General features: G+C 48.7%; 2 protein-coding genes and 1 long non-coding RNA gene across 3 annotated transcripts; all 3 read right to left on the bottom strand.

The window, feature by feature from the left end:
• Nucleotides 1–33,968: 33,968 nt before the first annotated feature.
• Nucleotides 33,969–34,871, bottom strand: LOC138259444 (taste receptor type 2 member 40-like). The gene has a single exon (XM_069207197.1). It carries the CDS (start codon nucleotides 34,869–34,871, stop codon nucleotides 33,969–33,971), a length of 903 nt encoding a protein of 300 aa, XP_069063298.1.
• Nucleotides 34,872–63,703: 28,832 nt separating this feature from the next.
• Nucleotides 63,704–222,436, bottom strand: LOC138258468 (uncharacterized). Its single transcript, XR_011198416.1, has 2 exons — nucleotides 222,303–222,436; nucleotides 63,704–64,116 (listed from the first exon to the last, which is right to left on the bottom strand). It is a non-coding gene; the product is annotated as an uncharacterized lncRNA (long non-coding RNA).
• On the bottom strand, nucleotides 211,522–212,415 carry LOC138260366 (taste receptor type 2 member 40-like). Its single transcript, XM_069208790.1, has one exon. It carries the CDS (start codon nucleotides 212,413–212,415, stop codon nucleotides 211,522–211,524), a length of 894 nt encoding a protein of 297 aa, XP_069064891.1.
• Nucleotides 222,437–288,358: the final 65,922 nt, after the last annotated feature.

The following is a 288,358-nucleotide window of genomic DNA, read 5'->3' as shown; positions in this document are numbered from 1 at the left end:
ATCTGTGTGTGTCATGGTGTGCAATGGGTGGGTGACCGTGTACTCCAGTGATTGCCTTCCTGTGTGAGACCTTATGTGAGGATGGTTTAGGGGGTTGTATGGGTATGTGCAGTGGGCATGCGTTAGTGATGGGTGTCCATGCTTTGTTGTTGCATGCAGGGCTTGGTGTTGGGATGGGTGGTTTGTGATGTTGGGACATATGTGAGGAGTTGGGGTGCTGGGGGTGAGGGTGAGGGTGGGGGTATGTGATAGCATGCAGGTAGGGTGGGGTAATAGTTAAGATTTGACTTACCAGAGTCCATTCCTCCACCTACTCCTGCGAGGCCCTCAGGATGCAGAATCTTCAAGACCTGCTCCTCTAATGTTGTTAGTTGTGGGGGAGGAGATGGGGGTCTGCCGCCAGTCCGCTGAACCGCCAGGTGGTGTCTTGAGACCACGGAACGCACCTTCCCCCGTAGGTCGTTCCACCGCTTCCTGATGTCCTCCCGATTTCTTGGGTGCTGTCCCACTGCGTTGACCCTGTCCACTATTCTTCACCATAGCTCCATCTTCCTTGCAATGGAGGTGTGCTGCACCTGTGCTCCGAATAGCTGTGGCTCTACCCGGACGATTTCCTCCACCATGACCCTGAGCTCCATCTCCGAGAACCTGGGGTGTCTTTGCCGTGCCATGGGGTGGTGTATGGGATGTGTGGGGTGGAGTGTGTGGTGATATGTGTGCTGATATGTAGTGGTGTGTTGTGTGAGGTGCGTGGAAGTTCTGTGGGTGATGGTGATATGTACCTGTGGATGCTGTTGTTCTTGCTGGTGCTCTCTCTCTGTCCTTCTTTCGGAATTTTTTGTCGTGGGGGTTTGTGGGTGTTGTGGGTGTGTGTTTTATATTGTATTGGGTGTGTGGGAGTGGTGTGTGTATCAGGTGTGTGTATTTAGAATTGTCCAATGTGGTAGTGTTTTGTAAATGTGTGTGTATTTTGAGCGCGGCGGTGTGTACCGCCAATGGAATACCGCAGTTGAAAGACTGCCACGTGGATTCGTATGTCGTGATAGTGTGAGCGTATTTCTGTTGGCGTGACGGTGGAGGTTTTGTTTTCGCCAGTTTATCACTGACCTTTGGTGTGGCGGACTTGTGTGGGTGTCTGAATTTTGGCGTGTTCCGAAATGTGGGTCATAATAGCTGTGGTGGAATTCTGCGGCCGCGGCGGTGTGTTGGCGGTCTTCTGCACGGCGGTAAACGGCTTTTACAGCCAATGTTGTAATGACCGCCTTGGTCTTTTGGGGCTGACCTATTTTGGGGCTGGTACCTTCTTTTGTCTGTAGAGGTGTCTGGAATTGGCCGAAATGGCAAGGCGGCGGTAGCTAAAATATTTCTAGGCTGTACAACATACAATGAGCTATGTACATTTTAGGAATCGGCTTTGGAGTCAAACTAACAAAACTGACAGAAAGACTAGCAGCTGAGTTTAAGGTGTATGTAGAGTGCTCGAGCTGAAGCTATATGTCCCTTGCTGCACAACCATCAATGTTCTCATTAAAATTGATGTTCATTGTTGCACCTGCGCCCTACACCATTCCTTCTCTGTTACTCAGGACGCTTGGTGTTATTTTGTGCTTTGATTCATATTTGGCTCCTCTGGGAAGCTCTCAGACTACGCGATGCCCCTTGAACCCTCTTCACCTTGGTTCTCTGTTACTCCAAGGGCTCAGCATGATCTGTGCTTTCTGTCCTGGAACTGTAAGTCTGTCCTTCATCCCGCAGTGCCATGCCCTCTTCCTCTTCCCCATCCCTCATTGTGTTGTGATCCCCCTTCTCAACCACTCAGCCGCGTCCCTCCTGGCTGAATGCCGCAGTGCTTCTGCTTCTTCCTGTTTCAGCAGGTCCCTCCCTCCCAGCATGCATTGCTGCCTCTCACCGCACGGTACAGCATAAGATGATGTCCATTCTTCAGGAGCCCTGTTGGTTAAGGCTGCTGGCGACCGGTGGGCCTTTAGCAATCGCGCAATTTCTCGCTGCTCCACAGCAGAGAGTGGGTGCAGAAGTCGGCATATGCGGTCAGGTGGACTGGCGAGGGAGAAACCAGTTGTTGGCTGGATGTTGTATAAAAACTAGCAAGTTTGGACAATATTGCAGAGAGTTGCCGCAACAGTGACTATGCTTGCTGGCACTGTAATGCATAGCCGCTCTCATACGTCACAAGCTTAGCTTGCTGGTGAATAATCTCCTGGAGTCTGGTTCATGGAAAAATAAACTAGCTGTAGACTTGTTTTTAGAGAACCGTTTTTAGGGAACCATTCAGAGAATTATAATACTTTTGTATTTTATTTATATATTGTTTATATGCTAGTGGAGTTATAATAAGCAGACTATAGGAAGATGATAGGTTATTACACAACAGGCCTCAGAGGAAATAAAAGGTTGATTAGCACGTTTTTCATTACTTACTATGGGCCCATGGGATCCACAACAGCTATATGTTACCGTTCCTTCGCAAGCTTCACATCATACATCATTACTTTTCTAGCGTTACATTGGGAGTCATTTAATTGCAGGTACGTTTTCAGACATTTACTTTGCAGGTGAATTAATTTTTATGTTTCTATCTGTCTATCTACATATATATATATATATATTTATATGTGTATATATTTATATTGAAAGAAAAAAGCAAAGGTTAAACTCTTGCTATAATTAGAAAAACTTTACTTATCCTTTCTATATAAACCAATCTTAAAAGACACAAACATTACAAATTCTAAAGCTATTCCTTCAATTGATACATTAACTATAACCCAACAGTATACCATGCACTGTTTTGCGATGTCATAGCTATTATTGTAAATACTATTTTCTTAAATGATGTAAGTGAGATAATATAAAAGGGTATAAGCAGTGCGTGGAGAAGGCGCAAGGTATAGTTAATGCAGTGTGGTTACTGAGTATAGTTAATCTAGTGTGGCTATTGAATGTCTTACAGTGGAGTTGCGTACAGTGGAATAGTGTAGCATGGATTGGCGTACAGTGTAGTGGCGTACACTGGAGTGTTACTCAGTGAAGTGGCATATAGTGGAATAGCGTACAGTAGAGTTTTTTTTACAGTGTAGGCGCTTACAGTGGAGTGTGATAGAGTGGACTAAGGTACTGTGGAGTAGTGTAGAGTGTAGAGTAGAGTACATTATGTTTGCTGGCATACAGGTTAGTGATGTAGAGCGAGTGTTGTGTCAGAGAGTGTGGTGGCATAGAGTATAGTGGCATGAACGGAGTAGTGTACAGTGGAATAGCGTAGATTAAAATAGCGCAGTGTAGTGTTCTGTAGTGGAGTTGCATACAGTGAAAAAGTGTACAGTAGAGTAACGTAGAGTGGAAGGGTAAACAGTGGAGTGGTGTACATTGAAGTGCCACAGAAAGGAGCGGCATAGAACCTAATAGCTTACAGTGGAGTGCCATAGAGTGGAGTGGTGTACAGTGGATTAACATGGAGTGCAGTGGCATATACTGGAATGATGCAGAGTAGAGTTGCATAGATTGTAATAGCGTAAAGTGAAGTGGCGTAGAATGGAGTGGCATAGAGTAGGGTGGCATAGAGTGGAGTGCTGTAATTGAAACAGATGTAGTGTAAAAGTGTGTGAACGTATGAAGATGTAATGTGGTAGGAATATGCATTATGAGGTATAAATGTTAATTTTTGTTAGTATGTGGAAAATAGTGTAAGTAGCATTAAATTTATGGTTTTAAATATGCTTACCTTTATATTGTGACACAGTATACCACAGTAAGTTTGTGGTATACCGTGGTTCATGCGAATGAGAAGGCAGTATGTGATTGGCTAAGGTCTATGTTTTTCAAACATAAAAAGCAGCCATATAGTTTTTAGCACAATTTAGCTGCATTCTGCGTTTCACTGCAATCTGGGTTAGGGTTTTAGATATAGAAAGTTTGTAGGTTTTAGTGTCGTTCCCTACCTATTACCTCTTTAAAAAGTGGTAATAGGTAAAGAAATATATTTATAATGTTTATATATTTTTACAGGAGTTTAGGGAGAACTTCACATTTTTCTTATTTTTTTTAAGTTGCAAACAATTTGTATGTATTATTGTGGTACTCTGGAAAATACACTGTAGTACACTATGGCGGTCATTACAACATTGGCGGTAAAAGCCGCTTACCACCGTGCAGAAGACCGCCAACTCACCGCCGCAGAATTCCGCCACAGCTATTATGACCCACAGCACGGAATCCGCCAATATTCAGACACCCACAGAAGTCCGCCACACCAAAGGTCAGTGATAAACTGGCGAAAACAAAACCTCCACCGTCACGCCAACAGAAATACGCCCACACTATCACGACCCACGAATCCACGCAGCGGTCTTTGAACCGCAGTATTCCATTGGCGGTACATACCGCCGCGCTCAAAATACACACACATCTACAAAACACAGCCACATTGGACAATTCAAAATACATGCACCTGATACATATACACACACCACTCCCACACACCCAATACAATATAAATCACACACCTACATCACCCACAAACCCCTACGACCACAATTGAGAAAGAAGCACAGAGAGAGACACCACCATCAACAATACTAGCATCCACAGGGACACAACACCATCACCCACATAACTTCCACGCACCTCACACAACACCCCACTACATATCAGCACACTTATCACCACACACCTCACCACACACATCACCCACACCACCACATGGCACGGCAAAGACACCCCAGGTTCTCGGAGGAGGAGCTCGGGGTCATGGTGAAGGAAATCGTCCGGGTAGAGCCACGGCTTTTCGGATCACAGGTGCAGCACACCTCCAATGCAAGGAAGATGGAGCTATGGTGAAGAATAGTGGACAGGGTCAACGCAGTGGGACAGCACCCAAGAAATCGGGATGACATCAGGAAGAGGTGGAACGACCTACGGGGGAAGGTGCGTTTCGTGGTCTCAAGACACCACCTTGCAGTTCAGCGGACTGGCGCCGGACCCCTAACTCCTCCCCCACAACTAACAACATGGGAGGAGCAGGTCTTGGCGATTCTGCATCTGGAGGGGCTTGCAGGAGTAGCTGGAGGAATGGATTCTGGTAAGTCAAATCTTAACTATTACATCCCCCACCCTACCTGCATGCCATCACATACCCCTACCCTCACCCTCACCCCCATCACTCTAACTACTCACAAATGTCCCAACATCACAAACCACACATCCCAACACCAAGCCCTGCATGCAACAACAAAGCATGGACACCCATCATTAAAGCATGTCCACTGCACATACCCATACACCCCCCTAAACCATCATCACACAAGATCCCAAACAGGAATGCAAGCACTGGGGTACACGGTCACCCACCCATTGCACACCATGGCACACACAGATGTAATAAACATCCTTTTATACCCCTGCAGGACCCCTGCCCAACGTCACCGGACAGGAGGGTCCACACATGTCCACACCACCAACATAAGAGGCCCACAGTGATGACAACACCTCTGTCCAACTGGATCTAGATGACCAGCCCGGCCCATTGGGGACCTTGGGACAGTCGGTTCCCCTGACACAGTCACAGGCCACTACAGAGCTTCCCCCCTCTGGAAACCCCAGCACAGCACCCACCCAGCGGGCCCATGCCTCCGTCCCCAGGACACGTCAATCAGCAGTGTGTCCACCACTACAGGGAACCCAGGCTAACCCACCACCCCAACCACAACAGGGACCTGGGGGCAGTGGCAGTGGGCACACGTTCCAGGGGACGGAGGCCCAGGAACACAGGAGAACTGGGAGGGCTGCTGTGCGACAGGGGGAGGACGGGCCAAGGGAACCCACTTTCCAGAAGGCCCTCTCCAACATCATGGGAGCCTACCACCACTCCCAGGAGATGATGGCAACGGTACTGGCCAAGTTTCAGGAGACCCAGCGCCTGCAGGAGGAACAGTATTTGGGCTTCAGGGAGGAACTCAGAGCCATCAATTCCACTCTGGGCACCATCGTAGGGGTGCGGAAGGAAGTACTCAACACCAGGAGGAACACTGTGGCACTACAAGGGGCCCTTGACACTAGCATGGACGATGAACTGCCCACCACCTCTGCCGGCGCAAGTGGACAGGAGGCACTGCCACAGGACCACCACACCAGCACCCCACCCCCTGCAGCGGGAGAACCACCTTGCAAACGGTCCCTGAGATCCAGGACAAAGACAGAGAACGATGCCAAGATCCCAGCCAAGAAATTAGACCACCCTGAATGTCATCCTTCTGTCCCACTTTGCCACCCTGTCCATCCTTAAACTGCCCCAGCTCCACTTCCTATGCCCATTTGGGCAATGCACCTGTGAGACTAATAGACTGGACTCTGCCATGGACATTCCTCCACCATCACCCCTCACCATTTTGCTACCCCCTCCAATATTGAGCACTAAAATAAACACCCTTAAAGCACAAAACAATCTGGAGTCAGTCTGTGGTTTTGGAATAGTGTATTAGCAATTACAGTGTCAAAAAGCTCTTTCATTTGTAATGTCAACATACCTATGTCACACAGCTGTAGTCCATGAGGAATAAAAGCAGATGTCACAATGTGGGACCCACATCTGTGAAATCGTAAGGGAAAGTGACAACTCAGTGACCATACACTGGGTGAAAACGACAGACAGTAGAGCAGTAGTAGTGTTAAAGTACATGTAGTAGGCAGGTTTGTATTCTTACCTGTGTCTCACTGGAAATATTGCTGGATCACTGAGTCCCTGTTGTCCATGTCTTCTTCTTCTGCTTCCTCGTCTTCACTGTCCACAGGCTCCACAGCTGCAACAACACCACCATCTGGGCCATCCTCCTGCAGAAAAGGCACCTGTCGTCGCAAAGCTAAGTTGTGAAGCATACAGCATGCCACGATGATCTGGCACACCTTCTTTGGTGAGTAGAATAGGGATCCACCTGTCATTTTGAGGTACCGGAACCTGGCCTTCAGGAAGCCGAAGGTCCGCTCGATTATCTGCCGTGTTCACCCATGGGCCTCATTGCAGCGTTCCTCTGCCGTTGTCCTGGGATTCCTCACTGGGGTCAGTAGCCATGACAGGTTGGGGTAACCAGAGTCACCTGCAAATGGCGAGAGACAACTGTTAGAGACACACTAACTCATAGGGACATCCACAGACCCAGACAACCATTCCCACTGTCTTGCTTCCAGGTGCTCACCTAATAGCCACACACAGTGCCTCTGGAGTTGACCCATCACATAAGGGATGCTGCTATTCCGCAGGATGTAGGCATCATGCACTGAGCCAGGGAACTTGGCATTAACATGGGAGATGTACTGGTCTGCCAAACATACCATCTTTACATTCATGGAATGGTAACTCTTCCGGTTTCTGTACACCTGTTCATTCCTGCGGTTGGGACCAAGGCCACATGTGTCCCATCAATGGCACCTATGATGTTGGGGATATGTCCCAGGGCATAGAAATTACCTTTCACTGTGGGCAAATCCTCCACCTGAGGTAAAACTATGTAGCTCCGCATGTGTTTCAGCAGGGCAGACAACACTCTGGACAACACGTTGGAAAACATAGGCTGGGACATCCCTGATGCAATGGCCACAGTTGTTTGAAATGACCCACTTGCAAGGAAATGGAGCACTGAGAGCACCTGCACTTGAGGGGGGATTCCTGTGGGATGGCGGATAGCGGACATCAGGTCTGGCTCCAGCTGGGTACACAGTTCCTTGATTGTGGCACAGTCAAGCCTGTAGGTGATGATCACATGTCTTTCCTCCATTGTCGACAGGTCCACCAACGGTCGGTACACCGGAGGATGCGGCCATCTCCTCACATGTCCCTGCGGACGGTGCCTATGAAGGACAACAGTGAGCACAGAGTCAATCAACTCAGAGGTACGTACCCACAGCTTACACAGAACACAAATTATAATCCAAAAAGTGGCCTGTATCTGTGTTGAGTCTAGGCCTAGGTATGTGTTACGCAGTTAAAAATGAAGCTATGTGGGGCCCTGAAATGGTGACTGCCTGACCTCTAAAGTGGGACAATGGGATGTGAGGTAACTGTCGAAGACCGCGGCGCAATGCTGCATTGGTTATTATTGGACCCTATGGGTCCCATAAGCCAATGACGATGTACGCCGGCGGTGACGGTACGCACCGCCACGGACGTGGCCACCATTTTCTATCTGTTCAATCACTCGATACCTGATCTTCGACAGAAGAGGACCTACACTGCAAGTGCTGCTGTGACCTCGGTCTGGAAGAGACGATGGCTCGAGTGTCTGGGGAAAGGGCCCCTGCCTTCACATCGGAGGAGTAGGAGAAACCTGTGGACGGGGTCCTCCCACAGTACACACTACTCTACGGTCCTCCAGACAAACAGGTAAGTACACTGGGAGCATGCTGTATGGAGTGGGGTGGATGTAAGAAGGGGGGGGGAGATTGCGGCGTGCATGAAATGACGGTGAGTACATGTGCCACATGGCAAGGGTAGGGATGGGGGCCAATGACTGTGACGGTGCAGTTGGTAATAAGTTTCTCTTCCCCCTGTACAATTCATGTAGGTCAGCGCCCACCAGAAAAAAGATATTTGGCATGCCATCGCCAAGGACGTCCGGACCCTGGTGGTCTACCATATATGGAGCACCCACTGCCGGAGAAGATGAGAGGACATTCGCAGCTGGACCAAGAAGACGGCGGAGGCTCAGCTTGGGATGGCCTCCCAACGTGGGGGGGGGGGGGGTGCCCGTCGCAACATGATCCCCCTGATGTTCAGGATCCTGGCGGTGGCGTAACCGGAGTTGGATGGGCGCTTGAGGGCATCACAGCAGCCACAAGGGGGTGAGTACACTCTCATCCTGCTGATTTTGCGCGCAGTGGAGGTGTCTGGGTGGGGGAGGTGGGCTGTGGGTTTCCCTAGTCCAGGGCTAGTTTCGTAGGCAAGGTCCCTCCGTAAGGCAGGCCATTTGGCACCCCACCCCACCTCTGTAGAGTGCCAAGTACACCTAGTCATTCCCCTGTGTCATCCATGTGTGCAGATGTCATCCATAGCCTAGTAGGCCATTTCCCAGGAATTGAACAGTGGAGCCCAAGAGCGCGGCATAGTGCAGGGGGCTTCTGTGTCTGTCGTGTCCGCCAACGGTAGTGGTAAAGTATGCACTCAACATGTCTTTCTTCTGTTGTCCCCCCCCTTTTTGTGGTCTCCCTGTTCTTGTCTGCATTAGCATTATCAGGCGGAGGAGCAGTGGCACCGGAGCACGAGGGGGCTGCATCCCACATGGCCATGGAGGGCCACACTACGGACTCGGACTTCACCAGTTGGACGGAGTGCGAGGGGAGCTCCACGGCGGGGACAGGAGCTGAGACCAGCAACACAGACTCGTCCTCTGATGGGAGCTCCCTTGTGGTGGCGGCAACATCTGTGCACCCCCCATCTACAGGTACAGCCGCCACCCGCCCTACCAGCACCGCCCTCCCAGCAGCCCCTCAGCCTTTGCCCGGTGCCCGCTCACCAGGGAGGGTGGGCATCACCTTTGCCCCAGGCACCTCAGGCCCTGCCCCAGTCACCCCTGCTGCCCTCAGTGGGGAGGCCATTGACCTCCTCAGGTCCCCCACTGTTGGGCAGTCTACCATTTTGAATGTGTAGAAAGGTAGTTGCAACAAACAAATGCATTCCTGGAGGGCATTCATTCTGGTCAGGCGGCCCTTCAGCGAGCTTTTCAGACTCTGGCCTCAGCACTGATGGCAGCCATTGTCCCTGTCTCTAGCCTCCCCCCTCCAACTTCCTCCACCCAGACCCAATCCCCTGTACCCCAGCCTATCACAAGCACACCTACAGACCAGCATGCACACACGTCAACACACAAGGGAAGCTCTGGCAAACATTCACACGTCCCCTGTGTCCTCTCCCAGTGTGTCTGTGACGCCACCTCCCAAGATACACAAATGCAGGCACACACCCACCCAACAGCCATCCACCGCACTACAGCCTCCAGCCCATGCACCTTCACCCAAAGTCAGCAAACGAACACCTCCTACAACCACAACCTCTTCCTCCACTCCCAAACCCCCTCCAGCTACCAGTCCCAGTGTCTCCAAAAACTTTTCCTGTCCAACCTTGACCTCTTTCCCACACCTCCCCCACCCCGTCCGTCTCCTAGGTCCCGAACTAGCACCTCAGCCACAACATCTCCCGGACCAGTGGTGCCTGTAGTCACCGGAATCTGGAGTGCACCGGCCACCAGGGCAGCCAGTGTGGCACGGAGCCACAGCACGGACAGTCCCCCACCTGTGAAGCATCAAAAGTTTGCCAGTGCCCATCGGGAGAGGGGGAAGACTCCAGCCACCAAAGCCGGTCCCAGGGGTCCCGGTGGGAGTGTGGAGTCAGCTGCGACACCTTCCAAGGTGAGGAAGGGCCACAAGAAACCAGGAAAGTCTGGGAAGAGCAGCACGGCGGAGGAGACCGCCATCATCCCGCTGCCCAGGAGGCCACAGCCATAATCCCCGCTGCCCAGGAGGCCACCACCATCATCCCCACTGCCCAGGAGGCTACAGCCATCATCCCCGCCGGCCAGGAGGCCACCGCCATCATCCCCGCTGGCCAGGAGGCCACCGCCATCATCCCTGCTGGGACAGAGAGGACCACCAGCACAAGCCCCGCTGGGACAGAGAGGACCGCCAGCACAAGCCCCGCTGGGCTAGAGAGGACTGCCAGCACAAGCTCCGCTGGGACAGAGAGGACCGCCAGCAGAAGCCCCGCTGGGCTAGAGAGAACCGCCAGCACAAGCCTTGCTGGGAAAGAGAGGACCGCCAGCAGCTGAGTCACTGCAAAGGAGCCCGCCGCCTCAAGCACCGCTGAACAGGGCACCGCCACCTCAAGCACCGCTGAACAGGGCACCGCCGCTTCAAGCACCGCTGGCCCATGAGCGCCAAGGGCACTGACGCTACTAAGTCCGTCACGAGCAGGATGAAGCACTCTGAGCACCATGCCCCCTCCAGAACCAGTGGAGAGATACATCCACTACCTCTGTCCTTAGCAGGATGAAGCACTCTGGGCACAGAGCTCCCTCCAGAACCAGTGGAGAGATACATCCACTATCTCTGCCTTTAGCAGGATGAAGCACTCTGGGCACCATGCCCCCTCCAGAACCAGTTGAGCGATACATCCACTACCTCTGTCCTTAGCAGGATGAAGCACTCTGGGCACCATGCCCCCTCCAGAACCAGTGGAGAGATACATCCACTACCTCTGTCCTTAGCAGGATGAAACACTCTGGGCACCGTGCCCCCTCCAGAACCAGTGGAGACTGTCATCCACTACCTCTGTCCTTAGCAGGATGAAGCACTCTGGGCACAGAGCCCCCTCCAGAACCAGTGGAGACTGTCATCCACTTGAGAGACTGTGGCTTTGCACTCCCCAGGATGGAACAGTGGGCAACCCACCCACTGTAGAGACTTGAGAGACTGTGGCTTTGCACTCCCCAGGATAAAACAGTGGGCAACCCACCCACTGTAGAGACTTGAGAGACTGTGGCTTTGCACTCCCCAGGATTGCACAGTGGGAAACCCACCCACTGGAGAGACTTGAGAGACTGTGGCTTTGCACTCCCCAGGATGGAACAGTGGGCAACCCACCCACTGGAGAGACTTGAGAGACTGTGGCTTTGCACTCCCCAGGATGGAACAGTGGGCAACCCACTCACTGCAGAGACTTGAGAGACTGTGGCTTTGCACTCCCCAATATGTAACAGTGGGCATGTGGCCCTCTCGTGGATTTGGCGTCGTGCACTCAACCGGCTGAGGTGCACCCCCTTTCCCTCCCCCTGAGGTGCCTGTTTTCTTGCTCTCTGATGCCCCTGCAGTGTTCTCTCCGTCATGGTCAGGGATCTTGTGTGGGCCTCGTCCATACCGTGTGGGCCCAGTGTTCCACGGACTTCATTGGAGCACTACCTGGACTACTTAGCTTGGTGTATATTTTGTTTATGGTGTATATATATATTTTTGCCTACTTGATTTTAATATATTACAATGGTTACACTCATTTCCTTTTGTCTTTGCAGTCTTCCGGGGGGGGGTTGGGTGTGTATAAATATGTATTAGAGTGTGTGTTGTAGTTGGTGGGGGTGGGGGTGTTGCGTGTGTGTGTCCCTGTTTTTTCCCTCCCCCCTCCCCTGTGTCGTAGGTGCAGTACTCACCGTTGTCTTCACCGCCGGCATTCGTGTTCCTGGTAGAGGAGCAGGAAGATTATCACAGGGAGAATTTGGAGTTCCGGCTCCATGGTGTCCTGGTTCCTCTTGGAGTGTGTAGAGGTGAGCGTTTTCCCTTCGAAATCCTGTTTCCGCCGTGTTTTTATCCACGGTGAATCTGCCCCAGAAAAGGTGGCGGATTGGTAGGTTGCATTACTTTGTCTTCCGCCTGTCTGTTGGCGGTGACTGCCAAGCTGTTTGTCTGTACCGCCGCGGTGGTCGGAGTGTTAAAGTGGCTGTCTTTGTTGGTGGTTTCCGCCACGGTCGTAATTGCAATTTTGTTTTCCGCCGGCATGTTGGTGGTCTTACCGCCGCTTTAACACCGTCCGCCAGGGTTGGAATGACCACCTATATTTCTTTAATAAAGTGTATTTAAAAAATTTTAACATATTTTTTTTCATTTATTTTAAGTACCGCTGTACTCTCAAGGAATTATTGCAGTACTCTGTCCAAATATATATATATATATACATTTATAAGTTTATTTTTTCCTTACTGCCATTTTCCTCACTGTATGCTGCTCTGAGAGTACTGAGTTTTATGGGAAGTTCTGCTTTGATTAATAATTGATACTGGATCCTGAATCTTTATGCGTTAATCTCTCTATTTGAGCTCTTTATGGTTTATTACTGACACCTGTATCTCGTTTTCACATACTCATTCTTAATCTTGGGGATTTTTCTTTCACAGAACACGCTTAATGTATTTATTCTGTATTGATTAACTATCATGATCTATTACTTATTGATTAATATTGATGACATTCTATGCTGAGTTTAATAAAGACTGAGCTATTAAAATGACAGGTAAATAAAACTTTTGAACTCAAACCAACTCTCATCATTGACTAAAAATAATCATAAAAAATGTGATGACTGTTTAATTTATGTACAGCTCCTAGTTAATCTCGATGATACTAGAGTAAGAAATAAATTTCAGAGGTAAACAAAGAGAGCTGTAAAAAATTATGCAGATGCAATATGGGTTGAGCAACAACACAGATGGAGAAAAGGTAACTAATGAGAAATCTGAGAAACCGAAAGGGTAAAAAATGAAGGGAGCGAAAGATGAAAAGAAATCATACTCTGACAGTGATTCAGGAAATGATATACTGGACAAATTATTGGCTGAATGCCCATCATCTTATGCACTTCCTGTGACAAATACTGAGGGAATTAAAACTACTAATGTGACAGTGGATACAGCCCCTGTAGACTCAAATGCAATACAAATTGCGGGACCATAAGAAATGACACATCCTGTTAGGACAGAGCCTGTTGTGTAGCCTGTTATACCTAATCATGTGCCTACCTGAGTTAAGACTGCCCTGGCAGTGATGCCTCCAGGTGTTACTGCTTCTATTGTAACTGTACCTGCACCTGTTGCTAGAGCTAAAACACCACAGCTAGTAGAAATTTGCATAGCAACTGCCCCTATAAATAATGTCCAAAATTCTGTAGCTCAAAGAGCTGTTGGAGGAGCACCTGCAACAGGGATCATCCCGACCGCAGATTTCACAAATTATTGAATGGACACCAACCGCAAACTATTCAGTCATTAAAGGAAGGGAGAAGGATTGTCTTTACAACACAAGCAACACAGGGCAAGACACATTTATTAGCAGATGGGATCTTTTCCCCATGGTTCGAGGAAACTATTAAGAACAGTGCAAAGACTGAAAATACAGGAAGTCTAGATCGTAATCAGAGTACAGGGAAAGAAAGACCATTAAATGTCCTGAGATTAAAAATAGAACTAGAAAAAATAATTAGGGGATGTTTAGATCTTGAACTTGTGAATCAATACCAAGAAAAATATTTAATCTATTTGAGCAAAGAAATTACTAGGTGTGCAGCAGCCACACATGATAAATTCTGCTGAATTGGTTGGATCTTTCAAAAAGTGTCCCACTGCAGAAACGTTTCAGAGCACAGTTGGATGATGAAGAAATCAACACAATGCGTTCTTCAGGTAAGTGCTTACACATTACCAAATTAAAAAAGCGTATTCGTAAATGGAGTGATTTTGAGAAATTAGAAAGCAAAAGAACAAAGAAACATGGAAAGAAAAAGAAACAATCAGAGTCAGCTGAAGTAAGAGGAAAGCCACCTCGAGGTCCCCTGGACAAAGGAGAAGCTTTGGCCTATCTACTGGGAAAAGTAACTGGGGTAGATTATGTTCATGTGCCCAGGAGTAGATGATATCTTATAGCATTTAGAAACAATTTCCTAAAATTGAGAGAGAATTCTATTCAGTGATACAGACGAGTTGAAAGATTTGTAAAAATTATGAAAGTGTTTGATTTAAATACATTTTTTGACATTGTTCTCCCAAATGATTTGTGGGCTGAATGCAAAATTGCTATGCTTTGGCTAAGCTCAGAACCACGAGAAATGCCCGCACTAATGCACCATCATCTATTGTGATGGATAAATGTAATAAGGGGAGTACTTTTCTTAAAGTCAGAGTTCCTTCAAAAGATTTGGATTATGTGAGGCTAAATAGAACTCACTAAAAGGTGAAAGAGTCAGGGCATGAGTATTATGATTGGTTGTTGAAGGCATTTCAGCAACAATGTTTAAGGCACTTCAGCAATACACTTGTCAATCATACTTTGAGCCCAGTTATATGGGATCTTTATTTTGCAGTTTGTTGTTGAATTGAAACCAGAGATTAGTCAGCATAAACAACAGACAGAGTCATTGGATGTGATTCTGAAATACGCAACGTATTGTGGTAATGAACAAGAGATGAAACAAAGGATGCTTAAGGGGAAATATATGTTAGTCTAGACAAAAATAACACAGAAACGATCTCAGAATCAATAATTTGCAGGAAATGTTGGTGCAATCCTGTTTGTCACAGAACTTTTTAGAAAAGTCAGGTACTTGTTTGAGATTGTCCTTTTTAGAACTAGCCTTAAGCCATGGCTTATTTGATCTGGCTCCCAAATTAGCTTTCATTATAGGTGTCTGCAATAGTTTTTGGTAGTTTGCTCTTCTAGTCTGCAACTGCTACCTACATGAGGCGTTAGAATATTGCCAGCGCTGCTGCTTCCCCTTTCATGTTGCTTAATAATATTGAGGAAACTGCGGCAAAGTTGGCAATTCATTTTAGCCCCAAATCCAGGGCAGGGGCAGCCCCATATTCATTTTATTCATTTGGAATCTATTTTAGCACTTCAGGCAAAACAGAAATTGATGGTGTTCCGTGTGTTATGGTATATATTGCAGAAAAGACTGTACTTCAGGTGGCACAATCATCAATAGGGGGAACCATTCCAAGTGGTAAGCACATGTTGAAAATTCTCTGTTTGTCTTCTGGTCCCGTGTAGGGAAACACTGCTTTAAGATGGTTTGTTTTTTGTACAATCTGGAATGGAATTTCTAACTGTGCCTGGAGAGCTTGAACAGCCCTTGCTGAGGCAGTTGTTAGTGTATGCATAAATTGTATTAAATTCCCATATGGTTTAAGTAGGCCTGTGTACAGAGTGCGCAGCTCACCCCCATTTAGCGGTGCTGTTTGGATATGGTGTGTAGCTGGCTAAGACTGGCCATGTTGTCCCATCATTGCTCAGGGAACTAGTCTAACGTTTTGTAATATGTGTGCAAGGGCGTCTTGGAACCAAGTTTGATGTTTCTGATATGTTAATGCAATTTCTAAATCATTATAAGCTCTGAATTGGCCTGATAAAGCTGCTTCAGTGTATGAGTGAAATGTCTATGTTAGCATCGACTGCAGGAAAAGTGACACATGGGTAAAATACTTCAGTTTTATAAGCTTTGCGAGTCTGAACCACAAAAGTTACATCTCCACCCCAACAGGTGGCCATGTAATGTTAAATATGCTATAACAGCATGTCTGCCATTAGCAGGGATATTCATAACTTGTGCCATTTTAATTAATGAAATTCAGAGAAGAAAGTACTATAGTGGGGTATCCTTTGAAATGTTCAAGCTTGAACAACCTACAGACAAAAATAGGTGCTTCCTATAATGCTGAGGAGGAGTAATCACTAACACCGAAGATGTCTCAATTTTAAAGGTGAACATGGGCCTTGGGCACACACAAGAACTACTCAGTAGACCCATTAAATAAGTACCTGACCTAGATCGTTGGTGGTGCCATGTTATACTGTTCCCACAAAAAGGTAGGACACCATATTAGGACAATAGAAACTTCAGGATGTAGAGACTGAGGGGGTCATTCTGACTCCCGCCGGCCGCGGTATCCGCAGGGCCGGCGGGAGCCGCCAGAATACCGCTGCGCGGTCACAAGACCGCCGCGGGTATTCTGGGTTTCCCGCTGGGCTGGCGGGCGACCGCCAGAAGGCCGCCCGCCAGCCCAGCGGGAAACACCCTTCCACAAGGATGCCGGCTCCGAATGGAGCCGGCGGAGTGGAAGGGGTGCGATGGGTGCAGTTGCACCCATCGCGATTTTCAGTGTCTGCATGGCAGACACTGAAAATCATGGTGGGGCCCTGTTATGGGGGCCCCTGCAGTGCCATTGGCATGGGCACTGCAGGGGCCCCCAGGGGCCCCACGACACCCCATACCGCCACCCTGTTCCTGGCGGCCAAAACCGCCAGGAACAGGATGGCGGTATGGAGGTCGGAATCTCCATGGCAGCGCAGCTTGGAGGATTCCCCAGGGCAGCAGAAAACCGGCGGTACACCGCCGGTTTTCCGTTTCTGACCGCGGCTGTACCGCCGTGGTCAGAATGCCCTTGGGAGCACCGCCAGCCTGTTGGTGGTGCTCCCGCGGTCCACCTGAGTCCTCTACGCCATCAGGAAATGTTGGCCCACTTCCTAACTAGCTCACAGTCCTGAACCCCGAACTTTCCAGGGGTTGCAAATGATTTTGGCAACCTCGAACATGACCACTCTGATTCCCAAGGAAATTGTGGAAACAGATATACCCTTTCACTGTTTACTTATGCATGCCCAAGGTAAACACAAAAAAGATATTAATAAGGGTTTTCAAACACTTATTGAAATAATCATATTCTTGCATAAAGAAAAGGAGCCGCAATTATCAAGCAGATGTAATAAAGCATCATTACCAGCATTACTTACATGGTGAGTAGGATAAACAATCCAACCATGGCAACATTACAAGGGTTATATTTCTATAGGCTCCTATTTATTACTACTTACACTCTGGAAGCATAGTAGGAGTACCTTCTGCCAGATATAGAAGGATAGCCTGACCCCCCACACCTGGATAGATGTGCCAGGGAGCCGTTCTGAGGTACAGTAGGCTATCGTCACCTGAAGGGTGAGAGGTTAGTGTCAACAGCCTTGGATGTCAAACACAGCGTTCATTCCAGAACAGGCTTGGCCGAAGTACTCCTCTGACCTGGGTAGGGCAGCATACTTTATGTAATAAAATCACACTGTGTTAGAAGAGCACCTCTAATGCAATGATATGTCCTGGTTTTAGGATCTGTCTCAAAACAACAATACATGCACTAGGATATCTTGTTCTATGTTCCTAGCCTTGAACAGAGTGCATTCAATACTGTATCCCACCACGCCCTCATTAAAAGATCGTGCTGCGTCAGCATCCAGGGAGACACCCTCAAATGGATTGCATTCTTCTTCACAGGACACACTCAGAGAATCTGCCTTCCATCCTTCATTTTGGAGCATAATCTGCAGTGTCCCCCAAGGCTCATCCCTCAGCCCCACCCTGTTCAACACCTACATTACACCCCTGGCAGGCATTGTCAGAACCCATGGACTCAACATCCTAACCTAATCAGACAACACCCAGCTTATTCTCTCACTCACAAATGACCCCTCCACCACCAGAACAATCTTCTACAATGCCATAACAAGTGTCGCTCACTGGATAAGGAGCAACTGCCTGAAGCTCAACCTGGACAATACAGAACTTCTAATTTTTACAAAAAAACCTCCGCATTGGTCGACACCTGGTGGCATGCTGAGCTCGGACCTACACCTACAGAACAGACCACACCCAAAACCTTTGCATCATCCTGGACAGTAATCTCACCATATAGCGCCAGATCAACGCAGTCTTCCCTGCCTACTTCCACACCCTCTGCATGCTCCGAAAAATCTTTAGATGGATCCCCGTCAATGCCTGATAAACTGTCACTCAAGCCCTCATCACCAGTTGGCTGGACTACAGAAACACGCTCTATGCCGGATCCATCAACCAAAGCTCAGCAGCCAGATTCATGCTCAACCTCCCCAAATGGACCCACATCACCCCCACAACAAGAACCTCTACTGGCTCCCAGTCCATAAGAGGTGCCAGTTCAAGATGTTGAACATCCCTACAAGGACTCCATGACCAGGGACCGGCATACATCAACCACCTCTTGAATTTCCATTAACTCTCCAGACACTGGCGCTCTGCCTCCCTCGCCCTTACACACACTCCCCAAATTTGCCAAAGCTACAGTGGAGGTCGTTCCTTCTCCTACCTCACTGCCAAGTCTTAGAACAACCTACCCCTCCTCCTGCGAATATCACCCTCTCTTGTGGAAAAAAGGCTTTTCAACTGAGACCAGTGAGAGCCTTAGAGCCTGGATACCCTCAGAGGTGAATAGACACACTCAATAAATTCTGCTTGATTGATCCAGTTTATGGATTTCGTGTCGAGAAAGGCTGACTGGAAATAAACAGCATGTCCAGCATATTCTCAGTTCATTACTTTACATGCATGAAAACATGTAAAACATAATTATTAGAAAAACAATGTCAAACTAAAATGTGCAACTAAAATGGAGACCCAAGTTACGCCCTAGAAGGCCTTACAATTGTGTTGGTTTTCAGAATGACATGCAACCAGTTGGGTTTCAAGCTGGAAATCAAGGTGTTCAAGAAGGCATGGTTAGTATACAGGGTAGAGGTCGATGAGTTCCTCTTGATCTGAATTCTGATGTAGATGTTGCAACTGAAGAAATTGATTACTTATCACTTTTGTAACAAGAGATTGGGCAATAGAAGAGGGAGTGTAGGCTGAATCCAGATAGAATGAGTGGTAATAACCAAATGCAAGGAGAAAATCAGGTGTCGATACAAAGTGTACCGATTCAGCAAATGTAAGTGGCAATGCAAAGACAGGTTTCAATGATGCAGGTCCCACAAGCCCCAATGGACCCTAAAATGTGGCAAACCCCTGATTTAACATGAATAAGATGTCCTGAGTAAATACGAATCTTTTGCAGACCCAAAACCAGAACCCGTTTCAACCGTTCCCCATGTTGAACAGTGAGAGCTTTGGTCCTGGCAATTTGCAAAGACAATGCCTGAGGGGAGAGGAAGATTGTGTACTTGACACAATCTTAGAGGTAGACCAAAGTGGACAATTTGTAGAAATTGACACCAAAGCTACCTTTTCCACTGGTAGAACAGCCGACGTCTACAGACCTACTCCTCTCGGGAAAGAAGATCCAAGTTGAAGGAGTTACAAATAAACAGATTACTAATCAAGTTTCAAAAGAAGTTCCTGTGAAAAATAGGCTCATTTGAATAAAAGCGCCAGTTTGTTATTTGTGACCCGAGTCCTGTAAACCTGCTAGGATGAGATTTGTTGTGCAAGTTGAATTACACAATCTATTGTACACCAAATGGAGTCGAATTTCAGACACATGATGAGGACGGGAATTTAAGTTGGTCCAACAAGATATGGTAGGATTGTGCCCAATGAGGAAAGAAGAAGAATTACCCCCTGATCTGAGAGAGACTGTGAACCCAGAAGTATGGGACTTTACAGCAAAATATATCAGACTAATTAAAGGGGCAGAACCAGTCTGTTTTACAGTGAAGCACAATGCAACTTTTCTGAGAACACCACCGTACAATTTGACCTCAGAGACGGTGGCATGAATAACACCAATAATAATTGAGGATATGTTGAGGAAAGGGATGCTGAGAGAGATTGTTGAGAGTCCTTGCAAAGTGCCGATCATGGGTTTGTAGAAACCCAATGGCAAATATAGGATTGTCCAAGATCTTCGAAAAATTAATGATATAGTTGTTCCATGTCGCCTTGTGGAACTGAATCCAGCTACTATCCTTTTTTCAAATTCCGTGCACTACAGAATGCTTTATTGTTGTGGATTTTGCCAAACCTTTTTCTCCATACCATTGCATGAGGACACCCATTCCTGTTCTCTTTCATATTCAAAGAGAGAGTTTTGGCATGGTTCTGAGTTCTAGAAGGGTATACTGAAAGTCCTTCTATTTTCAATAACATTTTGAAGAAAAATCTTGAGTATCTGCAGATGCCTTGTTATTCAGTACCTGTGCAGTATCTTGATGACCTACTTGTGGCATTGAGTACATTGAGTACTAGAGAAGCTTGGAAACAGGATACAATTGCTCTGCTTAATCATCTAGTTGAGAATGGACATAAAGGGGGTCATTCCGACCCCGGCGGTCAAGGACCGCCGGGGCCGGGGATGCGGGAGCACCGCCAACAGGCTGGCGGTGCCCCGCTGGGCATTCTGACCGCGGCGGTTTGGCCGCGGTCAGACAAGGAAAACCGGCGGTCTCCCGCCGGTTTTCCGCTGCCCTTGGAATCCCCCATGGCGGCGCAGCTTGCTGCGCCGCCATGGGGGATTCTGACACCCCCTACCGCCATCCTGTTCCTGGCGGTTCGCCCGCCAGGAACAGGATGGCGTTAGGGGGTGCCGCGGGGGCCCTGGGGGCCCCTGCAGTGCCCATGCCAATGGCATGGGCACTGCAGGGGCCCCCGTAAGAGGGCCCCACTGTGTATTTCAGTGTCTGCAATGCAGACACTGAAATACACGACGGGTGCAAACTGCACCCGTCGCACATACCCACTCCGCCGGCTCCATTCGGAGCCGGCTTCCTCGTGGGGTGGGGTTTCCCGCTGGGCTGGCGGGCGGCCTCCTGGCGGTCGCCCGCCAGCCCAGCGGGAAAGCCTGAATGGCCTCCGCGGTCTTTCGACCGCGGAGCGGCCATATGGCGGTTCCCGCAGGCCCAAAGTGTCCCCGAACAAACTGAAATACTGGCAAAGAGAAGTCCAGTACTTGGGACATGGACATAGCAATGAAAAGGGAACGGGAAAGGTGTCACAGGAATGGATAGAGGCTTGAGGATGAACCCACCCAAAACACAGAGAGAAGTCAGAATGTTCCTGGGAATGGTTGGCTACTGTAGACAGTAGATACCAAACTTTTCGTTAGTGTCTAAGCCTTTACTGAGGCTGACACACAAGGATGCGCCTGATCCGCTTCTATGGGACAATGATAGCTTGAAAGCTTTCCTAGAGCTGAGAGAAAGTCTCTTTAATGCTCCCGCATTGGGAATGGCAGATTACAGTAAGATTTTCACATTATTTTGCAGTGAGAGGGAGGGCTGCGCTCTCTCAGTGCTTACTCAGATACATGGCCCATCAAGAAGACCTATGGCCCACGTTTCAATAACCCTTGATCCTGTAGCCGCACGGCTGCCCGGTTGTCTTAAATTGGTGGTGGCAGTTGATGTCACCATAGAGTGGAGTGAAAGCATAGTGATCAGACATCCTGAAACTGTTATGGTCCCACAAGTGGAAAGTTTGCTTACCAGAACAATTGCCCAGGTCTTGACAAACTCCTGACTTACAAAATATGAGCAGCAAATCCTTGCATTGGAAAATGTGACTTTAAAACCATGCCAGATTTTTAATCCAAGTACTCTGTTACCTTTCCCTGAGAGTGATGTAAATGATGATTTTGAACATGATTGTCTAGATGTCACAGACCTATCACCAAGCCAAGGCAAGACATAAAAGATGAACCATTGATCAAGCTTGATTATGTAATTTTTGTGGATGACTCATTTCTGAGAACCAATGAAGGTGCCCTGAGAGCAGCTTACACTGTGTACAATTTAAGAGATGTAGAAGCTTCATGGCTTTGAGGTGTGACCTACGCACAAGTTGCAGAACTGATTGCCTTTACCACAGCATGCAGTCTAATAGCTCAAATGAGAATTACTATATTTACCGATAGTCAGTATGGCTTTGGTGTGGTCCATGATTTTGGACAGCCATGGTCATAAAGGGGTTTCTTGATTTCATCAGGCTCACCCATAGGAAACAGTAAACATGTAAAAAGATTGCTAGAAGCATGGCAGCTTCCAACGGAAATTGCAGTTGTTAAATGCGCAGCTCACAGATGTGGCAATGGATATGTCACAGTCTGAAAGAGATACACTGACAAAGTTGCATGTTATTGTGCATTGTGGCCTGCACATTTAATGGAACATTCTAACAGCAGATTTGGATCAGAGCAGGATGTGGAAAAGACGCAAATTACATTTGGAGTTCAGCAGATGGGAGCCCAATGTTGCCAGACAGTTTATTGTCCCTCAAGACACAACATTTCCATGGCCCCACACATTTAGGGAGGGATGAAATAGAAAGGTTGTTTAGAGAAAACTGGTTTAACCCCAGATTCAGGTTGCTTGCTGAAGAGTAGTGCCACCATTGTGTAACCCGCCAATAGAACATCAGTCACACTGAGTCATGCAGGGAGATCAAGTGGTCCCTTCAACGTGATGCAGATAGATTCTATTGAGATGTCTGTGTGTAATGGGTTGACATACGTCCTGATTATAGTTTTCATTTTATTGATTGGTTGAAGTCAACATGGAGAAATGACAGTCGCACTGTAGCTAAACTGCTGTTGAGTAAGTTAAAAATACCCAGGTACGGCATGCCAGTTTCTCTGGAGTCAGATCGAGGGACTCATTTAACAAAATTAGGTCCTTCAGATGTTGTGTGCAGCATTACAAGTGGAGTAGAACTACATTGCAGCTATCACCAGAGGCATCTGGGATTGTCGAGCAGCTTAATGGAACCATAAAGGCAAGGTTGGTGAAAGTCTATACATCCACTTCTATGAAATGAGAATTGCCTGCCTTATCTGAGAATGCACATGTGAACAGTACAGATTACATGATAGTCGATTACTGCAAAGGATTGGCTGTTGTGGTGTGTTCTGTTTCTCAACAGGTTGAAGCTGTCACTGAAAATCTGCATCCAGATCAGTATCACAACCTTAGCCCTGGTGATAGGTGCTAATTAAAAAACATGTAATGAAGCCCTGTCTGGATCCAAGGTGGAAAGGCCCACCTACCAGATGATTTTAATCACAAATACTGATGTTAAATGTGCTGTAGTGCCACACAGGGTGCATGTGTCGCACACCCAGAGAACCAGAGATCTGTCTGAAGAAATAGTGTTCTTTGCGCCAGAACGACAGCAACTGCAAGTTGTACAAGAGCAAGGATCAACAACACAAGAGGCACAACAGCAAAGAGGAGAAAGGGGTGAAGAGTTGCAGACAAGTGCATCAAACCACTTTCCTGAGATCTCACAAAGTGGCATTGAAATTTCTGGTGAAGAAGAAAGAGAAGCGAGTGCTCAGCCTAAACTGAAAGTTGAGTCAACACCAAAACAACTAGAAAATCCAGGTGAAGGGACAAGTCCTGGGTCAAGAACAGGTACTTAGAACGCTTAATGGCCAAGAACTTAAGGTTGAAAGAAATTGAAACCAAGTGTGTCAGTTGAACGCATACCACCGTTGATGAGACAGAGTCAAGCGGTATAAGTGACACAGAAGGAGAAGATCAACAGACACCTCGAAGATCAAAAGGAGTGAGAGTACCTTTGTCAGAGGTATTCTGCACCTGACTGGGCTTACTACATGAACCAAGTACTACATGTTCCAGTATTAGACTTGCATGATTTGAGTACAGAGCTGCCCGAACCACCTTGATGTCATATTGAGCCTGTAACTGAACTGAGAAAACTTGCTGAAAAAGATTTCTGAAAGAATCAAAAAGTTGTCTAAAGAACTTTATTGAATGAGAAATATAATAGACTGAAATAAAGACTGATAAGTCATTAAATAAAAAGAATTAAGACGATTCCCTAGGCCCAAGGATACAATAGAATTACCCTTTAATCAATTGTAACTGTCTTGATCTTGCAACTGCATGGAGTTTGGAATTTCTTGAAACATAACTCCAGGATCTGCCAAGACAAGAGGCCTGTTAATTCTGTGATGCTCAAATAAATCATCTTAACTATTGCTGGATTACCATCTTACTTTACAACATTGGTGACTTTGACCAGGAGTGTGCCTGTCATCCTCTACTGGCAGCACAGTAATGGTATTGCTTCTGGACGGGTTATAATAAAGAACCTGCATTGTATAATAAATAACCTGCATTGAGTAAGTTTGGGAAATGCTATGCTTTGTTTCTGGGGTACACCTCATGTGTGACTATGTTGCCTACTACCATAAAAAATCTGGATTACACCTCTATTGTGTCCTTTGATTTGTGCCTGAATTTTGGGAAGCAAGGTGGGGAAGATGTTTTGTTGGCTCAAGAGATTAAGCTAGTCCTTGAGAGTCTCTTCATGAAAGACATACCGAGATGCTGTTTATGAGCAAGCTGAGGAATCACATCCTGCAGTTTAGCTGTAGGAACACACTTACCATCTTCAAAAAGCAAACCGCCCTCTAGCTCCAGCTCATCAGATGCTTTCCAAAATGGTAACATCTCAGGGTTCAAACTCTCTTTCCTTTGTTACACTTCCAACGCATGCTCTCACTTTTTGCCAAAACTTATCCTTGATTCCACTTTCCATCTATAGCCCTTCATCAATCCCTTCAAATTCATTCTCCCAGTATCCTTAATTCTGACAATCATGTCCGATTTTTCCTTCCCACCGTTCTCATGCTCAGTACTACACAGCAACCTGGAAAGGCAGTCTGCTGTGACATTATTTTTTCCTGGAACATATTCAACTTTGAAGCTGTACTCTTGGATTTTTTACATTAGCCTTGCAATTCGAGTGGTAGCATTTCAACCACCCCCAGAGATCAAATATGAACAAGTGATTTGTGATCTGTCCTCAAAAGAAAATAACTTCCCCACACATAGAGGCGAAAATGGTAAATCGAGCAAACAGACCCAGTAACTCCTTCTCTATTACAGCAATTATCTTCTCAGCGCCATTAACAGTCAAATGCCACATTCATTCTTCTTTTCCACATCTCAGGGATAATACACCACCCAACCCACAAGTACTGGCATCAACCATAATTATATATCCCTTCCACATACAAAACGGTTTCAATGTAGGTGCTTCCAGGATATCACTTTTGACTTGTTGAAACACTTGATGCTGTTTGTCAGTCCAATCAAACACAGCGTCTTTCCTTGTCAACTCATGTAAAGGTATCATATTAGTTGCAAAATCATTAATGAATTTACTATAATATTCACACATTCCTGTGAAGGTTAGTACTTTCTCCTTAGTGTCTGGTGCAGATGCCCTCACATTGGCAGCTACTAAAAACCTCCTGGGCACCACCCCCTCACCAAACAATGGGGGTCATTCCCGCCGCCCGCCTGGAGGGAGCCGCCATATGGCCGCTCCGCGGTCGAAAGACCGCGGAGGCCATTCTGGCTTTCCCGCTGGGCTGGCGGGCGACCGCCAGACGGCCGCCCGCCAGCCCAGCGGGAAACCCCTACCCACGAGGAAGCCGGCTCCGAATGGAGCCGGCGGAGTGGGTATGTGCGACGGGTGCAGTGGCACCCGTCGCGTATTTCAGTGTCTGCAAAGCAGACACTGAAATACAAAGTGGGGCCCTCTTACGGGGGCCCCTGCAGTGCCCATGCCATTGGCATGGGCACTGCAGGGGCCCCCAGGGGCCCCACAACACCCCATACCGCCATCCTGTTCTTGGAGGATTCTGGAGGTTCTTGGAGGAGCGTGCAGCGTGCAGGACAGCACGGCCGGTTTTCCTGTTCTGACCGCGGCTGAACCGCAGCGGTCAGAATGTCCTGAGGAGCACCGCCAGCCTGTTGGCGGTGCTCCCGCATCCCCGGCCGCCGGGGTCGGAATGACCCCCAATGTGTGTTACAAATACTCCACAGAATTCTGGAAAAGTTTACATTTAGTTTCCTTTAAAGTTAGCCCACAGTCTTCTAATTTTGTACACACTTCTCCACACTTCTCCAAGATGATTCAAATGTTCCTGATGATTCCTAGAAAATATGAGGATATCATCCTGTAAGCATTAACAAATGAATGCATATCCTTAAAAATATGGTGCATTGCTCTTTGAAAAACTGACGCCACTGAGGTCAGACCAAAAGGCATCCTCTTGAACTGAAATTGCCCCAGCGGTGGAAGAAATGCAGTATAGGGCGTGGAATCTTCAGTCAATTCTGTCTGATGATACATGAATCTTAAATCACCCGTGAAAAGATTGCTGCTGCCCCTGACAAGTATAAAGAGTTTGCATCCTCCTATTTTTCTTTTTATATAGGGAAAACATGTGTTACAAGATTACACAACAAATGTTAATTCTACATTAGTTCAAGAATACGCACAAACTGTAGACACAAAGGACTGTTATGTGTGTGCGCACTTACCTTCATCAGCTACAGAGGAGGTGTCATACTATACATACCTTTGTTATATGCTATTTACATGTAGTATTTTGCTTAGCTTAGATTATAGGCAACAACACTTTGAATACTGTTATTCTAACTTTGACATGATTCTTTCCAAAGTACCTTTGCAGAAGAGCATGAATTAACATCTGTAAGAAATTAAATATAAACAGCTTGGAATTATTTTAGACTTTTTCTTCCTATACACACTGTCAAGGCATGTAAAGGCAATTTGACATGTTTAATGAGACCATTAGAAAAGACATTTATTATGATGTTAGAAGAACGAAGACCACACATTGCACACAGCAAAAATAGAGATGAAGATGTTTTGAAAAATGTTTGAATGAAGACGAATATAGAAGAAAAATGACTTAGCCAAATTTGAAAATAGACAAAAGACAAAGGTTTTTGCAGGTGAAGAAACCAACTAACAAAGAGACCTGTAGTAAATAATAATTGTGAACACACATTTGAATTATCATGATGCTCATGGCAGTTTTTACAAGGGGACGAATCAGTTATTCCAGGAGTTTATTTCATTTGTGGACAAGATGCGTATTTCAAATTAGCAGCTGATTGGGAGGGTATTTGTAACTTACCTTTGCTTTTATCAAAGAATTGTCATGTGTAAAATGTAGATGATTTGACAATGACACTAGCACACAGACACACATTGTAATAGTGATGGAACACAATTAGTGGGAGATATCTTTGGTGCTATTATTCCACCTGTAGGAGTGGTTTTAAATGATGAAAAGATTAGAAAGTTTTCAACAGTATTGGACAAATTAGCAACTAGTACATCTGGAGCCTTATTAGTAGCTAACTCAGAACTAGTTGTGATTAGGTCAATGGTTTTACAAAATCAATTAGCATTAGACATTTGACTCACAGAGAAAGGCAGAGTCTGCATGATACTGAAAGTGCAGCATTGGTGCACTTATATTCCAGATGAGAGTAAGACACATTTAGAATACATGAAGAACATTACTGACCTGAAACCTGAATTAGAATCTTTAGAAACCATTAGTGTTTTAGGACGTTTTTGAAAAGGAATTTCTGCAATTTGCAATTGGTTTGTGTTGGAATTGGGGTTTCTGGTTGGCTAGGGTATGCACGTAAGCTAGGCAGACCCCACAGCTCTAGTCAGGGCAAGTAAGTTACACTCCAGAGATAACCTGTGCTCCCCCTGGTAGCTTAGGACAGAGCAGTCAGGCCTATCCCTAGAGGCACTGTGTAAAGCGTTTGTGCAACACACTCATGCCATTAACACATTGACTACACCAAAAAAGAGACTCTACACTGGATTATATAAAAATATGGTGGCTTTTATATGTATGTCATCAGACCAAAAACATAACAGATCATAAGTATTGTGCGTATTATGCAAATCCTGAGATAATATTTTTTATCCTGACAAAGCAAGGCAAAGCGACATATGTTGTACCATCAGGGCATAAAAAATGCAGCAGTTGGGTTAGGGACATCACCAAGGACCATCACAAGTACATAAATCACCTTGTATCATTGTGACTGCCTAAATCTATACATCACCATAAACACATAATTTCCACATGAAACTCATACATCCTGGGGCAACCCCCCAGCAATAGTGTACTTATGCGTTTACCATAGGTGCTGCAGATTACCAGGTAGCCTTATACATTGTGCGCCACTCATGGCTATGATATCCTATAAAAAGCCATGGGGGGCAGGAGCACCTGTGCTTCTATTAAGGTTTGTGCAGTAATGGGTGCACTCTTCACGGAGGCGACCCCACGCCTCTACTGGGGGTGACATGAATGATTCTCAGCCTCTGTACAAGATGTCCTCATTCCCCTCCTAAGATAAGGAGAGAGGGGGCAGACGCGCTAGGATATCGTGGAGTGGGGGGGTTTGACCCTCCGTAGACTGTGCTGCAGGCAGAATCCAGCACAGCCGCTGCCCACGAGCATGCAGCATGGCAGTGGCAAGCTGTATGAGACCGGTCTAGGCAAGGGAATTCTCTCACTGCCTCAAGAAGTGGAGCCATGCTGTGGTGCGACTTCATCAGGCAAGTGGGGACACAAGCGCAGCTCCTAGTGTCCCGCGGTGCTCAACAGAGGGTCGACCCGGGACATTTCTCAGGCTGGCAGGAAGGCATTGCTGGGGCAGTTATGTTGTTTGCGGAGCCAGTGCTGCAGCTGCAGAGGAGGAGTGCTCCCTAGCATTGGACCATGTACTGGAAGTTAGCCAAGTGATCTCCACGGCCTACAAAGGCAGCAAAGCGCTCCTCACAGGCTGAGGTTTAAAGAAGTGCTCTCCACACTGATGTTTTTGAACAGTGAAGTGGAAGTGCAAAGCGCCCGCCATGCGCTAGGAGAAACTAAGGTGCTCACTACACGCTTAGTGAAAAAGAAATGAAAATATAAAGCCCTCCCTCACTATGCACTATTGATTGCAGAGGCCAGGGGCAACAACTAATGCCCACCACGTGCTGAGCACCTAGGACAGCACTTGGTTGGGAGGCAGGCAAACAGCAGTGGGCAGGCAGGCCAGCACAGAAAAAAAATGCAATTCTGATGGCGATCCTCCTGGCACTCCCACCGTGCCCTGGCAGAACAGAGTCAGGGAGCAACTGGCATCAGGGCAACAAACAGAAAAGCAATCCAGTGAGGCCTCTATGCCACCCAGCATGTAGCAGCCAGCTGGGCAACAACAGAAGAGCGGTCCAGATGAGTCCTTTAAACAGTGCAACACTCCTTCTGACAGAGGTTCAGTCCCAGTTCCAAAAGTGCTCTGAAAACATGAGGTCAGAGCCCTTGTACTTATACTCAACAATGTTTTTGATGTATGGGTTGACTTCAAAAGAACCCTTTCAAGGGTAACACAAATCTTTTTCAATCCAACTCTGGCTCCAGACATCAGTAGGCGTAAATCAGCCCTTTGTGTGAGGACAGGTAACAACCTATTGTCATTTAAGGCTTGAACGACCTCTCCCTCTCCCAGCCCAAGAAGACTATTAGTATGCAGATGAATGCTGATGTATTTCTTGTCACTCCCAGTTATTCCTGTGTAGTGGCTGTCTGGAAAGTATGCACAAAGTGTAACTGTCACATAGCCCTAGATGTTGATTGGAGTCAGGTGGCAAAGCACTTAGAGTTATAATCACAGAGAAATGGCCACTTTCTAAAAGTGGTATTTCTAAAATCGTAATGTAAAGTCCAACTACACCAGTAATCAGGATTTCTCACTACCATTCCACACATACTAAACATTGCAACACCACTCTTTTCAGATCTGGAATTACCACTTAAGACTATATAAGAGAATTCCCAGTGCTAACCTGTGGGAGGAGCAGGACTCACAGTAGTGAAAAATGAAATAGGCTGTTTGGCACACCTAGGACATGCAACACATAAGAGTACATGCCCTACCTTTTACATACACAACACCCTGCCCATAGGGATAAGTAGGGCCTACCTTAGGGGTGATATAGGTGTAGTATAAGGGGAGTTTAGGCCTTTGCAAGTAGTTTGAAATGCCAAGCAAGGTGCAGTAAACTACGCATGCAGGCACTGCAATGGCAGGCCTGAGACAGGTTTGAAAGTCTACTTCTATACGTGTCGCAATCTGTGCTGCAGGGTCACTAGTGACATTTCATTTACAGGTGTACCATATATAATCATACCATGTTTTAGGGGAAAGAGCACATGCACTTTAGCACTGATTAGCAGTAGTAAAGTGCCCAGAGTCCTAAAGCCAACAACAAGAGGGTCAGAAACATAGGTGAAGGAAGGCAATATGTTTGGGGATAACCCTGCAGAAAGGACCATTTTCAACAGTTTGCAACAGCTAGAGGAGGAATTCTCAAACCAATACTAGTACCCATGCTCATATTAGTTGTTTTGTTTCCTGACCTCGTTGGGAGTATACAAAGCTATCAAATGTATTCTGAAAGTAAAAAAAAAAACAGAGAGAGAAACAGAAAGATAAAGAGAGTATTGGAATTAGATGATCACATCAATAGGGAGTATAAAAAGTTGAACAAACTGAAAGTTTAAAAAGAAAAAGAAAAGACTCAACTGAAGATGAGCGTGACCTTCAAAAACTCACCTGTGAAGAATTTATGATGGCTAGAAATCATCAGCGGGGCTAGGTTTCAGAAGTCGTTTAAAGTAATGAAAATTAGTGCAATAACTTGCAGAATTAAAATGTAGGACTTAAACAAAAATGCAGTGCTTTTTAATTCAAGCAAATATAGTATGGTGTCACATTTACACATATTAGGCTTGAAATGCTGAAGTAAAATATTCTTGCAAAGCTGATCTAGGTTAACAATGTGAAATGTTAAACTTTTGACAAACTCACATTATGTGAAAATGATAACTTAATGTAAAATACATTTTTGATCTTCCCATTGGCATATTTTTAATTGAACACAATAATATATTAGAATGTTTTGGTTTAACTCTGCAAAATGTTTCCAATCATACAATGATTTAATTTAGAGAATCAATCAATCAAACTGTATTTATAAGCACAGCTAATCACATGCCAGGGTATCTAGGCACTGCATTAATAGGTATCTTGTGCTTTAATAAAATGATGTGAAAGCTTATCCATGAAACTGAAGTTTTCTTAAGCAAAGTAAATCACTCATTTATACAATATTTTTGATAAAAATAATTCACTTAAAATTGCTGCCTGAAGACTATTGAATTCTCAGTGAGATAACAAAAAAAATGTTCCTGTTTCCATGAAGATGCTGATTGCTGATTGGCCGGCAGGAGGAGGAAGAAGAAGAGGCATGCTGCGAAAGTCTAGATATCATGTTTTATATTAGTGCATGTTCCTAGAGTAGGTTGGGACATTGTTTCCCAGACACTCTCTCTGCAAGAGAGTTTGTACGCATTTCCTCCTTTCCTTACTGCATTAGTCTGAATCTATGCTGCTCCAGGACTCTACTGATTTTCTTGAACAGCTCTTTATGGAACGTTCTGTTTTGATTAATAATTGATATTGGATTCTGAAGCCTTATGCTTTTATCTCACTATTTTGAGCTGTTTATTGGATCTGACCGACACCTTTATGTTGTTCTGTCCAAACTCATTCTTAATCTTAGATTAGGGAGTTTTCCTTCATGGAACACTCTTAATGCATTTATTCCGTATTGATTAATTATCATGGTTTATTACTTATTGATTAGAATTGATGACATTTTATGCTGAGTTCAATAAAGATTTAGCAATTAAGATAACTGATAAATAAAGCTTTTGAACTCACACCATCATTGACTGAAAATAATAATTGAAATTGTGATGCCTGTTTAATTGATATGCAGCTCCTGGTTAACCTCATCTACGTCCAAGGTGTGTCAGCCTGTGATGCAGGGGTTTCTACCCTGATGAGGTGGTAAGCCAACATTTGTAAACCAATATTTAACTTAGATTTCTGCTCCTGCAAAACTGTGTAGCAGAAAGTGACTTTGTTAAAGTGTCTTTGTGACCTCAGTAGCCAAATGGATGAGATTCAGTTGCCTCAAACTCACCACAGACAAAACAGAAGTGGCTCTTTGTAAGGAAAGCATCTGCTAGGATCTCAGCCCCACACCTTTCCACACCACCCATGCCAGAAATATTTGTGGATGAAAAGCTCGACATGACAGCCCAAGTAAACGCGGTGACCACCATCTGCTTATGCATGCTAATGATGCTGCAAACAAAATGCAGTAATCAACAAGAAGCTCCTGAACTCACTCTAAATCATCCAAAATGCTACAGAAAGACTTGTCCTAAACCTACCTTGTCACACCCACATCAACTCCACATCTTAGGAACCTTCACTGGTTACCCATACACAAATAAACTTAGTTCAAACTCCTAACACACATACAAAACACAACACTGGCCCAGCCTGCCTCACCAGCCACATACACTTCCACCTACCTACCAGGCACCTCTGCTCAGCCGGACTCACACTAGCACACGTACTCCACGTTAAAACAAATCAAAGCCAGAGGCCATGCCTCCTCTACATTTCCCCTAAGCATTGAATGACCTTCCACATTACATCAGAGCCTCCTCATCACTTCTTGAATTACGTAAAAAGCTGAAGATCTGCGTATTTAAATACACACACCGGGGAAAGAGACGCCTACTCACCTGCATAGCATCTGGATACACTCATGGGTTATTAGCACACTATGGCCCTCATTCTGACCCTGGCGGTCTTTGACCGCCAGGGCGGAGGACCGCGGGAGCACCGCCGACAAGCCGGCGGTGCTCCAATGGGGATTCCGACCGCGGCGGTAAAGCCGCGGTCGGACCGGCACCACTGGCGGGGTCCCGCCAGTGTACCGCGGCCCCATTGAATCTTCCGCGGCGGCGCAGCTTGCTGCACCGCCGCGGGGATTCCGACCCCCTCTACCGCCATCCAGATCCCGGCGGTCGGACCGCCGAGATCCGGATGGCGGTAGGGGGGGTCGCGGGGCCCCTGGGGGCCCCTGCAGTGCCCATGCCACTGGCATGGGCATTGCAGGGGCCCCCGTAAGAGGGCCCCTACATGTATTTCACTGTCTGCTGCGCAGACAGTGAAATACGCGACGGGTGCAACTGCACCCGTCGCACAGCTTCCACTCCGCCGGCTCGATTCCGAGCCGGCTTCATCGTGGAAGCCTCTTTCCCGCTGGGCTGGCTGGCGGTCTGAAGGAGACCGCCCGCCAGCCCAGCGGGAAAGTCAGAATTACCGCCGCGGTCTTTCGACCGCGGAACGGTAACCTGACGGCGGGACTTTGGCGGGCGGCCTCCGCCGCCCGCCAAGGTCAGAATGAGGGCCTATGTAAATAAACATAACGTAACTAACATGTTACTGCCTTCTTAGTGTCCCCTGCTTCTGCTGCCTCTTCTCAGCTGATCTGCAGAAACTGTTGTTACCTTCTTACTCAGAAGGTTACAATACTTGAGGCAATGGAGGAAAATCTGCAATATATTCACCTTTTGGGCCAGATGTACCAAAGGATTTGACCCATTCTGTGTCTATGGGAAAAAGCTTTTGTACATATGGCCCTTGGTTACTTATTAGCTGTATATTCATAAGATCCCATCTGGGTGAACAACATGGTGCATTACTTCATACACAAACCAACAAATATTACCTGTCTACAGCAGAATTTTCATTTTTTAAATAGTCGTCTTCTAAGCACCCCTTCCATTTCCTAAACCAAAACATTTCATTCCACTAGTTCCTTGTAAGGTTTACCTGTAAAAGTCAGCACTCTAGCCACTGCCGGAACACCGGAGCATCCTCATGAAGGTCTGTTTCAGTCTGGAGGTCCCCAGCACTAGAGTGAAAGACTGTGTGGGAGTGTAGGACATTAACACAAATGTGATCAGCAAGTCCCAGTTTTCGTTTTCATCATTCCAAGACATAGACATTATGGAAATATTTGCCACTTGGAAAAAAATGTACAAGATGAGGAGACGACTCATGGTCTTTGCTGCACCAGTAAGAGCTTGTAGTTGGGGTTGGCTGGTATCCATGGTGTTCTGTTTCATTTGCTTGGTGTGTTTCCAGAGCGATGCAACGGTCACTGTCATAGAAAGGACTACAAGCAGGCCAGGCACACCAGCACCAAAGACACAGATGACCACAGTGTATCTAATTGTCCATTCAACATCAACAACTTCTTCGAGATCAAGTGTTTCATTTTGTGGCAGATCAAAATAACATTCCCAGTACACAGGCACACTGAGAAGTACAGATATGAGAAGTGATGTAGTTATCATCCATGGTACCAGCCTGGGGAGCTTCATCTTTATCCTGTTAAAGAGAGGCTGATTGAGGTTCACAATTTTGAAACAGTAGAAGACACAGAGGCAGGCAATGAGCCAGGAGCTGGAGTTGAGAGTCAGGTAACAGCATATGTTAGCAATGCGAAAGATATTACCACTGTAGTAGAATTTGGCTGCATATGAATAAAGAAGAGTGTCCAAATATAGAGTAAGTATGAAGACCACATTGGATATCCCCAGCGAGACCAGGGTGAGATTGCAAGCATTCAACGATCTGCTCTTTACCCAGTCCAGGAGTAGAACTGTCACTATAAAAACATTGATGAACACCCCAAATAAAGATTCAATTCCTTCAAGGATGATAACGGCTAGCCTCAGGTAGTCCATAGTGAATATCTTCTCAATCACATACCAGAGTGCGATCAAAGGTACCCAGGACTGTGCGCAAGGTGTCTTGTATTTCCAGTATTTCTTGTATGTCTGCGTAGAGATGATAAACAGTACCTATGTTTATATTTAGCTTCACTGAGCATTTTCATGATCCTCTAGGTTGTTTTCATAAGAATGCAAATATGAAAAGTTATCAATTACCCGATTGATGCAAAATAGCATTATCCAACAGATGCTGCTGCTTGTGATAGAAAGAGCTCAGAATTGTCCAGGGTACAGTTCAATGAAATTGACATTAGGGAAAACATCAAATATAAAACTAGCAAGGGGTCTGCAAATCTTGGAATATGGAAAGTTACATCCTTTTCAGAAGTAGGATTACCCTGTTATTCAGAAGGGCTAAGTGGAAGATGTATTTTTATTTATGATAAAGTTTCTGCATGAATTACTCAGGTTTGTGCCTTCAGGGTGGAAATAGCACAAAATCAAAAATGCATGCTTTTGGCTTTGATAATTATCCACATTTAGCTAACCATTTCAGGTCACTGTAAATAACCACATTCTCCATTAGTGAGCATTAAAAAAATTGTAAAAAACCCATCATTTTGTTGTAAATTACTTTCTGCCACATTCAGAAAAAAATGTCATCAGTGTCACGGATACAGACTATGCACGGGAGGGGAGAGAGACAAGACCACAAGACCAACAACTAAACGGATTGTCACACAGTGTCACATTTTTAGTCATATGGTCATTGTTCAAATACCTCCTTCCTAAAGACTTGAAAATGACTCACAAGAACAGAGACTCTTTATAAACCTGGTGTACTCCGAGGAGCTGACCAGCGCGGGGAGGCCTGACACACTATTCTTTGCTCTAGACATGTGCTGCATTATATATCCAAGTAGTTACGTCATCAGAGCTATAATATATCAACCTCAAAATAAACAAGACTTTTCTATATGAGGTTTTAAGCATGTCTAAAACCTCAGAAGATCAGCCTAGAACATCCTGACCATAGGGGACTTCAACCTGTAAGTGAACAGATCTGACACAAAGCCAGCTATAGAAATAATGTGGAAACCCTGTATTACAGAGAAGTATGCCCCTGCCCATCCCACTTGGACCTTGCGGTTCTCCCTGGGAACTCAAGACATGTTCATGTGCAAAACAATGACATGGAGTCATTGCTGTGGAAACATTGATGATAGAGTTGTCATATTGATGCAAGTAGACAGGGATCCATGTTTCCAATCCTCACCTTTTAGAAATTATGTTATCAAGTCACTGATGGCCCATGTACTATACCCAAGTTTCAGATGGAGAAACCTGACACCCTGCATCCTTTTCTCTAGTGCCTGGAAATGATCTGCAGTAGGTAACCAAGTAGCTTCGTCATTAGAGCTGTAATATGCCAGCCTCGAAACTACAACAAAACTTTCCTTTATGATGTCTTTAGACTTGTCTAAAACCTGAGAGCATCAGTCCAGAATATCCTGACTATAGGGGGCAGCACACTCAGACACTGAGGCCCATGTTTGCACTGAATTAGCGTCATTTTTTACGCTAATCCAGTGCAAACCTAACTCCATATTTATACTTTGGTGCCAGACATGTCTAGCATCAAAGTTATGGAATTTACATCATTTTCTGGACATGGATACCTACCTTGCATCAATGATATGCAAGGTAGGCGTTCCCATGTAGAAAACGACGATATGGCCTTAGCACCATATTTATCCCCCGTGCTAAAATCTAGCACGGGGGCCTTAAATAATTGCACTAAGCTTGCTTAGCACCATTATTTAACGCCTGGATATGGGAAGGCGTTAGGGGACCTTTGGGCCTTTTTCCATGGTCAACGACCATGGAAAGTGTCCACAGGTGCTGTTCCTTAGCCCCACGGACACCCCCACCCACACCAGAGGGAGACCACAGGATGGGGGACCCATCCCAGGTAAGTCCCGGTAAGTATATATATATATATTTTTTTCCGCTTGGGGGCCCTGCATGGCACTGGCCCCAGTGGGGTGGGGGGCATGACTCCTGTCTTTACTAAGACAAGAGCCATGTCCAAAGGGGTTGTGTGCTAGTAAATGGCGTTACTCTGCTTAAAGGCATTTTGTTTGCCTCTAATCAGTGTAGCGCCACAACTCTGTGCTAAAAAAAACTGCTGTAATACTGGTCAATCAATCAATCATTCAATCATTTTTTTTAAAGCGGGGCTACTCCCCCGTGAGGGTCTCGGATGCTGGGGGGGAGGGGCCTTATATGAAGAGCCACGTCTTGAGGTTCTTCCTGAAGATGGTGAGCGATGGGCTTTGTCTGAGATGCAGGGGGACTCACCAGTAGAACTCATCAGTATTCAACATTGCATACACATGCGCCTGAAGGCCAATAAGATTATTTCAAGCTCTAAGATTCTGGCCTTTGTAAGCCAAGCCCCAATCGGTACTACAGGAAGGATTTCAAATATGTCCATCAGGCCTGCAGCCTTTTACCTATTAGTAGTTTGACTTTTTACTTAACTTACAACAACAGATTCACAATGTTTTGAGTGAATTATCCATGAAATGCACTTGGAATTACAAATACAAATTGCATGCATAGAGTGAGCTATTTGTGTTGTGCATATTGTCCAATGTATATTACATGCATGTCTTTTGTAAACTGACCTTACAAGGGGATGTATCCAGTGGAGGGCTAAAGTAGGAACCAAGGATACATAATGGAAATTTGGATTCCACCCAAGTAGTAAGTCTTATGCTATTTACAAACGTTTAGACAGTCATGCAATGCACCAATCGAACAAGTATGGACAACACTTGGTAGGAAAAAGTGATTTCTACTGGAAAGCAATCACTTTGGAGAGTAAAATATTATAATCAAATGTTTTGGAACTTGATGATTTCATATTTTCTAATGTTTTATAATTCTTTACATGCCCAATGTGCACTTGATATATATTTTTCACTAGAAGGGTTAAGAGAATGTTAATAAGTCAGAGTTGTTTCTGAAATCCATCTATTTGTCTTCTGTAATTCCTTCGTTTTCATGCTTTTAGTAGCTTTTGGTCTGCCTGGAAATTAAGGCAGAGGTAGGAAATGAGTGAGAAATTTTATAATTTTGCAAAAAGCAATTCTAGGGAATTTCCAAATTGCTGTGGAATATTTCGAAAATCTGCTATGCTAAATGTGCATAAAAATGCGTGCTGCGGATTTTGTCTTCACCTGCTGACAGTTGATCCAACACATACAGCGTTCAACTGTGCCTTGTGCTCTGAAAGGTTCTGCTCTCATCATGTAGGTTACTGGATGGAATTGTGAGAACTGATGTTCTGGAAACCCTGAAGCACAAGTGCTTGGGGTGGGGAAGGCCCAAAGGGCAGGCATACATTATAAAGAAACACTTAAAAAAAATTGGTCCTCATAAGCAATTACAAACAACCCGAGACCATATGAGTACTGCATTGAAGAATTAATAATTCTCAGGCCGAGTTTATTGCATCCAATAAAACATAACATGTAACAAACATTCTCTTACTATTTCTATAAAATGATGAAAGATATTGTGACATATTCTGTTTATAACAGAATCTCCTAACCAACAGTACATTGGAGTCATGGCTGATCATCTCACTATCCCTTACAGCCCCAAATGTCCCCCAAATGTATCTTTCACAGGATGAACTTACCTTCTCTCTCATACTAAGGGAGCCCGGCCAACAAATAAGCGGAGCCCTAAAACCAACCATGCCAGAGCCAACCCAAAAGGGGGGATCCCCCAGCAGCACTGTTTGGGAGATGGGCCTAGGCGACTGGGCCAAACCATGGCCCCCTGGTCCAAGCATCAACTCCGAACATCCTCAGGGCAGTGCAATAGAGTACCCCATAGTGCCAGGGACAGTCAAAATAGTGCCCACCCTCGGCCCGACCCCGAACACCGCACTACCACTGCCCCAGCTTAGGATAAGATTTAACCGCAGTTCAATCCAGGCTTTTTAATGACTAATGTCAAAGGCCCTCATTATTAGATTGACGGCAAATGCCGCCTACGCCACGGTGACGGCCGCCAACATACCATCGCCGTGGCTACTGACCGTCCACCGAATTATGACCGTAGCCGGAATTCCTTGCAGAATTCTGGCTACGGTCATGGCGGCGGACGTCAGTAAGGTGGCACTGCTGCCAGCAGCAGTGCCACGCCAGCAGAACGCTGCCGACCGTATCATGAGCCATGATACGGCCTGGCGGTGTTTTGCTGGCAGACGCTGCTGCTGGCAGCAGCGCTGTGTCCCGTCTCCTACCAGAGGACCCCCTGCAATCAGGTCAATCGGGTTCCCCGAAGGAGAGGGGGTGGGGGTGTTGTGTGCATGTGTGGATGTGTGTGTGTGACTGTGTTTGAATACATGCATGCGTGTGTAATGCATGTGTGCATGAATGGGTGTGTGTGTACGTGCATGTTGTGTTGTGTGATTGCGTGTGTGCCTGGATGCATATTAGTGAGTGTTGCTGTGTATGAATGTATGCATGCATGTGTGAATGTGGGAATGCATGTGTGCATGCATGTGTATGTATGTGCATGTATGTGTGTATATGTCAGTGGGGTCGGGAGGTGAAGGGGAGGGGGAGGAAGAAGGGGAGGGAGAGGGGGAGACCCCTATCAGTGCCAGGGAAGGAATTCCCTGGCACTGATAGTGCCTACCGTCATGGGTTTCGTGACGGTGCAGAAACCACGAAAACCATGGCGGTGGGTGGGGTCAAAATGCCATGGGCAGCCTAGTGACGGCCGCCAGGCTGGAGACTGTAGTCTCCAGCCGGACGGTCGGTGTGTTAACTTGGAGGTTTGGCTTTAGCCAAACTGCCAATGTCATAATAGTGGCAGTATGTACCGCCAGCCTGTTGGCGGCACTACCGCCACTATTACACTGACCGCCGGGGTCGTAATGACCCCCAAAGTGTCTACCTGGTTTGTGGCCAACCACAACTGTACCCTGGCCATAGACTCAGAGAGTTAACCAACCTCTCAGGCGCCCATCCCATCACAATGTGGTATTTATATGTCAGTGAGAAATGCCACACTGCAAACCCAGCAAAGATTCAATAAATAACCCATTACCCAGTGTACTTAAATGAACATTCTCTGTAGAAATATGCTTCACCCATGAGGCAACCATGAGGAGGCATCATTAGTAAAGTAGTTTTAAGAAGCCTCTTCTAATGACTATTCAGACCAGACAGATTTGTTAAGGCTCCTGGATGAGGGACCAAACTTCCACACACCTGGGAGATAATATGAGACCGGCAGTCACAGTCCCAGGAAACCTTTAATCTAACCATGAAAAAATATCAATTGACAGTGACTCAAAAAGGCTTCTTCACCCCAGAAGCACAAAGTTGTCACTGCAAATGTGAAGAATGATGAGTAGTGGTGACCACGACTACCCAATGGATCTGCAAGTCAGCCTTGGCTGTCTGCCTGTGGAATGGGACTTGATTAAATGCTTTTCCAGCTTTTAGCACAAATGAACGCCCAAGAATCCATACACTGCCCGGGGCCATGTGACCTAATGCAAACAGTTAGATGATGAAAATCAACTTGTCTATTCCATGACACACCGTAGATCATGATGAGGTGAATGTAGCATTTGCAGCAGTCAGATTTCCATCTCCCTATTCTTTTGACTATCTTAGCGACAAGTCCAACCTCTCCTGCTGCTGCAGCAGCACCTATCCTGAATTAACGGGAGCTTTAATTTATCTATGCTAGTTGCCTATTTGACCTTGGCCAGTACTTTGCAAAACTTATACCTTGTGAGCGGGATATCTGTGCTGTGGATCAATAGGGAGGTGGATGGAGCATTTGTCGGCAGACTGAAGAATTCATGTAGTGGAGCAAATGGACAGCTCAGGACCCCACCAGCCCATCAAAATATCACTTGTTCCTCCTTACCAGATTAACCAATCTTAGAGTGAGGTAAAGTCACTTCCAAGTCTCCCTACAGCGAGTAGATGTGGTCCACTAGCATCCCTTCATGGTCCTGCCCCAAGGTCCGAGATACTAAGGCCCTCATTATGACATTGGCAGTAAATGTTGCTTACCGCTGTGCTGACTGCCGCCAACTTACCGCCAGAACCGGCGAATATCAGTTCACCATATTATGACACACACACACACCAATCCAACAGAATACAGCCACATACACAAATCTACCAGACCAAAGGTCAGTGATAAAGTGGCGCTCCCAAAACCCACACCGTTACGCCAACAGAATAACGCCCATCACATTATGACCCATGAATCCCCACAGCGGACATTCAACGGCGGTACATAATTTGGGATACATACTGCCGCACTCAGAACAAACACTCAAATACAAAACAACACCACATTGGACAATACTAAAAACACACACCTGACACTTATACACACACCACACCCACACACCCACACCACTATACAACTCACACCCACATTACCCACAACCCTTTACCAACAACTATTGCCACCATGAGACTGAGCAGAAGAGCACAGACACAACAAGACACACGCACCCATACACCCCTCACGCACTCCACATCACACACCCCACCACATAACCCAACACACCCTCATCAACACACATCACACAACAACCATGGCACCACAAAGGCACCCCCGTTTTACTGAAGGGGAGTTAAGGGTCATGGTGGAGGAAATCGTCAGGGTACAGCCACAGCTCTTTGGAGCACAGGTGCAGCAGATATCAATAGCAAGGAAGATGGAACTATGGCGGAGAATCGTGAACAGGGTCAATGCAGTCGGACAGCCCCAAGAACAAGGGACAACATCAGGAAGAGGTGGAACGACCTACGAGGAAAGGTACGTTCCATAGTAGCAAGACTCCATCTCGCCATACAGAGGACTGTCAGAGGACCCCTACCTCCTCCCCCACAACTCACAGCAGGGGAGGAGCAGGTACTGGCAATACTGCATCCTGAGGGACTCGCCAGAGTTTGCGAAGGACTGGACACTGGTAAGTCAACTTTTAACAATTATCACCCTCCATACCTGCATGCCAACACACACCCTCACCCTCACTCCCATTACTCCACCACATCCCACATCCCACACACTCCAGCATCACATCTCACTAATCCCAATGCCAGGCCCTGCATGCTGTACCAATGCATGGACACCCCACCCAGCCCTGCATGGACTCTCATCACCAAAGAATGCACAGCATAGGGAAACTAAAATAAACACAATACACCAACATACACAAGCTGGCAGGGGAACAACAACCATAGAGGGGAAGCTACAAAAGTACAAATATCAGACACTTGAAGCATAATACATCATTTACATCCCCAAAGGTACCCCAGCCAATGTCACTGGAGAGAAGGTGCCACCACTATCCAGTCCCCCAACAGAAGAGGCCCACAGTGATGACAGTAACTCTGAACTTCATGATGTGGACGATCTACCTGACCCCTCAGGGACCACTGGACAGCCGGTCACTCAAGCCCACTCACAGACCACCACAGAGCCTCCCCATCAGGAACCAACAGCATAGCACCCACCCAGTGTACCCACACCTCTGTCCCCAGTACACGCCAATCAACAGTGTGCCCACTTGTACAGGGACCCCAGTCCACACCGCATGCCCAAGACAATCAGGGACTTGGGTTCAGTAGCAGTGGGCACACCGTTCAGGGGACAGAGGCACAGGCCAACACAGACAATGGAAGGACTGCTGTGCGCCAGGGGAGGACAGGAGCAGGTAACTGACTCTCCAGGAGGCACTCCCCGAGATCCTGGGAGCCTACCAACATTCCAAGGACACGATGGGCCAGATCTTACAGAGAACAGGCGGGTGCAGAAGGGAAAGTATCAGGGGATCAGGGAGGACTGGCAGGCCATTAACAACACTCTGATCTCCATTGCAGGGGTGCTGGCAGACATGGGCAACATCATGAGGGAGGCAACAGCCCTGCTACTAGCCAGTCATATGAACAGCCCTCCACTTCCGCTGCAGCTAGTGGCCAGGAGGCCCTGTCACAGGACCATCAGGCCACCAGCACCCCTCTGCCTGCAGAAGGTGAACCACCCTGCAAACGTTCCCTGCGAACCAGACAGACGCCAGAGACACTTGCCAAGACCACCACCAGGAAATGAGACTCTCCTGATTGTCCCCCTTGTGTCCCACTCACTCACCTTGTCCACCTTGAACTGCCATTGCTCCCCTTCCTATGTCCCCATGGACAATGCACCTGTGCTACAAACAGACTGGAACAATACCTTGGGCTTTCCTCCATCATCACCCCATTACATTGCACTTTCCCCTCTATATTTTAGCACAACAATAAACACCCTTGGATAAAACGTGACTACTAGTATTTTATGTATTGCAAATTTGTATTGATTGAAACAGCTACAACCATTACAAATGAACTGTAAATAGTATGAGCATAGAATTAATGACCTGTAGCTGGCTGTTGTGATCACACCAGGAGAATGTTGTCATATCACCAACATCTGTAAAATGAATAACCATAGGTAACAGTAAGTAGGGGAAAGAAGTGGGTAATGCCAGCATGCCAATGCCACACAGAATACACCAATAGTCATAGAAATGTGAAGTTGCACTGTCTCACCTGTGTGTCATTGGAAGTACTGACGTATCACTAATGTTCTGGTTGACCACATCCTCATCCTCTGCCTCTTCAGCCTCACTGTCCTCAGGGTCCACTGCTGCCACAGGGGCATCTCCAGTCTCCTCCTCCTGTAGAAAAGGTACATGTCGTCTGAGGGTCAGGTTCTGCAACAGGCAGCATGCCACCACTATCTGGCAGACCTTCTTAGGCAAGAGGCACAGGGAGGCACCTGAACCTGGCCTTCAGGAGGCCAAAGGTCCTTTCAATGATCCTTCTGGTTTGCTCATGTGCCTCATTATAACGTTCTTCTGCCCTTGTCCTGGCATTCTTCACAGGGGCCCGCAGCCATGATAGGTTTGGGTAACCAGAGTCACCTGCAAATATTGAGGGACAACATTTAGCCACACACTATCACATATGGCCAACACAATAGGCATACAGCAACATATACTGGGTGTGGACCAGGGCTCACCTATTAGCCACACCCTGTGCCTCTGTAGTTAGGACATCATATTTGTGATGCTGCTATTCCTTAGGACAAACGCATCATGCACCGACCCAGGATACTTAGCATTGATGTAAGACATGTTCTGGTCCACCAGGCACACCATCTGCACATTCATGGAGTGGAAACTCTTCTGATTCCTATACACCTGTTCATTTTGCCGGGGGGGGGAGGACAAATGCAATATGTGTTCTGTCAATCGCCCCAATTGTATTGGGGATACGTCCCATTCCATAAAACCCTGCCTTCACAGTGGCGAAATCCTCCACCTGGGGGAAAGCAAAGTAGCTGCACATGTAGTTTATCTTGCTAGCACGATTGAGAACATTGGCTGTGACATTCCTGCTGCCAAGCCCACTGTCACTTAGAAAGAACCAGTTGCCAGTAAATGGAGTACTGATAAAACCTGCAAAAGAGGGGGAGTCCCAGGGGGATGACGGATAGCTGATATCAGGTCAGGTTCCAATTGGGGCACAGAACTCTGTGATTGTGGCCTTGTCCAGTCTATAGGTGAGTATAATGTGCCTGTCCTGCAGTGTAGCCAAATCCACCAGAGGTCTGTACACAGGGGTATGTCTCCATGTCCTATTCATCAGCAGCGGTAGGTATCTTAGGGACACAAGAGTGATTAGGCTGTCACAATTTGAACAAGTACACCACAACATCAGTCCACATCGTGCAAACATTTTGTGGGACAGTGCAATTAATAATGAATGTGTTTATTTATTCTCTGATGCAGCAATTATCGATAGGCCTGTTCACCCCACCTGAAATGGCGACCGCCTGTCCTGTGTGGAGGGACAGGTGGATGTGAGGTAATGCCGCCAATGTTGTGCGCCGTGGTGATAGGTGGCCGTGAACCGCCATGAAATTCCTCATTGGTTCATATTGGGCCCTATGGGGTACAGTGGCCAATGGGGATCTACGCCGGAGGTGACGGTATGCACCGCCGCGGACGTGACTGCCATTTTCTATCTCAATCCTCACTTGTTTCCAGACCTTTCATAGGAGAGGACCTACACTGCATGTGCTGCTGTGACCTGTGTCTGGAACCTACCATGGCCGGTGTGACCAGGGAAAGGGCCTCAGCCTTCACTTCTGAGGAGTTGGAGCGACTGGTGGATGGGGTCCTACCCCAGTACGGACTGCTGTATGGGCCTCCAGACCAACAGGTGAGTACACTGTGGGCACGATGCATGAGGCATGAATGCATGGAATTGTGTGTGAAGGCATTGTGTAAGGGGGTTGGGTGGATGTCCTCTTGTCGGTGTACATGTTGTGCGCTGGGTTATGTGTGTTCCAATGGTGATGGGATCAGGTATGGTGGGCTATTTGTGTGACAGCCTGGACTGTTTGTCTAATGGTGTTCTCCTGTCTGTATTGCCTCTGCAGGTCAGCGCCCTTCATAAGAAGGGAATATGGCGTGCCTATGGCAGGCGGAGCACCCACTGTCGGAAATGGCGGGAGGACCTTAGATGCTGGGCACGGAAGACCGCGTTTGCCCAGCTGGGGATGGCCTCTCAACGAGGAAGGGGTGTCCGTCGGACCTGACCCCCCCCGATGGCCTGCATACTGGCAGTGGCCTACCCTGAGCTGGATGGGCACTTGAGGGCATCACAGCAGCCACAAGGGGGTGAGTACAGTGGCTATCATTACAACTTACGGCTGATGGGGTGGTATCCGGTTGGTGGTTGTGTGTCCTTGGGTGCCCCAGGCCAGGCCAGACATAGCAGCGTAGGTCCTCTGGTGGCTAAGGGTTTGAATGTAAAATACTGCTTACCTAGCTTGTTAGTATTCACTTCTGGGCAGGGCTGCGTGGGTCCCAGTTGTGCTGCAGTTGGCGGTGTGTGCCCCTCCTCATTCCTTGGTGACTAGCCATTCCACTGATAGTGTAAGGCATAGTGTGTAGGCCTGTTCCCTGTGTGTGAGGGTGCTGGGTACACCAACAGTGGTGTTGGTGCAGTCATTGACCCAGTTTATCCTTTGTCTTTCTCACCCCCTTTCTTGTTTTGTCATCCTGTCCTTATGTGCATTAGCATTATCTGGCGGAGGAGCCGAGCTACTGGCGACAGAGAGAGCTGCTTCCCACAGGACCCTGGAAGCAGAGTCCACCGACGCTGGGGGAACCAGTGGGACGGAGGGCGAGGGGAGCACCACGGCAGAGACTGGAGGGGACAACACATTGTCTGATACCTCCTTCAATGAGAGCTCCCTGGTGGTGGCGGACACCTCTGTGACCACTCCAGCTGCAGGTAGAGCCGCCAACCCTCGTACCAGCACCGCCCTCCCAGTAGCCCCTCAGCGAGTTGCCCATGCCCGCTCACCCAGGAGGGTGGCCATCTCATTCGCCCCAGGTACCTCAGGCCCTTCCCCAGTCAGCCCTGCTGCCCTTAGTGAGGAGGTTATTGACCTCCTGAGATCCATCTCTGTAGAGCAATCAACCATTGTGAATGCCATCCAGGGGCTGGCAGCCCAGATGCAACAATCAAATGCCTTCCTGGAGGACATTCACAGTGGATTGGCAGCCCAACAGAGATCAATTCAGACTCTAGCCTCCTCTCTGATGGCAGCCATTGTCCCTCTTTCAATTGCCCCCCTCCAACTTCTACTTCCCAGTCCCATTCTCCTCAACCCCAACCCATCCCAAGCACTCAGACAGACGAGCATGCACACAAGACAACACACAGGAGTGGCACAGGCAAACACAAGCACCACACTTCATCCCACAGGCACTCACACAAACACCATTCAGTTGCAGACATGACAACATCCACTGTCTCCACTGTCTCTCCCTCCTCCTCCTCCACCTCCCACCCAGTTATGTCCACACTCACACCTGCACGTAATACTTCAATATCCACTACCGGCATCATCACCACACCAAGCAGAACACACACCTCACAGGCAGGCACCTCCACAACATCCATGCACTCGTCCCCTGTGTCCTCTTCCACTGTGTCTGCCCCCACCATAGGACACAAACGCAAACACCCAACAGCCATCCACCTCTCAACAACATACAGCCCATGCACCTGCACCCCAGTCTGGCAGACCTCCGACGACCACTCCCACATCCTACACTACCATTACTCCTCCCTCTTCCTTCCCCAACGTACCTAGAAAGCTTTTCCTTTCCCCGATTGACCTCTTCCCTACCCCTCCTCCCCGTCCTGCACATATGGGCAGGGTAGCAAAGACACAGCCCAGTACCTCAGCCAAACAGTCCACGGGGACAGTAGTAGCACCACCTACTCGTGGTGGTACGGATACCAGACCAACAACACTGAAGGGGAAGAGGCAGCACAACCTGGGATGAAAGGCAAGAGTTCGGCACCAGCTGTGTGGAAGGAGAAGGAGCCTGCACCAGCTGGGAAGAAGGGGAAAGAGCCTGCACCAGCTGGGAAGAAGGGGAAGGAGCCTGCACCAGCTGTGAAGAAGAGGAAGGAGCCTGCACCAGCAGGCAGAAGGGGGAAGATCCCATCCACCCCTGCCAGGAAGGGTAAGGGATCCACAACCCATGACCAGGATGACAAGAGGCACTGTACACCAGCAGAAGCTGTCAGCCAAACACCGCCACCACCACCAGCTGTCACAGGGCCCCCACTGCCAGCCGTTGATGTGCTGCCATCAGTGAGTGCAGGGGCTGCCCAGGAGCCTCCCCAACCACCACCAGCATGTAGCCATCACCGCTGGAGGACGCCATGTAGTCCACCCTCCAGGGGCTACTGTGCGGGCTGCCCTCTCCAGAACCAGTGGGCAAGACACCCACTCGAGAGACTGTGGCCTTGCATTCCCCAGGACAAAGAGCACAGGGCATGTTGCCTGCACCAGAACAAGTGGGCAAGACACCCACTCGAGAGACTGTGGCCTTGCACTCCCCAGGACAAACAGCACAGGGCATGTTGCCCCCTCCAGAACCAGTGGGCAAGACACCCACTCAAGAGACTGTGGTCTTGCACTCCCCAGGACAAAGAGCACAGGCCATGTTGCCCCCTCCAGAACCAGTGGGCAAGACACCCACTCAAGAGACTGTGGTCTTGCACTCCCCAGGACAAAGAGCACAGGGCATGTTGCTCCCTCCAGCACCAGTGGGCTTCTTCCTGCATCCGGCTAAGGTGCCCTCCCTCCCTTCGAGGTGCCTGTCTATTTGACAACTGATACCCCTGCAGTGTTCTATCCGGATTGGTGCAGGATTCAAGTTGGGTCTTGGACTGTGCCCTGTGGCCATGTGGGCCCTTTGAACTAAGGACTGGGAAGTGTCCCTTTTTTATACAGGTGTACATATCTGTTTCATGGTCAAATTGGATTTTCGGGGTCAAATTGTTTTTGTAATGCAGCTGGTTGTGTGTATGGTGTGTGTGTGTGTCTGGTGTGTGTTGTGCGTGTGTGTGTGTGTGTGTCACTCTCCTTTTCCTTCCACCCTCCCTTGTGTGCTCAGTGGCTGTACTCACCGTCGTCATCTTTGCCGGCGTTGGTGTTCCAGGTGGAGGTTAACGTAGAAGATTATCGGGAAAACTTGCAGTTTGGGTTCCATGGCAGCGTGCTTCTTCCCTGTGTCTCCAATAGTGAGTCTTTTCTCTTCAGTGATATGTGTTTCCACCAGGCTTTTGATGGCGTTGGTACCTCCCCGGAAAAGGTGGCGGTTAGCAGGGTCTTGATATGGTGAGTAAAACTTTGTCTTCCTCTTGGCTGTATGCGGCTGCCGCTGTGGTGAGTGTTGTTTCCGCCCTGGCGGTCAGTGTGGTACATTTACTGTCTTTCAGAGATATCACCACCATGCTCATAATTTGGCGGTACTTACCGCCAGCCTGTTGGCAGTATTACCGTCACTTTATCACCCACCACCAGGGTCGTAATGAGGGCCTAAATGTCTCATAAAAGTCGAGGGAGAAAAGTGCTGAAAACAGCACTGTCTTGTAATTGGAATTGCATATGGTATGGAGAACACCTAGAATCTTTCTGAGCTTGTCCATATAAGTGGGGCATGTTTCATCTGGTGCTGCTCTCTCCAACCTCTCAGAATAGTAGTGGACAGAACTCACAGAGTTGTACTCTGCGATATTCCACGTAGTTGCAAAAAACTCTGTGGAATTTTGCGGAGTTCCGCCCACCAAAAGCAAAAGTCACAGTAAGGAGCGATCCGGATGCCTGACCTTTGTCGAGTATACTGTATAGTATGTGTAATACGGCATAGTCACCTACAGCCCAGCAGCTTTCTCTCCAGGCCCCATTCCAGATGCTGTTTAAAGCTGTGAAAGCTGTGACCACATCTGTTAGAGCACCTCTGCTGTCCAATAGCCAAGCAGGCTTGATGTGATTTTTTTCCTTTCACCCACAGTGCTCTGCCTCTAGCACAGAAGTATGAGTAGTCTGTGGAGGAGGCGGAAGCACCGATCATACTTCCTTCCTGTGAATGATTGAAAACTAGCCAATCCGTATTGTGGCCTCATTCGGGGGTAGGAAGTAGGTGCCAGTAAACTCTGCTAAGCGGCAGTGGGCAGAGTTTGCCAAATTCTGCATTCCAAGCTGAGCACAGGATGGCAAAACTCTGCGAACTCCGCCTGTGGAGCAGAGTTTACTGCCCATCCTTCTTTTAGAGCTTTCTTAATGAGGAAAAAATGTGATTGGTCTAGTGCATCTGCCAGCCTACAGAAAAAGGCTAAGACTAATCTGTGGGGTCATAGCAAATGCTGGTGTCTTCCCTTCCACATGCATGTGCACCAGGGACCCTACCCAGCTACTCAGTGAGAAACGCTGTGCTTCAGAGTAACATATGGATAACAAAAGATAAGCTTAAAAACCTGTTTCATATTCTCTCTTCGATTTTGGTGCCAGCCTGACCAAAATTAGATCTGCTAGAACTGAGCATCAAAATTCTGTAGTATTTAAGGAAAAGGACCTCCACCCTTGGATAGAAATGTCAGAAATCCCGCAACTTGAAACAAGACAAGGCATTGGCTATGTTATTCTGAATACCAGGTACATATTTGGCTCTAAACAGAATATTCTTCTTTAAGCAAACTAGAACTAACTTCTCAAGTAAACTTAGTGCCACATTGTGTTTTGCAAGCTGTAAGTTAATGGATTCCACCACTGGCATGGTGTCTGACCAAAATGTTACAGGCCAATTTGAGAACTGACTAGTCCAAATATGCAGTGCGAGTAAAATGGGAAACAACTCAAGGAAAGTTACATTTTTCCCCAAGCAAAAATCACTGCTGTATCCGTGGATCGCCACACCAGTTGGTTCCCAGCATGGCACTAAAACCCAATCTGCCATCTGCATCAGAAAACAGACCTAAATATTGGCCTGACTGTAATGGGGTGTTGCCACTATGGTAAAGCCAATTTAGTTTTTGTTTGGACTCAGGAATGTTGCATAGCCGTGTGGCTTGCAGGCCTGTGCCCCCATCACCTAGTGACTTTTAACCTACTTAGGCCCTCATTCTGACCCTGGCGGATACAATCCGCCAGGGCCAACGGGGGCGGGAGCACCGCCGACAGGCCGGCGGTGCTCCCTTGGTCATTCTGACCGCGGCGCTTTGGCCGCGGTCAGAACGGGAAAACCGGCGGTCTCCCGCCGGTTTTCCACTGCCCCCAGGAATCCTCCAAGCCGGCGCAGCTTGCTGCGCCGGCTTGGGGATTCCGACTCCCCCTCCCGCCATCCAGTTCCTGGCGGTTCTCCCGCCGGGAACCGGATGGCGGGAGGGGGAGTCGCGGGGCCCCTGGGGGCCCCTGCAGTGCCCATGCCAATGGCATGGGCACTGCAGGGGCCCCCGTAAGAGGGCCCCTACAAGTATTTCACTGTCTGCTTGGCAGACAGTGAAATACGCGACGGGTGCAACAGCACCCGTCGCACCTTCCCACTCCGCCGGCTCGATTACGAGTCGGCATCCTCGTGGGAAGGGAGTTTTTCCCTGGGCTGGCGGGCGGTCTTTTGGAGACCGCCCGCCAGCCCAGGGAAAAACTCATAATACCCTCCGCGGTCTTTTGACCGCGGAGCGGTATTATGGAGGGCTGAATTCTGGCGGGCGGCCTCCGCCGCCCGCCAGAATCAGAATGAGGGGCTTAGTGTGCTCTGTTTTAGTCAATTTGTTTTATTATTTCTTTTAAGATAGCTGCCATTGTTTGTAGTTTATAGAAATGTTTTGATTTGAATTATCAGTGCCACTCAGTGAAGGCGTCATTCTCAGCATCATAATCAGTGATGAACGTAGGTATTACATCATGTCCTTTCTCATTTACGTGTGATAGGAACATAGGCCCTCATTACAACCCTGGCGGTCAGTGATAAAGTGGTGGTAATACTGCAAACAGGCCGGCTGTAAAAACAAAAAGGAATTATGACCACTGCCGAAACCGCCCAGACAGACAGCCACTTTAACACACCGACCGCCACTGCAGTAGCAACAAGTACCACGGCAGTAACCGCCAACAGCCAGGAGGAAGACAATGTTCCGCCCACTGTATTAAGACAGGCCGATCCACCACCTTTTACGGGGTGGTACCAACGACAACAAAAGCATGCAGAAACAGAACACAGAAGGCAAAGGACTCACCTCTGGAGACTCAGGGAACAACCATGATGCCATGGAGCCTGAGTTGCACATCATCCCCATGCTGCTATACCTCTTCCTGCATTACGAACATCAACGCCGGCGAAGACGACCACGGTGAGTACTGACGCCTAGCACACGGGGGGGAGGAAAAAGAGAGTGACACACACATGCAACACCCCCACCCCCAACACCATACACACAACCACATGCAACAACATTACATATCCACTCCGTACCCCTCAGGAATAAAGCAAGGACAAAAGGAACTGATTAAAGTGAGTGTAATAAGATAAAATAGTATAAATACGTGCTTCAAAATCTAAAAGTATATACATATTTACAAATGGAGGGACACTGCCCAGTCCTCAATTTCTGTGGGCCACAGGGCCACTACACAAAGGCCAAGGCCCCTCCTCAGTCCTGCAACAACACGGAGAGAACACTGCAGGGGCATCAGGTCGAAAATACACAGGCACCTCCGTGGCACACGGAATGGGGGGGCACCTCAGCCGGAAGATGGTACAATGCCATTGGTCCTGGAGGGGGCTACATGCCCACTGCTTGGTCCTGGGGATTGCAAGGCCACAGTCTCTCTAGTGGGTGGTTTGCCCACTTCTTGGTCCTGGGGAGTGCAAGGCCACAGTCTCTCTAGTGGATGGATTCTTCTACTGGTTCTGGAGGGGGCCTTGTGCACAGTGTGCTTCATCTTGGCAAGGATAGGGTGAGTGGATGGCTTCTTCCACTGGCTCTGGAGGGGGTATTGTGCTCAGTGTGCTTCATCCTGGCAAGGATAGGGTGAGTGGATGGCTTCTTCCACTGGTTCTGGAGGGGGCTTGTGCCCAGTGTGCTTCATCCTGGCAAGGATAGGGTGAGTGGATGTCTTCTTCCACTGGTTCATGAGGGGGCATTGTGCCCAGTGTGCTTCATCCTGGCTAAGATGGGGTGAGTGAATGGCTTCTTCCACTGGTTCTGGAGGGGGCATTGTGCCTAGTGTGCTTCATCCTGGCAAGGATAGAGTGAGTGGATGGCTTCTTCCACTGGTTCTGGAGCGGCCTTGCGCCCAGTGTGCTTCCTCCTGGCAAGGATAGGGTGAGTGGATGGCTTCTTCCACTGGTTCCGGAGGGGGCATTGTGCCCAGTGTGCTTCATCCTAGCAAGGATAGAGTGAGTGGATGGTGTCTTCCACTGGTTCTGGAGGGGGCCATGTTCCCAGTGTGCTTCATCCTGGCAAGAATGGGGTGAGTGAATGGCTTCTTCCACTGGTTCTGGAGGGGGCCTTGTGCCCAGTGTACTTCATCCTGGCAAAGGATAGGGTGAGTGGATGTCTTCTTCCACTGGTTCTGGAGGGGGCCTTGTGCCCTGTGATGCAGATCCTGGGGAGTGCAAGGTCGCAGTCTCTCACCTGGGTGTCACACCTACAGGATTTGCAGTGGCCAGGACGCACTACAGCCCAAGGTAGGCAGGACTACACACTGCCCGACGGCGGTGACGGCTGCTCAGTGGTGGCCGTGACGGGCTGGTGTCAGGGCTAGCAATCGTGGGGGGAGGCTCCAGCCCTTCTCCTGCAGCCTCAGACGGCTGCCCACTGGGGCTGCTGCTGCTGGCAGTGGTGCTGCTGGCGGTGCTGGTGGTGGTGCAGGCAGTGGTGGGGTGAGGCTCCACCCCCTTCCCCTGCAGCCTCGGACAGCTGAACCACCATGGTTGGTGGTGGGGGCTCAGAATCAGTTCCAGCACAAGGTCTCGTGCCCTTCCTGCCTGCTGGTGCAAGCCCCTTGCCCTTCCTTTTGGCAGCTGGTGGTGCCTCCTTGCTGTTCCCTTTGACAGCTGGTGGTGCCCCCTTGCCCTTTCCTTTGGCAGCTGGTGCAGGCACACTTTCAGTGCTGATGCCTGGTTCCCTGGAGCCCCTCCCACCTGCAGTAGCTATCGACACTACCTTGGCCGTGGACTGGGTGGCTAAGGTGCTCGCCAGGGTTCTGACCATCCTGGCCCAATGTGAAGGACAGGGGGAGGGGTAGGGAAGAGGTCAACGGTGGAGGGGAAAAGCTTCTTAGGGACATTGAGGCAGGAAGAGGGTGAAGGTTTGGGAGTGGTTGTAGCTGTCTGCTGATTTTGGGTGCAGGTGCATGGGCTAGATGCTGTTGTGAGGTGGATGGCTTTTGGGTGTCTGAGGGCTTGTGTTTGTGTACTTTGGGAAGAGGGGGCACAGACACAGTGGGAGAGGACACAGGGGACGTGTGCATGGATGTGGGGGTGGTGACTGCCAGTGAGGGGTTTATACTGATAGGTGTGCTGGTGATGGTGGTAATGGATGAGGATGTAGTGCATGCAGGTGTGAGTGGAGACGCTACTGGGAGGGAGGTGAAGGACGAGGAGGAGGGGAAGACAGTGGAGGCAGTGGATGTTGGTATGTCTGCATCTGGATGATGTTTGTGTGAGTGCCTGTCGGATGATGTGTGGTGCTTGTGTTTGCCTGAGCCACTCCTGTGTGTTGTCTTGTGTGCATGCAGGTCTGCCTGTGTGCTTGGGATAGGTTGGGGTTGAGGGGAATGGGACTGGATAGAGGAAGTTGGAGGGGGGAGGCTAGAAACAGGGACAATAGCTGGCATCAGGGAGGAGGCCAGAGCCTGGATTGATCTGTGTTGGGCCGCCATGCCAGAGTGAATGCCCTCCAGGAATGCATTTGTTTGTTGCAAATGGGCTGCCAGCCCCTGGATGGCATTCACAGTGTTTGACTGCCCAAATGAGATGGATCTCAGGAGGTGAATAACCTCCTCACTCAGAGCAGCAGGGCTAACGCCTGAGGTGCCTGGGGTGAAGGAGTTGCCCACCATCCTGGTTGAGTGGGCACGGGAAGCACCCTGAGGGGCTGCTGGGAGGACGGTGCTGGTACGGGGGTGGAGGCTGTACCTGTAGTTGGGGTGGGCACAGAGGTGTCCGCCACCACCAGGGAGCTTCCATCGGAGGAGGTATCGCTGTCAGAACTGTCCCCTCCTGTCTCCACCGTGGTGCTCCTCTCCCCCTCTGTCCCACTGGTGCCCTTACCATCAGTGGATTCAGCCTCCTGGGCCCTGTAGGATGCAGCTCCCTCCGTCGCCGGTGCCTCTGCTCCTTCGCCAGATGATGCTAATGCACATAAGAGCAGGGTGACAAAACAAAAAGGAGGGGAGAAGAGACAAAGGATACACTTGGTCAGTGGCGCCAGCAACACCACCGTTGGCGTACACGACACACACACACAAAGGGAACATCCCTATGCACTAAGCAATGCACAACCAGTAGCAATGCAAGTCACCAGGCCATAGACAGGAATACCTAATGCCAATAGCAGCATACCTGACACCCAGAGACCCCTGCCTACTAGCTTGGTAGGAGGTGGTGTTCATCAGCCCCTGCCCAACATGGGACCTACCCTGCAATGTCCGGCCTGGCCTAGGGGTACCCACAGGCTCACATCACCCACCCAGAGACCATGCACAAGTAGTATATTGGGAAACTGTACTCACCCCCTTGTAGCTGCTGTGATGCCCTCAAGCGCCCATCCAGCTCCGGATAGGCCACCGCCAGTATGCAGGCCATCCTGGGGGTCAGGGTTCGACGAGCACCTCTTCCTCGTTGGGAGGCCATCCCAAGCTGGGCCTCTGCCATCTTCCTTGCCCAGCGTCTCAGGTCCTCCCACCGTTTCTGACAGTGGGTGCTCCACCTGCCATAGACCCCCAGGGTCCGGATGTCCTTGGCGATGGCACACCATATACCCTTTTTCTGATGGGCGCTGACCTGCAGAAAAATACACATAGAAAAGGGTATCAGTCAGACCGTCTGGCCTGTTACACTCATGGCCCACCATAGCCCTCCCATCCCCTTATGCACAGACATTGCCCACTATACATGCATCATGCTGCCCAGAACCCTTCTACCAACCCCCCAACACGAGGCCCTCACACACAGCACTCCATGCATTCATGCCCCATGCACCATGCTCACAGTGTACTTACCTGTTGGTCTGGAGGCCCATACAGCATTCTGTACTGGCGTAGGACCCCATCCACCAGTCTCTCCAACTCTGCAGCGGTGATGGCAGGGGCCCTTTCCCCAGTGACACGAGCCATGGTAGGTTCCAGACACAGGTCACAGCAGCACTTGTAGTGTAGTTCCTCTCCTGTTGAAGGTCAGGTAGCCAGTGAGTGAACAGATAGAAAATGGCGGACACGTCCACGGCGGTGCGTACTGTCACCGATGGCGTACATCACCTTTGGCCACTGTATCCCATAGGGCCCAATGACAACCAATGAGGAGTTGCACGACTGTACTCAACCGCCTCCCGCAAAGGCTCACAACGTCAGCGGCCTTACCTCATTTGCACATGTGCATCCACACAGGACAGGCGGACACCATGTCAGGGGGGGGCTGGCCATGGCACCTATCTGCGTCACAGCACACATAGGCACCAATTGGGCCTATACAACAATATACTGTGACAGTCACAACATGCAATGCAGTGTAGTGTTTGGAAAGTGGAATACTGACCAGCTGCTCACCGTTTTGCCCCCTAGATTACAACCGCTGCGGATGAATAGGAGATGGAGACATACCCCTGTGAACAAACCCCTGGTGAACTTGGCAACAATGGAGAACAGGCACATAATCCTCACCTATAGACTGGACAGGGACACAATCACAGAGCTGTGTGCCCAATTGGAGCCTGACCTGATATCTGTTATCCGTCACACCACTTGGATCCTCCCTCTTGTGCAAGTCCTATCTGTGCTCCATTTCTTGGCAACTGGCTCCTTCCAAGTGACAGTGGGCTTGGCAGCAGGAATGTCACAGCCAATGTTCTCAATAGTGCTGACCAGAGTGTTGTCTGCCCTGATTAAACACATGCACAGCTACATCGTTTTTCCCCAGGTGGAGGATTTGGCCACAGTAAAAGCTGACTTCTATGCAATGGGACATATCCCCAACATCATTGGGGCAATCGATGGAACACATATTACATTTGTACCCCTCCCCGTAGAAATAAACAGGTGTACAGAAATCGAAAGAGCTTTCACCTGATGAATGTGCAGATGGTGTGCCTGGCGGACCAGTACATCTCCCACGTCAATGCAAAGTATCCTGGGTCTGTGCATGATGCCTTTATCCTAAAGTATAGCAGCATCCCATATGTGATGGCTCAACCCCAGAGTGGATGTTGGTGTATGGGTATGGTGTTGGCCCTAAGGGTTAGTGTGTGTCTAACAGTTGTCCCTTGATATTGGCAGGTGACTCTGGGTACCCCAACCTCTCATGGCTACTGACCCCTGTGAGGAATCCCATGACAAGGGCAGAGGAACGTTACAATGAGGCACATGGGCGAACAAGGAGAGTAATAGAAAGGACATTCGACCTCCTGAAGGCCAGGCTTCGTTGCCTCCATCTAACTAGTGGATCCCTATACTCACCCAAGAAGGTCTGCCAGATAGTTGTGGCATGCTGTATGTTGTATAACCTTGCCTTGAGACGCCTGGTGCCTTTTCTGCAGGAGGATGAGGCTGGAGATGGGTGTATGGCAGCAGAGGACCCTGTGGACAGTGAAAATTAGGAGGTAGAGGATGAGGACAACAGAACAACAATAATACGACAGTACTTCCAGTGACACACAGGTAAGGAACTGTAGTTTCACTTTACATTGACTGTTTTGTGTTTGACATTGTACATGGCAGGCAGATTCTCCCAATTTTATGGCCACTTATTGTACCCTTTGGCATCTCTATTTTCAGAAATCTGTGCCCCAATCTGGCACCTGTTATGTTGACTGCAGCCTACTACAGGTCATTCCTATGTATTTATTCCTGTACAGTTGGATTGCAGTGTTTCAAGTTTGTTAAATGAATACATAGTTCAATCATTTGACAGACTCCATACTTGCATTTTTTCACTGGTGTTTATTTTAGTGCTAAGAAATAGAGGGGGTAGTGAAAAGGGCTGGGTTGATGGTGGAGGAAAGTCCAGGGTAGAGTCCAGTCTATTTGTATCATAGGTGCATTGTCCAAGGGGGCATAGGAAGGGGAGCAATGGCTGTTCAAGGTGGACAGGGTGACAGAGTGGGACACAAGGGTGACAATCAGGAGAGTCCTATTTTCTGGTGGGGTCTTGGCAATGTTCTCTGGCTTCTGCCTGGATCGCAAGGACCGTTTGCGTGGTGGTTCTCCTTCTGCAGGCGGAGGGGTGCTGGTGGCCTGTTGGTCCTGTGGCGGGGCCTCCTGTCCACTAGCGGCAGCGGAGGTGGATGGCTGTTCATCGATGTGGCTAGTGTCAGGGGCCTGGTGGTGTGCCACTGCCTCCCTCATGTTGTTGGCCATGTTTGCCAGCACCCCTGCTATGGTGACCAGGGTTGTGTGGATGTCCTTCAAGTCCTCCCTTAACCCCAGGTACTGTCCTTCCTGCAGCCGCTGCGCCTCCTGCAACTTGTCCAGTATCTGGCCCATCGTCTCCTGTAATTGGTGGTATGCTCCCAGGATGTTGGTGAGTGCCCCCTGGAGAGTCGGTTCCCTGGGCCTGTCCATCCCCTGTCGCACAGCAGTCCTCCCAGCTTCCCTGTTGTCCTGTGCCGCTGTCCCATGAACTGTGTGCCCACTGCCACTGATCCCAGGTTTCTGATCGTCCTGTGTTTGTGGGTTGTCTGGGGTCCCTGTAGTGGTGGACACACTGCTGATTAACGTGTCCTCGGGACAGAGGTATGGTCCTGCTGGGTGGGTACTGTGCTGGTGTTTACTGAGGGGAGAGGCTCTGTGGTAGTATGGGACTGTGCCTGGGTAACCGACTGTCCCATGGGCCTGGTTGGTCATCCAGATCCAGGCGTCTTCTGGGGGTGGACTGGAAGTTGCTGGTACCTCCTCTCTGGTGACGTTGTGTGGGGGACCTGTGGGGATGTAAATGCAGTGTTATTGTTTCACGTGTGACATCTTGTGCATGGGTGTGTTGCCCTCTATGGTTGTGATTGCTCTGTCAGCTTTGCCTTGTGTGAGTAGTGATTTTGTGGGCTAGGTGATTCTCTCTAATGTGCATGCTTTAGTGATGTGTGTCCATGCAGGTCTGTGATGGGGGTCCGTGCATTGGTGCTATGTGCAGGGCTTGGTATTGGGATAGGTGTGTTATGATGGTGGGATGTGAGGTGGTGGAGTGATGGGGGTGAGGGTAGGAGTGGGGGTATGTGATGGCATGCAGGTAGGGGGGTGAAAGTAGTAAAAAGTTGACTCACCAGAGTCCAGTCCTCCTGATACATCTGCCAGGCACTCAGGATGCATTTGTTAGTTGTGGGAGAGGAGGTGGGGGCCCACCGCCAGTCCTCTGTACTGCTATCTGGTGTCTTCCTGCTGTGGAATGCACCTTCCCCTGTAGGTCGTTCCACCTCTTCCTGATGTCATCCCTTGTTCTGGGGTGCTGTCCCACGGCATTGAGCCTGTCCACGATTCTCCGCCATAGCTCCGTCTTCCTATCAATGGATGTCTGCTGCACCTGTGATCAAAATAGCTGTGGCTCTACCCGGATGGTTTCCTCCACCATGACCCTTAACTTCTCCTCTGAGAACCTGGGGTGTCTTTGTGGTGCCAAGGGTGTAGTGTGTGTGGTGTTTGTGAGGGTATGTGGGGTGATGTGTTGGGGTGTGTGCTGTAAGGTGCGTGGATGGTGTATGGGTGATGGTGTTCAGTGGATCTGGGTCTGTGGGTACTGTGTGTGGGTTTTATAGTGATGTGGGTGTGGTGTGTGTAGTTTGAATTGTCCAATGTGGTGTTGTTTTGTATGTGTGTGTGCATTTTGAGCGCTGTGGTATGTACCGCCAATGGTTTACTGCGGTTGAATGCCCGCCATGGTGATTTGTGGGTCATAATGTTGTGGGCGTGGTTCTGTTGGCGTAACGGTGTGGGTTTTGCTACTGCCAGTTTATCACTGACCTTTGGGCTGGCGGACTTGTGTGTCTGGCTGTATAGTGTCGGATTGCGATGTGTGTTATAATATGGGTAGCAGTACACCGCTGCGCCAGCGGTATGTTGGCGGCAGTCAGCATGGCGGTAAGCGGGACTTACCGCTAATTTCATAATGAGGGCCATGATGTACACTTGTGGTGGTTTATTTATGTAATTGCAGCCACAAGTCTGCCTCCTTCTCAGTGGTTTGGGAACATACCTGCATCAGGGGTCGTACATGATCTATATAAATACATCTCACACTGCATGTCACCTTGCTGCAGAACTCAGCTTTAAGTCATCACAGAGTCTGACCTAGAGCCCTCATTCCAAGTAATGAGGGTTGTGGGGCGCTTCTCATGGACATGGTACTGGCAGATTAGGTTTATTAATTAGGCCTCATTAGGTTCGAGATTAGGTTCTCTTTGCTAGGGGTTTTTAGATCTCATGTTTATTGTAAGGTGGTGGGGTTTTGTGTATACACAACTCTCATCTTCACAATTATGCTTCTTCTGCTGTTAATTATCCTAATCATTGCAGCTCATGCATTTTACAGTAGATTGCAGACTTTTCAATCAATACGTAAAAAACGTTCCTGCATCTCCTTCATTGCCTGCGTGTCAATGAGACGTGTTGCTAACAAGAGAAAAGGGTAACTTCTGTATCCACCACAACTCCCCTGAGATGTTGCACTGTAGAGTTCATGCATAAGGCTGCCAGAAATCACCTTTTACTGTTTGGGTTTTTGGTGATGTACTGATTGAGAGCAGTGAGGGTTGGGCCGATAGTTGTGACTTATTACAGGAGTGAATCAGCTGCCCACAAACTAAAGTGCTGTCTACCCTAAATCAGCAGTCTTGCTTAGGAGCGAAAGTCCAAATACGACACCACAACATTGACCCATTAAGGTTCTTAAGGATTGTAAACTAGATCCTAATGTCTTCCTTTAACTGGGTTTATAGGTGTGTTTTGTGATACTTGGACCTAATCCATTACATGGCCTGTGTGATATATCTTGTAAAGGGGCAGCCCATTGAAATGATCTGTTAGGCAAAATTGAGCTGTCCACTAGGACCTGTGGCTTGTGTGATATGACTTTACGTGCCTCCAAACAAGTTTTCGAAGAGCTCTTAAAAGCCCTCACCTTTTCCTGCTGTGACAACAACCTGCATTTCCTTTTTTGGAACTGATCACAATCCCCCAAAACACAACGATTGTACCTTAGCCCACAGTTTTGTCATCAGCGCTTCATTACCCCAAACTTACTCACAAACTTGATGAAAGATGAAAATTAATTTGCACTTCACCTCAAATGTCTCAGGACTATAAATAGGAAATCGTCTAGGTAGTGGATGACCGAGTAGGTCGCAACCACTGCCTCAAGACCAATTCAAGAATGGTGCTGAAATGTATGAAGTGTGTGCAAGATACCATCACCCTATGAGCATACATTTGTAATAAAAACAGTTACCCTTAAATTGAAAACCCAACTAGTGGAAGTCATTAGGGTGAACATGAACCAAGTGAAAAGCTGATTGGCCGTCTGCCTTAGTCAGAAGGCCTCAGCCCAGGAAGCATATGATACAGAGCACAGTGTCAAGTGAATTGCTTAATTGACTCTCCTGCCCCTTGGGGGTTGTTGGTTGTGTATGGGTCTAAACTTACTAGGTTTTTCTTGTGAACAATCTCTAATGTGAACAAAGTCATCAAAAGGTGGGTTGATAAAAGGACAAGCTACCCTCCCCTATTTTATTTATTTTTCAATCTTTCTCTTTGCTATATCTTTGCTTAACCCCAAGGATCACTGGTTCCTGCAAAACCTAGTACCCTTCACCTCCGTAGCCAGTATTCTAACATCATAATAGAAGCCACACTTGAGCTGGTGAGTTATGTCTGATCTCTGATAAGAGGTTAGCCAAGGGATAAAAAAAACAAGAGAGATACAGCTGAAGGTGCTTTATCAAGCACAACCCCATCTGATCTCATTTAGCCTGGTTTAGTAGGAGGCTTACGACCCAAGCTCCATACAGAACACAAACACTGAGATAACCCACAACCAACAAGCAACATGCTGTAGGCATACTGAGATACCTACATTTGCAAAGAATTGTGAACGCTACTCTACAAAAAATGTGCAGCATAACAAGATCACGTTTATGCAAGGGTTGTATGTCCTAATATTGTGATGTTAATAACGTTCTTCAAAGCCCTGTTAGTCATAACACTGACTATCAAATGTTGAGCTAAGACCTAGGTAACATGGATTTATAGGTGTAGGTCAATTGGTGGTCCAACTTGGTGGCACAATTGATAAGGGAACAGGCCATAGCTAGAAGATAACAATTCCAGGGTGTTCCCCTGCCATGCAACTGTTCTACTGAGTAGCATTACTGTGTGACTGGTACTTACAGTATTATTTGAAGTTCACAACAACCTAACGGGGGAGGGAATTATAGGATGTAATTTGGGAGTTTGGGAAAATGTTACAATATTGATCAAGAATTCCAAATGATGTTTTTCATAGACATACAAGATGATATATAAATTCCTATCTCTTAAATATGGTCCAGGTGCGTGCTGAAGTCAGGTACTGATGCTGCATTTGATCATTTCTTTGTAAATCATAAAATGGTTAAAAAAAACAAGTGAGAAGAATGGGATCAATGTAAGTATGTATATGGGTGAGTGTATATTTATTATTGCTAACTCTACATGTACATACTTTGAAGATGCAACAATATATACAAATCTATACAGACATGTGGTGTTAAGTATAGTAAACCTTTACTTCCTCTAGGTACTGAGGGCATAGCAATCACTGGTGGGATCCATGGACTTAGCGCGCCAATAACAGCTCTATTTAACCACTAAACGGGTGGTCGGGAGGGCATTTTCTGTCTTGAATTAGGGACCACAACACCCTTGCTTCAATACTGTACATACTTACCCCATACCAATGAAAATGACTTATCTAATGCATGGGTTATGGACGAATCTTATGCAAAGTATCAGAATTTACAAAATGTAGTAACATATCTGTATGTTTTATGTTATTCTGTTTGGAATTAGTCAGAACAGAACATAAACTACTTACGTTTACAAATAATCAATCAACATTAAGAGGCTCTTGCCTAAATGATCTTCCTATTCAATCATGAAAGGTTCTGCAGTAATGGTAAAGTGTGTTATTTATGCTGAATGTCTTGGCTGCTGTTTTTGTTGAAGCAGGATCTGGGCATGAGCTGGTATGTTTACCTTTTTGAGCTGAGTTGTGTATTGTCACGCATTGACACTGCAGAATACTTGACTTTTCTGTGTGGCCTTTAAATACAAAGCCAATTATTCTTTTCATTTCCGACGGGAGTGATTTAGTGAGCTTTGCAGTGTTATGACTGTTGATGGTTGATGGTGTGCTGCACTGTATAACAAATAAACATTTTAGGGTTTGAGAAAGGGATGTTTTGAATCACTGTGTTCACAGCCCAGAGGCATGCAAACTGATGCAAATTTTTCAAAAGAGAAACTCGATAGAAACATACTGTTTGTGAGAGTTAGACTGTTCGGGCGTTTTTGTTGTTTCCACAATACCACATCCAAAAAACAATAATATCCAGGATGCTGTATTGGTCCAGTTTAACTCCTTAGCTGCTAAGCCCTCCCCCTGCACCCCCCAGTGCTGAGCTCTTTTTTGGCTATTTGGGGTAGTTTGCGCTTAGGCCCCCATACCTTTATGTCCATAACCTATCCACACCAAATTTGTGTCCTTTGTTTCCAACATTCTGGGTATTGTAAAGGTACCCAGAGTCTGTAGGTTCCCCTGGAGGAGTCCAAGAAATTAGCCAAAATAAAGCTACATTTGTTTTGTTTTTGAAAAATGGGAAAAAGTGCTGCAGAAGTAAGCATCTGTTTTTTCCCCTGCAAATTGCATCAACAAAGAGTTTGCGGTGCTAAGATCACATCTTCCCAGCTTTCAGGAACAGGCAGACTTGATATATAGGTCTTGTAGGTTCATCAAGAACCAAGCACCTCAGAGTCAATAAATGAGCTGCACCTTGCAATCGGTTTTCAGTGTATACCGGGTATATAGCAATTTATCTGGTAAAATATAAAGAGTGAAAAATGTAGATTTTCCTAGTAACCTATGACAGAAAGTCTTAATTTTATTAAAGACACGGAGGCGAGTATTATGCTTCTCTAACTTGCTTTATTTCAAACAGCAGCAGTCAAGAAAAACTACAATTTCCATGAGGCTAAGGGGGACAGAAGCCAATGGGAAGAAAAAATGTATCGGGATATGAACCAATGTGAACAGGAAACATGATATAATCACTATGCTCGACTGCGACCAGCCCTCTTTCTTGGTGCGAGAAGGCTAGTCTCTGTGAAAGAACAGGGGAAATATAGCAAAAACGATGGCAACTGGCAACATTAGAGATCAAAGTTCTTGAAAATAGTTGATCCAAGACTGGAAGTGCAGGGAGATCCAAGGCCCAGGAAGAGGATCATGTTGACCACGAAGAGAATCGTTGGACAAGGTTGGTGTCGCTGGAGAGACAGTTTGACGTTCAGGTTGATTTCTGAGGTTGATTAGTCGTTACTGTAGGGAGGGAAAAGGCGACAAAACAATTGTTAAAGAGACTCTGAGGAGGGATAATACTCGCCTCCGTGTCTTTAATAAAATTTAGACTTTCCATCATAGGTTACTAGGAAAATCTACATTTTATGGCAAGACCGGAGGCTTCTATTATGCTTGTTTAAAGCATGTTAATAATGACAGAAGTTGCTGTATGAACTGGCTTACAGTAGAAAGTTCTAAAGACATTGTCACTAGAGCAATCAGCCAATCTCAGAATGTCCTCTAGTCTAGAACCCACCCAAAAAGCTTTGGAAGCCATAGCTCCTCTGGAAGAGTGAGCGCCAAAAACCGAGGTGTCGATACCTGCTAAGGACATGACCTAACGAACCCATCTAGCTAGGGTAGCCGAGGATACTGCTTGTGAGGTTTGCGAAATGAAATAAGGAGCTGGGAAAATGAGGACGTTCTGAGATTGGCTGTGTGATCTTCATATACCTTAAGACATTGACCTACACATAGTTTAGGTTGGTTAGGGAAATAAGGGTAAAACACTGAACGTAGGTTGGTAGTGGTACGTTTGTTGATGGAAAATTTAACACTTGTAGGGGAGAATTGACAAGAGGAAATATCTAAAGCTCTCACATCTGATAAACGTTTAATAGAAACTAAATAGAGTAACATAGTGAGCTTGGCTGAGAGTATTTTCAACAATAGATCAGAATTATCCTGCCAGGAGAGAAAAAGTTTAAAACAACATTAACATCCCATAGTTTTGAATACTTGGGTGAAGGAGGGAAAGAAAACTTTACTCCCTTTAGGAGACGACAGAACAGAGGATGTTCTCCGATAGGTTTTCCGTTGCTGTAGGTATGCTGTAAGAAAATAGCTGATCTATACAGGTTGATGGTTCTGTAAGACTTACCTGCGCTAGCTTGGGCAGCTAGGTAATTAATTATGTAAATTATATCAGCTGAAAAGGGATCGAGGTCCTTTCCCACACACCAGTTTGTCCAAAGAGACCAGGCGGAACTGTAGGCTTTCCTGGTGCCAGGAGCCCAGGCTTTATTAATAAAGTCTGAAGCCTCTGCCGAAATAGGAATGGAAGATTGGGAAGATCCGATACCTTCCAGGCCGAAAGTGTGAGAGTGTTGTTGTGAATGAGGGGATGTGGATAACCTAAGGAACTCTGTAGGAGGGAAAGAAAGATCGGGAGGAGGACCGAGAAGTCGATTGTCACCTCGAGGAGGGGAGGGAACCAAACTTGAGATTGCTAAAAGGGGACTACGATTATTAACGTTGCTTTTTGGCACCTGACTTGGGCGAGTACTCTGGTAATCATTATGAACGGGGGAAAAGCGTAATTGAGAGAAGAGGACCAGTCCTGAAGAAAAGCATCAGAAGCTAGAGCTGGAGGATCCGGACGCCAGCTGAAGAACAGTGGAAGTTGTGTGTTTAGACGAGAGGCAAAAAGGTCTTGAAGGGTCCCCATTTGTGGTGAAGAGAGTGGAAAACCGAGGAATGGAGCTTCCAGTCGCTGGAATCTTTGAGGAAGCGAGAATGCCAATCTGCAATCTCATTGAGAGAACCTGGTAGATATTCTGCAGAGAGTGAGATTTTGTTGCAAAGACAATATTCCCAAAGGTTTTTTGCCAGATCTGCTAGAGGTTTTGACCTGGTGCCCCCTAAATGGTTTATGTAGCGGACAGCCGATACATTGTCCATACGGAGGAGGATGGTACATTGAACCCTGTTTTTTTGCAAGGCTTTTGATTGCAAAGGAGCCTGCAAACATCTCTAAATAATTGATATGCATTTTGGACTCTTCTAAAGTCCAGGAACCTCCAGTCGAGATTGAGCCACAGCGGGCTCCCCAGCCCGTTAGGCTTGCATCTGATTCTAACACAAGATCTGGGGCTGATGTAAAGATAGTCCTGCCGTTCCAGGCATCTAATTGGTCTATCCACCATTGAAGCTCTGATCAGGACTCTTGGTCCAGATGAATTGTCTCCGAGTATGACAGCCCTTTTTTGAGATGGCAAATTTTTAGTCTTTGAAGAGCCCGGTATTGGAGGGGACCGGAAAATATGGCCTGGATTGAAGAGGCGAGAAGACCCACGATTCTGGCTAGGGATCTGAGAGAAATTTGGGAACCGTGGAGAAGTTTCAAAATCTCTGATTTTATGGATTTTACTTTTTGCTGAGTAAGATGCAGAGTAGCGGAAGAGGAGTCGATTAGGAACCCTAGGAATTCTATTTTTTGGGAAGGAGTTATGATGGATTTCTCCTTGTTAATGAGGAAAGCTAATTGAGAGAGTAGGGAGCATGTGGTCTGGAGATGTGATTGAAGGGAAAGGCAGTTCTGGTGCATTAGGAGGATGTCGTTGAGGTAGATTAATAATCTGATGCCTAGGGATCTGAGATGAGCTGTTACCGGTTTCATTATTTTCATGAAGCACCAAGGTGCTGACGAAAGGCCGAACGGAAGGGACGAAAACTGGTAAGTTTGGTCCTGCCACTGGAATTGAAGGTATTTTCTGTGATCCACGTGGATTGGGACGGATAGGTACGCATCCTGTAGATCTAGGCGAACCATGTAATCGTAAGGAAGAAGAATATCTCTTAAATGGACTATAGTTTCCATTTTTAAATGTCTGTATACAACGAAGCGATTGAAAGCTCTGAGATTGATAATCGGCCTTAATTTATTGTTCTTTTTCTGGACTAAAAAGAGAGTGCTTAGAAAACCTGAAGGATCCGGACGGGAAACTTGCATGGCTTGTTTGGAAAGAAGGGATTGAATCTCTTCAGAGATGAGAGAGGACATTTCTACAGAGAACCGTAGAAGAGGGGGACGGAATGTTTGGTGAGGAGTTGAGTAAAGTTCTATTGAATAACCTTGAATTGTGTTGTGAACCCATGGATCGGTTGTGATAGTGTGCCATTTTGCTGCAAACAAATGAAGACGACCTCCTACAGGAGGAAGGCCAGAAGTGGGGCTTACCTTGTTCACAGTTGTGTCTGGAACCACGTTGTCCACGGCCCGGTAGCCTCTGCCACGTTGGGCGTAGAACTGGGGCTTGAAGGGTTGTGTCTCATAAACGGAGTTGAAGGAGCCTCTGGATCATTGTGATCGAAATAAACGTCTGGTAAAGCGGCTCCTGCCTGTACCAGCCCTTGCAAAAACCTGTTGGGTAAAGACTTTTTTGATAGATTGTTGTGCCTTGTCTATGGAAGCAAAGGTAGAGACAAATTTTCCCAAGTCTTTGATAAACGAATCACCAAAAAGGAGTCCGTCTGCTTTAATACCCGGATCAATAGAAGTGAGGTTAGCCAGTTTTGGGTCCAATTTTAGCAATAGGCCTTTTCTCCTCTCATGAGTAATAGCCGCGTTTGCGTTGCCTAATAGGCAAAAAGCTCTCTGAATCCACAAAGAGAGTCCTGAAAGATCAATATCCAAGTTGTCCATTTTTGCCATTTCCGCCATATCAAAAATACGGGCCAACGGGCCCACCAAGTCCAAGAGTTTGTCCTGGCAGTTCGACCAGGCCTTGTCAACTCCCTTGCAGGGATCCTTGCCAAAGTTTTAAAAGAAAGTAAGTAGGGGTTGGTCTACAGAGGGAGTAGAGGTAATGTTTGAACAAAGGGATGGTCTGGGACATTCTTATCACAATTTAGCCCTAGTGGGCTTGTCTAGAGGCAGTCTCAGTCTGGAAGCAATGTAATCCCCTACATGGGAGGAGGGAAACCATTCGGTGGAATTGGGATGGTGAAGGAGGGAAGGGTCAAACATGGGATTACCATCAGAATCTAGAATCAATTTAGCTACAAAAGGATTTGAATGGTCTATTTTTGTTTTTTTAGGAGGAGGAGAGGAATGAGACTGGGAGCCCCATATATCTGGATCGTCGTCCAAATCGTCCATGTCACCCATATCATCGTCAATGTCAGAAATGTGAGATATCACAATCTTCTTTGGCGCGCTGGAAATATGTTTAGTTTTGGCAGTACACTTTTCATGGGAGGTCTTTTGTAAAGAAATGGCTCCCTGTTGCAGTTACCCCCCACTTTTTGCCTGATACTGATGCTGACTTGACTGAGAAGTGTGCTGGGACCCTGCTAACCAGGCCCCAGCACCAGTGTTCTTTCACCTAAAATGTACCATTGTTTCCACAATTGGCACACCCTGGCATCCAGATAAGTCCCTTGTAACTGGTACCTCTGGTACCAAGGGCCCTGATGCCAGGGAAGGTCTCTAAGGGCTGCAGCATGTATTATGCCACCCTAGAGACCCCTCACTCAGCACAGACACACTGCTTACAAGCCTGTGTGTGCTAGTGAGAACAAAATGAGTAAGTCGACATGGCACTCCCCTCAGGGTGCCATGCCAGCCTCTCACTGCCTATGCAGTATAGGTAAGACACCCCTCTAGCAGGCCTTACAGCCCCAAGGCAGTGTGCACTATACCATAGGTGAGGGTACCAGGGCATGAGCACTGTGCCCCTACAGTGTCTAAGCAAAACCTTAGACATTGTAAGTGCAGGGTAGCCATAAGAGTATATGGTCTGGGAGTCTGTTTTACACGAACTCCACAGCACCATAATGGCTACACTGAAAACTGGGAAGTTTGGTATCAAACTTCTCAGCACAATAAATGCACACTGATGCCAGTGTACATTTTATTGTAAAATACACCACAGAGGGCACCTTGGAGGTGCCCCCTGAAACTTAACCAACTATCTGTGTAGGCTGACTGGTTCCAGCAGCCTGCCACACTAGAGACATGTTGCTGGCCCCATGGGGAGAGTGCCTTTGTCACTCTGAGGCCAGTAACAAAGCCTGAACTGGGTGGAGATGCTAACACCTCCCCCAGGCAGGAGCTGTAACACCTGGCGGTGAGCCTCAAAGGCTCACCCCTTTGTCACAGCCCAGCAGGGTACTCCAGCTTAGTGGAGTTGCCCGCCCCCTCCGGCCACGGCCCCCACTTTTGGCGGCAAGGCTGGAGGGAACAAAGAAAGCAACAAGGAGGAGTCACTGGCCAGTCAGGACAGCCCCTAAGGTGTCCTGAGCTGAGGTGACTCTAACTTTTAGAAATCCTCCATCTTGCAGATGGAGGATTCCCCCAATAGGGTTAGGATTGTGACCCCCTCCCCTTGGGAGGAGGCACAAAGAGGGTGTACCCACCCTCAGGGCTAGTAGCCATTGGCTACTAACCCCCCAGACCTAAACACGCCCTTAAATTTAGTATTTAAGGGCTACCCTGAACCCTAGAAAATTAGATTCCTGCAACAACAAGAAGAAGGACTGCCTAGCTGAAAACCCCTGCAGAGGAAGACCAGAAGACAACAACTGCCTTGGCTCCAGAAACTCACCGGCCTGTCTCCTGCCTTCCAAAGAACTCTGCTCCAGCGACGCCTTCCAAAGGGACCAGCGACCTCTGAATCCTCTGAGGACTGCCCTGCTTCGACGACGACAAGAAACTCCCGAGGACAGCGGACCTGCTCCAAAAAGACTGCAACTTTATCCAAAGGAGCAGCTTTAAAGAACCCTGCAATCTCCCCGCAAGAAGCGTGAGACTTGCAACACTGCACCCGGCGATCCCGACTCGGCTGGTGGAGAACCAACACCTCAGGGAGGACCCCCGGACTACTCTACGACAGTGAGTACCAAAACCTGTCCCCCCTGAGCCCCCACAGCGCCGCCTGCAGAGGGAATCCCGAGGCTTCCCCTGACCGCGACTCTCTGAAACCTAAGTCCCGACGCCTGGAAAAGACCCTGCACCCGCAGCCCCCAGGACCTGAAGGACCGGACTTTCTCTGCAGAAGTGACCCCCAGGAGTCCCTCTCCCTTGCCCAAGTGGAGGTTTCCCCGAGGAAGCCCCCCCTTGCCTGCCTGCAGCGCTGAAGAGATCCCTTGATCTCTCATTGACTTCCATTGCGAACCCGACGCTTGTTCTAACACTGCACCCGGCCGCCCCCGCGCCGCTGAGGGTGAAATTTCTGTGTGGGCTTGTGTGTCCCCCGGTGCCCTACAAAACCCCCCTGGTCTGCCCTCTGAAGACGCGGGTACTTACCTGCAAGCAGACCGGAACCGGGGCACCCCCTTCTCTCCATTGAAGCCTATGCGTTTTGGGCACCGCTTTGAACTCTGCACCTGACCGGCCCTGAGCTACTGGTGTGGTAACTTTGGGGTTGCTCTGAACCCCCAACGGTGGGCTACCTTGGACCAAGAACTGAACCCTGTAAGTGTCTTACTTACCTGGTAAAACTAACAAAAACTTACCTCCCCCAGGAACTGTGAAAATTGCACTGTGTCCACTTTTAAAATAGCTATTTGTGAATAACTTGAAAAGTATACATGCAATTGAAATGATTCAAAGTTCCTAATGTACTTACCTGCAATACCTTTCAAACAAGATATTACATGTTAAATTTGAACCTGTGGTTCTTAAAATAAACTAAGAAAATATATTTTTCTATAACAAAACCTATTGGCTGGATTTGTCTCTGAGTGTGTGTACCTCATTTATTGTCTATGTGTATGTACAACAAATGCTTAACACTACTCCTTGGATAAGCCTACTGCTCGACCACACTACCACAAAATAGAGCATTAGTATTATCTCTTTTTACCACTATTTTACCTCTAAGGGGAACCCTTGGACTCTGTGCATGCTATTCCTTACTTTGAAATAGCACATACAGAGCCAACTTCCTACATCTTTAATTTCCCCTCCTTCAAAGGAGGCCTGGGAGGAGACTCGTCCTCAACCTGGGGTGAAGAAACTTCAGTCAGTCAGCGCCATCAGGGGTGACTTTAATGTGGGCTTTTTGGGCAGACAAATCCTTAATTTTACATTTTCTGCTTTCCCCCCGCAGAATGGGGCAGTAAGGATTTTGAAACCATAGTTTTTACGGAGGATTCAAGGTTTCTTGTCATTTTGCCCATAGAAACTGAAATGGCCTTTGCTACAGCCTCATTAATAAGATTTCCGAAATCTTGACTAAATCATCATCCTGATTAATGGAGTGGTCAGGGGAATTATCATTATCCATTTTAACACAGGAAAAAACAGTGTGGGAGAGAAAGGGTTAAGGAATGAGGGAGTGCTGAGGAGAAAAGGTAGTACACGCCCAACGGGGCGTTACCGGAGCGAAGAAGGCAGAGAAAATGCTATGTCCGGAGAGGTCTGTCCGGCGAACGCCGGTAAGAGGAGTGGCAGCCCGAGAATGCACACAAAAAGGAGAAATAACTGGCTCCGCGACCATTGCAGAGGATGCGAGCTTGTCGATAGAGCTCGCGCAACGGTGAGGAGTCGGAATGACGTTAGAATGAGGGAGGTGAGCGAACCCAGCGGCGCTCGCACGCCGTGAGGAGAGGTGCCCACCACCAACCAGCAAGAAAATGTTAAAAAGACAGGTAAGAACGACGCGACCGGGAGCACGAAATGTGCTTCCTGAAATGCGCCGAAAATGGTATGCAGAAATGCAGAGGACAGCGCTCCGATGATCGGAGTCGCGGTCCGACCGCAGGTGAAAAAATAGACGCTGCGGTTATGCGCAGCATTACAATTTTTCCATTGAAAAATTATGTTTTTTGCTAAGTGCCTAGCTGTGGATTTTGGGCTGTAGCTCAGCCGACACCTAGGGAAACCTACCAAACCTATACATTCATGGAAAGTAGACACCTAGGGGAATCCAGGATGGGGTGACTTGTGAGGTTCTCACTGGGTTCTGTCACCCAGAATCCTTTGCAAACCTCAAAAGTGGGCTAAAACACTCTTTCCTCAAATTTTGGTGCTGCAAAGTTCTGGAATCTGAGAGGAGCCACAAACTTCCTTCCACACAGCATTCCCCCAAGTCTCCCGAAAAAAATGGTACCTCACTTGTGTGGGAGGCCTAGTGCCCGCGACAGGAAACGCCCCAAAATGCAACTTGGACACATCACATTTTTCCATCGAAAAATGATGTGTTTTTTGCAAAGTGCCATGATGTGGACTTTGGGCTGTAGCTCAGCCGGCACCTTTCTTCCCATGGCCTTCCTATCAACCCACACCTGTTTCTTGTCCTGTAACCACATTGGAGACTCTTTGGTAGCGGGTTCTCTCCCTTTGAGAACAATAAATGGCGACACCCCAGTAGTGGAATGCAGAGTAATCCTATGAGCCCAAATAATTTTATCTAACTTATTCTTCCATGATAAACCATTAGCCATTGACAGTTGAATGTTTTCCATTATCATACGGTTCACACTATCCACTAAACCATTAGCTTGTGGTCTAAATAATGCCACCCTCTCATGTCTAATAACCATTCGTCTTAAGAATTCCACCATCATTGAGGAAACAAATTGTACTCCATTATCAGTGTGATTATTTTGGGAATTTCTTCCTCCATGAACACTTCCCTAAGAAACTTTACCACATTTTCAGTATTTACATGTTCCATGCTTTTCAAAACAAACCATTTTCTATGGTAATCAACAACAACGACCAAAAAACGATTCCACCTTCTCAGCTTCTCCACCGGGTCAATAAAATCCATTGCTAAATGTTCCCATGGTTTTTCTGGTAACTTTCTTTAACATAGTGGTGGTTCCGTCCTCAACTTACTCTTGTCACCATTGCTACATGCTATGCAATCTTTCCCTTTCTCTTCCACTTCCCTATCCATTCCTGGCCACCAAAAAATTGCCGTAATCTACTTTTAGTCTTGCTTCTCCCTAGATGTCCTTCATGGTTGATCTCAATCAATCTAGTTCTCAATTTACCTGGTGGAACAATACGATTGCGTCTTAACACCTTGGAACCACAGATACTTAATTCATCCTTGACTACGCTATATGATTGCATTCCTTCACTCAACTCAGCCCCTTGATTCCACCCCCTACTTATATATAAGGCTCTTTTTTTACCATACATTTCATCTTCTGTTACAGCGTGTTTCCAATAATCTTCTGTTAAGCCAAGTTCTCCCACATCACAAACACTCACTATTCCACTCAACTCTTCTTCCTTTTCAATATACAGGCACTCTTTCACTGGCATCGGGGATAAACAATGCGTTACAACATTTTTCTTTCCTTTAACATCTACTACAAAATTGCAATCCATCACATGTAATAACCATCTAGTGATTCATGGTGTCGCACCACCTTCCGATCCCTTTCCACACTTAAATATGTGAATTAGTTGTTTATTGTCAGTTCGAATGATAAAGGGTAAACCCCACAAGTAATATTTGAAACTGTTCACTGCCCAACAACAAGCTAAAGCTTCATTTTCGATGGTGGAATGGTGTTCTGCACTTTGCAACCTTCTGGACGCAAATCCAATTATTCTCTCCTGTCCATCTACCCTCTGTGAAAGTACGGAACCTAAACCAACATTACTAGCATCAGTAGTGACTATAGTTTTGTTGTTTACATTAAAATGACGCAGTGATGGTGACTCAATGATAGATTGTTTGATCTCTTCAAATGCCTTCTCACAATCATCTCCCCACTGAAATACACTTTTATTCTTCAATAACAAGCACATAGGTTCTACCTTCTTAGCAAAATTGCATATACATTTAGAGCAATACTGAGCAAGTCCCAAAAAGGATTTCAACTGTTCCTTATTCTGTGGGCTAGGAACTTCAGATATGGCTTTGATAATACTTTTCTTTGATTTGATTCCTGCTTCTGAAATTTCATGGCCTAAATAATCAACTTTATTCCTTTTTAACTGGTATTTTACCCTTTTTATAGTTAGACCATGTCTTTCAATCCTCAATAGAACCTCTTTCAGCACACCATCATGTTCACTCTCTGAATCTCCTACTACCAAAATGTCATCCTGAAAACATAGAACCGTTTTCATACCCTGAAAAATACTTTGCATCATTCTTTGATACAAGCCGAGGCAGAGGCAAGACCGACTGGCATCCTTCGATATCTGAATGCACCCAAAGGTGTAAGAAATTATGTTAATGGTATTGATTCCTTATGTAGATTTACTTGGTGGTATGCAGACGACATGTCAAGGACACTGAACCACTTTTCACCTCCCATCATACTCAACATCTCAGATATAGTGGGTATCGGCTGCCTGTCCACCCATATGTTTTTGTTCTACTCTCGTGGATCTATGTATAAACAAATTTTCCCTTCATCTTTTGGATCAATTATCACTGGAGATAGTCAATCAGAAGACTCAATGGGTTCTATAATACCCTCTGCCATTAACTTATCCAGTTCCTTCTTCAGTGGTTCCCTCATCAAGTGAGGTACAGGTCTTACTTTATGCACCACAGGCACAGCTTTTTCCTTCAAAATTATTCTATGAGTAAAACCCTTCATTAATCCTAATTTTTCTGAGAAAACTCGGGAATACTCAAGTACTATCTTCTTATCATCATTACATTCCTTGTCCCATCTATTTACCAATTCTATTGACATAACAGGTTCTTTGGTATTAGGATCCAAGACGATGTTCATATCCTTCTGATGACGATACCCAAAAAGATCTGGACCTTCCTCTGTTATGTGCACTCTACCTCGAACTTCACTATTTCCAAAAGCAATATTCAGCCACTTCATTCCCACAATTTCAATACTCTTGCCACTATTTGCAACTGCCTTCATGTCAGGTACTTGAAGATCTTTTACATTTTCTTTAAACTGCGCCTCAGAAGTATTCTGACCAATGAGTGTGAATAAACTACCCGAAACAACCAAAAGACGTACCTTCCTTCCATCAAAAGTCACATCACCATGTGGTTTCTCTAATAAACAGTTGCTTTCCATCTTCACCTTTACACCATCTCGCTGTCCAACCTGTCCACCAACTACCTCTTGCACAGATTCTTCAGTTTGATTTATTGACAGTACTACTTTTTTTATATTTTCACATACATCATCCACTATCTTAACTCCTTGTATTCTCCCTCTCGTTCTACATACTATAGCCAAGTGCCCTCTTTTTCCAAAACTCCTACAAATTACATTTCTAGATCCACACCTGGTACTAGAGCTAATATACCCTGGATAACCACATCTATAACAAATGATGTTCCTTCTTTCATTCCCTGATACTTTAGTTGCTGTGTACCCGTTAGTACTAGTTATGCCAGATTTTGTGCAATTATCAATTTCACCCATTCTAATTTGCTTTTTCCTATCTACACCTTTCACTTCATTTACTTCATTTTCTTTAACTTCTCTAATTTCATTTTCCTTAATCCATATTGCAGCATCTTCCATACTTCTTGCAATTTGGACTGTGTCATCTAAGTTTAAATCCTTCGCCAACAAGTTTTCCTTCACCCCTTTATTGTTTGTATAGCATACAATCTGATCCCTGATCAGACTGTCAGTCAAATACTGGAACTGGCAAGAAACAGCTAACCCTCTTAGTTCCACTAAATAGGTCTGAATGTCTTGATCCTCTCTTTGAACATGTGAAAAAACGTATGTCTTTCAAAAACTATACTCACTTTAGGAGTGAAACGTTTATCAAGCATCATTAAGGACATTTCAAACACATTTGCAGCATGAGCATCTCCAAAACCTAATGATATTTCTGGAAGATCATCATAAATCCTTCCTCCTTCTGCCCTTAAATGATGCAAAAGAATTGCCTGTTTCCTTATTGGTCCATATTTGTTTCCACCCATTGCCAGAATATATGTAAAAAACATATTCTTCCATCTTTTCCAAGGGATAGTGAGTTCTCCAGGTGTAAGCAAGACATGGGTGGCGCCATCATGCTTCGTTCAGACATTCTGTAAAGTAATTCTAAAATAACTAACTAAAATAATTAATCAATACAACAAATTAAAATAACAATTTAAAACAATAAACTAAAATAAACTTCCTCTTGTTCATAACCTCGCTGACTATTGTTTGTAATTATTGCAGTCCTTCCTCTATTTTCACTCTTACAGTCCTTCATCTATTTCACTCACTACAGTCCTTCCTCTAAATCGCCTTGTCGCCTAATTAAGAAAATAATACACTTCACCATGGAGGACTCACATCAGAAACGCCTCACAGCATGATCGGTGAGATCTTTTTTTTTTTTATTAAATCCTTTCGTTGTTTTAAAGCATTTTCACAGCGTATATGTGGCGTTTCCACATCAGAAAGCCCAGCGTGCCTAACAAACGTTGTCCAGAAAACTCAGCACGCGTGTAGTCCGATCAATGATAGCGTGAGGGGGACTTGAATGACAGCTTGAGGCGGTCTCTCATCAGGGGTCCAAGCACTCATCCAGCCCAGCGTGTGTCGTTCACTTGTCCATTCAACAAAAGGCGGCACAAGACAAGTAGCCCCCTTCACTGTTACGCTTAAAATCCTTCGTTCAACTTGTTCAGTAATTGGTACATCCACATAAATCCCTTGTTTAACTTGTTCATTTCATACATCCACTTATCTTCTTTCCCGATGTATAAGCATATCTTAACATACCATTCTTAGACTTACACGATCTTCTTAAATGTTAATTAGCTCTACAATTAATTAGTTAACCTCCACCTGTTTACTTGAGTGTCACGTTTCCAATATTATCCTTTATAAATATGCTGTTCCTTTTAACGACGCTCGAATCCTTAATAAATCTTCAGTCACTTACTGTCAGCCTTCTAATAATGTTCAAATAAGTATTTTTCCAGGGGTGGAAGTCACCGATCTCCATCTCATCCTCGTCGGCAATTTATGTAGTAACTCACACTGGCAAGTGAGTTAAATCTTCTTTATTAAGTTCAACATCTGTGACTTCCAGTTGGCTGACAGCAGAACAACCGCCAACCTCTGGGACATTAATTCCCCTCCATTTTACATTACATCATGGCATTACCTCATGAATAGAACATTCCTACAATAGACCTGGTGCCTGTGACATAGATCACACAACGGTCAATGTTAGTCCTACATGAATGCAACTGTTGACCCTGGGGTAATCCATTCCTGACGCAGGCACTTGGTACAGGAACTCAAGTGGGGTAGCATTTTTATCAGGACAGGTGGTGAAACACTGGGTGGTAGGAATTTTGTGGATCCCAGCATACTCCTGTAGTTTGTGTGAGAAATGCACGACAAAATAGAGTTTGTATTCAACATTTCACCATTGCAGGTCATTTTGGGTAAGAAAACTTTGGGGAATCCACACATGCCACACCTCCATGGACTCCCCCAGATGTCTAGTTTCCAGAAATGTCTAGGTTTGGTAGGTTTCCCTATATGGCCGCTGAACCCAGGACCAAAAATGCAGGTGCCTGTCAAAACTAGGTTGGTTTGTGATAGATAATTTTGATGTCTCCACAATATGATTTTGGCGGTGGAATTTGGGGCTAAACTAAATTGGGAAGTTCCCAAGAGAGTACTTTCTCTGTGCTTGCCTCCGCATGCACCTGTTCCCTGGGTTGGGCTAACCCGCTATTGTCCCGCTGCTTGGGAAGTGTAGGAAGTTGGCTCTGTATATACTATTTCAAAGTAAGAAATAGTGTGCACAGAGTCCAAGGGTTCCCCTTAGAGGTAAGACAGTGGCAAAATTAGATAATTCTAATACTCTATTTTGTGGTAGTGTGGTCGAGTAGTATGCTTATCGGAGGGTAGTGTTAAGCATTTGTTGTACACACACAGGCAATAAATGAGGAACACACACTCAAAGACTTACTCCAGGCCAATAGGTTTTAAATTGAAATATATATTCTCTTAGTTTATTTTAAGAACCACAGGTTCAACATTTACAGTTAATACTTTAAATGTAAGGTACTTCACTTAGATACTTTAGGAACTTTGAATGAAAACAATATCATGTACAGTCTTTGTAAAAATGGCAATAAACTATTTTCAAAGTGGACACTGCAAAAATCAACAGTTCCTGGGGGAGGTAAGTAAAGGTTAGATTAGGAGGTAAGTAAAACACTTACAAGTCTCAGTCCTGGGGCAAAGGCAGCCCACCATTGGGGGTTCAAGGCAACCACAAAGTTACCACACCAGCAGCTCAGGGCTGGTCAGGTGCAGAGGTCAAAGAGGTGCCCAAAACACATAGGCGCCTATGGAGAACAGGGGTGCTCCAGTTCCAGTCTGCTAGCAGGTAAGTACCTGCGTCCTCGGGGCAGACCAGGGGGGTTTTGTAGAGCACTGGGGGGGGGACACAAGTAGGCACACAAAACACACCCTCAGCGGCACAGGGGCGGCCGGGTGCAGTGTGCAAAGCAGGCGTTGGGTTTTGTATAGGTTTCAATGGAGAGACCCGGGGGTCACTCTAGCGGTGCAGGCAGGCACACAGGGGCTTCTCGGGACAGCCACCACCTGGGCAAGGCTGAGGGTCGCCTAGGGGTCACTCCTCCATCGTAGTTCGGTTCCTTCAGGTCCTGGTTCCAGGCGTCGGGTCTCTTGTTTTGAACAGGGCCGCTGTTCAAAGGAGTTTCTTGGTCCTGTAGTCCAGGGCAGTCCTCTGAGGCTTCAGAGGTCGCTGGTCCCTGTCAGATGCATTGCTGGTGCAGGTTTTCAAAGTTGGAGACAGGCCGGTAGGGCTGGGGCCAAATCAGTTGTCGTCTTCCTCCGTCTCTGCAGGCTTGTAGGTCCGCAGTCCTTCTTCTTTCTTGAGGTTGCAGGAATCTAGTTTCCTAGGTTCTGGGGTGCCCCTAAATACTGAATTTAGGGGTGTGTTTAGGTCTGGGAGGGCAGTAGCCAATGGCTACTGTCCTTTGAGGGTGTCTACACCCTCTTTGTGCCTCTTCCCTGAGGTTCCCTCAGTTAGATAATAACCTATATCGACAAACATCACTTAGGAAAAAGGGCAAAAAAGAACATTGTAAAAAAGGTTTCAGTGGTGAATTATCCCTGGAATGAAGTACAAATCCATGTGAATGTAACCCTCCCCCCACCGCACTGCCCATACTCCAAAGCATGAGTCGTGCAAGCTGATAATATAGCTTAACAGGTTAATGTGCCTACATCAAACATGTTATAGTAATTTAGCAAAGATTTTATGTGGTCACTGAAGCGTAATACAAAGGTGCAGTAATGACACGGTGGCCAGTCCATGTGAAAAACCCATTCACACAAACAAATGTCTGAAATGGCGAACAAGGCCGTTAGCGAGCCAGTCTGCTGCTTTCAGGACCACTTTTTTTAGTGCCTGGGACAATTGTTTTGGCACCCTTGGAAAACAGCCTCTTAACATTTGTGTTGTAATAAAAGAAATACACTGACTAAAATGAAAAGCTCAAGTTTATTGGAGCACTGGTACTACTGCCTTTGAATGAACAGTAAATGTAATCAGATAGGAACCTGATTTGCGGCCCTGCTTACAGAAACAGACCTCACAGCAACTGAACACATGGAGCACTCTGGTTAAATGCTCTGAGAGAAATGCAAAAGTAGTTGCAAACAGATACTACAATGGGACAAGTGGAAGGATGCAGGTACTGGGGCACTGCTCTTTCGGAGAGGAAAAGGTGGGACAAAGAGGCAGGACTGACCACTAGCAAGTGAGGATTTTTAAATGACACTGAAACAAACAAATGAAATGGCTTTAAGCCCACAACAGAAGTACACTAAAGTATACAAGAGGCCGCATGCTTACACTTGATTTTAAAAGGAGGATTATTTAGCCTCCCACTGACATGAATGAGAGTAGATTTTAAAATGACAGGAAGTTATTTGCAAAGAGATCTCATGTTTAAAATGACTAGTTCGGTGCTCATATCGTCAAGACCACTAACCTGTTCTACACAGTGGGACTGGGTTCTGCAAAGGCAAGGTGGGGCCACCAGCCCCCTGTCGTAGTTTGGACTCTTGCTCTAGGCAAGACTGCTGGTTCAAGGATGACAGTACTTTTGTTTGTAGGCGACTATGCGTGTCCTACAACAAGTCGCAACTGTTGTCCCAACCTTACCAGCTCACTAGCAGCACCTCACCAGAAACACAATCGTAAAAGGTGATTTGTGGCAGCCTTTACGCATGGACGCGAGAATAAGACATCTCAGGGAGTGTCGTGGTTAAACGGAGATTATCCCTTTCTCACAGATATATCATGTCTCATACAAACACAGGCAATGACAAAGATGCAGTAAATTTTCAATCATTTTTATTTAACACAACTGCAACTTGCGATATGTTGCACGGGCTGCAATGATTAAGATAATAATGAATAGTGCAAGAAACAGAATTGTGAATACGAGAGTCATTATTACAAAGACCCCCACCATCTTGCAATGCATGTAAAAGACATATGAGGTGTAATATGCCGTAATACCCTAATGCGATAGGCCTAACCTCCTACCTAAAGGAGAGCTGGGTTTGTTAAACCTAATCTGCCAATGCCATGTCCATGAAAGGAGCCCCCAACCCTCGTTACCTTGGAATGAGGTCTCTATCTCAGACTCCGCAGGGACACGAAGACTGGGTCAGCATCAAGACGACGCGCAGCATCGATATCAGCAATGGTGCTGATGCCCTCTGGTCGGAATCCCTCTGATTATCTGTCTAAAGTGCGATGTATGTATACAGATCTACCAGGACCCCTGATGTAGGTGTGTTCCCAAACAATAGATAACAGACATGCTTGGGACGGCAATTATTATAAACAAATCCCTAGAAAGTATAGAGAGGGAAAATCCCTAAGTGTGAATACCTACTGTTTGTTTGTCTTTGTTGCTTGATCTTGACGCCTTAGCGCGGTGGCACTGATAATGCAAAGCATAACAAGTGGCCTAACTATAAGCAAGGCAGCCATCTTAGATGAATTAATTAATTAAATGGGCTAAGACAGAGCAAGCTAAGTAGGTTAAAAGTCACTAGGTGACAGGGGCACGAGTCTGCAAGCCAAAGGCTAAGATAACTCCTGTAATCCCATTAAAACAAACTAGGATTCACTACACCCTCCCCATTGCCATAACAGGTATAACGAAGGTACAGGAACCTATACGCTAAAATTGCTCTGAACTAAAAAGCTAAAAGCATAAAAACTAGCTAAAAAACAGCGTGCCAAAGCAAGTTAATTTAAATGCATAATTTCGATCGGGAATGGCAAACCAATTCATCAAATTATTTGCTCTACGCGTGATCTCGAAGAGTGTCATCGAAGTCACCAACCAAGGACCTAAAAAATGAGTCAACATCATCTGATGTTAAATTGAGTGCTGGGAGGACAAACAGATCCACAGAGCAATAGTGAGCAGTACTGTCTGGTGTAAAGTCATCCGTTGCAGTGCTGTCGTCCATGGTAGATCGCAAAACGGAAGGCTCATAGGTGGCTTCGCAGAGCAACCTCACTCTCAAGGGGCATGACCGTGTATGAACCCTCAACGGGGACATCAGCAGTTCATGGTCCACAGGAGATGTCGGTGCAACAGCAAGAGAGACCATAGGCAAATGTTCAAAGAGGCACCATATGCAGCGAAAAACTGGTTGTACGCACCAGAGAAGGAGCCGAAATATCAATGACCAGTCATGCTCCAGTTCCACCAGCAAGTTGCACCGAAGATCCGAACCATGCGTTCACTGCACAGCGGAGTTGGTGGGAGCGGTTCCATTGCTCTGCGTAGCTGGAAAGAAACAACCACTGCGACTCAGAAGAAATAGCAGTAGTAGTCCGCCAATCAAAGCCAAAATAATTGGAAAGCCACCAAACGTACTTGAAAAGAGCGAATGGTTAGCCGACGGGATGACTCCGAAGACAGTCTGAAAGATGGACACGAAACCAGACCCGACAGCCTTAAAAAAATGGACAATCCCAGTAGTGCTCGAAGCATTGAATATTTTGGATACCAGTACTCCAAAGTGCTTGGGGAAGTTGGAATTTAATAGGGATTGTATCTTGGCTGATGATCTCGCAATCTGGAGAGCATACGTCTCTCTTGCGGATGTCAAGGCAACCTGTTTTTGAAACAATAGCGCCTTTAGCCTGCTCAGTTTGTCATAGTTCACATTAATAGTATCTATGTGGGGCCACATGTCAGATACTTTTATCTCTCATGTGGGGGGGAATAAAACATGTCCACAACACGTAACGACCTTAGAGACTGAGATTGCATAGGCAATTCCTGGTCGCATGCCGCAACAACTTTGATCGTTCAGAACCACATAACTTCCATTGGAAAGTACATGAAATACCGGGCGAATCAAAGGGATGGGAGTACCCTTCAGCAAACAGGCCAAGTTCATGACCCCCCCATTGCAAAGACCGTGAAGGGACACCTGCTTGCATATCATCGAATGACTAACAGCAGTCTCACATTCGCTTCTGCTAAGAAAGACCTCTGTTTCGCCGTTCAGACATTTATAATCAAAGAGCAGCTCCCACTCTTCCTTAATATAGCTATCTCCTAGTTGCTCGTACCTTCCCACTACAAGATGTTTCAGGCAGCTTGAGAAACAAAAGGTCGAAATGGGTAAATTAATTATGCCATGTAAGAGCCAGATAGTTGAAGGACTCTCTGCTACCGTGAAGGGCAACTTATCTAATTTTTCTACGTGAAGCATGGTGAAACTATCCTCCCTTTTAGCCATTGTCTGTTGTTCTCTGGAAAAATTTAAAGCAGTGAAGAATTCACTCCCGTTAATATACTTCCATGGAATATGGCCATTTTTCAGTGTCTGTAGAGTCCAACCCAGCTGCATGATGGAACGTAGTTGTGTCTGTCCATGATATAACCGGGACAAATCTGTCTGAGTGATATCAATAGCAGACTACACTATATTTGATAGTGAATAAATCGTGTTGGACAGAGTATTCATGCCGTTGTCGACAACCGACAAAGCCTTCTTTAAATTTTCCTTATCCAATTGCCTTAAACGCACAGCAGCCTCAATCTGTGAAAGTTTCCAGATTTCATTGTACATAGCATATAGGAACCTTTTTGAGCACTGTTTTCTAGGACCCAGCAAAAACTCCTGCAAGTCTACATCTTCAGAAAGAGTGTTCAGATGTTTCTTAACTGCGGCTAACGTGTTAGTCTGTACACATTGCTGGTACAGTTTACGCACACTGTATGTTGTAACTATACCTGTGTGTTGACCTGATACAAAGCGAGGGTCTCGCTTGTTAATTGAAAAAAACCCTGAAGAGTTAAAGATACGCGCTTGACACTCATTAGTGTCAGTGGGCCATATTAACCACCCGCCGGGACTGGAAAGTGAAGAATTATAGATACCAGCGTTAACCATTGCATCTAACTTTTCCCCCGTGATATTAAGGAAATATTGCCAATCTTTAAACCTTGCCGGAGTGGGGATACTGGGCGTGTTCATGTCTTTAATTTTTGCTAACCCCAGACATGAAGTGTGCTGAATAGTGTCATTTAAGAAAATAATTTGCACAGGAATTAGGCATGCTCGAAATAAAGCTTCCCTACCCTGTATCTGACAATCTTGTGTTCCCCATACACTTTTCAAGTCAATAGTGCTCTTCCAGTATTCGTAACCTTCAACTGCGAACCGGGAAACAAAGGGATCTGAATAAATAAGTTTTGTGTCAGTTAGCAAAATTTTCCTAATTTGTGCTGGAGGTATTTTAAAATAATACAACTCTGCTTTTTTGTATCATGCCCAGAGAAATACTTAAATTTATCTCTATAGTATTTTGGGCTCCCCACTGGCGGTGTAGAACAGTGTTCCCACTGTGTGTAGTTTACTACTGGTCTATATCTAGTGGCACGGTGTAGGTAGTAATATCCCCAATTGTTATAGCAGAACATTTCCCCATAATTCATTGTATGTTCATATACATCATCACTTTCAAAAGCGGAATAGTCCTTCATTTCAGTTAGCATGGAATCAACTGTTTGGACATCCCAATCATCAGAGACAACATCACGTGTAATTACATCTGTCATAGATATTTTGAACATGTATGGTATTTGAATCATCTCTGTAGGCCTGTATATATCAAAGGGAACTTTGTCCCACACAATCCCATCAGAAATGGACATTACTGTAACATTTACAGGGGACAAGTCTCTTCGGATCTTATGCGAGGAGTGACATGGAGTTAAAACTTCATCAACAGACTCAACAGAGGAGCGATCAGGAATATAGTGACCATTTATGAGCAAAAAGAAAACAGTCACAAAACCGACCCATAAAAATAATGCTGAAAATGTCAAACAGAACCATAAGTAGTTCTACAGGTATTTTAAATAGTTCTTTTTAAGCCATTGATACAGCTTACTTCTTGTTGAAACATTGCCAATCACAGTAGTGGATGAGTCTGAAGAAAAGTTATCAATGTCAATGAAATAGCCAGATGCAGTCTCTGCAAACACAGGAGCCGGTGCATTATCTGTACTTTGGTCCACTTCACGTGGAGGCTCTTGGTAGACAGTGTCAACAGTCTGTGAGGTGTTTGTGTAAAAAACAGCCAAATCTTGGACAGGAGTGGTCATCGAAGTGGTGACTGGAACTAGCAAGAGTTCATTTTCCGCCCTCCCCATGGTTGAGGAGGTATCTGGAACAGCATTTGACATTGTTGCATAGTCCGTAGTAGTGTTGATCATCCTACTATGTAGATGTATGTCCTGTTGGGTAGTGAGAGGGGATCGGGAACCACCCAAGGGACCTCTTGGTCTACTGTGAAGGATCGGCCACATGGTGTAGTTTGATGTCATCAATGGAGATAAATCTGTTCGTTCGAGAGCTAGACAGTGGTGGTAAGATGACAGTCCTGGTACCTTGAATTCCTAAGACCGGTACAGGTGCTCTGTATGATGGACCGAATTCATTCTTCACAGCGATCTTCTCACAAACCAGATCCCCAACTTTAGGAGTCCAGCCAGTTGAAGTTTTCGCTAAATTCCTTATTCCTAAGGTGGCAGCACTGGTAGATGATTTATCATCACGAAATTGCTGAAGCTTCTGTAAGACAGTAAGACGTTCATTTATGTCAAATGGCGTTTCTGCTGCCACCATACCAGAGGCATCAAGATCTGGGACATAAATAGGTATCCCAATGAGAACCTCATAAGGAGTGCGTCCCCCCAAGGACCGTCTTGGCAGATTATTCAGTGCTCTCTGGACCCCATATAGGTGATGTAACCAACTGCGGCCTGAACCTAATACTCGAGCTATTAAGTACTGCTTTAGATCACGATTCCGCCTCTCCACGACTGAATTTCCCTTGGGATGGTATGGTGAGGAGTAATGGAGTTCAACATCCATCGTCCCCATGGTGTCCCTGAATGCCTTAGAGGCAAACGCAGGGCCCTGGTCCGAATGGAATGCTGCAACCACATAGGTACCGATAAAGATCAGCAAGTCTTTTATAACAGTCCGAGCGTCAGCCGACCGCTGTGGCCATACCCACAGGAATCTAGAACAAGAATCTACAGTGACTAGAATATATTTGTATGCACCATCTGGCTGTAAGGGACCACAATGCTCCAGGTACACACACTGTAGTGGCCTGTTGGACACTAAGAGGGATGTCTGCGGTGGGCGTTTGATATTGGAGCCCTTTATCTGCTGGCAAACGTCACAGCAAAGGACATATTTCTTTGTCTGTCTGCATAGACCAGGCCACCAGAAGTGTTTCTGTAAGAGTGTTATCATTGCCGATATACCAGCATGTGCAGAAGCGACACCCTCATGCGCTGCTTTTACTAGATCTAATCTCTGGTCTTCGTTGGGGATCACTTGATCTCCAACCCCAGGAATTGTTGCGTAGGCAACATTCTGTGCACTGATATGGTAAGTATAGTTTGTAGACTATCCCTTTGGAAGGGGCTTGTCTGCAGCTGAAGCTTTCATGGCAGTCAGTATTTCATTATCCGATCTCGTTTGTGAACGAGTCACTGCAGCCACAGAAGCCGTAGCTACTGCTGCTTTGGCTGCTTCATCAGCCAATGTGTTGCCAGTAACGTGTACTCCTACACGTTGGTGGCCCAATGTACATACTACATGGACACACAGTAGCTTATCCTTAAGATCAGCCACCCTCCCCCACAATATTTTGTGTTTAATGGTGTTCCCTTTAGAATCTCTAAACCCGTTCAGCTTCCAATGATTAAAATAATCATTGTATGACTGAACACAGTAGTATGAGTCACAGACTATTAAAGTCAGGCTTCCTGGCTCAGTATGTTTGAGCGCTAATATAAGAGCTTTATGTTCAGCCAACTGAGCTGTGCAGTCCCCTAAGGTCTGCGTTTAGATATTGTGAGCGTGGAAGACTCCATCTTCCATCACTCCGATCACAGCTGCGCAAGCTGCCGAGTATTGATGTTTAGTACCTACAGCCAGTTGTGCTGAACCATCAGTGTATATGACAGTATGGTACACGCTAATGGCAAGATATTTAGAGGAGCAGGGTACTCTTGTTCGTACTGGAAAAACTCTTGAGTCTGAAGTTTTGGATAAAAAATGTACTCAACATCAGTGGCAGTCAGAGACGTTGCCCATTGAATCCAACGTGGATGTAATGCTTTAGCATTAGGAATGCTTGCTTTGGTGACAGCCTCTAAGGCCAGCACAGGGGAGACAACAATAATACGTTTCCCCTGGGCAAGTGGCCTCTCTTTTATGACAGCCATCTGAACTGCTGTCAGAATCTTTTCTGTAGGTGCAAAACGCTTTTCTGTATTAGAGTATAAATGTGTTATATATGCTATGGGTACTGTGTCACCCTCATTGAAGGTGACATAAGTAAATCCAATGGCACCAGCAATTATTCTGATGACCAAATTTGTTTTGTTATCACGTGTGTATAAGTGTTTAGCTTCTAGCATGTCCTGTTGCATTTCCCTAAGGATGCATGTGTGTTCAACTGTTCAGTGTCTGCTAGAAAAATTGGACTGAATCAAGTCATAAAGGTGGTCATTCTGACCTCGGCGGTAAAAGGCGCTTACCGCCGGTCAGAAATCCTCCATAATTCCGCCGCGGTCGCGGTAATCCGCCACGGTCATTCTGACCCGCAGCAGCCAAACCGCCGAAAATCCGACAGCCACAACAGACCGCCAGACCAGCGGTCGGCGGAAAAGTGGAGGTGACCAAACCTCCACCGTCACGCCAACAGAAATACGCCCATGCCATTCTGACCCACGAATCCACGCGGCGGTCTTTCAAACGCGGTTTTCCATTGGCGGTACACACCGCCGCGGTCAGAATACACACAAACGAACAAAACTCAGCAACATTGGACGATTTGAATTCCACACACCTGATACACATACACACACCACTCCCACACACACAATACAATATAAAACACACACCCACATCACCCACAAACCCCTTCGACCAAAATCCAAAAAGAAGCACTGAGAGACACAGCAGCGATCATAGAACACCATCACACAGAGGCACACTACACCATCACCCACACAATATCCACACACAAAACAACACACACCACCACACTCAACACACTTAACTACACATACTCCACCCCACACATCATACACACCACTCCATGGCACCCCAAAGACACCCCCGCTTCTCAGACGAAGAACTCAGGGTCATGGTGGAGGAAATCGTTCGGGTAGAGCCCCAGCTCTTCGGCACACAGGTCCAATACACCAGCATTGCCCGGAGGACGGAGCTATGGCAGAGGATTGTCGACAGGGTCAACGCTGTGGGACAGCACCCCAGAAATCGGGAAGACATCAGGAAGCGATGGAACAACCTACGGGGGAAGGTGCGTTCCATGGTATCCAGGCACAACATCGCCGTGCAGAAGACTGGCGGAGGACCCCCACCTCAACCCCCACAATTTACAACATGGGAGGAGGAAGTCTTGAACATCCTGCATCCTGACTGCCTCGCAGTAGTCGGCGGAGGAATGGATTCTGGTAAGTTGAAGCTTCAATACTGCTTCCCCCCCACCTGCATGCCAAATCATACCCCAACCCTCACCCCCATCCTCGAACCCCACCCTCACCCCCACCCCCATCCTCACCCCCACCCTCACCCCCACCACCATCCTCACCCCCACCACCATCCTCACCCCCACCCCCAGCACACCTATTCCCTGCCAATGTCTCACCATCACAACCCACACATCCCAAAACCTAGGCCTGCATGCGTCCACTAAGCATGGACACCCATCACCAAAGCATGCCCAATGCATATACACATCCCCCCCACAAGCCACCCTCACCAAAGCCCCCACACACGAATGCCAGCACTTGGGGACACGGGAACCCACAGATACACCCATATGGCACACATTGAAACTATAACCATACCTCTATACCCCTGCAGGACCCGACCGCCAACACACCGCCACGGAGGGCCCAGAATTCTCCACACCCCCCACCCAAGAGGCCGTCAGCGATGACAGCAGCTCTGTCGACCTGGACACTGATGACCAGCCCGGACCATCGGGGACCTCTGGACAGTCGGTTCCCCTCAGACAGCCACAGGCCACTACAGACCCAAACCCCTCTGGGAACACCAGCACAGCTCCCACCCAGCGGGCCCATGCCTCTGTCTCCAGGGCGCGTCAATCAGCGGTGTGTCTACCACTACAGGGCACCCAGGATAACCCACCACCCCAACAACAACAGGGACCTGGGGGCAGTGGTAGTGGGCACACCGGCCAGGGGGCAGAGGCCCAGGGAAACAGGGGAACTGGGAGGGCAGCTGTGCGACAGGGGGGGGACGGGCCCAGGGAACCCACTCTCCACGAGGCCCTCACCACCATCATGGGAGCATACAACCGCTCCCAGGAGACGATGGCGACGGTACTGGCCAGGTTCCAGGAGATCCAGGTACTGCAGGAGGAACACTATCGGGGGTACAGGGAGGACATCAGAGCCCTCACCTCCACCCTGGTTACCATGGTAGGGCTGCTGCAGGAACTCATCAACACCAGGACGGACACTCAACAACAACAAAGGGCCCCTGCCACTAGCCTGGACCAAGAACAGCCAACCACCTCCGCCGGCGCTAGTGGACAGGAGGCCCCCGCACAACAGCAGCCCACCAGACCCCCACCTCCTGCAGGAGAAGAACCACCCCGCAAGAGGGCCCTGAGATCTCGCAAGAAGACAGAGTAGGATGTCAAGACCCCCGCCAGCAAAGGATACCACCTGATGTCATCCCACTGTCCCACATTGTCACCCTGTCCATCCTTGAACTGCCCATGCTCCATCTCTCCACAGGCCTATGGACAATGCACCTGTGTGACTGTTACTCTGGACTCTGCCATGGACATTCCTTCACCATAGCCCCCACCCACTTGAAACCACCCATCCCATTTTGAGCACTGAAATAAACACCTATTTTGCACAAAACTATCTGGAGTCTGGCTGTGATTTCAAATATTGTAATTGACATGACAGTGCAAATATGTCCTTGTACATAGTGAAGTCAACAAACCGCTGCCACAAAGCTGTAGTCCATGGGGAAACGAAGCACAGGACTCGTAGTGGGGACCCCAGATCTGAAATAGGGAGGGAAAAGCCACAACTCAGTCATCATACACTGGGGCAAATAGACAGGCAGCAGAGATGCAGGAGAGTAGTTTACATTTACTAAATTATGTTTGAATTGTTACCTGTGTCCTATTGGAAGTACTGTGCAATGATTCTGTCCCTGTTGTCTGTTTCAGCCCCGTCGTCTTCCTCCTCGTCACTCTCCACAGGTTCCACAGCTGCCACAACACCACCGTCTCGACCATCCTCCTTCAGGAAAGGCACCTGGCGGCGCAAAGCCAGGTTGTGAAGCATGCAGCAGGCCACGATGATGTGACACACCTTCTTAGGTGAGTACATTAGGGATCCACCCGTCATATGCAGGCACCGAAACCTGGCCTTTAGGAGGCCGAAGGTGCGTTCGATCACCCTCCTAGTACGCCCATGGGCCTCATTGTACCGTTCCTCTGCCCTGGTCCGGGGATTCCTTACTGGGGTCAGTAGCCATGACAGGTTGGGGTACCCAGAGTCCCCCAATAGCCATACACGGTGTCTCTCTAGCTGTTCCATCACGTAAGGGATGCTGCTATTCCTTAGGATGTAGGCGTCATGCACTGACCCAGGGAATTTGGCATTGACATGGGAGATGTACTGGTCAGCCAAACACACCACCTGGATGTTCATAGAATGGTAACTTTTCCTGTTCCTGTACACCTGCTCACTTTCTTGGGGGGGAACCAAAGCCACATGGGTCCCATCAATGGCACCAATGACGTTGGGAATATGTCCAAGGGCATAGAAATCACCCTTCACTGTAGCCAATTCGCCCACCTCAGGGAAAAGGATGTAGCTCCTCATGTATTTCATCAGGGCAGACAACACTCTGGATAACACCTTCGAAAACATGGGCTGAGACATCCCAGAAGCAATTCCCACTGTTGTCTGAAATGACCCACTTGCCAAGAAATGGAGTACTGACAGGACCTGCACCAGAGGGGGAATCCCTGTGGGTTGGCGGATGGGGGACATCAGGTCGGGCTCCAGCTGGGCACACAGTTCATGTATAGTGGCACGGTCAAGCCGGTAGGTCAGGATAATGTGGCGTGCTTCCATTGTCGACAGGTCCACCAGCGGTCTGTACACGGGAGGATTCCTCCTTCTCCTTGCCAAACCCAGCGGACGGTGCCTAGGAAGGACAACATGGAGCACACAGTCAAGCAACCCACGGGTACGTACTCACAGCTTGCACAGTAAACGATTCTCTATGCAGTGAATGGCGTGTATGAGTGGCTATGCAAGGCCTAGGCCTGTGTGACGCAGTTGAAATTGAGCCATGTGGACCCTCGAAATGGCGGCTGCCTGACCTGTGAAGTGTGACAATGGGATGTGAGGTCAATGCGCTGGCGTGGCACACCGTGGCGGTAGGCGGTCGAAGACCGCGGCGCGAAGCCGCATTGGATAACATTGAAGCCTATGGGTATCAGGAGCCAATGGCGAAGTGCGCCGGCGGTGGCGGTACGCCCCGCCGCGGTACGCACCGCCGCGGGCGTGACCGCCATTTTCTATCTACTTATTCACTCGCGACTTGAACTTTCACAGGAGAGGACCTATACTGCAAGTGTTGCTGTGACCTCGGTCTGGAAGGGACAATGGCTGCTGCGACTGGGGAAAGGGCCCCTGCCTTCACTGGAGAAGAGTTGGAGAAACTTGTGGATGGGGTCCTCCCCCAGTATGCGCTACTCTACGGTCCTCCAGACCAACAAGTGAGTTTAATTCAATATGGATTTAGGGCCACTGGCTGGCTTGGGGGCCTGGCGGGGGGCATGTTGGGCCTGGCGGGGGGCCTGGCGGGGATGGGGGGCATGTTGGGCCTGGCGGGGGGCCTGGCGGGGGGCATGGCGGGGATGGGGGGCATGTTGGGCCTGGCGGGGGGCCTGGCGGGGGGCCTGGCGGGGGGCCTGGCGGGGATGGGGGGCATGTTGGGCCTGGCGGGGGGCATGGCGGGGATGGGGGGCATGTTGGGCCTGGCGGGGGGCTGGCGGGGGGCCTGGCGGGGATGGGGGGCATGTTGGGCCTGGCGGGGGGCCTGGCGGGGGGCCTGGGGGGGATGGGGGGCATGTTGGGCCTGGCGGGGGGCCTGGTGGGGGGCATGGCGGGGATGGGGGGCATGTTGGGCCTGGCGGGGGGCCTGGCAGGGGGCCTGGCGGGGATGGGGGGCATGTTGGGCCTGGCGGGGGGCCTGGCGGGGGGCATGGCGGGGATGGGGGGCATGTTGGGCCTGGCGGGGGGCCTGGCGGGGGGCATGGCGGGGATGGGGGGCATGTTGGGCCTGGCGGGGGGCCTGGCGGGGGGCCTGGCGGGGATGGGGGGCATGTTGGGCCTGGCGGGGGGCCTGGCGGGGGGCATGGCGGGGATGGGGGGCATGTTGGGCCTGGCGGGGGGCCTGGCGGGGGGCCTGGTGGGGATGGGGGGCATGTTGGGCCTGGCGGGGGGCCTGGCGGGGGGCCTGGCGGGGGGCATGGCGGGGATGGGGGGCATGTTGGGCCTGGCGGGGGGCCTGGCGGGGATGGGGGGCATGTTGGGCCTGGCGGGGGGCATGGCGGGGATGGGGGGCATGTTGGGCCTGGCGGGGGGCCTGGCGGGGGGCATGGCGGGGATGGGGGGCATGTTGGGCCTGGCGGGGGGCCTGGCGGGGGGCCTGGCGGGGATGGGGGGCGTTGGGCCACTGGCAACGAAAATGCAGACAAACTTGAACGTGGTATTTCTCCCTCCCTGTACGTGTCACATAGGTCCGCGCCCATGAGAAGATCGGGATTTGGCGTGCCATCGCCAAGGAAGTCCGGACCCTGGGGGTCCACCATCGACGGGGCACCCACTGCCGCAGGAGGTGGGAGGACATCCGCCGCGGGACCAAGAAGACCGCCGAGTCTCTGCTGGGGATGGCCTCCCAACGTAGGCGGGGTGCCTGCCGTCAACTGACCCCCCTGATGTTCCGGATCCTGGCGGTGGCCTACCCTGATTTGGATGGGCGCGTGAGGGCAGCACAGCAGACACAAGGGGGTGAGTACAAGCATAATCTACTCTGTTGTCGCGCAGTGGAGGTGTCTGGGTGGGGGAGGAGGGCTGTGGGTCCCCCTAGGCCAGGGCGATATCTGTAGGCTGGGCACCCCCGTAAGCCCCTGTGTCCCCAGCCACCACCCTCAGTAGTGTGCCAGTACAGCCATCCCTGGGCCGTGTCATCCATGGGTGCAGTTGTCAACTCTAGGCGTGTAGGGCATGTTCCACGGAATGCGTAGCGGACCCCAAGTGCGCAACTTAGTGCAGGGGGCGTCTGTCATGTCCGCTAACTGTACCGGTGATCCATGTACTCAAAATCTCTTTATTTCTCTCTCCCCCCCCCTTTTTGTTTGTCTTTCTGTGCTTGTGTGCATCAGCATCATCAGGCGGAGGAGAAGTGGCATCGGAGCAGGAGGGAGCTGCATCTCACATGGCCCAGGAGGGCCATGCCACAGAGTCTGACTGGACCAGTGAGACGGAGGGCGAGGGGAGCTCCACAACGGGGACGACTGGAGCCTGCAGCGACACGGACACGTCCTCGGAAGGGAGCTCCCTTGTGGTGGTGGCAACATCCGTGCCCCCCGCCATTACAGGTACAGCCGCCACCCAGCGCACCATCTCCGCCCTCCCAGCAGCCCCTCAGCGTTCGCCCCGTGCCCGCTCTGCCAGGAAGCCGGGCATCTCCTTCGCCCCAGGCACCTCAGGCCCTGCCCCTGTTACCCCTGCTGCCCTCAGTGAGGAGGTCATTGACCTCCTCCGAACGCTCATTGTTGGGCAGTCTACCCTTTTGAATGCCATCCAGGGGGTGGAGAGGGAGGTTCATCGCAGCAATGCGTACCTGGAGGGCATTCATTCGGGTCAGGCTGCCCATCAGCGATCGTTCCAGGCTCTGGCCTCAGCACTGACGGCAGCCATTGTCCCTGTCTCCTGCCTCCCTCTACTAACTCCCTCCTCCCAGTCTCCTGTTCCTCTGCCTGTCCCACCCACACCATCAGACCAGCCTGCACACACCTCAACACCCAAGAGCAGCTCATCCAAACATAAGCACCACAGATCACGCAGACATTCACACAAGCAACATTCCGATGCAGACATGCCAACAGTCACTACCACCTCTGTGACCCCCACCTCCTCGTCTCCCTCCTCCCTCCCTGTGACGTCTACACTCACACCTTCATTCACCTCACCATCAGCCAGTGTTTCCATCACCAGCACACCCTCCAGTACAGTCCGCACACGTGCAGTCACCACCCCCACTGCCATTTACACGTCCCCTGTGTCCTCTCCCACTGTGTCTGTCACCCCCTCTTCCACACCACACAAACGCAGCCACCCACCCACCCAACAGCCATCCACCTCACGACAGCCTATCCCTCCTGCACCCAAAGACAGCAAACGTGACTCACCTACAACCACATCCTCTCCCTCTACTCCCATTCCCACTGTACCTACCACTCTCCATTGTCCCAAGAAAATCTTTCTCGCTACTGCTAACTTCTTTCCTGACCCTGAGCCCCCCCCTCCTTCTCGTCGGGGTAAGAAGAGCACCTCAGCCACCACCAGCCCTGCAGCCCCCTTGACAAGGGTGCAGGGGTATTGGAGCCCACCAGCCCGCATGTCTGGATCTTCGCCCAGCAGCAAGGGGACAGGCAGCCCACCCCCTGGGAAGAGGAGCAGAAGGCGGAAGGGCCGCCGCAGGAGCCCGGGTTCTATATCCCCCCAGGACACTAGCCAGCCACCGTCAACAGCCACAGCTCCAAAGGGAGGAAAGGGCCACAGACTCCCGACTAAGGAGGGCAAGGGCAGCAAGGCGGAGAAGTCAGACAGCAGGCCTGCTGCCCATGGAGGACCCGTCACAGCTGCCCAGGAGGAGCCCACAACCCCCATAGCCGCTGCCCAGGGAGGAACCGTCACAGCTGCCCAGGGAGAGCCCACCACCCCCATAGCCGCTGCCCAGGGAGGAACCGTAACAGCTGCCCAGGGAGAGCCCACCACCCCCATAGCCGCTGCCCAGGGAGGAACCGTCACAGCTGCCCAGGGAGAGCCCACCACCCCCATAGCCGCTGCCCAGGGAGGACCCAGCCCAGCTGGCCAGGAGGGCCCCACCATCCACAGCCCAGGTGGGCATTGAAGGAGCACCATCCCCGCTTCCCAGGAGGGCACCACCAGGCAATGAGCAGTTGGCCATAGAATGGCCGCCGTCTCCAGCACCGCTCCGCTGGGGACCGCCGTCTCAAGAACCGCTGAACTGGGCCCTTCAAGGCAAGAACCGCTGAACTGGGCCCTTCAAGGCAAGAACCGCTGAACTGGGCCCTTCAAGGCAAGAACCGCTGAACTGGGCCCTTCAAGGCAAGAACCGCTGAACTGGGCCCTTCCAGGCAAGAACCGCTGGCCCTTTGGCAGACGTGGCAGGGCAGGATCTGTCTCGGGCAGGGCTGCAGGATGTCCTCTGGCCAACATGCCTCCTCCAGTGGCAGTGGAGTCTGTTATGGACTGTTTGGACTGTGGCTTTGCACTCCCCAGGATGGCCCAGTGGGCAGGCCACCCACTGTATGGACTGTATGGACTGTGGCTTTGCTCTCCCCAGGATGGCCCAGTGGGCAGGCCACCCACTGTATGGACTGTATGGACTGTGGCTTTGCTCTCCCCAGGATGGCCCAGTGGGCAGGCCACCCACTGTATGGACTGTATGGACTGTGGCTTTGCTCTCCCCAGGATGGCCCAGTGGGCAGGCCACCCACTGTATGGACTGTGGCTTTGCTCTCCCCAGGATGGCCCAGTGGGCAGGCCACCCACTGTATGGACTGTATGGACTGTGGCTTTGCTCTCCCCAGGATGGCCCAGTGGGCAGGCCACCCACTGTATGGACTGTATGGACTGTGGCTTTGCTCTCCCCAGGATGGGCCAGTGGGCAGGCCACCCACTGTATGGACTGTATGGACTGTGGCTTTGCTCTCCCCAGGATGCGCCAGTGGTCATGGAGTCCCCTCGTGGATCTGGCGTCGTGTACTCAAGTGGCTGAGGTGCCCCCCCTTCCCTTCCCCCTGAGGTGCCTGTCCTTTTTTCTTTCTGATGCCCCTGCAGTGTTCTCTCCGTGGAGTTCTTGTCGTGGGACTGGGCCTTGCCCCTTTCCTCAGGACCCCTGTGGTCCACGGACAGTGGTTGGACTACATATAGTAGATGTATATATTTTGTACATAGTTTATTTATTTATTTGGATTACTGCTGTCCATTTTTCAATATATCTGCCCGTTTAAGATCTTTTCTTTTGGTCTTTGCATTATTTCGGAGGGGGGGGTTTGTGGGTTGTGACAGTGATCTGTGGGAATGCATTGATGTGTGTGTTGTAGTGGGTGTGGGTGGGTGGGTGTGTGCCGGTAATCTTTTCCCTCCCCTGTGTCGTAGGTGCAGTACTCACCGATGTCTTCCGCGCCGCCGGGCGTGCTCCTGGTACAGGAGCAGGTATAGGAGTGCGGGGATGACCTGTAACTCGGGTTCCATACTGCCGGAATCTCGCGTGGAGTATGTGGAGGTGAGCATTTCCCGTTCGTAGTCTGTTTCCGCCGTGTTTTTATCGGCGGGGCTCCCGCCCCGGAAAAGGTGGCGGGTTGGTGGGTCGTTATCGGGTAGGCGGTACATTGTCTCCCGCCGGGCTGTTGGCGGTGACCGCCAGGCTGTTTGTTTGTACCGCCGTGGCGGTCGGAGTGTTGAAGCGGCGGTCTCTGTTGGCGGTAACCGCCAGGGTCAGAATTCAATTTTTTGGACCGCCAGCCTGTCGGCGGTATGGTCGCGGCTTTAACACCGACCGCCAGGGTTGGAATGAGGGCCAAAGTGTCTTGATACGTTGTGCATAATCTGGAATGTATGTATGTTCTGCCAAAATTAAAGAAACCTAGTAATGACTTCAGTTTCTTAAGGGTGTTAGGAGGGTGCAGTTGAGCACATTTCTCTAAAAAGTGAGGGACCAGGCTCTTTCCCTCGTTTGATAGCTCATATCCCAGGAACAGTACACTGAGAAAGGCTATTTAACTTTTTTTAAAGTTGAATTTGTAACCGAGGTCTGCAAATCCCAAAATGATCCAATCGCCGAGGTCGTTGTCTGTGAGATATATGTCATCCACGTAGGATAACGTCTCGGAATCAATATCATGTAATATTGATGTTACACGGGCTGAAAATAGCCCCGGACAAAAGAGTTTGTGAGAGCCAAATGAGAATGCACTCAGGTCCCGACTTTCGTGTGCTAAGTTCTGGCAGAAAAAGCCATTAGATATGTCTAATGTTGTTTTATATTTTTTACGCACTATACTGTATTGTTTATTAGTGCTGTGCGAGTTTTGTATAGCATATGTGCGTGTATGACTATTTAAATGCCTGTAATCAATCGCTATTCGGTATGAATGGTCTGGCTTTGCAATGGGGAATAACAGGTTATTCATTGCAGATCTAAAGGGCTCCATTACTCCCTGGTACTCAAGTTGGGTGAGGATCTCCCTCACCGGAGCGTTTGCTTCATGTTTGACAGGATATTGTGGCTGCGGTTGGGGTATAGACCTAACGGGAATGACATGACAAGGAGACTCCTTGTCCCAACCTACATGATTGCGGTCTAACGCAGCTGCCTGCGCTAAAGCCCATTGAGCAGCATAGGCTTCTTTTTCTGCTTCCGGAACAAGATCGGAGAAAGAAGGCAAAATGACATCTTCCCCATGCGGGAGCTTACGGACGTGCTCAGGTGGCCAGTCTCTTTCGGCCAGTAGGATATCACTAGTAAGTTAATGCCAAAATATCACACTAATGGTGCGCTCCACGTCTCCCTCTATCTGCATTTTTAAATCATAAACCCTGCCGGGTGGGAGAATGCGGCCGTCCGCAGTTTCAACTGCGATAAAGTCGCTAGTTGCTGTCGCATCCAGATGATCTTTCAAACTCTGGCGACATATCGAGACCTCTGCTGTGCTGTCTAACAGAGTCACTGCCCATGTCTTGTTCCTCAACAGTGTTCTCATGTGTACTGGCATTTTTAGCTGTCAGTGCTGCCACCTTTTTCTTTTTAAACTGTGGCTTTTGCTGTGGAGTCTTTTCTTCTTTTTTAATGGTAGACTGCAGCAAGTCTTTCTTTTGTTTCACGTATTCAGGACGTCACTCTGGATGGCCCCCTCTCTCGCTACGTCTATCCGGTGCGTCCTGAAAGGAACAAGAGGGACGTGAATCAGTATATCTGTCTGGAGTTTTAATGTTCTCCCTATTTCTGAGATTGTATCTCCTTTTGGAGTTCTCCGGGTGTGGAGAATCAGCTCTCTTATTTCTTCTATCTTTGAAACCTTTTTGTTTGTCCCATTGCTTCTTAGGGCCCTCTTGTACCTGGTTTTTACCCTCCTTATGGGTGGTACCTTGTAACTCCAATTTCTTTGGCTTGGCTCCCAAACTATCCCGCCCTATACTAGTATAGGTGCCAGAAATAATTTTCGGTAGCTGTCTTTCTTGGTCCTGGTGTGGAGTTTACCAGAGGCGCTGGCGTGTTGCCAGTGCTACCACTTCCCCTTTAATATTACTGAGTATTATTGAGGAAAGCGCGTCAAAATTATGCATTGAGGCTGGTGCCGCCCTGTGCTCATTCTGTATTTGTTTTAACACCTCCGGTAAATTGGCAAGTGTCAGGGCACCATGTGTGGTAGTGTATATAGCAGCGAAGACTGTACGCCATGTAGCGCAGTCATCCACCGAGGGAACCATCCCAAAGGGCAAGCACATAGTGAGCAGTCTATGTTTTTCCTGTTGTCCCTTCCAGCTGATTAGTTTTCTGGGCAATCCAGAACGGTATTTTTTCCCGTTCTGTGGGTACTTTACCCATGATAGTATGCACTGTTTGTGGATTAATCTCAGTAGCCAATTGGTAACCACATGTGGTAGGGTGCCTTCAAACCAGTTCTGGTGCTCTTGGTATGTGAGTGATATTTCATGATACTGGTATGCTCAGTACCATGGAGGTACGTTTGCAATTTCATATGTGTGGAATGTATGTGTTCTCTGGTCCACCTCAGGAAAGGTGACCCAACAATAAAATGTTTCTGTTTGGTATGCTTTATTAGCTTCTATTATGAGTAACATCCCCGCCCTCATCTGTAAGGCCATGCATTAATAAGTGTTTTGTTAGTGCTTGTCTAGCATTTTCAGGAATGTCAATGGCGGCAGTCATTTTTGTTTAGAAAAAGGGAACACCAAAATGGGGAGTAAAGGTCCTTTTATGAGTTTGAGCTCAAACAACCTACAGTTTAATCAGGTGTCACCTTTTGAGCTGAGGAGGAATTTCCCAAAGACCACGGACGTCTCCGTATAATGGTACTTAGGGTACCTGTTGTCTGTGAGACAGTGATAGTCGGGGTATCCGTAAATTAGTGCCTAAACACCAACGTTGGTGGCGCCATGTCGTGGTTTGGACTCTTTTTACCAGGCAAGACTGCTGGTTCAAGGATGACAGTACTTTTGTCTATAGGCGACTATGCCTGTCCTACAACAAGTTGCAACGGTTGTCCCAACCTTACCGGCTCACTAGCAACACCTCACCAGAAACACAATAGTAAAAGATGATTTGTGGCAGCCTTTACGCATGGACTCGAGAATGAGACATCTCAGGGAGTGTCGTGGTTAAACGGAGATTACCCCTTTCTCACAGATATATCATGTCTCATACAAACACAGGCAATGACAAAGATGCAGAAAAGTTTCAATCGTTTTTATTTAACACAACTGCAATTTGCGATAAGTTGCATGGGCTGCAATGATTAGGATAATGAATAGTGCAAGAAACAGAATTGTGAAGAGGAGAGTCATTATTACAAAGACCTCCACCATCTTGCAATGCATGCAAAAGACATACGAGGTGTAATATGCCCTAATACCCTAATGTGATAGGCCTAACCTCCTATCTAAAGGAGAGCTGGGTTTGTTAAACCTAATCTGCCAATGCCATGTCCATGAGAGGAGCCCCCAACCCTCGTTACCTTGGAATGAAGTCTCTATCTCAGGCTTCGCAGGGACACGAAGACTGGGTCAACGTCAAGACGACGTGCAGCATCGATATCAGCGATGGTGGCGATGCCCTCTGGTCGGAATCCCTCTGATTATCTGTCTAAAGTGCAATGTATTTATACAGATCTACCAGGACCCCTGATGTAGGTGTGACATGCTTGGGACAGCAATTATTATAAACAAATCCCTCGAAAGTATAGAGAGGGAAAATCCCTAAGTGTGAACTCCTACTGTTTGTTTTTCTTTGTTGCTTGATCTTGACGCCTTAGCACGATGGCACTGATAATGCAAAGCATAACAAGTGGCCTAACTGTAGAGGGCGTGGCCGGCAGCCGATGACGCTGCAAGCTCAGCGCGGAGCTCCGGGGCTGGGATCGGGGACCGTCCGGCATTTCTACCACGCATAGCTCACCGTTTTATCCACCGACCACTGGGATCCTTCCCTGTGGACTTCTAGCAGCCGAGGTGATCTCGTTCCGGGAGATTTTACCCCCGCAGAGGCGGCTTTATGCAAACTTCTTGGACGTCTGAGGGAAAAGTTTGGAAAACAAAATGGTGGCTGCGGCGTTCATAACGGCAGCTGAAGAGACGGGAGAAATATAAAGGCCGGAGCAACTGCATCGGCCTGAAGCTGAAGGCGGTGGCTTGGGGAGCTCGCTGGGAGTGTTGGAGACCCCGGACTGGATATGGGGGCCCAGTGAGTGCAGAGGTGCGAGAGCAGGGGAGAGCAGCGGAGCCCCACCCGGGCACAAAGAGTGAACGGGAGTCCGGCCGCTTTGTGGATGTAGAGAAAAAGACAGCCAGCCCCTGGGACCCCTAAGAATAATAAAAAGGGGTGATTGAGACGCTGGAGACTCTCGCCATACCTCCAGCCTGAATTAAACAGAAGTCACATCTTAGTGACACGGTGCGGAGGAGGGGGCGGGCCCGTCCCGCTGCAGGGGCCTTGAGTAACACGGAACCACGGCGGTGCCTCGGACCCGATGGGCCCCCCCTCTGAGACTCGATCCAGTTGGCCCCCCGGACACCCCCAAAGCTGTAGACAGAGTGGGGGAGTTGGATTAGGATACTCCCGACCGGGTGCCTGCACGCTAAGGAGCATAAGACACTACTCATGCAGGCGGAATCGCAGACAACATCGCCTGCTCCTGCGTCTCACCACCCTGTGTTGGAGTCTTATCCGGACCACTACGGGGAACTCACGGGCCGACGAATAGAGAGTCCCTACAGTACATCCCCGGGTAACCTAGGAGGGGTAAACGCCCAAACACATCTTCTGAAGAACTGAAGCTGACCCTCCAGAGGCCCGTTAGATATACGGGACCCTAACCTTAAAGAAGCACGAAATGAGCGAAATCGAGATCAGACGCTAACCTTACATCCTACATATTGGGTGGACTCAAAGGAGAACGAGCCATATAACACTCCTCACATATCCTGACCACCCATCATATCCGGGATCTGTGAGAACATTACAGACGGTACCTGCAAAAGGAGGACACGGAATAGAAAATGGGAGAGTCTCTTCCCCCCCATTGATTGAAACCTGAGAGTGGAGGAAGATTGGGGTGAATAAAGAGGTCCAGCTAAGCTGAATCCGGTGACTCGGACCTCTGCGGCGGTCTGGGCACTCGACTCGTCCTCTTCAGTCACAGCACAGTTTTAGTCATGGGGAAACCTAAGAAATGAGAAGAGCAAGCTCAAACGGAGTTTGCAAATGTGAAACAACCTACCCAACCCTCCAACCTGGCTTGCTCAGGCAATCTGATTCCTCAAGAAACAACGCTAGACATGGTCCTCCTAGCTATTAAAGAATCCTGTGAAGCACTTGAGAAAAAAATTGATAGCCTATCATCGGACCTCTCACTATTACGAGACGACCACCACAAACTGAAAGAGAGAGTGGGGGCGAACAAAAAATCTCTATCCGCAGTCGACCTTGCACAACAAACAACATCTAAGGAAATAGCACATATTACCGCCTGAATTAAGACATTAGAAACCAGAGCAGAAGATGCTGAAAATCGAGCACGTAGGAATAACCTCAGACTTATCGGAGTGCCGGAAGGTTCGGAATCCTCAACAAACAGCACAGAATTTTTTCTGGAAAATTGGATTAGAAACACAGTGGCTCTGGAGGGCCTTTCGGCTTACTTCGCTATAGAAAGAGCACATAGGATCCCCAACAGGGCACCACCTCCGGGAGCTGGACCACGCCCTATCATAGCTAAATTGCTGCACTACAAAGACAGAGACTATATCCTCTCCCAATCACGGCAACTAGGCGAAACTCTATGCAATAACCAGCCGATCATGATCTTTCCAGACTTCACAAGAGAAACCCAGGCGCAAAGGGCCTCCTTTCACAGTCACAAACGCATTCTACGAGAAAATGGGATAAAATATGCAATGCTCTTCCCTGCCAGGCTCAAAATAGAACATGAGGGTAAAACGCATTTCTTCTTATCGCCACAACTGGTGGGGGAGTGGCTGGATGCCCTGAACCTGACTTCCTCAGCTCTCCCCCCTAGACCCCTGCAAACCGGGGAAGAAACGCAGTCGTTTCTCTAAGCGGACCACGGAGGCAGCCCCCCCAAAACATCAATCCCTTCAGGAGATGCGAGACGCCGTAGACGCAGCCGCTGGCCTTACCAGGGGGGCCAACCATAGACCTCGGACTTCTAGCAACCTTTCGGAACCTGACTCCAGTTGTGGGGGCTCATCGATATCCTCGCGGGACACTGCCACTAGCCTACCTAACAATAACACCAGGAACCTCAGAAGAAATTATTTGACTCTAAGTTGGGCAGTCCTTCCGGACCGTGAGTATCTAAAAGAAAACAATAAAATCCGACCATGGTCCCTACTCAGCTCTAACTCCGGAACACTGTTTGTAAAATCTTGTGATAAATAGCGGACAATATAAAGAGCTGGCCATGTTGCGGCTGGGCCCCGGGAGAAGCTCGGGACACGCGCTCTCGGCCCCTACCACGCCACCCACCTATAGGATTTTAGAATAGAAATGTTAACAGTTTGGACAGGAAGAGTTTTTGTAGCCGGTCCTGGGGAGTGGGAGTTGGGATTTATGCTCATTCAATTCGTTATAGGGGACCATCATGCACTGAGGCCTAGAGTGGTAAATATCTCTAGAACCAAACACTTGACAGGTAGTTGTAGCAACAAATTACCCTTGGGTCCTTCCCCTAATAGTAGCCAACAACTAGTAAATCAAGGCTATGACTTCAAGATACAAGTTAATAACCTGGAATGTCAGGGGATTAAAAATTATAGCCAAGCGATATAAGGTGTACAGCTACCTTAAACGTAGAGGAGCACATATTGCTGTACTGCAGGAAACTCATTTGCTCAAGCACGAGGTCATGGCACTTAGGAAAAGATGGAGAGGCCAAATATTTGCTACCAATTATTTGGCGTTTGCAAGAGGAGTACTAGTTTGGATACACCCTGGCGTCCCATTCCAAGCTCTACACACAAATTTAGATAAAGACGGAAGATACGTTGTTATCTCAGGAAGGCTGGATGGAAGGGAAATAACTATAGGGTGCCTCTATGCCCCGAACAAGGATCAAAAGAAATTCTTTGACACATTGTCTAGGGAGCGGGCCCGATTCTAGCGAGCCCGAAAATGATAGGTGGGGACTTTAATTGCATAACTGATATCAATATGGATAGATCACAACCCCCCCCCCACAAACTCAGATTCTAAAAACTGCTAAAGCTTTTTCAGAATGGCAACAACACTGACAAATAAGAGACTGCTGGAGACACCTCAACCCGCATAATAGAGAATATTTCTTTTATTCAGCAGTACATGACCTACACGTAAGACACAGTACTAGTTTCCCCGGAGCTACAATCCATCGTAGTTTTCAGCTGAATATCTGGGCCGTACCATTTCAGATCACAATCCCCTACTGGTTTCACTAGCTTGGCATAGAGAAAAACCTGTGATCCCCGCATTGAGACTCGGGGCAGAGGCATTAGAAGACGAGGCCTTTAAACACTCCCTTCACAATAGTATCAAAGACTATTTCAAACTAAATACAGGAACAGCATCCTCTAGATCATTAGAATGGGAAACCTTTAAAATAGTAACTAGAGGCAACTGTATTGGGGAAAGTGTAGGAGTGCGTAGATCTATCGAATCTGAGCTTAAAAAACTCGAAGACTCCCTAAGAGACACTGAACGCAAACACCCTTCCCACCCTGAGCTGAACTCCCTTTTGCGGGAAACTAAAATGAAAATAGTCCAAGAAAACATCAGGCTCTCTCGCTTCAACTACAAACAGTACTTAAGTAGACAACACGCTGAAGGAGATAAAGCAGGCGCACTACTGGCGTGGCTAGCTAAACTCTCCAAACAACAAACTATTATACTTGAAATAGAGAGGAGCCCAGGTGATAGAGTACTTAGCCAAATTAGCGCTTGCTTCTTCGAATATTACTCCTCCCTTTATGCTTCACCCACCGAATCAATTAATATCACTCAGATCACAAAACTGGAATCTCTGGCTCTCCCTAGACTGGAAGCCGAAGAAAGCGCAACCCTAGCCGCCCCCATTTCGATAACAAAAATCAAAACTGCAATACAAAACATGGCAAAGGGTAAAGTACCGGGAGCAGACGGTCTCCCTTCAGAGTTCTATCAGCTATATCAGGATACACTTGCACCTAGACTCTGCACACTCTACACGGAAGCGTGGCATAATAATAAATTACCCCATTCCACTAACGAGTCCATAATGATCCCCTTATTAAAACCAGAAAAACAAGCTACTGATGTCCGCTCATACCGACCTCTATCTATGTTGAACTTAGATTATAAAATATTAAGCAGGATATTAGCCAATAGACTCTTACCCTTCATGACCTCATTGATTCATCAGACTCAATCGGGTTTCATCCCACTACGCAGTACAGCGCAAAACATCAGACGCTTAATCTCAATTCTTCACTCCCTGCCTGATACCATACCTCAAACAGCAATAATTTCAATAGACATTGAAAAAGCCTTTGACAGCTTGAGATGGGACTACTTAGAGCAAGTTATGTTAAAACTAGGACTGGGAGAAGGTTTCACTCGCTGGACGAAATTATTATACACAAACCCCACAGCAAGAGTACGCACAGGTGGCACTTTTTCCGAGCACTTCACGTGGGAAGAGGGACCAGACAAGGCTGCCCACTCTCCCCTCTTCTATTCGCTATTGTGGTAGAACCCCTTGCACAAACTGCAAGATCTAAAAGATACTTTGAGGGCATTCCAATTAATAACTGGAAACACCACAATGCCCTCTACGCTGATGACATGCTACTTTTCCTCAAGAACTTAGTTACGGACCTTCCTGGATTGATAGAAATGCTAGAAAGCTTCGGATCTGCCTTGGAACTCAGGATTTATTGGAGGAAATCCTCCATCTTCCCGGCGATCAGAGGTACCCCGAGGCTTTCCGACACAAGGGGTTTACCCTGGGCTCCGAACACTTTCAAATATCTTGGAGTCAACATTTATCATTCAGTAGAAGACTTGCTTGAGGGGAATATACATGGGGCAATTAGGGGAATCAAAACTAGCATGCAGTTCTGGTGCACCCTACCACTAACCGTCGCTGGGAGAGTCGCTCTGCTTAAAATGATAGTACTGCCCAAGCTCCTATATTATTTCTCTACGCTCCCTCTAATAATCCCGAGTTCGGTATTTAAGAACACAGATTCTTTAATCGCAAGCTTCATTTGGGGACCCAACAGACACAGAATAGCACTTAATACGCTACAAAGACCTACCTTGGAGGGGGGTTTAGCCGCGCCTAACTTAGAAATTTACTATTGGGCGGGACAAATACAATGGCTGGAAAAATTGATTAATAAACCCCCAGTCGCAAAAGACTTACAGATACCATTAAACTGCCCACTAGGAAAAATCTTACATATAGTATTGAACCCCAGGAAACCGAAAGAGCCACTCCCTCTGGAATGGGAAGCTATTAGACACTGCTGGGATCTCTACCTCAAACGCTCTCACTCAAAGACTCCCTACGCTTCTGAAATTCCTATGGCGTCATTGAACTGCCTCCCAGGTAATCAAATCACCAAACATATGAATCCCTTTTAATATTTCAAAATTGGGTGACCTATTCCTCAACTGGAAACTTTGTTCCTTTGCTGAACTGCAGGACCGTTTCGCCCTCCCACCCGGATTGTTCCTCACTCCTAATTCCCTTATTAGAATCATTCAAAAACTATGGGGCGCAGGCACCTGCGAGCCTCTGATCCACGGGGGTTGCGAACTCCTCTGCTCCATTGGAGACCAAAGGGGGATAATCTCAGGAACATATAAATTCATGCAGAAAGGCACCTGCACTCCGCTAAACAAACTCAAGGCAAAATGGCAAACTGATCTTGACACTTCATTAGAAGATACTCAATGGGCCAGAATCACATCCCACGTCTATGCCATAACCAGAAACGTAAGATTGAAATTGATAAACTTGTAGATTTTCCATAGAGTTTACTTAACCCCCAAAACGATAACCAAAATATATAACACAAATAATTCCGGCTGCCCGCGCTGTGCCGAACCAGCGGCAGACCTAATGCACATGTTATGGAAATGCCCTCGGATTAGTGCATACTGGATGGAAGTATTTAGGAAAATAGCCAGCAGCACTGAAAGACCTCTATCGGCTACCCCTATAGCAGCAATTTTGGGGGATTTCCCGTGCACGTCGACACATAAAACATCGAACAAATTCATAGACCTGGCTTTGATCTTAGCAAAGAGAGAGATAACCTCACATTGGAAGGACCCAGGTGGTCCGCTGGCAAATAGATGGCAAGGTGCACTAGAAAAGTGGGTGGAAATAGAGAGCACAGTGTTAATGAAAGAAGCATTACAGGGCCAAAGACCCAGAGAGAGTGTTACACAGTGGGACTTATTGCTGGAAAATTTAAAGACTGTAGACTCCCCCTCTATGGAGGAAGACAACTCTACTGTATATCGGACTCGGACGCCGAGCAGATTGCTACAACTGCTTCATAAATACCCTGGAACTTTGACTTACCTTGGGACTTCAGAGACTTGTCGTCATAAGATCTGTATTTGATGTACTTAGTGCACGATGGGGGGAGGGAGGGATTACGCAGTTGGGGAATATCGTAATGGGTTTTGATTTATGCTACCACCTTTATAAAGGCAATAAAAGATATATTTAAAAAAAAAAAGTGGCCTAACTGTAAAGAAGGCAGCCATCTTAGATGAATTAAATAACTAAATGGGCTAAGACAGAGCAAGCTAAGTAGGTTAAAAGTCACTAGGTGACAGGGGCACGAGTCTGCAAGCCAAAGGCTAAGCTAACGCCTGTATTCCCATTAAAACAAACTAGGATTCACTACACCCCTACCTCGTAAATAGGACTCAACACCAGTCCAACTATGACCTGTACTATCAGAGGTGCAGTGGGAAGGGGTATAGGAAAAGAAAGTAATGCAGTCGTGATCAACATAGAGTTCTCAGGTTGTTTCTCATCCTCCTTCTAGATTCTTTCTAGGGGCATATTCATGACTAGTTTTTGCGACCTGTATAGGTATCTATGTAAGGTATTCAAAAACATATTAGAACCAGACTTTGATATGTATTAGCAATGACATTAACAGCCACGTTTTATATATTGTCCATCTGGCACACATGAAAGTAGTCCTTTAGTACTTTTAAAAGTCAGTCCAACCCACCTGGCATACGTGGTTTTGTACGCTCCAAGTTATTGCTTGCAATGATTTAGAGTTCTCACAAATTGTTCCACCTCAAACTTGTGTTGAATAAGTATCGTTTATGGTTCTTCCAGGCACAGGCCTGGGTGTTATGAAAATAGTTGTACTCTAATCACAATGGCTCTTGCATCCACTTACAATGTCCTTTGCCCTCTAGCTGAGGCTTAAGCACTATGGGGCATATTTATAATGCCCTAGTGCCACCTTGCGCCACATTAACATCATTATTTTTTATGTTAATTTGGCCCAACGAGGCAGAAATGCCCACACCGTATTTACAGAGTGCCGCAATGCATTCATTGTGCCACTCTGTAACCCTTTGCGCTACATTATGCCTGCCCGAGGCATAATGTATACCAAGGGGGCTGAAAAAATGGCGCTAGGAAATCTATGAGATTGCGCCATTTTTTAAGGCACTTTTAACACCTGCTCAGAGCAGGCGTTAAAAGGGGGCTTCCATTCTTTAGAATGGGCCCCTTTGTACTCTGCAGGAGTGGCGCCAACAGTTTGGCGCTACTTCTGCAGAGTACATTAATAGCGTCAAAAAGAATGACGCTATTGCCCCCTACCCTGAGCCATGGTGCGTCATATTTTAAATACGGAGCACACATGGTGGCGGTATGGGAGGCGCTAAGGGGCGCAGGGGAAGTGGCGCTGCACTCTGTGCAGCACCCTTTTCCATAAATGTGCCCCTATGCCTGCCCTCGCACAGTCTTTCAGATGCAATGCAATGTCTTGTTATGAATTCAATGTCCCTGCGAGCATCACACCAGCTTGTGTGAAAGGTTTGAATTTTATCTTATTTCTTTCTTTTTATTTTAGGTGTCTGTATGGAATTGTCCAAGGAGCGAGAGGTCACGAAGCTGAGGAGAGCCAAGGATCAGGCGGCAAGGATCATAAGAAGTAAGACATACTTCCTCTCTTTTACAGAGGATAAAACACTATGGGGGTCATTACAACATTGGCGGTAAAAGCCGCTTACTGCCGTGCAGAAGACCGCCAACACACTGCCGCGGCCGCGGAAATCCGCCACAGCTAATACGACCCACATCTCAAAATCCGACAAAATCCAGACACCCACACAAGCCCGCCACACCAAAGGTCAGTGATAAAGTCGCGAAAACAAAACCTCCACCGTCACCCCAACAGAAATACACCCATGCTATCACGACCCACGAATCCACGCGGTGGTCTTTCAACCGCGGTATTCCATTGGCGGTACACACCGCCGCGCTCAAAATACACACACACATACAAAACACCGCCACATTGGACAATTCCAAATACACACACCTGATACACATACACACACCACACCCACACACCCAATACAATATAAAACACACACCCACATCACCCACAAACCCCTACTACCAAACATTTTCCGAAAGAAGGCCAGAGAGAGACACCACCATCCACAAACTAGCAGCCACAGGCACTCAACACGATCACCCACACAACTTCCACGCACAAAATACCACACACCACTACATATCACCACCCTTATCACCACACACACCACCCCACACATCACCTACACCACCCCATGGAACGGCAAAGACACCCCAGGTTCTCGGAGGAGGAGCTCAGGGTCATGGTGGAGGAAATCGTCCGGGTAGAGCTACAGCTATTTGGAGCACAGGTGCGGCACACCTCCATAGCTAGGAAGATGGAGCTATGGCGAAGAATAGTCGACAGGGTCAACGCAGTGGGACAGCACCCAAGAAATAGGGACGACATCAGGAAGAGGTGGAACGACCTACGGGGGAAGGTGCGTTCCGTGGTCTCAAGACACCACCTGGCGCTACAGCGGACTGGCGGCGAACCCCCACCTCCTCCTCCACAACTAACAACATGGGAGGAGCAGGTCTTGGCGATTCTGCATCCGGAGGGCCTCGCAGGAGTCGGTGGAGGAATGGACTCTGGTAAGTCAAACCTTTAACTATCATATCCCCCACCCTACCTGCATGCTATCACAGACCTCCACCCTCCCCCCTCCCCTATCACTCCAACTCCTCACAAATGTACTAATAACACAAACCACACATCCCAACACCAAGCCCTGCATGACACAACAAAGCATGGACACCCATCACTAAAGCATGCCCACTGCACATACCCATAACACCCCCTCAACCATCATCACACAAGCCCACACACAGGAATGCTAGCACTGGGGTACACGGTCACCCACCCATTGCACACCATGACACACAGAGATGCATTAATCATGCTTTTACACCCGTGCAGGACCACTACCCAATGTCACCAGACAGGAGGGTCCAGACATCTCCACCCCACCCAAAGAAGAGGCCCACAGTGATGACAGCAGCTCTGTCCAACTGGATCCAGATGACCAGCCCGGACCATCGTGGGCCTCGGGACAGTCGGTTCCCCTCACACAGCCACAGGCCACCACAGACCTTCCACCCTCTGGTAACACCAGCACAGCACCATCCCAGCGGGCCCATACCTCCGTCCCCAGGACACGTCAATCAGCTGTGTGTCCACCACTACAGGGAACCCAGGATAACCCACCACCCCAACAACAACAGGGACCTGGGGGCAGTGGCAGTGGGCACACAGTTCAGGGGACGGAGGCACAGGAACACAGGGAAACTGGGAGGGCTGCCGTGCGACAGGGGGCAGACAGGCCAAGGGAACCCACTCTCCACGAGGCCCTCTCCTCCATCATGGGAGCATACCACCACTCCCACGAGACGATGGCAACTGTCCTGGCCAAGTTTCAGGAGACCCAGCGCATGCAGGAGGAACAGTATTTGGGGTTCAGGGAGGAACTCAGAATCATCAGCTCCGCCCTGGGCACCATTGTAGGGGTGCTGAAGGAAATACTTAACAACAGGAGGGACACTGTGGCACTCCAAGGGGCCCCTGACACTAGCATGGACGATGAACTGCCCACCACCTCCGCCGGCACTAGTGGACAGGAAGCACCGCCACAGGACCACCACACCAGCACCCCACCCCCTGCAGAGGGAGAACCACCCCGCAAGCGGTCCCTGAGATCCAGGAACAAGACAGAGCACGATGCCAAGACCCCCGCCAAGAAATGAGACCACCCTGATTTTCAAACCACTGTCCCACTTTATAACCCTGTCCATATTGGAACTGCCCCAGCTCCACTTCCTATGCCCATATGGGCAATGCACCTGTGAGACTAATAGACTGGACTCTGCCATGGACATTCCTCCACCATCACCCCTCACCATTTTACAACCCCCCTCCAATATTGAGCACTTCAATAAACACCCTTGAAGCACAAAACAATCTGGAGTCAGTCTGTGATTTCGAAAATGTGTATTAGCAATGACAGTGACAAAATGCTTTTTCAAATGTAATGTCAACATACCTATGTCACATATCTCAAGTCCATGAGGAATCTAAGCAGATGACACACGTTGGAAACCACACCTGTGAAACCGTAAGGGAAATGTACAACTCAGTGACCATATACTGGTTGAAATCGACAGACAGGATAGAGGTAGAAGTGTTAAAGTACTTGTAGTAGGCAGGAAGGTTTTCTCACCTGTGTGTCACTGGAAATATTGCTGGATAACTGAGTCCGTGTTGTCAATGTCTTCTTCCTCTGCTTCCTCCTCATCACTGTCCACAGGCTCCACAGCTGCCACAACACCGCCATCTGGACCATCCTCCTGCAGAAAAGGCACTTGTCGTCGCAAAGCCAAGTTGTGAAGCATACAGCAGGCCACGATGATCTGGCACACCTTCTTTGGTGAGTAGAATAGGGAACCACCTGTCATATGGAGGCACCTGAACCTGGCCTTCAGGAGGCCGAAGGTGCGTTCGATCGCCCTCCTAGTCCGCCCATGGGCCTCATTGTAGCGTTCCTCTGCCCTGGTCCTGGGATTCCTCCCTGGGGTCAGTAGCCGTGACAGGTTGGGTTAACCAGAGTCCCCTAATAGCCACACCCGGTGCCTCTGGAGTTGACCCATCACATAAGGGATGCTGCTATTCCGCAGGATGTAGGCGTCATGCACAGAGCCAGGGAACATAGCATTTACCTGGGAGATGTACTGGTCTGCCAAACATAACATCTGGACATTCATGGAATGATAACTCTTCCGGTTCCTGTACACCTGTTCACTCCTGTGGGGGGGGACCAGAGCTACATGGGTCCCATCAATGGCACCTATGATGTTGGGGATATGTCCAAGGGCATAGATGTCACCTTTAACTGTAGGCAAGTCCTCCACCTGAGGGAAAACGATGTAGCTCCGCATGTGTTTCAGAAGGGCAGACAACACTCTGGACAACACGTTGGAAAACATAGGCTGGGACATCCCTGATGCCATGGCCACTGTTGTTTGAAATGACCCAAAGCCAGGAAATGGAGCACTGATAGCACCTGCACTTAAGGGGGGATTCCTGTGGGATGGCGGATTGCTGAAATCAGGTCAGGCTCCAACTGGGCACACAGTTCCTGGATTGTGGCACGGTCAAACCTGTAGGTGATGATCAAACTTCTTTCCTCCATTGTCGACAGGTCCACCAGCGGTCAGTACACCGGAGGATTCCGCCATCTCCTCACATGTCCCAGCGGACGGTGCCTATGAAGGACAACAGCGACCATAGAGTCAAACAACTTAGAGGTATGTACCCACAGTCTACACAGAACACCATTCATATACAAAATGTGGTCTGTATTTGTGTTGTGAGACAAGGCCTAGGTATCTGTGACGGAGTTGGTAATTAGGCCATGTGGGCCCCTGAAATGGCGGCTGCCTGACCTCTAAACTGGGACAATGGGATGTGAGGTAACTGCGCTGGCGTTGTACACCGTCGCGGTAGGCGGTCGAAGACCGCGGCGCAATGCTGCATTGGTTAACATTGGACCCTATGGGTCCCAGGAGCCAATGGCGATGTACGCCAGCGGTGATAGTACGCACCGCCGCGGACGCGACCGCCATTTTCTATCTGTTCAATCACTCAATACCTGATCTTCGACAGGAGAGGACCTACACTGCAAGTGCTGCTGTGACCTCGGTCTGGAAGAGACAATGGCTCCTGCGTCTGGGGAAAGGGCCCATGCCTTCACTACAGAGGAGTTGGAGAAGCTCGTGGACGGGGTCCTCACCCAGTACACGCTACTCTACGGTCCTCCAGACCAACAGGTAAGTACACAGAGAGCACGTTGTATGGGCTATGCCTATGTGGAGAGGGCTGGTTGTAAGAATGAAGGGGGCACAGTTCTGCTTGCATGAAGGACTGGGAATGCATGTGCCACATGGCAAGGGTAGGGATGTGGGCCACTCACTTAGACGGTGCAGTTGGTAATGACTTCTCTTCTTCCCCTGTACATGTCATGTAGGTCAGCGCCCACCAGAAGAAGGATATTTGGCGTGCCATCGCCAAGGACGTCCGGACCCTGGGGGTCCACCACAGACGGAGCACCCACTGCCGGAAAAGATGGGAGGACATTTGCCGCTGGAGCAAGAAGACGGCGGAGGCTCAGCTGGGGTGGCCTCCCAACGTGGGAGGGGTGCCCGTCGAACCATGACCCCCCTGATGTTCCGGATCCTGGCGGTGGCCTACCCTGAGTTGGATGGGTGCTTGAGGGCATCACAGCAGACACAAGGGGGTGAGTACAACATAATTCAGCGGACTTTGCGCGCAGTTAAGGTGTCTGGGTGGGGGAGGAGGGCTGTGGGTTTCCCTAGGCCAGGGCGAGTTCCGTAGGCTAGGCCCCTCCGTAATGCAGGCCATGTGGCACCCCACACCACCTCTGTAGAGTGCCAAGTACAGGTATTCATGCCCCTGTGTCATCTATGTGTGCAGAGGTCGTCCATAGCCATGTAGGCCATATCCCAGGAATTGCATCTGTAGAGCCCAACAGCGTGACGTAGTTCAGGGGGCTGCTGTGTCTATATTGTCCGCCAACGGTAGCCATAAGCCATGCACTCAACCTGTCTTTCTTCTGTCATCCCCCCCTTTTTGTGGTCTCCCTGTTCTTGTGTGCATCAGCATCATCAGGCGGAGGTACAGTGGCACCGGAGCACGAGGGAGCTGCATCCCACATTGCCATGGAGGGCCACACCACGGACTCAGAATACACCAGTGGGACGGTGGGCGAGGGGAGCACCACAGCGGTCACAGGATCTGCAACCAGCGACACGGACTCATCCTCCAATGGGAGCTCCCTTGTGGTGGCGGCAAAAGCTGTGCCCCCCACTTCTACAGGTACAGCCGCCACCCTCCCTACCAGCACCGCCCTCCCAGCAGCCCCTCAGCCTTCGCCCCGTGCCCGCTCACCCAGGAGGGTGGGCATCACCTTCGCCCCAGGCACCTCAGCCCCTGCCCCTGTCACCTCTGCTGCCCTCAGTGAGGAGGCCATTGACCTCCTCAGGTCCCTCACTGTTGGGCAGTCTACCATTTTGCCATCCAGGGTGTAGAAAGGGAATTGCAACACACAAATGCATTCCTGGAGGGCATTCATTCTGGTCAGGCTGCCCTTCATCGAACCCTGCAAACTCTGGCCTCAGCACTGATGGCAGCCATTGTTCCTGTGTCTAGCCTCCCCCCTCCAACTTCTTCCACCCAGACCCAATCCCCTGTACCCCAGCCTATCCCAAGCACACCATCAGACCAGCCTGCACACACCTCACCACACAAGGGAAGCTCAGGCAAACATAAGCACCACACATCCCACAGGCACTCACACAAGCATCACACACATACAGACACACCAACATCCACTGCCTCCACTGTGTCCCCCTCCTCGTCGTCTCCCTCCTCCCTCCCAGTCTCGTCTACACTCACACATGCATGCACTACCACTACAGCCACTACGTCCCGCACCAGCACACCCACCACCACACCCCGCTCACGTGCACTCACCACCCCCACTACCATTTCCACGTCCCCTGTGTCCTCTCCCAGTGTGTCTGTGACGCCCCCTCCGAAGATACACAAACGCAGGCACACACCCACCCAACAGCCATCCACCTCACGACAGCCTCCAGCCCATGCACATGCACCCAAATCCACAAAAGCTACACCTCCTACAACCACCACCTCTTCCTCCACTCCCAAACCCCCTCCAGCTACCCGTCCCAGTGTCTCCAAAAAACTTTTCCTGTCCACCCTTAACCTATTTCCCCCCACCCCCCCTCCAACTCATAGGTCCCGTACTAGCACCTCAGCCAAAAAATCTCCGGGACCAGTGGTGCCTGTTGTCACAGGTATGTGGAGTGCACCGGCCACCAGGCCAGCCAGTGTGGCACGGAGCCACAGCACAGCCAGTCCCCCCCTGTGAAGCACCAGAAGTTGGACAGTGCCCGGCGGGAGAGGGGGAAGACTCCAGCCAGCAAAGCCGCTCACAAGGGTCCTGGGGGGAGTGTCGACTCAGCTGTGACTCCTCCCAAGGTGGGGAAGGGCCAGAAAAAATCTCCAAAGTCTGGGAGGAGCAGCACGGCGGAGAAGTCTGCCATCATCCCCGCTGCCCAGGAGGCCACCGCCAGCCCCAGAGTAACTGGCCAGGAGGCCACCGCCACCCCCATTGTCACTGGCCAGAAGGCCACCGCCAGCCCCATCGTCACTGGCCAGGAGACCACCACCAGAGTCACTGCCCAGGAGGCCCCCGCCAGCCCCAGAGTCACTGGCCAGGAGACCACCGCCACCCCCATCGTCACTGGCCAGGAGGCCACCGCCAGCCCCATCGTCACTGGCCAGGAGGCCACCGCCAGAGTCACTGCCCAGGAGGCCAGCCCCATCGTCACTGCCCAGGAGGCTACCACCAGAGTCACTGCCCGGAGGCCCCCGCCAGCCCCATCGTCACTGGCCAGGAGGCCACCACCACCCCCATCGTCACTGGCCAGGAGGCCACCGCCAGCCCCATCGTCACTGGCTAGGAGGCCACCCCCATTGTCACTGGCCAGGAGGCCACCGCTAGCCCCAGAGTCACTGCCCAGGAGGCCACCACCAGCCACAGCCCAGCTGGCCAGGAGGGCCCCGCAAGCCACAGCCCAGCTGACCCATGAAAGACCGCCAGCCACAGCCCTGCTGGGCAATGAAGGACCGCCTTGGCAAGGACCGCTGAACAGGCCAAGGACCGCTGAACAGGGCAAAGACCGCCATGGAATGCACCGCTGAACAGGTCTGACACTGGCAACTCAAGCACCGCTGAACACGCCAAGGACCGCTGAACAGGGCAAAGACCGCCATGGAATGCACCGCAGAACAGGTCTGACACTGGCAACTCAAGCACCGCTGAACAGGCCAAGGACCGCTGAACAGGGCAAAGACCGCCGTGGAATGCACTGCAGAACAGGTCTGACACTGGCAACTCAAGCACCGCTGAACAGGCCAAGGACCGCTGAACAGGGCAAAGACTGCCATGGAATGCACTGCTAGACCATTTGCAGCAGGGGCAGTGACGCAACTGGGACCGTCACGGGGTGTGTGCTGCACACTGGGCACCAGTCCCCCTCCAGAACCAGTGGAGAACAGCATCCACTCCGTCTGTCCTTGGCAGGATGAAGCACTCTGGGCACCAGTCCCCCTCCAGAACCAGTGGAGAACAGCATCCACTCCGTCTGTCCTTGGCAGGATGAAGCACTCTGGGCACCAGTCCCCCTCCAGAACCAGTGGAGAACAGCATCCACTTGAGAGACTGTGGCTTTGCACTCCCCAGGATATGGCAGTGGGCAAGACACCCACTGTAGAGACTTGAGAGACTGTGGCTTTGCACTGTCCAGGATATGGCAGTGGGCAACCCATCCACTGTAGAGACTTGAGAGACTGTGGCTTTGCACTCCCCAGGATATGGCAGTGGGCAAGCCACCCACTGTAGAGACTTGAGAGACTGTGGCTCTGCACTCCCCAGGGTATGGCAGTGGGCAGCCCACCCACTGTAGAAACTTGAGAGACTGTGGCTTTGCACTCCCCAGGATACATCAATGGGCATGGAGCCCCCTTGTGGATCTGGCGTGGTGCACTCATCTGGCTGAGGTGCCCCCCCTTACCTTCCCCCTGAGGTGCCTGTTGTATTTCGATCTGATGCCCCTGCAGTGTTCTCTCCGTTTTGATCGGGTATCTTGTGTGGGCCTCGCCCATGCATTTTGGGCCCAGTGGTCCACGGACTATGAATGGTGCAATACCTGCACTACTAATCGTGGTGTATATTTTGTTTATTGTGTATATATATATGTATATATTTGCTTACTGTATTTTGATATATTACAATGGTTCAACTCATTTCCTTTTGTCTTTGCATTCTTCCGGGGGGGTTGGGGGGTGTTACTGTAATGTATAGATATGCATTGGTGTGTGTGTTGTAGTGGGTGAGGGTCGGGGTGGGGGTTGGGATGTTGGTTGTGTGTGTCCCTGTGTTTTTGCCTCCCCCTCCCCTATGTCGTAGGTGCAGTACTCACCGTGGTCTTCGCCGCCGGCGTTGATGATCCTCGTATAGAAGCAGGAAGACTAGCGCTGGCAGAATATGGAGTTCCGGCTCCATGGTGCCCTCCTTCCCCGTGGAGTGTGTAGAGGTGAGCGTTTTCCCTTTGAAATGGCTGTTTCCGCCGTGTTTTTATCCGCGGTGAATCCGCCCCGGAAAAGGTGGCGGATTGGTAGGTTGTGATACTGTGGGCGGTACATTGTCCTCTGCCTGTCTGTTGGCGGTGACCGCCGCGCTGTTTGTCTGTACCGCCGTGGCGGTCTGAGTGTTAAAGTGGGTGTCTTTGTTGCCGGTTTCCGCCACAGTCATAATTCCAATTTTTTCACCGTCGGCCTGTTGGCGGTCTTACCGCCGCTTTAACACCGTCCGCCAGGGTTGTAATGGCCACCTATGACTTTAGTTTAGGTAAATTTATGGAGTGAAATCACTGCGTACATTCAAGGTATGCATACATGATCCAGCCATACAAACTATTAAAATAAAACAAGTTTGAATGTATAACTTGCAGTAAAGATCATAAGCACAACATTAATGCCAATGGTCTTACTGCAGTTTTGAAATAAAGTGTCCCCAGTCCCCAGTAAAAAAGGAAGAAAGCCCCAGGAAGAGCACAGAGTGACAAAAAATATATATCTGTATGTTTTTTTAGAAACACACATCTAAAATAAATCCATTTTGATAGGCATAAATTGACCTAGGGCTAGATCAAATGTTGTAATATTTGAGTTTATGTGCTGCTAGATGTCAATGGCATCTCAACCTCTTTTAAAGTATTGAGGTCTCAGTTGGACAGCAGGTTGCAGGGGACAGCTTAGGATGTACAATCAGGAACTGGTGTACATCCATGGTTTAAGACGATGACTTATGATGATGAAAGGGGTGCACCAAAGGAGAATGATTATAAAATTGATTTACTGTTGGGCCAGTATAAGTAACCCAAGAGTCATATGTAGAATTGTGGACTACATGAAAGTATGTGAGCCTCGCAAAATTTATTCCAAGGGTTCTCATTTGTGATGAGCAGGCATCTACGGACCATGTTGCGATGCGCACGCACACCGGAGGACTGGTCCACTAAAGAGGTAACAAGTCCCACATGTTATGGAAACGGGTATATGAGCCACAAACAAGAACAGTGCAACCATCACTGTCTCCATGATTTCCTGCCACCTTGGCTCCTGGCCATGTTGATTTGTGGAAGCTGTGGACATCTCTGGTTGACCAACATACAGCAAAGGTGCATGTGGGCAAGGTGCATGAGTGCCGGGAAGCGCTGAGGTCAATTCTTGGATGGGTGACACCATGCTGGGTGGGCACAGCCACAATAAAGAGGACACAGGCCAAGCAACACATCTCCCATTTGTCAGTATTTGAATCTGCTTGCATGAAAGAGCACTGGCTTCAAAATACGTTTTTGAAAGTAAAATTTAAGGAATTGCTGCAACACATTTACAAATAAATATTTATTGTCTATAAAAATCTTATCCATGTATAAGATATGAATGACTACATTCAAAGTTAGGTAGTTATCACACATTTGAAAATAAGTAACATATTTGGTTTGGGTGGATCCAGTGGTGTAGCAAGGGTGCAACGGGCCCTTATGCAAGGAAAGAAAATGGACTTCCTTCTGCCCTGGTTATATTATAAAATAAACATTCATAATTGGGCTGCGGGGCTTGTCTGATCTGGTTAACTTTAGCCATTCACTCTTTACTTGTATCTCTAGGTTCATGATCCAGTCCTATCAATCTCCCTTTATCTTTACATCATTATCTGTATATCTTCAAGCACCCATCCTCTCGATTCCTCAGTACGTCACTACTTTTCATCATCTGTCTTCCCTCCACCTTCACCTGTTCTACTCCGCTCATCTTCCCCTCTTAATGTCCTCTCTATCTTTCTGTTCTGTTTTCTCTCCACTCTCACCTCTGTGATTTGTCCTATATTTTCTCCATGCCACCCTCTTGTTCTCTTCCCTTTCCATCCTTCTTCTTTGTACATTTCTCTGTTATACATCTTCACCCCCTATCTTTTCCTTGTTATCTCTGCACTCTATATCTCCGTGCCCCCTTTTATCTTTTCCTACTGTATCACCTTCTTTCCTGTATCTCTGTACCCTCTGTGATCCCCTCTCCACGCCTTTTATTCCCTCTCTACACTTCTTTGCGCTTCTCCATTTACCCCTGCATCCCTCTATTCTGCCTTGTGAATCTATATTTTGTCCAACCTTTCTTGTATCTCTCCACCCTCTTCTTTACCTCATTCCCTATCTGTGTCCTCTCCTTGATAAACTGTCCACTTCCCACTCTCTCTTTATGCACCCTATTATTCTTTATTCTCATCTCTGTTTTCTCCTCTATATCCCTCCATTCGCTCTGAAATCTTTCACTCCTGCATCTCTCCATTCTTCCACTTACCTCTGTCACTGTGTGTTACACACTACACATTACAACAGTGCATGAGGCACTTCAGGAGCTCTATTTGGGGCTGTGACAGCTCACATGTGTCAGTATTTATAAATTGTTCAACATGCTTCAAAGAGGCCCATCAAAAGACATAGCAAATGTATAAGCAATTACAGAGTTCTTGGGTTTCCCAGGCCCATGCGTGACTCATCCAGTCCAGCTTTTTGCTTTGTATTGTGGGACGAGTAGTCCTTTTTAATCCTATTAATAATTGTACACTACTGCTCCCAGATTGCAAAGCAAAAACCTGGACAGGATAAGCTACTCAGCATGGACCTGGCAAACCTGAGCCCTCTGCAGTTTAATGTTTCTGCCATTGGTCATCCTTTGCTGTAAAGAGCTCTTCAACTCTAAGCTCTCCTTGTAGTGACATTATCAGCCACCTTTTAAAAGTAGAAAGCTGTGCGTTTCCTCACAAAGCCCTCCCAGTACGCTGGTTATGGGAACCAGTAACCCATCCAAGCTTCCCATCTGCTTGTGATCGCAGCAGGGCTAGGTTTGCTTTCTTCATGTAACTATCACCAAGGTCCCCATCTTACAGTGATGCCAGTAACAAGCTTTTCATCACCTCACAGTGATACCATCACCAGCACTGTCATCTCACAGATACCCACACCAAGATTCCCAACATAACACTAGTACCGAGCATCCGTTCTCCTTTCATCAGCGCCAAGCTTTCCATCCCATGGCAGTGATCCTGGTGCGTGCTGCCCATCCCCGTCAGGTGATACCACCACTGAGATTCCTATGTACCCACAGCAACACCATAACCAAGCTTCCCATCCCATGGTAGTGATACTGGTGCCTAGCTGCCCATAACCTCAAGTGATACTGCTACTGAGATTCCTATGTACTCACAGCGACACCATAACCAAGCTTCACAGACCTTGAAAGTAACACTATCCAGAGCTTCCCTTCTCCAAAACGTCCTATCCTGACATTGATGCTAGTGCTAATCTCCACATTCCCTCAGAGTAATGCCACCATTGAGATTCCTACGTACTCACAGCAACACCATAAACAAGCTTCCCATCCCTTGACAGTAACACCAGCACCAAACTTCCCTTCTCGTCTGATTACTACCAGCATCATGCTTCCCGTCCTGACAGTGATGCCAGCGCTGAGCTGCCCGTCCTCTCAACTGACACCATAACTGAACTTCAGATCCCCCGAGGGTAACACAAGCACCAAGCTTCCTTTATTCTCTCAGTCCACCAGAGCCAAACTTCTCATACCTTGACAGTGATGCCAGAGCCGAGCTGCCCATTCCCTCACAGTGATACCAACTCTGATATTCCTATGGACTCACAGTACCATCATGGGTTATATTCCGGGACCCACCCCTTGTGTTGTGTCCAGGGCCGGCTTTAGGGCGGTGCGAGTGGTGCAGCAGCACCAGGTGCTGACCTGCATGGGGTGGCGCTGGCCTCAGGGGGGGTGCTGTGTTTAGCAATAACTTATGAAACTTGCGATTTAAGAGCACCTGGTAAGAGGCTCCTTGTGCGTCCAGCCTTCAGGAAGCAATTCAAATGTCAAGATAACTCTTGTGATTAATGTTCCTGCTAGAGAGAGAGGTGGAGTATTCTCTGGTGGCAGCTTTGACTCGTCATAACGTAGCACAGAGGATTAAAGTGCCTGCTGCAAAGAACAGAACAATATTTTATGTGGATAGCTGAGTGGATTAGTGAAGCCAGTCATTACGAGTGCTTAAAACAAATGAATGTATTTGAAAGGGGGGGCTATGGAAAGATGAGGGGCACATTTTCCCTGTGGTAGTGACGGAATCCGAGGAGGTGGTCATGGGGTGGGGGTCGCCACAAAAGACTGTGACACAGGGTGCCACCAGCGCTAAAGCCAATCCTAGTCGTGTCATCAAAACAGCATCCAGACTGCACAGCCGCATGGTGATGCAGAAGCTGGGACTGCAGCCCCCTCAGATGGGCAGTCAGACTGTGCCCAGAATGCACTCCTATCCCACAGATGCTGGGCTAGAATGTGATTTAATGCTCTTGGATGTGAGTTAATGCACTTACACTTGGAATTAAAGAAATAGGTAGGGGTGGGCAGGGAAATCAGGCACAGAGAACAATAAAGGGAGACAGAGAATAGAGAGAGATGCAAAAATAGAGAGCAGCGACTCCAAGAGAGACAGAAACAGGAAGGAAGAGGGCGAGAGATAGAGACACAGAAAATATAGGAACAGAAAGAAGGGCAGAGGCAGATATGGAGAGAAAGAGGAAGAGGGACAAAGGAGTAGAGAGAGAGAGGGACGGATGTGCAGAGGACAAAAGATAGATAGATAGATAGATAGATAGATAGATAGATGAGGACATATAGGTAAGTACAAACAGATGCAGATAAGTATGTTTAGATCGAATATGTGACAGAACAACTAGGTCCTAAACAACTATAGCCTAAACCACTACTGCTAAACAACTAAAAAGTCTCTACAACTAAGTACTGAACAACTACTGTCTGAACAACTACTGTGTCTGAATAACAATTGCCTGAACAACTAATATATACAGTATATATGTTCTAAACAACTAATAAACCATAAAAACCAAAAGGAAAACCTTACCTTAAAATTAGTTGTTCAGGCAATTGTTATTCAGACACAGTAGTTGTTCAGACAGTAGTTGTTCAGTACTTAGTTGTAGAGACTTTTTAGTTGTTTAGCAGTAGTGGTTCAGGCAAGTAGTGGTTTAGACCTAGTTGTTCAGGATGTTTCCCGTTTAGATCGACAGGTATTGATAGGGACACAGCTATAGCAAGCTAGTGTTGAGCAGACTGGGCCCCTCGTACTCCTTTGCCCCGGTGTCGCTGCACAGGCTGTACCACTGGATCACAGGCGAAAATAGAAAATTAACAGTGAAATCGGACATACATTACACTGCTTAAAACTATTTCACAGATTGGGAACGCTTACATATAAAAGTCTATTTCACAGATTGGGAACGTTTAAATATAAAACAGGTTATTTCACAGATTGGGAACATTTAAATACAAGACAGACCCTTGGAAAAATAAACACTGTTTTCAGGGACTCGTTTATTTTAGGAACTAATAAAGTGAAACAATCTAAGACTGCCTTATTCAGCATCATGTCTCCCAGTGCAGGCAACCAAGACATCAGTTCTAGTGTTTTAGAACTTCCTCATCTTCACAGGTACTTGGTAGGAGAACACGTTGTATTGCTGTGTGGGATTTGATTGTTTAAGCTTCTGACAAAATATTTTCTGAGTAAATATTGACCTGCTACCAGCCAATTAAGATGCAATATTCTGGTAGTGTACAGTGTTCTGATTTTAAATACTCTTTAGCAGCGGTCGAAGTCCATTAATAAAGTATGAAAGCTGTGATGCTGCATGCAATGGGGGTGAGGGTGGAAGGTGTGGCTAAAAAAACAAAATGTTTTGTATTTGTTTTTGATCTTTCACCATCGGGTAAGTACATATAAAATAATGCGCAGCTTAAATAAAAAATAAATGTATAAAGTTGTTACTTGATGGGAAATGCACCATAGCACATTATGAAACCTCTATTAGTTTGCGCACTGCTGAGGTCTGTGTGTAGCCAGACAGCCACAGAATTAAATCTTGGCTGGTGCAGTGGAAAATAGTGACTTGTGTATCTTTAGTTCTGCGATGTCATACCCTGTGACAGAACGCACTGTGAATATGTAGGTCATTATTTTACACTTGCATTACACATAGTATGCAATAAACTGCTACACAATGTTTTCTACATAATTGTCCTTTCGACACCTCATGAGGGGTAATAAGTGCAATATAAATGCAATCACAATTAAATACACACACATCACAGCTCACTTGTTAACTCTTTGCACTGCCATTCAAAAAGAAAATCTTTGTCATCACAAAGCTTTGAGTGATTCCAAGGCTTGCCTGGCCATGCCGGGCATTTGGTGTTTCCCCGAGAGACTGGAAGGGTGGGTGGAGTGCTTTTGTTACTTGGGGCCTGTTTTGCAGCAGTGAAGCAGTTTGAAAAGCACTGTAGAGTTCCTTGCATAGCCAACAGTTTTCAGGCTAGAATAAAAGTGGCAAGATAATTCTGGTGATTAATGTACCTACTGGAGAGAGATCTGGCTGTTTTGACTCAACCTAAAGTAGTAGAGAGGATTAATATGCCTGCTGCAAAGAACGTGTACAATGCAGGTCACCGAACAGTATTTTATGTGCAGTGCTTAGTGGGATACTACTTTTATCCCAGTGATCCTTTTGTTATTGTGCAGTTAATAAGTTACAATCATAATCTAACACAGTGAGCTATGAACTACCCTCAAAAAGCTGCATGCAAAATACATAGTACAGGTTGGAAAGTTATGTTTTTTTCCTAGTCCTTTATTATCCTAATTTTGCCAAAAGGGTTTGGTGGGTAGAAATAAATTGCTATTAGTAAAGTCAACCCTAACCACTGTGTTACATTCTGAATCCTCTGTTTATGCTTCCCCAGGCCAAGCACACTTACAAAATGCCTACTAGTACGGATGATGTGAATTCTACACTTTATAGTCCCCTTTGTCTTATGTAACGTTTTCTATACACTGATTTACATGTGATTCATTGTTGCTATATATGTGTGTGGGTGTGTGTGTGTGTGTTATGTAAATAGCCCCAACTTCCTACTCTGGTAAGACACTCTAAAACAAATGAAATACATGTTAGAGTTGGGCTATGGAGAGATGAGAGGAACTGTTAGAGGGTAATGGAGAGGAAATCATTGAAGAGCCCTAATAAAGATCACTGTATCCTAGTGCACTATAAGGTCATTTACTATGCTCTAAAAACTAATACAATTGAACATATAATGAAACATTTATTGCAGAATGCACAGTTTTTTGCCATTTTCTCCCCAGATTTTCTTGGTGTGAGAACCCCCTCCCCCCAATCCCTATTGCAGAGGTTGGGTCTTATGGGGGCTGGTCAGACAAAATTTGCCAGGGCTGCTTTGGGTTCCCAGTCTGGCCCTGAGTGATTCGATCTATTAAAGTCAGTACCAGCTCCCAAGAATCCTCTACATTTGCAGATTACCCTTTACATTTGCAGATTAACTCATTGCGCACATTTGCATTTCTTTTAGGCAAACAGACACACTGTCAGGCCGACTTGTTTAGCTGTCTGCCTGGCTTCGGTTTCACTGCACAGGAGACTCACTGAATGACACTTCAGCTTAAGCACTTAAACTATCAGAATTGAAGGATGGTTGTCTTTTTACAAAACGTAGGGGAATGGTTTTTCATAAATCAAAAAAATAGGGGCACCTTGTGGGCCTCCAATCCCACCCACTTTGACCTCTGCTCTTTAGACTATTTAAACATCATTCTAAGTTGAGTGGCAAAATAATATGAAAAGTGCACACACTTTTACTGATATACCGTGGTAACATGGCATGAAATGCATGCAACTGGGTATAAATGTTGAGCAACATGTAGGCAGCACTAAAGAGTGTGATGATTTTGTGTGGTTTTACCACATGCAGTTTCAACAGATGCAAAATTACCATGTTTGTTTTTTAATGCACAAGAAAACCACATGGAATTAGTGCATTTGCTAATACCTTACATGTATGACAAAGCAGAAAGTCATTTGTTACAACATAGACAGTAGATAAAAGTGAACAGGAGCACTCAGGAATTTACCTGAACACAAGCAGCCCTTTTCAGAGCACAAGTAAAGGGAAAACACCAAACATTGTCCAGTCAAATTCTTCGCGGACAGTAGCCCAGACAGAAAGGATCATATTACCATGGTGTTTACATTCACCTGTAGTACTCCTAGACAATGAGGTTGGTTAATAAGGATACAAGGCTCTTCAGGCACTTCACATCCAAGACATCCTTAAGACAAAATGAAGACTTTGGCTGTCTGTCATAGGCCAAGTAAACACTAAGGGGGTGATTCTAACCCTGGCGATCGGTGATAAAGCGGCGGCCAACCCGCCAACAGGCCGGCGGTCCAAAAAATGGAATTCTGACTCTGGCGGGAACCGCCAACACAGCCCGCCAACTTAACACTCCGACCGCCACGGCGGGACCGACAAACAGCGCGGCGGTCACCGCCAACAGCCAGGCGGCAGACAATGTTCCGCCCACACTATCATGACCGGCCAATCCGCCACCTTTTCCGGGGCGGGAGCACCGCAGATAAAAACACGGCGGAAACACACTACGAACGGGAAAACTCGCACCTCTACGCACTCCACGAGGAAGGAGGACAGCATGGAACCCGAATTAAACATCCTACCTGCTCTCGTCTACCTGCTCATCTACCACGAGTACGAACGCCGGCACAGACGACAACGGTGAGTACTGCACCTACGACACAGGGGAGGGGGGAGGACGAAAGGTCACGTGCACACACATACGCGATACACCCACCCCCCCAAACCATGTACACACCAATGCAGAGCAACAAGTCACAGTGAAACCACCCAAACCCCGTAAAGAAAACAAGGACATAATTAAATAGTGACTCGAAATTTATGGAAAATAAAAACCACTGATAAGTCACGGTCAAATAGCAATAACAACTCAAAAATCCAAAATCAATATCCAGTGCATACGAAAAACCGAGGCAATAAGTCCTGCACAACTAACGAGATTCAAAGTGTCCGTGGGCCAAAGTGTAGCAACACAAGGGCAAAGCCCACACAGGAGACCTGAGTCCTTTGGAGAGAACACTGCAGGGGCATCTGATGAAAAAACTACAGGCACCTCAGGGGGAAGGGAAGGGGGGGCACCACAGCCACATGAGTCCACGACGCCAGATCCACGAAGGGGCCACCATGCCCACTCGGCCATCCTGGGGAGTGCAAAGCCACAGTCTCTCAAGTCTCTACAGTGGGTGGGTTGCCCACTCGGCCATCCTGGGGAGTGCAAAGCCACAGTCTCTCAAGTCTCTACAGTGGGTGGGATGCCCACTCGGCCATCCTGGGGAGTGCAAAGCCACAGTCTCTCAAGTCTCTACAGTGGGTGGGTTGCCCACTCGGCTTACAGTGGATTACAGTCTCCACTGGTCAAGGAGGAGGCATGGTGGGCACAGTGAACCGTTAACAGTGCATGACAGGAAGGGCCCAGCGGAGCGGTGCTTGAGACGGTGGGGCCCAGCGGAGCGGTGCTTGACAGGAAGGGCCCAGCGGAGCGGTGCTTGAGACGGCGGGGCCCAGCGGAGCGGTGCTTGAGATGGCGGGGCCCAGCGGAGCGGTGCTTGAGATGAAGGGCCCAGCGGAGCGGTGCTTGAGATGGCGGGGCCCAGCGGAGCGGTGCTTGAGATGGCGGGGCCCAGCGGAGCGGTGCTTGAGACGGCGGGGCCCAGCGGAGCGGTGCTTGAGACGGCGGGGCCCAGCTGAACGGTGCTTGAGATGGCGGGGCCCAGCGGAGCGGTGCTTGAGATGGCGGGGCCCAGCGGAGCGGTGCTTGAGATGAAGGGCCCAGCGGAGCGGTGCTTGAGATGGAGGGGCCCAGCGGAGCGGTGCTTGAGATGGCGGGGCCCAGCGGAGCGGTGCTTGAGATGGCGGGGCCCAGCGGAGCGGTGCTTGAGATGGCGGGGCCCAGCGGAGCGGTGCTTGAGACGGCGGGGCCCAGCGGAGCGGTGCTTGAGATGAAGGGCCCAGCGGAGCGGTGCTTGAGATGGCGGGGCCCTGTTCAGCGGTGCTCTTCTGCACGGCGGGGCCCTCTTCAGCGGTGCTCTTCTGCACGGCGGGGCCCTCTTCAGCGGTGCTCTTCTGCACGGCGGGGCCCTCTTCAGCGGTGCTCTTCTGCACGGCGGGGCCCTCTTCAGCGGTGCTCTTCTGCACGGCGGGGCCCTGTTCAGCGGTGCTCTTCTGCACGGCGGGGCCCTCTTCAGCGGTGCTCGTCCAGTAGGTCAAGGGAGCCAGACCTGGCCTGGATTCCCTGCTCACTCGCCCTCCGACCGTGCTGTTGCTGGACCCTTCGGTGACGGAGTCCTGGGCCCTTTGGTGTCCTTCCTAACACCCTGGATGGGGCTTGTGGGCCCCTCCTGCTCCGCGCTCCTGCTGGCTGACTTTTCCGCCCTGCTGCCCTTTCGCTCCTTAGATGGGGCTCTCCGGCCCTTGCCTCCCCTAGCTGTTGTGGCTGGTGATGTGGGAGAACTTGGCTCCTTGGGGGCAGCCGTGTCAGTCCTCTCACGGCGGCCCTTTACCTTCCTGGTCTTCTTGCCTGGTGGGGGGCTGCCTGTCCCCTTGCTGCTGATTGAGGTGTCACTGCTGGCAAAGGGTGGGCTCCAGAACCCATGCACTACAGTGACACCCGAAGCTGGGCTGGTGGTGGCTGAGGTGCTCTTGGGACTCTTTGCAGATGGAGGGGGTGGGTCAGTGGAGGGAAAGAGGTCAAGATTAGCAAGGAAAACTTTCTTAGGACCAAGGTAAAAGGTAGGAGAAGTGGAGATGGAAGTGGAGGAAGAGGATGTGGTTGTAGGAGAGTCATGTGTGCTGTCTTTGGGTGCAGGTGCATGTGCTGGAGGCTGTCGTGAGGTGGATGGCTGTTGGGTGGGTGGCTGCCTGCGTTTGTGTGTCTTGGAAGAGGGGGTGACAGACACAGTGGGAGAGGACACAGGGGACGTGTAAATGGTAGTGGGGGTGGTGACTGCACGTGTGCCGACTGGACTTGAGGGTGTGCTGGTGATGGAAGCACTGGCTGATGGTGGTGTGCATGCAGGTGTGAGTGTAGACGTGACAGGGAGGGAGGAGGGAGACGAGGAGGTGGGGGACACAGAGGTGGTAGTGACTGTTGGAATGTCTGCATCTGGGTGTTGCTTGCGTGAATGCTTGTGGCTTCTGTGGTGCCTGTGTCTGGATGAGCTTCCCTTCGGGTGTTGAGGTGTGTGCAGGCTGGTCTGATGGTGTGGATGGGATAGGCTGAGGAACAGGAGACAGAGACAGGCTGGAGGCAGTCAGAAGAGGGAGGCTGGAAACAGGGACAATGGCTGCCGTCAGTGCTGAGGCCAGAGCATTGAACGATCGTTGATGGGCAGCCTGACCCGAATGAATGCCCTCCAGGTAGGCATTGCTCCGATGCACCTCCCTTTCTACCCCCTGGATGGCATTCAAAAGGGTAGTCTGCCCAACAATGAGTGTCCTGAGGAGATCAATGACCTCCTCACTGAGGGCAGCAGGGGTAACAGGGGCAGGGGCTGAGGTGCCTGGGGCGAAGGAGACGCCCGCCTTCCTGGGCAAGCGGGCACGGAGCGTAGGCTGAGGGGCTGCTGGGAGGGCGGGGCTGGTCCGCTGGGTGGCGGCTGTACCTGGAGAGGCGGGGGGCCCGGATGTTGCCACCACTGCTAGGGAGCTCCCATCCGAGGACGTGTCGCTGTCGCTGGTGTCACCACCGGTCCCCGTTGTGGTGCTCCCCTCGCCCTCCGGATCACTGGTGCCCTCGGTGTCTGTTCCTGGTCCCACCGGGGCCTTGTGACTTGCAGCTCCCTCGTGCTCCGATGCCATATCTCCTCCGCCTGATGATGTAAATGCACAGATGCACAAGAAGACGAAGAAGAAGGGTGGGGGGAGAAAAACGAAGACCAGGTTGAGTGCATGCAATGTCAACACCGTTGGCGGAGAGGACAGACACAGGAGCCTCAAGCACTAAGCCGCGCATTCGGGGTACACTACTCAGTACTTCGGACTAGGACTACAGGTCTAGAGACGCCAAAGGCGCACATGTGCGATGCTGGACCATCGATAGCTGTACTTGTCACCCTACAGAGGTGGGGTCCGGGAGCACAGGGCCATGCCTAAAGGAGCGGACTACACAACAGAAAGCGCCCTGGCCTAATGTCACCCCCAACCCTCCTCCCCCAGCCAGACGCCTCCACTGAGCAGAGAGATAGCAGAATGTGCTGATACTCACCCCCTTGTGTCTGCTGTGATGTCCTCAAGCGCCCATCCAAATCAGGGTAGGCCACCGCCAGGATCCGGGACATCAGGGGGGTCAGGGTACGACTGGCACCCCTCCTACGTTGGGAGGCCATCCCCAGCAGTGACTCGGCGGTCTTCCTGGTCCTGCGGCGGATGTCCTCCCACCTCTTGCGGCAGTGGGTGCCCCGTCTGACGTGGACCCCCAGGGCCCGGACTTCCTTGGCGATGGTACGCCATATGTCCACTTTCTGATGGGCGCTGACCTATTTGACATGTACAGGGTGGGAAGGAGAAATCATCATATTCCTGCATGTTAGATGCGATTGGCCCCCCCCTCCCCAACCTTGCCATATGGCACATGCTCTCATCTGTCGTGCGTTGCACTCCTCATTCGCCCCCCACCCCACCAACTTAGCATCCACCCCACTCCACATAGGCATAGCCCATTCAATGTGCACCCAGTGTACTTACCTGTTGGTCTGGAGGACCGTAGAGTAACGCATACTGGGGGAGGACCCCGTCCACGAGCTTCTCCAACTCTTCGGAACTGAAGGCGGGGGCCCTTTCCCCAGTCGCAGCAGCCATTGTCACTTCCAGACCGAGGTCACAGCAGCACTTGCAGTATAGGTCCTCTCCTGTGGAAGATCAGGTCTCGAGTGATTAAGCAGATAGAAAATGGCAGTCACGCCCACGGCGGTGCGTACCGCAACCGCCGGCGCACCTCATTATTGGCTCCTGAAACCCATAGGCTTCAATGTTAGCCAATGCGGCTTCGTATAGCGGTCTTCGACCGCCTACCGCCACGGTGTGCCGCGCCAGCGCATTGACCTCACATCCCATTGTCCCACTTCACAGGTCAGGCAGCCGCCATTTCAAGGGCCCACATGGCATTATTTGTACTGCGTCACACAGGCCTAGGCCTTGCATTGCCACACATACACGCCTTTCAATACATAGATAATCGTGTGCTATGCATGCAGTGGTGAACGTACCTGTGACTTGCTTGACTCTGTGCTCCATGTTGTCCTTCCTAGGCACCGTCCGCTGGGACTTGCGAGGAGAAGGATGAATCCTCGCGTGTACCGCCCGCTGGTGGACCTGTCGAAAATGGAAGAACGCCACATCATACTACGATACCGACTTGACCGAGCCACTATACATGAACTGTGTGCCCAGCTGGAGCCAGCCGTGATGTCCCCCATCCGCCAACCCACAGGAATTCCCCCTCTAGTGCAGGTTCTGTCAGTCCTCCATTTTCTGGCAAGTGGCTCATTCCAGACAACAGTGGCCATGTCATCTGGAATGTCTCAGCCTATGTTTTCAAAGATCTTGTCTAGAGTGTTGTCTGCCCTGACGAAACACATGCAGCGCTACATTGTATTCCCTGAGGAGGTCGATTTGGCCACTGTGAAGGGTGATTTTTATGCCCTTGGACATATTCCCAACATAATTGGTGCCATTGATGGGACCCATATGGCTTTAGTACTCCCAAAAGACGATGAGCAGGTGTACAGAAACAGGAAAAGTTACCATTCGATGAACATTCAGGTGGTCTGTTTGGCTGACCAGTACATCTCCCATGTGAATGCCATGTTCCCTGGGTCAGTGCATGACGCGTATGTGATGCGAAATAGCAGCATCCCTTATGTGATGGAACAGCTATAGAAACAACGTGTGTGGCTAATTGGTGACTCTGGTTACCCCAACCTGCCTTGGCTATTGACCCCAGTGAGGAATCCCCGGACCAGGGCAGAGGAACGGTACAATGAGGCCCATGGGCGAACTAGGAGGGTCATTGAAAGAACCTTTGGCCTCCTGAAGGCCAGGTTTAGGTGCCTACATATGACAGGGGGATCCCTGATGTACTCACCAAAGAAGGTGTGCCAGATCATCGTGGCCTGCTGTATGCTTCACAATCTGGCATTGCGACGTCAGGTGCCCTTCCTGCAGGAGGATGGTCCAGATGGTGGTGTTGAAGCAGCTGTGGAGCCTGCGGAGAGTGAAGAGGAGGAAGACGAAGAGGACGACCCAGACAACAGGGACAGAGTTATCCATCAGTATTTTCAGTAGCACACAGGTAGGAATCACCCATGCCATTTACCATTTACTGAATGCCCCCTGCATCTTTACTTTGTGTATTTCCCCCAGTTCTTTTAAACTGAAGTTTACTTTTCTCTTCCCTTTTCAGTGCTGTATGACCCACTGCGTGACTTCTGCTTGGTTAGCCCATGGACTTATGCTTATTGACATCGGTATGTTGTCCACACATAAATAACAGAACATTATTGATAAGTAATGTGTTATACATTTGTAAATAATACAGGCTGACTCCAGAATGATTTATGTGCAATGAGTGATTTATTTTTAGTGCTATATTTTGGTACATGATATTAAAACGGTGAAGGGTGAGGGTGGAGTTATGTCCATGGCAGAGTCCAGTTCTCGGTCGCACAGGTGCATTGTTCATATGGCTGTGGAAGGATGGAGCAGGGGCAGTTCAAGGTTGGACAGGGTGACACTGTGGGACAGTGGAATGACATCCGGGGGGATATTAGACTGGCGGGGGTCTTGGCATCCTACTCTGTCTTCCTTTGAGATCTCAGGTTCCTCTTGCGGGGTGGTTGTTCTTCAGCAGGAGGTGGGGTTCTGGTGGCCCGTCGTTCTGTGGGGGCCTCCTGACCACTAGCGCCGGCGGAGGTGGTAGGCTGTTCCTGGCTAGTGACAGGGGCCCTTTGCGGTGCCACATGGTCCCGCAATGTGGTTTCTATCCGGTTGAGAGCCTGGACTATGGTCCCCATTGCGGTAGCGATGTCCCGGAGTTCATTGCTGAACCCCATGTACCGTTCCTCCTGCTGTGCCTGGATCTCGGTGAACCTGGCCAGTACCATCGCCATTGTCTCCTGGGAGTGATGGTATGCTCCCATGATGGTGGTGAGGGCCTCTTGGAGAGTCGGTTCCCTGGGCCTGTCCTCCCCCCCCTGTCGCACAGCAGCCCTCCCAGTTGCCCTGTTTCCCCGGGCCTCTGTCCCCTGGACGGTGTGCCCACTACCACTGCCCCCAGGTCCCTGTTGTTGTTGGGGTGTTGGGTCAGCCTGGGTGCCCTGTAGTGGCGGACACACCGCTGATTGATGCGTCCGCGGACAGAGGCATGGGCCCGCTGGGTGGGAGCTGTGCTGGTGTTCCCAGAGGGGTTTGGGTCTGCTGTGGCCTGTGTCTGTGTGTGGGGAACCGACTGTCCAGAGGTCCCCGATGGTCCGGGCTGGTCGTCAGGTTCTAGGTCGACAGAGCTGCTGTCCTCGCTGGGGGCCTGTTCTGGGGGTGGGATGGACATCTCTGGACCCTCCGTGGCGGTGTGTTGGCGTTCGGGCCCTGCAGGGGTGAAGGAGTATGGTTATTGTTTCTATGTGTGCCATGGCGTGCATTTTGGGTGCCCTTGTCCCCCAGTGCTGGCATTCCCTTGTGGGAGGTGTTGTGAGGGTTTAGGGGGGGGGTGTATGGGTATGTGCAATGGTCATGCTTTGGTGGTGGCTGTCTATGGTTTGTGTTGGCATTCAGGGGTTGGTGTTGTTTAGGGTGGGTTGTGCTGGTGAGACATTGGCAGGGAGGTTATGTGCTGGGGGGTGATATTGGGGGGGGGGTTGGCATGCTGGTGGTTGGGGGGGGTGAAGTAGTTGAGATTCGACTTACCAGAGTCCATTCCTCCGTGTACTCCAGCGAGGCCATCAGGATGCAGGATGTTTACCACCTCTTGCTCCCATGCTGTGAATTGGGGTGGGGTGGGTGGGGGTCCGCCGCCAGTCTTCTGCACAGCGATGTTGTGCCTGGAGATCATCGAGCGCACCTTCCCCCGTAGGTCGTTCCATCGCTTTCTGATATCTTCACGATTTCTGGGATGCTGTCCCACAGCGTTGACCCTGTCTACGATCCTTTGCCATAGCTCAGCCTTCCTTGCTATGGTGGTGTGCTGCACCTGTGTGCCGAAGAGCTGGGGCTCAACCCTCATGATTTCCTCCACCATGACCCGGAGTTCTTGGTCCGAAAACCGTGGGTGTCTTTGGGGTGCCATGGGGTGGTGTGGATGAGGTGTGGGGTGGTGTTTGTGGTGATGTGCGTGGTGATATGTGGTGATGTGTGCGTAGATGTGGTGTGGGTGATGAAGTTGTGTTCCTGTGTGTGTTGGGGTTTTCTAATGCTGTGCTCGCTATCTCTATCTCTCTCGCTCTCGCCTTCGCTCCGATTTCCAACTAGTGGGGGTTTGTGGGTGATGTGGGTGTGTGTTTTATAGTTGATTGGATATGTGGGAGCGTTGTTTGTATGTGTCTCAGGTGTGCGTATTTCAAAATGTCCAATGTGGCAGTGTTTTGGTGCTGTGTGTGTATTTTGACCGCAGCCGTGTGTACCGCCAATGGAATACCGCGGTTGAAAGACCGCCGCGTGGATTCGTGGGTCAGAATGGCATGGGCGTGTTTGTGTTGGCGTGACGGTGGAGGTTTGGTCATCTCCAGTTTTCCGCGGCCCGCTGATGTGGCGGCCTTCCTTGGATGACCCCCTAAGGCCCTAATTATGACTTACCGCCACGCTGACTGCTGCCAACGTACCACCGCGGATATCCGTTCACCATATTATGACACCCACCCACCAATCCATCAGTATTCAGCCACATACACAAATCCGCCAGCCCAAAGGTCAGTGATAAACTGGCGGTATCGAAACCCTCACCGTTAAGCCAACAGAACAGCGCCCACCACATTATGACCCACGAATCACCACAGCGGACATTCAACGGCGGTAAACTATTGGCGGTACATACTGCTCCGCTCAAAATGGACACACACAAACAAAACAACACCACATTGGATAATTCAAACAACACACACCTGAAACCCATACACACACACACCCACATCACTATAAAACACACACCCACAGTATCCACGACGCTTTACCATTCCAAACCATTGCCAGCAGAGAGACATCAAGACCACAGACACAACTAGAGCCACACACAAGTCAAAGCTATACACCACTCACGCACCCCACATCACACACCCCAACTCATTACCCAACACACCCTCACCTACACACCTCACACAACACCCATGGCACCACAAAGACACCCCCATTTCACAGAGGAGGAGCTAAGGCTCATGGTGGAGGAAATGATCAGGGCAGAGCCATAGTCATTTGGCTCACAGGTGCAGCAGATATCGATAGCTAGGAAGATGGAGCTATGGCAGAGAATCGTGGACAGGGTCAACGCCGTGGGACAGCACCCAAGAACTAAGGATGACATCAGGAAGAGATGGAACCACCTACGGGGGAAGGTATGTTCCATTGCAGCAAGACACCAACTCCCTGTACAGAGGACTGGCGGTGGACCCCCACATCCTCCCCCACAACTAACAGCATGGGAGGAGCAAGTCTTGGCAATCCTGCATCCTGAGAGCCTGGCCGGAGTAGGAGGAGGACTGTACTCTGGTAAGTCAACTCTCTACTACTACTACCCCCCTACCTGCATGCAGTCACATACCCTGACCCTCACCCTCACTCCACCACTTCCCACGCACCCACCATCACATCTCACTCATCCCAATGCCAAGCCCTGCATGCTCTACCAATGCATGGACACCACTCACAGCCCTGCATGGGCACTCATCACTAAAGCATGCAGACTATAGAAAACTAATCATCCCACCATATACCAACGTACACAAGTGAAAGCTGACAGGGCAAATACAACCAAGGGAGCAAGGCACGGATGCACAATATGTCAGACACAGAAACCATAACACATCATTTACATCCCCACAGGTACCCCAGCGTAGAGGAGGTACCAGCAATATCCAGTCCCCCAACAGAAGATGCCCACAGTGATGATCGCAACTCTGGTCCTCAGGATCTGGATGACCTACCTGGCCCATCAGGGACCTCTGGACAGCCGGTTACCCAGACCCAGTCACACGAAACCACAGAGCCTCCCCATCAGGAAACACCACCACAGCCCCCACCCAGCGTACCCACACCTCTGTTCCCAGGACACGTAAATCAGCAGTGTGTCCACCTCTACCAGGACCCCAGGCCACATCTCATACCCAAGACAATCAGGGACCTGGGGTCAGTGGCAGTGAGCACATGGTTCAGGGGACAGAGGCACAGGCCAACAGGGAAACTGGGAGGACTGCTGTGCACCAGGGGGTGGACAGCCTAGGGAACCGACTCTCCAGGAGCCACTTGCAGAGATTCTGGGAGCCTATCAACATTCCCAGGACACGATGGGCCAGATCATGGTCAATGTGCAGGAGAACAGGCGGCTGCAGGAGGGACAGTATCAGAGGATGAGGGAGGATTTGCAGGCCATCAACAACTCTCTGATCTCCATAGCAGGGGTGTTGGCAGACATGGCCAATATTATGAGGAAGGCAGTATCACAACAGCAGGCCCCTGCCACTAGCCAGACATCTGAGCAGCCTTCCACCTCTGCTAATGCTAGGGGACAGGAGGCCCGCCACAGGACTCACAGGCCACCAGCACCCCTCCCTCTGCAGAAGGTGAACCACCCCGCAAACGTTCCCTGCGATCCAGACAGAAGTCAGAGACTCTTGCCAAGGCCCCTGCCAGGAAATGAGACTCTCCTGATTGTCACCCTTGTGTCCCACTTAGTCATCCTGTCCACCTTGAACTTCCATTGCTCCCCTTCCTATGTCCCCTTGGACAATGCACCTGTGCTACAAACAGGCTGGAACAATAACCTGGACTTTCCTCCATCATCATCCCATCCCATTGCACTTGCCTCTCTATAGTTTAACACTTCAAGAAACACACTTGGAAAAAAAAGAAGTTTGGAGTATGTCATGAATATTAATTATGTATTCATTGAAACAGGCACAAACATTGCAATTCAACTGTACAGAAAATGAGCATAGATTAATGATCTGTAGCTGGCTGCAGTGATCACACCAGGAGAATATGTGAGGTCACCAACATCTGCTAAATGAATTGGCAGAGGGAACAATAAATGGATATAGAAGTGGGAAATATCAACATGCCATTGCCACACAATTTAAAACAAATGTCATTGAAATGTGAAGTAACACTGGCCTATCTGTGTGTCATTGGAAGTATTGTCGGATCACATTTGTTCTGTTGTCCTCATCCTTATCCTCTGCCTCCTCATCCTCACTGTCCACAGGTTCTACTGCTGCCACACGGGCACCTCCAGCCTCCTCCTCTTGCAGGAATGGGACATGGTGTCTGAGGGCCAGGTTATGCAACATGCAGGATGCCACCACTATCTGGCAGACCTTCTTTGGTGAGTAGCACAGGGATCCACCTGTTAGATGGAGGCACCAGAACCTGGCCTTCAGGAGGCCAAAGGTCCTTTCTATGATCCTTCTGGTTCGACAATGTGCCTCATTATAACATTCTTCTACCCTTGTACTGGCATTCCTCACAGGGGTCAGCAGCCATGATAGTTTTGGGTAACCTTAGTCACCTGCAAATATTGAGGGACAAATTTAGCCACACACTATCCCATATAGCCCACACCATACTCATACACCAACATCTACTAGGTGGGAACAAGGGCTCACATGTTAGCCTCACCCTATGCCTCTGTAGTTGGGCCAACACATGTAGGATGCTGTTATTCCTCAGGACAAAGGCATCATGCACCAACCTGGATACTTAGCATTGACGTGAGAGATGTACTGGTTCGCAAGGCACACCATCTGTACATTCATAGAGTGGAAACTCTTCTGGTTTCTGAATACCTGTTCATTCTGGCGTGGGGGACAAATGCAATATGTGTTCCATCAATCGCCCCAATTATGTTGGGGATATGTCCCATTGCATAGAACTCGGCCTTCACTGTGGCCAAATCTTCCACCTGGGGGAAAACAATGTAGCTGCACATGTGTTTAATCAGGGCAGACAACACTCTTGCCAGCACGATTCAGAACATTGGCTGTGACATTCCTGCTGCCAAACCCACTGTCACTTGGAAAGAACCAGTTACCAGGAAATGGAGCACTTATGGCACTTGCACAAGAGGGGGATCCCAGTGGGGTGACGGATAGCAGATATCAGGTCAGGCTCCAATTGGGCACACAGCTCTGTGACTGTGGCCCTGTCAAGTCTATAGGTGAGGATAATGTGCCTGTCCTCCGGTGTTGCCAAGTCCACCAGGGGTCTGTACATGGGGGTATGTCTCCATCTCCTATTCATCCGCAGCGGTAGGAATCTAAGGGACAGAAGAGTGAGGAACCAGTCACAAACTGAACAATGGAGCTACAACAGAATTTGCATCCTGTTAACTTGTAATGGGTCAGTGTGATTTGTCCAGAATGTCCTAATATCACCAGTGACGCAATAATTTTCAAGGGCCTGCCCCCCTGAAATAGCATCCGTCCGTCCTGTGTGGAGGGACAGGTGGAAGTGAGGTAATTTCGCTGACCTTGTGCGCCATTGCGGGAGGCGGTCGGGAACTGCCATGCAACTCCTCATTGGTTAATATTGGGCCCTATGGGCTACAGTGGCCAATGATGAACTACGCCGGCAGTGACGGTATGCACCGCCACAGACGTTACTGCCATTTTCTACCTGATTCCTCACTTGCTACCTGACCTTCCGCAGGAGAGGACCTACACTGCATGTGCTGCTGTGACCTGTGTCTAGAACCTACCATGGCCTGTGTGACTGGGGAAAGGGCCCCAGTCTCCACATCAGAGGAGTTGGAGAGACTAGTGGATGGAATCATACCCCAGTACCCACTGCTATATGGGCCTCCAGACCAACAGGTGAGTAAACTGTGGGCACGATGCAGGTGGCGTGAATACATGGAGTGGTGTGTGTGAAGCCCTCATGTAAGGAGGTGGGTGGATGTCCTCTGGGCGGTATACAGGTTGTGTGCTGGGCCATGTGTGTGTAAATGGTGATGGAAACGGGTATGGTGGGCCATATGTTTAACAGGCAGGACTATTTGTCTAAATCTATTTTCCTGTATGTATTGCCTCTGCAGGTCAGCGCCCATCAAAAAAAGGGTATGTGGCATGCCATCGCCAAGGAGGTGAGGACCCTGGGGGTCTATGGCAGGCGGAGCACCCACTGTCAAAATGGTGGGAGGACCTGAGACGCTGGACGCGGAAGACGGCAGAGGCCCAGCTGCGGATGGCCTCCCAACGAGGAAGGGGTGCTCGTCGAACCCTAACCCCCTGTTGGCCTGCATACTGGCAGTGGCCTCTCCAGAGCTGGATGGGTGCTTGAGGGCTTCACAGCAGCCACCAGGGGGTGAGTACAGTGACCATCATTATAACTTATGCATGGTAGGGTGGTATCCGGGTGGGGGATGTGTGCCAGTGGGTGTCCCTAGGCCAGGCCTGACATTGCAGCATAGGTCCCCTGTTGGCTAGGGTTCAGAAGGGAAAATCTTGCAACCTAGGTCATAAGCATCCACTACTGGTCAGGGCTGCGTGGGTCCCAGGTGTGCTGCATTTGGAGGTGTGTGCCCCTCCCCATGCCTTGGTGGCTAACTATTTCTCTGGTAGTGCAATGGCATATTGCGTAGGCCTGTTTCCTGTGTGTGAGGTTGCTGTGTACGCCAACAGTGGTGTTGGTGCAGCCATTGACCAAGTGTATCCCTTGTCTGTTCCCCCCCCCGTTTTTATTTTGTCATCCTGTCCTTATGTGCATTAGCATCATCTGGCGGAGGAGCAGAGGCACTGGTGATGGAGGGGGCTGCCTCCCACAGGACCCGGGAGGCAGAGTCCACTGATGCTGAGGGCACCAGTGGGACGGAGGGCGAGGGGAGCACCACGGCGGAGACTGGTGGAGACAGTTCTGACACAGATACCTCCTCCGATGGTAGCTCCCTGGTGGTGGCGGACACTTCTGTGACCACCCCAGCTACAGGTACATCCGCCACCCCCGTACCAGCACCGCCCTCCCAGGAGCCCCTCAGAGAGTTGCCCGTGCCCGCTCACCCAGGAGGGTGGGCATCTCCTTCGCCCCAGGCACCTCAGGCCCTGCCCCAGTTAGCCCTACTGCCCTGAGTAAGGAGGCTATTGACCTCCTAAGATCCATCTCTGTAGGGCAGTCAACTATTGTGAATGCTATCCAGGGGCTGGCAGCCCAGATGCAACAATCAAATGCATTCCTGGAGGGCATTCACACTAGAATGGCGGCCCAACAGAGATTGATTCAGGCTCTGGCCTCCTCTCTGATGGCAGGCTTTGTCCCTGTTTCTCCCCTCCCCTCTCCAACTTCCACTGCCCAGTCCCATTCTCCTCAACCCCAACCCATCTCAAACACACAGGCAGACGAGCATGCACACAAGACAATTCCCAAGAGTGTCACAGGCAAACACAAGCACCACACTTCATTCCACAGGCACTCACACAAACACCATCCAGTTGCAGACACAACAAGGGGCCTGGGGCAGGAACTGTGACGGAGACCCCACCACCAACCATGGTTGTGTAGCTGTCCTAGTTTACAGGGGATGGGAAGGAGCCACCCCCCACCAGCAGCACCACCACCACTGTGCAGCCATCCGAGGTTGCAGGGGATGGGCAGGAGCCTTCCCCCACCAGCCGCAAGAGCCTCCCTCCACCATCAGCACCACCATCACCACTATGCAGCTGTTACCGCCGGCGGATGGCATGTAATCCTGCCTCCATGGGCTGCTGTGTGGCCTGACCCCATCCAAAGCCAGTGGGTATGACACCCACCTGAGAAACTGTGGCCCATCACTTCCCAGGATCAAGCACAGGGCATGTTGCCCCCTCCCCAACCAGTGGGTGTAACACCCACCTGAGAAACTGTGGCCCATCACTCCCCAGGATCAAGCACAGGGTAGGTTGCTCTCTCCCGAACCAGTGGGGAAGACACCCACTTGAAAGACTGTGGCCTTGCACTCCCCAGGATCAAGCACAGGGCATGTTACCCCCTCCAGAACCAGTGGGTATGAGACCCACCTGCCCATCACTCCCCAGGATCAAGCACTGGGCACGTTGCCCCCTCCAGAACCAGTGGGAAGACACCCACTTGAGAGACTGTGGCATTGCACTCCCCAGGATCAGGCACAGGGCATGTTGCCCCCTCCAGAACCAGTGGGTATGAGACCCACATGCCCATCACTCCCCAGGATCGAGGACAGGGCACGTTGCCCCCTCCAGAACCAGTGGGGAAGAAACCCACTGGAGAGACTGTGGCCTTGCACTCCCCAGGATCAAGCACAGGGCATGTTGCTCCCTCCAGAACCAGTGGGTATAACACCCACATGCCCATCACTCCCCAGGATCAAGCAGAGGGCACGTTGCCCCCTCCAGAACCAGTGGGTAAGACACCCACATAGCCATCACTCCCCAGGATCAAGCACAGGGCAGGTTGCCCCCTCCAGAACCAGTGGGGAAGACACCCACCTGAGAGACTGTAGCCTTGCACTCCCCAGGATCAAGCACAGGGCATGTTGCCCCCTCCAGAACTAGTGGTCTTGTAACATCTCCCGGCTGAGGTGTCCCCCGTTCCCTGTCCCCCTGAGGTGCCTGCCTATTTACCAGCTGATGCCCCTGCAAAGTTCTCTTCGTGTTGAAGCAGGTTACATGTGTGGCCTTGGACTTTGGCCTGTGGCCATGTGGCCTACGAACATTGTGGACTGGGCTGTGTCCCTTCTTCTGTACATTTGTATATATCTATTATCTTGCCTAACTTATTTTTCATACTGTGTTGATCTCATTACATTCACTTTTGTGAAATTGTTTTGTCATTGCATTATTCAGCCGAGTGACGGGGTAAAATTGTTTTTATAATACATCCGGTTGTGTGTATGGTGGTTGTGTGTGTGTGGGGTGTGTTTTGTGTTAATCTCTTTTTCCTTCCCCCCTCCCTTGTGTGCTAGGCGGCTGTACTCACTGTCATTGTCTTTGCGGGCGTTGGTGTTCGTGGTGGAGCAGAATGTAGAAGATCTTCGGGAAGACATGCAATTCAGGTTCCATGGCGGCATGGTTGTTCCCTGTGCCTCCAATGGTGAGTCCTTTCCCTTCTGAGCTCTGTTTCCGCCAGGCTTTTGATGTCGTTGGTACCGCCCCGGAAAAGGTGGTGGATTGTGAATTTGTAATATGGTGGGCGGAACTTTGACTTCCACCTGGCTGTAGGCGGCTACCACTGTGGTGACTGTTGTTTCCACCCTGGTGGTCGGTGTGGTACATTGGCTGTCTTTCGGAGGTAAAAAATTTAAACTTCGCACTTGTATAGCGCACTACTCACCCGTTAGGGTCTCAAAGCGCTGTACGCATACCTCTGTGGAACCCCTCCTGACCTTTCCCTGTGAGGTGCCCACACCTGGACAGCCCCAGGGTGAAGCCAGGCATCCAAGCGGTGGGAGGGCCGTTGTGGAGATTAAGCAAGCTATTGCCCAGAGTTACAGAGTGGGACCCATTAATTAGATTAGGCACCAAGGCAAGAATTATCTGGTCTAAGGGAATTATTGAGCCCAAGGCCCACCGAAGTGAGAATTGAACCCTGGTCCCAGGCCAGATCTCTGCATCAGGGTCTGCCGCTCTAATCATAGTGACACACTTTCCACCATGGTCATAATTTGGCAGTAGTTAGCGCCAGCCTGTTTGCGGTATTACCGCCACTTTATCACCGACCGCCAGGGTCGCAATGAGGGCCCAAGTGTACAGTATGAAGAAAGAGAGACTGACCTCAAGAGATGGGCATAGGGCATTGCAGCAAGCACCACAGTCAAAACCTCGCAACAGGTGGTGACTCCCCAGCTTCACTAACCCGACCATAGCACCCCTTACCGAATGAGCTGTAAATTTTGAAAAATCAATACCTGCTTCCTTCATTGCACACATAATCCCCCTTGCAATGGCTGCATTCTTAACCGCTTGAAAGTGTTTCACCTACAAAACCAATAACTGATCTACTCCATCACTTCTCTTCTCCATCATTCTGCACTCATAATCCTTAATACATTTCACCATACACAATTTAGGTGAACTATCCAAATTAGGGTAGAAAATAGAAGTGGACATTGTCTTTGTTCTTCTCCAGACCTTAAACAAATCCCCTGTTGGCTGATAAAACCTGTTTGAAATCTCCAACGCTCCTACATCTGAAACTCTTCTAAAATATACTAAACATAGCAGAGTTGCCAATATCCAAGAATGTTCTTTTACCCCTAAAAACGTCTTAATTGGCCATTGTTGAAACAATTCCCAAATCAAGTCCACATCCCAATGGAATTGATACCTAGGACTGGGACATCTCTTTAATCTTCTCCCTTTCATCACCCCACAAATGAGAGGACTTTTTCCAATCAAACCTCCCTGAACCAAAGAATGTCCTGCATATATGAAAGACCCTTATCAAAAAGCTCTGCCAAAAAATTAGGCACCTCTATCTTATCAACATCCATGGGATCCAAGTCCCTTGCCATTCACCAATGTAACCATACTCCCCAAGCACTTTTGTATATCTTGGTAGTTCCTAGGGGCCCATGACTCGTTGAGTAATCCTGAAGCAGATTCCGAAAGCTTTGTAAATCTTCCAGATTCACTGAACCTTTTCATTCTACAAGGTGGTTTCACGAGGCAGATATAATTAGAGGGTGCGCTCCCTCTTCTGCTACTTCTAATAAAACTTTTCCTTGACTTTATTAAATAAGGTCTCTCTCATAATTAGGGTTTGATTAAACAGAAGTATACAAATATAAACTGTAAATACTACTTGTAGGAATTGTGGCATCTTTCGAGCTAGGTTACCCCCACCTTTTGCCTGTTTGTCAGTATGTTTGACTGTGTTTGACTGTCTCTTCTGGGTTCCTGCTAACCAGGAGCCCAGTAGTTTAGCTCTCTCCTCTAAATTGTACCTTTTTCTTCCCACAATTGGCATACTGGTCCCCCCATGTAATTCCCTAGTATACGGTACCTAGGTACTCAGGGCATTGGGGTTCCAGGGGATGCCTATGGGCTACATCAGCTATTCCACCACCCATAGGGTGCCCATGCAAAGGTTTCTGCAGGCCTGCCTTTGCAGCCTGCGTGAAATGGGAGCATGCACCCATTTTCACTACAGGTCACTGCACCAGGTCACTGTAAGTCACCCCTATGGTAGGCCCTCTCAGCCCAGAGGGCAGGGTGCAGGTACCTGTGTGTGAGAGCACCCCTGCACTAGCAGAGTTGCCCCATGAACTCCAGCCCCATTTTACTGGACTTCGTGAGTGCAGGGACGCCATTTTATATGTGTACTGGACATAGGTCACTACCTATGTCCAGCTACATAATGGTAACTCTGAACTTGGGCATGTTTGGTATCAAACATGTCGGAATCATACCCCAATACTGTTGCAAGTATTGGAATTATGATTCCATGCACGCAGGGGGCTTCTTAGAGGACCCCCAGCATTGCTACCACCAGTCTTACAGGATTTTCTGGGCAGCCCAGCTGCTGCCACCCCTCAGACAGGTTTCTGCCCTCCTGTTGCTTGGGAAGTTCAATCCCAGGAAGGCAGAACAAAGGATTTGCTTTGGGAGGGAGGTGTTACAGAGGGTCTATGGATTCTGCCATCTTAATTTCAAGGTTGGCATGGAACTCTGGGAGCTTCTGAGTGGCCAGGCCAGGCAGTAACTTCAGAGCCTGCTCCTGATAAGTGTTTACCTGGTTAGGTGAATGTTTAGGGTCTGTCTCCTGGGTGAGTCCTCAGATTCAGCTTGCATGATTCCAGCAGGATACCTCTGCAACCTCTCCTTCGACTTCTGGCCTTCGAAACCTTTGGAACCGCAACAGGACCCTCTAGGAACCAACGATCTGCAGATCCACAAGGGCGACTCTTCTTCAACATTGTATCCAGACTTCCTGCCAGCTTTCCAACATTGCCCCGGCTGTGCATCCTCAGAAGACTGCTACTCTTCAGCCTGCACAAGAAGAAGAAGGAATCTCCCTTGGGGTGAAGGCATCATTCCCTTGCATCCGCAGATACCTGGCTGCATCGACAACTGGCTGCGTGGATGTCCCCTCCTCCGAGTAGCGTGGATCCTGGACCATGAGTGGTGGTCCGGAGAGTTCCCCTTGGTCCTCTCTACCAGCTGTTGCACTTTGGTGGTGGTGGTAAGTCCTTTCCACTCCATGCAAGACAGCACCCCGTGCACTGCATCCTTTGCAGCTGCCAAGGCTTGTTTGCTTTACCCCCATGGAGAACTTCAGGCAACATGTATCTCTAGCTGCCAGCACTCCCTCCTGCAACTCCTGTTCCTCTACGTGGTCCTCCGGCGACGTGGGAGTATCTTCTGTGGTGCTGCGTGGGCTGCTTCAGGGACGTCTGTGTCCCTGTCCTGTGGGCCACTTGTGGGTGCTACCTCTGCTCCTGTGGGTCTTCTGTGACGCAGGATCTCTTGTGACTCCCCCTCCTGGGTAGAGTTCTTCTGGGCCTTGCTGGTCCCCGGCAGCACCTCTTTTCCTCCAACTGTGAATTTGCCAAGGCTTGTTGGTGGAAATCCTTCACTGACACCCATCTGCAATCCAGCTTTCAGCGTGGGACATCTTCTGCATACATCAGGAGCTCTGTGCTGCAGTGCTGACCTGTCCCCCTTCTTCGTCGACCAACTCCAAAAGGAACATTTGGGTGGGTAGTATGTCCTACCCCCCCCTGGACTCCACAAACACTTCTGGACTTCGTCCCCTCTCTCCGTCTTCAGTAATCCATTGCTGATTTCTTGCAGGTTGTTCTGGATGTCTTCTTTTTCTTCTTTTCATCCTTTGGGGTGGTTTGGGGGAAATCCAGTGTTTTACTACTATATTCCTGGTCGTTGGGGGGCACTGCATTACTTACCTGTGTCGTTCACTAGTACTCTCAGCTCCCCTCTACACAATTTACTTACCTAGATGGGGGCCCTGTGTTCACTTTCCACTTTCATAGTAGATACTTTGGGCTCCCCCTAGCGCTACTATTGCTTATTGCTATTTTACACTGTTTCTAACCTTTTTATGCCTCTTACTTTTTATGAGTGTATATACATAGGCCCTCATTACAACCGCACCGGCAACAGGCTGGCGGTGCAATCCATGGCATTACGACCGCAGCAGAAGTGCCGCGGTCGCACCGCCGGGACCGCCGGTTTACTGCCACAGTGGTCCCAGCGGTTTTAATCCGCCCAGGGGATAACGAGTCCCCCTCCCCCCAGCCTTTTCATGGCGGTAGGAACCGCCATGAAAAGGCTGGCGGAAAGGGGAGTCGCAGGGCCTTTGGCATGGGCAGTGCAGGGGCCACCTGCCAGAACCCCAAGGAGCTTTTCACTGTCTGCATAGCAGACAGTGAAAAGCGCGACGGGTGCAACTGCCCCCGTCGCACCGCCGCAACACCGCTGGCTCCATTTGGAGCCGGCTCCCGTGTTGTGGCCGACATCCCCGCTGGGCCGGCGGGCGGAAACCTGTGAGATGTTGTGATGGCCACCGCGGAATTGCGACTGCATTTGCGACCGCGCAGCAGTTACAACTTGGCAGGCGGCAAAGTTGTAATGAGGGCCATAGTGTATTTACTTACCTCCTGTTGGAGGGTTGCCTCTCTAGTATTTTCTGATACTGTGTTCCAAAAATAAAGTACCTTAGTTTTTGTACAACCAAGTGTTTTCTTTCTTGAGTGTAAGTACTGTGTGACTGTAGGGGTATTGCATGAGCTTTGCATGTCTCCTAGATAAGCCTTGGCTTCTCATCCAGAGCTACCTCTAGAGAGCCGGTTTCTAGACACTGCCTACACTTCACTAAGATGGGATACGTGGACCTGGTATAAGGTGTAAGTACCACAGGTACCCACCACACACCAGTCCAGCTTCCTACACCAGTCAGGCCCAAAAAAGCATTTAATGAAGCCATGTCTGGACCCAAGGTAGAAAGGCCCCCTACCAGGTGATTTTAATCATGAATACTGATGTTAAATGTGCTGTAGTACCACACTGGGTGCATGCGTCGCATACCCAGAGAACCAGAGATCTGTATGAAGTAATAGTGTTCTTTGAGCCAGAACGAGAGCAATGGTGACAGTACCATTGCAAGTTGTACAAGAGCAAGGAGCAATAACGCAAGAGGCACAACAGCAAAGAGTAGAAGGGGGGAAAAACTGCAGACAAGTGCATCAGTCCAGTTTCCTAAGTACTCACAAAGTGGCATTGAAATATCTGGTGAAGAGAAGCGAGAGACCAGACTGAAGTGACAGTTGAGTCAACACCAAAACAACTAGAAAGTCCAGGTGAAGGGGCAAGTACTAGATCAAGAAGAGGTACTAACAATGCTGAATGGCCAAGAACTTATGGTCGAAGGAAATTGAGACCAAGTTTGTCAGTTGAACGCATACCGCCAACAATTGTTGATGAGACAGAGACAAGCAGTATAAGTGACACAGAAAAAGAAGATCAACATACACCCATGTGCTGGAAATTGGCCAAGCGATCTCCACGCTCTACAAAGGCAGCAAAGTGCTCCTCACGGGCTGAGGGTTAACGAAGCGCTCTACATACTCCTGTTTTTCAACAATGAAGTGGAAGTGCAAAGTGCCTGCTGTGCGCTAGGAGAAACTAAGGTGCTCACTACGCGCTTAGTGAAAAAGAAATGAAAATATAAAGTCCTCCCTCACTATGTGCTATTTACTGCAGAGGCCAGGGGCAACAACTAAAGTCCCCCACATGCTGGGCCCCTAGGAGAGCACTTTGAGGGGAGGTAGGCAAACAGCAGTGGGCAGGCAAGCCAGCACAGAAAAATCAGCAATTCTAATGGCGATCCTCCTGGCACTCCAATAGTACCATGGAAGAACTGAGTCAGGGAGCAGCTGGCAGCAAGGCAACAAACAGAAAAGCAAACCAGTGAGTCCTTTATGCCACCCAGCAAGTAGCAGATAGCAGGGCAACAGCAGAAAAGCAGCCCAGATTAGTCTTTTAAGCAGCACAGCAGTCCTTCTGATAGAAGTACAGTCCCAGTTCCAAAAGTGCTCTGAAAAACATGGGGTCAGAGCCCCTGTACTTATACTCAAAAATATCTTTGATGTACAGACTGACATTAAAAGAACCCTTTCAAGAGTAACACAAACCGCTTTGAACCCAGCCCTGGCTCCAGACATCAGTAGGTTTAAAACAACAGATTGTGTGAGGACAGGTCATAACCAATTGTCATGTAAGGCTTGAACGACCTCTCCCTCTCTCAGCCTAGGAAGACTATCAGTATGCAGATGAATTCAGATATATTTCCTGTCACACCCAACTATTCCTGTGCTGTGGCTGTCTGGAAAGTATGCACTAAGTGTACCTGTCACTCAGCCATAGATGATGTTGATTGGAGTCAGGCTACAAAGCACCTATGCACAGAGAAATGCCCAGTGGCATTTCTAAAATAGTAATGTAAAATCCAACTACATCAGTAAGCAGGATTTCTCATTACCATTCCAAACATACCAAACATGGCAACACCACTTCTTTTAGATCAGAAATTACTACTTAACTCTATATAAAAGAATTTACAGTGCTAACCTATGAGAGGAGCAGCCCTAACAGTAGTGAAAAATGAACTAGGCTGCTTGTCACTACTAGGGCATGCCAAAAATAACAGTAAATGTCCTACCTTTTACATACACAGCACCCTGCCCATAGAGCTACCTAGGGCCTACCTTATTGGTGATGTAGATGTAGTATAAGGGGAGTTCAAGCCTTGGCAAGTAGTTTGAAGTTCCAATTCAAGGTGGCAATAAACTGCGCACACAGGCACTACAGTAGCAGACCTGAGACAGGTTCAAAAGGCTACTTCTGTGGGTGGCACAATCTGCGCTGCAGGCCCCTAGTAGCATTTCATTTATAGACCCTTGGTATAAAGTATACCACTTTACAAGGGACGTACAGGCAAATTAAATATGCCAGACAGGTGTATGCCAATCATACAATGTTTTAGGGGAGAGAGCACATGCACTTTAGCACTGATTAGCAGTGGCAAAGGACCCAGATTCCTAAAGTCTACAAAAAGAGGGTAAAAAAAATAGGAGAAGGAAGGCAGAAAGTGTGGGGATAACCCAGCAAAAAGGGTCATTTCCAACACTTTGCAACATCCAGAGGAGGAATCCTCAAAGCAATACTAGTATCCAAACTCATGAGTTGGTTTGTTTCCTGACCTCATTGAGAGTATACAAAGCTATCAAATGTATTCTGGAGAAAAAAGAACAGAGAGAGAAACAGAAAGATAAAGAGAGAATTGGAATTAAATGAACACATCGATAGGGAGTATTAAAAGATGAAAGAACTGAGAGTTTAAAAACAAAAAGAAAAGACTCAATTGAATATGAGAGTGACCTTTAAAAACTCACCTGTGAAGAATTTATGATGGCTAGAAATCATCAGAGGGGGGAGGTCGCAGAAGTGTTTTAAAATAATGAAAATTAGTGCAATAACTTGCAGAATTAACATTTAGGCCCTCATTACAACCCTGGCGGTAAAGTGTGCTGACTGCCGTGCTGACGGCCGCCAACATACCGTGCCGCGGCGGAAATCTGCTACGGGTATTATGACCCACACTTAGAAATCCTCCACAATACAGACACCCACACAAGTCCGCCACACCAAAGGTCAGTGATAAACTGGCGATAGCAAAACCCACACCGCCACGCCAATAAGAATACGCCCACAATATCACGACCCATGAATCAACGCGGCTGTCATTCAACCGCGGTAATCCATTGGCAGTATACACTGCCGTGCTCACAATACACACACTTACAAAACTACACCACATTGGACAATTGAAACTACACAGACCTGACACACATTCACACACTACACCCACATACACACACCACTATAAAACACCCACCCACATTAACCACAACCCCTTACAATGAAATTTTTTGAAGAAGCAGAGAGAGAGAATAGCAAAGACAACACCAGCATCCAGAGGAACACAACACCATCACTCATAAAACACCACACACCCCAAAACATCACCCCATACATCACATCAACCATCACCTCACACATCACTCATACCACATCATGGCACCTCAAAGACACCCCAGGTTTTCAGAGGAGCTGCTCAGGGTCATGGTGGAGGAAATCATCCGGGTAGAGCCACTGCTATTCAGATCCCAGGTGCAGCAGACATCCATTGCAAGGAAGATGGAACTATGGCGGAGAATTGTCGACAGGGTCAACGCAGTGGGACAGCATCCAAGAACACGGGATGACATCAGGAAGAGGTGGAACGACCTATGGGGGAAGGTGCGTTCCGTGGTTTCAGGACACCAGATAGCAGTACAGAGGACTGGTGGTGGACCCCCCTCCTCCCCCACAACTAACAACATGGGAGGAGCAAGTCTTGGCGATCATGCATCCTGAGGGCATCGTAGGAGTAGCAGGAGGACTGGACTCTGGTAAGTCATATCTCTACTAGTATATCCTCCCCATCCTAACTGCATGCTATCACAAACCCCTACCCTCACACCCATCACCCCAAAACCTCACATATATCCCACTATCACAACCCACACATCCCAATACCAAGCCCTGCATGCAACACCAAAGCATGGACCCCCAACACAGACCTGCATGGACACCCATCACCACAGCCTGCCCAGTGGAGACACTCACCCAGCCCACAAAATTGCCACTCACCCAAGGCCAAGCTGACAGGAAAATCACAACCACACAGGTAAACACTCCCATGCACAAGATGGCACACATAGATAGAATAACAATGCATTTACACCCCAACAGGACCCCTACACAACGTCACCGGGCAGGAGGTGCCAGCCATTTCCAGTCCCCCCACAGAAGAGGCCCACAGTGATGACAGCAGCTCTGCACGCCTGGATCAAGATGACCAGCCCGGCCCACCAAGGACCTCTGGTCAGTCGGTTCCCCTGCCACAGTCCCAAGCCACCACTGAACCTCCCCCCTCAGGAAACACCACCAGAGCACCCACCCAGTGGGCCAATCCCTCTGTCCCCAGGACACGTCAATCAGCAGTGTGTCCACCACTACAGGGACTGCAGGCAACACCACTAACACAGGACGATCAGGGACCTGGGGTCAGTGGCAGTGGGCACACGGTTCAGAGGACGGAGGCACAGGACAACAGGGAAGCTGGGAGGACTGCTGTGCGACAGGGGAGGACAGGCCCAGGGAACCCACTCTCCAAGAGGCACTCTCAAACATCATGGGAGCATAACACCATTCTCAGGAGGCCATGGGCATGGTACTGGCCAAGTTTCAGGAGACCCAGCGGCTGCAGGAAGAACAGTACCTGGGGATCAGGGAGGACTTGATGTCCATTGACACCATCCTGGTCACATTGCAGGAGTGCTGGCAGACATGACCAACACCATGAGGGAGACAGTGGTATACCACCGGGCCCCTGACACTAGCCCAACAGATGAACAGCCTTCCATGTTCGCCGGTGCTATTGGACAGGAGCTCCCGCCACAGGACCAACAGGCCACCAGCACCCCACCCACTGCAGAAGGAGAACCAGCTCGCAAACGGTCCCTGCGATCCAGGCAGAAACCAGAGAAGATTGCCAAGACCCCGCCAGTAAATAGAACTCTCCTGATTGTCACCCTTCTGTCCCACTCTGTCACCCTGTCCACCTTGAACTGCCATTGCTCCACTTCCCATGCCCCATTGGACAATGCACCTGTGATACCAAGAGACTTGACTCTATCCTGGACATTCCTCCACCATCACCCTAGCCCATTGCACATACCCTTCTACTTATTAGCACTGAAATAAACACCCTTGGATCACAAAACAATCTGGAGTCAGTCTGTACTTTCACAAATGTATTATTACAACTTCTTCGACAAATATCAATGTTAATGTTCATTTGCACATATCAATGTATGACAGTTGTTGGGCAGCAGTAAACATAACAGAAGGCAGAATGAGGTACCCAGATCTGTGAAAAGGAAAGCCAAAGTGAACTGTCAGGGTCCATACACAGAGGTTAAAAGGCTGACTTATACAATGTCCTACAGTAGCCAGATCTGAGATGAGCAGTGCCAGTGTCTTACTTGTGTCTCACTGGAAGTACTGCATGATGATGCTGTTTCATTTATCAATATCTTCTTCCTCTGCCTCCTCTTCCTCACTGTTCATAGGCTCCACAGCTGCCACAAGACCATAATCAGGCCCATTCTCCTGCAGAAAAGGCACCTGGCATCGCAAAGCCAGGTTGTGCAACATACAGCATGCCACAATGATCTGGCACACTTTCTTCGGTGAGTAGTATAGGGAGCCACCTGTTAGATAGAGGCACCAGAATCTGGCCTTCAGGAGGCCGAAAGTCCGCTCAATAATACGCCTAGTTCGCCCATGTGCCTCATTGTGGCGTTCCTCTGCCATTGTCCTGGCATTCCTCCCTGGGGTCAGTAGCCATGAGAGGCTGGGGTAACCCTTAGGGACTACCCCATACCCAGACACCTATTCATACTGTGTGGGAACCTTGGGCTCACCTATTAGCCACACCCGGTGCCTCTGGAGTTGGCCCATCACATAAGGGATGCTGCTATTCTTCAAAATTTAAGCATCATGCACAGAGCCAGGATAATTGGCATTCACATGAGGGATGTACTGGTCTGCCAAACACACCATCTGCACATCCATTGAATGATAGCTTTTTTGATTTCTCTACACCTGTTCATTCCTGCGGGGGGGACAACTGCCACATGTGTACCATCAATGGCACCAATGATGTTGGGGATATGTCCCAGGCATAGAAGTCTACTTTCACTGTGGCCAAATCCTCCACCTGGGGAAAAACTATGGAGCTGCGCATGTGTTTCAGCAGGACAGATAACACTCTAGTCAACACGTTAGAGAACATTGGCCATGGCCACTGTTGTTTGAAAGAAAACACTTGCCAGGAAATGGAGCACTGGCAGGACCTGCACTAGAGGGGGGATACCTGTGGGATGGCGTATAGCTGACATCAGGTCTGGCTCCAATTGGGCCCACAGTTATTGGATTGTGGCACGATCAAGTCTGTAGGTGATAATGATGTGTCTGTCTTTCATTGTCGACAGGTCCACCAGGGGTCTGTAGACCAGAGGATGACGCCATCTCATCATCTGTCCCAGCGGATGTGCCCTATGGAGGAGAATGGTGAGCAGAGGGTCATGTACCACATAGGTTGCACAAGTGTTTTTGCTCTAATTTGAGTAAATCTGTGTGTGGCGTTGTCTGTCCGTATTTCTGCCCAAATGTGTAGTGATGCAGTTAGGTGCCATGCCATGTGCCACCCTGAAATGGCGGCTGCCTGGCCTGTAAGGAGGGACAACGGGAAAAGAGGTAACTGTGCTGGTGTTGTGCAGCATCGCGGTAGGCGGTCGAAGACTTCTGCGCGATTCAGCATTGGTTATCATTGGGCCCTATGGGTTCCAGGAGCCAATGACGTTGTACGCCGGCGGTGAGGGTCGCACCACCGTGGACGTGACCGCTATTTTTTATCTGTTCACTCACTTGATACCTGACCTTTAACAGGAGAGGACCTACACTGCAAGTGCTGCTGTGACCTGTGTCTGGAAGCAACAATGGCTCGAGTGTTTGGGGAAGGGCCCCTGCCTTCACTTCGGCGGTGTAGGAGAGACTAGTGGATGGGGTCCTCCCCCAGTACACGTTACTCTACGGTCCTTCAGACAACCAGACAAACAGGTGAGTACACTGTGAGAATGATGCATGAGCCATGAATGTATGGAGTGGTGTGGATGGAAGATACATGTGGGATTGGGGGCTGAGGGCTGCATGAGAGGATGGTGAGTGTCAGGAATGAGGCCATGCGCGGTCCAGGTCCCGCCCAAAACTCCGCTGCGTGGCTCTGCAGCGCTTTATGTGCACCACTTGTCATCCCCTCTTGTTCCAAAGGTGGCCATCAGTGTTGTCTGCCCTGTGGCAAGTAATTTTCTATCATGCTATACCTTTCCTCTAGGTCAGCGCCCACCAGAAGAAGGGTATTTAGCGTGCCATCGCCAAGGAAGTGCGGACCCTGGGGGTCTATCATAGACGGAGCACCCACTGTCGCAAGAGATGGGAGGACCTGCGTCGCTGGAGCAAGAAGACAGCAGAGGCCCAGCTGGGGATGGCCTCCGAACGTGGAAGGGGTGCCTGTCGCACCATGACCCCCCTGATGTTCCGGATCCTGGCGGTGGCATATCCGGAGTTGGATGGGCACTTGAGGGCATCACAGCAGCCACAAGGGGGTGAGTACAGTCTCATTCAGCTGACTCTGCGTGCTTTACGAGGTTTCTGGGTGGTGGATGTGGGCTGTGGGTTCCCCTAGGCCAGGGCGAACTTGGTAGGGTAGGTCCCTTAGTAGGCAGATTCTGTGGCACTCCAAACCCAATAGTGTTAGCGGACATCTACAACTAGTCATCCTCCTGTGGGTTCCAGGTGTGCAGCAAATGGGGTTAGGCATAGTCCCTCATGGGCTGGTGTTTTTCCTAATAACTGCTAGTGCATGGCCTAGTGCATAGGGTTGCTCCCTGTGTGTTGTATCCACCAACGCTAGTGGTGTTGCTGGCATTGACCATGTGTCTCCTCTGTATCCCCCCCCATCTTGTTTTGTCACCCTGTCCTTGTGTGCCTTAGCATCATCTGGCGGAGGAGCAGACTCACCGGAGACGGAGGGAGCTGCATCCCACATGGCCCAGAAGGGTGAATGTACGGAGTCTGATGGTACCAGTGGGACGGAGGGCGGGGGAGCTTCACGACGGGGACAGGAGGGGACACAAGTGACAGCGACTCCTCCTCTGATGGGAGCTCCTTTGTGGTGGCGGGCACCTCTGTGCCCACCACAACAACAGGTACAGCGGCCACCCCCCCTACCAGCACCGCACTCCCAGCAGCCCCTCAGCGTGTTTCCCGTGCCCGCTCACCCAGGAGGGTGGGCATCTCCTTCGCCCCAGGCACCTCAGGTCCTGCCCCAGTCAGCCCTGCTGCCCTCAGTGAGGAGGCTATTGACTTCCTGAGATCCCTCACTGTTGGACAGTCAACCGTTTTGAATGCCATCCAGGGTGTAGAGAGGCATTTGCAACAAACAAATGCATACCTTGAGGGCATTCATTCTGGCGTGGCGGCCTAACAGAGAGCATTTCAGGCTCTGGCCTCAGCACTGATGGCAGCCATTGTCCCTGTGTCCAGCCTCCCCCCTCCAATCTCCACTACCCAGACCCAATACCCTCTACCTCAGCCTATCCCAAGCACACCATCAGACCAGCATGCACACACATCAACACACAAAAGTGGCTCAGGAAAACATAAGCACCACACATCCCACAGGCACACACACAAGCACCATACCCATGCAGACACACCAACATCCACTACCTCCACGGTGTCCCCCTCCTCCACGTCCTCCAGCTCCCTCCCAGTCTCGTCTCCACTCACACCTGCATGCACTACATCCTCAGCCACTACCTCCATCACCAGCAATCCCATCACAACACACCGCTCATGTGCAATCACCACCCCCACTACCATGCACACGTCCCCTGTGTCCTCCCTTTGAGCCCTCCTCCCAAAGTATACAAACGCTGGCACACACCCACTGAACAGCCATCCACCTCACAACAGCCTCCAGCCCATGCACCTTCACCCAAACTCAGCAGACGTACACCTCCTACAACCACTGCCTCTTCCTCCACTCCCAAACCCCTTCCATCTTCCTGTCCCAGTGTGTCTAAAAAACATTTCCTGGCTAACATTGATCTCTTCCCTAAACCTCCCCCGTCCTTCCCCTAGGGCCACGATGTCTAGAACCCAAATCAGCACCTCAGCCACCAAAGAGTCGTCCACTGTTGTCCCTCCAAGTCTGGGAGGATCAAAGGGGGCACCCATCAGGGCTGCCAGTGTGCCACCTACTGAAGCTAAGGACCACCCGATTCCGCCACCTGCCAAGGTAAAGAAGGGGCCAGCATGCAGAAGGGAAAAGCCGCACCACCCACCCAGCAAGGCCTCATCCAGAACCAGAGAGGACAGTGCCAAGGTGCCAGAAGCGACTACCAAGGTGGGGAAGAGACACAAAATGAAAGGAAAGTCACCTCAAGGCACGGAGTCTCCTGGTGAGGGACTGGTGACCCCCATTTCTCGTGACAGGCCAGCAACCTGTACCACGGTGAGCACCGCCGCAACGACCGCCACCTGCACCGCCACCTGCATGGCAGCTGCCACAACTACAGCCGCCAGCATAATCCCCAGTGGGCAGCCGTCCGAGGCTGCTGGAGATGGCCTGGTGTCTCTCCACTACTACAGACACCTGCAGTTAGGAGCGCACCTACCTAACATCCCAGCAATTAATCTGCCCCATTGCATTATGATAAATGTAGTTTCCTCAAAAAACGAACTCCGTTACTTTTAAATATTTCACCTCTAAGTAGGTACAGCCTTTGCTGTGCATCTCTGGACACATGTGTTTCTGGGTTAATCCCTTCTTCAGCAGAGAACAAATTTGCTGGGTGCTGGAAATGCTGCCATTAATCATCCGGTTTCAATACCTCTTCACTGGCATGCCGGTGCCTGCTCCAGAGCTCGTCAGCCCAGTAGCTCAAGGGAGCCTTTTTAAAGTCACAAACAGTTAGGAGCGCACCTGCCTAACATCCCAGCAATTAATCTGCCCCATTGCATCATGATAAATGTAGTTTCCTCAAAAAACGAACTCCGTTACTTTTAAATATTTCACCTCTAAGTAGGTACAGCCTTTGCTGTGCATCTCTGGACACATGTGTTTCTGGGTTAATCCCTTCTTCAGCAGAGAACAAATTTGCGGGGTGCTGGAAATGCTGCCATTAATCATCCGGTTTCAATACCTCTTCACTGGCATGCCGGTGCCTGCTCCAGAGCTCGTCAGCCCAGTAGCTCAAGGGAGCCTTTTGCCCAGTAGCTCAAGGGAGCCTTTTTAAAGTCACAAACAGTTAGGAGCGCACCTGCCTAACATCCCAGCAATTAATCTGCCCCATTGCATCATGATAAATGTAGTTTCCTCAAAAAATGAACTCCGTTACTTTTAAATATTTCACCTCTAAGTAGGTACAGCCTTTGCTGTGCATCTCTGGACACATGTGTTTCTGGGTTAATCCCTTCTTCAGCAGAGAACAAATTTGCGGGGTGCTGGAAATGCTGCCATTAATCATCCGGTTTCAATACCTCTTCACTGGCATGCCGGTGCCTGCTCCAGAGCTCGTCAGCCCAGTAGCTCAAGGGAGCCTTTTTAAAGTCACAAACAGTTAGGAGCGCACCTGCCTAACATCCCAGCAATTAATCTGCCCCATTGCATCACGATAAATGTAGTTTCCTCAAAAAACGAACTCCGTTACTTTTAAATATTTCACCTCTAAGTAGGTACAGCCTTTGCTGTGCATCTCTGGACACATGTGTTTCTGGGTTAATCCCTTCTTCAGCAGAGAACAAATTTGCGGGTTGCTGGAAATGTTGCCATTAATCATCCGGTTTCAATACCTCTTCACTGGCATGCCGGTGCCTGCTCCAGAGCTCGTCAGCCCAGTAGCTCAAGGGAGCCTTTTTAAAGTCACAAACAGTTAGGAGCGCACCTGCCTAACATCCCAGCAATTAATCTGCCCCATTGCATCATGATAAATGTAGTTTCCTCAAAAAACGAACTCCGTTACTTTTAAATATTTCACCTCTAAGTAGGTACAGCCTTTGCTGTGCATCTCTGGACACATGTGTTTCTGGGTTAATCCCTTCTTCAGCAGAGAACAAATTTGCGGGTGCTGGAAATGCTGCCATTAATCATCCGGTTTCAATACCTCTTCACTGGCATGCCGGTGCCTGCTCCAGAGCTCGTCAGCCCAGTAGCTCAAGGGAGCCTTTTTAAAGTCACAAACAGTTAGGAGCGCACCTATTGAAACCAGATGATTAATGGCAGCATTTCCAGCACCCCGCAAATTTGTTCTCTGCTGAAGAAGGGATTAACCCAGAAACACATGTGTCCAGAGATGCACAGCAAAGGCTGTACCTACTTAGAGGTGAAATATTTAAAAGTAACTGAGTTCGTTTTTTGAGGAAACTACATTTATCATGATGCAATGGGGCAGATTAATTGCTGGGATGTTAGGCAGGTGCGCTCCTAACTGTTTGTGACTTTAAAAAGGCTCCCTTGAGCTACTGGGCTGACGAGCTCTGGAGCAGGCACCGGCATGCCAGTGAAGAGGTATTGAAACCGGATGATTAATGGCAGCATTTCCAGCACCCCGCAAATTTGTTCTCTGCTGAAGAAGGGATTAACCCAGAAACACATGTGTCCAGAGATGCACAGCAAAGGCTGTACCTACTTAGAGGTGAAATATTTAAAAGTAACTGAGTTAGTTTTTTTGAGGAAACTACATTTATCATGATGCAATGGGGCAGATTAATTGCTGGGATGTTAGGCAGGTGTGCTCCTAACTGTTAGTGACTTTAAAAAGGCTCCCTTGAGCTACTGGGCTGACGAGCTCTGGAGCAGGCACCGGCATGCCAGTGAAGAGGTATTGAAACCGGATGATTAATGGCAGCATTTCCAGCACCCCGCAAATTTGTTCTCTGCTGAAGAAGGGATTAACCCAGAAACACATGTGTCCAGAGATGCACAGCAAAGGCTGTACCTACTTAGAGGTGAAATATTTAAAAGTAACTGAGTTCGTTTTTTGAGGAAACTACATTTATCATGATGCAATGGGGCAGATTAATTGCTGGGATGTTAGGCAGGTGCGCTCCTAACTGTTTGTGACTTTAAAAAGGCTCCCTTGAGCTACTGGGCTGACGAGCTCTGGAGCAGGCACCGGCATGCCAGTGAAGAGGTATTGAAACCGGATGATTAATGGCAGCATTTCCAGCACCCCGCAAATTTGTTCTCTGCTGAAGAAGGGATTAACCCAGAAACACATGTGTCCAGAGATGCACAGCAAAGGCTGTACCTACTTAGAGGTGAAATATTTAAAAGTAACTGAGTTCGTTTTTTGAGGAAACTACATTTATCATGATGCAATGGGGCAGATTAATTGCTGGGATGTTAGGCAGGTGCGCTCCTAACTGTTTGTGACTTTAAAAAGGCTCCCTTGAGCTACTGGGCTGACGAGCTCTGGAGCAGGCACCGGCATGCCAGTGAAGAGGTATTGAAACCGGATGATTAATGGCAGCATTTCCAGCACCCCACAAATTTGTTCTCTGCTGAAGAAGGGATTAACCCAGAAACACATGTGTCCAGAGATGCACAGCAAAGGCTGTACCTACTTAGAGGTGAAATATTTAAAAGTAACTGAGTTCGTTTTTTGAGGAAACTACATTTATCATGATGCAATGGGGCAGATTAATTGCTGGGATGTTAGGCAGGTGCGCTCCTAACTGTTTGTGACTTTAAAAAGGCTCCCTTGAGCTACTGGGCTGACGAGCTCTGGAGCAGGCACCGGCATGCCAGTGAAGAGGTATTGAAACCGGATGATTAATGGCAGCATTTCCAGCACCCCGCAAATTTGTTCTATGCTGAAGAAGGGATTAACCCAGAAACACATGTGTCCAGAGATGCACAGCAAAGGCTGTACCTACTTAGAGGTGAAATATTTAAAAGTAACTGAGTTCGTTTTTTGAGGAAACTACATTTATCATGATGCAATGGGGCAGATTAATTGCTGGAATGTTAGGCAGGTGCGCTCCTAACTGTTTGTTACTACAGACACCTGCACCACGGGCAGCACTGCCTGCACCTCGGCCGCAGACACCGCCGCAGCCACCGCCACCTGCCCAGCCAGTGCCACTGCAGCGGACATCAGCAGCATCCCCAGTGGGCAGCCATCCGAGGCTGCTGGAGACGGCCTGGTGTCTCCCTCCACTACTACAGACACCTGCACCACGGGCAGCACTGCCTGCATCTCCGCCACAGACACCGCCGCAGCTACCGCCACCTGCCCCGCGACGTGCCCAGCCAGTGCCACTACAGCGGACATCAGCAGCATCCCCAGTGGACCACCGTCCGAGGCTGCTGGAGACGGCCTGGTGTCTCCCTCCACTACTACAGACACCTGCACCACGGGCAGCACCGCCTGCATCTCCACTGCAGACACCGCCGCAGCCACCTCCATCTGCCCTGCGATGTGCCCAGCCAGTGCCACTACAGCGGACATCAGCAGCATCCCCAGGGGGCAGCCGTCTGAGGCTGCAGGAGACATCCTGGACCCTGCACACACTACATGAGGCACCAGCACTGGCACTACAAGCAGTTTGCAGCCTAAGTCGCCGCAGGATGGAGTGTGGCTCTGCCTCCATGAAGTATCATGCTACCTGTTCCCTGAACATCTCGTGGCTCAGACACCCAGGTGAGGGAATGGGAACTGCCACCAAGCCCCCTCCAGAACCAGTGAAGAAAAGCATCCACTAACACAGTCCTTGGCAGGATGAAGCACTCTGGGCACCAAGCCCCCTCCAGAACCAGTGGAGAAAAGCATCCACTAACCCAGTCCTTGGCAGGATGAAGCACTCTGGGCACCAAGCCCCCTCCGGAACCAGTGGAGAAAAGTATCCACTAACCCAGTCCTTGGCAGGATGAAGCACTCTGGGCACCAAGCCCCCTCCAGAACCAGTGAGCCAGGAGCTGGAGGTGAGAGTCAGGTAACAGCATATGTTGGCAATGCGAAAGATATTACCACTGCAGTAGAATATTGCTGCATATGAAGAAAGAAGAGTGTCCAAATATAGAGTAAGTATGAAGACCACATTGGATATCCCCAGTGAGACCAGGATGAGATTGCAAGCATTCAACGATCTGCTCTTTACCCTGTCCAGGAAAAGAACTGTCATTATAAAGATATTGACGAAAACCCCAAATAAGGACTCCATTCCCTCAAGAATGATAACTGCTAGGCTCAGGTAATCCATAGTGAATATCTTCTCCAACGTTAGCGGAGTGAGATGAGAGGTACCCAGGACTGTGCTCGAGGAGTCTTGTCTGTGTAGGTCCAGTCATGTCTATGTAGAGATGACGAGCATGACCTATGTTTATGTTTATTTTCACTTAGCAGTAATCTAAGAGAAGCTATTTTTCATAATCCTCTAGGTGGTTTCCATAAAAACGCAAATGTGAAAAGGTAGCAATTACCCCATTGATGCAAAATAGGACTGTCCAACAGATGCTGCTGTTTGTATAGAAAGACTCAGAATTGTCCAGTGTACATTTCTATGAAATTGACATGAGAGAAAACATCAAATATAAAACTTGCAAGGGGTCTGCAAACTTGGAATATGGAAATCTACATCAGTTCCAGAAGTAGGATTACCCTGTTACTCAGAAGGGCTGCGTGGAAGATCTATTTTTATTGATTAGTTTCTGCATGAAGGACTCAGATTTCTGCCTTCACTGTGGATATCACTCAAAATCAAAAATACATGCTTTTTGCATTGATGATTATCAAAATTTAGCTAGCCATTTAGGCAAATTATAAATATTCACCTTCATTAGTGAGCATTAAATAAATTGTGAGCAAACATCTGTTTGTTGTAAATTCCTTTCTGCCACATTCAGAAAAGAAATGTAATCGGTGTCACTGATACACTTTTAAAGACTATGCAGAGGAGGGCAGAGAGAGGAGACCATGAGACAAACAAATAAAAAGAATGTCACACTGTCACATTTTTAGTCATATTGTGTTTGTTCAAATATCTCCTTCCTCCAGGCTTGAAAATGACTCAAAAGAACAGCAGGGGCGGCTCCTCCGCAATGGCAGAGGAGCGTCGCCCCCCTGGCCAAGTGGCAGGAAATGATTAATAAAACGGTAGTTACACTATCATTTTATTTTTCATCTGCTGGCTCAGCCAGCAGGACAGGGAGGGGTGGGGCTGGACCATGGGAGGTGAGGGGTGGGGGAGGGGGTAGGAGAGAATGCACTAAGTGCGCATGTGTGTTTGGACGGCCGTCTCAGGCCGGCGGCCAAACACATATACGCACTTAGGTTTCTCCAGCCCGGCTGTATTTAACAGCCGGGCTGGAGAAACTGCACAGACCCCAGGGCTGTCTCTGAGCGACAGTCATTGCCACTGAGACCAATCCTGATGCTGCTTTCATGTTAGGTTTTGCATGAAAGCAGTGCCAGTATTGCTGGGGAGCCTGTGCTGCTGTTCCAGTGAATGCTGGGACACCAGAAGAGGAGCGAGGCGGCAGGAGTCAGTGGGAACGGCGAAAAAGGTTCGTTTATTTATTTTTTATTTCCCCCTGTCCTTGTCCTTGACATTTGCGGCGGCCGCTGCTGAAGAACAGAGACTCTTTATAGTACTGGTGCACTCTGATGAGCTGCATGAACCAGCATGGAGACCTGACGCACTGTGTTCTTTGCTCTAGTTCCTGGATATGTCCTGCATTATGCACCCAATTAGCTACGTCATCAAAGCTATAATACACCAGCCTCTAAATAAACAACTCCACTTTCCTATATGAAGTCTCTCAGCTTGTCTAAAACATGAGAACATCATCCCAGAACATCTTTCATCCGGTAAGTAAACAGATCTGACATAAAGCCAGCTATAGAAATAATTGAAAATTCTGTGTTATGGAGAAATATGCCCCTGCCTATCCCACTTGGTCCTGGCAGATCTCTCTGGGTACTCATGACTATGCTCATGTAGAAAACAATGGCCTGGACTCCCTCCTCTGGAATCACGTATTTTAACTGTATTTCACTCCATGCTCTATTCTTCATCTCTGCTATGAGAAGACTTGATGATAGAGATGTCACATCAATGCAAGTAGACAGAGATCCATGTGCCAATCCCCACCTTTTAGAAATCATTTTATCAAGTCACTGCCCATGTACTATAACCAAGATTCAGATGGAGAGACCTGACACCCTGCATTCTTTGCTCTAGTGCCTGGAAATGTGCTGCAGTATGTACCCAAGTAGCTACGCCATGAGAGCTGTGATATACCAGCTTCGAAACTACATCATTTTTCTTTATGAAGTCTTAAGACTTGTCTAAAATCTGAGAGCATCAGCCCAGAACATCCTGACTATAGGGGGCTGCACACTCAGACATTCAGTGTGGGCACACCAGCAAATTTATACTGCAAACCGAGCCAGGGCTGTTCTAGGGTGTGTCATGGGATAGACAAGTTGATTTTATCTCTAAGCTTGGCTCTAAGAGTCCATGCGCAAGTCAAGCCATAACATCTTTTGGTATGTATATCTTGCACCAAATATAATGTAAAAATATGATTCAGTCTATTCAAAATTCAGAAAAGTGTATTTCTTTAACAAGCAGAAGTGTTTCTCATTAGAATATATCACTGCATAGACAGCCCTTGATGCAATTAAATACAAACTTAGAAAGACTTCTGGCTCGCCCCCAATGACATTGCCATTAGGTAAACCCTAAACATTGTCAATTTCTTATTATAAATGGAGCAACATTATAGTCTATGAAATCAAGCATAAGAGACAATAATAGAGCCTAGTAATGAAAAGTGCTGTCATGTGTGATAATAAAGTAAAAAAAGGAGGCTATGTGAAATAAAACGTTTGCTTAGGATCACACAGTTTGGACAAGTAGAGAAGAAGGAATTAATTGCAGGTTATCTGGTTTCACATTTTGAAATCCAGCAACTAGTAGTACATCTCTGTCTCTCTCTCTTTCACATACACACACAGTTGTTTTACATCAAAGGACATTGTTTTGGCTTTTATTCGTATTGCACTATGAGAAAAACTGGCACAGACATAGCAGACCCTACTCAAGGCCCACAGATCCAACTACCAGGCCAAAAATCCATTTATGTGGGGAATGTCCCACTTCAAACCTCCCCAGTCTGCGATGCGCCAGAGCTATGCACCTGTATGTGTTTTGTGGGATTTTGCGTCTGTAAAAATATATTTGTGGTCCCCATGCTCTACGATTGTAGGAAAAAATAATTGGAGCCCTGCAGTGACAGGCTGTTGATTTCCCAATAGGGTTTCGGTCTGTTGATGGCTCTGGCAGGAAGTAGAACTACCCCTCGGCCAAGGAGAGGGCAGAAGTCTGTGGTCCTAAGAACAGCAGTTCAGATACAAGGCTCGGATGGAAATTACCACCTACTAGGGGATGTCAGTATCACTTGCGTTGTTAATATTTACCAGTTCCAGGTAACATCCTGTCTCTAGTAGGTGCAGAGCATTGTGTTATCCATTGTCTGCCAGGGTGCTGGCGGTCGCAGTGTCCACCTCATTGAGTCGTGTGGTGCACCTTCTGGCACTAGTGTCTTCTGCCACTCAGGGCCTGATTTAGAAAGGTAAACTTATACTTTTGTGTAAGTTTATTCTTTTTTGGTATTCACAAAACTGCAATTGAATAGTAACTTAACGACTGAGGATACTCCACAGTTTGGGCAGAGAACTGCACACATAAAAAGATATTCTATTTTTAACCCTTTCAATGCGGGCGTCGGCCACTGGCCGACGCCTGCACTACCTCCCTGGTGCAGGTCACAACCAGTGCCCGACACCAGGGAGGGGGATAATAAATCCTCGGGTGTGTCGCACCGAGGATTTATTTTTTTATTTTTTTATCCCTGGGAGACACGGAAGCTCTTCCATGTCTCCCCCGCCCCTTTGTGACGTCAGCACGCTGACGTTAGTATGTGGATTTCCCCATCGGAGCAGGAAGCGGAAAACGGCCACAAACGGCCTTCCCCACTTTCGGGAAGGCCTCGTAAGAAAGGGCAGAGTCTCCCCTTTCTTACGAGGCCTTCCTGAAAGTGTTTCCCCCAGTGTTTCATTTTGGCCCCCAAGGAAACCATACAACAACAAAAAAAATTGATCTATATACATATATATATATATATATATCTATATATATAGATTTATCTATGTAGATATATCTATGTACATGGATATATCTATAGATAGATCTATAGATATATGTATATATATATATATCTATATATATCTATAGATCTATCTATAGATATATCTATGTAGATAGATATATATATAGAGATAGATCTATATATATATATATATATCACTTTTGTCAATATGTGTGTGGTTTCCCTGGGGGCTGCGATCGGCCCCCAGGAAAACCAGACCCACATATAAAAGGGTCAGACTTGTCTAGTGGCAGTTTTAGTGCCATAAAGAAGCGCATAAGGTTTATATGCCTACTGCAAAGAGCAAATCCGTATTTTATGTAAATAGCTGAGTACATTAGTAAAGTCAGCTTTACCTGCGCTATAATACAAATGAAATGTATATGCGGGGTGGAGGGCGGCTATGGAGAGATGAAGGGCACTTTTGCTGGGTGGTAATGAGGGAATCCGAGGAGGAGGGAGTGGGAGCACCAATAATGATTGTTGGACTGGGCGCAGGAGGTGCTAAAGACAAATGGTATGTGAAAAGGTGTTTTTTGAGTGTCTTGAAAGAACGTGTTGATTGAGGGAAGAAGCGCAGGTAAGGTGACCTCTACTGTTGCACGTGTCTCACACACACCATCGATTTTGTGACTGTCTACGTAGGCTAGTGTTTTAGAGCAACAGCAGAGATGGCATCTTGATGGATGACTGCTGCCGTCACTCGGGTTACAGAGGACAGCTCTGACATAGGATCAGGGACTGAGACATCAGATACTGAGACAGCATCTGAGGGATAGGACAATGGCGCAGACTCTGAGAGTTATTTTTCAGTCGGAGGAGTCCCATTCGATAACTCCTCTTCCAGTACATTATGAGGGAGGTGATGAGGACAGTCCTGCTGTCCCTTCGCAAGCAGTCTGTGCAACTGGGTAATAGTGGGTTAGCCCAACCCAGAGAGCAGGTGAATGCGGCGGCAAGCAGAGAGAGAGAGAGTGCTCTCTTGGGAGCTCCCCAATTTAGTTCAGCCCCAAATTCCACCGCCCAAATCGTATTGTGGCGATATCAAAATTATCTATCGCAAAACAAACTGGTTTTGTAAGGCAGGCACCTGTGTTTTTGGTCCTGGGTTTTGCAGCCATATAGAGAAACACACTAAACCCAAACATTTCTGGAAACTACACATTCGGGGGAGTCCACAGAGGTGTGACTTGTGTGGATTCCCCAAAGTTTTCTTACCCAGAATACCCTGCAAAGCTGAAATGTTGAATAAAAACTCTATTTTTCTCGCATTTCTGTCACACAAACTACAGGAATATGCTGGGATCCACAAAATTCCTACCACCCAGTGATTCCTCACCTGTCCTGATAAAAACACTACCCCACTTGAGTGCCTACACCTAGTGCCTGAGTCAGGAATGGATCACCCCAGGGTCAACAGCTGCCTCATGTAAGGACCAACATTGACCGTTGTGTGATCTATTCCTGTTGCAGGCACCAGGCCTACCCACACAAGTGAGGTATCATTTTTATCGGGAGACTTGGGGGAACACTGGGTGGAAGGAAAGTTGTGGCTCCTCTCAGATTCCAGAACTTTCTGTCACCGAAATGAGAGGAAAAAGTGTTTTTTTGGCCAAATGTTGATGTTTGCAAAGGATTCTGGGTAACAGAACCTGGTCAGAGCCCCACAAGTCACCCCATCTTGGATTCCCCTAGGCCTCTAGTTTTAAAAAATGCACAGGTTTGGTAGGTTTCCCTAGGTGCCGGCTGAGCTAGAGGCCAAAATCTACAGGTAGGCACTTTGCAAAAAACAACTCTGTTTTCTGTAAAAAAATGGGATGTGTCCACGTTGTGTTTTGGGGCATTTCCTGTCACGGGCGCTAGGCCTACCCACACAAGTGAGGTATCATTTTTATCGGGAGACTTGGGGGGACATAGAATAGCAAAACAAGTGTTATTGCCCCTTATCTTTCTCTACATCTTTTCCTTCCAAACATAAGAGAGTGTGTAAAAAAGACGTCTATTTGAGAAATGCCCTGCAATTCACATGCTAGTATGGGCACCCCGGAATTCAGAGATGTGCAAATAACCACTGCTCCTCAAAACCTTATCTTGAGCCCATTTTGGAAATGCAAAGGTTTTCTTGATACCTATTTTTCACTTTTCATATTTCAGCAAATGAATTGCTGTATACCCAGTATAGAATGAAAACCAACTGCAGGGTGCAGCTCATTTATTGGCTCTGGGTACCTAGGGTTCTTGATGAACCTACAAGCCCTATATATCCCGCAACCAGAAGAGTCCAGCAGACGTAACGGTATATTGCTTTCAAAAATCTGACATCGCAGGAAAAAGTTACAGAGTAAAACATAAAGAAAAATGGCTGTTGTTTTCAGCTCAATTTCAATATTGTTTTATTTCAGCTGTTATTTTCTGTAGGAAAACCTTGTTGGGTTGGTGTGTGTCTTACCCACTGGTTCTGGAGGGGGCATCATGCCCTGTGCTCTTGATCATGTGGAGGCTGGGGTTGGCGGGTTGGTCGTGCCCTGTGCTCTTGGTCCTGGGGAGGCTGGGGTTGGTGGGTGTCTTACCCACTGGTTCTGGAGGGGGCATCATGCCCTGTGCTCTTGATCCTGGGAGTGCAAGGTCACAGTCTCTTAGAATGGGTGTCATACCCACAGGATTTGCAGGGGGCAGGCCGCACAGCAGTCCATGGAGGCAGGACTAAATACCGTGCGCCAGCAGTGACGGCTTCTCAGTGGTGGAAGTGTTGCTGCTGCAGCTGCTGGTGGGGGGAGGCTCCAGCCCATTCCCTGAAGCCTCGGAAGGCTGTCCACTGGTGGTGGTGGTGCTGCTGCTGCTGCAGGTGGGGGGAGGGTCCAGCCCATCCCCTGCTGCCTCGGAAAGCTGCCCCCTGGTGGTGGTGGTGCTGCTGGTGGGGGGAGGCTTCAGCCCATCCGCTGCAGCCTCGGATGGCTGCCCACTGGTTTGTGGTGCTGCTGCTGCTGGTGGGGGGAAGCTCCAGCCCATCACGTGCAGCCTCAGCTGCCTGCACAACCATGGTTGGTGGTGGGGTCTCCATCAGAATTCCTGCCCCAGGCCCCTTTCCCTTCCTGCCTGCTGATGCTGGTTCCTTGGTCTTCCTGGCAGCAGCTGGGGTAGACTCCTTGCTCTTCCTGGCAGCAGCTGGGGCAGGCTCCTTGCTCTTCCTGGCAGCATCTAGGGCTGGCTCCTTACCCCTAAGACTGCCTAGTGCAGGCTCCTTCACCCTCAGGACATATGCCCTGGATTCTTTCCCACCAGGAGTGGGTGTGGTGACTGCTAGGCATGTGGACCTGGTGGCTGAGGTGCTTGGCTGGATTTTTGCCACCCTGGCCAGACGTGCAGGGCGGGGGAGGGGTTGGGAAGAGGTCAATGGTGGATAGGAAAAGCTTTTTAGGGACATTGGGGCGGGAAGAGGGAGAAGGTTTGAGAGTGGAGGAAGAGGGAGTGGTTGTAGGAGGTTTCTGTCTGCTGATTTTGGGTGCAAGTGCAAGGGCAGGATGCTGTTGTGAGGTGGATGGCTGTTGGGTGTCTGAGTGCTTGCATTTGTGTACTTTAGGAGGGGGGACAGACACAGTGCAAGAGGACACAGGGGATGTGTGCATGGCTGTTGTGGAGGTGTCTGCAGTTAGGTGTGGTGGTGATGCTGGTAGTGGATGAGGATGTAGTGCATGCAAGTGTGAGTGTAGACGGAACTGGGAGCGAGGTGGAGGAGGATGAGGAAGAGTAGGAGGGGGAGACAGTGGAAATTGTGGATATTGGTATGTCTGCATCTGGATGGTGTTTGTGTGAGTGCCTGTGGGATGATGTATGGTGCTTGTATTTGCCTATGACACTCGTGTGTTGTTTTGTGTGCATGCTTGTCTGCCTGTGTGCTTGGGATAGGTTGGGGTTAAGGAGAATGGGATTGGGAAGAGGAAGTTGGAGGGGGAGGGTGGAAACAGGGACAATGGCTGCCATCAGAGAGGAGGCCAGAGCCTGGATTGATCTATGTTGGGCCTCCAAGCCAGCGTGAATGCCCTCCAGAAATGCATTAGTCTGTTGAATCTGGGCTGCCAGCCCCTGGATGGCATTCACAGTGGTTAACTGCCCTACAGAGATGGATCTCAGGAGGTCAATAGCCTCCTCACTCAGGGCAGCAGGGCTAACTGGGACAGGGCCTGAGGTGCCTGGGGCAAAGGAGATGCCCACCCTCCTGGGTGAGCGGGCATTAGCAACTCGTTGAGGGGCTGCTGGGAGCGTGCTGCTTGTACAGGGGGTGGCGGCTGTACCTGTAGCTGGGGTGGTCACAAAGGTCTCTGTCACCACCAGGGATCTTCCATCGGAGAAGGTATCTATGTCTGAACTGTCCCCTCCAGTGTCTGCTGTGGTGCTCCCCTCGCCCTCCGTCCCACTGGTACCCTCACCATCGGTGGACTACACCTCCTGGGTCCTGTGGGATGCAGCTCCCTCCGTCGCCGGTGCCTCTGTTCCTCTGTCAGATGATGCTAATGCACTATAAGGACAGGATGTCAAAACAAAAGAGGGGGAGAGACAAAGGATACACTTGGTCAATGGCTGCACCAACACCACTGTTGGCGTACACAGCACACTCACACACAGGGTACAGGCCTACACACTATGCATTGCACTACCAGTGATATTGCTAGCCAACAAGGCATTGGGAGGGGTACACACCACCAAATCCAGCACACCTGGGACCCACGCAGCCTTGACCAGTAGTGGATGCCTACAACCTAGGTAGCAGGATTATCCCTTCTGGACCCTAGCAACCAGGGGACCTATGCTGCAATGTCAAGCCTGGCCTAGGGGCACCCGCTGACACACATTCGCCACCCAAATACCGCCCTACCATGCGTAAGTTATAATGATGGCCACTGTACTCACCTCCTTGTGGCTGCTGTGATGCCCTCAAGCACCCATCCAGCTCTGGATAGGCCACTGCCAGTATTCAGGCCATCAGGGGGGGTCAGGTTTCGACGGGCAACCCTTCCTCGTTGGAAAGCCATCCCCAGCTGGGCCTCTGCCGTCTTCCATGCCCAGCAACTCAGGTCCTCGCATCGTTTGTGACAGTGGATGCTCTGCCTGCCATAGACCCCCAGGGTCCGCACTTCCTTGGCGATGGCACGCCATATACCCTTCTTTTGATGGGCGCTAACCTACAGAGGGAATACACACAGGAAAATAGTATTAGTCAGACAGTCTTGCCTATTACACTTATGGCCCACCATACCCCTTCACATCACCATGTACACACACATGGCCCAGCACACAACCTGTACGCTGCCCAGGCGACATCCACCCACCCCCTTACACGATGCCTTCACACCTCACTCCATGCATCCATGCCACATGTATCGTGCCCACAGTGTACTCACCTGTTGGTCTGGAGGCCCATACAGCCGCCCGTACTAGGGTAGGACACCATCCAGTCTCTCCAACTCCGTCGAAGTGAAGGCAGGGGCCCTTTCCCCAGTCACACAAGCCATGGTAGGTTCCGGACACAGGTCAAAGCAGCACATGCATGCAGTGTAGGTCCTCTCCAGTTGAAGGTCTGGTAGAGAGTGAGGAACCAGATAGAAAATGTCAGTCACGTCAGCGGCGGTGCATACAGTCACCGCCGGCCTACATCACCATTGGACACTGTACCCCATAGGGCTCCATTATAACCAATGAGGAGTTGCATGGCTGTTCCTGACCGCCTCCCACAACGGCCCACTACTTCAGTGGAATTACCTCACTTCCATCTGTCCCTCCACATAGGACAGGCGGACGCCATTTCAGGGGACGGTGTAGGCCCTGGATAATTACTGCGTCACTGTTTAATTTTGGACATACAGGACAATTCCCACTGACCCATTACAATTTGACAGCATGCATTATACTGTTGTAGCCCCATTGTGCAGTTTGTGACCAGCTCCTCACTCGTTTGTCCCTTAGATTGCTACCGCTGCGGATGACTAGGAGATGGAGACATGCCCCCGTCTACAGACCTCTGGTGGACTTGGAAACAATGGAGGACAGGCAAATCATCCTCACCTATAGACTTGACAGGGCCACAATCACAGAGCTGTGTGCCCAACTGAAGCCTGACCAGATATCTGCTATCCGTCACCCCACTGGGATTCCCCCCTCTTGTGCACGTTCTATCAGTTCTCCATTTCCTGGCAACTGGTTCTTTCCCAGTGACAGTGGGCTTGGCTGCAGGAATGTCACAGCCAATGTTCTCAATTGTGCAGACCAGATTGTTGTCTGCCCTGATTAAACACATGTGCAGCTACATTGTATTTCCCCATGTGGAAGATTTGGCCACAGTGAAGGCTGACTTCTACGCAATGGGACATATTCCAAACATAATTGGTGCGACTGATGGAACACATATTGCATTTGTTCCCCCCCATCAAATTTAATTGAATAGGTGTACAGAAATCGCAAGAGTTTTCATTCAATTAATATACAGATGGTGTGCTTGGCGGAGCAGTACATCACCCATGTCAATGCTAAGTATCCTGGGTCGGTGCATGATGCCTTTGTCCTGAGGAATAGCAGCATACCAAATGTAATGGCCCAACTACAAAGGCACAGGATGTGGCTAATAGGTGAGCCCTGGTTCCCACCCAGTAGATGCTGGGGTATATATATGGTGTGCCATATGGGATAGTGTGTGGCTAAATGTTGTCCCTCAATATTTGCAGGTGACTCTGGTTACCCCAACCTATCATGGTTACTGACCCCTGCGAGGAATGCCAGGACAAGGGCAGAAAAACGTTGTAATGAGGCACATGGGCCAACCAGAAGGATCATAGAAAGAACTTTCGATCTCCTGAAGGCCAGGTTTCGGTGCCTCCATCTGACAGGTGGATCCCTGTGCTACTCACCCAAGAAGGACTGCCAGATAATAGTGGCATGCTGCATGTTGCACAACCTTACGTTGAGACGCCATGTACCTTTTCTGCAGGAGGAGGAGGCTTGAGATGCCCATGTGGCAGCAGTGGACCCTATGGACAGTGAGGATGAGGAGGCAGAGGATGAGGATGAGGACAACAGGACTGCAGTGATCAGACAGCACTTCCAATGACACACAGGTAAGACAGTGTTACTTCACATTTCATTGTCATTATTTTGAAATTCTTTGCCACTGGCATGCTGTTATTTCCCACTTCTATGCTTATTTACTGTTCCCTTTGGCAATTCATTTTACAGATGTTGATGCCTCACAGTAGCTCTTGGTGTGATCACTGCAATGTTTGTACATGGTTAAACGTATACATACTTAAATAATGCGACATACTCCATACTTCTATTTGTTTTAAGGGTGTTTATTTAAGTGCTGCTAAGATATTGAGGGGCAAGTTCAATGGGATGGGGTGATGATGGAGGAAATTCCAGGGTATTGTTCCAGTTTATTTGTAGCACAGGTGCATTGTCCAAGGGGACATGGGAAGGGGAGCAATGGCAGTTAATTTCCTGGTGAGGGTCTTGGCAATAGTCTATGGCTTCTGCCTGGATTGCAGAGAATGTTTGCGGGGTAGTTCTCCTTCTGAAGGGGAGGGGTGCTCGTGGCCTGCTGGTCCTGTGGCGGGGCCTCCTGTCCAGCAGAGGTGGAAGGCAGTTCAGATGTCTGGCTAGTGGCAGGGCAAGAGTTGCTGTCATCACTGTGGGCCTCTTCTTTGGGGGGACTGGATATTGCTGGCACCTCCTCTCTGCTGACATTGGCTGGGATACCTGTGGGGGTGTAAATGCTGTGTTATTGTTTCTGTGTGTGACATATTGTGCATCAGTGGGTTGCCCTCTTTGGTTGTATTTGCCCTGGCAGCTTTCAGTTGTGTAAATTGGTATGTGGTGGGCTAGCTTATTTTCTCTAGTCTGCATGGTTTTAGTGATAGATGTCCATGCAGGTCTGTGAGTGATGTCCATGCATTGGTAAAGCATACAGGGCTTGGCATTGGGATGAGTGAGATGTGATGGTGGGGTGTGTGGGAAGTGGCGGGGTGATGGGAGAGAGGGTGAGGTGGGGGTATGTGTTGGCATGCAGGTAGGGGGTATTAGTAGTACAGAGTTGACTTACCAGAGTCCAGTCCTACTCCTACTCTGGCCAGGCCCTCAGGATGCATGATTGCCAAGACTTGCTCCTCCCATGTTGTTAGTTGTGGGGGAGGGGAGGTGTGGGTCCACCGCAAGTCATCTGTACAGCGAGTTGGTGCCTTGCTGCAATGGAACGTACCTTCCCCCGTAGGTCGTTCCACCTCTTCCTGATGTCATCCCTGGTTCTTCGGTGCTGTCCCACGGCATTGACCCTGTCCATGATTCTCCCCCAGAGCTCCATCTTCCTAGCTATAGATATCTGCTGCACCTGTGCTCCAAATAGCTGTAACTTTACCCTGATGTTTTCCTCCACCATGACCCTTAGCTCCTCCTCTGAGAATCTGGGGTGTCTTTGTGGTGCAATGGGTGTTGTGTTGTCAGAGTCACCAGATCCTCGGGGTCTGTGCACGTTCCCAACACGTCCACCACAAGACAGCTCCAATACTCTGATTAGAATGTCACAGAGTCTAAGAGAGTCCAAGTGGGCAAAAGGGGATTAGGTAGGGAACAGCTGGGAAGGAGACCTGTAGGAAGCAAAGGTTAAAACACACAATATCAAGATTATATCATATTAATCATTACTAGACTATGATTCTAAGCATTGTCATACTGGAAACATGGATAACTTAAGCATGGACTAAATAACTAGGCCTCAAGATGTCTGGTTACCTGTGAAGGAATCAAGAAGGATTAATACAACTTTCCAATGAACCTCTCAATTAAATGTTACACATGGATTAGAAACATCAGAACCTTCTAGAATTACGTTTTCAAAATCAAGCATAGTCTTTTGCATGAGGACAAGAAAATAATCTGAATGAATTCTATAACACCATAGAAATTGGACTTACAGGACTTATTATGCACATACAATATAACATCTAGAATCCTAGCACTTTAGTTTCTTAAAATGCAGGAACATGAATTGCGCACATTGCGGATTTCCTAAAGAGTTTGTAAATGTCATGAAATGGTTGCGCACAATGAATAACATGAATTAGGCACAAGAAATGAATTGCGCGTCTTGCCGATTCGAAGGCCACCAAGTAACTGACATGAAATGGTAGCGCACAATGAACAGCATGAGTTAAGCACAAGAAATGAATCGTGCGTCTTGCCGATTCGAATACCACCATGTGAATGCCACGAAATGGTAGCGCACAATGAGTAACATGAGTTCAGCACAAGAAATGAATCGCGCGTCTTGCTGATTCGAATGTCACCACGTAAATGCCATTAAATAATAACACACAATGAATATCATGAATTAAGCACAAGAAATGAATCGCGCGTTTTGCCGATTCGAATGCTACCTTGCGAATGCCATAAAATGGTAGCGCACACTGAATATTCATGAATTAAGCACAAGGAATGAATCGCGTGTCTTGCCGATTCGAAGGCCACCATGTAAATGCCATGAAATGGTAGCGCACAATGAATAACATGAATTAAGCACAAGAAATGAATCGCGCTTCTTGCCGATTCGAATGCCACCATGTGAATGCCATGAAGTGGTAGGGCACCATGAATAACATGAATTAAGCACAAGAAATGAATTGCGCGTCTCGCCGATTCGAATGCCACCATGTGAATGCCATGAAATGGTAGCGCACCATGAATAACATGAATTAAGCACAAGAAATGAATTGCGCGTCTTGCCGATTCGAATGCCACCATGTGAATGCTATAAAATGGTAGCGCACAATGAATAACATGAATTAAGCACAAGAAATGAATCGCGCGTCTTGCCGATTCAAAGGTCACCAAGTAACTGACATGAAATGGTAGCGCACAATAAACAGCATGAGTTAAGCACAAGAAATGAATCGTGCATCTTGCCGATTCGAATACCACCATGTGAATGCCACGAAATGGTAGCGCACAATGAGTAACATGAGTTCAGCACAAGAAATGAATCGCGCGTCTTGCTGATTCGAATGTCACCACGTAAATGCCATTAAATAATAACACACAATGAATATCATGAATTAAGCACAAGAAATGAATCGCGCGTTTTGCCGATTCGAATGCTACCTTGCGAATGCCATAAAATGGTAGCGCACACTGAATATTCATGAATTAAGCACAAGGAATGAATCGCGCGTCTTGCCGATTCGAAGGCCACCATGTAAATGCCATGAAATGGTAGCGCACAATGACTAACATGAATTAAGCACAAGAAATGAATCATGCGTCTTGCCGATTCGAATGCCACCATGTGAATGCCATGAAGTGGTAGCGCACCATGAATAACTTGAATTAAGCACAAGAAATGAATTGCGCGTCTTGCCGATTCGAATGCCACCATGTGAATGCCATGAAATGGTAGCACACCATGAATAACATGAATCAAGCACAAGAAAGGAATCGCGCGTCTTGCCGATTCGAATGCTACCTTGTAAATGCCATAAAATGGTAGCGCACAATGAATAACATGAATTAAGCACAAGAAACGAATTGCGCGTCTTGCCGATTCGAATGCTACCTTGTAAATGCCATGAAATGGTAGCAAACAATGAATATCAAGAGTTGTACACAAGCAAAGAATCACGCGTCTTGCCGATTCGAGTTTCAGCATGTAAATGCCATGAAACACCAAGCGCACATTCACACGCACAAGAGCAAAATTGTTTTATCATGCAAATTAGGCCCAAGAACTCGAAAGCCTATGAGAATGGGATCGGGGCCCAGCCCGACCTCCGTCTTACTGCCCTGATCAAGAATCACCAACAAAGTGAAAGGGCAAGGCCTGGAAGATCAAAGTAGGCCTCCGGAACAGGAGCTTAGGAAGTTGCTGCTGCTCTGCACCGGGACCTCTGAATAGTGAGCACGTGGAGCTGGGCTGGCTCCCTTATATAGAGTCTTGGCCCAGCCCACAAACCACACCCAGGCATGCTGCAGGGAAAGCTTCTAGAAGGCCCTGGAAAGGGACCACACTCTGACACACTCTGAAAGCCTTCAGCAATACATTGCAAATGGACAGTGTAGGAAGTTGGCTCTGTATGTACTATTTCAAAGTAAGAAATAGCATGCACAGAGTCCAAGGGTTCCCCTTAGGGGTAAGATAGTGGCAAAAAGAGATCATTCTAATGCTTTATTTTGTGGTAGTGTGGTCGAGCTGTAGGCTTATCAGAGGGTAGTGTTAAGCATTTGGTGTACACACACAGGCAATAAACGAGGAACACACATTCAAAGACAATTCCAGGCCAATAGGTTTTTATATAGAAAAATATATATTCTTAGTTTATTTTAAGAACCACAGGTTCAAGATTTACAAACAATACTTTAAATGAAAGGTATTTCACTTAGGAACTTTAGGAACTTTGAATTAGCAAAATAGAATATGCAGTTTTCACACAAATGGCAAGAAGCTATTTTAAAACTGTACACTGCACTTTTTAACATTTCCTGGGGGAAGTAAGTGTTTGTTAGTTTTGCAGGTAAGTAAACCACCTACAGGGATCAAAGTTGGGTCCAAGGTAGCCCACCGTTGGGGGTTCAGGGCAACCCCAAAGTTACCACACCAGCAGCTCAGGGCCGGTCAGGTGCAGAGGTCAAAGTGGTGCCCAAAACACATAGGCTTCAATGGAGAAGGGGGTGCCCCGGTTCCAGTCTGCCAGCAGGTAAGTACCCGCGCCTTCGGAGGGCAGACCAGGGGGGTTTTGTAGGGCACCGGGGGGGACACAAGTCAGCACAAAAAGTACCCCCTCAGCGGCACGGGGGCGGCTGGGTGCAGTGTGCAAACAGGCGTCGGGTTTGCAATGTAGTTCAATGGGAGACCTAGGGGTCTCTTCAGCGATGCAGGCAGGCAAGGGGGGGGCTCCTCAGGGTAGCCACCACCTGGGCAAGGGAGACGGCCACCTGGGGGTCGCTCCTGCACTGGAGGTCGGATCCTTCAGGTCCTGGGGGCTGCGGGTGCAGTGTCCTTACCAGGCGTCGGGTCTTTGAAGCAGGCAGTCACGGTCAGGGGGAGCCTCTGGATTCCCTCTGCAGGCGTCGCTGTGGGGCCTCAGGGGGGTCAACTTTGCCTACTCACAGGGTCGCAGTCGCCGGGGAGTCCTCCCTGTAGTGTTTGTTCTCCACAAGTCGAGCCGGGGGCGTCGGGTGCAGAGTGCAAAGTCTCACGCTTCCGGCGGGAAACGTGAGTCCTTTCAAAGTTGCTTCTTTGTTGCAAAGATGCTTCTTTCTTGGAGCAGAGCCGCTGTCCTCGAGAGTTCTTGGTCCTTTTAGATGCAGGGTAGTCCTCTGAGGCTTCAGAGGTCGCTGGACCCTGTAGAACGCGTCGCTGGAGCAGTTCTTTTGAAGTGGGGAGACAGGCCGGTAGAGCTGGGGCCAAAGCAGTTGGGGTTTCCGTCTTCTCTTCAGGTTTTTCAGCTCAGCAGTCCTTCTTCGTCTTAGGTTGCAGGAATCTAGTTACCTAGGTTCTGGGAGCCCCTAAATACTCGATTTAAGGGTGTGTTTAGGTCTGGGTGGTTAGTAGCCTATGGCTACTAGCCGTGAGGGTGGCTACACCCTCTTTGTGCCTCCTCCCGGAGGGGAGGGGGGGCACATCCCTAATCCTATTGGGGGAATCCTCCATCTGCAAGATGGAGGAGTTCTAAAAGTCAGTCACCTCAGCTCAGGACACATTAGGGGCTGTCCTGACTGGCCAGTGACTCCTCCTTGTTTTTCGCATTATCTCCTCCGGCCTTGCCACCAAAAGTGGGGCCGTGGCCAGAGGGGGCAGGCAACTCCACTAGCTGGAGTGCCCTGGGGTGCTGTAACAAAGGGGGTGAGCCTTTGAGGCTCACCGCCAGGTGTTACAGTGCCTGCAGGGGGAGGTGAGAAGCACCTCCACCTAATACAGGCTTTGTTACTAGCCACAGAGTGACAAAGTCACTCTCCCCATGTGGCCAGCAACATGTCTGGTGTGTGGCAGGCTGCTAAAACTAGTAAGCCCACTCTGGAAGTCGGGTATGGTTTCAGGGGGCATGTCTTTAATGCCCTCTGGGGTGTATTTTACAATACAATGTACACTGGCATCAGTGTGCATTTATTGTGCTGAGAAGTTTGATACCAAACTTCCCAGTTTTCAGTGTAGCCATTATGGGGCTGTGGAGTTCGTGCATGACAGACTCCCAGACCATATACTCTTATGGCTACCCTGCACTTACAATGTCTAAGGTTTTGCTTAGACACTGTAGGGGCATAGTGCTCATGCACTTATGCCCTCACCTATGGTATAGTGTACCCTGCCTTAGGGATGTAAGGCCTGCTAGAGGGGTGACTTATCTATACCTATAGGCAGTGTGAGGTTGGCATGGCACCCTGAGGGGAGTGCCATGTCGACTTAGTCATTTTATCCTCACCAGCACACACAATCTGGCAAGCAGTGTGTCTGTGCTAAGTGAGGGGTCTCCAGGGAGGCATAAGACATGCTGCAGCCCTTAGAGACCTTCCCTGGCATCAGGGCCCTTGGTACCAGGGGTACCAGTTACAAGGGACTTACCTGGATGCCAGGGTGTGCCAATTGTGGAAACAAAGGTACAGGTTAGGGAAAGAACACTGGTGCTGGGGCCTGGTTAGCAGGCCTCAGCACACTTTCAAATCATAACTTGGCATCAGCAAAGGCAAAAAGTCAGGGGGTAACCATGCCAAGGAGGCATTGCCTTACAGACAGTATTTATAAGCACCTTGAACATAAGTCTTCAGGATTAAACTCTGCAATGCAAAAGGTTAAAAAACAGCATATCAGCACAATGCATAAATTAAGTTATCTTGAAAGTGCTGGGTTTTTGCATTCTAGTCGCCCGTAGAGCACGCACTGCCCTGATGTTGACATGTGTGAGTTGTGTAGGTGAGGGTGTATAAGGTGATGTGTTGGGGTGTGTGATGTGGGGTGCGTAGGTAGTGTGTGGCTCTGGTTTTGTCTGTGTTCGTGGTGTATGTCTCGTGCCAATGGTTCTTAATGGTAAAGGGTTGTGGGCAATATGGGTGTGTGTTTTATAGAGGTGTGAGTGGGTGGGTGTGGTGTGTGTATGGGTGTCAGGTGTATGTTGTGTGAATTGCCCAATGTGGTTTTGTTTTGATTGAGTGTGTGTATTTTGAGTGCAGCGGTATGTACCGCCAATGGTCTACCGCCATTGAATGTCCGCTGTGGTGATTCGTGGATCATAATGTGGTGAGCGTTGTTCTGTTGGCATAACGGTGTGGGTTTTGTTACCACCAGTTTATCACTGACCTTTGGACTGGCGGATTGGTGTCTATGGCTGAATAGTGACGGATTGGTGTGTGTGTGTCATAATATGGTGAACGGATATCCGCAGCGGCGGCGGTATGTTGGCGGCAGTCAGCATGGCAGTAAGTGGGATTTACTGCCAATGTCATAATGAGGGCCTAAGTGTACAGTATAAAGAAAGAGAGACTGACCTCAAGAGATGGGCATAGGATATTGCAGCAAACACCACAGTCAATGCCTGGCGACAGGTGGTGGCTCCCCAGCGTCACTAACCCTGTGACCATAGCACCCCTTACTGAAAGAGTTGTAAATTTTGACAAATAAATACCTGCTTCCTTCATTGCACACTTAATCCCCCTTGCAATGGCTGCATTCGTAACCACTTGAAATTATTTCACCTACAAAATCAATAACTGATCTACTCCATCACTTCTCTTCTCCATCATTCTGCACTCATAATCCTTAATGCATTTCACCACACACAATGTAGGTGAACTATCCAAATTAGGGTAGGAAAAAGAACTGGACATTGTCTTTGTTCTTCTCCAGACCTTGAACAATATCCCTGTTGGCTGATAAAACCTGCTTGAATTCTCCAAAGCCCCTACATCTGAAACTCTTCTCAAATATACTAAACATAGCAGAGTTACCAATATCCAAGAAAGTTCTCTTACCCTTAAGAATGTATTACTTGGCCATTGTTGAAACAATTCCCAAATCAAGTCCACATCCCAAAGGAATTGATACCTAGTACTGGGACATCTCTTTTTTCTTCTCCCTTTCATCACCCCACAAATGAGAGGACATTTTCCAATCAAACCTCCCTGAACCAAAGAATGTCCTGCATGTATGAAAGACCCTTATCAAAAAGCTCTGCTAAAAAAATAGCCACCTCCATCTCATCAACATTCACGGGATCCAAGTCCCTTGCCATGCACCAATGTAACCATACTCCCCAAGCACTTCTGTATATCTTGGTAGTTCCTAGGAGCCCATGACTCATTGAGTAATCCTGAAGCAGATTTCAAAAGCTTTGTGAATCTGGAAGATTCACTGAAGCTTTTCATACTACAAGGTGGTTTCATGAACCAGATAGAATTAGAGAATGCGGTCCCTCTTATGCCCCTTCTAATAAAAAAATTATTGAATTCATTAAATAAGGTCTCTCTCATAAATAGAGTTTGATTAAACAGAAGTATACAAAAATAAACTGTACATACTACTTGTAGGAATGTAGCCTCTTTCTAGTTTGGTTACGTCTACTTTTTGCCTGTTTGTTTGACTGTTTGACTGTGTCTTCTGGGTTCCTGCTAACCAGGACCCCAGTAGTTTTTCTCTCTCCTCTAAATTGTACCTTTTTCTTCCCACAATTGGCATACTGGTCCCCGCATGTAAGTCCCTAGTAAATGGTACCTAGGTACGCAGGGCATTGGGGTTCCAGGGGATCCCTATGGGCTACAGCAGCTACTTCACCACCCATAGGGAGCCCATGCAAAGGGTTCTGCAGGCCTGCCTTTGCAGCCTGCGTGAAATGGGTGCATGCACCCGTTTTCATTACAGGTCACTACACCAGGTCACTGTAAATCACCCTTATGGTAGGCCCTCTCAGCCCAGAGGGAAGGGTGTAGGTACCTGTGTGTAAGAGTACCCCTGCACTAGCAGAGGTGCCCCACAAACTCCAGCCCCATTTTACTGGACTTCGTGAGTGCGGGGATGCCATTTTATATATGTATTGGGCATAGGTCACTATCTATGTCCAGCTACATATTGGTAACTCTGAACCTGGGCATGTTTGTTATCAAACATGTCGGAATCATATCCCAATAATGTTGCAAGTATTGGAAGTATGATTCCATGCACTCTGGGGGCTCCTTAGAGGACCCCCAGCATTGCTACCACCAGTCTTACAGGGTTTTCCGGGCAGCCTAGCTGCTGCCACCCCTCAGACAGGTTTCTGCCCTCCTGCTGCTTGAGAAGCTCAAGCCCAGAAGGCCGAACAAAGGATTTGCTTTGGGAGAGGGGTGTTACACCCTCTCCCCTTGGAAATAGGTGTTACAGGCTTGGGAGGGGTAGCATCCCCAGGCCACTGGCAATGCTTTTAAGGGCACATTTGGTGCCCTCCTTGCATAAACCAGTCTACACCGGTTCAGGGACTCCCAGTCCATGCTCTGGCGCTAAACTGGAAAATGGAAAGGGGAGTGACCACTCCCCTGTCCATCACCACCCCAGTGGTGGTGCTCAGAGCTCCACCAGAGGGTCCCTGTTTCAGGCATCTTGATTCCAAGGTTGGCAGGGAACTCTGGGAGCATGTGAGTGGCCAGGCAGAGAACGTCAGAGCCCCCTCCTGATAGGTGCTTACCTGGTTAGGTGACCAATCCACATTTCAGGGCTCTTTAGGGTCTGTCTCCTGGGTGAGTCCTCAGATTCAGCTTGCATGATTCCAGCAGGACTCCTCTGCAACCTCTGCTTCAACTTCTGCCCTTTGGAACTGCGACTGGACTCTCCAGGAACCTACAAACTGCAGATCCACAAGGACGACTCTTCTTCAACATTGTATCCAGACTTCCTGCCAGCTTTGCAACATTTCCCAGGCCATGCATCCTCGAAGACTGCTACTTTTCAGCCTGCACAAGAAGAAGAAGGAATCTCCCTTGGGGTGAAGGCATCACTCCCCTGCATCCGCAGGTACCTGGCAGCATCGACAACTGGCTGCGTGGATCTCCCCTCCTCCTGAGTGACGTGGATCCTGGAACACGGGTGGTGGTCCGGAGAGTTCCCCTTGGTCATCTCTACCAGCTGTTGCACTTTGGTGGTGGTAAGCCTTTCCACTCCACGCAAGACAGCACCACGGTGCACTGCATCCTTTGCAGCTGCCAAGGCTTGTTTGCTTTACCTCCATGAAGAACATCAGGCAACATGTATCTCCAGCCACCGGCACTCACTCCTGCAACTCCTGGGCCTCTGCGTGGGAGTAACTTCTGTGGTGCAGCGTGGGCTGCCACAAAGACTTCTGTGTCCCTGTCCTGTGGGACACTTGTGGGTACTGCCTCTGCTCCTGTGGGTCTTCTGTGATGCGGAGGATCCCCTGTGATTCCTCCTCCTGGGTAGAGTCCTCCTGGGCCTTGCTGGTCCCCAACAGCACCTCTTTTCCTCCAACCCCGAATTTGCCTTTGCCAAGGCTTGCTGGTGGAAATTCTTCGGCAACATCCATCTGCAATCCAGCTTTCAGCATAGGACACCTTCTGCATGCCTCAGGAACTCTTCTCCCACTTCTGTGCTGCAGTGCTGACCTGTCTTCCTTCTTCATCAACCAACTCCAAAAGGAACCTCTCGGTGGGTAGTATCTCCTACCCTCCCTGGACTTCACAAACACTTCTGGACTTGGGGCCTGATTCCAACTTTGGAGGACGGTGTTAAACCGTCCCAAAAGTGGCGGATATACCATCTACCGTATTACGAGTCCATTATATCCTATGGAACTCGTAATACGGTAGGTGGTATATCCGCCACTTTTGGGACGGTTTAACACCGTCCTCCAAAGTTGGAATCAGGCCCTTGGTCTCCTCTCTCCACAGGTCTCCATCTTCAATAATCCATTGCTGATTTCTTGCAGGCTGTTCTGGGTGTCTTCTTTTTCTTCTTTTCATCCCTTGGGGTGGTTTTGTGGAACTCGTGTTTTACTCCTGTATTCCTGGTTGCTGGGGGGCACTGCATTACTTACCTGTGTGGTTTCTTAGTACTCCCAGCTCCCCTCTACACAATTTACTTACCTAGGTGGGGGCCCTGTGTTCGCATTCTACTTTCATAGTATATGCTTTGGGCTCACCCTAGCGTTACTATTGCTAGTTTACACTGTTTTCTAACCTTTTTATGCCTCATATATATATATATATATATATATATATATATATATATATATATATATATATAGGTAAGTAAATACACTATATATATATATATATATATAGTGTATTTACTTACCTCCTGTTGGAGGGTTGCCTCTCTAGTATTTATTGATACTATGTTCCAAAAATAAAGTACCTTTATTTTTGTACAACCAAGTGTTTTGTTTCTTGTGTGTAACTACTGTGTGACTGTAGTGGTATTGCATGAGCTTTGCATATCTCGTCGATAAGCCTTGGCTTCTCATCCAGAGCTACCTCTAGAGAGCCGGGTTCTAGATGCTGCCTACACTTCACTAAGAGGGGATACGTGGACCTGGTATAAGGTGTAAGTACCACAGGTACCCACCACACACCAGTCCAGCTTCCTATACCAGTCAGGCCCAAAAAAGCATTTTATGAAGTCCTGTCTGGACCCAAGGTGGAAAGGCCCCCTACTAGGTGATTTTAATCATGAATACTGATGTTAAATGTGCTGTAGTACCACACTGGGTGCATGCATCACATACCCAGAGAACTAGAGATCTGTATGAAGCAATAGTGTTCTTTGAGACAGAACGAGAGCACTAGTGACAGTACCACTGCAAGTTGTACAAGAGCAAGGAGCAATAACGCAAGAAGCACAACAGCAAAGAGTAGAAAGGGGGAAGAACTGCAGACAAGTGCATGAGTACAGTTTCCTGAGATCTCACAAAGTGACATTGAAATTTCTGGTGAAGAGAAGGGAGAGCCCAGCCTGAAGTGACAGTTGAGTCAACAACAAAGCAACTAGAACATCCAGGTGAAGGGACAAGTACTGGACCAAGAGGAGGTACTTACAATGCTGAATGGCCAAGAACTTATGGTCAAAAGAAATTGAGACCAAGTATGTCAGTTGAACGCATACCACCAGCAATTGTTGATGAGACAGAGTCAAGCAGTATAAGTGACACAGAAGAAGATCAACATACACCCATGTGCTGGAAGTTAGCCAAGCGATCTCCACGCTCTACAAAGGCAGCAAAGCGCTCCTCATGGTCTGAGGGTTAGCGAAGCGCTCTACACACTCCCGTTTTTGAACAGTGAAGTGGAAGTGCAAAGCGCCCGCTGTGCGCTAGGAGAAACTAAGGTCCTCACTATGCGCTTAGTGAAAAAGAAATTAAAATGTAAAGCCCTCCCTCACTATGCACTATTGATTGCAGAGGCCAGGGTAAACAACTAAAGCTCACTACATGGTGGACCCCTAGGAGATCACTTGGGGAGGAGGCAGGCAAACAGTAGTGGGCAAGGAAGCAAGCAAAGAAAAATCAGCAATTCTGATGGCGATCCTCCTGGCACTCCAAAAAGTGCCATGGTAGAACAGAGTCAGGGAGCAGATGGCAGCTGGCAGCAAGGCAACAAACAGAAAAGCAAACCAGTGAGTCCTTTATGCCACCCAGCAAGGAGCAGATAGCAGGGTAACAGCAGAAAAGCAGTCCAGATGAGTCTTTTAAGCAGCACAGCAGTCCTTCTGATAGAGGTTCAGTCCCAATTCCAAAACTTCTCTGAAAAACATGGGGTCAGAGCCCCTGTTCTTATACTCAAACATATGTTTGATGTACAGGATGACTTCAACGGAACCCTTTTAAGAGTAACACAACCCTCTTTCCACCCAGCCCTGGCTCGACACATCAGTAGGTTTAAATCAGCAATTTGTGTGAGGACAGGCCATAACCAATTGTCATGTAAGCCTTGAACGACCTCTCCCTCTCCCAGCCTAGGAAGACTATCAGTACGCAGATGAATACAGGTATATTTCCTGTCAGACCCAGCCATTCCTGTGTTGTGGTTGTGTGGAAAGTATGCACAAAGTGCACCTGTCACTCAGTCATGAATGTTGATTGGAGTCAGGCTACAAAGCACTTATGCGCAGAGAAATGCCCACTTTCTCAAAGTGGTATTTCTAAAATAGTAATGTAAAAGTAAGCAGGATTTCTCACTACCATTCCAAACATACCACACATGGCAACGCCACATCTTTCAGATCAGAAATTACCACTTAGGACTATATAAAAGAATTTCCAGTGCTGACCTATGAGAGGAGCAGCCCTCACAGTAGTGAAAAATGAACTAGGATGTTTGTCACTACTAGGACATGCAAAACATAAGAGTACATGTCCTACCTTTTACATACTCAGCACCCTGCCCATAGGTGCTACCTCATCAGTGATATAGGTGTAATATAAGGGGAGTTTGGGCCTTGGCATGTAGTTTGCAATTCCAATTCAAGGTGGCAGTAAACTGCGCACTCAGGCACTACAGTGGCAGACCTGAGACATGTTTAAAAGGCTACTTCTTGTGGGTGGCACAATCTGTGCTGCAGGCCCAGTAATAGCATTTCATTTACAGCCCCTTGGTATAAAGTATACCGCTTTACAAGGGGCGTGCAGGCAAATGAAATATACCAGACAGGAGTACGCCAACCATACAATGTTTCAGGGGAGAGAGCACATGCACTTTCGCACTGATTAGCAGTGGCAAAGGACCCAGATTTCTAAAGCCAACAAGAAGAGGGTCAGAAAAATAGGAGAAGGAAGGCAAAAAGTATGGAGATAATCCTACAGAAAGGGCCATTTCCAACACTTTGCAACTGCTGGAGGAGGAATCCTCAAAGCAATAAGAGTATCCAACGTCATATGAGTTGTTTTGTTTCCTGACCTCATTGGGAGTATACCAAGCTATAAAATGTATTCTGGAGAAAAAAGAGAGAGAAACAGAAAGATAAAGAGAGAATTAGAATTAAATGATCACATCGATAGGGAGTATAAAAAGATGAAAGAACTAAGGTGGTCATTCTGACCTCGGCGGTAAAAGGCGCCTACCGCCGGTCAGAAATCCTCCATAATCCCGCCGCGGTCGCGGAAACCCGCCACGGTCATTCTGACCCGCAGAAGGCAAACCTCCGAAAATCCGACCGCCACAACAGACCGCCAGACCAGCGGTCGGCGGAAAGGTGGAGGTGACAAAACCTCCACCGTCACGCCAACAGAAATACGCCCATGCCATTACGACCCACGAATCCACGCGGCGGTCATTCAAACGCGGTATTCCATTGGCGGGACACACCGCCGCGGTCAGAATACACACAAACGAACAAAACTCAGCCACATTGGACGATTTGAATCCCACACACCTGATACACATACACACACCACTCCCACACACACAATACAATATAAAACACACACCCACATCACCCACAAACCCCTACGCTAAAAAATTCGTAAAGAAGGCAAGAGCGAGACACCAGCATCCAAAAAATAACAGCCACAGCCACTCAACACCATCACCCACACACTATCCACACACAAAACAACACACACCACCACACTCAACTCACTTAAATACACATACTCCACCCCACACATCATACACACCACCCCATGGCACCCCAAAGACAACCCGCTTCACAGACGAAGAACTCAGGGTCATGGTGGAGGAAATCGTTCGGGTAGAGCCCCAGCTGTTCGGCACACAGATACAATACACCAGCATTGCCCGGAGGACGGAGCTATGGCAGAGGATTGTCGACAGGGTGAACGCAGTGGGACAGCAACCCAGAAATCGGGAAGACATCAGGAAGCGATGGAACGACCTACGGGGGAAGGTGCGTTCCATGGTATCCAGGCACAACATCGCCGTGCAGAAGACTGGCGGAGGACCCCCACCTCAACCCCCACAATTCACATCATGGGAGGAGGAAGTCTTGAACATCCTGCATCCTGACGGCCTCGCAGGAGTCGGCGGAGGAATGGATACTGGTAAGTTGAAGCTTCAATACTGCTTCCCCCCCACCTGCATGCCAAATCAGACCCTAACCCTCACCCCCATCCTCGAACCCCACCCTCACCCCCACCCCCATCCTCACCCCCACCCTCACCCCCACCACCATCCTCACCCCCACCACCATCCTCACCCCCACCACCATCCTCACCCCCACCCCCAGCACACCTATTCCCCGCCAATGTCTCACCATCACAACCCACACATCCCAAAACCTAGGCCTGCATGCGTCCACTAAGCATGGACACCCATCACCAAAGCATGCCCAATGCATATACACATCCCCCCCACAAGCCACCCTCACCAAAGCCCCCACACACGAATGCCAGCACTTGGGGACACGAGAACCCACAGATACACCCATATGCCACACATTGAAACTATAACCATACCTCTATACCCCTGCAGGACCCGACCGTCAACACACCGCGGCGGAGGGGCCAGAATTCTCCACACCCCCCACCCAAGAGGCCGTCAGCGATGACAGCAGCTCTGTCGACCTGGACACCGATGACCAGCCCGGACCATCGGGGACCTCTGGACAGTCGGTTCCCCTCACACAGGCCCAGGCCACTACAGACCCTAACCCCTCTGGGAACACCAGCACAGCTCCCACCCAGCGGGCCCATGCCTCTGTCTCCAGGGCGCGTCAATCTGCGGTGTGTCTACCACTACAGGGCACCCAGGATAACCCACCACCCCAACAACAACAGGGACCTGGGGGCAGTGGTAGTGGGCACACCGGCCAGGGGGCAGAGGCCCAGGGAAACAGGGGAACTCGGAGGGCAGCTGTGCGACAGGGGGGGGAGGAGAGGCCCAGGGAACCCACTCTCCACGAGGTCCTCACCACCATCATGGGAGCATACAACCGCTCCCAGGAGACGATGGCGACGGTACTGGCCCGGTTCCAGGAGATCCAGGCACTGCAGGAGGAACACTATCGGGGGTACAGGGAGGACATCAGAGCCATCAACACCACCCTGGTTACCATGGTAGGGCTGCTGCAGGACCTCGTCAACACCAGGGCGGACACGAACAACACCCAAGGGCCCCTGCCACTAGCCTGGACCAAGAACAGCCAACCACCTCCGCCGGCGCTAGTGGACAGGAGGCCCCCGCACAGCAGCAGCCCACCAGACCCCCACCTCCTGCAGGAGAAGAACCACCCCGCAAGAGGGCCCTGAGATCTCGCAAGAAGACAGAGTAGGATGTCAAGACCCCCGCCAGCAATGGATACCACCTGATGTCATCCCACTGTCCCACATTGTCACCCTGTCCATCCTTGAACTGCCCATGCTCCATCTCTCCACAGGCCTCTGGACAATGCACCTGTGTGACTGTTACTCTGGACTCTGCCATGGACATTCCTTCACCATAGCCCCCACCCACTTGAAACCACCCATCCCATTTTGAGCACTTAAATAAACACCTATTTTGCACCAAAATATCTGGAGTCTGGCTGTGATTTCAATAGATTGTAATTGACATGACAGTGCAAATATGTCCTTGTACATGGTGAAGTCAACAAACAGCTGCCACAAAGCTGTAGTCCATGGGGAAACGAAGCACAGGACTCGTAGTGGGGACCCCAGATCTGAAATAGGGAGGGAAAAGCCAAAACTCAGTCATCATACACTGGGGAAAATAGACAGGCAGCAGAGATGCAGGAGAGTAGTTAACATTTACTAAATTATCTTTGAAATGTTACCTGTGTCCTATTGGAAGTACTGTTCAATGATTCTGTCCCTGTTGTCTGTTTCAGCCCCGTCGTCTTCCTCCTCGTCACTCTCCTCCGGTTCCACCGCTGCCACAACACCACCGTCTCGACCATCCTCCTGCAGGAAAGGCACCTGGCGACGCAAAGCCAGGTTGTGAAGCATGCAGCAGGCCACGATGATGTGACACACCTTCTTAGGTGAGTACATTAGGGATCCACCTGTCATATGCAGGCACCTAAACCTGGCCTTTAGGAGGCCAAAGGTGCGTTCGATCACCCTCCTAGTACGCCCATGGGCCTCATTGTACCGTTCCTCTGCCCTGGTCCGGGGATTCCTTACTGGGGTCAGTAGCCACGACAGGTTGGGGTACCCAGAGTCCCCCACTAGCCATACACGGTGTCTCTGTAGCTGTTCCATCACGTAAGGGATGCTGCTATTCCTGAGGATGTAGGCGTCATGCACTGACCCTGGGAATTTGGCATTTACATGCGAGATGTACTGGTCAGCCAAACACACCACCTGGATGTTCATTGAATGGTAATTTTTTCTGTTCCTGTACACCTGCTCCCTGTCTCTTGGGGGAACCAAAGCCACATGGGTCCCATCAATGGCACCAATTACGTTGGGAATATGTCCAAGGGCGTAGAAATCACCCTTCACTGTAGCCAATTCGCCCACCTCAGGGAAAATGATGTAGCTCCTCACGGATTTCATCAGGGCAGACAACACTCTGGATAACACCTTCGAAAACATGGGCTGAGACATCCCAGAAGCAATTCCCACGGTTGTCTGAAATGACCCACTTGCCAAGAAATGGAGTACTGACATGACCTGCACCAGAGGGGGAATCCCTGTGGGTTGGCGGATGGGGGACATCAGGTCGGGCTCCAGCTGGGCACACAGTTCATGGATAGTGGCACGGTTAAGACGGTAGGTCAGGATAATGTGGCGTTCTTCCATTGTCGACAGGTCCACCAGCGGTCGGTACACGGGAGGATTCATCCGTCTCCTCGCCCAACCCAGCGGACGGTGCCTAGGAAGGACAACATGGAGCACACAGTCAAGCAACCCACAGGTACGTACTCACAGCTAGCACAGTAAACGATTCTCTATGCAGTGAATGGCGTGTCTGAGTGGCTATGCAAGGCCTAGGCCTGTGTGACGCAGTTGAAATTGAGCCATGTGGGCCCTGGAAATGGCGGCTGCCTGACCTGTGAAGTGTGACAATGGGATGTGAGGTCAATGCGCTGGCGTGGCACACCGCGGCGGGCGGCGGGCCAAGACCGCGGCGCAAAGCCGCATTGGTTAACATTGAAGCCTATGGGTTTCAGGAGCCAATGGCGAAGGGCGCCGGCGGTGGCGGGACGCACCGCCGCGGTACGCACCGCCGCGGAACGCACCGCCGCGGACGTGACCGCCATTTTCTATCTACTTATCCACTTGCGACTTGAACTTTCACAGGAGAGGACCTATACTGCAAGTGTTGCTGTGACCTCGGTCTGGAAGTGACAATGGCTGCTGCACCTGGGGAAAGGGCCCCTGCCTTCACTGGAGAGGAGTTGGAGAAACTTGTTGATGGGGTCCTCCCCCAGTATGCGCTACTCTACGGTCCTCCAGACCAACAAGTGAGTTTAATTCTATCTGGATTTGGGGCCACTGGCTGGCTTGGGGGCCTGGCGGGGGGCCTGGCGGGGATGGGGGGCATGTTGGGCCTGGCGGGGGGCATGGCGGGGGGCCTGGCGGGGATGGGGGGCATGTTGGGCCTGGCGGGGGGCATGGCGGGGGGCCTGGCGGGGATGGGGGGCATGTTGGGCCTGGCGGGGGGCATGGCGGGGGGCCTGGCGGGGATGGGGGGCATGTTGGGCCTGGCGGGGGGCATGGCGGGGGGCCTGGCGGGGATGGGGGGCATGTTGGGCCTGGCGGGGGGCATGGCGGGGGGCCTGGCGGGGATGGGGGGCATGTTGGGCCTGGCGGGGGGCATGGCGGGGGGCCTGGCGGGGATGGGGGGCATGTTGGGCCTGGCGGGGGGCCTGGCGGGGGGCCTGGCGGGGGGCCTGGCGGGGGGCCTGGCGGGGATGGGGGGCATGTTGGGCCACTGGCAAGGAAAATGCTGACAAACTTGAACGTGGTATTTCTCCCTCCCTGTACGTGTCACATAGGTCCGCGCCCATGAGAAGATCGGGATTTGGCGTGCCATCGCCAAGGAAGTCCGGACCCTGGGGGTCCACCATCGACGGGGCACCCACTGCCGCAAGAGGTGGGAGGACATCCGCCGCGGGACCAAGAAGACCGCCGAGTCTCTGCTGGGGATGGCCTCCCAACGTAGGCGGGGTGCCTGCCGTCAACTGAGCCCCCTGATGTTCCGGATCCTGGCGGTGGCCTACCCTGATTTGGATGGGCGCGTGAGGGCAGCACAGCAGACACAAGGGGGTGAGTACAAGCATTATCTACTCTGTTGTCGCGCAGTGGAGGTGTCTGGGTGGGGGAGGAGGGCTGGGGGTCCCCCTAGGCCAGGGCGATATCTGTAGGCTGGGCACCCCCGTAAGCCCCTGTGTCCCCAGCCACCACCCTCAGTAGTTTGTCAGTACAGCCATCCCTGGGCCGTGTCATCCATGGGTGCAGTTGTCAACTCTAGGCGTGTAGGGCATGTTACACGGAATGCGTAGCGGACCCCAAGTGCGCAACTTAGTGCAGGGGGCATCTGTGTCTGTCATGTCCGCTAACTGTACCGGAGATCCATGTAATCAATATCCCTTTATTTCTCTCTCCCCCCCCCTTTTTGTTTGTCTTTCTGTGCTTGTGTGCATCAGCATCATCAGGCGGAGGAGAAGTGGCATCGGGGCAGGAGGGCGCTGCATCTCACATGGCCCAGGAGGGCCATGCCACAGAGTCTGACTGGACCAGTGAGACGGAGGGCGAGGGGAGCTCCACGACGGGGACGACTGGACCCTGCAGCGACACGGACACGTCCTCGGAAGGGGGCTCCCTTGCGGGGGTGGCACCATCCGTGCCCCCCGCCATTACAGGTACAGCCGCCACCCAGCGCACCATCACCGCCCTCCCAGCAGCCCCTCAGCGTTCGCCCCGTGCCCGCTCTGCCAGGAAGCCGGGCATCTCCTTCGCCCCAGGCACCTCAGGCCCTGCCCCTGTTACCCCCGCTGCCCTCAGTGAGGAGGTCATTGACCTCCTCCGAACGCTCATTGTTGGGCAGACTACCCTTTTGAATGCCATCCAGGGGGTGGAGAGGGAGGTTCATCGCAGCAATGCGTACCTGGAGGGCATTCATTCGGGTCAGGCTGCCCATCAGCGATCGTTCCAGGCTCTGGCCTCAGCACTGACGGCAGCCATTGTCCCTGTCTCCTGCCTGCCTCTACTAACTCCCTCCTCCCAGTCTCCTGTTCCTCTGCCTGTCCCACCCACACCATCAGACCAGCCTGCACACACCTCAACACCCAAGAGAAGCTCATCCAAACATAAGCACCACAGATCACGCAGACATTCACACACGCAACATTCCGATGCAGACATGCCAACAGTCACTACCACCTCTGTGACCCCCACCTCCTCGTCTCCCTCCTCCCTCCCTGTGACGTCTACACTCACACCTCCATTCACCTCACCATCAGCCAGTGTTTCCATCACCAGCACACCCTCCACTCCAGTCCGCACACGTGCAGTCACCACCCCCACTGCCATTTACACGTCCCCTGTGTCCTCTCCCACTGTGTCTGTCACCCCCTCTTCCACACCACACAAACGCAGCCACCCACCCAACAGCCATCCACCTCACGACAGCCTATCCCTCCTGCACCTGCACCCAAAGACAGCAAACGTGACTCACCTACAACCACATCCTCTCCCTCCACTCCCATTCCCACTGTACCTACCACTCTCCATTGTCCCAAGAAGCTCTTCCTCGCCACTACTAACTTCTTTCCTGACCCTGAGCCCCCCCCTCCTTCTTGTCGGGGTAAGAAGAGCACCTCAGCCACCACCAGCCCTGCAGCCCCCTTGACAAGGGTGCAGGGGTATTGGAGCCCGCCAGCCCGCATGTCTGGATCTTCGCCCAGCAGCAAGGGGACAGCCAGCCCACCCCCTGGGAAGAGGAGCAGAAGGCGGAAGGGGCGCCGCAGGAGCCCGCCTTCTACATCCCCCCCGGACACCACCCAGAGACAGTCACCAGCCACAGCTCCAAAGGGAGGAAAGGGCCACAGGCCCACGACTAAGGAGGGCAAGGGCAGCAAGTCGGAGAGGTCAGGCAGCAGGCCTGCTGCCCAGGAGGAGCCCACAACCCCCATAGCCGCTGCCCCGGGAGGAACCGGCACAGCTGCCCCGGGAGAGCCCACCACCCCCATAGCCGCTGCCCAGGGAGGACCCAGCCCAGCTGGCCAGGAGGGCCCCACCACCCACAGCCCAGGTGGGCAGTGAAGGAGCACCATCCCCGCTGCCCAGGAGGGCACCACCAGGCAATTAGCAGTTGGCCATAGACCGTCCGCCGTCTCAAGAACCGATGAACTGGGCCCTTCAGGGCAAGGAGCGCTGAACTGGGCCCCGCCGTCTCAAGAACCGCTGAACTGGGCCCTTCAGGGCAAGGACCGCTGAACTGGGCCCCGCCGTCTCAAGAACCGCTGAACTGGGCCCTTCAAGGCAAGGACCGCTGAACTGGGCCCCGCCGTCTCAAGAACCGCTGAACTGGGCCCTTCAGGGCAAGGAGCGCTGAACTGGGCCCCGCCGTCTCAAGAACCGCTGAACTGGGCCCTTCAGGGCAAGGAGCGCTGAACTGGGCCCCGCCGTCTCAAGAACCGCTGAACTGGGCCCTTCAGGGCAAGGACCGCTGAACTGGGCCCCGCCGTCTCAAGAACCGCTGAACTGGGCCCTTCAAGGCAAGGAGCGCTGAACTGGGCCCCGCCGTCTCAAGAACCGCTGAACTGGGCCCTTCAGGGCAAGGACCGCTGAACTGGGCCCCGCCGTCTCAAGAACCGCTGAACTGGGCCCCGCCGTCTCAAGCACCGCTCCGCTGGGCCCCGCCGTCTCACGCACCGCTCCGCTGGGCCCCGCCGTCTCAAGAACCGCTGAACTGGGCCCTTCAAGGCAAGGAGCGCTGAACTGGGCCCTGCCGTCTCAAGAACCGCTGAACTGGGCCCTTCAGGGCAAGGACCGCTGAACTGGGCCCCGCCGTCTCAAGAACCGCTGAACTGGGCCCCGCCGTCTCACGCACCGCTCCGCTGGGCCCCGCCGTCTCACGCACCGCTCCGCTGGGCCCCGCCGTCTCAAGAACCGCTTAACTGGGCCCTTCAGGGCAAGGACCGCTGAACTGGGCCCTTCAAGGCAAGGAGCGCTGAACTGGGCCCCGCCGTCTCAAGAACCGCTGAACTGGGCCCTTCAGGGCAAGGACCGCTGAACTAGGCCCCGCCGTCTCAAGCACCGCTCCGCTGGGCCCCGCCGTCTCAAGAACCGCTGAACTGGGCCCTTCAAGGCAAGAACCGCTGGCCCTTTGGCAGACGTGGCAGGGCAGGATCTATCTCGGGCAGGGCTGCAGGATGTCCTCTGGCCAACTTGCCTCCTCCAGTGGCAGTGGGGTCTGTTATGGACTGTTTGGACTGTGGCTTTGCTCTCCCCAGGATGGCCCAGTGGGCAGGCCACCCACTGTATGGACTGTATGGACTGTGGCTTTGCTCTCCCCAGGATGGCCCAGTGGGCAGGCCACCCACTGTATGGACTGTATGGACTGTGGCTTTGCTCTTCCCAGGATGGCCCAGTGGGCAGGCCACCCACTGTATGGACTGTATGGACTGTGGCTTTGCTCTCCCCAGGATGGCCCAGTGGGCAGGCCACCCACTGTATGGACTGTATGGACTGTGGCTTTGCTCTCCCCAGGATGGCCCAGTGGGCAGGCCACCCACTGTATGGACTGTATGGACTGTGGCTTTGCTCTCCCCAGGATGGCCCAGTGGGCAGGCCACCCACTGTATGGACTGTGGCTTTGCTCTCCCCAGGATGGCCCAGTGGGCAGGCCACCCACTGTATGGACTGTTTGGACTGTGGCTTTGCTCTCCCCAGGATGGGCCAGTGGTCATGGAGTCCCCTCGTGGATCTGGCGTCGTGTACTCAAGTGGCTGAGGTGCCCCCCCTTCCCTTCCCCTTGAGGTGCCTGTCCTATTTTCTTTCTGATGCCCCTGCAGTGTTCTCTCCGTGGAGTTCTTGTCGTGGGACTGGGCCTTGCCCCTTTGCACAGGACCCCTGTGATCCACGGACAGTGGTTGGACTACATTTAGTAGCTGTATATATTTTGTACATAGTTTAATTCTTTATTGGGATTACTGGTGTACATATTTCAATATATCTGCCCGTTTATGATCTCTTCTTTTGGTCTTTGCATTATTTCGGAGGGGGGTGGTTTGTGGGTTGTGACAGTGATCTGTGGGAATGCATTGATGTGTGTGTTGTAGTGGGTGTGGGTGGGTGGGTGTGTGCCGGTAATCTTTTCCCTCCCCTGTGTCGTAGGTGCAGTACTCACCGATGTCTTCCGCGCCGCCGGGCGTGCTCCTGGTATATGAGCAGGAATAGGAGTGCGGGGATGACCTGCAACTCTGGTTCCATACTGCCGGAATCTCGCGTGGAGTGCGTAGAGGTGAGCGTTTTCCCGTTCGTAGTCTGTTTCCGCCGTGTTCTTATCGGCGGTGCTCCCGCCCCGGAAAAGGTGGCAGATTGGTGGGTCGTAATAGGGTGGGCGGTACATTGTCTGCCGCCTGGCTGTTGGCGGGAACCGCCGCGCTGTTTGTTTGTACCGCTGTGGCGGGCGGAGTGTTAAGTTGGCGGGCTGTGTTGGCGGTTCCCGCCAGGGTCAGAATTGCATATGTTAGACCGCCGGCCTGTTGGCGGCTTGGCCGCCGCTTTATCACCGACCGCCAGGGTCAGAATGAGGGCCTAAGAGTTTAAAAACAAAAAGAAAAGACTCAATTGAAGATGAGAGAGACCTTTAAAAACTCACCTGTGAAGAATTTATGATGGCTAGAAATCATCAGAGGGGGAAGGTTACAGAAGTGTTTTAAAATAATGAAAATTAGTGTAATAACTTGCAGAATTAACACCTAGGCCTTAAACAAAAATGCAATGCTTTTTAATTCAAGCAAATGTAGTAAGCTTTCACCTTTACACATATTAAGCCGTGAAAAGCTAAAGTAGCATATTCTTGCAAAGCTGACCATGGTTATGAATGTGAAATGTTAAACTTTTGACAAGCTAACATGATGTATAAATGATGACTTAATGTAAAACAATTGTTTTGACCTTCTCATAGGCATATTTTCCATTGAATATAAAAATGTATTAAAATATTTTAGTTTAACTCTGCAAAATATTTCAATTCATGCAATGATTTAGTTTAGAGAATCAATCAAACAGGATTTAGAAGCACAGATAATCACATGCAAGGGTATCCAGGCACTAAATCAATAAGTAGCTTGTGATTTAATAAAATGTTGTGAAAGCGTATCCATGAAACTGCAGTTTTCTTAAGTAAAGTAAATCACTAATTTATACAAAGTATTTGATGAAAATGATTCACCTAAAAATGACTGTCTGAAGACTATTGAATGCTCGGTGAGATAACGACAAAATGTTCCTGTTCCCATGAAGATGCTGATTGCTGATAGGCTGACAAGAGGAAGAAGAAGAAGCATGTTGCAAAACTCTAGATATCATGTGTTATATTATTGCATGTTCCTAAAGTAGGTTGAGACATTGTTTATCAGACACTCTCTATCCATTAGAGTTTGTATGCATTGCCTCCTTTCCTTACTGCCATTTTCCTGAATCTATGTTGCTCTGAGACTGTACAGATTTTCTTGAACATCTCTTCATGGGTTGTTCTGATTTGATTGATAATTGATATTGGATTCTGAAGCCTTATGCTTTAAACTCTTTTTTTCGAGCTCTTTGTGGATTCTGACTGACACCTTTATCTTGTCCTGCCCAAACTCATTCTTAATCTTAGATTAGGGACTGTTCCTTCACGGAACACTCTTAATGCATTTATTCTGTATTTGTTAATTATCATGATTTATTTCTTATTGATTAATATTGATGACATTCTATTCTGAGTTCAATAAAGATTGAGCAATTAAGACAGCCAGCTGATAAATAAAGCTTTTGAACTCACACCAACTCTCATCATTGACTGAAAATAATAATTGAAATTGTGATGACTGTTTTATTAATGTGCAGCTCTGGGTTAATCTCATCTATGTCCAAGGTCTGTTGGCCTGTGATGCAGGGGTTTCTATTTTTGTGGTAGTGTGGTCGAGCAATAGGCTTATCAGAGGGTAGTGTTAAGCATTTGTTGTACACACACAGGCAATACATGAGGAACACACACTCAAAGACTTTACTCCAGGCGAATAGTTTTTATATAGAAACATATCTTTTCTTAATTTATTTTTAGAACCACAAGTTTAAGATTTGAAGTAAATACATAAAATGCAAGGTACTCCACACAGGTAAGCTAGGAACTTTGAATTAGAGCAATAACATATACAGTTTTTGTTAAAATGGCAATAAGCTATTTTAAAAGTAGACAGTGCAAAAATCAACAGTTCCTGGGGGAGGTAAGTATTGGTTAGATTGTGAGGTAAGTAAGACACTTACAAGTCTCAGTTCCTGGGCATACGCAGCCCACAGTTGGGGGTTCAAGGCGACCCCAAAGTTACCATACTAGCAGCTCAGGGTCGGTCAGGTGCAGAGGTCAAAGAGGTGCCCAAAACACATAGGTGCCTATGGGGAACAGGGGTGCTCCGGTTCCAATCTACCAGCAGGTAAGTACCTGCGTCCTCTGGGGGCAGACCAGGGGTGTTTTTTAGAGCACTGGGGGGGACACAAGTAGGCACACAAAACACACCCTCAGCGGCACAGGGGCGGCCAGGTGCAGTGTGCAAAGCAGGCGTCGGGTTTTGTATTGGTTTAAATAGAGGGACCTGGGGGTCACTCTAGCAGTGCAGGCAGGGCACAGGGGGGCTTCTCAGGCCAGCCACCTCCTGGGCTATGCAGTGGGTTGCCTGGGGGTCACTCCTGCACTGAAGTTTGGTTCCTTCTGGTCCTGGAGGCTCCGGGTGCAGTGCTTTGCCAGGCGTCAGGTCCCTTTTTACAGGCAGTCGCGGTCAGGGGGAGCCTCTGGATTCTCTCTGCAGGCGTCGCTGTGGGGGTCCAGGGGAGTCGTCTCGGGCTACTCATGGGGTCGCAGTCGCTGGGGAGTCCTACCTGTGGTGTTGGTTCTCTGGATCTTGAGCCGGGGGCGTCGGGTGCAGAGAGTGAAGTCTCACGTTTTGGGCGGGAAGAGTGAGGTGTTTGAAAGTTGTAGAAAAGTTGCAGATTTGTTGCTGTTTGTTGAGCAGGGCTGCTGCTCACTGGAGTTTCTTGGTCCTAGGGGTCAGGGCAGTCCTCTGAGGCTTCAGAGGTCACTGAACCCTGTTGGATGCGTCGCTGGTTGCAGGTTTTGAGTCAGGAGACAGGCCAGTAGAGCTGGGGCAAAAGCAGTTGTGGTCTTCCGTCATCTCTGCAGGCTTGTAGGTCAGCAGTCCTTCTTCTCTAGTTGCAGGAATCTGATTTCCTGGGTTCTGGGGTGCCCCTAAATACTAAATTTAGGGGTGTGTTTAGGTCTGGGAGGGCGTGAGCCAATGGCTACTGTCCTGGTGGGTGGCTACACCCTCTTTGTGCCTCCTCCCTGAGGGGAGGTGGGCACATCCCTAATCCTATTGGGGAAATCCTCCAAAACTAAGAGGGAGGATTTCTAAAGGCAGGGGTTGTCGTAGTTTGGACTCTTGCTCTGAGCAAGACTGCTGGTCTCAGGATGACAGTACTTTCGTTTGTAGGTGACTACGTTTTTTCCTACAACTAGTTGTAACTGTTGTCCAAACCTTACCGGCTTACTAGCAGTACCTCACCAGAAACACAATAGTAAAAGGTGATTTGTAGCAGTCGCTTACGCATGGACTCAAAGTAAGATCTCTCAGGGTTGTCGTGGTTAAACGGAAATTACCCTTTTCTCACAGATTTATTATGTCTCATACAAACAAAGGCAATAACACAGATGCAGTAAAGTTATAATAGTTTTTATTCAACATAACTGCAATTTGTGATAAGTTGCATGAACTGCAATGATTAGGATAATGAATATACCAAGCAATATTATTGTGAAGAAGAGAGTCATTGTTATAAAGACCCCCACCATTATGCAATATATGAGAAAAATATATGTATATGTATAAGATGGAATAAGCCCTAATACCCTAAGGAGAATAGGTCTAACCTCCTACCTAAAAGGAGAGCTGGGTTCGTTAAACCTAATCTGCCAAAGCTGTGTCCATGAGAGGAGCCCCCAACCCTCGTTACCTTGGAATGAGGTCTATATCTCAGACTCCGCAGGGACACGAAGACTGGGTCAGTGTCAAGATGACTGCAGCATCGGTATCAACAATGGTGGCGATGCCCTCTGGTCAGAATCCTTCTGATTATCTGTCTAAAAGTGTGTTGTATTTATACAGATCTACAAGGTCCCCTGACATAAGTGTTATTCATAACAATAGATAACAGGCATGCTTGGGACGGCAATTAATATCAACAATCCCTCGAAAGTATGGAGAGGGAAAATCCCTAAGTGTGAATACCTACTGTATGTTTGTCTTTCGTGCTTGATCTTGACGCCTTGGCGCAGTGACACTGATAATAAAACCCATAACAAGTGGCCTAACTATAAACAAGGCCGCCATCTTAAAGGAAATAAATAATTAAATGGACTAAGACAGAGCAAGCTAAGTAGGTTAAAAGTCACTGGGTGACAAGGGCACGAGTTTACAAGCCTACGGCTAAGCTAACTCCTGTTATCCCGTTAAAACAAACTAGGATTCACTACACCCTCCCCATTGCCGTAACAGGCATGATGAAGGTAAAGTAACCCAAAATGCTAAAAAAGCTGCCACTGAACTAAAAGCAAAAACAAAAAATGAAAAGTCAAGCTACTCAATGATAAAATAATTTCTGTGTGTAAAAATTTGTTTAAAAAACATACAGAGATTTTAATATCAACCATGACAAGTATAGCAAACTTTCAGTCTAATTGCATATTTTAGAACCGGGAACTGGTAAGCAAATTCATCAAATTATGTGCTATATGCAGGATCTTGAAGAATGTCATCGAAGTCACCATTCAAGGATCTTAAAAACGAGTCAACATCGTCTGAAGTGAAATCGAGAGCTGGACGGACAAACGGATCCACAGAGCAGAAGTGAGCCATATTCATCAGTGTATCGTCACTCGCCGCAGCGTTCTCATCTGTAAGGAAATGCCTCCTTGGCATGGTTGCCCCCTGACTTTTTGCCTTTGCTGATGCTATGTTTACCATTGAAAGTGTGCTGAGGCCTGCTAACCAGGCCCCAGCACCAGTGTTCTTTCCCTAACCTGTACTTTTGTATCCACAATTGGCAGACCCTGGCATCCAGATAAGTCCCTTGTAACTGGTACTTCTAGTACCAAGGGCCCTGATGCCAAGGAAGGTCTCTAAGGGCTGCAGCATGTCTTATGCCACCCTGGAGACCTCTCACTCAGCACAGACACACTGCTTGCCAGCTTGTGTGTGCTAGTGAGGACAAAACGAGTAAGTCGACATGGCACTCCCCTCAGGGTGCCATGCCAGCCTCTCACTGCCTATGCAGTATAGGTAAGACACCCCTCTAGCAGGCCTTACAGCCCTAAGGCAGGGTGCACTATACCATAGGTGAGGGTACCAGTGCATGAGCATGGTACCCCTACAGTGTCTAAACAAAACCTTAGACATTGTAAGTGCAGGGTAGCCATAAGAGTATATGGTCTGGGAGTCTGTCAAACACGAACTCCACAGCACCATAATGGCTACACTGAAAACTGGGAAGTTTGGTATCAAACTTCTCAGCACAATAAATGCACACTGATGCCAGTGTACATTTTATTGTAAAATACACCACAGAGGGCACCTTAGAGGTGCCCCCTGAAACTTAACCGACTATCTGTGTAGGCTGACTAGTTTTAGCAGCCTGCCACAAACCGAGACATGTTGCTGGCCCCATGGGGAGAGTGCCTTTGTCACTCTGAGGCCAGTAACAAAGCCTGCACTGGGTGGAGATGCTAACACCTCCCCCAGGCAGGAATTGTCACACCTGGCGGTGAGCCTCAAAGGCTCACCTCCTTTGTGCCAACCCAGCAGGACACTCCAGCTAGTGGAGTTGCCCGCCCCCTCCGGCCAGGCCCCACTTTTGGCGGCAAGGCCGGAGAAAATAATGAGAAAAACAAGGAGGAGTCACTGGCCAGTCAGGACAGCCCCTAAGGTGTCCTGAGCTGAAGTGACTCTAACTTTTAGAAATCCTCCATCTTGCAGATGGAGGATTCCCCCAATAGGGTTAGGATTGTGACCCCCTCCCCTTGGGAGGAGGCACAAAGAGGGTGTACCCACCCTCAGGGCTAGTAGCCATTGGCTACTAACCCCCCAGACCTAAACACGCCCTTAAATTTAGTATTTAAGGGCTACCCTGAACCCTAGAAAATTAGATTCCTGCAACTACAAGAAGAAGGACTGCCCAGCTGAAAACCCCTGCAGCGGAAGACCAGAAGACGACAACTGCCTTGGCTCCAGAAACTCACCGGCCTGTCTCCTGCCTTCCAAAGATCCTGCTCCAGCGACGCCTTCCAAAGGGACCAGCGACCTCGACATCCTCTGAGGACTGCCCCTGCTTCGAAAAGACAAGAAACTCCCGAGGACAGCGGACCTGTTCCAAGAAAAGCTGCAACTTTGTTTCCAGCAGCTTTAAAGAACCCTGCAAGCTCCCCGCAAGAAGCGTGAGACTTGCAACACTGCACCCGGCGACCCCGACTCGGCTGGTGGCGATCCAACACCTCCGGAGGGACCCCAGGACTACTCTAAGACTGTGAGTACAAAAACCTGTCCCCCCTGAGCCCCCACAGCGCCGCCTGCAGAGGGAATCCCGAGGCTTCCCCTGACCGCGACTCTCTGAACCTAAAGTCCCGACGCCTGGGAGAGACCCTGCACCCGCAGCCCCCAGGACCTGAAGGACCGGACTTTCACTGGAGAAGTGACCCCCAGGAGTCCCTCTCCCTTGCCCAAGTGGAGGTTTCCCCGAGGAATCCCCCCCTTGCCTGCCTGCAGCGCTGAAGAGATCCCGAGATCTCTCATAGACTAACATTGCGAACCCGACGCTTATTTCTACACTGCACCCGGCCGCCCCCGCACCGCTGAGGGTGAAATTTCTGTGTGGACTTGTGTCCCCCCCGGTGCCCTACAAAACCCCCCTGGTCTGCCCTCCGAAGACGCGGGTACTTACCTGCAAGCAGACCGGAACCGGGGCACCCCCTTCTCTCCATTCTAGCCTATGCGTTTTGGGCACCACTTTGAACTCTGCACCTGACCGGCCCTGAGCTGCTGGTGTGGTGACTTTGGGGTTGCTCTGAACCCCCAACGGTGGGCTACCTTGGACCAAGAACTAAGCCCTGTAAGTGTCTTACTTACCTGGTTAACCTAACAAATACTTACCTCCCCTAGGAACTGTGAAAATTGCACTGTGTCCACTTTTAAAACAGCTATTTGCGAATAACTTGAAAAGTATACATGCAATTTTGATGATTTGAAGTTCCTAAAGTACTTACCTGCAATACCTTTCGAATGAGATATTACATGTAGAATTTGAACCTGTGGTTCTTAAAATAAACTAAGAAAAGATATTTTTCTATCCAAAAACCTATTGGCTGGATTTGTCTCTGAGTGTGTGTACCTCATTTATTGTCTATGTGTATGTACAACAAATGCTTAACACTACTCCTTGGATAAGCCTACTGCTCGACCACACTACCACAAAATAGAGCATTAGTATTATCTATTTTTTACCACTATTTTACCTCTAAGGGGAACCCTTGGACTCTGTGCATGCTATTCCTTACTTTGAAATAGCACATACAGAGCCAACTTCCTACATTGGTGGATCACCGGTGGGGTACAAGACTTTGCATTTGCTGGACTACTCAGCCAATACCTGATCACACGACAAATTCCAAAATTGTCATTAGAAATTGATTTTTGCAATTTGAAAAGTTTTCTAAATTCTTAAAAGACCTGCTAGGGCCTTGTGTTAGATCCTGTTTAGCATTTCTTTTAGAGTTTAAAAGTTTGTAAAAGTTTGAATTAGATTCTAGAACCAGTTGTAGATCCTTAAAAAGTATTCCAACTTTTAGAAACAAAATGTCTAGCACAGATGTGACTGTGGTGGAACTCGACACCACACCTTACCTCCATCTTAAGATGAGGGAGCTAAGGTCACTCTGTAAAATAAAGAAAATAACAATGGGCCCCAAACCTACCAAAATACAGCTCCAGGAGCTTTTGGCAGAGTTTGAAAAGGCCAACCCCTCTGAGGGTGGCAACTCAGAGGAAGAGGATAGTGACTTGGAGGACAATTCCCCCCTACCAATCCTATCTAGGGAGAACAGGGTCCCTCAAACCCTGACTCCAAAAATAATAGTCAGAGATGCTGGTTCCCTCACAGGAGAGACCAACACCTCTGAAATCACTGAGGATAGCCCCAGTGAAGAGGACATCCAGTTAGCCAGGATGGCCAAAAGATTGGCTTTGGAAAGACAGATCCTAGCCATAGAAAGGGAAAGACAAGAGATGGGCCTAGGACCCATCAATGGTGGCAGCAATATAAATAGGGTCAGAGATTCTCCTGACATGTTAAAAATCCCCAAAGGGATTGTGACAAAATATGAAGATGGTGATGACATCACCAAATGGTTCACAGCTTTTGAGAGGGCTTGTGTAACCAGAAAAGTGAACAGATCTCACTGGGGTGCTCTCCTTTGGGAAATGTTCACAGGAAAGTGTAGGGATAGACTCCTCACACTCTCTGGACAAGATGCAGAATCTTATGACCTCATGAAGGGTACCCTGATTGAGGGCTTTGGATTCTCCACTGAGGAGTACAGGATTAGGTTCAGGGGGGCTCAAAAATCCTCGAGCCAGACCTGGGTTGACTTTGTTGACTACTCAGTGAAAACACTAGATGGTTGGATTCAAGGCAGTGGTGTAAGTAATTATGATGGGCTGTACAATTTATTTGTGAAAGAACACCTGTTAAGTAATTGTTTCAATGATAAACTGCATCAGCATCTGGTAGACCTAGGACCAATTTCTCCCCAAGAATTGGGAAAGAAGGCGGACCATTGGGTCAAGACAAGGGTGTCCAAGACTTCAACAGGGGGTGACCAAAAGAAAGGGGTCACAAAGACTCCCCAGGGGAAGGGTGATGAGACAACCAAAACTAAAAATAGTAAAGAGTCTTCTACAGGCCCCCAAAAACCTGCACAGGAGGGTGGGCCCAGAGCCTCTTCACAAAACAATGGGTACAAGGGTAAAAACTTTGATCCCAAAAAGGCCTGGTGTCATAGCTGTAAACAGCATGGACACCAAACTGGAGACAAGGCCTGTCCCAAGAAAGATTCCACTCCAAACTCCCATCCAGGTAACACTGGTATGGCTAGTCTCCAAGTGGGATCAACAGTGTGCCCAGAGCAAATCAGGGTCCACACTGAAGCTACTCTAGTTTCTGAGGGTGGGGTGGATTTAGCCACACTAGCTGTCTGGCCGCCTAACATGCAAAAATACAGACAGCAACTCTTAATTAATGGGACTAGAATAGAGGGCCTGAGGGATACAGGTGCCAGTGTCACCATGGTGACAGAGAAACTGGTTTCCCCTGGCCAATACCTGACTGGAAAAACTTACACAGTCACCAACGCTGACAATCAGAGAAAAGTACATCCCATGGCAATGGTTACTTTAGAATGGGGAGGGGTCAATGGCCTGAAACAGGTGGTGGTCTCCTCAAATATCCCAGTGGACTGTCAGCTTGGAAACGACCTGGAGTCCTCAGCATGGGCTGAGGTAGAACTAAAAACCCATGCAGCAATGCTGGGTATCCCTGAACTGGTGTGTGTGAAAACAAGAGCACAGTGCAAGGCACAGGGTGAAAAAGTAGAGCTGGAGTCTGGAAAAATGGCCCAGCCTACCAAGAGAACAGGAAAGTCAGTTGGGAAACCAACTGCAACACAGCAAAAGAAAGGGAACCTCTCTTCTCAGGAAGAAGTTCTGCCCTCTGAGGGAACTGAGCCTTTGGAGCTTGAACCTTATCAGGTTGAGCTCTTAGGCCCAGGGGGACCCTCAAGGGAGGAGCTGTGTAAGGGACAAGAAACCTGTCCCTCTCTTGAAGGCCTTAGGCAGCAAGCTGCTGAAGAGTCCAAAGGCAGGAAAAATGGAACGCATAGGGTCTATTGGGAAGATGGACTCCTGTACACTGAGGCCAGGGACCCCAAACCTGGTGCCACTAGGAGAGTGGTAGTGCCTCAGCTGTTCAGGAAGTTCATCCTAACATTGGCCCATGACATTCCCCTTGCTGGACATTTGGGACAAACCAAGACGTGGGAGAGGTTAGTCAACCACTTCTACTGGCCCAATATGTCCAACATGGTTAAGGAGTTTTGCCTCTCCTGCCCCACCTGTCAAGCCAGTGGTAAGACAGGTGGGCATCCAAAGGCCCCCCTCATTCCACTTCCAGTGGTGGGGGTTCCCTTTGAAAGAGTGGGTGTGGACATAGTTGGTCCACTAGAACCTCCCACAGCCTCAGGAAATATGTATATCCTGGTAGTAGTGGATCATGCTACCAGGTATCCTGAAGCTATTCCCCTTAGGTCGACTACTGCCCCTGCAGTAGCCAAGGCCCTCATTGGTATCTTTACCAGAGTGGGTTTCCCTAAGGAGGTGGTGTCTGACAGAGGTACCAACTTCATGTCAGCATACCTAAAGCACATGTGGAATGAGTGTGGAGTGACTTATAAATTCACTACACCATACCATCCACAAACTAATGGCTTGGTTGAGAGATTCAACAAGACATTAAAAGGCATGATCATGGGGCTCCCAGAAAAGCTCAAAAGGAGATGGGATGTCCTCTTGCCATGTCTGCTTTTCGCTTACAGAGAGGTGCCACAGAAGGGAGTAGGATTCTCACCCTTTGAACTTCTGTTTGGTCATCCTGTAAGGGGACCACTTGCCCTTGTTAAAGAAGGCTGGGAGAGACCTCTCCATGAGCCTAAACAGGACATAGTGGACTATGTACTTGGCCTTCGCTCTAGAATGGCAGAGTACATGGAAAAGGCAACCAAAAACCTTGAGGCCAGCCAACAGCTCCAGAAGTTTTGGTATGACCAAAAGGCTGCACTGGTTGAGTTCCAACCAGGGCAGAAAGTCTGGGTTCTGGAGCCTGTGGCTCCCAGGGCACTCCAGGACAAATGGAGTGGCCCTTACCCAGTACTAGAAAGGAAGAGTCAGGTCACCTACCTGGTGGACCTGGGCACAAGCAGGAGCCCCAAGAGGGTGATCCATGTGAACCGCCTTAAGCTCTTCCATGACAGGGCTGATGTGAATCTGTTGATGGTAACAGATGAGGATCAGGAGGCAGAGAGTGAACCTCTCCCTGATCTTCTGTCATCAGACCCAAAAGATGGCACAGTAGATGGAGTGATCTACTCAGACACCCTCTCTGGCCAACAGCAAGCTGATTGTAGGAGAGTCCTACAACAGTTTCCTGAACTCTTCTCCTTGACCCCTGGTCAGACACACCTGTGTACCCATGATGTGGACACAGGAGACAGCATGCCTGTCAAGAACAAAATCTTTAGACAATCTGACCATGTCAAAGAAAGCATCAAGGTGGAAGTCCACAAGATGCTGGAATTGGGAGTAATTGAGCGCTCTGACAGCCCCTGGGCTAGCCCAGTGGTCTTAGTCCCCAAACCTCACACCAAAGATGGAAAGAAAGAGATGAGGTTTTGTGTGGACTACAGAGGGCTCAATTCTGTCACCAAGACAGATGCCCATCCAATTCCAAGAGCTGATGAGCTCATTGATAAATTAGGTGCTGCCAAATTTCTAAGTACCTTTGACTTGACAGCAGGGTACTGGCAAATAAAAATGGCACCTGGAGCAAAAGAAAAGACAGCATTCTCCACACCTGATGGGCATTATCAGTTTACTGTTATGCCCTTTGGTTTAAAGAATGCCCCTGCCACCTTCCAAAGGTTGGTGAATCAAGTCCTTGCTGGCTTGGAGTCCTTTAGCACAGCTTATCTTGATGATATTGCTGTCTTTAGCTCCACCTGGCAGGATCACCTGGTCCACCTGAAGAAGGTTTTGAAGGCCCTGCAATCTGCAGGCCTCTCTATCAAGGCATCCAAATGCCAGATAGGGCAGGGAACTGTGGTTTACTTGGGCCACCTTGTAGGTGGAGGCCAAGTTCAGCCACTCCAACCCAAGATCCAGACTATTCTGGACTGGGTAGCTCCAAAAACCCAGACTCAAGTCAGGGCATTCCTTGGCTTGACTGGGTATTACAGGAGGTTTGTGAAGGGATATGGATCCATTGTGACAGCCCTCACTGAACTCACCTCCAAGAAAATGCCCAAGAAAGTGAACTGGACTGTGGAATGCCAACAGGCCTTTGACACCCTGAAACAAGCAATGTGCTCAGCACCAGTTCTAAAAGCTCCAGATTATTCTAAGCAGTTCATTGTGCAGACTGATGCCTCTGAACATGGGATAGGGGCAGTTTTGTCCCAAACAAATGATGATGGCCTTGACCAGCCTGTTGCTTTCATTAGCAGGAGGTTACTCCCCAGGGAGCAGCGTTGGAGTGCCATTGAGAGGGAGGCCTTTGCTGTGGTTTGGTCCCTGAAGAAGCTGAGACCATACCTCTTTGGGACTCACTTCCTAGTTCAAACTGACCACAGACCTCTCAAATGGCTGATGCAAATGAAAGGTGAAAATCCTAAACTGTTGAGGTGGTCCATCTCCCTACAGGGAATGGACTTTATAGTGGAACACAGACCTGGGACTGCCCATGCCAATGCAGATGGCCTTTCCAGGTTCTTCCACTTAGAAAATGAAGACTCTCTTGGGAAAGGTTAGTCTCATCCTCTTTCGTTTGGGGGGGGGTTGTGTAAGGAAATGCCTCCTTGGCATGGTTGCCCCCTGACTTTTTGCCTTTGCTGATGCTATGTTTACCATTGAAAGTGTGCTGAGGCCTGCTAACCAGGCCCCAGCACCAGTGTTCTTTCCCTAACCTGTACTTTTGTATCCACAATTGGCAGACCCTGGCATCCAGATAAGTCCCTTGTAACTGGTACTTCTAGTACCAAGGGCCCTGATGCCAAGGAAGGTCTCTAAGGGCTGCAGCAAGTCTTATGCCACCCTGGAGACCTCTCACTCAGCACAGACACACTGCTTGCCAGCTTGTGTGTGCTAGTGAGGACAAAACGAGTAAGTCGACATGGCACTCCCCTCAGGGTGCCATGCCAGCCTCTCACTGCCTATGCAGTATAGGTAAGACACCCCTCTAGCAGGCCTTACAGCCCTAAGGCAGGGTGCACTATACCATAGGTGAGGGTACCAGTGCATGAGCATGGTACCCCTACAGTGTCTAAACAAAACCTTAGACATTGTAAGTGCAGGGTAGCCATAAGAGTATATGGTCTGGGAGTCTGTCAAACACGAACTCCACAGCACCATAATGGCTACACTGAAAACTGGGAAGTTTGGTATCAAACTTCTCAGCACAATAAATGCACACTGATGCCAGTGTACATTTTATTGTAAAATACACCACAGAGGGCACCTTAGAGGTGCCCCCTGAAACTTAACCGACTATCTGTGTAGGCTGACTAGTTTTAGCAGCCTGCCACAAACCGAGACATGTTGCTGGCCCCATGGGGAGAGTGCCTTTGTCACTCTGAGGCCAGTAACAAAGCCTGCACTGGGTGGAGATGCTAACACCTCCCCCAGGCAGGAATTGTCACACCTGGCGGTGAGCCTCAAAGGCTCACCTCCTTTGTGCCAACCCAGCAGGACACTCCAGCTAGTGGAGTTGCCCGCCCCCTCCGGCCAGGCCCCACTTTTGGCGGCAAGGCCGGAGAAAATAATGAGAAAAACAAGGAGGAGTCACTGGCCAGTCAGGACAGCCCCTAAGGTGTCCTGAGCTGAAGTGACTCTAACTTTTAGAAATCCTCCATCTTGCAGATGGAGGATTCCCCCAATAGGGTTAGGATTGTGACCCCCTCCCCTTGGGAGGAGGCACAAAGAGGGTGTACCCACCCTCAGGGCTAGTAGCCATTGGCTACTAACCCCCCAGACCTAAACACGCCCTTAAATTTAGTATTTAAGGGCTACCCTGAACCCTAGAAAATTAGATTCCTGCAACTACAAGAAGAAGGACTGCCCAGCTGAAAACCCCTGCAGCGGAAGACCAGAAGACGACAACTGCCTTGGCTCCAGAAACTCACCGGCCTGTCTCCTGCCTTCCAAAGATCCTGCTCCAGCGACGCCTTCCAAAGGGACCAGCGACCTCGACATCCTCTGAGGACTGCCCCTGCTTCGAAAAGACAAGAAACTCCCGAGGACAGCGGACCTGCTCCAAGAAAAGCTGCAACTTTGTTTCCAGCAGCTTTAAAGAACCCTGCAAGCTCCCCGCAAGAAGCGTGAGACTTGCAACACTGCACCCGGCGACCCCGACTCGGCTGGTGGCGATCCAACACCTCCGGAGGGACCCCAGGACTACTCTAAGACTGTGAGTACAAAAACCTGTCCCCCCTGAGCCCCCACAGCGCCGCCTGCAGAGGGAATCCCGAGGCTTCCCCTGACCGCGACTCTCTGAACCTAAAGTCCCGACGCCTGGGAGAGACCCTGCACCCGCAGCCCCCAGGACCTGAAGGACCGGACTTTCACTGGAGAAGTGACCCCCAGGAGTCCCTCTCCCTTGCCCAAGTGGAGGTTTCCCCGAGGAATCCCCCCCTTGCCTGCCTGCAGCGCTGAAGAGATCCCGAGATCTCTCATAGACTAACATTGCGAACCCGACGCTTATTTCTACACTGCACCCGGCCGCCCCCGCGCCGCTGAGGGTGAAATTTCTGTGTGGACTTGTGTCCCCCCCGGTGCCCTACAAAACCCCCCTGGTCTGCCCTCCGAAGACGCGGGTACTTACCTGCAAGCAGACCGGAACCGGGGCACCCCCTTCTCTCCATTCTAGCCTATGCGTTTTGGGCACCACTTTGAACTCTGCACCTGACCGGCCCTGAGCTGCTGGTGTGGTGACTTTGGGGTTGCTCTGAACCCCCAACGGTGGGCTACCTTGGACCAAGAACTAAGCCCTGTAAGTGTCTTACTTACCTGGTTAACCTAACAAATACTTACCTCCCCTAGGAACTGTGAAAATTGCACTGTGTCCACTTTTAAAACAGCTATTTGCGAATAACTTGAAAAGTATACATGCAATTTTGATGATTTGAAGTTCCTAAAGTACTTACCTGCAATACCTTTCGAATGAGATATTACATGTAGAATTTGAACCTGTGGTTCTTAAAATAAACTAAGAAAAGATATTTTTCTATCCAAAAACCTATTGGCTGGATTTGTCTCTGAGTGTGTGTACCTCATTTATTGTCTATGTGTATGTACAACAAATGCTTAACACTACTCCTTGGATAAGCCTACTGCTCGACCACACTACCACAAAATAGAGCATTAGTATTATCTATTTTTTACCACTATTTTACCTCTAAGGGGAACCCTTGGACTCTGTGCATGCTATTCCTTACTTTGAAATAGCACATACAGAGCCAACTTCCTACATCATCCATGTTAGATTGTATAACAGAAGGCTCATAGGTGGCCTCGCGAAGCAACCGCAGTCTCAAGGGGCATGACCGTGTATGAACCCTCATCGGGGACATCAGCAGTTCGTGGTCCACAGGAGATGTTGGTGCAACAGCAAGACAGACCATAGGCAGATGTTCAAAGAGACAACATATGCAGCTGAACCTTAGGGGCTGCCCTGACTGGTGGGTGACTCTTCCTTGTTTTCCTAATGATCTCCTCCAGCCCAAAAGTGGGGGCAGTGGCCGGAGGGGTGGGCATCTCCACTAGCTGGGATGCCCTGTGGCGCTGTAACAAAAGGAGTGAGCCTTTGAGGCTCACCGCCAGGTGTTACAGTTCCTGCAGGGGGAGGTGAGAAGCACCTCCACCCAGTACAGGCTTTGTTCCTGACCACAGAGTGACAAAGGCACTCTACCCATGTGGCCAGCAACTTGTCTGGTTGTGGCAGGCTGGCAGAAACTGGTCAGCCTAACACTAGAATTCGGATTGGTATTCAGGGGGCATCTCTAAGATGCCCTCTGGGTGCATTTTACAATAAATTCCACACTGGCATCAGTGTGCATTTATTGTGCTGGGAAGTTTGATACCAAACTTCCCAGATTTCAGTGTAGCCATTATGGAACTGTGGAGTTCGTGTTTGACAAACTCCCAGACCATATACTCATATGGCTACCCTGCACTTACAATGTCTAAGGTTTTGCTTAGACACTGTAGGGGCATAGTGCTCATGCACATATGCCCTCACCTGTGGTATAGTGCACCCGGCCTTAGGGATGTAAGTCCTGCTAGAGGAGTGACTTACCTATGCCACTGGCAGTGTCAGGTTGGCATGGCACTCTGAGGGGAGTGCCATGTCGACTTAGTCATTTTCTCCCCACCAGCACACACAAGCTGTGAGGCAGTGTGCATGTGCTGAGTGAGGGGTCCCCGGGGTGGCATAAGACATGCTACAGCCCTTAGAGACCTTCCCTGGCATCAGGGCCCTTGGCACCGGGGGTACCAGTTACAAGGGACTTATCTGAGTGCCAGGGCTGTGCCAATTGTGGAAGCAAAGGTACAATTTAGGGAAATAACACTGGTGCTGGGGCCTGGTTAGCAGGGTCACAGCACACTTTCAATTAAAACGTAGCATCAGCAAAGGAAAAAAGTCAGGGGGTAACCTTGCCAAGGAGGCATTTCCTTACAAGTAATCACCAAGAAGCTCCTGAACTCGCCCCAGATCATCCAAAAGGCTGCTGAAAAACTCATCCTCAACCTACCTTGTCGCACCTACATCAACTCCACATCTTAGGGACCTTCACTGGCTCCCATACACAAACACACTCAGTTTAAACTCCTCACACACACACACATACAAAAGAACTACACAACACTGGCCCAGCCTACCTCAACAGCCACATAGACTTTCACCTACCTCCCAGGCACCTCTGCTCAGCCGGACTCTCACTAGCACACATACCCCACGTTCACAAAATCAAATCCGGAGGCCGTGCCTTCTCTTACATCTCCCCTAAACGTGGAATTACCTCCCACATTACATCAGAGCCTCCTCATCGCTTCTTGAATTCCATAAGAAGCTGAAGCCCTGCCTTTTCAAATACATGCACTGCGGAAAGAGCCGCCTACCCACCTGCATAGCATCTGGATGCCCTCACGAGTCATTAGCGCACTATATAAATAAACATAACGCAACTAACATGTTACTGCCTTCTTAGTGTCCCCTGCTTCTGCTGCCTCTTCTCAGCTGATCTGCAGAAACTGTTGCTACCTTCTTACTCAGAAGGTTACAATACTTGAGACAGTGCAGAAAAATCAGCAATATATTCACCTTTGGTAACTTATTAGTTGTATATTCACTAGATCCCATCTGGGTGAACAACATGGTGCATTACTTCATACACAAAACCAACAAATATTACCTGTCTACAGCAGAATTTTCATTTTTTAAATAGTCGTCTTCTAAGCACCCCTTCCATTTCCTAAATCAAAACACTTAATTCCACTAGTCCCTTGTAAGGTTTACCTGTAAAAGTCAGCGCTCTAGCTACTGACGGAAAACCGGAGCATCCTCACGAATGTCTGCTTCAGTCTGGAGTTCCCCAGCACTAGAGTGAAAGACTGCGCGGGAGTGTAGGACATTAACACAAATGTGATCAGCAAGTCCCAGTTTTTTTCATAATTCCCAGACATTATGAAAATATTTGCCATGTGGAAACAAATGTACAGGATGAGGAGACGACTCATGGTCTTTGCTGCACCAGTAAGAGCTTGTAGTTGGGGTTGGCTGGAATCCATGGTGTTCTGTTTCATTTGCTTGGTGTGTTTCCAGAGGGATGCAACAGTCACTGTCATAGAAAGGACTACAAGCAGGAGAGGCACAGCACCACCAAGGACACAGCTGACCACAGTGTATCTAATTGTCCAATCAACATTAACAACTTCTTCGACATCAAGTGTTTTATTTTGTGGCAGATCAAAATAACATTCCCAGTACACAGGCACACTGAGAAGTACAGATATGAGAAGTGATGCAGTTATCATCCATGGTGCCAACCTGGGGAGCTTCATCTTTATCTGGTTAAAGAGAGGCTGATTGAGGTTCACAATTTTGAAACAGTAGAAGACACAGAGGAAGGCAATGAGCCAGGAGCTGGAGTTGAGAGTCAGGTAACAGCATATGTTAGCAATGCGAAAGATATTACCACTGAAGTAGAATTTGGCTGCATAGGAATATAGAAGAGTGTCCAAATATAGAGTAAGTATGAAGACCACATTGGATATCCCCAGCGAGACCAGGATGAGATTGCAAGCATTCAACGATCTGCTCTTTACCCAGTCCAGGAAAAGAACTGTCACTATAAAAAAATTGATGAACACCCCAAATAAAGACTCCATTCCTTCAAGGATGATAATGCCTAGCCTCAGGTAGTCCATAGTGAATAGCTTCTCAATCACATAGGAGAGTGCGATCAAAGGTACCCAGGACTGCGCGCAAGGTGGCTTGTCTTCCCCGGTCTAGTCTTGTCTGAGCAGAGATGACGAGCAGTATCTATGTTTATATTTAGCTTCACTGAGGATTTTCATGATCCTCTAGGTTGTTTTCATAAGAATGCAAATGTGAAAAGTTATCAAATACCGGATTGATGCAAAATAGGATTATCCAACAGATGCTGCTGACTGTGATAGAAAGAGCTCAGAGTTGTCCAGGGTACATGTCTATGAAATTGATATCAGGGAAAACATCAAATGTAAAACAAGCAAGGGGTCTGCAAATCTTGGAATATGGAAATCTACATTCTTTTCAGAAGTAGAATTACCCTGTTACTCAGAAGGGCTAAGTGGAAGATCTATTTTCTATTGATAATTAAGTTTCTGCGTGAATGACTCAGATTTCTGCCTTCAGGGTGGAAATCACGCAAAATCAAAAATGCATGCTTTTTGCTTTTATGATTATCCACGTTTAGCTAACCATTTCAGGTAATTGTAAATAACCACAGTCTCCATTAGTGAGCATTAAAAACATTGTAAACAAACATATTTTTGTTGTAAATTACTTTCTGCCACATTCAGAAAAAAATGTCATCAGTGTCACGGAAACACACTATGCACGGGAGGGGAGTGAGACCACAAGACCAACAACTAAACGAATTGTCACAGTGTCACATTTTTAGTCATATGGTCAATGTTTAAATTCCTCCTTCCTCCAGACTTGAAAATGACTCACAAGAACAGAGACTCTTTATAAACGTGGTGTACTCTCAGAAGCTGACCAGCGCGGGGAGACCAGACACACTGTTCTTTGCTCTAGTGCCTGGATATGTGCTGCGTTATGTATACAAGTAGCTACGTCATCAGAGCTATAATATACCAACCTCAAAATAAACAACGAGACTTTCCTATATGAAGTTTTAAGCATGTCTAAAACCTCAGAACATCAGCCTAGAACATCATGACTATAGGGGACTTCAACCTGTAAGTGAACAGATCTGACACAAAGCCAGCTATAGAAATATTGTGAAAACCCTTTATTACAGAGAAGTATGGCCCCTGCCCGTCCTACTTGGGCCTGGCAATTCTCCCTGGGAACTCATGACATACTCATGTGCAAAACAATGACATGAAGTCATTGCTCTGGAATCCTTTATTTTAAATGTATTTTACTGCATGCACTATTCTTCGTCTCTGCTATTAGAAGCCTTGATGATAGAGATGTCACATCGATGCAAGTAGACAGGGATCCATATTTCCAATCATCACCTTTTAGAAATCAAGTCACTGATGGCCCCATGTACTAAACCCAAGATTCAGATGGAGAGACCTGGCACACTGCATTCTTTGCTCTAGTGCCTGGAAATGTGCTGCAGTATGTACCCAAGTAGCTATGTCTTTAGAGCTGTAATATACCAGCCTCGAAACTACAACACAACTTTCCTTTATGAAGTCTTTAGATTTGTCTAAAACCTGAGAGCATCAGCCCAGAACATCCTGACTATAGGTGGCACACCAGCAAATTAATAGTGCAAACTGAGCCAGGGCTGTGCTGTGCCAAGGGTCTGGCTCGACTCCAAGAGTCCATGCACAAGCCAACCATAACAATTTTTGTCATGTGTATCTTGCAACAAACATAATGTAAATGATATGACACAGTCTTTTTAAAATTCAAAAAAGTATATTTCTTTAACATGCAGAAACATGCAGAAACCATTCTCCTTAGAATATATCACTGCATAGACAGACTGTTATGAAATTAAACACACACTTAGAAACATTTCTAGCTTGCCCCCAACGACAATGCCATTAGGAAACTAAGATGCAAGTCAGTAGTCAAGTAAACCCTAAAATTGTCTATTTCTTATTATAGATGGAGCAACATTATAGTCTATGAAATCAAACATAAGAGGCAATTGTAGAGCGCACATCCTGAACTCTATTTAGTATTAAGTAATTAAAAGTGCTCTCGTGTGATAATAAAGAAAAAGGAGGCTCTGTGAAAAAAAACGTTTGCTTAGGATCACACAATTTGGACAAGTAGAGAAGCCGGGATTAATTGCAGGTTATCTGGTTTCACATTTTGAAATTCAACCACTAATAGTGCATCTCTGTCTCTCTCTCTTTCACACACACACACAGTTGTTTTACATCAAATTACACTGTTTTGTCTTTTATTCTTATTGTACTATGAGGAAAACTGATACAGACATAGCAGACCCTACTCAAGGCCTACAGATCCAAATACCAGGCCAAGAATCCATTTATTTGGGGAATGCCCCACTTCAAACCTCCCCAGTCTGCCTCGTGCCAGAGCTATGCACCTGTATGTTTTATGTGGGATTTTGTGTCTGTAAAAACATATTCACGGTCCCCATGCTCTCTGATTGTAGGGAAAAAATGGAGCACTACAGTGACAGGCTGTTGATTTCCTATGGCTGATTGGCCAACCCACCCTGGACCGGGAAATACCGTAATAATCAGAGTACACAGGGTTTATGTCTGCTGATGGCTCTAGCAGCAAGTGGAACCATCCCTCAACCAAGGAGAAGCCTCTGGTCCTAAGAACAGCAGTTCAGATACAAGGTCCAGTCATGAGGATGGGATGGAAATTGCCATCCACCAGGGAATTGCAGTATCTCTTGTGTTGTTAATATTTTCCAGTTCCAGGTACCCTCCTGTCTTTAGTAGCTGCAGAGCATAGTGTTACCCATTGTCTGCCAGGGTGCTGGCTGTCGCAGTGCCCACCTCATTGAGTCTTGTGGTGCAGCTTCTGGCACTAGTGTCTGATGCCACTCAGGGCCTGATTTAGAAAGCTAAACATACATGTTTGTGTAAGTTTACTCTTTTTCGGTATTCACAAAACTGCAATTGAATAGTAACTTTATGACTGAGGATACTCCACAGTTTGGACAGAGAACTGCACACAAAAAGATAGACCTGTTCTACTTTTTATGTGTGGAGTGCCCTGGAAAGCTATTGAGTGTTTGAACATTCTTGTACTCCCCCCTCTAAGCTAGTTCTACAACAAAAGGAGCTGCAGTGCGGAAACCCGATGTACTACTCGTAGAACTCACCAGTATTCAACATTGCATACACATGCGCTTTAAGGCCAATAAGATTATTTCTAGCTCTAAGACTCTGGCCTCTGTAAGCCAAGCCCCAATCAGTACTACAGGAAAGATTTCAAATATGTCCATCAGGTTATATTGCTTTTTACCTATTACTTGTTGGACTTATTACTTAACTTACAACAAAAGATTCACAATGTTTTGAGTGAATTATCATTGAAACACATATGGAAATGCAAATACAAATTGCACGCATAGAGTGATCTATTTGTGTTGTCCATAATGTACAATGTATATTACATGCATGTCTTTTGTAAACTGACCTTACAAGGGGATGTACCCAGTGGAGGGTTAGAGGAGGAACCAAGTATACAGAATGGAAATTTGGATTTCACCCAAGTAGTAAGTTTTATGGTATTTACAAACGTTTAGGCAGTCTCCAATGCACCAATCGATCAAGTACTGACAACAAATGGTAGGAAAAAGTGATCTGAACTGAAAAAACAATCACTTTGGAGGGTAAAATAGTATAATAACATGTTTTGGAACTTGGTGATTTCATATTTTCTAATGTTTTATAATTCTTTACATGCCCAATATGCACATGCCATATATTACTCACTAGAAGGGTTAAGAGAATGTTAATAAGTCAGAGTTGTCTCTGAAATCCATCTATTTCATATTGTTAACAACAATTTGTCTTCTGTAATTCCTTCTTTTTCATGCTTTTAGTAGCTTTTGGTCTGCCTGGAAATTAAGGCAGGGGTAGGAAATGAGTGAAAAATTTCATAATTTTGCAAAAACAATTCTAGAGAATTTCCAAATTGCTGTGGAATATTTCTAAAATCTGCCATAAATTAGCAAATATGCCAAATATGCATAAAATTTCGTGCTGCGGATTTGGTCTGCCCCTGCTGACAGTTGATCCAACACATACAGCGTTCAACTGTGCCTTGTGCTCTGATAGGTTCTGCTCTCAACATGTAGGTTTCTGGATGACATTGTAAGAACTGATGTTCTGGAAACCCTGAAGCACAAGTGCTTGGGGTGGGGAAGGCCTAAAGGGCAGGCATACATGATAAAGAAACACGTTAAAGCAATTGGTCCTCATAAGCTATTACAAACATCCTGATACCATGTGAGTATTGCATCCAATAAAACATAAAATGTAATAAACATTCTCTTACTATTTCTATAACATGATAAACATTATTGTGACATATTCGGTTTTTTACAGAATCTCCTAACCAACAGTTCATTGGAGTCATGGTTGATCACCACACTAGCCCTTATAGCCCCAAATGTCCCCCAAATGTCTCTTTCAGAGGATAACCTCACCCGCTCCCTCATACTAAGGGAGCTCGGGCAACATGTGAGCTGAGCCCTTAAACCAACCATGCCAGAGCCAACCAAAAAGGGGAGATCCCCCCATCAGCACTGTTTGGGAGATGGGTCTAGGCAACTGGGTCAAACCATGGCTCCCTGGTGCAAGCATCAACTCTGAACATCCTCAGGGCAGTGCAATAGTGTACCCCAAAGTGCCAGGGACAGTCACAATAGTGCCCGAACCTGAACACCGCAGTATCACTGCCTCAGTTTAGGATAAGATATAACCTCAAATCAATCCAGACTTTTTAATGCCTAATGCCAAATGGACACCTCAGGACCCCACCTGCCCATCTAAATATCACATGTTCTTCCTTACCAGCTTGATAAATCTTAGAGCGAGGTAAAGTAACTACCAAATCTCCCAATAGCGCGTAGATGTGGTCCAAAATACTAAGGGCCAGATGTATCATTGATAGGGCCTTGCGAATCCCAAATAGTGATTTTTAAGAAATCGCTATTTCCGAGTCGCAATAGGCCATGTATCACTATTGCGATTCGGAATTAGCGATTTCTTAAAAATCGCTATTTGTGGTTTGCGAGGCCCAAATACCAAATCGCAATTTGCGCGAATGCAAATTGCGATTCGGTAATTGAAAATCGCAAATTGCGAGAACGCACACCTGGAGGAGCCAGATGACATCTCAAGCAGGAAGTGAGTCATCCCAGGTAGTTTGCAGGTGCCACACCCAAAGTACCACTCAGAGAGAGACAGCCCAGCCTCAGTCAGCAACTCTGTGAAGAAGGCAGGACTGCAGAACCACCATGGACACCTCTGCACAGGGAAAGGAGAAGGGAGAAAGGAAAAGGAAACTAAAGTTTAGTGAGCAAGAGCTGGAGGTGCTCACAGAGGAGGTTGTGAGGAAACATGACCGTTTGTTTGGGAAAAGCTCACTCCAGGTGCCTGAGAGTGAAAAGCGCAGACTCTGGCAGATATTCAGACTAAAATCTGTGCTGTTGGAGTAGCGCAGCGCTCTGTGGAGGAAATAAAGAAGAGGTGGTACGACCTGCGGTCCCGTGCCAAGGAGAGGGTGGCAAGACGACTGCAGGAGGCCAGGAGCACAGGAAGCGGCCCACCCACAGAGACACCCTCCACCCCGATGGAAGACCTAGTGGAGTCGACACTCCTACCAGAAGCAGTCAGTGGGGTCACTGACATCAACACATCCGGCACACAAAGTACCAGTAAAGTTAAGTGCAATATTGAAATGTAACCCCAATATGTGTATGTACAAAAGCCCCTTAGGAATTAGCAAGTAGAGCAAAGCATTGTGATAAGTAGTCCATTCCACATCTTAAAAGCAGCACAACAATGCCTTATGGGAGTGGTAGTCCACAAGCCAGAGCAGAACGTAGCACATAGAATGTAATTAGGCAGAGCGGCACCCAGAAGAACACAACACCCACAACATTGTGATGAGAAGTTACTGTACATTTATTACCATTGTGTGACCTTTGGTGATACATACATTACTGACATGCTACATATTGTCATTGCAGGTGGCCCAGTCCCAGCAGCTTCTGCAAGTGCCATTGGGGGGGATAAAGAAACCCACCGTGCATCTGACTCTAACACCAGTGAGTCACAGAATATAGCGTCCATCCGACGCAGGGCTAGGGCAGTACTGCTACCCGAACTTAGCCAGGACTCCGATGACCTGCAGGATGACTCACACACACCTTCCCCAAGTGGCAGATGCACTGGTATGCAGGAGACCCGGCCACAGCGTAGCACAACACCCCGCAGGATGCCTATGTATGCAGGCGCACAGGCTTTTGAAGCAGGTGAGGGACCATCAGTGTTCGGTGGCCTGGAATCTGCTATGTTAAAGCAGCAGCGCCTGCAAAACAAAAAAATCTCTGCTTTACAAAGGCAGATGCAGGCACACAATACACACATGGGGGAGCTGCATCGCCAGCTGGAGTGTCTCAATGCGAACCTCAATAAGCTGCATGAGGGACATATCCAAGCATCGGAGAACACCAGGGAGCTGACTAGAGCAGGGAAGGAACTGTGTCATGAACTGCGCCCCGACAGAGTTAGCCTCCGCAGGCAGGAGAGACGTTTTATGGGGATGTTTGGCGGTTTTTGTCGCTCTGTCAATCGGCTGGCAAATTCAACAGCCCTCATATCGCGGCGTGCTGTGGCCGCACAGGTGGAGGCAGCGCACAGCAGGAGGGATGTGGCACAAGGACTGGTGCAGATCACAAATGTGATAGACAATATGATGGGTAACCGCTCCGCCACACCAAGTGAACTGGGACTGGGGGACACTGAGGTCACATCTAGCCTCAGCAGCTTAGTTGTGCCCACAACTGATGCTAGACGTCTCAGTGCCAGGCACAGCAATGTCACTGAGGGAGAAAACAGAGGTGGCAGTGAGGCAACTGCGCACTCGAGTGGCTTGCGTGGCCGGAGGAAATGAGAGTATTGGCCACAGGGTACTGTTAATGTTTGTGCCATACAGGAAACTATGAAGGAATAGTGAAAATCTGTTATCTGCTTTTGTTTATTGTTTCATTTACTTATTGTTGCTACCAGTGAAATTGATATTACCGGACATTAAGGTAATAAATGTACTTACTACCAGTACAATTGTCAGTGGATTTGTGTTGTTCATACTTACATCTGAAATGGTTGTGCGTGATGTCAGCACGCCTTTGCCTACCCTCTGCTGCACTGGTCCTGTCTGCTGGCTGTAGGGGTGGTATGGGATCATCATCCTCATCAGATTCAGAATCACATCTTTCCACAGGTATGCACCTGGTGGTAGCTATATTGTGCAAGATTGCACAAGTAGCCACTATTCTACATGTTGTCTCTGGGCTGTACTGTAGTGCCCCTCCACTTTTGTGGAGGCACCGGAAGCGACTCTTCAGCAGCCCAAAGGTGCGCTCCACCACATTGTAGGTTGCCCTGTGTGCTGCATTGTATCTCCGTTCAACAGGTGTTGTAGGATTGAGGTAGGGAGTCATCATGCAGGTGCGCACTGCGTAGGCACTGTCTTGTGGAAGGAACAGAGGGTATATTGAGTAACTGAGCCATCTGACATCAGCACGCCATCAATGCACCAGTGTACAGAGGGTCAATACCTAGTAGATATCCTTCACCAAACTCCCCAGCTAGCAGTCTTGTGTGAATCCCGCTGTGGCGAAAGATGTAGGAATCATGTGTGCTCCCTGGGTACCTGGCCACGAGATCAGTTATGATATAGGAGGCATTGCATATCACCTGTATGTCCATGGAGTGCTGGTATTTACGGTTGCGGTACACATACTCTGTGGCTGATGGTGGACATATTGCAACATGTGTCCCATCTATGGCACCCAGGACGTGGGGGAACTGTGCTATCTGGTAGAACTCAATTTTTGTCTGCTGTATTTCCTGTGGGGTGTGGGGGAATTGGATGTACTGGTGTATTCTGCTCAGCATGGCGTTGATAAATGCATTGAAAAATCTGGAGAGGGTACTCTGTGATACTCCTTCAGCTGCTGCTATGACCCCTTGATAGCTCCCTGAGGCAAGCAGGTGCAGGGAGCATTATACCTGCACATGGGCGGGTATGCTATGAGTCCTATGTGTTGTGCGCTGCAGTATGGGTTGTAGCTCAGCTATCAGGTCAAGTATCATGGCTGAGTTCAACCTGTACTTCTCAAATATTTCCTCCTCAGTCTGGTCAAAAAGTGTGATGCGCACTCTGAAAATGCGCTCCTGTCTCCTCCTCCCTCTCCTCAAACCTACCAAGATCCTCATTCTCCTCGCCATGACGTAGAGTGCAGCCATTGTGGAAAAGGGTCTGAGGCATTCTGGGCCTCTTTATATAGGTTGCACCTGGTTACCACCTGGTTTCACTTAGTGGTATTTTGCATGTGCAAAATGCCATTCTGCGAAAAATCGCAATTTGCCATTTTTTGGTGCATCGAATTGCGAGTTGGTTTTGTGAGTCACATTTTGTGTCTCGCAATTTCCTACTTGAAGTACTGAATCGCTAATTGTGATTCGGTATTTCATGTCGCAAATTGCGAGACGCAAAATGCGACTCGCAAAACCAAGTCGAAACGCAAAAATCGCTATTTTTGCGATTTCTTATTTTTGGTCTGCGAATGCCTTTCATGCATCGCAGAACACGTTTGTGCATTCGCAAACGGCCACATTTTGCGATTCGCACCCTTTGCGAATGCAAAAACGTTTGATACATCTGGCCCTGAATGTCTCATAAAAGGCGAGGGGGAAAAAATGCCAAAAAAAGCACTGTCTTGTAATTGGAATTGCATATGGTATGGAGAACACCTAGAATCTTTCTGAGCTTGCCCATATCAGTGGGGCATGTCTCATCTGGTGCTGCCCTCTCCAACCTCTCAGAGTAGTAGTGGACGGAACTCACGGAGTTGTACTCTGCGGTAATCCACGTAGTTGCAAAAAAAACTGTGGAATTCTGCAGAGTTCTGTCCACCAAATCTCTTCAAAAATACACTCAGTCGTTCCGTGGCGTCCTGTATAACAGGTTTAACATTATCAAATTCAAATGTTACTCATTTGAGGGTAGTAGCTGCATACAATCCACTGATGAAAAGCCCTAACATAACGTGTGTTTCCAGGTGTGAGAAGATCAGACCCAAGGAAACTAGGAAAAAGTATCTAATCCCTCAGATTGTCTCAATTTCCTTATTTGCTAATAATGTGGGATTCATAAACAGGCTATTGCAGCATGGCTCAGTGAGCTGAATGCTCGCTTCTAAAAAATGCAGTCATCTCTAGTGCTGAGGTGAAATCCCAGCATAGCAGTCTTGGTATTACATCCTTCAGACATCAGTAAATCGAGTAACATAAATTGGCTAACAGTGCAGTTTAGAAACAGAAGGGTAGCAATACCTAAAAAGTAATTATAAAAAAGATAAAAATGCAAACATGTCCTACACTTTAGGTGAACTCATCTGTGTTACAGCGACTGCAACATACCGAGCCGTGCGCTGAAATTATTAAAACAAATCAAATTGAACCCTCATAGGATGCGGGGATGACGTAAACATGGTCGCGCGCCTGTTGGACTCCCTGGCTCTGAGCCTCATCGACTTGCTGTGACTGTGATTTCTTAGAAATGAAACGCTCATGGTTGGAGGATGACAACAAGAATACAGATTACACTATAGGGGAGATAAATTGGTTCCCTATGCTCCATATCTGTGCAGCTGTCTCCCCGCTCCACTCCTGCACAATCAATATGTGACCGATAGAGGGACAGGCAGTCTCGGGCAGGAACTGTAACTATTATCAGTGTTATGTGTCACGCAGCCCGGGACGGCTCCGCTTTGGACAAGAACAACTTGTAAATCAGGAAGGTGCTACAACAATAATTACTTTGCCCCATCTCTTACCTTTGAGATAAGTCACAGTAAGGAGTGATCTGAATGCCCGACCTGTGTCGAGTATACAGTATGTGTGATACTGTGCAGTCACCCACAGCCCAGCAGCTTTCTCTCCAGGCCCCATTCTCGATGCTGTTCAAAGCTGTGACCACATCTGTGAGAGCGGAGGCGTGGTCAGTGGTGCAAGTGTTAGCGACTCAGCTGTCCAATAGCCAAGCAGGCCTGACGTGATTTTGACCTTTGACCCACAGTGCTCTGCCTTTAACACAGAAGCATGAGTAGTCTGTGGAGGAGGCAAAAGCACTGATCACACTGCCTTCCTGTGAATGTTTGAACCCTAGCCAATCTGTATTGCAACCACATTCGGGGGTATGGGGTAGGTGCCGGTAAACTCCGCTATGTGGCGGTGGGCAGAGTTTGCCAAATTCTGCATTCCAAGCTGAGAGCAGAGTGGCAAAACTCTGCGAACTCCACCTGTGAGCGGAGTTTACTGCCCACCCTTATTTTGGAGTTTTCTGAATGAGGAAAAAATGTGATTGGTCTACTGCATCTGCCAGCTTACAGAAAAAGGCTAAGACTAATATGTGGGGTCATAGCAAATGCTGGTGTCCTCCATTCCACATGCACGTGCACCAGTGATCCTACTCAGTGACAAATGCTGCGCTGCGAAGTAACATAAGGGTAACAAAAAATAAGCTTGAAAAGCTGTTTCATATGCCCTTTTCGGTTTTGGTGCCAGGCTGACCAAAATTAGATCTGCTAGAACTAAGCACCAAAATTCTGTAGTATTTCAGGAAAAGGACCTCCACCCATGGATAGAAATGTCAGAAATCCTATAACTTGAAACAAGGCAAGTCATTGGCTATGTTATTCTGAATACCAGGTACGTATTTAGCTCTAAACAAAATATTATTCTTTAAGCAAACTAGAACTAGCTTCTCAAGTAAACTTAGTGCCATATTGTGTTTTGCATGCTGAAAGTTAATGGATTCCACCACTGACATGCTGTCGACCAAAATGTTACAAGCCAATTTGAGAACTGACTAGTCCAAATATGCAGGGCCACTACAAATGGGAAACAACTCAAGGAAAGTTACATGTTTCCCCAAACTGGAATCGAGACACTCCTATATCTGTGGAATCACCACACCAGTTGGTTCCCAGCATGGCACCAAAACCCACACTGCCCTCTGCATCAGAAAACAGACCGAAATATTAGCTTGAATGTACTGGGGTGTTGCCACTGTGGTGAATCCAATTTAGTTTTTATTGGGAATTTAGATTAGCCCTTTGGCTTGCAGGCCTGTGCCCCCATCACCTAGTGACTTTTAACCTACTTAGCGTGCTCTGTTTTAGCCGATTTGATTTGTTTTATTATTTCTTTTAAGATGGTTGCCATTGTTTGTAGTTTATAGAAAGGTTTTGATTCGAATTATCAGTGCCACTCTGTGAAGACGTCATTATCAGCGTCATGATCAGTGATGAACATAGTTATTGACATCATGTCCCTTTCTCAGTTACGTGTGATAGAAACATAATGTACACTTGTTGGGGTTTGTTTATATAATTGCCGCCACAAGTCTGCCTCCTTATCAGTTGTTTGGGAACATACCTGAGCCAGGGGTCCTACATGATCTATATAAATACATCTCACACGGACACAGTCATGAGGGGGATTCCTTCCAGATGCCATCTACACTGCACACCACCTTGCTGCAGAACTCAGCCTTATGTGTCACCACGGAGTCTGACCTAGAGACCTCATTCCAAGGTAACAAGGGTTGGGGGACGCTTCTCATGGACATGGTACTGGCAGATTAGGTTTATTAATTAGGTCTCATTAGGTTAGATATTAGGTTCTCTTTGCTAGGGGGCTTTACATCTCATGTTTATTGTAAGATGTTGGTGGTTTTTGTATTCACAACTATAATCTTCACAATTATTGTTCTTCTGCTCTTTATTATCCTAATCATAGTAGCCCAGTCATTTTACCGTAGATTGCAGTCTTTTCAATAAATATATAGAAAACTTTCCTGCATCTCCTTCATTGCCTGTGTGTGAATGAGACTTGTTGCTAACGAGAGAAAAGGGTAACTTCTGTTTCCACCAGAATTCCTCTGAGATGTTGCACTCTAGAGTCCATGCGTAAGGCTGCCAGAAATCACCTTTTATTGTTTGGGTTTTTGGTGAGGTACTGCCAATAGTTGCGACTTGTTGTAGGAGTGACTCAGCTGCCTACAAACAAAAGTGCTGTCTACCCTAAACCACCAGTTTCGCCTGGGAGTGAGAGTCTAACTATGACACCACACCATTGACCAATTAAGGTTCTTAACGACTGCAAGCTAGATCCTAATGTCTTGCTTTAACTGGGTTAATAGGTGTGTTCTGTGATGCTTCTCCCTAAACCATGACAAAGCCTGTGTGATAGATCTTGTAAAGGTGCAGCCCATTGAAATGATCTGCAAGGAAAAATTGAGCTATCCCACTAGGACCTGTTGCTTGTGTAATGTGACATTACGTGCCTCCAGACAAGTTTTTGAAGGACTCTTAAAAGCCCTCACCATTTCCTGCTGTGGCAACCTGCAGTTCCCCTTTTTTGGAGTTGATCTCAATTCCCCAAAGACATAAAGGTTTGTAGCTTGGCCCACAGTTTTGTCAGCAGTGATTCGTTACCCCAAACCTGCCCACAAACTTGATGAAAGATGAAAATTTATTTGCACTTCTCAAGTGTTTCAGGACTATAAATAGGAAATCGTCTAGGTAGTGGATGACCGAGTAGGTCGCAGCCACTGCCTGAAGACCAATTCTAGAATGGCACTGAAATGTATGAAGTGTGCGCAACATACCATCACCCTATGCACACACATTTGTAATAAAAAGTTACCCTTAAATTGAAACCCCAACTAGTGGAAGTCATTAGGCTGAACATGAAGCAAGTGAAAAGCTGTTTTGCCACCTGCCTCAGTCAGGAGTGTTCCACACACTCACCTTCCTCAACTTGGCCAAGGCCTCAGCCCAGGAAGCATATCATACAGAGCACACTGTTAGGTGACTCACCTGCCCCTTGGGGGTTGTTGGTTGTGTATGAGTCTATACTCACTAGGTTTTTCTTATGAACGATCCCTAATGTGAACAAAGTCATCAAAAGGTGGGTGGATAAAAGGACCTGCTACCCTCCCCTATTTAATTTATTTTTCAATATTTCTCTTTGCTATATCTTTGCTAAGCCCCAAGGATCGCTGGTTCCTGCAAAACCTAGCACCCTTCACCCCCACGGCCAGTATTCTAACATCATAATAAAAGCCACAATTGAGCTGGTGAGCTATGTCAGCTCTCTGATAAGAGTTTAGCCAAGGGATAAAAAACCAAGAGAGATACAGCAGAAGATGCTTTACCAAGCACAACCCCATCTGATCTCATTCGGCCTGGTTTAGTAGGAGACTTACGACCCAAGCGCCATACAGAACACAAACACTGAGGTAACACACAACCACCAAGCAACATTCTGTAGACATGCCTACATTTGCAAAGACTTGTGAACTCTAATCTACAAAAGATGTGCAGTATAACATAAGATCATGTTTATGCAAGGGTTGTATGCCCTAATATCATGATGTTAATAACGTCCTACAAAGCCCTGTTAGTATTAATACTGACTATCAAATATTGAGCTAAGACCTATGTAACATGCAATTACAGGTGTTGGTCAACTGGTGGTCCAACTTGCTGGCACAATTGCTAAGGGAACAGGCCATAGCTAGACGATGCAAATTCCAGGGTGTTCTCCTGTCATGCAACTGTTCTACTGAATAGCATTACTGTGTGTCTGGTACTTACAGTATTACTGTGAAGTTCAGAACAACCTAACAGGGAAGGGAATTATAGGTTGTAATTTCGGAGTTTGGGGAAATGTTACAGTATTGATCAACAATTCCAAATGATGTTTTTCACCGACATACAAGATGTGTATGTAAATTCCTATCTCTTAAATATGGTCCTGGTGCTTGCTGAAGTCAGGTACTGATGCTGCATTTGATAATTTCTTTGTAAAGCATAAAATGGTGAAAAAAAAACAAGTGAGAAAAATGGGATCAATGTAAGTATGTATATGGGTGAGTGTATATTTATTATTGCTAACTCTACATGTACATACTTTGAAGATGCAACAATATATACAAAACTATACAAACGTGGTGTTAAGTATAGTAACCTTTACTTCCTCTAGGTACTGAGGGCATAGCAATCACTGGTGGGGTCAATGGATGTAGCGCGCCAAGAACAGCTCTATTTAACCACTAAACGGGTGATCAGGAGGGCATTTTCTGTCTTGAATTAGGGACCACAACACCCTTGCTTCACTACTGTACATACTTACCCCAGACCAATGAAAATGACTTATCTCATGCATGGGTTATGGACGAATCTTTTGCAAAGTATCAGAATTTACAAAATGTAGTAACACATCTGTGTATGTTTTGTGTTATTCTGTTTGGAATTAGTTAAAACAGAACATAAACTACTTACCTTTACGAATGATCAATTAACATTAAGATGCTCTTGCCTAAATGATCTTCCTAGTCGGACATGAAAGGTTCTGCAGTAATGGTAAAGTGTGTTATTTATGCTGAATGTCTTGGGTTTTGTTTTTGTTGAAGCCGGATCTAGGCATGAGCTGGTATGTTTTCCTTTTTGAACTGAGCTGTGTATTGTCACACATTGACACTGCAGAGTACTTGACATTTCTGTGTGGCCTTTAAATACAAAGACAATTATTCTTTTCATTTCGGACTGGAGTGATTTAGTGAGCTTTGCAGTGTTATGGCTGTTGATGGTTGATGGTGTGCGCACTGTGTAACAAAGAAACATTGTGAGAAAGGGATGTTTTGAATCACTCTGTTCACAGCCCAGAGGCATGCAAACGGATGCAAATTTTTCAAAAGAGAAACTCGATAGAAACATACTGTTTGTGAGAGTTAGACTGTTTGGGTGTTTTTGTTGTTTCCAAAATAGCACTTCCAAAAACAATAATATCCAGGATGCTGTACTGGTCCAGTTTAACCCCTTAGCTGCTGGGCCCTCCCCACCTCCCCCAGTGTTGAGCCCTTTTTTGGCTATTTGGGGTAGAATGCGCTAAGGCCTCCATAACGTTTTGCCCATAGGTTATCCACACCAAATTTATGTCCTTTTCCCCCAACATTGTGGGGACTGTAAAGGTACCCAGAGTTTGTGAGTTCCCCTGGAGGATACCAAAAAATTAGCCAAAATAAAGCTAAAATTTGTTAGTTTTTTTGAAAAATGGGAAAAAGTGCTGCAGAAGGAAGCATCTGTTTTTTCCCCTGCAAATGGCATCAACAAAGCGTTTGCGGTGCTAAACTCACATCTTCTTAGCTTTCAGTAACAGGCAGACTTGAATCAGAAAACCACATTTTTCAACACGGATTTGGCATTTTACTGGGACATACCCCATTTTTACTATTTTCTGTGCTGTCAGTCTCCTTCCAGTTAGTGATAGAAATGGGTGTGAAACCAATGGTGGATCCCGGACAGCTAAACATTTCTGAAAAGTAGACAAGAATCTGAATTCAGCAAGGGGTCATTTGTGTAGATCCTTCAAGATTTTCCTACAGAGTAACAGTTAAAATTAAAATATATTGAAATTGAGATAAAAAAACAGTCCTTTCTGACTATGTTTTCTACTGCAACTTTTTCCAGCTATGTTAGATTTTTTAAAGCAATATACCCTTATGTTTGCTGGACCCTCCTCGCTGCGGGGATATATAGGTCTTGTAGGTTCATCAAGAACCAAGCGCCTCATGCACAATAAATGAGCTGTACCTTGCAATCAATTTTCACTGTATACCAGGTATACAGCATTTCATTTGGTAAAATATAAAGAGGGAAAAATAGGCATCAAGGAAACCTATGTATTTCCAAAATGGGCACAAGATAAGGAGTTTACAAACAGTGGTTATTAGCACATCTCCAAATTCGGGGGTCCCCATACTAGCATGTGAATTACAGCACATTTCTCAAAATGACTACTTTCTTACACACTGTCTTACATTTGGAAGGCAAAATGTAGAGAAAGACAATTGACAATTACACTTGTTCTTCTATTCTGTGTTTTCCCAAATCTCCCGATAAAAATGGTACCTCACTTGTGTGGATAGGCCTAGTGCCCGTGACAGGAAACACCCCAAAAAGCAACATGGCCACATGACTTTTTTCCATTGAAAAATGATGTTTTTTGCTAAGTGCGTAGCTGTGGATTTTGGGCTGTAGCTCAGCCGACATCTAGGGAAACCTTCCAAATCTATACCTTTATGGAAAGTAGACACCAGGGGAATCCAGGATAAGGTGACTTGCGTGGCTCTCACTGGGTTCTGTCACCCAGAATCCTTTGCAAACCTCAAAATTGGGCAAAAAACACTCTTTCCTCACATTTTGGTGCTACAAAGTTCTGGAATCTGAGAGGAGCCACAAACTTCATTCCACCCAGCATTCCCCCAAGTCTCCGAATAACAATGGTACCTCACTTGTGTGGGTAGGCCTAGTGCCCGCGACAGGAAACTCCCCAAAAAGAAATGTGGACATATCACATTTTCCATTGAAAAATTATGTTATTTTTGCAAAGTGCCATGATGTGGATTTTGGGCTGTAGCTCAGCCGGTACCTTTTTTTCCATGGCCCTTCTATCAACCCAAACCTGTTTCTTGTCCTGTAACCACATTGGAGACTCTTTGGTAGCGGGTTCTCTCCCTTTGTGAGCAACAAATGATGACACCCCAGTAGTGGAATGCAGAATAATCCTATGAGCTCAAATCATTTTATCTAACTCATTCTTCCATGATTAACCATTAGCCATTGACAGTAGAATGTTTTCCATTATCATATGGTTCACTCTCTCCACTAAACCATTAGCTTGAGGTCTAAACAATGCCACCCTCTCATATCTAATACCCATTCATCTTAAGAATGCCACCATCACTGAGGGAACAAATTGTACTCCATTATCAGTGTGATTATTTTGGGAATTCCTTCCTCCATGAACACTTCCCAAAGAAAATGTACCACATTTTCAGTATTTACATGTTTCATGCTTTTCAAAACAAACCATTTACAATGGTAATCAACAACAGTGACCAAAAACCGATTCCGCCTTCCCAGCTTCTCCACCAGGTCAATAAAATCCATTGCTAAATGTTCCCATGGTTTTTCTGGTAACTTTTTGCAACATATTGGTGGTTCTGTCCTCAACTTACTCTTGTCACTATTGCTACACGCTGTGCTATCTTTCCCTTTCTCGTCCACTTCCCTATCCATTCCTGGCCACTGAAAAAATTGCCGTAATCTACTTTTAGTCTTGCTTCTCCCTAGATGTCCTTCATGACTAATCTCAATCAATTTAGTTCTCAATTTACCTGGTGGAACAATACAATTGAGTCTTAACACCTTGGAACCAGAGATACTTAATTCATCCTTGACTGCCCTATATGATTGCATTGCTTCACTCTGTTCAACCCCTTGATTCCACCCCCCACTTATAGGGCTCTTTAATTTACCATACATTTCATCTTCTGTTACAGCATGTTTCCAATCATCTTCTGTTAAGCTAAATTCTCCCATATCACAAACACTCACTATTCCACTCAATGCGTCTTCCTTTTCAATATACAGACTCTCATTCACTGGCATCTGGGATAAACACTGCGCTACAACATTTTTCTTTCCTTTAACATAATCTACTACAAAATTACGCTACAACATTTTTCTTTCCTTTAACATAATCTACTACAAAATTACAATCCATCACAGATAATAAACATCTAGTAATTCTTGGAGTCGCACCACCTTCCAATCCTTTTCCACACTTAAATATGTGAATTAGTAGTTTATGGTCAGTTCGAATTATAAAGTAATAAATAATATTTGAAATTGTTCACTGCCCAACAAGCTAACGCTTCCTTTTCAATGGTGGAATGGAATTGTTCTGCACCTTGGAATCTTCTGGACGCAAATCCAATTATTCTTTCCTGCCCATCTACCCTCTGTGAAAGTACGGCTTCTAAACCCACATTACTAGCATCAGTAGTGACTATAGTTTTGTTGTTTACATTAAAACGACACAGTGATGGTGACTCAATGATAGATTGTTTGATCTCTTCAAATGCCTTCTCACATTCATCTCCCCACTGAAATACACTTTTATTCTTCAATAACAAGCGCATAGGTTCTACCTTCTTAGCAAAATTGCATATAAATTTAGAGCAATACTCAGCAAGTCCCAAAAAGGATTTCAACTGTGACCTGGGAACTTCAGATATGGCTTTGATAATACTTTTCTTCGATTTGATTTCTGCTTCTGAAATTTCATGGCCTAAATAATCAACTTTTTTTCTTTTTAACTGGCATTTTTCCCTTTTTATAGTTAGACCATGTCTTTCAATCTTCGATAGAACCTCTTTCAGCACACTATCATGTTCACTCTCTAAATTTCCTACTACCAAAATGTCATCCTGAAAACACTGAACCGTTTTCATACCCTGAAAAATACTTTGCATCGTTCTTTTGGAACACAGAGGCAAGACCGACTGGCATCCTTCTATATCTGAATGCACCCAAAGGTGCAACAAATTATGTTAATGTTCTTGATTCCTTGTGTAGAATTACTTGGTGGTATGCAGACGAGATGCCAAGGACACTGAACCACTTTCCTCCTCCCATCATACTCAACATCTCGGATATATTGGGTAATGGCTGCCTGTCCACCCATATATTTTTGTTTAACTCTCGTAGATCTATGTAAAAACAAATTTTCCCTCCATCTTTTGGAGCTACCACCACTGGAGATAGCCATTCAGAAGACTCAATAGTTATCCAATTCTTTCTTCAGCGGCTCAGTCATCAAGTGAGGTACAGGTCTTACTTTATGCACCACAGGCACAGCTTTTTCCTCCAAAATTATTCTACGAGTAAACCCCTTCATTAATCCTATTTTTTCAGAGAACACTGGGGGATACTCAAGTACTATCTTCTCATCAACATTACATTCCTTGTCCCGTCTATTTACCAATTCTATTGACATAGCAGGTTCTTTGGCATTGGGATCCAAGACAATGTGTATATCATTCTGATGATGACACCCAAGAAGATCTGAACCTTCCTCTGTTATGTACACTCTACCTCGAACTTCACTATTTCCAAAAGCAATATTCATCCACTTTATTCCCACAATTTAAATTTTCTTGCCGCTATATCCAACTGCCTTCATGTCAGATACTTGAAGATCTTTTACATTTCCTTTAAACTGCTCCTCATAAGTATTCCGACCAATGAGTATGAATAAACTACCCGAATCAACCAAAACTCGTACATTCCTTCCATCAAAAGTCACATCACCATGTGGTTTCTCTAATACACAGTTGCTTTACATTTTCACCTTCACACCATCTCACTGTCCAAACTGTTCACCACCTACCTCTTGCACAGATTCTTCAATTTGATTTATTGACAGTACTACTTCTTTTATATTTTCAAATACATCATCCACTGTCTTGACTCCTTGTATTCTCCCTCTCGTTCTACATAATTTAGCCAACTGCCCTCTTTTACCACAACTCCTACAAATGACATTCCTAGGTCCACACCTGGTACATCTATAACAAATTATGTTCCTTCTTTCGTTCCCTAATACTTTAGTTGTTGTGTACCCTTTAGAACTAATTATGCCAGATTATGGGCCGTTATCAATTTCACCCATTCTAATTAGCTTTTTCGTACCTACACCTTTCACTTCATTTACTCCATTTTCTTTCACTTCTCTAACTTCTTTTTCACCATTGTCCATTTCCTTAATCCATGTTAATCCATATTGCAGCATCTTCCATCCTTCTTGCAATTTGGACTGTGTCATCTAAGTTTAAATCCTTCGCCAACAAGTTTTCCTTCACCCGTTTATTGTTTGTACAGCATACAGCCTGATCAGACTGTAAGTCAAATACTGGCAAGAAACAGCTAACCCTCTTAGTTCCGCTAAATATGTCTGAATGTCTTCATCCTCTCTTTGAACATGTGAAAAAAACGTATGTCTTTCAAAAACTTTACTCACTTTAGGAGTGAAACGTTTAGCAAGCATCATTAAGGACATTTCAAACACATTTGCAGCTTGAGCATCTCCAATACCTAATGATATTTCTAGAAGGTAAGCATAAATCCTTCCTCCTTCTGCCCCTAAATGATGCAAAAGAATTGCTTGTTTCCTTATTGGTCCATATTTGTCTCCACCCATTGCCAGAATATATGTAGAAAACATATTCTTCCATCTTTTCCAAGGAATAGTGGGTTCTCCAGGTGTAGGCAAGAAAGTGGGCTGCGCCATCATGCTTTGTTCAGCCACCCTGTAAAGTAATTCTAAAATAGCTAAGTAAAATAATTAATCAATTCAACAAATTAAAATAACAATTTAAAACAATAAACTAAAATAAACCTCCTCTTGTTCATAGCCTTGCTGACTATTGTTTGTAATTATTGCAACCCTTCCTCTATTTTCACTCCTACAGTTCTTGCTCTATTTCACTCACTACAGTCCTTCCTTTAATCGCCTCTTCGCCTAATTAGGAAAATGATACACTTCATCATGGAGGACTCACAGCAGAAACGTCGCACAGCATGAGCGGTGAGATCTTTTTTTTTTTTTATTAAATCCTTTTGTTGTATTCAAGGGTTTTCACAGCGTGCATGTGTTGTTTCCACATTGGAAAGCCCAGCGTGTGTCTAGCCTAACGCATGTTTTCCAGAAAACTCAGCTTGCGTGTAGTCCGATCGATGATAGCGCGAGGGAGACTTGAATGACAGTGTGAGGTGGACTCTCGTCAGGGATCCAAGCATGCGTCCAGCACGCGTTGTTCACTCATCCGTTCAACAAAAGGCGGCACGAGACAATTAGCCCCTGTAGAAAGTTGGACCGGTATATACTATCTGAAAGTAAGAGATAGTGTGCACAGAGTCCAAGGGTTCCCCTTAGAGGTTGATAGTGGCAAAATTAGATAATTCTAATGCTCTATTTTGTGGTAGTGTGGTCGAGCAGTAGGCGTATCAGAGGGTAGTGTTAAGCATTTGTTTTACACACACAGGCAATAAATGAGGAACACACACTCAAAGACTTAACTCCAGGCCAATAGTTGTTATATAGAAAAATATTTTTTCTTAATTTATTTTAGAATCACAAGATTCAAGATTTGAGGTAAGTACATAAAATGCAAGGTACTTCACACGGGTAAGTATAGAACTTTGATTTAAAACAGCAGTACACACAGTTTTGGTTAAAATGGCAATAAGCTATTTTAAAAGTAGACACTGCAAAAATCAACAGTTCCTGGGGGAGGTAAGTTTGGTTAGGTTTCTCAGGTAAGTAAAGCACTTACACAGTCAGTCTCCTGGGCATAGGCAGCCCACCGTTGGGGGTTCAAAGCAACCCTGAAGCCACAGCACCAGCAACAGAGGGCCGGTCAGGTGCAAAGGTCAAAGGAGGGGCCAAAACACATAGGCGCCTATGAAGACAAGGGGTGCTCCGGTCCTAGTCTGCTTACAGGGAAGTACCTGCGTCCTCGGGGAGCAGACAAGGGGGGTTTTGTAGAGCACTGGGACACACACACACAAGCCCACAAAACAAACCCTCAGCGGCACAGGGGCGGCTAGGTGCAGTGGACAAAGTAGGTGTAGGGTTTGCTAATGAAAGCAATGGAGGGATCCGGGGGTCACTTAGGCGATGCAGGCAGGACACAGGGGGGCTTCTCGGGCCAGCCACTGACTGGGCTAGGATGAGGGCCGCCTGCTGGTCACTCCTGAACTGGTAGGTGGTTCCTCTCAGTCCTAGGGGCTGCGGGTGCAGTGCTTGGTCCAGGCATCGGGTTCCTTTGTTACCAGGCAGTCGCGGTGAGGGGGAGCCTCTGGATCCTCTCTGCAGGCGTCGCTGTGGAGGTGTAGAGGGGTCGTCTCAGGGTGTCCACGTCATTGGAGTCACCTGGGAGTCTTCTCTGTTGGTTTCTCCAAACTCGAGCCGGGAACGTTGGGTGCAGAGTGTGAAGACTCACGGTTATGGCGGGAAGTGGAGTCTCTTTAAAAGTTGCTTTAAAGTTGCAAAGTTGTTGCAGTTTCTGAACAGTGCCGCTGTTCTCAGGAGTTTCTTGGTCCTTTAGGTGCTGGGCAGTCCTTTGAGTCCTCAGAGGTCGCTGGTCCCGTTGGATGCGTTGCTGTGCAGGTATTTGAGTCTGGAGACATGCCAGTTGGGCTGGGGCCAAGTCAGTTGGTATCTTCGTGGCCTCTGCGGGACTTTCAGGTCAGCAGTCCTTCTTCTTTCTTCAGGTTGCAGGAATCTGATTTCCTGGGTTCAGGGTCGCCCCTAAATACTGAATTTAGGGGTGTGTTTAGGTCTAGAGGGCAGTAGGCAATGGCTACTGTCCTTGAGGGTGGCTACACCCTTTTTGTGCCTCCTCCCTGAGGGGAGGGGGCCACATCCCTATTCCTATTGGGGGAATCCTCCAAACTCAAGGTGGAGGATTTCTAAAGGCAGGGGTCACCTCAGCTCCGGGCACCTTAGGGGCTGTCCTGACTGGTAGGTGACTCCTCCTTGTTTTTCTGATATCTCCTCCGGACTTGCCACCAAAAGTGGGGGCATCTCCACTAGCTGGGATGTCCTAGGGTGCTGTAACAACAGGCAGAAGCCTTTGAGGCTCACCGCCCGGTGTTACAGTTACTGCAGGGGGAGGTGAGAAGCACCTTCACCCAGTGCAGGCTATGTTCCTGGCCACAGAGTGACAAAAGAACTCACCCCATGTAGCCAGAAACGCATCTGGTTGTGGCAGGCTGGCAGAAACCGGTCAGCCTAGCCTGCCCCAGTATTCAGGGGGCATCTCTAAGATGCCCTATGGGTGTATTTTACAATAAATTCCACACGGGCATCAGTGTGCATTTATTATGCTGAGAAGTATGATACCAAACTTCCCAGATTGCAGTGTAGCCATTATGGAATTGTGGAGTTTGTAATTGGCTGACTCCCGGATCATATACTCTTTATGGCTACCCTGCACTCACAATGTCTAATGTTGTGCTTAGACACTGTAGGGGCATAGTGCTCATGTAACTATGCCCTCACCTGTGGTATAGTGCACCCTGCCATAGGGCTGTAGGGCCTGCTAGAGGGGTGACTTACCTATGCCATAGGCAGTGGGTTAAGGGCATGGCACTCTGAGGGGAGTGCCATGTCAACTTAGTCATTTTCTCCCCACCAGCACACACAAGCTTTGAGGCAGTGTGCATGTGCTGAGTGAGGGGTCCCCAGGGTGGCATAATACATGCTGCAGCCCTTAGAGACCTTCTCTGGCCACAGGGCCCTTGGTACCAGGGGTACCATTTACAAAGGACTTAGTAAGGGCTGTGTCAATTGTGGGAACAAAGGTACAGTTTAGGGAAAGAACACTGGTGCTGGGGCCTGGTTAGCAGGGTCCCAGCACACTTTCAATCATAACTGGCATCAACAAAAGGCAAAAAGTTAGAGGGTAACCATGCCAAGGAAGGCATTTCCTTACAACCCCCTTCACTGTTATGCTTAAAATCTCTTGCTCAACTCGTTCATTAATTGGTACATCCCCAGAAATCCCTTGTTCAACTTGTTCATTACATACATCCACTTATCTTCTTTACCGGTGTATTAGCAGATCTAAACATACCATTCTTGCACTTATGCGATCTTCTTAACAGTTAAGTAGCTCTACAATTAATTAGTTAACCTCCACCTGTTTACTTGAGTGTCACGTTTCCAATATTATCCCTTATAAATATGCTGTTCCGACACTTGAATCCTTAATAAATCTTCAGTCACTTACTGTCAGCCTTCTAATAATGTTCAAATAAGTATTTTTCCAGGGGTGGAAGTCACCGATCTGCGTCCCATTCTCGTCACCAATTTATATAGTAACTCACACTGGCAAGTTAGTTAAATCTTCTTTATTAAGTTCAACATTGGTGACTTCCAGCTGGCTGACAGCAGAACAACTGCCAACCTCTGTAACATTAATTCCCCTCCATTCTACATTACATCATGACATTACCTCATGAATAGAACATTCCTACAGTAGGCCTGGTGCCCGTGACAGGAATGGATCACACAATGGTCAATGTTAGTCCAACATGAGGGCAACTGTTGACCCTGGGGTGATCCATTCCTGACGCAGGCACTAGGCACAAAAAAAATAGAGTTTTTGTTCTACATTTCACCTTTGCAGGGTAAGAAACCTTTGGGGAATCCACACATGCCACACCTCCATGGACTCCCTCAGATGTCTAGTTTCCAGAAATGTCTAGTTTTGGTGGGTTTCCCCATATGGCCGCCGAGCCCAGGACCAAAAACGCAGGTGTCTACCTTACAAAACCAGGTTGTTTTGTGATAGATAATTTTGATGTCTCCACAATACGATTTGGGCAGTGGAATTTGGGGCTGAACTAAACTGGGGAGTTCCCAAGAGAGCACTATCTCTGTGCTTGACGCTGCATGTACCTGCTCTTTGGGTTGGGCTAACCCGCTATTTTCCCGCTGCATAGACTGTGCTTGTGAAGGGACAGCACGACTGTCCTCATCACCTCCCTCAGAATCTCTGGAAGAGGAGTTGTCAGATGGGATTCCACCAACTGAAAAATCACTCCCAGAGTCTGCTTCATCCTCTTTCACTCAGATGCTGTCTCAGTTAGGGCTTGAGCAGCAGTCATTCAATGAGACGCCATCTCTGCTACAGGCTAAACTGTCCCTCTAAAACACTAGCCTACATAGACAGTCACAAAATTTCTGGTGGGTGTGTGTGTGATGCGTGAAACAGTAAAGGGCAGTCACCTTACCTTCACTTCTTCCCTCAATCAGCACGTTCTCTCAAGGCACTCAATAAAACAAAAAAGACACACTATTCCTTCACCTTGTCACATACCCATCGTCACAGTCTTTAGCGCCTGTGGCACTCAGTCCGATTATTGGTGCTCCCACTCCCATGACCTCCTCCTCGGATTCCCTTACTACCACCCAGCAAAAGTTCCCTTCATCTCTCCATAGCCCCCCTCGCACATACATTTGTGATCACGCCCCCCAGGGATAAACTAACATATTTAAAAAGTATATATATGCCCCCCCCCCGGGGTTGGGGGAGCAGCCGACTGTCAAGGGGCTGACCTCCCCCCAAGTGTAATCCCTGGTGTCTAGTTGGGTTTCGTGGCCAAGGATGGCAGCACAGCTGCGATCCACAGCCATGAAACCATTTCAGGAAGGCCTTGTTTGAAAGGGGAGAATCTCCCCTTTCAAACAAGGCCTTCCTCAAGGCAGGGGAGGCCGTTTTAGGCAAGTTTTCCCCAGCAGAAAGTGGCCTTACATCCGCTTCCGGCTCTGGTGGGGAAAACAAATTGTGACGTCAGCGCGCATTGCGGCATGCTGACGTCACAGAGGGGCGGGTAAGAGGACGGAGGAGACACGGAAGCTCTATCTCCAGAGGGACTTTTCAATTTTAAAAAATCCTAAGGTGCAACGCACCGGAGGATTTTTAAAACCCCTCCCTTGCGTCAGCCACTGGTCGTGACCCCCACCAGGGAGGGTGTGTGTTTATCGGCCAGTGGCCAACACACGCACTGAGGAGGGTAAGAACCATGCCACCCACAATAACAAACCCAAACCATCCCTATTCATGCACTGATCCATTTAAACAATCATAGCAACCATTGTGAAGTAATTATGACATGTTATGTTCATTGTTCCATTTAGCAAGGCTGCAAATCACTTTGAAACTAGAATACTCATATTATTGCAATGGTCAGTCTTAACAACTGTGACTCCAGCTACCAGAAACATGATGCAGGACTGCCTCAGACAGGTAGTGTCATCCCCCCGACAGTGAAGAGAGGATGCTCTGTTTTGTATTATTAAGTTGCTTTATTTAATTCCAGTTCTCAAGCTTACTCTTTAATGTTTTGTGATTCCAGGGCCCTGGCTAAGATGTGTTTCTCGAAATTACTTTCTCACGGCCGTGGGTAAAACCAAAACAGAATGTAAATGTTAACGGAAAAAAAATAGAAAAAATGTGTTTATTCTCTCAGATTGCAGAAGCACTGTCCGTAATGCGCTCTCAAATCTTTAAAACAATGAAGATTAACCTTGAGAACTGAAATTAAATACATCTGTTGAATTAATACAACGGTGAGCACCCAGGGCCTTATTTATACTTTTTGGTGCAAAACTGCACTAACGCAGTTTTGCACAAAAAAGTTTTGCACTGGCTTGCACCATTTTTTAGCACCAGCTGGGCACCATATTTATGGAATGGTGCAAGCCGGTGCAAAGGGTAGGCTATCTTAAAAAAAATGACAATAGGCAGGTTTTATTCAAAATAAATTATTCTGACTAGATTACTATCATTTTTTGACGCTAAGGGGCATATTTATACTCTGTTTGCACTGAATTAGCGTCATTTTTTTAAACTCTAAGTGCAAAACGAACTCCATATTTATACTTTGGTGCTAGACCCGTCTAGCGCCAAATTTATGGAGTTAAAGTCATTTTTTGGAAGCGGAAACCTACCTTGCCTTAATGAGATGCAAGGTTCCCGTGCAAAAAAATGGCTCTATGGCCTTAACACCATATTTATACTCCCATGCAAAAATTGTGCAAGGGAGGGAGGAGGGGTCAAAAAATGGGGCAAAGCTTGCTTTGCCCCATTTTTTAAAGCCTGGGTCAGGGCAGGCATTAGGGGACCTGTGGGCCTATTTCCATGGTGGAACACCATGGAATAAGTCCACAGGTGCCCTCTCCAGGCCCCAGGGGCACCCCTACCCACACCAGAGGGACTGCGGAGGATGGGGGACCCCATCCCAGGTAAGTACAGGTAAGATTGCATTTAATTTAAAAAAAAAATTTAAGTGTCATAGGGGGCCCTGAAATGGGACCCCATACATGGCACAGGGTGCAATGGCCACGCCCAGGGGACCCCTGTCCTCTGTGCTGGCCATTGGGTTGGTGGGCATGACTCCTGCCTTTTCTAAGGCAGGAGTCATGTGGCATGGTAGGTTTTGCACCATAAAATGACTCTAATCTGGTTAGAGTCATTTTGTTTTACTCTAACCTGCCTAAAGTCATTTTTTGGTGCTAAACCCTCATCTTCTATACTGCCAGCCCCACCCGTCTAAAGTCATTTTTTTTTTACTCTAGCCTACCTTTTGCACCGGCTTGCACCATTCCATAAATATGGTGCCCAGAAATGGTGCAAGCCGGTGCTAAACTTTTTTGTGCAAAACTTCGTTAGTGCAGTTTTGCAGCAAAAAGTATAAATAAGGGCCAATATTTTGTAAGTTTGCGCCACTTTTGCATAAAAAAATGACGTTAATGCGGCGCAAAAAAAGTATAAATCAGGGCCTTGGTGCTAGACGGGTCTAGCACCAAAGTATAAATATGGAGATATATTTGCACCGAATTAGAGTAAAAAAAATGATGCTAATTCGGTGCAAACAGAGTATAAATATGCTGCAGAGTATAAATATGCCCCTAAATATGGTGTTTAGGCCATAGCGTACTTTTTTGCACAGGAACGCCTACCTTGCATCTCATTAAGGCAAGGTAGGTCTCCACTTTCAAAAAATGACTTTAACTCCATAAATTTGGTGCTAGAGGGGTCTAGCACCAAAGTATAAATATGGCGTTAAAGAAACATGGGGAAGAAATCTTAGGGGTAAAGAAGGAGCGTTCCCAAAAGTCTCCCTCATTAGTAACAGCAACATTCACCCATTAAAGGCACGGTGCTCCAGGTCTAGGAGGATCCTCCCTTTCCTCCAGAATTATGTCAACAAAGACACATACAAGTCAATACAGAGGCCAAGGCACACGTGATTCACAAATATCCAATCAGTACTTATAAGTATAGAGATAACAAGAAAATAACAGTATTTCCATAAATGCATGTGACAATAAAATTTCACTGGAATCCTTCAGATGGAATATTAATCTTTAATGTAACAGAAAAACAGCCAACACGTGTTTCGTCATGGGAGGGAATGCTCCCCGTGACTTCCTCAGGGCTGCAAGGAATATCGACAAACATAAAATAACATAAGTACATCCAACATACAAAGCGTAACAATACAAACAATATACATGAAGAACACAATCAATCAATCAATCAATCAAGGAATTTATATCGCGCACTGCTCACCCGGAAGGGTCTCAAGGCGCTTGGGGGAGGGGGTCTGCTACTGCTTGAACAGCCAGGTCTTGAGCTGTTTCCTGAAGACGAGGTGGTCCTTGGTCAGCCGTAGGTGGGCGGGCAGGGAGTTCCATGTCTTAGCCGCCAGGTAGGAGAAGGATCTTCCTCTGGCGGTGGCTCTTTTGATGCGAGGGACGACGGCGAGGGCGAGGTTCGCGGAACGTAGCTGGCGGGTGGGCGAGTAGAAGGTCAGGCGGTCGTTGAGGTACCTTGGGCCCAGGTCGTGGAGGGATTTGTGTGCGTGGGTGAGGAGTCTGAACGTGATCCTCTTGTTGACAGGGAGCCAGTGCAGGTCTCTCAGGTGGCTTGAGATGTGGCTGCGTCGGGGGACGTCCAGGACGAGTCGGGCGGAGGCGTTCTGGATACGCTGAAGTCTTTTCTGAAGCTTGGCTGTTGTACCGGCGTAGAGGGTGTTTCCGTAGTCTAGTCTGCTGGTGACGAGGGCCTGGGTGACCGTCTTCCTGGTCTCGGTCGGGATCCATCGGAAGATCTTACGGAGCATGCAGAGGTTGTGGAAGCAAGCTGAGGAGACGGCGTTGACTTGTCTGGTCATCGAGAGGGAGGAGTCCAGGATGACGCCCAAGTTGCGTGCGTGGTCCGTTGGCTTGGGAGCGGTGCCTAGGGCCGGGGGCCACCAAGAGTCGTCCCATGCGGAGGGCGACGGTCCCAGGATGAGAACTTCTGTCTTGTCCGTGTTCAATTTCAAGCGGCTGATGTCCATCCATTTGGCGACGTCTTTCATCCCTTCGTGTAGGCTGGTTTTGGCGGTGTCGGGGTCTCTGGTGAGGGAGAGGATCAGCTGGGTGTCATCGGCGTAGGAGATGATGTTGAGGTTGTGTTGGCGTGCGATGGCAGCGAGGGGTTTCATGTAGATGTTGAAGAGAGTGGGGCTGAGCGATGATCCTTGCGGGACGCCGCAGATGACTTCGGTGGCCTCCGAGAGGAATGGAGGGAGGCTTACTCTCTGTGTTCTGCCGGAGAGGTATGAGATGATCCATTCCAGGGCCTTCCCTTGGATGCCGGTGTCGTTGAGGCGTTGGACTAGGGTGCGGTGGCAGACAGTGTCAAATGCTGCGGAGAGGTCTAGGAGGATGAGTGTCGCTGTTTCACCGTTGTCGAGCAGGGCTCGGATGTCGTCGGTGGCTGCGATGAGGGCGGTCTCGGTGCTGTGGTTGGCTCTGAATCTGGACTGCGATGGGTCGAGGGATCCGTTCGTCTCGAGGAAGGCGGCCAGTTGCTTGTTGACGACCTTCTCGATGACTTTGGCAGGGAAGGGAAGGAGCGAGATGGGGCGGAAGTTCTTGAGGTCGGTCGGGTCCGCTGTTGGTTTCTTCAGCAGTGCGCTGAGCTCGGCGTGCTTCCAGCTCTTCGGGAAGGTGGCTGTGTCGAAGGAGGTGTTGATGATGTCTCGGAGGTGGGGTGCGATGGTAGAGGCGGCCTTGTTGAAGACATGGTGGGGGCACGGGTCTGTCGGCGATCCGGAGTGGATGGTGTTCATCATGCGTGTTGTGTCTTCGGGGGTCACCTCGGTCCATGTCTGGAGGATGGCGGCGAGGTGCGTGGGTTCAACCGATGGGTGCGGGGGTGGAACGCCGAAGCTGTTGTGGATGTTGGCGATCTTGCAGTGGAAGTACGAGGCGAGGGAGTCGCAGAGGTCCTGTGAGGGAGTGATGTCGTTGTTGCCGGTGCTGGGGTTGGAGAACTCCTTGACGATGTTGAAGAGCTCCTTGCTGTCATGGGCGTTCTTGTCTAGTCGTTCCTTCAGAGATTTCTTCTTGGTTGTGCGGATGAGCTGATGATGTCTGCGGGTGGCGAGTTTGAGGGCGGTCATGTTGTCGGCGGTCTTGTCAAGGAGCCAGGCCTTCTCGAGGGTGCGGCAGTCCTTCTTGGAGTTTTTGAGTTCGTCGGTGAACCAGGGGGCCTTCTTGCTTCTGGGCCTGGTGAGTGGGTTCTTCAGTGGGGCGAGGTCGTCGGCACAGGAGGTCAGCCACTGCGTGAGGTCGAGGGCTGCTGTGTTAGGGTCCGTTGTCCTGACAGGTGGGTTCTGGCTGAGGGAGGTGGCGAGCTGGTCGACAGTGATCTTGCTCCAGTTTCTGTGGGGAACCTGCTTCGGGTGGTGGTGGACCGTGTTCTTTTTGAAGCTGAAGTGGACGCAGCTGTGGTCAGTCCAGTGAAGTCCGGTGGAGTGGCTGAAGGTGACGTGCTTGCTGGATGAGAAGAGGGGGTCGAGCGTGTGGCCGGCGTAGTGGGTGGGGGTGTTGACCAGTTGCTTTAGTCCGAGGTTGGCGAGGTTGTCCAGCAGGGCGGTGGTGTTGCGGTCGTTGTTGTTCTCCAGGTGGAAGTTGAGGTCCCCGAGGAGGATGTAGTCGGCGGAGGGGAGGGCGTGGGGGCTGATGAAGTCCGTGATGTCTTCGCAGAACTGTGCCCGTGGTCCCGGGGGTCTGTAGATGAGGGTGCCTCTGAGGGTGGTCTTGGGGTCGGTGTGGATCTGGAAGTGCAGGTATTCGGCGGCGTTGAAAGCGTCGATGGAGTCAGTCGAGATGCGAATGGTGCTTTTGTGAACGATGGCGATGCCCCCTCCGGTCTGGTTGACGCGATCTTTCCTGATGATCTTGTAGCCGACCGGGATGGCTATGGCGATGTCGGGGCTGAGGAGGCGTTCATCCAGGTTTCCGTGAGGAAGGCGACGTCTGGAGATGTGGTGTCGAGGAAGTTCCAGAGTTCCACGGCGTGTCTGTGGACAGAGCGGGTGTTGATCAGGATGCACTTGAGGTGGTTGCTGTTGCCCGTCTTGATGGGTGCGGTGCCGGTTTGGAGGCAGGAGAAGTTGCAGGATCGGCAGGCGAAGGGTCCATGGGTGCGTCGCAGGGATGCTCGGTAGCACCTGGGGGCTCGGGCGGTGTTGAGTGCGATGAGTGTGGCGGCATCGTAGGTCCTGCGGGGGGGTTGGCGGACGCGGGGGCCAGGGGTTCTGGCGCTGGGCGCGGTCCAGGCGTGGACGGGCGCAGACGGGCTTACCTTTGGTGCACCTTTGGCGCTCAATCGGTGCTCCCGCTGCGCGCGTCCGCTGCGCGGTCGCTGGGTGGGCGTCATAAGTAAGGAGCCGGGAGGGAGGGTCAGCTGGGAGGCGGGAGGCTGGGTGGCCAATGGGCAGGGGGGAGAGGTGGGACTGCGGGGTCAGCGGCGGGAAACCAGGAAGGAGAGTGACCGGGGCAGCGGCGGCGGAGAGAAGGCGAGGAGAGTGGACAGCAGCAGCAGGTAGAGAGCAGCGAGCGGAGGGCGGTACCTCCGAGATGCAGAGGTCAGCGCTGGTGAGGAGGAAGCGGCGTCAGCGGGATCAGCAGTGGCAGGCAGGCATCAGGCAGCAGCAGTGAGAGAGGAGCGACACAAGTGCAGACATAACACAGGAAAGGCTCATATTTAAAAAGACACGTTACAATTACATCATTGTAATGAATTCGAGTCACATATCAGATGTATTGAAATCATAGCCAAATAGATCCCAAGATATGTACATCCAATTCGGAGAAGAAAACGAGAAACCAGGACAATAACCGTGTGGGGAGAAAAAAAGGCAATAGATACCATAAAGAAACCCAAATTGAGTAAGGAAAACCACACACTAAAATGGTGCAAGTCCACTACAGAGAAAAAATATATCAAAAACGAAGCACACCGAACCCAATATTCCAAATGTGCTAATCATAGAGATCTTAATAAAGATGCCCTGTAGCTGAGACTTAGGCACTATGGGGCATATTTATAATGCCCTAGCGCCACCTTGCGCCACATTAACGTAAATATTTTTAATCCCCGCACCGTATTTACAGAGTGGCGCAATGCATGCACTGCGCCACTCTGTAACCCTTTGCGCTACATTATGCCTGCCCCAGGTATAATGTATGCAAAGGGGTCGTCCCCCCGCTAGGGGGGGGGGCGAAAAAATGGTGGTAGGAAATCTATGACATTGTGCCATGTTTTACTGCACTTTTAACGCTTGCTCGGATCAGGCGTTAAAAGAGGGCTTCCATTCTTTAGAATGGCCCCCTATGTACTCTGCAGGAGGAGTGCCAACAGTTTGGAGCTACTTCTGCAGAGTACTTCAATAGCGTCCAAAATAATGATGCTATTGCCCCCTAGCCTGCACCATGGTGCACCGTATTTTAACACATGGTGGCGGTAGGTAGTGTTAAGGGGCGCAGGGGAAGTGGCGCTGCACTCGGAGCAGCGCCACTTTCCATAAATCTGCCCCTATGCCTGCCCTCGCTCAGTCTTTCAGATGCAATGTCTTATTATGAATTCAATGTCCCTGCGAGCATCGCACCAGCTCGTATGAAAGGTTTGAATTTTATCTTATTTCTTTCTTTTTATTTTAGGTGTCTGTATTGTCCAAGGAGCGAGAGGTCAAGAAGCTGAGGAGAGCCAAGGATCAGGCGGCAAGGATCATAAGAAGTAAGACATACTTCCTCTCTTTTACAGAGGATGAAACACTATGGCTTTAGTTTAGGTAAATTTATGGAGTGAAATCACTGCTTACATTCAAGGTATGCATACATGATCCAGCCATACAAACTATTAAAATAAAACAAGTTTGAATGTATAACTTGCAGTAAAGATCATTAGCACAACATTAATGCCAATGGTCTTACTGCAGTTTTGAAATAAAGTGTCCCCTGTCCCCAGTGAAAAAGAAAGAAAGCCCCAGGAAGAGCATAGAGTGAGACAAAATTTATATCTGTGTGTTTTTCAGAAACACATCCAAAATCCATCCATTTTGTTGGGCGCAAATTGACCTAGGGCTAGATCAAATGTTGTAATATTTGAGTTTGTGTGCTGCTAGATGTCAATGGCATCTCAACCTCTTTTAAAGTATTGAGGCCTCAGTTGGACAGCAGGTTGCAAGGGACAGCTTAGGATGTACAAGCAGGTACTGGTGTACATCCATGGTTTAAGACGATGACCTATGATGATGAAAGGAGAGCACCAAGGGAGAATGATTATGAAATTGATTTACTCTTGGGCCAGTATAAGTAACCCAAGAGTCGTATGTAGAATTGTGGACTACATGAAAGTACGTGAGGCTCACAAAATTTATTCCAATGGTGCTCATTCATGATGAGCAGGCATCTACGGACCATGTTGCGATGCGCACTCACACTGGAGGACTGGTCCACTAAAGAGGTAGCAAGTCCCACATATTATGGAATCGGGTATATGAGCCACGAACAAGAACAGTGCAACCATCACCGTCTCTATGAGTTCCTGCCACCTTGGCTCCTGGCCATGTTGATTTGTGGAAGCTGTGGACATCTCTGGTTGGCCAGCATACAGCAAAGGTACATGTGGGCAAGGTGCATGAGTGTCAGGGAAGCGCTGAGGTCAATACTTGGATGGGTGACACCATGCTGGGTGGGCACAGCCACAATAAAGAGGACATAGGCCAAGTAACACATGGCACATTGCTAGCCAGACTGTCCAAAGAATTGCTGTTCAGACACATACATTTTTATCTCACTTCTCCCATTAGTCAGTATTTGAATCTGCTTGCATGAAAGAACACTGGCTTCAAAATACGTTTTTGAAAGTAAAATTTAAGGATATGCTGCAACACATTTAAAAATAAATATTTATTGTCTATAAAAATGTTATCCGTGTATAAGACATGAATGACTACATTCAAAGTTAGGTAGTTATCACACCTTTGAAAATAATTAACATATTTGATTTGGGTGGATTCAGTGGTGTAGCAAGGGTCCAATGGGCCCTTATGCAAGTAAAGAAAATTGACTTCCTTCTGCCCTGGTTATATTATAAAAAAAAAAACATTCATAATTGGGCTGCGGGGGCTTGTCTGATCTGGTTACCTTTAGCCTTTCACTCTTTACCTGTATCTCTAGGTTCGTGATCCTGTCCTATCAATCTTCCTTTGCCTTTACATCATTATCTGTATATCTTCGAGCACCCATCCTCTAGGTTCCTCAGTATGTCACTACTTTCCATCTTCTATCATCCCTCCACATTCACCTGTTCTACTCATTCATCTTACCCTCTTAATGTCCTCTCTAGCTTTCTGTTCTGTTTTCTCTCCACTCTCACCTCTGTGATTTATTCTATATTTTCTTCATGCCACCCTCTTGTTCTCTTCCATTTCCATCCTTCTTCTTTGTACATTTCTCTGTTTTACACCTATCTTTTCCTTACCCCTATCTTTTCCTTGTTATCTCTCCACTCTATATCGCCATGCCACCTTTTATCTTTTCCTACTGTATCACCTTCTTTCCTGTATCTCTGTACCCTCTGTGATCCCCTCTCCAAGCCTTTTATTCCCTCTATACACTTCTTTGTTCTTCTCCATTTACCCCCACATCCCTCTATTCTGCAGTGTGAATCTAAATTTTGTCCATCCTTTCTTGTATCTCTCCACCCTCCTCTTTACCTCATTTCCTATCTGTGTCCTCCCCTTGATGAACTGTCCACTTCCCACTCTCTCTTTATGCACCCTATTATTATTTATTCTCTCCTCTGTTTTCTCCTCTATATCCCTCCATCCCCTCCCCTTTCATTACCTCTGTATTGCTCCAACCCAATTCATTCAGCCTCCACTTTCCACATATCTCATTACTCTCCAATGAAATCGTTCACTCCTGCATCTCTCCATTCTTCCACTTACCTCTGGCACTGTGTGTTACACACTACACATTACAACACTGCATGAGGCCCTTCAGGAGCTCTATTTGGGGCTTTGGCAGCTCACATGTGTCAGTATTCATAAATTGTTCAACATGCTTCAAAGAGGCCCATCAAAAGACATAGCAAATGTATAAGCAAGTACAAAGTTCTCGGGTTTCCCAGGCCCATGCGTGACTCATCAAATCCAGCTTTTTGCTTTGCATTTTGGGACTAGTAGTCCTTTTTAATCCTATTAATAATTGTACACTACTGCTCCCAGATTGCAAAGCAAAAACCTGGACAGGATACGCTACTCAGCATGGACCTGGCAAACCTGAGAGCTCTGCAGTTTAATGTTTCTGCCATTGGTCATCCCTTGCTGTAAAGAGCTCTTCAACTCTAAGCTCTCCTTGTAGTGACATCAGCCACCTTTTAAAAGTAGAAAGCTGTGCATTTCCTCACAAAGCCCTCCCAGTACACTGGTTATGGGAACCAGTAGTCCATCCAAGCTTCCCATCTACTCGCGATCGCAACGGGGCGAGGTTTGCTTTCTTCATGTAACTATCACCAAGGTCCCGTCTTACAGTGATGCCAGTAACAAGCTTTCCATCACCTCACAGTGATACCATCACCAGCACTGACATCATCTCACAGATACCCACACCAAGATTCCCAAAATAACACGAGTACCGAGCATCCGTTCTCCTCTCATCAGCGCCAAGCTTCCCATCCTATGGCAGTGATCCTGGTGCGAGCTGCCCATCCCCTCAGGTGATACCACCACTGAGATTCCTATGTACGCACAGCAACACCATAACCAAGCTTCCCATCCCATGGCAGTGATACTGGTGCTGAGATGCCCATAACCTCAGGTGATACCACCACTGAGATTCCTACGTACTCACAGCGACACCATAACCAAGCTTCCCATCCCTTGACAGTAACACCAGCACCAAACCTCCCTTCTCGTCTGATTGCTACCAGCATCAAGCTTCCCTTCCTGACAGTGATGCCAGCGCTGAGCTGCCCGTCCTCTCAAGTGACACCATAACTGAACTTCAGATCCCCGAGAGTAACACAAGCACCAAGCTTCCTTTCTCCTCCCAGTCCACCAGAGCCAAACTTCTCATCCCTTGACAGTGATGCCAGAGCCGAGCTGCCCATTCCCTCACAGTGATACCAACTCTAAGATTCCTATGGACTCACAGTACCATCATGGGTAATATTCCGGGACCCACCCCTGGTTTCGTGTCCAGGGCTGGCTTTAGGGCAGTGCGAGTGGTGCAGCAGCACTGGGTGCTGACCTGTATGGGGTGGCGCTGACCTCAGGGGGGCGCTGTGTTTAGCAATAACTTACGAAAATTGCGATTTAAGAGCACCTGGTAAAAGGCTCCTTGTGCGTCCAGTCTTCAGGAAGCAATTCAAATGTCAAGATCACTCTTGTGATCAATGTTCCTGCTAGAGAGAGAGGTGGAGTTTTCTCTGGTGGCAGCTTTGACTCGTCATAACGTAGCACAGAGGGTTAAAGTGCCTGCTGCAAAGAACAGAACAATATTTTATGTCAGATAGCTGAGTGGATTAGTGAAACCAGCCATTACGAGTGCTTAAAACAAATGAATGTATTTGAAAGGGGGGCTATGGAAAGATGAGGGGCACATTTGCCCTGTGGTAGTGACGGAATCTAAGGAGGTGGTCATGGGGTGGGGTTCGCCAAAAAAGACTGTCACACAGGGTGCCACCAGTGCTAAAGCCAATCCTAGTTGTGTCATCAAAACAGCATCCAGACTGCACAGCCGCATGGTGATGCTAAAGCTGGGACTAGATGGGCAGTCAGACTGTGCCCAGAATGCACTCCTATCCCACAGATGCTGAGCTAGAATGTGATTTAATGCTCTTGGATGTGATTTAATGCACTTACACTTGGAATTAAAGAAATAGGTAGGGGTGGGCAGGGAAATCAGGCACAGAGAACAATAAAGGGAGACAGAGAAAAGAGAGAGATGCAAAGATAGAGGGAGAGCAGCGACTCCCAGAGAGACAGAAACAGGAAGGGAGAGAGCGAGACAGAGAGATAGAGACACAGAAAAGAAAGGAACAGAAAGAGGGACTGAGGCAGATATGGAGAGAAAGAGGAAGAGGGACAGAAAAGTAGAAAGAGAGAGAGAGGGACAGATGTGCAGAGGACAATAGATAGATAAATAGATAGCTAGATAGATAGATAGATAGATAGATAAGGACATATAGGTAAGTACAGACAGATGCAGATAAGTATGTTTAGATCGACAGCTATAGATAGATACACAGCTATAGCATGCTAGTGTTGAGCAGACTGGGCCCCGCAGGCTCCATTGCCCCGGTGCCGCTGCACAGGCTGTACCACTGATAGCTATGCTCCTGGTTGGATCACAGGCGAAAATACAAAATTAACAGTGAAATCGGACATACATTACACTGTTTAAAACTATTTCACAGATTTGGAACGCTCAAATATAAAATAGTCTATTTCACAGATTGGGAACGTTTAAATATAAAACAGGTCATTTCACAGATTGGGAACATTTAAATATAAGACAGGCCCTTGGAAAGATAAACACTGTTTTCAGGGACTCGTATATTTTAGGAACTTGTTGCTTCAGAGACGAGAACCATCTTCATGGGCACATTCAGCCTCCCATATAATAAAGTGAAACAGTCTAAGACTGCCTTATTCAGCATCATGTCTCCCAGTGCAGGCAACCAAGACAGCAGTTCTAGTGTTTCAGAACTTTCTGATCTTCAAAGGTACTTGGTAGGAGAACAAGTTGTATTGCTGTGTGGGATTTGATTGTATAAGCTTCTGGCAATAAATGTTCTGAGTAAATATTCACCTGCTACCAACCAATTAAAATGCAATATTCTGGTAGTGTACAGTTTTCTGATTTTAAATACTCTTTAGCAGCGGTCGAAGTCCATTAATAAAGTATGAGAGCTGTGAAGCTGCATGCAATGGGGACGAGGGTGAAAGGTGTGGCTAAAAAATCAAAATGTTTTGTATGTGTTTTTGATCTTTCACCATCAGGCAGCTACATATAAAATAATGTGCAGCTTAAATGAAAAATAAATGTATAAAGTTGTTACTTCATGGGAAATGCATCATAGTACAATATGAAACCTCCATTAGTTCGTGCACTGCGGAGCTCTGTGTGTAGCCAGACAGCCACAGAATCAAATCTTGGTTGGTGCAGTGGAGAATAGTGACTTGTGTATCTTTAGTGCTACGATGTCATAGCCTGTGACAGAACGCACTGTGAATATGTAAGTCATTATTTTACACTTGCATTACACACAGTATGCAATAAACTGCTACACAATGTTTTTTACATAATTGTCCTTTCAACACCTCGTGAGGGGTAATAAGTGCAATATAAATGCAATTACAATCAATAACGCACACTTCACAACTCACTTTGTTAACTCTTTGCACTGCCACTCAAAAAAAAGAAATCTTTGTCATCACAAAGCTTCGAGTGATTCCAAGGCTTGACTGGCCATACCGGGCATTGGGAGTTTCCCCGAGAGGCTGGAAGGGTGGGTGGAGTGCTTTTGTTACTTGGGGCCGGTTTTTAAGCAATGCAGCAGTTTTAAAAGCACTGCAGTGTTCCTTGCATATCCAACAGTTTTCAGGCTAGAATAAAAGTGCCAAGATAATTCTGGTGATTAATGTACCTACTGGAGAGAGATCTGGCTGTTTTGACTCAACATAAAGTAGTAGAGAGGATTAATATGCCTGTTGCAAAGAACATGTACACTGCAGGTCACCAAACAGTATTTTATGTGCAGTGCTTAGTGGGATACTGCTTTTAACCGAGTGATCCTTTTGTTATTGTGCAGTTCATAAGTTACATTAACAATCTAACACAGTGAGCTATGAACTACCATCAAAAAGATGCATGCAAAATACATAGTACGGGTTTGAAAGTTATGTTTTTTCCTAGTCCTTTATTATCCTAATTTTGCCACAAAGGTTTTTTTGGGTAGAAATAAATTGCTATTGGTAAAGTCAACCCTAACCACTGTGTTGCATTCTGAATCCTCTGTTTATGCTTCCCCAGGCCAAGCACACTTACAAAATGCACACTAGTATGGATGACGTGAATTCTACACTTTATAGTCCCCTTCGTCTTATGTAACGTTTTCTATCCACTGATTTACACGTGATTCATTATTGCTATATATGTGGGGGTGTGTGTGTGTGATGTAAATAGCCCCAACTTCCTACTCTGGTAAGAGAGACACTCTAAAACAAATGAAATACATGTGAGAGTTGGGCTATGGAGAGATGAGAGGCACTGTTAGAGGGTAATAGAGGGTAATGGTGAGGAAATCATTGAAGAGCCCTAATAAAGACCACTGTATGCTAGTGCACTGTAAGGTCATTTACTATGCTCTAAAAACAAATACAATTGAACATATAATGAAAAAGTTATTGCAGAATGCACAGTTTTTTGCCATTTTCCCCCCAGATTTTCTTGGTGTGAGAACCCCCTCCCCACAATCCCTATTGCAGAGCTTGCCAAGGCTGCTTTGGGTTCCCAGTCTGGCCCTAAGTGATTCGATCTATTAAAGTCAGTACCAGCTCCCAAGCATCCTCTACATTTGCAGATTACCCTTTACATTTGCAGATTAACTCATTGTGCACATTTGCATTTCTTTTAGGCAAACAGACACACTGTCAGGACGTCTTGTTTAGCTGTCTGCCTGGCTTCAGTTTCACCTCACAGGAGACTCACTGAATGACACTTCAGCTGAAGCACTTAAACTATCAGAATTAAGGGATGGTTGTCTTTTTATAAAAAGTAGGGGAATAGTTTTTCAAAAATCAAAAAAATAGGGGCACCTTGTGGGCCTCCAATCCCGCCCACTTCGATCTCTGCTCTTTCGACTATTTAAACATCATTCCAAGTTGAGTGGCAAAATAATATGAAAAGTGCACGCACTTTTACTGATATACCTTGGTAACATGGCATGACATGCATGCAACTGGGTGTAAATGTTGAGCAACATTTAGGCAGCACTAGAGAGTGTGATGATTTTGTCTGGTTTTACCACATGCAGTTTCAACAGATGCAAAATTACCATGTTTGTTTTTTAATGCACAAGAAAACCACATGGAATTAGTGCATGTGCTAATACCTTACATGTATGACAAAGCAGAAAATCATTTGTTACAACATAGACAGTACATAAAAGTGAACAGGAGAACTCAGGAATTTACCTGAACACAAGCAGCCCTTTTCAGAGCACAAGTAAAGGGAAAACACCAAACATTGTCCAGCCAAATTCTTCGCGGACAGAAGCCCAAACAGAAAGGATCATATTACCATGGTGTTTACATTCACCAGTAATACTCCTAGACGATGAGGTTGGTTAATGAGGATACAAGGCTCTTCAGGCACTTCACATCCAAGACATCCTTCAGACGAAATGAAGACTTTGGCTCTCTGTCATAGGCCAAGTAAACACTAAGGCTCTCATTATGACATTTGTGTTAAATCCCACTTACCGCCACGCTGACTGGGGCCAACGTACCGCCGCGGATATCAGTTCACCATATTATGACACCCACCCACCAATCCGTCAGTATTCAGCCACATACACAAATCTGCCAGCCCAAAGGTCAGTGATAAACTGGTGGTATCGAAACCCACACCATTACGCCAACAGAACAAGGCCCACCACATTATGACCCACGAATCACCACAGCGGACATTCAACGGCGGTAAACCATTGGCGATACATACCGCTGTACTCAAAATGGACACACACAAACAAAACAACACCACATTGGACAATTCAAACAACACACACCACACCCACATCACTATAAAACACACACCCACAGTACCCACAACCCTTTACCATTCCAAACTATTGCCAGCAGAGAGACGTCAAGACCACAGACACAACTAGAGCCACACACTATTCACACCTATACACCACTCACGCAGCCCACATCACACACCCCAACTCATTACCCAACACACCCTTACCTACACACAACACCCATGGCACCACAAAGACACCCCCGTTTCACAGAGAAGGAGCTAAGGCTCATGGTGGAGGAAATTATCAGGGTAGAGCCATAGTCATTTGGTGCACAGGTGCAGCAGATATCGATATCTAGGAAGATGGAGCTATGGCAGAGAATCGTGGACAGGGTCAACGCTGTGGGAGAGCACTCAAGAACTACGCATGACATCAAGAAGAGATGGGGAAGGTATGTTCCATTGCAGCAAGACACCAACTAGCTGTACAGAAGGCTGGCAGTGGACCCCCACATCCTCCCCCACAACTAACAGCATGGGAGGAGCAAGTCTTGGCAATCCTGAGGGCCTGGCTGGAGTAGGAGGAGGACTGGACTCTGGTAAATCAACTCTCTACTACTACTACCCCCCTACCTGCATGCAGTTACATACCCCCACCCTCACCCTCACTCCCATCACTCCACCACTTCCCACACACCCACCACCACATCTCACTCATCCCAATGCCAAGCCCTGCATGCTCTACCAATGCATGGACACCACTCACAGCCCTGCGTGGGCACTCATCACTAAAGCATGCACACTATAGAGAGCTAATCATCCCACCATACACCAAAGTACACAAGTGAAAGCTGCCAGGGCAAATACAATCAAGGGAGCAAGGCACGGATGCACAATATGTCAGACACAGAAATCATAACACATCATTTACATCCCCACAGGTACCCCAGCCAATGTCAGCGTAGAGGAGGTACCAGCAATATCCAGTCCCCCAACAGAAGAGGCCCACAGTGATGACAGCAACTCTGGTCCTCAGGATCTGGATGACCTACCTAGCCCATCAGGGACATCTGGACAGCCGGTTACCCAGGCCCAGTCACACAAAAACACAGAGCCTCCCCCATCAGGGAACACCACCACAGCCCCCACTCAGAGGGCCCATCCCTCTGTCCCCAGGACACGTCAATCAGCAGTGTGTCCACCACTACAGGGACCCCAGGCAACACCACTAACACAGGACGATCCAGGACCTGGGGTCAGTAGCAGTGGGTGCATGGTTCAGGGGACAGAGGCACAGGCCAACAGGGAAACTGGGAGGACTGCTGTGCGCCAGGGGGAGGACAGCCTAGGGAACCGACTCTCCAGGAGCCACTTGCAGAGATTCTGGGAGCTTATCAACATTCTCAGGACACGATGGGCCAGATCCTGGACAATGTGCAGGAGAACAGGCGGCTGCAGGAGGGAAAGTACCAGGGGATGAGGGAGGACTTGCAGGCCATCAACAACACCCTGATCTCCATAGCAGGGGTGCTGGCAGACATGCCCAATATTACAAAGAAGGCAGTATCACAACAGCAGGCCCCTGCCACTAGCCAGACATTTGAACAGCCTTCCACCTCAAGACTCACAGGCCACCACACCCCTCCCTCTGCAGAAGGTGAACCACCCTGCAAACATTCCCTGCGATCCAGACAGAAGCCAGAGACACTTGCCAAGACCCCCGCCAGGAAATTAGACTCTTCTGATTGTCACCCTTGTGTCCCACTTAGTCATCCTGTCCACCTTGATCTGCCATTGCTCCTCTTCCTATGTCCCCTTGGACAATGCGCCTGTGCTACAAACAGATTGGAACAATACCCTGGACTTTCCTCCATCATCACCCCATCCCATTGCACTTGCCCCTCTATAGTTTAACACTTCAAGAAATACACTTGGAAAAAAAAGAAGTTTGGAGTGTGTCATGTATATCAATTATTATGTACTCATTGAAACAGGCACAGACATTGCAATTCAACTGTACAGAAAATGAGCATGGATTATTGATCTGTAGCTGGCTGCAGTGATCACACCAGGAGTATATGTGAGGTCACCAACATCTGCAAAATGAATTGGCAGAGGGAACAGTAAGTGGGTATAGAAGTGGGAAATATCAGCATGCCATTGCCACACAATTTAAAACAAATGTCATTGAAATATGAAGTAACACTGTCCTACCTGTGTGTCATTGGAAGTATTGTCGGATCACATTTGTTCTGTTGTCCTCATCCTTATCCTCTGCCTCCTCATCCTACTGCTGCCACACGGGCATCTCCAGCCTCCTCCTCCTGCAGGAATGGGACAAGGTGTCTGAGGGCCAGGTTATGCAACATGCAGCATGCCACCACTATCTGGCAAACCTTCTTTGGTGAGTAGCACAGGGATCCACCTGTTAGATGGAGGCACCAGAACCTGGCCTTCAGGAGGCCAAAGGTCCTTTCTATGATCCTTCTGGTTTGACAAAGTGCCTCATTATAACGTTCTTCTACACTTGTCCTGGCATTCCTCCAGGGGTCAGCAGCCATGATAGGTTTGGGTAACCTGAGTCACCTGCAAATATTGAGGGACTAATTTAGCCACACACTATCCCATATGGCCCACATCATACCCATACACCAACATCTACTAGGTGGGAACCAGGGTTCACCTATTAGCCACACCCTGTGCCTCTGTAGTTGGGCCAACATATGTGGGATGCTGTTATTCCTCAGGACAAAGGCATCATGCACCAACCCTGGATACTTAGCATTGACGTGGGAGATGTACTGGCCCGCAAGGCACACCATCTGTACATTCATAGAGTGGAAACTCTTCTGATTTCTGAATACCTGTTCATTCTGGCATGGGGGACAAATTCAATATGTGTTTCATCAATCGCCCCAATTATGTTGGGGATATGTCCCATTGCCTTCACTGTGGCCAAATCTTCAACCTGGGAAAAAACAATGTAGCTGCACATGTGTTTAATCAGGGCAGACAACACTCTTGCCAGCACAATTGAGAACATTGGCTGTGACTTTCCTGCTGCCAAGCCCACTGTCACTTGGAAATAACCAGTTGCCAGGAAATGGAGCACTGAGACCACTTGCACAAGAGGGGGGATCCCAGTGGGGTGACGGATAGCAGATATCAGGTCAGGCTCCAATTGGGCACACAGCTCTGTGATTGTGGCCCTGTCAAGTCTATAGGTGAGGATAATGTGCCTGTCCTCCAGTGTTGCCAAGTCCAGCAGGGGTCTGTACATGTGGGTATGTCTCCATCTCCTATTCATCCACAGTGGTAGGAATCTAAGGGACAAAAGAGTGAGGAGCCGGTCACAAACTGAACAATGGAGCTACAACAGAACTTTGCATCCTGTTAACTTGTAATGGGTCATTGTGAATCGTACAGAATGTCTTTATATCACCAATGACGCAGTAATTTTCAAGGGCCTGCCCCCCCTGAAATGGCATCCACCTGTCGTGTGTGGAGGGACAGGTGGACGTGAGGTAATTCCACTGATGCTGTGCGCCATGGGTTGCAGTGGCCAGTGACGAACTATGCCGGCAGTGACGGTATGCACCGCCGTGGACGTTACTGCCATATTCTACCTGATTCCTCACTTGCTACCTGACCTTCTACTGGAGAGGACCTACACTGCATGACCTGTGTCTAGCACCTACCATGGCCTGTGTGACGGGGGAAAGGGCCCCAGCCTTCACATCAGAGGAGTTGGAGAGAGTAGTGGATGGGTCCTACCCCAGTACGGACTGCTGTATGGGCCTCCAGACCAACAGGTGAGTACACTGTGGGAACGATGCATGTGGCATGAATGCATGGAGTGGTGTGTGTGAAGCCCTCGTGTAAGGGGGTAGGTGTATGATCTCTGGACGGCGTACAGGTTGTGTCCTGGGCCATGTGTGTGTAAACGGTGATGGAAATGGGTATGGTGGGCCATATGTTTAACAGGCAGGACTATTTGTCTAAATCTATTTTCCTGTGTGTATTGCTTCTGCAGGTCAGCGTCCATCAAAAAAGGGTATATGGCGTGCCATCGCCAAGGAGGTGAGAACCCTGGGGGTCTATGGCAGGCAGAGCACCCACTGTCGCAAACGGTGGGAGGACCTGAGACGCTGGGCATGGAAGACGGCAGAGGCCCAGCTGGGGATGGCCTCCCAATGAGGAAGGGGTGCCCGCCAAACCCTGACCCCCTGTTGGCTCGCCTACTGGCAGTGGCCTATCCAGAGCTGGATGGGTGCTTGAGGGCCTCACAGCAGCCACAAGGGGATGAGTACAGTGACCATCATTACAACTTACATATGGTAGGTTGGTATCCGGGTGGGGGATGTGTGTCAGTGGGTGTCCCTAGGCCAGGCCTGACATTGCAGCGTAGGTCCACTGTTGGCTCGGGGTCAGAAGGGAAAATCTTGCAACCTAGGTCGTAGGCATCCACTACTGGTCAGGGCTGCGTGGGTCCCAGGTGTGCTGCATTTGGAGGTGTGTGCCCCTCCCCATGCCTTGGATGCTAACTATTTCTCTGGTAGTGCAATGGCACATTGCGTAGACCTGTTTCCTGTGTGTGAGGGTGCTGTGTACGCCAACTGTGGTGTTGGTGCAGCCATTGACCAAGTGTATCCCTTGTCTCTTCCCCCCCGTTTTTGTTTTGTCATCCTGTCCTTATGTGCATTAGCATCATCTGGCGGAGGAGCAGAGGCACCGGTGACGGAGGGGCCTGCATCCCACAGGACCCGGGAGGCAGAGTCCATCGATGCTGAGGGCACCGGTGGGAAGGAGGGCGAGGGGAGCACCACAGCAAAGACTGGTGGAGACAGTTCTGACACAGATACCTCCTCCGATGGCAGCTCCCTGGTGGTGGTGGACACTTCTGTGACCACCCCAGCTACAGGTACATCCACCACCCCTGTACCAGCACCGGCCTCCCAGCAGCCCCCCTGCGAGTTGCCCGTGCCCGCTCACCCAGGAGGGTGGGCATCTCTTTCGCCCCAGGCACCTCAGGCCCTGCCCCAGTTAGACCTACTGTCCTGAGTGAGGAGGCTATTGACCTCCTGAAATCCATCTCTGTAGGGCAGTCAACTATTGTGAATGCTATCCAGGGGCTGGCAGCCCAGATGCAACAATCAAATGCTTTCCTGGAGGGCATTCACACTAGAATGGCGGCCCAACAGAGATTGATTCAGGCTCTGGCCTTCTCTCTGATGGCAGCCTTTGTCCCTGTTTCTCCCCTCCCCCCTCCAACTTCCACTGCCCAGTCCCATTCTCCTCAACCCCAATCCATCCCAAACACACTGGCAGACGAGCATGCACACAAGACAACACCCAAGAGTGTCACAGGCAAACACAAGCACCACACTACATCCCAAAGGCACTCACACAAACACCATCCATTTGCAGACACAACAACATCCACTATTTCCACTGTGTTCCCCTCCTCCTCCTACTCCACCTCCCACCCAGTTCTGTCCACACTCACACCTGCATGCACTACATCATCATCCGCTACCAGCATCACCACACGAAGCAGATCACACACCTCACTGGCAGACACCTCCACAACAGCAATGCACACGTCCCCTGTGTCCTCTCCCACTGTGTCTGTCCCCCCTCCTAAAGTACACAAACGCAAGCACTCAGACACCCAACAGCCATCCACCTCACAACAGCATACAGCCCATGCACCTGCACCCAAAAGCAGCAGACAGACACCTCCAACAACCACTCCCTCATCCTCCACTTCCCTTCCTTCTCCCTCTTCCCACCCCAATGTCCCTAAAAAACTGTTCCTATCCAACATTGACCTCTTCCCTCCCCTTCCCCCCACCGTCCTGCACGTATGGCCAGAGTAGGAAGAACCCAGCCAAGCACCTCAGCCACACAGTCCACGGGTCCAGTCGTCACCACACCCACTTGTGGTGGAAAGAGATCCAGGCCACATGTCCTGAAGGTAAAGGAGCCTGCACCAGGCAGCTGCAAGGGAAAGGAGCATGCTCCAGCAGGCAGGAAGACCAAGGAGCCTGCACCAGCAGGCAAGAATGGAGAGGAGCCTGCCCCAGCTGCCAGGAAGACCAAGGAGCCTGCACCAGCAGGCAGGAAGACCAAGGGGCCTGGGGCAGGAACTGTGACGGAGACCCCACCACCAACCATGGTTGTGTAGCCGTCCTAGTTTGCAGGGGATGGGAGGGAGCCACCCCACACCAGCAGCACCACCACCACTTTGCAGCTGTCCAAGGTTGCAGGAGATGGGCAGGGGCCTCCCCCCACCAGCGGCAAGAGCCTCCCCCCACCAGCTGCACCACCACTGTGCAGCTGTCCGAGGTTGCAGGGGATGGGCAGGAGCCTCCCCCACCAGCAGCACAACCACCACTATGCAGCTGTTACTGCTGGCGGACGGCATGTAATCCTGCCTCCATGGGCTGCTGTGTGGCCTGCCCCCATCCAAAGCCAGTGGGTATGACTCCCACCTGAGAGATTGTGGCACATCACTCCCCAGGATCAAGCACGGGCATGTTGCCCCCTCCTGAACCTGTGGGTATGACACCCACCTGAGAGACTGTGGCTCATCACTCCCCAGGATCAAGCACAGGGCAGGTTGCCCCCTCCAGAACCAGTGGGGAAGACACCCACTTGAGAGACTGTGGCCTTGCACTCCCCAGGATCAAGCACAGGGCATATTGCCCCCTTCAGAACTAGTGGTCTTGTAGCATCTCCCGGCTGAGGTACCCCCCTGTCCCCTGCCCCCTGTCCCCCTGAGGTGCCTGCCTATTTACCAGCTGATACCCTGCAGTGTTCTCTCCGTGTTGAAGCAGGTGATATGTGTGGCCTTGGACTTTGGCTGCGGCCATGTGGCCTACGAACATTGTGGACTGGGCTGTATCCCATTTTCTGTACATATGTATATATCTATTATCTTGCCTAACTTATTTTTCATACTGTGTTGATCTCATTACATTCACTTTTGCAAAATTGTTTTGTCCTTGCATTATTTAGCCGAGTGACGGGGTAAAATTGTTTTTATAATACATCTGGTTGTGTGTATAGTGTGTGTGTGTGTGTGGGGGGGGTATTGTGTCACTCTCTTTTTCCTCCCCCCCTCCCTTGTGTGCTAGGCGGCTGTACTCACTGCCGTCTTTTTTGCCGGCGTTGTTGTTCGTGGTGGAGCAGAACGTAGAAGATCTTCGAGAAGACATGCAGTTCAGGTTCTATGGCGGCATGGTTGTTCCCTGTGCCTCAAATGGTGAGTCCTTTCCCTTTTGAGCTCTGTTTCCGCCAGGCATTTGATGTCGTTGGTACCACCCCGGAAAAGGTGGCGGATTGTGTATTTGTAATATGGTGGGTGGAACTTTGACCTCCGCCTGGCTGTAGACGGCTACCGCCGTGGTGACTGTTGTTTCCACCCTGGCGGTCGGTGTGGTACATTGGCTGTCTTTCGGAGGTCTTTCCACCATGGTCATAATTTGGAGGTACTTACCGTCAGCCTCTTGGTGGTATTACTGCCACTTTATCACCGACCACCCGGGTCGTAATGAGGACCCAAGTGTACAGTATAAAGAAAGAGAGACTGACCTCAAGAGATGGGCATAGGGCATTGCAGCAAGCACCACAGTCAAAGCCTCGCAACAGGTGGTGACTCCCCAGCTTCACTAACCCGACCATCGCACCCCTTACCGAATGAGCTGCAAATTTTGACAAATCAATACCTGCTTCCTTCATTGCACACTTAATCCCCCTTGTAATGGCTGCATTCGTAACCACTTGAAATTGTTTCACCTACAAAACCAATAACTGATCTACCGCATCACTTCTCTTCTCCATCATTCTGCACTCATAATCCTGAATACATTTCACCACACACAATTTAGGTGAACTATCCAAATTAGGGTAGAAAATAGAAGTGGACATCATCTTTGTTCTTCTCCAGACCTTGAACAATACCCCTGTTGGCTGATAAAACCGGTTTGAAATCTCTAAAGCTCCTACATCTGAAACTCTTCTAAAATATACTAAACATAGCAGAGTTGCCAATATCCAAGAAAGTTCTTTTACCCCTAAAAATGTCTTAATTGGCCATTGTTGAAACAATCCACAAATCAAGTCCATATCCTAAAGGAATTGATACCTAGGACTGGTACATCTTTTTAATCTTCTCCCTTTCACCTCCGTGAACCAAAGAATGTCCTGCATGTATGAAGGACCCTTATCAAAAAGCTCTACCAAAAAAAAAAATTAGGCAACTCTATCTCATCAACATCCATGGGATCCAAGTCCCTTGCCATTCACCAATGTAACCATACTCCCCAAGAACTTTTGTATATCTTGGTAGTTCCTAGGGGCTTATGACTCGTTGAGTAATCCTGAAGCAGATTCCGAAAGCTTTGTGAATCTTCCAGATTCACTGAAACGTTTCATTCTACAAGGTGGTTTCACGAGCCAGATATAATTAGAGGGTGCGCTCCCTCTTCTGCTACTTCTAATAAACTTTTCCTTGACTTTATTAAATAAGGTCTCTCTCATAAATAGGGTTTGATTAAACAGAAGTATACAACTATAAACTGTAAATACTACTTGTAGGAATTGTGGCATCTTTCTAGCTTGGTTACCCCCACCTTTTGCCTGTTTGTCAGTATGTTTGACTGTGTTTGACTGTGTCTTATGGGTTCCTGCTAACCAGGACCCCGTTAGTTTAGCTCTCTCCTCTAAATTGTACCTTTTTCTTCCCACAATTGGCATACTGGTCCCCCCATGTCATTCCCTAGTATACGGTACCTTGGTACTCAGGTCATTGGGGTTCCAGGGGATGCCTATGGGCTACAGCAGCTATTCCACCACCCATAGGGAGCCCATGCAAAGGTTTCTGCAGGCCTGCCTTTGCAGCCTGCGTGAAATGGGTGCATGCACCCGTTTTCACTACAGGTCACTGCACCAGGTCACTGTAAGTCACCCCTATTGAAGGCCCCCTCAGCCCAGAGGGCAGGGTGCAGGTACCTGTGTATGAGAGCACCCCTGCACTATCAGAGGTGCCCCACGAACTCCAGCCCCATTTTACTGGACTTCGTGAGTGCGCGGACACCATTTTATATGTGTACTGGACATAGGTCACTCTCTGTGTCCAGCTACATAATTGTAACTCTGAACCTGGGCATGTTTGGTATCAAACATGTCAGAATCATACCCCAATACTGTTGCAAGTATTTGAAGTATGATTCCATGCACTCTGGTGGCTCCTTAGAGGACACCCAGCATTGCTACCACCAGTCTTACAGGATTTTCTGGGCAGCCCAGCTGCTGCCACCCCTCAGACATGTTTCTGCCCTCCTGTTGCTTGAGAAGCTCAAGCCCAGGAAGGCAGAACAAAGGATTTGCTTTGGGAGAGGGGTATTACAGAGGGTCCATGGGTTCTGCCATCTTAAATCCAAGGTTGGCATGGAACTCTGGGAGCTTCTGAGTGGCCAGGCCAGGCAGTAACATCAGAGCCCCCTCCTGATAAGTGTTTACCTGGTTAAGTGACCAATCCCCCTTCCAGGGCTGTTTAAGGTCTGTCTCCTAGGTGAGTCCTCAGATTCAGCTTGCATGATTCCAGCAGGACTCCTCTGCATCCTCTGCTTCAACTTCTGGCCTTCGGAACCTTTGGAACCGCAACAGGACCCTCCAGGAACCTACGAACTGCAGATCCACAAAGACGACTCTTCTTCAACATTGTATCCAGACTTCCTGCCAGCTTTCCAACATTTCCCCGGCTGCGCATCCTCAGAAGACTGCTACTCTTCAGCCTGCACAAGAAGAAGAAGGAATCTCCCTTGGGGTGAAGGCATCACTCCCCTGCATCTGCGGATACCTGGCTGCATCGACAATTGGCTGCGTGGATCTCCTCTCCTCCCGAGTAGCGTGGATCCTAGAACACGAGTGGTGGTCCATAGAGTTCCCCTTGGTCCTCTCTACCAGCTGTCGCACTTTGGTTGTGGTAAGTCCTTTCCACTCCACGCAAGACAGCATCCCGTGCACTGCATCCTTTGCAGCTGCCAAGGCTTGTTTGCTTTACCTCCTTGGAGAACTTCAGGCAACACGTACCTCTAGCCACCAGCACTCCCTCCTGCAACTCCAGGTCCTTTACGTGGTCCTCCGGCGACGTGGGAGCAACTTCTGTGGTTCTGCGTGGGCTGCTTCAGGGACGTCTGTGTCCCTGTCATGTGGGCCACTTGTGGGAGCTGCCTTTGCTCCTGTCGGTCTTCTGTGACGCGGAGGATCCCCTGTGACTCCCCCTCCTGGGTAGAGTTCTCCTGGGCCTTGGTGGTCCCCGGCAGCACCTCTTTTCCTCCAACCCTGAATTTGCCTTTGCCAAGGCTTGTTGGTGGAAATCCTTCACTGACACCCATCTGCAATCCAGCTTTCAGTGTGGGACACCTTCTGCATGCCTCAGTAACTCTTATCCCGCTTCTGTGCTGCAGTGCTGACCTGTCCACCTTCTTCGTCAACCAACTCCAAAAGGAGCATTTGGGTGGATAGTATGTCCTACCCACCCTGGACTCCTCAAACACTTCTGGACTTCGTCCCCTCTCTCCATCTTCAGTAATCCATTGCTGATTTCTTGCAGGTTGTTCTGGATGTCTTCTGTTTCTTCTTTTCATCCTTTGGGGTGGTTTGGGGGAAATCCAGTGTTTTACTACTGTGTTCCTGATCACTGGGGGGCACTGCATTACTTACCTGTGTGGTTCACTTGTACCCCCAGGTCCCCTCTACACAATTTACTTACCTAGGTGGGGGCCCTGTGTTCGCATTCCACTTTCATAGTATATAGTTTGGGCTCCCCCTAGCGCTACTATTGCTTATTGCTATTTTACACTGTTTTCTAACCTTTTTATGCCTCTTACTGTTTATGAGTGTATATACATAGTGTATTTACTTACCTCCTGTTGGAGGGTTGACACTCTAGTATTTGGTACTGTGTTCCAAACATGAAGTACCTTCATTTTGTGTACAACCAATTGTTGTCTTTCTTGTGTGTAAGTACTGTGTGACTGTAGTGGTATTGCAAGAGCTTTGCATGTCCCCTAGATAAGCCTTAGCTTCTCATCCAGAGCTACCTCTAGAGAGGCGGGTTCTAGACGCTGCCCATACTTTTCTAAGAGAAGATACGTGGACCTTATATAAGGTGTAAGTACCACAGGTACCCACCACACACCAGTCCAGCTTCCTACACCAGTCAGGCCCCAAAACGCATTTAATGAAGCCTTGTCTGGACCCAAGGTAGAAAGGCCCCCTACCAGGTGATTTTAATCATGAATACTGATGTTAAATGTGCTGAAGTACTACACTGGGTGCATGCGTCGCATACCCAGAGAACCAGAGATCTGTATGAAGGAATAGTGTTCTTTGAGCCAGAACAAGAGCAATGGTGACAGTACCACTGCAAGTTGTACAAGAGCAAGGAGCAATAACGCAAGAGGCACAACAGCAAAGAGTAGAAGGGGGGAAAAACTGCAGACAAGTGCATCAGTCCAGTTTCCTAAGATCTCACAAAGTGGCATTGAAATTTCTGGTGAAGAGAAGCGAGAGACCAGACTGAAGTGACAGTTGAGTCAACACCAAAACAACTAGAAAATCCGGGTGAAGGGGCATGTACTGGATCAAGAAGAGGTACTAACAATGCTGAATGGCCAAGAACTTATGGTCAAAGGAAATTGAGACCAAGTATGTCAGTTGAACGCATACCGCCAACAATTGTTGATGAGACAGAGACAAGCAGTATAAGTGACACAGAAAAAGAAGATCAACATACACCCATGTGCTGGAAGTTGGCAAAGCGATCTCCACGCTCTCCAAAGGCAGCAAAGTGCTCCTCACGGGCTGAGGGTTAACAAAGCACTCTACATACTCCTGTTTTTCAACAATGAAGTGGAAGTGCAAAGTGCCTGCTGTGCGCTAGGAGAAACTAAGGTGCTCACTACGCGCTTAGTGAAAAAGAAATGAAAATATAAAGTCCTCCCTTACTATGCGCTATTTTCTGCAGAGGCCAGAGGCAACAACTAAAGCCCCCCACATGCTGGGCCCCTAGGAGAGCACTTGGAGGGGAGGCAGGCAAACAGCAGTGGGCAGGCAAGCCAGCACAGAAAAATCAGCAATTCTGATGGCGATCCTCCTGGCACTCCAATAGTGCCATGGAAGAACTGAGTCAGGGAGCAGCTGGCAGCAAGGCAACAAACAGAAAAGCAAACCAGTGAGTCCTTTATGCCACCCAGCAAGTAGCAGATAGCAGGGCAACAGCAGAAAAGCAGTCCAGATTAGTCTTTTAAGCAGCACAGCAGTCCTTCTGATAGAAGTACAGTCGCAGTTCCAAAAGTGCTCTGAAAAACATGGGGTCAGAGCCCCTGTACTTATACTCAAAAATATATTTGATGTACAGACTGACATCAAAAGAACCCTTTCAAGAGTAACACAAACCACTTTCCACCCAGCCCTGGCTCCAGACATCAGTAGGTTTAAAACAACAGATTGTGTGAGGACAAGTCATAACCAATTATCATGTAAGGCTTGAACGACCTCTCCCTCTCCCAGCCTAGGAAGACTATCAGTATGCAGATAAATTCAGATATATTTCCTGTCACACCCAGCTATTCCTGTGTTGTGGCTGTCTGGAAAGTATGCACTAAGTGTACCTGTCACTCAGCCATAGATGATGTTGATTGGAGTCAGGCTACAAAGCACTTATGCACAGAGAAATGCCCACTTTCTCAAAGTGGCATTTCTAAATTAGTAATATAAAATCCAACTACATCAGTAAGCAGGATTTCTCATTACCATTCCACACATACCAAACATGGCAACACCACTTCTTTCAGATCAGAAATTACCACTTAAGACTATATAAAAGAATTTCCAGTGCTAACCTATGAGAGGAGCAGCCCTCACAGTAGTGAAAAATGAACTAGGCTGTTTGTCACTACAAGGACATGCCAAGATGTAGTATAAGGGGAGCTCAGGCCTTGGCAAGTAGTTTGAAATGGCAATTCAAGGTGGCAGTAAACTGAGCACGCAGGCACTGCAGTGGCAGACCTGAGACAGTTTTAAAAGGCTACTTCTGTGGGTGGCACAATCTGCGCTGCAGGCCCCTAGTAGCATTTCATTTACAGACCCTAAGTATAAAGTATACCACTTTACAAGGGACGTACAGGCAAATTAAATATGCCAGACAGGTGTATGCCAATCATACAATGTTTTAGGGGAGAGAGCACATGCACTTTAGCACTGATTAGCAGTGGCAAAGGACACAGATTCCTAACGCCAACATAAAGCGGGTCAGAAAAATAGGAGAAGGAAGGCAAAAAGTGTGGGGATAACCCAGCAGAAAGGGCCATTTCTAAACACTTTGCAACACCAGGAGGAGAAATCCTCAAAGCAATACTAGTATCCAACCTCATATGAGTTGGTTTGTTTCCTGACCTCATTGAGAGTATACATAGCTATCAAATGTATTCTGGAGAAAAAAGAACAGAGAGAGAATCAGAAAGATAAAGAGATAATTAGAATTAAATGATCACATCGATAGGGAGTATTAAAAGATGAAAGAACGGAAAGTTTAAAAACAAAAAGAAAAGACTCAATTGAATATGAGAGTGACCTTTAAAAACTCAAAGAATTTATGAAGGCTAGAAATCATCAGAGGGGGGAGGTCCCAGAAGTGTTTTAAAATAATGAAAACTAGTGCAATAACTTGCAGAATTAACATATAAGCCCTCATTACAACCCTGGCGGTAAAGTCCGCTGACTGCCGTGTTGACGGTGCCAATATACCGTGTCCCCGGCGGAAATCCGCTACGGGTATTTTGACCCACACTTAGAAATCCTCCACAATATAAACACCCACACAAGTCCGCCACACCAAAGGTCAGTGATAAACTGGCGATAGCAAAACCTACACCGTCAATCCAACAGGAATATGTCCACAGTATCACAACCCACGAATCAACGCGGCGGTCATTCAACCGGGGTAATCCATTGGCGGTATACACCGCCACGCTCAAAATACACACACACTTACAAAACTACACCACATTGGACAATTCAAACTACACACACCTGACACACATACACACACCACACCCACATACCCACATCACTATAAAACACACACCCACATTACCCACAACCCCTTACAACAGCATTGTTTGAAGAAGCATAGAGAGAGAATAGCAAAGACAACACCAGCATCCAGAGGCACACAACACCATCACTCATACACCATCCACGCACAAAACACCACACACCCCAACACATCACCCCACACATCACATCAACCATCACCTCACACATCACTCACACCACATCATGGCACCTCAAAGACACCCCAGGTTTTCAGAGAAGGAGCTAATGGTCATGGTGGAGGAAATCATCCGGCTAGAGCCACAGCTATTCGGATCACAGGTGCAGCAGACATCTATTGCAAGGAAGATAGAGCTATGGCAGAGAATTGTCGACAGGGTCAACGCAGTGGGACAGCATCCAAGAACATGGGATGACATCAGGAAGAGGTGAAACATCCTACGGGGGAAGGTGCGTTCCGTGGTTTCAAGACACCAGATAGCAGTACAGAGGACTGGCGGTGGACTCCCACCTCCTCCCACACAACTAACAACATGGGAGAAGCAAGTCTTGGGGATCATGCAACCTGAGGGCCTCGCAGGAGTAGCAGGAGGACTGGACTCCGGTAAGGCAAATATTTACTATTATATCCCCCCACCCTACTTGCATGCCATCACAAATTACATCCCCTACCCTCACACCCATCACCCCAACACCTCACATATATCCCACTATCACAACTCACACATCCCAAAACCAAGCCCTGCATGTAACACCAATGCATGGTCACCTATCACCAAAGCATGTCCAGTAGAGAGACTCACCCAGGCCCCAAAATCATCAATCACACAAGGGCCAAGGCAATAATGCAAGCACATGAGTAGAGGGTAACTCACGCATTGCACAAGATGGCACACACAGATACAATAACAATGCATTTACACCCCAACAGGACCCCCGCCCAACGTCACTGGACAGAAGGTGCCAGACATATCCAGTCCCCCCACAGGAGAGGCCCACATTGACGACAGCAGCTCTGCACGCCTGGATCAAGATGACCAGCACGGCCCATCAGGTGCCTCTGGACAGTCGGTTCCCCTGCCACAGTCACAAACCACCGATGAACCTCCCCCCTCAGAAAACACCACCACAGCACCCACCCAGCAGGCCCATCCTTCTGTCCCAAGGACACGTCAATCAGCAGTGTGCCCACCACTACAGGGACCCCAGGCAACCCCACTAACCCAAGACAAACAGGGACCTGGGGTCAGTGGCAGTGGGCACATGGTTCAGGAGACAGAGGCACAGGACAATAGGGAAGCTGGGAGGACTGCTGTGCGACAGGGGGAGGATAGGCCCAGGGAACCCACTCTCCACAAGGCACTCTCCAACATCATGGGAGCATACCAGCATTCCCAGGAGACCATGGGCACAGTACTGGCCAAGTTTCAGGAGTCCCAGCAGCTGCAGGAGGAACAGTACCTGGGGATCAGGGAGGACTTGAGGTCCATTAACACCACCCTGGTCACCATTGCAGGGGTGCTTGCAGACATGGCCAACACCTTGAGGGAGACAGTGGCCTGACCGATGAACAGCCCTCCACGTCCGCCAGCGCTAGTGGACAGGTGGTTCCGCCACAGGAACAACAGGCCACTACCACCCCACCCCCTGCAGAAGGAGAACCACCCCGCAAACGGGCCCTGAGATCCAGGCACAAGACAGAGAACATTGCCAGTACCCCCGCTAGGAAATAAGACCCTCCTGATTGTAACCCTTCTGTCCCACTATGTCACCCTGACAACCTTGAACTGCTATTACTCCACTTCCTATGCCCCCTTGGACAATGCACCTGTGATAGAAAGAGACTGGACTCCACCATGGACATTCCTCCATCATTACCCCAGCCCATTGCACATACCCCTCCAATGAATAGCACTTAAATAAGCACCCTTGAATCACAAAACAATCTGGAGTCAGTCTGTACTTTCACAAGTGTGTTATCACAACCTCTCTGACACATATCAATGTCAATGTTCATTTTCACATACCAATGTTTGACAGTTGTTGGGCAGCAGTAAACATAGCAGAAGGCAGAATGTGGTACCCAGATCTGTGAAATGGAAAGGCAAAGTGAACTGTCAGGGTCCATATACAGCGGTAAAAAGGCAGAATCATGCAATGTCCTACAGTAGTCTGATATGAGTGGAGCAGTGCCAGTCTCTCACCTGTGTCTCACTGGAAGTATTGCATGTTGATGTTGTTTCGGTTGTCTATATCGTCTTCTTCTGCCTCCTCTTCTTGACTGTCCACAGGCTCCACAGCTGCCACAAGACCAACATCAGGTCCATCCTCCTGCAGAAAAGGCACCTGGCGTTGCAAAGCCAGATTGTGCAACATACAGCATGCCACGATTATCTGGCACACCTTCTTCGGTGAGTAGTATAGGGAGCCACCTGTCAGATGGAGGCACCGGAACCTGGCCTTCAGGACGCCGAAAGTCCGCTCTATTATCCTCCTAGTTCACCCATGTGCCTCATTGTAGCGTTCCTCTGCCCTTGTCCTGGGATTCCTCACTGGGGTCAGTAGCCATGACAGGTTGGGGTAACCAGAGTCACCTGCAAATATCGAGGGGTATCTGTTAGACACACACACCAACCCTTAGGGACTCTCCCATACACAGACACCTATTCAAACTGTGTGGGGACCTTGGGCTCACCTATTAGCCACACACGGTGCCTCTGGAGTTGGCCCATCACATAAGGGATGCTGCTTTTCCTCAAAATGTAAGCGTCATGCACTGAGCCAGGATACTTGGCATTCACATGGGAGATGTACTAATCTGCCAAACACACCATCGGCACATTCATGGAATGGTAGCTTTTGCCGTTTCTCTACACCTGTTCATTCCTGCGGGGTGGGACAAATGCCACATGTGTACCATCAATGGCACCAATGATGTTGGTTTATGTCCCAGGGCATAGAAGTCACCTTTCACTGTGGGCAAATCTTCCACCTGAGGGCAAACGATGTAGCTGCGCATGTATTTCAGCAGGGCCGATAACACCCGGGACAACACGTTAGAGAACATTGGCTGTGACATCCCTGATGCCATGGCCACTGTTGTTTGAAAGGAACCACTGGCCAGGAAATTGAGTACTGACAGGACCTGCACTAGAGGGGGGATTCCTGTGGGATGGCGGATAGCTGACATCAGGTCTGGCTCCAACTGGACACACAGTTCATGGATTGTGGCACGATCAAGTTTGTAGGTGATAATGATGTGTCTGTCTTCCATTGTTGACAGGTCCACCAGGGGTCTGTATACTGGAGGATGACGCCATCTCATCATCTGCCCCTCCGGATGTGCCCTATGGAGGAGAAGGGTGAGCAGAGGGTCATACACCATATAGCTTGCACAAGGGTGTTTTGCACTATTGTGATGTAATTGGTGTGTGCCGCTGTCTGTCTGTATTCCTGCCCAAAAGTGCTGTGGCGCAGTTAGTTGCCCTGCCATGTGGCCCCCTGAAATGGCAGCTGCCTGACCTGTAAGGAGGGACAAGGGGAAATTATGTAAATGTGCTGGCGTTGTGCAGTGTAGCAGTAGGCGGAGGATGACCGCGGCTCAATTCAGCATTGGTTATCATTGGGCCCTATTGGTTCCAGGACCCAATGACGATGTAAGCCGCGGTGACGGTACGCACAGACGTAACCACCATTTTCTATCTGTTCACTCACTTGATACCTGATCTTCAACAGGAGAGGACCTACACTGCAAGTGCTGCTGTGACCTGAGTCTGGAAGCGACAATGTCTGAGGAAAGGGCCCCTGCCTTCACCGCGGAGGAGTTGGACAACCTGGTGGCTGGGGTCCTCCCCCAGTACACGCTACTCTATGGTCCTCCAGACAAACAGGTGAGTACACTGTGAGCATAATGGATGGGACATGAATGTATGGAGTGGCGTGGATGGAAGATACCTGTGGGGGGCTGTGGCCAGCATGTGAGGATGGTCAGTGTATGTGTTTCAGGGCATGGTTGGGAAGTTGTGGCCAATGAGTAAGAAGAACCGTATGGGGGAGTAACATCCATTCTTACTTTACTTTTCCTCTAGGTCAGCGCCCAACAGAAGAAGGGTATTTGACGTGCCATCGCCAAGGAAGTGCGGACCCTGGGGGTCTACCATAGACAGAACACCCACTGCTGCAAAAGATGGGAGGACCTGCGCCGCTGGAGCAAGAAGACGGTGGAGGCCCAGCTGGGGATGGCCTCCCAACGTGGAAGGGGTGCCCATTGCACCATGACCCTCCTGATGTACCGGATCCTGGTGATGGCATATCCGGAGTTATATGGGCGCTTGAGGGCATCACAGCAGCCACAAGGGGGTGAGTACAGTCTCATTCAGCTGACTCTGCGTGCTTTACGAGGTGTCTGGGTGGGGGAAGTGGGCTGTGGGTTCCCATAGGCCAAGGCGAACTTGCTAGGGTAGGTCCCTTGCTAGGCAGGCTCTGTGGCACTCCAACCCCAAAAGTGGTAGTGGCCATCTACACCTAGTCAGGCTTCTTTGGGTTCCAGGACTGCAGCAAATGGGCTTAGGCACAGTCCCCCATAGGCAGGTGATTTTCCTAAGAACTGTTAGTGCATGGCCTAGTGCGTAGGGCTGCTCCCTGTGTGTTGTGTCCGCCAACTGTGGTGTTGTTGCTGGCATTGACCATGTGCCTCCTCTGTCTCTCCCCCTTTTTGTTTTGTCACCTTGTTCTTGTGTGCATTACCATCATCTGGTAGAGGAGCATTAGCACCGGAGCAGGAGGGAGCTGCAACCCACATGGCTGTCAACATCAGGACAGTGCGCACACTACGGGCGACAAAAATGCAAAAACACAGTCTTTATGCAAGAGCATAATTCATGCATTGTGTTTATATGCAGTATGTTAACCTTTTGCATTCCAGAGCTTAACCTTGAAAAACACTATTAATGATGTTTGCAATAATTGTTCATTTGCAAGGCATTGCTGCAGGCTTACTGAGTGTGTTAGGGTGTGGTCCCTTTCTGGGACCTTCTAGAAGCTTTCCCTGCAGCATGACTGGGTGTGGTTTGTGGGCTGGGCCAGACTCTATGTAATGGAGCCATCCTAGCTCCACGTGCTCACTATTCAGAGGTCTCAGTGCAGAGCAGCAGCAACTTCCTGAGCTTCAGTTCCAGAGACCTACCTTGATGTTCCAGGCCTGTCGCATTATATTGGTGATCCTTGAGTGGGCCACCAACCCCCGTTCTCAAAGACTCTCGAGTTTTGGGCCTACTTGTGAAACTTTCAGAGTGCGCGATTCATTGCTCTCATGTAAACCTTGGCATTCAGATCAGCAACAGTGAGCACGATCATTTCATGGCATTTGCATATTCTTGTTCGAACAGTGTGCGTGATCATTTCATGGCATTTGCATATTCTTGTTCGAATCGGCAGTGTGCGCGATTGATTTCCGGCATGTAAAAGTTGATGTTCAGATCGGCAACAGTGTGCGCGATCATTTCATGGCATTTGCATATTCTTGTCAACAGGCTGGCGGTGCTTCATGGGCAATTCTGACCGCGGCGGTAAAGCCGCGGTCAGAAAAGGGCAACCGGCGGTTTCCCACCGGTTTACCCCTGGCCCAAGGAATCCTCTATGGCGGCGCTGCTTGCAGCAGCGCCATGGGGATTCCGACCCCCTTCCCGCCATCCTGGTCCTGGCGGTAAAAACCGCCACGAACAGGATGGTGGGAACGGGTGTCGTGGGGCCCCATAATGATTTTCAGTGTCTGCAAAGCAGACACTGAAAATCGCGACGGGTGCCACTGCACCCGTCGCACCCCAGCAACTCCTCCGGCTCCATTCGGAGCCGGCTTCATCGTTGCTGGGTCTTTCCCGCTGGGCCGGCGGGCGGCCTTTTGGCGGTCGCCCGCCGGCCCAGCGGGAAAGCCAGAATGGCCGCTGCGGTCTTTTGACCGCGGTGCGGTCATTCGGCGGTAACCGCATGGCGGGCGCTAAGTACCTAGTTTCATTCCTATTGTTTTCCAGGGAATGTTTCAGATAGCCTTTTGTCCTCATGTTAAAATGCGTTTGTTCTGAAACATTATTCTAGAAGGTTCTTGTATTCTAGACAGTATATGATATTTCATGAAAAGCTCATATGAAACATGAATTGTATTAACCCATTCTTGATTTTTTTCCAGGTACCTAGATTACTTGAGGTCTAGTTATAGTCACTTCTTGGGTTATCCATGGTTACAGTATGAGAACTCTTAGAACCATAGTCTATTGAAAGTCAATGTGATTATATATTGATATTGTGTTGTTTAACCTTTTGCTTCCTACAGGTCTCCTTCCCAGCTGTTCCCTACCTAATCCCCTTTTCCCCCACTCAGACTCTCTCAGGCTCTGTGATATTTCTATTGGAACTTTGGAGCTCTCTAGTGGTGGACATGTTGGGAATGTGCGCAGGCCCCGAGGATCTGGTCTCTCTGACAATGGCCCACAAGGGTGAATGTACGGAGTCTGAAGGCACCAGTGGGACGGAGGGTGAGGGGAGCTCCACGACAGGGACAGGAGGAGACACCAGCGACAGCGGCTCCTCCTCTGGTAGGAGCTCCCTTGCGGTGGCGGGCACCTCTGTGCCCACCACAACAGGTACAGCCACCAACCCCCTACCAGCACCGCCCTCCCAGCAGCCCCTCAGCGTGTTTCCCGTGCCTGCTCACCCAGGAGGGTGGGCATCTCCTTTGCCCCAGGCACCTCAGGCCCTGCCCCAGTCAGCCTTGCTGCCCTCAGTGAGGAGGCTATTGACCTCCTGAGATCCCTCACTGTTGGGCAGTCAACCATACTGAATGCCATCCAGGGTGTCGGGAGGCATTTGCAACAAACAAATGCATACCGGGAGGGCATTCATTCTGGCGTGGCGGCCCAACAGAGAACATTGCAGGCTCTGGCCTCAGCACTGATGTCCCTGTGTCTAGCCTCCCTCCTCCTACTTTCACTACCCAGACCCAATCCCCTCTACCTCAACCTATCCCAAGCACACCATCAGACCAGCATGCACACTCATCAACACACAAAAGTGGCTCAGGCAAACATAAGCACCACACATCCCACAGGCACTCACACAAGCACCATACGCATGCAGACACACCAGCATCCACTGCCTCTACTGTGTCCCCCTCCTCCACGTCCTCCACCTCCCTCCCAGTCTTGTCTCCACTCATACCTGCATGCACTACATCCTCAGTCACTACCTCCATCACCAGCACGCCCATCACCACACACCACTCATGTGTAATCACCACCCCCACTACCATGCACACGTCCCCTGTATCCTCTCCCAGTGTGTCTGTGAGCCCTCCTCCCAAAGTACACAAACGCAGGCACACACCCACTCAACAGCAATCCACCTCACAACAGCCTCCAGCCCATGCACCCTCACCCAAACTCAGCAGACGTACACCACCTACAACCACTACCTCTTCCTCCACTCCCAAACCCCCTCCATCTTCCCATCAAAGTGTGTCTAAAAAAAATGTCCTTGCTAACATTGACCTCTTCCCTACACCTCCCCCCCCACCCTTCCCCTAGGGCCAGGATGTCCAGATCCCAGCCCAACACCTCAGCCACAAAATCCTCGAGCACTGTGGTCCCTGCAAGTCCGGGAACAGCCCCAGCATCATCCCCATTGGGCAGCTGTCCGAGACTGCAGGAGACGGCCTGGTGTCTCCCTCCACAGGTGCTGACACCTGCACCACCAGCAGCATCTCCGCCGCAGACACCGCCGCAGCCACCGCCACCTGTCCCGCGACGTGCCCAGCCAGTGCCACCACAGCGGACATCAGCAGCATCCCCAGTGGGCAGCCGTCCAAGGCAGTAGGAGATGTCCTGGACCCTGCACACACTACATGAGGCTCCACAACCAGCACTGGCAGTACCAGCAGTTGGCAGGCTAAGTCGCCGCTGGGTGGAGTGTGTCTCTGCCTCCATGGATTATCATGTTACCTGTTCCCAGGAAATCTCGTGGCTCAGACACCCAGGTGAGGGAATGGGAACTGTCACACTCCAGGTGCAGCACTCTGGGCACCAAGCCCCCTCCAGAACCAGTGGAGAACTGCATCCACTACCCCAGTCCTTGGCAGGATGAAGCACTCTGGGCACAAAGCCCCCTCCAGAACCAGTGGAGAACTGCATCCACTACCTCAGTCCTTGGCAGGATGAAGCACTCTGGGCACAACGCCCCCTCCAGAACCAGTGGAGAACTGCATCCACTACCCCAGTCCTTGGCAGGATGAAGCACTCTGGGCACAAAGCCCCCTCCAGAACCAGTGGGCAACCCATCCGCTAGAGAGACTGTGGCTTTGCACTCCCCAGGACCAAGCAGTGGGCAAAGCACCCACTTGAGAGACTGTGGCCTTGCTCTCCCCAGGACCAAGCAGTGGGCAAAGCACCCACTTGAGAGACTGTGGCTTAGCACTCCCCAGGACCAAGCAGTGGGCATGGAGCCCACTTGTGGAGCAGTGGCGTCGTCCCGTCATCCGGCTGAGGTGCCCCCCCTCCCCTTCCCCCTGAGGTGCCTGTGTTTTTTTCAACCTAATGCCCCTGCAGTGTTCTCTCTGTTTTGAGGCAGGTGTCATGTGTGGGCTTCGCCCATGCTTTTTGGGACCACTGGTCCACGGACATGTAATGGAACAGTATACTGACTTGTGTACTTGCTGTAAATATTTGTATATACTGATCTTTTAAAGTTATGTTGGCCTATCTGGATTTTCGATGATTACACTCGTTACAATCATTTCATTTTGTCCTTGCGTTCTTCCAGGGGTTACGGGTGTAAATGTAATGTTGATGCATGTGTTTGTGTGTCTGTTGTTGTGGGTGAGGGGTGGGGGTGTTGCATGTGTGTGTCACTTTCTTTTTCCTCCCTCCCTCCCCTGTGTGCTTGGTGCTGTACTCACCATTGTTGGTCGTCGCCGCCGTCTTTGATGTTCCTGGTAGAAGAGGAGGCAATCCAACATTGGTAACACCTGTAACTCGGGCTCCATGGCGTCCTGGTTCATCGTTGGGTGTTGAGAGGTGAGTGGTTTCCGTTCCACAGGCTGTTTCCGCCGTGCTTTTGATGGCGTTGGTACCGCCCTGGAAAAGCTGGCGGATTGGTGCCTTGTAATAGTGTGGGCGGTACATATTCTTCCACCTGTCTGTTGGCGGTGACCGCCGCGGTGTTTGTTGCTACCGCCGTGGCGGTCGGAGTGTTAAAGTGGCTGTCTGTGTTGGTGGTTTCCGCCATGGTCGTAATTTCATTTTCTTTTACTGCTGGCCTGTTGGCGGTATTACCGCCGCTTTATTACCGACCGCCAGGGTTGTAATGATGGCCGAAGTCTCTCAGCTTGTCTAAACATGAGAACATCAGCCCAGAACATCTTTCATCCTGTAAGTAAACAGATCTGACATAAAGCCAGCTATAGAAATAATTGAAAATTCTGTGTTATAGAGAAATATGCCCCTGCCTATCCCACTTGGTCCTGGCAGATCTCCCTGGGTACTCATGACTATGCTCATGTAGAAAACAATGGCCTGGAGTCCCTGCTCTGGAATCACGGATTTTAATTGTATTTCACTCCATGCACTATTCTTCGTCTCTGCTATGAGAAGACTTGATTGTAGAGATGTCATATCGATGCAAGTAGACAGAGATCGATGTACCAATCCCCACCATTTAGAAATCATTTTATCAAGTCACTGCCCATGTACTATACCCAAGATTCAGATGAGAGACCTGACACCCTACATTCTTCGCTCTAGTTCCTGGAAATGGGCTGCAGTATGTACCCAAGTAGCTACGTCATGAGAGCTGTAATATACCAGCCTCGAAACTACATAAGTTTACTTTATGAAGTCTTAAGACGTCTAAAATCTGAGAGCATCAGCCCAGAACATCCTGACTATAGGGGGCTGCACACTCAGACATTCAGTGTGGGCACACCAGCAAATTTATAGTGCAAACCGAGCCAGGGCTGTTCTAGGGTGTGTCATGGGATAGACAAGTTGATTTTGTCTCTAAGCTTGGCTCTAAGAGTCCATGCACAAGTCAAGCCATAACATCTTTTGGTATGTATATCTTGCAACAAATATGATTCAGTCTATTCAAAATTCAAAAAAGTGTATTTCTTTAACAAGCAGAAGCGTTTCTCATTAGAATATATCACTGCATAGACAGACCTTGATGCAATTAAACACAAACTTAGAAACATTTCTGGCTCGCCCCCAACGACATTGCCATTAGATAAACTCTAAACATTGTATATTTCTTATTATAAAAGGAGCAACATTATAGTCTATGAAATCAAACATAAGAGACAATAGTATAGCCTAGTAATTAAAAGTGCTGTCGTGTGAAAATAAATGAAAAAGGAGGCTCTGTGAAATAAAACGTTTGCTTAGGATCACACAATTTGGACAAGTAGAGAAGCTGGAATTAATTGCAGGTTATCTGGTTTCACATTTTGAAATCCAGCAACTAGTAGTACATCTCTGTCTCTCTCTCTTTCACATACACACACAGATGTTTTACATCAAAGGACACTGTTTTGACTTTTATTCGTATTGCACTATGAGAAAAACTGGCACAGACATAGCCGACCCTACTCAAGGCCCACAGGTCCAACTACCAGGCCAAGAATCCATTTACATGGGGAATGTCCCACTTCAAACCTCCCCAATGTGCCTTGAGCCAGGGCTCTGCACCTGTATGTGTTATGTGGGATTTTGTGTCTGTAAAAATATGATTGTAGGAAAAAATTATTGGAGCACTTCAGTGGCTGGCTGTTTATTCCCTAAGGTTGGTTGGCCACCCAGCCTGGACTGGGAAATACCGTAATAATCAGAGTACATAGGGTTTCGGTCTGTTGATGGCTCTGGCAGGAAGTAGAACTACCCCTCGGCCAAGGAGAGGGCAGAAGCCTGTGGTCCTAAGAACAGCAGTTCAGATACAAAGCTCAGATGGAAATTACCATCCACCAGGGAATGTCAGTATCACTTGTGTTGTTAATATTTACCAGTTCCAGGTTCCATCCTGTCTTTAGTAGCTGCAGAGCATTGTGTTATCCATTGTCTGCCAGGGCGCTGGTGGTTGCAGTGCCCACCTCATTGAGTAGTGTGGTGCACCTTCTGGCACTAGGGTCTTATGCCACTCAGGGCCTGATTTAGAAAGGTAAGGTTTGTGTAAGTTTATTCTTTTTTGGTATTCACAAAACTGAGACCCCACGAGGATCTCAGGTGCTGGGGGAGGTGAAGAGCCTCATCCGAAGAGCCACGACTTGAGGTTCTTCCTGAAGATAGTGATCGATGGGCTTTGTGTGAGGTGCAGGGGGACTCAACAATAGAACTCACCAGGAAGGATTTCAAATATGTCCATCAGGCCTACAGCCTTTTATCTATTAGTTGTTTTACTTATTACTTAACTTACAACAACAGATTCACAATGTTTTAAGTAAACTATCCATGAAACACATATGGAATTACAAATACAAATTGCATGCATAGAGTGATCTATTTGTGTTGTGCATAATGTACAATGTATTTTATGTGCATGTCTGTTGTAAACTAACCTTACAAGGGGAAGTATCCAGTGAAATAATAGACATGGAACCAAGGATACAGAATTGAAATTTATATTGCACCCAAGTAGTAATTTTTATTTTATTTACAAACATTTAGGCAGTCTCCAATGGAGTAATCGATCAAGTACTGACACCACTTAGGAAAAAGTGATCTGTACTGAAAGGCAATGACTGTGGATTGTAAAATAGTATAATGCAATGTTTTGGAACTTGATGATTTCATATTTTCTAATTTGTAATGATTCTTTACATGCCCAATGTACACATGCCATATATTATTCACTATAACGGTTAAGAGAATGTTAATAAGTCAGAGTTGTATCTGAAATCCATCTGTTTCATATTGTTGACAACAATTTGTCTTCTGTAATTCCTTCTTTTTTAAGCTTTTAGTGGCTTTTGGTCTGCCTGGAAATTAAGGCAGTGGTAGAACATTTGTGAGAAGTTTCAAATTTTGCAAAAGAACTCTAGAGAATTTCCAAATTGCTGTGGAATATTTCAAAAATCTTCCATAGATGAGCAAATATGCCAAATGTGCATAAACATTTGTCTTGCGGATTTGGTCTGCCCCTGCTGATAGTTGTTCTAACACGTACAGTGTTCAACTGAGGCTTGTGCTCTAATAGGTTCTGCTCTCATCATGTAGGTTCCTGGATGAAATTGTAAGAACTGATGTTCTGGAAACGCTGAAGCACAAGTGCTTGGGGTGAAAAAGGTCCAAAGGGCAGGCATCATGATAAAGAAACTCTTTAAAACAATTTGTCCTCATAAATTGAAACAACCTGAGACCATGTGAGCACTGCCTTAGACAATAAATAATTGTCAGGCCGAATTTATCGCATACAATAAAACATAACATGTAATAAACATTTTCTTACAATTTCTATTAACACGACAAAAGTTATTGTGACATATTCCTTTTTTAACAGAAACTCCTAACCAACAGTTCATTGGAGTCATGGCTGATCACCTTACTGGCCCTTACACCACCAATTAATCGCCTTGGGACCACATGCCATTCAAATGTATCTTTCACAGGATGGTAACACCCACTCCCTCATACTAAGGGAGCCCAAACAACATATAAACAGCCCTAAAATCAACCATGCCAGAGCCAACCCAAAAGGAGGGGATCCCCCAGCTGCACTGTTTGGGAGATTGGCCTAGGCACCTGGGCCAAACCATAGCCCCCTGGTGCAAGCATCAACCCCGAACATCCTCAGGGCAGTGCAATAGAGTACCCCAAAGTACCAGGGGCAGTCACAATAGTGCCCAACCCCCAGCCCGACCCTGAATACCGCAGTACCACTGCCCCAGCTTAGGATAATATTTAGCCCCAGTTCAATCCAGACTTTTTATTGCCTAATGTCAACGTGTCGACCTGGTTTGTGGCCAACCACAACTGTACCCTGGCCATAGACTCCGAGAGTTACCCAACCTCTCAGGCCCCCATCCCCTCACAATGTGATATTTATATGTCAATGAGAAATGCCAAACTGCAAAACCAGCAAAGATTCAACCACCAACCCATTGCCCAGTATAGTTAAATGAACAGTCTCTGTAGAAATACGCTTCACCCATGAGGCAACCGTGTGGAGGCATCATTAGTCAAGTAGTGTTAAGTATGCTCTTCAAATGACTATTCAAGTCCAAGACAGATTTGTTAAGGTCCCTGGATGAGGGACCAACATTCCACATCCCTGGGAGATGATATGAGACCGGCAGTCACAGTCCAGGAAACCTTTCGTCTAACCATGAAAACATCTCAATTAACAGTGCCGGTGTGAAGAATGAGTACTGGTGCCCACACCTACCCAATAGATCTGCAAGTCAGCCTCAGCTGCCAGCCTGTGGAATGAGCCTTGATTAAATGCTTTTCCTGCACAAATGAATGCCCCAGAATCATTACACTGCCTGGGGCTATGTGACCTAATGCAAACAGTTAGAGTCAAAAAATCAACTTGTCTATCCAGTGACACACCCTAGATCATGTTGAGGTGAATGTATCATTTGCAGCAGTCAGATTTCCATTGCCCTAGTCTTCTAAACGTTTGACTGCCTCAGCACCAAGTCCAACGCCTCCTGCTGATGCAGCAGAACCTATCCTGAGTTAACGAGAGCTTTAATTTATCTACGCTAGTTACTTATGTAGCCTTTACTTGGCCATTACTTTGCAAAACTTGTACCTCGTGAGCGGTATACCGGTGCTGTGGATCAATAGGGAGGAGGATGCAGCATTTGGCTACAGACTGAAGAATTCATGAAGTGTAGCGAATGGACAGCTCAGGACCCCGCATGCCCATCTAAAGATCACTAGTTCCTCCTTACCAGACTGATCAATCTTAGAGCGAGGTAAAGTATCTACCAAATCTCCCTATAGCCAGTAAATGTGGTCCACTGGCATCCCTTTGTGAATGTCTATTCTGGATCTTGCCCCAAGGTCTGAGATACTAAATGTCTCATAAAAGGTGAGGGAGATAAATGCTGAAAACAGAACTGTCTAGTAATTGGAATTGCATATGGTATAGAGAACCTCTCCCAAACTTTTAGAGTACTGGTGGACAGAACTTACGGAGTTGAACTCCGCTGTATTCCGCGGAGTTGCAAAAACAAAACTCTGTGGAATTCCTCTGAGTTCCGCCCACCAAAAGCTTCTCAAAAACTCACTGAGTCATTTGTTGCCATCCTGTGTAACAGGTTTAATGTTATCAAATTCAAATGATACTCATTTGAGGGTAATGACGGCATACAATACACTAATGAAAAGACCTAACATAGCGTGTGTTGCTAGGTGTGAGAAGATCAGACCTGAGGAAACTAGTTGTTTGAACTTGGACAAAGGCCATCATTACAACCCTGGGAGTTGGTATTAAAGTGGAAGTAGTACCGCCAACAGGCTGGCGGTAACTACTGGCAAATTATGACCATGGCGGAAAGATCTCCGATAGACAGCCAGTGTAACACACCGGCCGCCAGGGTGGAAACAAGAGCATCCACGGCGGTAGCCGCCTACAGCCAGGCGGAAGTCAATGTTCCGCCCACCATATTAAAACACTGCAATCTACCACCTTTTCCGGGGTGGTACCAATGACTTCAAAAGCCTGGCGGAATCACTGCACAGAAGTGAAAGGACTCACCATTGGAGACACAGGCAACAACCGCGCCGCCATGGAGCCCGAACTGCATGTCTTACCCATGATCTTTTACGTGCTGCTCCACAACGAACACCCATGCCGGCAAAGACAACGACGGTGAGTACAGCCACCTAGCACACGAGGGAGGGGGGGAGGAAAACAACAGTGACACACACACACACAACACCCCCCAACACCATACACACAAGCAGCTGCATTACTAAAACATTTTTACCCCGTAACTCGGATGAATAATGCAAGGACCAAACGATTGCAAAAAAGTGAATGTAATGAGAGCAACACATCAAGAAAAATAAGTTTGGCAAGATAATAGATATATACATATGTACAGAAAAAGGGACACAGCCCAGTCCAAAATGTTCGTAGGCCACATGGCCACCGCCCAAAGTCCAAGGCCACACATGTCACCTGCATCAACACGGAGAGAACACTGCAGGGGCATCAGTTGGTAAATAGGCATGCACCTCAGGGGGACGGGGGAAGGTGGGCACCTCAGCCTGGAGATGGAACAAGACCACTGGTTCTGGAGGAGGCAACATGCCCTGTGCTTGGTCCTCGGGAGTGCAAGGCCACAGTCTCTCAGGTCGGTGACTTGCCAACATGCTCTGGACGGGGCAACATGCCCTCTGCTTGGTCCTGGGGAGTGCAAGGCCACAGTCTCTCAAGTGGGTGACTTGCACCACATGCTCTGGAGGGAGCATCGTGCCCTGTGCTCTTGGTCCTGGGGAGGCTGGGGTTGGTGGGTGTCTTAACCACTGTTTCTGGAGGGGGCCTCATGCCCTGTGCCATTGATCGTGGGGAGGCTGGGGTTGGTGGTTGTCTTACCCACTGGTTCTGGAGGGGGCATCGTGCCCTGTGCTCTTGATCGTGGGGAAGCTAGGGTTGGTGGGTGTCTAACCCACTGGTTCTGGAGGGGGCATTGTGCCCTGTGCTCTTGGTCCTGGGGAGGCTGGGGTTGGTGGGTGTCTTACCCACTGGTTCTGGAGGGGGCATCGTTCCCTGTGCTCTTGATCCTGGGAGTGCAAGGTCACAGTCTCTTAGGATGGGTGTCATACCCACAGGATTTGCAGGGGGCAGGCCGCACATCAGCCCATGGAGGCAGGACTAAATACCGTCCGCCTGCAGTGATGGCTTCTCAGTGGTGGAAGTGTTGCTGCTGCAACCGCTGGTGGGGGGAGACTCCAGCCCATCCTCTGCAGCCTCGGATGGCTGCCCACTGGTGGTGGTGGTGCTGCTGCTGCTGGTGGGGGGGAAGCTCCAGCCCATCCGTGCAGCCTCGGATGGCTGCACAACCATGGTCGGTGGTGGGGGCTCCATCAGAGTTCCTGCCCCAGGCTCCTTTCCCTTCCTGCCTGCTGGTGCTGGTTCCCTGGTCTTCCTGGCAGCAGGTGGGGCAGGCTCCTTGGTCTTCCTGGCAGCACCTTGGGCAGGCTCCTTGCATTTCCTGGCAGCATCTGGGGCTGGCTCCCTACCCCTAAGGCTGCCTAGTGCAGGCTCCTTCACCCTCAGGACATATGCCCTGGATCCTTTCCAACCACGAGTGGGTGTGGTGACTGCTGGGCATGTGGACTTGGTGGCTGAGGTGCTAGACTGGATTTTGCCACCCTGGCCAGACGTGCAGGATGAGGGGGAGGGGTTGGGAAGAGGTCAATGGTGGAGAGGAAAAGCTTTTTAGGAACATTGGGGTCGGAAGAGGGAGAAGGTTTGGAAGTGGAGGAAGAGGGAGTGTTTCTAGGAGGTTTCTGTCTGCTGATTTTGGGTGCAGGTGCAAGGGTTGGATGTTGTTGTGAGGTGGATGGTTGTTGGGTGTCTGAGTGATTGTGTTTGTGTACTTTAGGAGGGGGACAGACACAGTGCAAGAGGACACAGGGGATATGTGCATGGCTGTTGTCTTGTGTGGATGCTTGTCTGCCTGTGTGCTTGGGATCGATTGGGGTTAAGGAGAATGGGATTGGGAAGAGGAAGTTGGAGGGGGAGGGTGGAAACAGGGACAATTGCTGCCATCAGAGAGGAGGCCAGAGCCTGGATTTATCTCTGTTGGGCCACCAAGCCAGTGTGAATGCCCTCCAGGAATGCATTAGTCTGTTGCATCTGGGCTGCCAGCCCCTGGATAGCATTCACAATGGTTGACTGCCCTACAGAGATGGATCTCAGGAGGTCAATAGCCTCCTCACTCAGGGTAGGAGGGCTAACTGGGGCAGGGCCTGAGGTGCCCGGGGCAAAGGAGATGCCCACCCTCCTAGGTGAGCGGGCACGTGCAACTCGCTGAGGGGCTGCTGCGAGGGCGGTGCTGGAACAGGGGGTGGCAGCTGTACCTGTAGCTGGGGTGGTCACAAAGGTGTCTGCCACCACCATGGAGCTTCCAAAGGAGGAGGTATCTGTGTCTGAACTGTTCCCTCCAGTCTCCGCTGTGGTGCTCCCCTCGCCCTCTGTCCCACTGGTGCCCTCACCATCAGTGGACTACACCTTCTGTGTCTTGTGGGATGCACCTCCCTCCGTCACCGGTGCCTCTGCTCCTCCGTCAGATGATGCTAATGCACACACAAACAGGATGACAAAACAAAAGAGGGGGGAGAGACAAAGGATACACAGGTTCAATGGCTGCACCAACACCACAGTTGGCGTACACAACACACTCCCACACAGGGCACAGGCCTACGCACTATGCATTGCACTACCAGTGATATTGCTAGCCAACAAGGCATGGGGAGGGGTACACACTGCCAAATCCAGCACACCTGGGACCCATGCAGCCTTGACCAGTAGTGGATGCCTACACCTAGGTAGTAGGATTATCCCTTCTGGACCCTAGCCACCAGGGCACTTATGCTGCAATGTCAGGCCTGGCCTAGGGGCACCCGCTGACACACATCCCCCACCCGGAAACCACCCTATCATGCGTAAGTTATAATGATGGGCACTGTACTCACCTCCTTGTGGCTACTGTAATCCCTCAAGCGCCCATCCAGCTCTGGATAGGCCACCGCCAGTATGCAGGCCTTCAGGGGGTCAGGTTCCGACGGGCAACCCTTCCTCGTTAGAAAGCCATCCTCAGCTGGGACTCTGCCATCTTCTATGCCCAGCGTCTCAGGTCCTCCCACTGTTTGTGACAGTGGGTGCTCTGCCTGCCTGCCATAGACCCCCAGGGTCTGCACTACCTTGGCGATGGCACGCCATATACCCTTCTTTTGATGGGCTCTGACCTACAGGGAATACACACAGGAAAATAGTATTAGTCAGACAGTCCTGCCTATTACACTTATGGCCCACCATACCCCTTCACATCACCATTGATACACACATGGCCCAGTACACAACCTGTACGCTGCCCAGAGGACATTGACCCACCCCCCTTACACGATGCCTTCACACCTCACTCCATGCATTCATGCCACATGTATCGTGCCCACAGAGTACTCACCTGTTGGTCTGGAGGCCCATACAGCAGTCCATATTGGGGTAGGACCCCATCCACCACTCTCTCCAACTCCGTAGAAATGAAGGCAGGGGCCGTTTCCCCAGTCACACGAGCCATGGTAGGTTCCGGACACAGGTCACAGCAGCACATGCATGCAGTGTAGGTCCTCTCCAGTGAAGGTCAGATAGCAAGTGAGGAATCAGATAGAAAATGGCAGTCACGTCAGCGGCGGTGCATACAGTCACCGCTGGCGTACATCACCATTGGCCACTGTACCCCTTAGGACTCTATTATAACTAATCAGGAGTTGCACGGCGGTTCCCGACTGCCTCCCACAACGTCCCACAACTTCAGTGGAATTACCTCACTTCCATCTGTCCCTCCACATAGGACAGGTGGACTCCATTTCAGGGGACGGGGCAGGCCCTGGATAATTACTGTGTTACTGTTTAATTTTGGACATATAGGACAATTCTCACCGACCCATTACAATTTGACAGCATGAATTGTACTGTTGTAGCCCCATTGTGCAGTTTGTGACCAGCTCCTCACTCGTTGTCCCTTAGATTGCTACCGCTGCGTATGAATAGGAGATGGAGACATACCCCCGTTTACAGACCCCTGGTGGACTTGGAAACAATGGAGGACAGGCAAATCATCCTCACCTATAGACTTGACAGGGCCACAATCACAGAGCTGTGTGCCCAATTGAAGCCTGACCTGATATCTGCTATCTGTCACCCCACTGGGATCCCCCCTCTTGTGCAAGTTCTATCAGTTCTCCATTTCCTGGTAACTGGTTCTTTCCAAGTGACAGTGGGCTTGGTCGCAGGAATGTCACAGCCAATGTTCTCATTTGTGCTGACCAGAGTGTTGTCTGCCCTGATTAAACACATGTGCAACTACATTGTATTTCCCCAGGTGGAAGATTTGGCCACCGTGAAGGCTGACTTCTATGCAATGGGACATATTCCAAACATAATTGGTATGATTGATGGAACACATATTGCATTTTTCCCCCCAATCAAATTGAGTAGGTGTACAGAAATCACAAGAGTTTTCACTTAATGAATGTACAGATGGTGTGCTTGGTGGACCAGTACATCACCCATGTCAATGCTAAGTATCCTGGATCGGTGCATGATGCCTTTGTCTTGAGGAATAGCAGCATAGCAAAGGTGATGGCCCACCTACAGAGGCACAGGGTGTGGCTAATAGGTGAGCCCTAGTTCCCACCCAGTAGATGTTGGGGTATATGTATGGTGTGTGCCACATGGGATTGTGTGTGGCTAAATGTTGTCCCTCAATATTTGCAGGTGACTCTGGTTACCCCAACCTATCATGGTTACTGACCCCTGTGAGGAATGCCAGGACAAGGGCAGAAAAACTTTATAATGAGGCACATGGGCCAACCAGAAGGATCATAGAAAGAACTTTTGGCCTCCTGAAGGCCAGGTTTCGGTACCTCCATCTGACAGGTGGATCCCTGTGCTACTCACCCAAGAAGGACTGCCAGATAATAGTGGAATGCTGCATGTTGCACAACCTTGCGTTGAGACGCCATGTACCTTTTCTGCAGGAGGTGGAGGAGGCTGGAGATGCCCGTGTGGCAGCAGTGGACCCTGTGGACAGTGAGGATGAGGAGGCAGAGAAGGAGGATGAGGACAACAGGACTGCAGTGATCAGACAGCACTTCGAATGACACACAGGTAAGACAGTGTTACTTCACATTTCATTGTCATTATTTTGAAATTCTTTGGCACTGGCATGCTGTTATTTCCCACTTCTATGCCCATTTACTGTTCGCTTTGGCAATTCATTTTACAGATGTTGGTGCCTCGCAGTAGCTCCTGGTGTGATCACTGCAGCCAACTACAGGTTTTTCATATGTGCTTATTTACTGTACAGTTGATTTGCAAAGTTTGTACATGGTTAAACGTATACATACTTAAATAATGCGACATACTCCATACTTCTATTTGTTTTAAGGGTGTTTATTTAAGTGCTAAGATATTGAGGGGCAAGTTCAATGGGATGGGTGATGATGGAGGAAATTCCAGGGTATTGTTCCAGTTTCTTTGTAGCACAGGTGCATTGTCCAAGGGGACATAGGAAGGGGAGCAATGGCAGTTCAAAGTGGACTGGGTGACATAGTTGGACACAAGGGTGACAATCAGGAGAGTCTCATTTCCTGGTGGGGGTCTTGGCAATAGTCACTGACGTCTGCCTGGACTGCAGAGAATGTTTGCGGGGTGGTTCTCCTTCTGCAGGGGAGGGGTGCTCGTGGCCTGTTGGTCCTGTGGCGGGGCCTCCTGTCCAATTGCGCCAGCAGAGGTAGAGGGCATTTCAGATGTCTGGCTAGTGGCAGGGGCCCGCTGTTGTGAGACTGCCTCCCTCATATTGTTGGCCATGTCTGCCAGCACCCCTGCTATGGAGTCCAGGGTGGTGTTGATGGCATGCAAGTCCTCCCTGATCCCCTGGTACTGCCCCTCCTGCAGCCGCCTGTTCTCCTGCACATTGTCCAGGATCTGGCCCATCATGTCCTGGGAATGTTGGTATGCTCCCATGATCTCGGTGAGTGCCTCCTGGAAAGTCGGTTCCCTGGGCCTGTCCTCCCTCTGATGCACAGCACTCCTCCCAGTTTCCCTGCTGGCCTGTGCCTCTGTCCCCTGAACTGTGTGCCCAGTGACCCCAGGTCCCTGATTGTCTTGGGTATGAGGTGTGCCCTGGGGTCCCTATAGAGGTGGACACACTGCTGATTGACGTGTCCTGGGGAGAGAGGTGTGGGTATGGCCAGTGAGTGCTGTGGTGGTGTTTCCAGATGGGGGAGGCTCTGTGGTTGTCTATGACTGGGCTTGGGTAACCGACTGTCCAGAGGTTCCTGATGGGCCAGGTTGGTCATCCAGATCCAGGCGTCCAGAGTTGCCGTCATCACTGTGGGCCTCTTCTGTGGGGGGACTGGATATTGCTGGCACCTCCTCTCCGCTGACATTGGCTGGGATA

This window comes from Pleurodeles waltl, chromosome 2_1 (genome assembly GCF_031143425.1).
Source record: "Pleurodeles waltl isolate 20211129_DDA chromosome 2_1, aPleWal1.hap1.20221129, whole genome shotgun sequence".
Classification (NCBI taxonomy): Eukaryota; Metazoa; Chordata; class Amphibia; order Caudata; family Salamandridae; genus Pleurodeles; species Pleurodeles waltl.
The sequence above is the reverse complement of the archived record's forward strand: the minus strand, read 5'-3'. Positions and strand labels throughout refer to the sequence as shown.

Coding starts and splice junctions, on each gene's coding strand:
- LOC138259444 (XM_069207197.1), bottom strand. CDS start 34,871: ATGGACTACCTGAGGCTAGCCGTTATCATCCTTGAAGGAATTGAATCT.
- LOC138260366 (XM_069208790.1), bottom strand. CDS start 212,415: ATGGACTACCTGAGGCTAGGCATTATCATCCTTGAAGGAATGGAGTCT.